Genomic DNA, 240,732 nt, shown 5'->3' on the forward strand with positions numbered 1-240,732 from the left:
AACAGGTTAAACTACACAAAAATATTTAGGAATAGTACAATTAGTACAACAACTTGATTTAATATTCAACCATAATGTTTAAAACATGATACACGTTTAAAATATAATGCACAATATAAAATGAAATAACATAGTTGGACCAGTATTCGAGTTGTACCGGTTTGTACATAGTTGTACTAGTTTTTGAGTTATACCAGTTTGTACATAGTTATATTTTGACAGTGAAATCGAAAAAGCTAGTTGTACGACATAAAATTAAAACTTACCTCAGTTGTACCACTTCATTATGTGTACATGTCTGTGCCCCAATAAAATGAAATCATAAATTTTGTTAAAATACATTTTATGTATGTTTTCCAAAAATTATGTGGACAAAGAAGTTAACAAACCTTAAAAGTATAAGGTAGATCATGCAAACTTATGTGATTGTGTTAGATTTGCAAAAAAAAAAAAACCCCCATGAAATATCATAAGGAACCTTTATAAATACTTTACAATTTAGCCACTTTATTGATTTTTCTCATATGACATACTCGAAGGAATATTTAAATTTCAGAACCTGAGTAGTTGTACTAGTTATATCAGTATTACTAGTCTGGTAAATACATTTCATAACTGTTTAAATACATTTTATGTATGTTTTCCATAAATTATGTAGACAAACAAGTTAATAAACCTTAAAAGTATAAGATAGATCATGTAAACTTATTTGATGGTGTAAGAATTGCTAAAAACAAAACAAAAAACAAAAAAAATCATTAAAAATAAGGAATCTTTCTAAACAGTTACCAGTTTGGTCATTTGATTGTTTTTTCATATGGAAATACCAAATTGATTTTGTCAATTTTTGAAATGTCAAAGTTGTACCAGTTATACCAGTAATTCCTGTTTAATATATAATAAAAAATATACCAAATTTTTTATATGTTTAGTTTTAGGAGTTGTACCAATATTTTCACATTATAACTTTGTAAATATATTTTCGATGTTTATTTTTCATAATAATATGGTCAATCTAATTAACAAACCTTAAAAGTATAAGGTATCTTAAATAAAATTGATAGTGTAATTTAATAATTTAACAATAATTGAAGAGCCTCAGAAAAAATAGATGAAATTTTATCATCATATGTAAAAAATGATTTAATAGTTGAGTTAATTATAGTAGCTGCAAATTGTACATGAATTATAACATTTATATACCAGTTGTACCAGTTATATTATTTTTTAACATGTATAGTTGTATGAGTTATACTAGTTGTACCTAGTCGAATGAGAGAATAAAATAATGAAAATTGTGTGGCTCTGAGTTATTTATGCGTCAGATAAAAGAGGGGGAGAGGATAGAGAATGGGAGATCTGTGAAAGCGTGTGGCCAAGATTAAAACATAGAAAAGATGATCAATGGCTCTGGTTGGAGTTTCATTAATGGTACTTTTGTAAATATAATATTCCTCTTTTCTTCTCTTAATCCGACGGTTCTGATTTATAGAAAGATTATAGAATCCAATGGTTCATATTATTCATTCATTAAGGATAAAATGGTAATTCACAATCACTTGGTCCATACAGATTTTTTTTGGATGTGTGAGACTCTTTTTTGGCCTTTTGGTCCATTTCAGATTTTAGTCCTCATAACGGTAGTTATTCATGAAACGAAGATTTGGCGATGAATTCCTTCTTCGAAGCATCTCATGTTTGAATGGATCATAGTGGGACGTGTTGAATCTGTGTTCGGCAATGCGCTAGGAGCTATGCGAACACAAAGGTGGGTTGTTCAATGGACTTTAATTGATCAATCAGATGAAAGACTACATGAGAGTTCGAGAAAAATTAAGAGAGAAGACAGGTTCTAACTAGAATAAAGAAACCCAGGATTTAAGTCTGGTCAGACATAGATCTTCATAGGACGACTTAGGTGATGAAATCCAAGTTTTAAGTTTAGTCAGGTTTTATTTATTTTAAGTCTGATCAGCTAACCTGACCAGACTTAAAAATTTATTTAGAACCTGACTTAAAAATTTATTTTAAGTCTGATCAGGTTTTAAGTCTGGTCAAGTTTTATTGGTCTGGTCAGGTTTTAAATCCAGGTTTTAAGTTTGGTCAGGTGATGAAATCCAGATTTCAAAAGGCATGAAATTCAGGTTTTAAATCTGCTCAGGCATGGATCTTGAATAAAGAAATCCAAGTAAATCTGGTCAGATATGGATCTTCATAGAACGGCTCAGGTGATGCAGTTAGGCATAGGTTTTCATAAGGCAGATAGTATTGTCGGTTGTCAAATCGTCTATATAACATTTTTCATATCGTATTTAGATCATAATAAATCAACTTAAAAAAAAAACGAGAATAAAGAAATATGATAAACCTTAATTCTTTCCACTTTTGTTTTATCTGGTTTCTGAATGCCTCTTTTTCTTTTTCCCTTACTCTCTTTTAATACTCGCAGAAACCCTTAATTCGTGCTGACTTCATTGGCTGGGCCGAATTTAGCGGGCCGGACTTTTCAATGCCGAGTTATTCCTGATTCGTCTGTTTGTGTTGGGTCGAACTCAGTATTCGATGGACCTTGTTGAAGAGTGTAATCTCCTCTCCACCAGGGAGGGTGTTGATCATTTATCTGTATCGTCACTCACAAAAATGATAAGATTTTGCGCTTTAAAGGGACTCGGAAGACACTTTACATCTTGATTCCAACATAACTTGCTCAAAGTTGTTCAACTAGTTACCCATTGTACATTTGATCTTTAGAAGACAACAAATGAAACCTTTTTTTATCACCAGTTAAGAAGTCATGTGTTGTTTCATTTCTTTGAACTGGCGTCGATTGAAGGCTTTTTTAATATACACCTCTTAACAGGTCCCAATCTGAAATTTTAAAGACAATAAATATTTATTTAAAACGGTTGGGGCCAAAACCTCACTGTTTCACTGAATTGTACCAAGATCTGGCAATATTTCCTGATTAAGCGTGTCATGTGGGGAAGTGGATCTATTGGAATTCGATTTTGATTGTCATCAATGTTTAAGAAACTGAACCGGATACCGTTTCGGTACAGCTACTGGTTGGACCGGTTCAACCGGTCGAACCGGGTTTTCTATTTGTTAAAAAACTAAATATATAATCATATATCACACTATATGCACCTAAAAATAGTCCTATATATGATATCATATGTTTTTTGTTCTCTTCTATTAGCTAGAAAATAATTAATAAGTATAAATTTAGCTGTATATACAGTAAAAAGTGAATATGTAAATTGAAGTTGATAAAATTTCAAATGATTGACCATTCAATTAAACCACTTTTATTTACTATTACAACTAAAATTTCAAATTTTATGAATATAGCAAAATGACAATAGTATATGAGAGTCAAAAAAAATTTTTTTACATTATTTCTTAAGAATAAAATTAAATAGAAAACCAATCATACATTGATAGTCAAACATTGATTATGAAACAATAAATTTTAATAATAATTTATAACGTATTAATTATATGTTGATTTTTAGAACCAGGTTTTGAAGTTGATCCGGATCACCGGTTTTAGCCGATTTTACTGTTTTTTTTTTTAAATCTGGGTTTAAAAATGAACTGAACTCGGCTTTTTCAACGAGTCACAGTCGGACCGGTTCGACCTGCCGGTCTGGTTTTCAGAACATTAAATAACTGAAAATATAGAATACATATTGTAGGTTTTTTTTTTTACTATATAAACCTATGTACTAGTTAAGTTTTTACCTAAGCATTCATTGATAAAATTGTATATTATAGAATTCTCTTGAATTCTGTTGTCACATTTGTTCGTCTTTGAGAAAGACACCGTCATAGGGTAGGGAAAATTTCCAGACTTGTCAATCAAGCCAAGTTAGACGAGATTACATTCGTTAGTTTTATCATCTAAGCAACACTAGCTAATCCATAACCTTGTGAAAAGTTGTATCAGACCAAACAAGAGCTAGTAACCTTCAAACGTCAACATATCATTCATCCACCTCTAAGGAGATTGGGACAAGGCACATAACCAAGGCCTATCAATTTTTGTGTTTAGAAAAACCTCATTAAGTGATTTTTTTTTGTTACTCATCATCTTGAAAGATTATGATAAAATTAAGTTAGAAGATGCAAATACTCATCAAATGATCTTTAATCAATAATTTTAATTTTATATTTTATTTAAAACTAGTATGTCTCCCGTGCTATGCACGGACGTTGCTTATATATATAGAGAGAGAGATATGATTTACAGTGAACAAATGTCATTGTGAATCATAAACAAAAAACTAAAAATTTGTTATTTAATCTTAAACTGACATTGTTAATCACAAACAGAAAACCAAAATATGGATCTCTTATATTTACACATTGGTCTGATTCTTTTGGGGAGTTTAGGATCAGAAAGTAAACAGAAAATAATATCACCACAATTCTATAATATTTTTTTTTTTTTTGAAACTTCTATAATATTATAAATATATAAAATAAAATATAAGAAAGACTGTGGTTAAAAAAAAAAAGGATCAACCTGGTTAGGTTATTTTGATCGAGAGTAAACATGAGTATTTTCTCGTCTCTCCTCTCACCCAAGCTTCTTAAGCTCTAATTGTTTTTTCTTCTTTTCCGAAAGCATGAAGCTTTATTTGTTACCTTCTAGTTATCACCACAATTTTTTTCCTTTTTTTTGTAACTTATCACCACAATTTTTCTTCTTCTACTTTTTTTTTTTGGACAAAAGGTTTTTCTTCTTCTTGTGTTGCTTCCAAAGTTTTTTTAGGTTGTTCTAATAAAAAATAAGTTTCTTTAGGACCTTGTAAGTGTGCTTTAAAATGAGTCTCTCTTACTCTCCCTCCCTTTATTATCACCACCAGAATAAATAAACTTATTCTAGCAAAATTGAGAATCAGTTTAGGCTTTTTTGAAATGTTGTTGAATTTTGTTTACATTTTCCTTATCACGTAGATTTTGCCAATATTTACAGAAGCAAAAAAAATAAGTAGATTAGAAGGGATAGATGTTTAAGAAAATAAATTCAACAACACGCAAATTTTATTCGAACATGAAGAGTTCGGGCGTTTTCAGTCTTACTAACCTGGACCTTACGTTCATCTGCGATCTGCGGCTCCGCTTACCCGTCCACAGAAAATTTGTGTGTTTCTTAGTTCATCGAAAAAGGCTTTTTCTAGAAGACTGTTGTTATGCCACGGTTTGGCCAGAGGTCTTTTTTTTTACTGAACCAGATGTTTATATGAAGTTATCATCAAACTTTAGAAAGAGACGTGAACTTTTTCACAGAATCTTAGAATTTATAATTTTTGAATGAAAATAGATATGAATTTTGTTTGTGGCATCGTGATTTATAAATATTTTCTAGAGAAAACAATAACGGTTCTAAAAGTAGTGATATCATGATGTAGTGTGAGAAATTTCAGGGATTATATGGATTATGTAGTTTTTAAATAAAAATGAATTTAAAGATAAATAACCGAATGAAACTGTTTTCTTTTTTTCATTTATGCTTTTTCTTTAATTTGTAAAATAAAAAATGCCATGTGTCAGATTTTTATTCGTTAGGCGACTTGCGCTTTAGTATATAAGGGATATCTACAGTAAAATTATCTTTTTATTTTATATTTTTAAGTCTTATTATGTCTTATATCTAAAATAAAAATATTCTCTGAAAATCTACAGTAAAGTTATATTTGACTGACCAAACATTTTCAGAAACATAATCTTTTTATTTTATATTTTTAAGTCTAATTAAAAACTCTATTTTTTCATGTTAAGTAACAATAGTGTTGTGGATACTATTTCGTTTGAAAAGTCGTTAGTTGATATGTAATGAAATTAGATTAAGTTTGCTTATATTTAATTATTATGTCTACAAATTGTTATTACCTAATAACGTATACATATGAAAGTGTAAAAAAATTCATAAAAGAAAAAGAAAAATATGATAGATATTAATAGTGTAGATTTATTTAAAATATTTCACATAAATTAAAGCTACAGAATTTGGACCCACAAATTAGATATAGATGTTTTTGATAAATGACTTTGTGATCTAATAATTATTTGATCACACAATTTATCTGTTACTAGAGTTTAACCTCCACATTCGTGCGGGTATATTTTTCATTTTATAAATATTTAACTTTGATATTATCAAAAAAATTAAATATATGATTTGTATCGTAATGTTATGTATTGTATAGTTCTTTAATCTTATTGTTTAGATTTTCATATTACTTTATATATAAATAATTTTTTATACATTTTATCTTTTTATAAATTGTTATTACATTTTTGATTTTTCATAATTTGAAATAATCAAATAAAAAACATTCTTAAATATATAATTTTTGAAAATATATAGCTGTAGAAATAAGATTTTAACATATGTTAATAAATTTATTTGTATAAAAATATTGCATGGTTAACAAATTTAAACCCGTTTTAATGGTAGATAATAATTTATTTAAATGAAAACATTTTTAAGAAATAAATAGTTTAATTTACCAATTTAATATAATTTTTTTGATATTTAATTTATGTAATACTTCTATTTTAATATAATATAGACTATAATTACAAATTTATAAAAATTAAAATCTTTTTTATTTTTCTGGTTTATAATAAAATTATTTAATGTAAATTTATACTAATATATATTACTTTATCACGAAATTAATTGATTCATTAATAAAAATATATTAAAAGTAATAGGATTTTGTTAGATTTTTTCTCTAACAGATTTTGTTATAACTGAAAATAAAATTCAAAATTTTTAATTAAAATTAATTTATTATTAATATTCTTATTGATTATTATGTTACATTATGCTATTAATGAAATGGACCTAGTAAGACTTTTTAATGGTAGATAAAAATGGTACTTCTCTTTTAATAGAGAAGACTAGATTTTGACCCGCGCTTTCAAAGCGCGGGATTGTTTTCGAAACATTCCAAATTTATTTGATATAAATTGGTATTTTAATTATATCTACACTTAGATATTACAAATAGAATATTATATTCAATGTTTTGAAACCCGACCTGACCCACAGTAAAATTGGCAAATTCGGTGGCTCATATGTAATCCATTTTAATTTTTTTTTTAAAAACTGTTATTTAAAAATTCTATAAAACCCGTAACAACCGCTAAAACCCGAGATCTGGTTATCGATTGAGCTGGTAGATGACCCAATATGTAATTCGATTTGATTTATTATTATATTTAGAGTATTGTAATATATATTCATAAATGTTCAGATGAATATTGAATATATTATGAAAGTGATATTTCAATGTAAATACAATTTTAGTCCAACTAAAATTTCATCTTGTTAATGGATCAATATTTGAGAGGATGCATACTAAAAATGAAATAGATTTGAGCTTCAATAATGTGTATACGTCTATTACAAATTAATGATTTACGTTTGCAAAAAAAAATTGTTTATTTATTTAGTTAGTTTACTTTTGTTATTCACATGTTATTAAATACTTTTTGATGTTTTGTCTATGGCTTATTTTAAATTTAAAAGTTAATTTCATTATTCGCATTAGAAATGTAAATATTTATTATTTTATTTTGATATATATTTTTATTATATAATTATATTTTAAAATAATTATAATATTAACCCTTACTCTCTGGCATCGATTCATGTTAATGTAATGTTTTATGATATATTTGTGTTAATATATTTGTTCAATAAGTTTATATTTGATATATATGTTACATGTCTCTTTGAGTAACCCGTAAAAAATATATTCATAAACCTATCAACAGTAACATGTTTCATCGTATAATTACTATTAATATTTATTTTATCATATATATATATATATTTAATACTCTAACTATAAAAATTATATTTTTATGTATTTGGTGAAGGTTTTGAACAATTTGTTTTTTTTTGTTTTTGCATTTGGATTAATATATAGTTGTATATATACAAATGAATAGATATATATATATATATATAAGTATTTATTACATTAATAAATAAATTATAATTGATTAGTTATTTAAATTTCGAATTAATATAAGTTAAATTCATTAGTTTAAAAAATAACAGATTAGTTAGTTAGTTCCTTAGTTTTAGGTATGATGTATATTTAATAATTAAATTAGATATAAATAGAAATAATAAGAAATATAATTAAATATAATGGTCCAACCTAGACTATTTGCAAGTAGATAAAAATTGCTTCTATTTTGTTATACATTTTATCTTTTTATAAATTGTTATTACATTTTTGATTTTTCATAATTTGAAATAATCAAATAAAAACATTCTTAAATATATAATTTTTGAAAATATATAGCTGTAGAAATAAGATTTTAACATATGTTAATAAATTTATTTGTATAAAAATATTGCATGGTTAACAAATTTAAACCCGTTTTAATGGTAGATAATAATTTATTTAAATGAAAACATTTTTAAGAAATAAATAGTTTACTTTACCAATTTAATATAATTTTTTTGATATTTAATTTATGTAATACTTCTATTTTAATATAATATAGACTATAATTACAAATTTATAAAAATTAAAATCTTTTTTATTTTTCTGGTTTATAATAAAATTATTTAATGTAAATTTATACTAATATATATTACTTTATCACGAAATTAATTGATTCATTAATAAAAATATATTAAAAGTAATAGGATTTTGTTAGATTTTTTCTCTAACAGATTTTGTTATAACTGAAAATAAAATTCAAAATTTTTAATTAAAATTAATTTATTATTAGTATTCTTATTGATTATTATGTTATATTATGCTATTAATGAAATGGACCTAGTAAGACTTTTTAATGGTAGATAAAAATGGTACTTCTCTTTTAATAGAGAAGACTAGATTTTGACCTGCGCTTTCAAAGCGCGGGATTGTTTTCGAAACATTCCAAATTTATTTGATATAAATTGGTATTTTAATTATATCTACATTTAGATATTACAAATAGAATATTATATTCAATGTTTTGAAACCCGACCTGACCCACAGTAAAATTGGCAAATTCGGTGGCTCATATGTAATCCATTTTAGTTTTTTTTTTTTTAAACTGTTATTTAAAAATTCTATAAAACCCGTAACAACCGCTAAAACCCGAGATCTGGTTATCGATTGAGCTGGTAGATGACCCAATATGTAATTCGATTTGATTTATTATTATATTTAGAGTATTGTAATATATATTCATAAATGTTCAGATGAATATTGAATATATTATGAAAGTGATATTTCAATGTAAATACAATTTTAGTCCAACTAAAATTTCATCTTGTTAATGGATCAATATTTCAGAGGATGCATACTAAAAATGAAATAGATTTGAGCTTCAATAATGTGTATACGTCTATTATAAATTAATGATTTACGTTTGCAAAAAAAAATTGTTTATTTATTTAGTTAGTTTACTTTTGTTATTCACATGTTATTAGATACTTTTTGATGTTTTGTCTATGGCTTATTTTAAATTTAAAAGTTAATTTCATTATTCGCATTAGAAATGTAAATATTTATTATTTTATTTTGATATATATTTTTATTATATAATTATATTTTAAAATAATTATAATATTAACCCTTACTCTCTGGCATCGATTCATGTTAATGTAATGTTTTATGATATATTTGTGTTAATATATTTGTTCAATAAGTTTATATTTGATATATATGTTACATGTCTCTTTGAGTAACCCGTAAAAAATATATTCATAAACTTATCAACAGTAACATGTTTCATCGTATAATTACTATTAATATTTATTTTATCATATATATATATATATATATATATATATATATATTTAATACTCTAACTATAAAAATTATATTTTTATGTATTTGGTGAAGGTTTTGAAAAATTTGTTTTTTTTGTTTTTGCATTTGGATTAATATATAGTTGTATATATACAAATGAATAGATATATATATATATATATATATATATAAGTATTTATTACATTAATAAATAAATTATAATTGATTAGTTATTTAAATTTCGAATTAATATAAATTAAATTCATTAGTTTAAAAAATAACAGATTAGTTAGTTAGTTCCTTAGTTTTAGGTATGATGTATATTTAATAATTAAATTAGATATAAATAGAAATAATAAGAAATATAATTAAATATAATGGTCCAACCTAGACTATTTGTAAGTAGATAAAAATTGCTTATGTTTTAATAGTATTGACTAGATTTTGACCCGTGCAACCGCACGGGTGTTTATTTTCATATTTCTATATATAAATTATTGTTTCAGAACATAAGTGGTATATATTTTTAATGCTAATTATATACTTAAATATTTATATAACTATTTCAAATAAAATAATTTTATAATTTACATGTTATAATTAATTAATTGTTTAAACCGTATGTATTTACCACTTCTTATTATATATTTATCTTATTGTATTTGCATTTAGTTATTAAGCAAATTAATATATTAATGAAAAAATATATTTTAAAATTATTTTGTATTTAATTATGCTAAATTCGGACCCGTCTTTCAAAACTGGATTTCTTTTTACCAATATTTTTATGCTCATTCATTTTAGATAATTTATTATTGTATATATAAAGGTCTAAGATATGTTAATTTTTAGACATGTATTATATAGTTTGTTAATTTTAAGCTGTTCTATCATCATATTATATTTTAAATAAATAGTTTATATTTATGAAAATAAAATTTATAAATTTATCAATTGAATATAATTTTATCATATTTATTTTAGTATAATAATTATATTTTAACATGATCATGACTATAAAGTAGATAAAATATGATATAATTTATTTATTTTAATTTTTAAACGATAACTTAAAATACATTAAGTTATTGTTTAAATATTTTTACACAGATTTATTAGAATTTTTAAAATATAATATATAAATATATTTATATTTAAAATAAAAATATATTATGATTAAAGTAGTTACAAAGATTTTATATTATTAACTTTAAAGAAATACATGTTAATTTTTATACATGTATTATATAGTTTGATAACGTTAACCCATCTTACCAACATATTAGATTTTATTTTTGAACATAAATATTTTATAATTACGAAAATAAAATATATAAATATATAAATTTAATACAATTTTATTATATTTAGCTAAATATAATAACTTTATTTTAATATAATTGATTATGATTATATAATAAATAAAATATTATAAATTTTTTTTATTTTTTATTTTATATAACTGAATATATTAATGTATAATAATATTTTAAACTAATTTCGAAATTAGCAAAAATATTTAAATATAATTTTGAAAATGAAGATCTTGTAAAAATCTTTTTAAACAGATTTGTTAGTATTTTAAAATAAATATATTTATATTTAAAATGAAAAGATATCAAAAGATATTATGATTAAAATATTTTAAAATTTTTATTTGTTATTAGTCTGAACTAAAATGTAATATGAATTTCTATGAATAGGTCCATTAGGTCCATTTTTTAAAAAATCACACATGAATAAAGGTTGTGACTTCTGTTTTAATATATAAGATTTGTGTACAAAATTTTAGTAATTATTCGATGAATATTGTTTGACATAGAATTTTGTTTAGAAAGAAGGATTTTGTCTAGATCTTCATAAAATGAAATAGTTTAAATAGTTTATTAAGAAATGGGGAAAACAAAAAGCAAATAAAAAAATACACGATAGAAAATTTAGATATATATTTGATTTAATTTGTTCAGTTACTAATGAATTAGTCCAACAATAAAACATTGTTAGATATATTTTAGGAGACTCTATTTTAATAGAGTAGATAAGAATCGGTTTCTATTTGAAAAACTGTGAGAATTTTATGAGATATTTTCTTATGCATATGAATAATTAATTTTTTTAGAAAAATTCTTTTAATTATGTCCCTAATATATAAATATATATTTCTATTGAAATATATATTACTTAAACGAAACGATTAACCAACTAATAAAAAAACGAAATCATTATCAAAAGATGTAGTACACCAGTATTTCAAATACCACAAAAAAATGTTGGGCATATCTCGATTTGCACACAGTAGTAAACGTTAAAAGCGACTCCCCATTTCTCACGTATTTAACATCGTATGAGAGTTTATAGTGGAACTCGTAAATAGAAAAATATGTCCGAAAATCTCGTAAATCATATGAGTGAGTTGAGTTTCATGTCAAGGCCAATGTCCATCCCGTTGTAGGCAATGGGCGCGTACATCCACAAATCATCAGAGCTCAACAACTGTAGCATTATTCATTATGAAGACTATTAGATTATCTACCTTTCAATAAACAACTATTTACAGTACAATTGTTTTTTACCGCAATATGGTTTCGACTTGTTATAAAACTATTTTTTCTAAACAAATATTTTTGGTTTTCCAAAACTTAAAAGTCTACAGAATTATATACATGTCGAATATATTAATGCCTAATGTTTAATTGTTTATATAGTGGACTTCATCTAATAATTGAAACCTAACGTACTTTAATTTGGAGCTGGAGAAATTTGACGTATTGTACTGCTTCCTCCAACATCGTGCTAATATCGACCTGTTACATACGTAACACATATTCTGTTATTCATGTCTTAGGTGAAGAAATAAAATCGAGCAAAAAATTGATGTCGTTACGTAATAATTTCGTTTAAAATCATATGCATGAAATACCTTTGTTCCATTGGGGACGAGGTTTTGTAAAATCTTTAGCCTCTCGTTTATCCTCTCTCTTCTTTTCTGCACCGTCATAAGATCCGTCTTTGTTTTAGTTTTCAGCCTTACGTACGAAATTTTCTTTTACATAATGCAAACAGATGTTATATAACATAAGAAAGGCTCATTTCGATTATCTTTGTTATTTTTGATTTTAAACGTTAGTTTTAATGTTTAGTGTGCGTTTGTTAAAATAAATCTATATACTATACTAACCAACTTTTTTATTGTAAGATTTTACATTTGCGATTATATATATATTAAAAACCGTAGTTTTTATCATAAATTGGAACTTTGTTATTATTATTTTTCTATAAGTAGCTTTTTCTTTAAATGTTTTGTATACATTAATGCGGTTGGAAAAAGGGAAGCCGTCTATAATTTATGTAAAACTTACCCTTGCGTAGAGGCTTTGAGGGTCAGTGGCAGCGCCGCGGCTAGCTCTAGTCTTGCCATTGAGGTTTAGCGCCTTGCAGTCTTCGCCACCTTCTTTGCAGGAGGAAGTGTCTCCACCGTTTGCTTCGTCATCCGAATAACAAGTTTTCTGAATCTTAAGTGCTTTGGTGTGTCTCTCTCCCCCAGCCTTCTCCGTATGTACTTCTCCACCGCTATTGTTATTATTGTCACTCATCTCCATGATTTTTTTAGTTTTCCGTGTCTTGCTGGCTCTCTTGTTCTTCTGATTTGGTTATAAGCACAGAATATATATATAACTATATCTATATATGCAACTTGCAAGCACCGTTTTTACCACCTAGCTATGTTAAGAAAATAAAAATAAAATATATATATATATGCAACTTACGTCAGTTGTTATGGCACGCGTCCTCTTCTTGGAACTCTCGCAAGCGTTGAACAATTTTTGATCGTCCTCCGTCTCCAGTGACCTCTTATTATCATCCTGATTCTCTTCGGCAGTCTCCAAAGGCAAAAGGCTCTTGGCGGAGTATTCCGCCAGTTCACATTCACACATCTCCTCACCCACCAGATACAAGTTCGTGTTGATCGTCACATCCTCCATCCCATTGTTGTTTTCTTCTCGCGGTGGCATCACCGCGTAGTAGCCACTATGCCCCGCGCTGTAGCTACTGCTCTCCTGAGAGAAGCAGAACCCGCCAGTCAAATGAGCGTTCTGGGGGTGGTATGCTGCGGCTGGGGCGGTTGTCTCTGGGGACGAAACGCTACAAGGTTGATCATAAGAGGCAAGGAGCTGATTCATGAAGTCAGCTTCGTCTGTATACATTCCGCCTAAGCCGGTGCTCCATTCTCCCATAGCTTCCATTCTTTGAGAAGTAAAGTACTACACGACTTTATCAAAATAATCGATTAATCTTTAAAATAAAATCCGATTAGTAATGCGGTTTGTTGGAATGATTGACAAGAGATTGATGACCTCTATATATATAGGATCATGAGAAGTAATGGATATAATTAATATGTGTCAACCAATCAAACATTATAATCATCTTTGGAATAAACTATTTTTGTTACCAGGTCTTGATACCTTTAGATATGAACAGCTAATTATTGAGCTTAAAGAAACTTTTTTCCTTGTTTAAATTTTTATAGCTTTAGTAAAAATATTTGTCATTGGTAACTCGATACACCCTCCAATATTTTATATTGGTTAAGCATGTTTTTCGTATTGCTATGGTGTTAAAAAATAAAATTTAGGAAAAGGAAGAAGATCATAACTAGATTCATCCGTCGGAAGAGATCATCCGAATTCAAATGTATCTGTGATACTAATAATAAATACAGATGAAGATAATAATGAATGCATTGAAAAGATAAATAGTTAGGAGAAACTATCAAAATGATGTATCAATCCCAAAATCATGGACCTATACACATGTTTTATCTATAATCAGTGTATAGTTGTATTGAGCAATTGTTTAAGCAAGTCTTCAATAAAAAAAAAACTCTAAATAGTTCCACTCGTTATTATATGTTACATAAATTATACCTAAAATATAGTTACATATGTAAAAATGCATACACAGTTCACAAAATATTTTGAAGTGATTCTGTCTAGTGCTGCTAGAGTTGTATGATTTGGATCATAAATCTAGTAATGATGAAATATATACCACGCCTTTTAGGATTGCTTTAGACTGTGCATAGCTTTTTTGAAATCTTTAATCCATGTAAACCTCTTTTCCAGGTTGCTACGAAGGAATGCATCTTGACGTCTATTTGCCAAATATTCCAAGATAATTTAGTAGCAATATATAGAAGAATTCTACCTAGTGAAGCTTGACAACTGGAGCAAATGTATGTGTTGTTATCCACACCATATTTTGAGTATAATCCTTGGATACTATCCTTAGGTTAGAATATACAGTATCCAGTAGATGGTGTTGGAGAACTTCACAATTGACATAAAAAGATAGTTTATGGGATTTGCCATATTTAAAGGATCATTTACATCATAATTTAGATGTCATGTATTTTGAGAAGATTTTTTTGATATTATGATGATCAATATTTTTAATGTCCAAGGCAAAACGAAAGTTAGTTTGAAGTCTAGATTGGATTCGGTTGATATTTGTTCTTGTACCAAGCTTTAGGTTGATTTGGATGGTAAATGATATGTTTCCGTATACTAATTGGATGCAGTTGCGAATTATGAGTTCTTCAATTAGATTACAAATATCGTAACATTTTTGGACGAGTATGCATCTTGTGTAACTGTGTCAAATGAAGAGCCACGGTTGTCATGCATGATGCAACGCTCCTTCCATTTGTTTTTCTGGACTATTACCACAAAATTTTCATGAAGCAATTACATATATCATTTATATTAACATATTGAATTATTTTTTTAAAAAATTGATTATGATTTACATATAATTTAGTGATACAGGAAAATGTAAAATATTTTCTGATTTTTATATTGGGTTTTTAGTAATTAAACCCCTCAACTAAAGATGAATCGTAAAAAAAACCCTCAACTAAAAATCCTGTAAAATAAACCATCAACTTTAATTCCGTTAACATATGTTACCCTCCATCTAAAAAACCGTGACGGAGGGTGACATATGTTAACGATTTATAAGTTGAGGGTTTATAATGTTGAAAACTTAATTGAGGGTTTTTTTTACGATTCAAAAATAGTTGAGGGGTTTTATCACTAAAAGTCATTAACGGGTTTTTAAGTTATTTATTATCATTTATACATTGTTTTAGATTGATGCGTAAGCCTTTAAAACTAATTTATATTTTTAATACATTAATCTATTATAAAATTAATTTATACATCTTAAATTAATAATTTTCAACACGACTTACAACTTATTATAACTTCAAAATATTAAATTATTTGATATTTGGCAATAGTGATATAAAAAAATTGTGTGTTTATATCGCAAATATCAAATAATTGAAAGTTTCTAAGTTATATTAAGTCTTAATTAGTGTCGAGGATAATTCATCCATGAAGTCAATCTTTCTATTTGGAGTAGGACATATTTTTTCTTCTTTTCATGATTTTCGTCATCCGGCTCATACTTTCCTATTTTCCTATATTGTTCTTGATTTATTGTATTACTTTATGTTTCAAATATATTAATGATCAAGAAAATAAAAATATAACGTAGTTATTCCGAAATCAATGAGAATAAAAATAATCATGTATTATTTTGGAAGGGGGGAGGGGGGAAGTATGAGCCGGATGACATAAATCATGAAAATAGAAAAAAATGCGTCATACTCTAAATAGAAAGATTGACTTTATGGATAAATTATTTCGACACTACTTAAGACTTAATATAACTTAGAAACTATAAATTATTTCATATTTGACAATGACGATATAAACACACAAATTTTTTTATATCACTATTGCCAAATATCAAATAATTTAATATTTAAAAGTTATAATAAGTTGTAAATAGTGCTGAAAATTATTAACTTAAGATGTATAAATTAATTTTATAATATATTAAAATTTATAAATTAGTTTTAAAGGCTTATAAATCCTAAAACAATGTATATGATAATAAATAATTTAATAACATTTAATGACTTTTAGTGATAAAATCCCTCAACTAAAGATGAATCGTAAAAAAACCCCTCAACTAAAAATCCAATGAAATAAACCCTCAACTTATAAACCGTTAACATATGTCACCCTCCGTCACGGTTTTTTTAGACGGAGGGTAACATATGTTAACGGAACTAAAGTTGAGGGTTTATTTCACAAGATTTATAGTTGAGGGTTTTTTTTACGATTCATCTTTAGTTGAGGGGTTTAATTACTAAAAACCCTTTTATATTTTACCAAAAAAGTTTCAGATAAAAATTGAAAATGTAAAATATTTAGAAACATCAAAATTTAAAACAACTTTTACCATTATTTTACTATTGTATATTATAAGAATTCTTATTTTAATATTAACAAAAATATTCTTTCGTAGGTCTGGACGTGCGACGAACCTCCAACTTTTCTATAGTTCGGTTTCCTCATAGAATCACCATTATTCTCCTTCAGCCGATCGGGAAGTGCCAGTAATTATGGCCGTCGAATAGTTGAATCAACAACTGGGCCGAGAACATATACCTCAACTCCATCCTCATAAGATCTCAAATACTATGTGGTTAGTTTTTCATTCTATCATAGTTTATTTGTTATTCATTGCTATCACATAACTTCATTTTTTGTAGGTTCGATACGTCTATCAATGGGATTAGCAAAAATATTCTGAAGATGGAGTTTGGAATACGTAAGCATGGATTTCCGATCTACAATACATGCCCGACAAGGATCTCGAGATGTGGTTTCGTTATTTTAAGGTACTTTCTTGAACATCTTTTTAGTTTTTGTTTATCTAAAATAAAATGTGATAAAGATTTTAAAGATTTTAGTTTTTCATTTGACAACAATTGAAAATAAAATATATTATTCTCTTCTTAGCATCGACTCAAAAATCCAAATCAGTGGACTAGAATCCTTATAATACACAGAGAGCTCCGAACACCTCATATAGTTTTGTTTGCCATAATTTTTGGCTTTTGGAATATGCTAGGTAGTGAAGTTTGAGAAAAAATGGCTTACATCATTAAATTTATTTTTTATGGATAGCGAATACGGGTTATTCTGTCTGTGTACAACACCATATTCATCATTTGAGAACAATCTTTGCAAACACTATCTCTAAAAATTGTAGAGCCTGCATACATTCGATGGTGTAAATCAAAACTTCATGCGAATAAAGCTGATAGGCTGGGTCGGATATTCATGCTCCAGAAATACGTTTCATTTTAAAGAAATAGTATTCATTTAAGAGCAGTAATTCATGTATCTTTCTCTTTATTATTTATGGTTAACTAGGGTCGGAAGAAACAAAATAATAAAATTATTTAAAAATTTAATGAAACTTTGGTTTATTTATATTATATTTTCACTACAAATTTTACTTTCATAGAAATTATACATTTGTTACTATATTAAAATAATTCATAAAAATACAATTATTTTACTTTCTTCAAAATATTTTTCTTTCTTGAATTTAATGGATTTTTAATACATTTCTTCTTAAAATTAATAATTTAAAAAAATTGAAAATGAAAAGCTAATTTATTATCTTTTATAAAAAAAAATAGGCAAGTAGCATAAAAATATGATACTAATTGTTACTGTTTAATATTTATAAATAACATGTTAGGTTGTATATTTATGTATTATTATATTTGAAAATATATATATTTATGTTGTTTTTTCATACTCACATCAACAAAATTTTGAAAAATAATGAATTCCGCAATTGTTTTTTGTTTACTACCAAAGTTTAGGCTAAACCAAAATGGTAATAGACAACCATAATTATTTTATGTATTGTTAGCTATAAAGATTATTTATGATGTAGAGATAAATAGAGATACTTCCTTATGGTCACATATCAACAAAGCGACACTTTAATGCAAAAATGATAATATCATAATATGGGGAAGAAAAGATATATATTTTTAACAATTTTAATCATTTACAATTCGTTTTATAATCCTATATAACTTATAATCATTTAAATGATTAAAACTCACAATTTATTGTTTTTACAGCTGAAAATCCTATATATATATATATTATACTATAAAGAAGAGTTTTACTCTCTTCTTGAGAGGCCACGTCACTAATTGAAGATATCCTGAGCTGACACGTGTTCGATTTACTAAACACAGCGATAATAGTTATCCCACCGATCCATACCCACCACCGTTGGATCTCCTCTTGACGGAGCTCACCGGAGTCTCCCGCCGCAGCGCTCGCGTCTTCCTCCACGGCGTCGGGCGAGAAAGCCTCATGCTGAAAGTGAAAGCCTTCGCGATGTGTCTCTTCCACCTCGGCCTCTCCTCTCACTTAGTTTCCGACGTGACCACATCTCCGATCTCATCTCTCGATCTCCTCATCGCCTCAGCCGGTCCCGGAGGATTCTCCACCGTCAATGTGATTTGCTCCATCGCGAAATCGTGCAGGTCAAACCACAGTCACCATTCGATTAGTTCCGGGAACGAAAATCCATACATCTCTCTGATAAATAAACTAACGCTTTCGCAAGTGGAAATAGAACTAGGGTGTAAACTTTATAGTGATATTTTCACAAGACACACTTGATAGTGATATTTTCTTGCACAAAGAACTTCTTGCACGAACTAAAAACAAGCATTCGTTTAGATTTAAAAGACAATATAATTAAATAATCTACTACTTTATATGATTTTTTTATTTGCAATGATGTTCTAATTTGGACCCTAATCGATATGAGATTGGACACTCTTTTAGTTTATTTATTTTGGAAATATTCTTCTCTCCAAGTAGATTCGATGTAGGGATCTCCTCTCTCAAAGGAACCACCAAGAGCCACTTAGTACTTCAAATGAAGTTCATTCATACAAAATTTGAGTAAATTATGGTTAGTTAATGTATAATTTAGGGTAGACTGAAAAGGTACGTGATGTGAGTTCGAAACTAGCTAAATTTATTAAGTAACTTGAATGTTTTGAGAGGGGCGAAAATGAAAGGTGTGAAGAGGAAACTCGCTTGTTGAACGTGACAGTTATTGTATATACCTAGTAATTATTTTATGCACTAATCAAAACGAAAAGTATTTTATTAATGTATGACTAATTATAATCTGAGAAATAAAAACCAACCAGATTTTATTTGGTTTAAGTCAATGAATGGACGGCGCTGATCGTGTGCGTGGAAATGCCAAAACCCATTCTTACCAAAACACTATTTCTAAGTAATAAAAATGGAGAACGACAGTGCATGGTTACCAATATCGTCAAAATGATGAGACGGGATTGAATGAGTAGTGACAATCGTTCCATGTTGATTTACCAACCAACAGCCGTCTCACCTCACCCGCATTTTTGACAAACTTCTATGGATTCTCCACGCATATGCAATACTTCTTTACAGTCTACGCGATAAGGTCCAACTATAGTTGTTTAATTTAAATAAGAACAAACTTATATTTTATTGTTTATAATTTTAGCAAATTTTATATAAATAATATATTTTGATACATATGATCATATTTGTATTTTTAACATACTTTAGAACATAACTTTTTTTTATTAATCTCTTATATTTTGAAATATCAAAATTTTATTAATGAGCTACATAATATTTTATTTATTTTATTTTGTAGGAAATATTTTTAAAATCTTAAAATTTTAAAATATTAAATTAAATTTTTATTTTTTAAATTTTATTGATATTTTGACTTTTTATGTGAACAATATTTATGTAGCTTTATCTTTTTAATCATATATTTTATTGATATTTTGACTTTTGTATTTTTTTAAAAAATGTTTTGTTATTTTTATGTTAATTGTCTAAAAATAGTATATATCAAGTTGGTTAATATTAAATATATTTTTTGTTAGTTTAGTTTATATCATAAGGATTTTTACTTTTTTTTTTAAACCTTATTATTTCTTAAATGTTCTAAAATTAGGATATGTTAAGCTGATTAATGTGAAATGATATATGTTTTGTTAGATTAGTTTTATAATATGCATTTTAAATTAAAATTTGCTTTTTCATAAAAAAAACGTATCTAAAAAACATTATTTGCTTATGTTAATGTTAAAATAGTATCTATATGAAGTTCATTTCTTTTTAATAATATTTTTAGTTTGCCTTATTTTGAATGAATTTCTATTTTATTTTGGACAAAATAATTTTGGAAGTTTTGAAATGTTGTAAATAATTATAATGGTTTAAAAGCGTATGTTGGCACATTCAATAGCTTATATCATAAACTTTTTAAAAAACAATTATTTTTTTGAAGAAAAAACTTATTTTTTAAAATATATATTTTATTTATAAGTCATTTAAAAAAAATTATATATCAAGTTTATTAATTTTATATGATATTTGTTTTGTTAGATTCGTTTATTTTATGTGAAATTTAAAATTATACTTTTAAACTATAATTTATATATAAAAAATCATTTGCTAATTTTATGTTAATTTCAAAACTTTTATATATATCTTAATTTTATTCCTTTTAATATTGTTTTTGTTAATTTACTTATTTTGTATGAATTTCTGTTTTACTTTGGAAAACATATTTTTTGGAAGTTTTGAAATTTTGTAAATAATGAATTGGCATATTATAATTAGTAAGTAGTTTTAAATAATATGTGAATACTTCAACTCTCACTAGGCGCGAGTTTGTATTAATAATTAGTATCATTTTATACTAATTTTCAGATAATGAAGTATAATTTGTTTGTATGCATTTTATATGAAATATTATTCAAAGTGTGCTTTATTATTTTTCCTTTTTAGAATTTTATAAATTATACTCTTTAAAAAACTAATATTTAGATATCTTCTTTTTGTGTATGTAAATGTGTAAGTTTATTTACAAACTTGTTTATATTGTTTGTTAATCTTATTCTCTTAAAACTATATTGATTGTTATATTTATATTTACTATATCTTTCTATATGAATGAAATAAAAATTAATGCATATGCACAATATCTAACTTTATTTTGTATTTACCAAATTTTTACAATAAAAGTAAAATTATTATATATTGTGTGCATATATGTATTTTAATACTCATATTTAATTCTTTTAAATGCATGTCGGATAGTATTATATTTAGATCTAGGTTTTAATAATAATAAATATTATAAGAAATTTAAATAATTGTAAATATTATTTAAGATATAAGAAAAAGAAAAATAAATATATACAACTTTAAACTAGTGTTAAGTAATATTGTATTTACTACAATAAACATATATAAATAAATAAATAATTAGATATATCTTCTATTTGATCTAGTCATAGTATTAATTAATGGCGGGATTATGATATTTTATTAGTTGACATCATATTTCATTAACTTAATAAATATAGTTTTCAATTGACGAATGTATAATGGATATTTTCATATTTTTATTTTATGTTGTCGCTGAGACTATACTCTAATGTCAATATTACTTGTAAATATTATCAGAATTTCAACTAATTTATTTTCTTTGCAACTTTTGATTTTTTTAATGTTTTTGGTATATTTCAATAACATTTTCTTTCAAATATCTTTCATTAATATAACTCATGTAAGATCATTTTAAATTATATATGTTATGTTAATTCCTTTAATAAATTTTCTTAAGCATAGGTCGTTTAACTTTTATCGGTAAATTATACTAAAGACTTATGAAAATTTACCCTGGCTTTTTCCTATTTTTAAATGACCATATTTTAAAAACTTGTAGATTATGAAATATTTAGGGTTGTTTCATAAAACATATTTGATTATTTTAATGAATATTTTGATTATCATTTTCTTTAAAAATATTATGTAAAAATTTATTAAAATTTTAATTGTTGATGAGTAAATAACTATGTTAATTCATTTGATTGATAAAAAGCAGTTTGAAAAAACATAGATAAATGATTTGAAAGCACATAGATAAATGATCTGTTTAACAATATATGTCTTACATAAGTACATTATTCTTACCATCACTTATTTTGTATAGAGCTTTGTAAGTTATTGTAAACTAATTAATGCATTGGCTTGGTAAAAAAAATCAGAATCAACAATTATTTTGTAAGAAACTAATATAACATATTACAAATTTAGATAAATTTATTTATTTATTATTGATTTACCTTTTTATTTATTTGATTAGGTTAAGTATTATGATATTAATTATTTATTTTATTTTGATTTATATTCTATTTGTATGTTTTGACATACTTCATGACATAATTTATGTAATTTTGTTGTTAATTTTTGAAGAATTAGCATATATATCAAGTAAGTTTTTTTTGTTTTGTTTATTTGATATTTATTTTTAGAAATTTTAAGATTTATAAAATATTAAACTATGATGCTGATTTTAAATATTTTTATTGATATTTTTAATTATTTCGGATTTGTAAAATCATATGGTCCTTATCGTAAAAAGGTCATGGACATAATTACTTTTTTTTTGTAAACTCTTATTATACTAAGTCATAATTATCTATAAATATCATTCTAACTTTTAAGAAAATTTTTAAAAAATTAAATTTATATTTTTATAGTATTGTGGTTATTTTTATTTTAATTTTACATACATGATTATTTAAATTTTTTTTATTTAAAAAGCATGTTTTTTTTTCTAATTGGTTTTAGTTAATTATTTGTTTAATTTCAAATATTGATATTATAAATCATTATGGTTATTTTTAATAAAATAATCTTTTATTGGTATAAAATGCTATACTAATATAGCGTTAGTATTATTATATTTATTATTATTCAAATATTATGATTTACAGTACTATATTATTACTTTTATTGGTATAAAATATTATAATAAATTAAATTTACACATTTACATATTTTATTATTTTAAAGTAATGAAATAGTATATATTTTAATTAACAGAATTACAATTTAAGAAAAATAAATAAATAAACTTTTATTAAAACTAACCTTAAGAAAAAAACTTCCGCACCAACGCGCAGATCTCTTCTCTAGTTATCAAAATGAATGGCCACATAATGTTTCGTTTCTTCAAGGTATGAATAAAATTGGTCTACTTGTACTACACGTGTAGTTTTTATTTGCATGTGTTCTTCTCTAGCTTTTTCTTTTCATTATTTAAATTACTTAAAGACTATTTAATTGTGGCATCCTTGCAGAAACATAACGTTTAATTACGTAAAAACTATCTAGTTTAGAAAAAAAAAGAATTCTTAAATATAGATACTTAATTGTGGCATCCTTGCAGAACAGTTTTTGCTCATCTTCAGAGGACAATTGTTCTAAAAAATGATATTTTGTTAAAGTACAAGCTTTTTAGGATGGTTCTTGTACTCGAGAGAATCCTTGCACGCACGACCCAACATTTGTTACAAATAGAATAGGAACTAATATGAATATAGATTATTACTAGTATCACTTATGTATTGTGTTGAAAGCTGTCAATTTGATGCCCCCTTACGCCTTAAAATAGTCATACGACCTCTCTGTTGTTTAAGTTAGCATCCACGCTAATTTGTATTTAGTCTTCTCTCTTTTTTTTTTTAAATATTTACTTGTAGGTTTCTTTCCTCCTTATTTTGTCAAATATTAAAAAGAATATTTGCCCTTAATAATATCAACACGGTTGGAAGATGAAGGTGCCACGTGTGTCGGAGATTCCCAAGCAACGATACAAATAAAACAAATTGAATTATTTAACAATAGAAACATATACTATTGCATAACCCGACAAGATCATTAAAGCTTATCTGGAGGCTTCCCTGGTCAAAAGATGTGTAACGTCATATTCTATCTGGGTCAACTAGTTTCATTTTAACCCCTTTGGGTCATAATTAGACTTTTTTTTAAGGTCATAATTTGACTTCTTCATAGCAATACCCTCATGATGATCCATATTTTAGTAATTAAAAGTAATGATGTTTCAATGACTCGGGAATCTCTAACGACGGACGCGTTGATTTCCAATGAGCCCATGACAATCCACTGAAATTTATCTAGCTGTGAATACCTTCTCTCAAATTCACGTAGACTCGATCGAGTATATCTGCCCATGTTCGGTATGTTTAGTAGATTCTATAACTCAACTACTGTCAGATATACTCGATCGAGTCTACGAGATTTTTATGTATATCTGACCATGTTCGGTATGTATAGTAGGTTTCATCAGTACTGGTCTCTAAAGATTTAAAGCAAAATAGGAAATGGGTTGTTTTGAGTTTAGAACTTGGAGATATGACACCCTTAATTCTAGTACATACAATATTATACCGAACATTTTTTCCTGGACAAACAGCTGAAAATAACTGATATTACGAGAGGATGCAAGTCAAATTACTTCAGGTTCCTCCAAAGGCCAGGTCCGGTTATATACTGATTAGTTTATCTAGATTAATTCATCTGATCATTTTTTTTGAAAGCTGTCCAATCTCTAAAATACTTGTTTCATCCACTTCGTGAATCTGAAATACCAAAATTTTCTACATACTTTACGAATTAAAAACTAATACACAAAGTCAATATGTTTTTTACTAAATAAATCATTAAATATATTAAAAGTGGTAAACTATAAGGTATATATTAACTCCCTCAACTAAAGACTTTATTTTTCTTACAAACATAAATTTGAGCATATATAGAAAACAATTTTAAATATAGGTTTGGATTGGTGACCACTAAATGATTGAAAAAATGAACAAAATAATGAATAAAAATTCATTTGAGGAATTGAAAAAAATAAAAAAATATTTTTTTTTTCATTTTGTTCATCATCAGAATTGAAGAAGAAATTTTTTTCTTTATAATTTCATTCATCCATGAGGAATTTAGAGGAAAAAACTGGGACCCTCATGTCAATAATTTGCCAAATAATTCAACGCAATTGGTATAAAATCTGAGGAAAAAAATTACCACAATTCTTTTCATTCAACCTGATCACCAATTAAAGCCATAGTAATTCATATATCAGTAAAATCATAGCTTCGCAACATGTACTCCACATATATAACCACTTATTTCAAAGATATCCCCAAATTATTCTATCATTTCTTGGATAGATCCATTGTGTGACTTTTGTGGTAGGATGAATTCTTGGATGAAGAATCTCATCATTAACTTAGATCTATCAGCTAGTTATTTTATTGACTTTGAAAATAGTGGTAGGAGAGTTGATATCTTAAATGAAAGTTTTTCTTCTGAGGATCTTAACTCTATCATGAAGATCATTCCAGTAATTAGTTCAGGGGATTTGTGTTTGTGTTGAAAACATAATAGAAATGGGGAATACTCTGTAAATTCAAGTTATTGGTTAGCATCAAGGGAGAATTTGAAAGAGTACTGGACTGAGAAAATGTCAATCCTTCAATTAATTGCCTAAAGAAGCATTATGGAATGTTCACAAAGCTCCAAAGATTTAAACCTTCATGTGGAAAACAATTTCTGCAGCCATACCAATAGCTTACGTCTTGCAAGCAGAGGAATGAAGGTTGATCCAAGATGCAATTTTTGTGGTTTTGAATGTAAATCTGCAAATCACATTCTGTTCAACTGTTATGTAACTAGGCAGGTTGGCGCACTTTCAAACTTCCCTACTCCTCAAGATTATTTCTGTAAAGACTCTTTATTTGTCAACATGTTTTACCTCTTCTAAATGGGGGAAAATATTCAAATTCCATCGGATATGAGAAGAAGCTTTTCTTGGATATTGTGGTTCCTTTGGATAAACAAAACAAAATGATGTTTAAAAGCGTGGAGGGTATATATAGAGCAGATTTGGTTAAAAAGTTTTGAGGAATCAAACAGAGAATGAGTGGTACGTCCACTTTCCAGTAACGGAGTTGTAATTCCATTGGAAGCAAGGTTAATAATAATTTTATCTAATCCACGAATGGCAGCATAAATTATGTTTCAAATAAAAATTTTACCAGTTCCTTCAAAACCATATAAAAAGAACAAGTCACTTTTCTTTTTAACCATATCATCCAATATCTCTTCATAGAAAATTATTTCTCATCTGTTATCACAGAAAGTAATCTTTCTTGTTCCTTTCTTTGTTCTTCTTGGTTATATTTGAGCTCATCGTCAACTAGATGGTTTCCATTGCAACTCTTATAATCATCTTGTTTAAGCATTTTTCATCCAGTTCTCCAAAGAGCGATCATTTTTTTCTAGATAATGTTGGATATCAGAAAGAGCATGATCTTTCGTTACCGTTAAAGCTGAAAATTTGATTAAAGTAAATCAAAATATAAAAAAAATTGTACATATACAACCCAAGGAAAATTTTAAAGATATTAGATGATAGACTTTAGACGGATTATTGTGAGTTTTCCTTTGGCGATACAGAATATCCCCTGTTAAATATTATTATACTGATTCTCACACAAATTCTAGTTGTGCAGGACAATCACTGATCAACATAGTAACAAAAAAACTTACGTAGATAAAAACCGCTAAACCATATATACGCTCGCTTCACCAATACCTAAAATATATTCATTATCATTATAAAAAATCTTAACACTTCACATGCCTATTGAGTGTTGCATATGTTACCACATCCAAAGTCTGGATATCTTCAAAACATTATAGATCTTTTAAAAAATTTAGGAGAATTTTTAAATAGTACGACTTTTCTATTTTCTTACCGACGTGTGCAATTCTTCAAATTACAGTAGATCGTTTCCTTGATTTCCATGCTCTTTTTTTTTTATTCTATGTAATAATAGATATCTCATAATTATTTATGGTATTCTTTTGGGGATAAATCTTGCACGCTTCAGACCACCCTAAAAACTGAGATATACTCACATTTGTATGATGAACTATACTTTCTAAAAGTTCTTCTTCGTCATGAATATAGTTTTTTTGGTTCAGTAGATGAAACCATAGTATTTTTACAGATAAAGTACAATAATGAGTGGGAAAAGTTAGTATTCTCCATGTAGCTTCACATGTAAAAACATACCTAAAACAATAACAAAGACATGGTAAAAATAATATGATTTGACAAATAATAACACCAAATAATAAGAAATAGTTTTAAATGATACATGCAGTCCAAATAGAATTTTACAGATAAAGTACAATAATGAGTGGGAAAAGTTAGTATTCTCCATGTAGCTTCACATGTAAAAACATACCTAAAACAATAACAAAGACATGGTAAAAATAATATGATTTGACAAATAATAACACCAAATAATAAGAAATAGTTTTAAATGATACATGCAGTCCAAATAGAATTTTATTTCATCAACCACGTCATCTTTCTAGGCATTTCCTCCTGCTGATACATAATCTAGACCCTTGTGACTGACTTGAACAAATATTTTATTTCCCAAGTTTGGATGTACCACTCATATGTTCCTTGTTATATGGTACAACATACTTATTATCCCATTTGACCCCATTCTTTTCGACATAGCGGTTATTGTCTCGACGTTTATAAGATGGAAAACCATTTTTCATCTATAGATGTTACCATACCATGGTTTTTTAGAACACTTCCTTTTTGCCATACAATCCTGACGAGGATTTGCGGATTCACATGGCCCATGCATCATACTATCAATTACTATCTTATGCAAATCTAGATCATTTGTTTTGTCTAGAATTTCTGCAGATATGAAACAAAATATATGTGCATGTGATAGACCTCTTTTCTGGTATTCAATGGCATACATAACTGCGATTAAAATAAACAAATACTATAGAAATCTTCTTGAAAAATCTGCTAATAAATTTTGAAGTCCCATATTGTCCTCAAATTTAAAAAACATGTGTATCCAAAAATGTTAAAATGGCTTCAAACCAGAAAAAAAAATCAAATTTTTAATTAAATAATAAACAAAAAATACATTAGGTTGAATATATAACATTTTAAAATCTAACAAATTTCAATCATGTTAAATATTTTCATCAGAAGACTTACCAAGAAGTTTTCTAAACCCTAAAATTAAATAACTAACTAAATAGTAACGAACACATCATTAAACATAAGATCAACTTATAAAATTTTTAATGTATACAATACTAAATACATATATATTAAATTAAATTTTTTAAATTTCTTTTTAAAGATTCTAAAATATAACCCTAAAAATACAAACAATACTACGACATATGTTACCAAACCCTAAAGAAAAAATAATCATTACTTACGACATATATTCACTTATCTATATTAAAAACATTTCAATTTTAGAAAATTTAAATTTACATCATTTAGAATTGTTTACATCATAAAGATTAAATACTGAGAAGTCTGCTCATAGACGACTTCACTAACCTGAGAAGACTTCGCAGAGTTATAGTAGTAAAAATGATACAATTTTTTTGTTTGGTTATAAGAAGATGATTAAAATTTCACAATCCTTTTGGGTTAGTTTTGAATTTGTAACATATTTTTGTATTTAAAATCAAGTTTTAAGTTATTTTGGCAAACCCCTAGTAAACATGCTATATTGGAAAAAATATTTTGGAAAATCTTTATTAAATACATCATATATTTATTTTACAAAAATAACAATAGAAAAAGTTTAATACAATCAAGGAAAATCTATAACAAGCTATAAAAAGTATGATAGAATTTTACAAATCAAGAATACATATATCTGCAGAATCCTTAACCTCTAAAATCTATCAACTTTTAGAATACTCAAACTCTACCCAGATAATTATTCTGATAACCTCCCTCAGCTTATGTTTTAGAAATGAGTAAAGTATAAATGTCAAAATTTGTATATAAAAACATTAAATATTTATTCATCTTATAGTTAAATGTATGGTTTTTGAAAAAAAACTATATTGTATCTGTCAAAACATAAAAAATATTACATTATATTTCAGTTTAAAATTTTTCTTTATCCAGAAATCGTAGACAACCACATAGCATCTCTTATAATAAAGGATCTCTTTTGCAAACAGACCAAACAAAATAGTCAAAGAAATTACAGTTGATTCATATAAATCTAAAGGAAAACCTTTCAAACATGTTTGTAAAGACCTTATTCATCAAGAAACAGAAACCTTCCTAGTCAAGTTTCTCGAAGGCGTTGCCGTTTTAGCCGCCTCTTCAGTTACAGATCCAAGACTCTCCGACGAATCTGAGCCACCACCTCCATTGTTCTTCTCTCCTCCTCCTCCTTTGCCCTGCAACTTCTTCCCGAACATCTTCCTTGACATTATCAAACTTTTCACTCTGCTTATCGCCGTCACCGCCGCTTTATCCGTGCTCTTACGTCCACTCTCTTCCTGCAGCTTCAGTGCGGCTATCTCGCTCTTCAGTGCTCTCATTTCCTCTTCAGTTGCCACCGTGTCCCATTCGTCTTCCATAACCGTCGGCACTGATCTTGAGCTTCCGTATGTCCCGCAGCTGCGTAGCTCCCTTATGCCTTTGGGCAAATCAGGTGTGCTGCTTCCCGACGAAGCAGACGCTCTCACTTGTTCGAAGAAGAGTACTTGAACCACCACACGTAGAGGAAGCCTGTCGTTTTGCACGGCGTGCATACACGCTTCCACCGACAGTTTCCGGCAATCCATCAGCTTGCACATCCTTTTCTTCTCTCCCTTTGTGATTCCTGCATGTTCCTGAAACCAAACCGAACCATACCGGATCACAAACTGTTTTGTTTGGTTTCAGTTTCTATAACAGAACTGAAACAGAGAGATAAAACTAAGATTTGCCTCTTGAAAGTTTAGTAAGAAGTCCAATGTTCTTAAAACCGGATTGGAAGCAGACTCAGATAATTATTTGGATCACGGTTCAATATGGTTCGACCAGTTTAAATATGATTCGATAATCTGGTTCAATACTTTTTAAATATACAAATTAAAAAAAAATAGTAAATATGATAGAAAATTATAATTAAATAAATATCAAATATAAAACATTATACATATAAAACTATTTTTTGTTCATATGGTTAGTTTATATATTTTTGATAGTTTAATACTTTTTATAAATTTCAATAATTTTGAGATCCAATCCGACTACTTGACCGTTCATGGTCGAAATCACTTTTTAGATCCGACCCGGCTATGTAACCAATTCACCGGTCGAAACTGGTCCAACCACCGGGTCAGTCTGGCTTAAAAAAACGTTTGAAAAAGAGAGTTTTTGATTGATCCTAGTACCTTAAGATACATGTCAACAGCACGGTAGAGCCCATCATGTGCCGGCCTAGAGATGCTAGAAACACTCTCAGCAAGATCGATGAATTTTGATGCAGGAAGATTTGGATCTTTAGCAATCTCAGTGAGGTAGCTATCAATCAGTTTGACCACCATCAGCTTTGAAGCTTCGGATAAAATCCCAGGAAATTTCTTTATCTCTTCAACTTCGTCATCATCTTCAACCTCTATCTCACTGTTTTGATCTCTTGCCATGAACTCAACAACTATCTTCTTCACTAAATCCACATCGTACAATGAAGATTCGCTTTCTTGATGAGATTTTATCAAGAGTTCCGCGACAGAAGCTTGTTCGAGCTGCTGTCCTATTCTTCTTACGAGCTGTTCCTTCACCGTCTCTCCGGACTTTAACATAGTAACTGCTTTCAACAGTTTAAGCAAGAAACCGCAAGAGACGCTGTCTTTCTCAGCCGGTAGCAACCAAACAAGCGTCTCTATAACGGTCTTATGCTTCACCAAATCTCCCTGTTCCATCACACCTTTGTTAAAACCAGATAATCTTCTATATCCATAAGCTTTCAAAGCTTCTCCGATAACTTCTCCTCCAAGTACACCTTTCGATTTGATGTTCATTATAACCCTCTTGTAAAACTCAATCTCGAGCTCACACAGATCCTCGACCCACCAATCATGTGGAACTTCTCGAGCCCTTACTTGATCCGCACTATTGTTCTCTTCAGCCAGTTTCTTTCTGTTGTAAGTGTAAGACCATTCAACGTGGGATACATCTACACAGGCCTTGCTCGCTATGGCATCGATGCAGAGGCTAACAAGTTTGAGGTCCTCGGAGAGAGGTGAGAACGTTTTAGTGGTCTGAAGAACAATGATGGAGTCTTTCCAGCTACGGAAGAGGCTCGAGTTTAGAAACACATCGATCTTGTAGATCAAGTTTCCTTTCTCGGCCGTCTCGTGCATTCCTAAGTACTCAGCTGCACATCTTGTAGCCACGACGTTGTAGGCACTTAGTGTTACTGTCATACCGTAGCAGAACTTAGCGCACGTCTCGAATGCAGTTGGTCCGCCAGGTATACCAGAGATATCAACCTCATCGGCATTGTTCTTGTCCGTGCGTGAGAGAAGCTTTTGCAGGCATGCAGATTTAGACAGAAGAGGAAACTGCAGGATAAAACAAAAAAAATCATCAAAAGCTCAAGCCAACACTTGCGGACATAAGTCACATGGAGAGAAAAGTTACATACCTTATGTAAACAAAATTTCGATCCGTCAACATTGATAGTAATGTCACTAGCCAGTTCATTTTCTACGTACCTGCGTTAGATAAAATAAACATTTAAACGCAGCGATAGTCGACTACAGTACTCTGTTTTTGATATGAAAGGAACAAAAAATGCAAGCGTTTGTGTTCTCTCTACAAGACATCAAAACTAACAGAACGAGAACAAGCACAAGTATAGATCACCACAAACCTGATAAAGATTTGGATATTACCTGACATTATTCCCATCAGTTTTAATCGAATCTGGCTTCGACCCAATTTTCATGAACTTCATTTTTCTTCCCCTAGGAAAAAAAACTCTTGAAGAGCTAAAGATCAGTTACTCTCAGAACAGAAGAAAGAGCAAGAAAAGCCTCAAGAATCACAACGTCCACTTCATCCAAATTAGTTTAACCATAACCAAAACGGTTCCCCTTAAAATGGAAATAAAGATGTTCCAAGAACTGAGGGTGGGGACCAGGTTCTTCCTTTTATGCAACTAACTTAACTTCTTCCCTTGGAGATCTAAAAGCACAAACACAGAGAAAGGAGAAAAAAAAAGCCAAAAGAAAGAAAAGAAAAGCCTCAAATGCAGAGAACTGACTCTAAAACCAATTAGATTAACAACAACATGATGCAACTTTTCTTTCCTCTTTATTAAATTGTTAACTTGTATAATAATCAAACTAATAAAAGGTTCTCTTTTCAATGGAAGAGCGAATCAGAGAAGCAAATTGCTTCCTTGTAGACCAGCAAATGGCCGTGAAGAGCGGCCAAACAATGCAAACGAAGGGGACAATACCGTAGCAAAGTGTCCCAAGTGCAAATCCGAATCAAGAATCAAGATCCATCCTCTTAATGACTTATTGTACTTTGTTTAATTAATTGTAACTAATGTAATGCAGCTTAAGATTAGAATTAAAATAATGGATTTTTAATCTGTGTTGTGTTTCTTCAAGTCTCAAGGTCCAACTTTGAAGCACATGGTTTCTAGTATTAGTTTATTCAAACCGTAGAAGTTTGGGAACCCGCAGATTTAAAAACAGGTAAAAACAGCATCTTGATATCAGTAGAAGAAAACCACCACAACGGTAGACAAGAAGCATCTTTTATTTGTTTGTCCTTTCTCCTTTTAATACTTTTCGTGGAAGTTAAACATATGAAAGAATAATGAAAGCATACAACTGCAAATTGCAGGTGCTATGATCTATTTTAAGTTGACCCAACAACTAAATCTGAGAACAAGAAATTTTCACAAAGTTAAACTACTTTAGGCTGAAGAACCCTAATTAACAAAACACATTCAATCAGATCAATGAGATTTCAATATAAACAATAATGAACCAATCGAAAGAGACTATTCACATGACAAATGTAACATGTATTTTTGACTTAAATGTGACTGAATTCCACCTAAGATTAGGCGCTCAAAACTTGCTGACATGACTAATATGAAATTAGTTTAATTAAACCGTTCATAATTACCATAATTTCAATCTCGATTTGTGTTAAATTATGTGGTTATCCTAATAAAAAAATTGCTAACTTATTATGCTTTCGAATTCATTTGGTTTGATATCATATTATAAAATTTGGTGTATATATTCTACACATATACATGTCAATCATTTGGTTTGATATCACATTATAAAGTTTGAAAACATAATACATATCATTTCGTTTAGTTTTTCAGTTACAAATACTGTTTATGCAACATATATGGTTTGAATACACAATTTTGATTCGATCTAATTCAGTTGAGCTTCCTTATATACTATGATTTCAAAATCATACATTATTTCCATATGAAATTCCTTATACTATGAGTCACTATATGTTACCTATTTAGGGTATATTGTTTAGGTTTTAGGTCTGCAAACATGTAATTATTAGTTTTTAGGATATACGGTTTAGGTTTGAAGAGTAGATTACGATACACGATAAATTATGTTGTAAAAGTATTATATTTGATTGATAATCACGTAAAATGTGATATTCAGGTTTTAGAAAATTCCAAAAAAAAATTCATTCATAATACAAGTATATCATCTATGTTAAAGAGAAAATGCCAAGTTTATACCATAAGATCATTTAACCATTAATTTAAATATAACCAATTAGTGTACATACACTACTATAGTTAAACATAATATTTTTTGAACTATATTAAACAAAAAAATTTAAACATAGTAATACCGATATATTTGAGAATATTCTTATGATCATTTGGTTAACCAGTCAAATACTTATGTATGCATCTTCCTCTCAGGTAGAACCTAATCGTTTAACTCTCTCTCTCTCTTGTACATAATTGTCAAAAGAAATGTCTCATAGTATGTTCTGGTGACCTCGCTAGAACCATCCAGTGAGACTCAGAAAATTCGTGTCAAGATTATCATCAAGTAGACTTTGTATAAATCTAGAGCATCTATTCAGTTAGTCCTCGTGGGTGAAACAATTAGTTTAATGTCCCTTTCATCATTATTTTCAAAAGATGTTAATGTTTCTTCATGACATAAAAGATACTAATACATCATTTTTGATAAATAAAGGGTGCCAGATTGTATGTATCTATTAAAGTTTTATATGTCGACCAAGGACAAAAACAACCATAACTGTTATTCTACGTTGGATTGGATGATCTTTAAAATCAAAAATGTTTTCATCAGATCCGTGCTCAAAATCCTTTTCTCAGGTTGGAGAGTCAAATAAGAGTCCAGTAAAATTTGTAACGTATAAGAAATAAAATAAATGAAACCATTAAAAAAATCTCCAACGGCATAAAATGTTAAAATCTGTTTATTTAAAGCGTAAAAATTTATAAGAAAATATAATTAAATAAAATATATGTTTAAAAACTACTATAAATAAAATAATTATAACCATTAAAAGAAACATCTTCTTTAGTAAAAAACTACTTTCAAAATAAAATTCATAGAAATGATTAAAGGTGATCCAAGGTATTTGGTTGTGTAATGCAAAAGTTATACTATCTTCTATTTGCAAAGAGTGTCAGTAAGACACATTTCAAGTGGATTACAAAATTGTAAATTATACCAGTTGAGTTTTATCTAATATTTAACCAAATTTTGATCTATGTACTCAAAACCCGAAATCGTTTTGGTTTGCAAATTTTTATTGAATACAAACTATAATTGTTCTTTTACAAAAAAACAAGATTAGTATCAATAGTTTATTTATTTTAAGTTTAAAATAATTTTGTTTCTCAAAAAAAGAGTTTAAAATAATTTTAAATATGTGTACATTAAATTGTGTTGATATAAAATTTTATTTAATTTTAAATATTCTAATCAACTTCAAATTTTAATCAAAATACAATAATTCGTTTTTGTATTTGTTTTAATTTATCTTTAACAATTAATTGTTATAGAGATTCACATATAGAAGTGTAGAATACTATTATTTTTGAAACCAAAAGTAAGTCAAAAAATATTATAGTAATTTTTTTCATATTTTTTAAATTTAGTTAACTAATCTCGATTCTCGACTCCCTTTTTATATGATTTAACTTTTAAATTAGAAAATCAACGTCATTTTTCCAAATAATTACAATCAACGCTATTCAGAACTGAACCATTAAAATACCATAAATTGGGTACCATTTTTCAAAAGTACATTAAATCAAAAATACTTTAACTTTTAGGTTCATGGTTTAGGGATTATGATTCATGATATAGTATTTGGGATGAGATTGAGTTTATAAGCTTACGTTAATATTTTATAAATTATTTTTAAACATTTATGAATTATTTATGAATTACTAGGAATATTAGTTAGTCTTTTTATCATAAATGTTTTATATTTATGTAAATGGTTCTTTTTGAAAATAAATTTGAAAGGTGGTATCAAATTTGTAGTAGAATTGAAATTTACTCAAATTTTTGTTTTAAGTTTTTGAAAACGTAAAATTATTTTTTTTCTAATTTTTTGGAAGGCGAATTATTTTCTATTCTTTGACAAAAAAAAGGAATTATTTTCTATTCTTATTTAATACTCTTTAACAAATTTCCACACAAAAAAAGTATAAATACGTGACCGAAAAAAGAAAGCCAAAAGCCAAAACGGTGCCGGAGATTGAAATCATCCCATTCTCGGCTTTGCTTCATCCGATGGCGAACGTAGGACCTTCCTCCTCCTCCTCCTCTTCTCAGCCGGTAAACCCTAATCTCCCCTAATCTACCGATCTCTGTCGCTTTTCCTCTTAATCAAACTCTCCTTCCCAGGAAGTTGCAGATGAATCCCAAGACTGGATTCTCGGAGCCGGGTCGGGTTGGGTCGAAGCCCGAACATCTTGCGATCACTTGAATTCTCTTTCTCCCGATCTAGCTCGCTTACCAAATCCCGATACTCCCTGTTCAAGGTTTCACCCTTTGATCCTTTCTTTTTACGTTTTTGTTGAAATTGAACCTAAGAAAAGATACGAGGATGTTTTTTTTGTTTTGTTTGATGGTATTTTGATTTTATGACATTGCTTATTGTATTATTAACTCAATTTATCTGAACTTGATAAGGTGCGAAAACCCGGTAGAGAACTGGTTATGTCTTAGTTGTAAAGAGGTTCTGTGCAGCCGTTTTGTGAACAGGCATATGCTTATGCATCATCAACAGACTGCTCACTGCCTTGCACTCAGTTACAGGTATATGCTTCTGTGTGTTTGTTCTTTCTTTTTCTTTTTTCTTTTTACTTTACGGCAACTGATATTCTAATTTTGCTGCGGGGATAGTGACTTGTCGGTATGGTGCTTCTGCTGCGAAGCGTATCTTGATGCTCAGGTCATATTACAGCTGAGGCCAGTTCACCAAGCTGCTTATATTCTCAAATTCGGCGAGGCTCCTCCCTTACCCCAACTTTGAACATTCAATGTTTTTTAACCTTTGATGATTTTGTATCGCTGGATGTGTTTAGGGAAGATTTGGTAGATTTGAGTTCCCGTCACTATTTTTGGTTCCGTGAAATTTATATTACATTTCTTTAAAAACGATATTAATTATCAACTTTCACCAATTTGGCTGATAAAATTATCAACAGAGATCACTGCCTTTTGTTAAAATGTTAGCGTAATTCAACCAACCATTCCAATGTAGAGTTCTTTAATCTCTCAATTTTTTGGTCCGTTCTTGTTCTTCTTCCTCTTCAGTAAGGAGAAGAAGAAGGAGGTCCGGTTCTTTTTCAATCTTCAGTAAGCTTGAATCATATTCTTGTGTTCGAATTCTCATATAATTTTACTGTCTCTTTCGATTCATCATTGTTATTTGTATCATTTATACTCAATAATAAACACATTTCATCTTCAAATCACCTTATTAGTTTCTTGCTTAATACATTAGATCAAGTTATAACCAAATATTTCTAAGTGGGTTATGAAACCCATTAATTTACCTAACTTGAGTAGTGTATGTCATTAGAGTATATGTTTAATTAACTACATAGATTTACAAATTTATAATAAAAAAAAAAAACATCTTAACCGATTTTCGTTCAAATTGAAAATTTCACTAAACAAATATATATATATTTTTCCTAAAGATCTGATTTAATGATATTAGGAAAAAAAACATATAAATTTATTTCATGTTGGAAGTAAATACTCAAAACAAGTTTTTTTTTTTGGTCAAGCTCAAAACAAGTTTAATGTCTTAATGTTTAAGTTAAAAATAAAAATAAAAAAAAATATATATATTCATCATATAGGCGATAAAGGGGAAGCGCTTCCGGAGAAAAGATAGATACGGAGCTAAATCAATCGCTTCTGCTCGGTACGTTCCGATCTTCCATCTCTACTCTCCTTCGATCCATTTGTTCTCTCTCTCTTACCTCCAATAATCGATTCCTCTTATTAATCCCCGATCTGATTAATAAAATTTGATATATATCTTCTTATGTGCGTGATCCGTTAATCTAGCAGAGACCCTAAGCTTGCTGAGATCGCACTCTGACCTCTCTGCCTTATCCATCCTGATCTCTCCCAATGGTGGTCTGCAAATGCCGAAAGGTACGATTCAAAATATCATCTTTCTAAGTGTCCGTGATCTCAGATCTTGCATCTGACTTTTTGGGTTAAGAAATTTGGAAATTGGTTTTGGATTTGTCTGCATGTTTTTTAATTTCTCTTGTTTTTTTTTTGTGCAGGCTACTAAGCTGTATTGCTTTGTTCACAAGGTCCCTGTGTGTGGGGAATGCATTTGCTTCCCGGAGCATCAAACCTGTGTGGTATGTTCTTCAAACTCATATGCTTTCTTGTTACCATAAGCTGATTGTTTTCTGGAATGTGGTGTCCTTGTTCAAATTGCTAAAGACTCTTAAAAAGTTTGCTGCTTCTGAGAACTAAAGCATTTGGTTTAGTTGTACATGCAACATTAAATGTTAAATCTGGATATATGGTGGTTGTGTGGTAATATAACCGATATTTTGCAGAGTAGAAGAAGCTCCCTTGTCTGATTCTGTCAATATATCTCAGATTTTTCTTACTGTTTGTTTTATTTTGTTAGACATTTCACGCCTGTATGTCACTAACCGATGCATTACTGTCATCAAGATCTATTTCTCGGGGCATATTATGTCTTTTTTTTAATGATTTGAGTGCATAAGCAGCCATCTGATCTATTTTTCTAATCTTTCGGTGGCCTTGTTTTCCCCCATCTATAGTTGAACAATATTTAAAAAGTTTATTTTTCTTCTTTGACATGGAGGGACAATGGTGAAAGATGGTTATATGATTTTGTAATCTATAGGTCCGGACTTATTCGGAATGGGTGATAGATGGAGAGTATGACCAGCCGAAGTGTTGTCAATGCCAATCAACATTTGATGAGGGGGGAGGTCTTCAAGTCACTCGGTTGGGTTGCTTGCGTATGTTATCTCACTCTTATCATTAGTGGATCAGATTTTTTTTTACTTCTTAATACGTAAATCTAACTCTATTTGTGTCAGATGCTATACATACAAGTTGCTTGGTTTCGCTTATCAAGAGTTTTCCTCCTCATACTGCACCTGCCGGTTATGTCTGCCCATCTTGTAGCACCCCTGTAAGATCTATTGATTCGTATTAAACTTGTAGAATTTTTTTTTTTACTTTCTTGTTTCTGTCGCATTGTTTTCCTTACTTGTTGGTATGTAGTGGGAACTCTTGTTTGGTGTCTCATATCGATACATGGATTTTGAGAGAGTTAGAGTGATTCTATGTGTTTCGCTATAGAAATAGAGCACTCGATCATTTTTGTTCTTTCTTTATAGACATAGGCACTTTTAAAGAGTATTTGCATGTGGAGAACTATGTGTGCATTTTTGGACTATTTGGGTGTCTTGTTTTGGACCTAACGTTATAGGATGAATTTTGTATAACATTCTCAAGTCAATGTCAACACTTGTTTGTAATGTAGCAGATTAAAGTCAAGCAATCATTTTACGCCTTCTTGTATAGATAAAATAAGAGTACCTGATGATATATTATTCATGCTCTCTTGAGTCCTATTAAAAATCGGATGACTTTGAGCTGCTTCCTTTAGTCTGATGTGTACTACTGCACCCATTGATGTAATATAGTGGATGTAGTTATCTAGGTTCTTTTGGTCCTGAGGGTTTGATGTAAATGCCACTTCTGCCATTATGGTTGTATCTTGCTTCAAATGGCTGTTAGTTCTTGGAAGAGTGCCATAGTATAGCTCTCATATGGTCGTCAAATTTCAGATATGGCCTCCCAAGATGGTAAAAGATGCAGGATCTCGGCTTCATGCACAGTTAAGGGAAGCGATTTTGCAGGTCAGTTTTATTTTCTAGCTCAATTGCTGTTTCAGGTTATCCAAGTTGTTCTTCATGAAAGAAGTTAAAATCTTAAATTATTCCCATTAATGTGACAGTTTAATTGTTTCGTTTCTCTATATGCCAGACTGGTCTTGAGAAGAATCTATTTGGGAACCATCCAGTTTCCCGATCCACTGAATCTCGTAGCCCACCCCCTGCATTTGCTTCAGATGCATTGATTAATGCATCATCATCTTCTCTTACACAAGAAGGGAAGAGTCTTCCTGATGGTTATTCAGTAGCTGGAAATGGGGAATACTCCAAATCTGCGGTTTCAGAGATAGTTGAGATAGATGTTCCTGCTTCTGCTGGGAATTACATGAAAACCTCAAGCCCTGGAGTAAGACATTCTTCTAAAAATATGACTTCTTCTTCCACGAAAACTAGTTGTAGTTCCAGTAGTTGCCTCTATGATTTGTCACAATTAACTATCAATTGATTTTGTATATAGTTTGCTGCTGCTGCTGCACGGAAAGGTGTACCCGCTGTGGACAGACAGAACTCTGAGACTCTATATTATGCAGACGACGAAGACGGGAATAAAAAAAAGTACTCAAGAAGAGGTGAGAGAATAAACTTGTCTTTCTGAAATAATGTCTATGCGTTTTTGCTTTAACTGACTAAGACTGGTTATTTTTTTGGCTCCATGTAAGGTCCTCTGCGTCACAAGTTTTTGCGGGCTTTACTACCATTCTGGTCAAATGCATTACCAACCCTACCCGTGACTGCACCACCTCGTAAAGATGCAACAAAGGCAGAAGATGGTTCAGAAGGACGTGTAAGACATCGATCATCAAGGATGGATATAAGAAAAATACTCCTTTTCATAGCAATCATGTGAGACCTTGTTTTTTTCCAACTGCTTTTCATATCATCAACTGTAAGCTAATTGTTAACTCAACCATGTAACTGATGTGCAGAGCGTGTATGGCAACAATGGGGATCTTATACTACAGACTTGCGCAACGGGTAATTGGTCAAGAAGTACCCGATGAGGAGCAGCAATGAAGGTAATATCGTATCGGACAGGGTGATAAGACTGGATCAACATAGATATTCCAAATCAGCTTGCCCTGCTTTAGATCCTTTTGGACGTCTAGAAAATGTTAATTTCGAGAATTGTTGGATGCGGTTCTTTGATTCTCATCTGTTTCTGTTTCTTGACATGTTTGGTATAGACGAAAATGCAATTTATGGACGGCTTAGCATTTTCTATGTTCAACATTTTGTGTGCTCTCGAGTAGTCTCTCTCTGAGAATCGGTCATCGTTGTGGTCTCTGAATGACTTGATACGAGTTATAATCTACGTTTCTACTCGTAGCTTTGTGGTTTAAGTATAGGTTGCTATCTACCTAGCTTGTTATAAAAAATTTAACCCGAAGACATTTGTTTGTTTGGCAAAATGTTGAACCACAGCTCGTTCTCTACACGACATACCCCCAACATTGTTTTAAGAAATTTATTCAATAGAAAATACCATATAAACAAAATAACCATACGCTGTCACCCAAGGAGGTTCTGTCCTTCAAAAGAACAGCATTCGTGAGTTCACATAACACGATATCCCTATCTCCTTGTCTCCTTGTCTTTCTTGGTAGTCAATCCACACAAAAGTTTCAAGACTGTTATGTAAACACTCATGGACAGATGCTTTGGTTAAATTGAAGACGCTGATATAAGTTCATACCAGAATAATGAATTTCATTTTTAATATACACAAAAAAAGTAAAATGCGAAGGGATAATATCAATCAGGGCAGGCCCTTGAAATAAATTAAAATTAAAATTTCGGTCCCACTAAGGGCATGATTAATCCCAGTTTTTTAGCCGGAGTTCTTAACTCATGATTTAACATTTTTTTTGTTTTTTTTTACACTTTTCGACTAAGGGACGGTTATTAAATCTCTTATTTAAAAAACGATTTTTAGTTTTCTTTAGTTAAAATCTAAGAAAATGTAAGAATTGTCTCTTAACTGAAGCTAAGAACCCCAGTTAAGAGACTGAAGTTAATTATGGTCAAATATTTCATATACCAAAGTATCGCAAAAAAAAATCTTTACTTTTACGATCGACCATGTTTGACATTTTAACAGAACACTTATAGAGAATCTTCCGCTGAAATATTTCTAACGCCTCTTCTAAATAATATTAAATATGTTTAATTTTCTTATTGTTAATTGCAAAATTAACATACGTAATCATGTAAATGTAATAAGATTTATGCTTAAGTCTTCTGGTAGACATGAAGTTTTCTACGAAAAGTCAAATATTCGTATAACTTAAGTTAATTACAAAACTAACATGATTACTAGAAAAGACTTCTCTAAAAATTTTTTGATTTGTTTTTTTTGTTACAAAAAAACTATAAAACTTCTATAAGAACACACACAAAATAGTCAATTGCAAAATTAACCTATACATGTTGATCATCCCTCCCGAAAAAAAAGATTTGAAGTGGTCTATAATTTACTGAGTACTCGGTATAACTCACGCATTCATGACTAAAAAACTTTTCCAAAAGCTTCTCAACAGAGAAAACTCATGTTTAGCTTCTCTAAACATACATAATTTCTCCAATCATACATAACTTCTTAATAAAAGTTACCACTTATTCTTGACCCAAAAAAATGAATTTGAGTAACTCAAATGAACTTATAAATTTCGAAACGAAAAAGTTGGAATTTTGGAATGAAATGAGAAAGAAAATGAAAGATAAATGGTTTGTGTGTAAGAAATGGGATATGAAAATATAAATGTTGATTTTAGATGCATTTAAACTTTTAAACCATGAAATTAGTTGTTCATGATGGTTGGTGCATTGATGTAATGGTAATATTATAAATAAAAGAGAAAAATGAGGACGGTAGAGTAAAACAATCATTTAAAAAAAACAATGACTTTTTCATTAATAACTTGAATTTCTGGAATGAATATGACAAATAAAAATTCAAAAAAAAAAAGTTACTTTTGCATTTGATTTCATGTTTTAGGTCATATTTTCAAAACACCCTAAATCTATATATATAAAAATATGTTCGCCTCCCTCCTGTAATGCCACGTCATCAAGTCGTGCGTTATGGGAGTGACACGTGTCTCATTTTGTATTTGAGGCCAAAATAAAACAAAAAACTGTCAGGGGTAATTGAACCCAGCACCTCCAGTACTGATAATATCTCTTAGAACCGCTAGGCTAGAGTCACTTTTTATAAATATGTAGCCGCGAAAATACTTATTATCGTGTTGGCTGAAGTCCATGCTTCTTCTGCTTGTGGCCAGGGCCGGCACTGAACTGACGTCAAGATGAAGATCGTGAAGTTAAAAACTTTGCTCCAAACAGTTTTGCAATGTTTTCAACTTTTATAACTTGATGCATATAATATATATCAAAATACATTTGTTGTACACGCTTTTATTAGTTTTGCTTTTAAAAGAAGGTATTTGCAGTTATAAATGTTTTGTGCCAGTGAAGTAATGGTTGAAAAACCTCTGTACATATGTCATTTTAAAATAACACCCAACTTCTATATATAGTCAATACATATGTCCATGTTATATTCTAGACTAAATATTTTCTCTTTTAAAAATATAGAAAACAGTTTTTTTAGTCTACAAGCAAATGTTGTAGAGCAAGTATGCATTATACAAAATAATATATATTTAAAATCCATACGCAAAAATATAAAAGTTGATATATGCCTCTTTCTGACACATGCACACTCTACTATGAATAAGAATTAAAAAAAAAAACAGTATTGTCATCAAACTTTATCACAAATCCACATTTGTACATCTATAATTTTGAGTTGGACAATTAGTTAATTTGTTACAATACCAAAGCAAAAATAATCGAAAAACAACTATACCACCGCATACTAATAAGTAACACATAACAGACAGCCAAATCCTTGAATCTTAAAACAAATTTTAACTCGAGCATTTAGTGAATATCAAATTAACTAATATCCCGCCCGTAGGGCGGGCCGATCCTAGTTATTTTATACAAATTTATGACATACCTAAAACTACAGATGATATTATAGAAATAACTGTAGAAACAATCTTAAATAGTTCTCTACTAATAATTATGTTAAATTAACTAATTAATTATAACCTAATCATACATTTTACATCCACTCACTATATACATTCAAAAAGTGTCTCAATTGGATGGACCACAATGAGTCACAACTAAAATCTAATTAATTTTCTTATGTCTTTGTAGCATACCAAAATCTATTTGGTTTTCAAAACACTGAAAAACATATATGTCAAACAAATAATTAAAGTTCTCAATATTATATAGCATATTGAAATACAATGAAATATTTAAAACAGTATAACTTATCATCTTTTAAAAGTATATACATGCTTAAAATAAACAAATATTTTAACTTTAATTTGATATATTATATAACCAAAGTTATATTTAGGTTTAAAATTAAAAATAATAAAAACATAAAAATGATATATTATATTACAAATTTTACATAATTATTTATATTCCGTAAAATCACATAACAACCTAGTAATTTTTAATGAGAGTGCTAATTAAATCAGCATGCGTCAAGATTCTTTGTATAGATGGTGTGTTCGGCTTCTTTAGTCGGACTTGGAGTTGAAAAAAAAAATTATTAGTGTATAATAATTGATTACTTAAAACATTTCTAAAGTACAACTCTAATTTTTTTAATAGAGTAATTTTGCAATGAAGATTGATTTATTTTAACTCTTATCAATTCTGGAATGAAAATAGAGTAGTGAACAAAAAATAGAAAAACTCTAAACTTTATTTTTGAATAAAATATGGAATGGGTGTCAGAGATGGTCTTACGCCTTGTTAGCAAATACAGTAGAGCCTCTATAAATTAATAATCTCTATATCACGGTTTCAATTTGGACCGACTCAAAATTTGACACAAATTGATAAAACAATAAGATAATATTTTTTTAAAATTTTTTTTGTAAATATATGGTCCCATTAAAATTTATAATTTATATGTATACATATTTTATATAAGTAAGAACTTATTGTTAGTGTTTTAAAAAAAAATTATTGTTATATTGTTTATTTTATATTCACAAAAGAGTTATCTTTATATTGTCTTACATTTGACTAGATTTTGATCCGCGCTTAGAAAGTGCGGATTTATTTTTGAAATTAAATAAATTCTTCTTATATAATTTCTATATAAGATAATGTATAGGTTTGGGTATATTTACTCGGGTGCACTGAATCTTACCAAACTGAAAAAAAAACCAAAATTAAGATGAATTTCATAAATAACCGAGCATATCATATATCTTTAGAACTGAAAAATAGAAACCAAACTGAGTAACAAATGAATACTTAAATTTTTTAAAATAGAAATTATATACCTACAAATATTAATTATATTTAATTACTAAATAACCAAATATCCTAAAAATACTATTTATAAACCAAAATTATGCAAAAATAATATTAATGACTCGAATATTTTTATTCAAATAATAATAGTTAATTATTTATCCTATATTTTTTTCAAACAATCTAAACTCCCCGATTTAAAGCGAAAGATATTTTACATTTGTGAAAATTCAATAAGATGTATCATATGCATTGTTAGAATTTTTAAAGTAAATAAACATGTTCGATTTAAATCAATATTTTTTCTTACTAATTCCATTTAAATCTCCAACCCGTTTAGACAATTTGATATTTTTTTAATAATAAGATTATTCGTTATATCATATATAAGAATGTAAGATCAAATCTTAATAATTGATTGCATGTAATTAATTACATTAATGTTTCATATTTGAATAATTGACATTAAAGTTAGTTGCTAATTCATGTAAAAATGAAAAAAATATATTATACACCAGTAGATTCTCCATTATAACATATATTAAATATAACTAAACCATTAAAATTTTTATACTATTAATGGAACAATACGTGGTAATGATCACGGCATGTGTAAAAATCTGTCATATATTCATGGAGATGTATTGTTAGAGTAATTAATTATGGGAAAATAATAAATGAGTTCATTTAAATTATGTAAAGTATTTATATAGTTAGAAAAATATAAGGTAATACCAAAAAATAGTCTAGTCTAATAAAATGGTCCAACAACCTTGTTTAATTAGATTTTTTTATGACTTTTTCTTGGGTTCAAGGTTCGCCAACCAATAGAAAATTGTCATTTTAGATTTAGTATCATTTAATTAAGGAAACAAAATAACTTGCCAAATTATATTATGTTTTTAAAATAAAAAATAAAAGATTAAATAAATAAAAATAACAATAGTTCTAAAAAAAGATTATTTAAAAGAAAATATTTGTTTTTAAGATTTAGAGTTTAGTGTTTAAGATTTATAATTTAGAATTTATCCAAATGTTTAGTGTTTTTCCAAGGGTTTAGGGTTTATCTAAGGGTTTAGGGTTTACCCAAGGGTTTAGGGTTTTCCCAAGGGTTTAGGGTTTAGGATTAGAGTTTAGGGTTTAGTGTTTTGTTGACAACATGTTTAGTGTTTTTCCAAGGGTTTAGGGTTTACCCAAAGATTTAGGATTTACCCAAGGGTTTAAGGTTTAGGATTTGAGTTTAGGGTTTAGTATTAGAGTTTAGGGTTTAGTATTAGAGTTTAGGGTTTAGTGTTTTGTTGACAACATTATTATTTTTTTGAATTCGTTTTTTATATATTATTTTTATTTATTTTTAAATTTTATTTTGAAAAGATAATATAATTTGTCAAGTTATTTATTTTCCATAATTAAAAAATACTAGATCTAAAATGATAATTTTCTATTGGTTAGTGAACCTAAAGGTTCACCCTAGGGGGTGGACCCAAGAATAACTCTTTTTTTTTTATAATCTTTCTCTTTTAATAGTGTAGATATATTTTGATGAGATTTAGTAATATTATATCTAAAACCACATTTAAGTTCTATGCAACAAATACTATATACATTAAATAATATTAAAAAATATCAAATTTCAAAATATAACAATTAATATCTATGCACTAAGATAAAATATTTTTTTTGTTTTAAAATAAAAAATCTAGAAAAAAGCTTTTGTAAATAATTATCTCTATAAATTAATAAAATTTCAAAATCCTAACATTATTGATTTATAGAAGTTCTACTGTTGCCACGTTTATCACGAGCCTCACCGCTCACTGGCAACGTATATTTTATCTATATTGGCCGCTCGGTGCAAGTCACGTGAAACCTGAGACTCAGCCTCTCAAAATTTAGATCATCTCTTCATCAAAATTTTTTTAAAAAAAGATTGCGATGGTTTTGATTCGAACACTGCAAATGCAAAGGATCTAGCTCCTAGCGTAGCTGGTAGAAGAAGAACCACCAAGAAGAAATAATCATGTCACCTTTGTTTTCGAATGTGATCGAGACATTTTAACAAGAAGAATAAGCATTCCGTAATTAAAAAAATGGCGTACAAAAAGAAATTTTAGTTTAGAGTTTTCTTTTTTTCAGTTTAGAGTTAGATTAGAAACAATAGTAAATGAAGGAAGTTGTAAGAATATCTGTAGCTATGTCTTTTCAGTCTGGTGAATGATAAATAACTAGGAATCCGAAAATAATAGTAATACCTCTGTTTAAGATTTATTATATTATCATTGTCTCAGTTTTACTGGAAGATGGAAAAGAGTTTTTCTACTCAGTTGTTTATGCGAAGAACACTGTTGACGAAAGAGGATAATTTATTTAAATGAAAGTATTTTTAAAGTAACATAGGTTGATGTACCAATTTAATATAATTTTCATATTTGATTCATAGAATACTTATTTAAATATAATATAGACTATAAATATATAATTTAAAAAAAACAGCATAGAATTTTTTTGTTTATAAAAATATTTTAATTAACATTAGTTTATATAGTTGTAGAATCACAAGCGTCAAAATTTTTTGTATTCCGTACAATTATTATTTATATTCCGTAAAAACACATTAGCAACCTAGTCATTTATAATGAGAGTACTAATTCAAATTAACACGCGTCAAGATTCTTTGTATAGACAGTGTGTTCAGAGCTTCTTTAGTCGGACTTGGAATTTAAAAAAATATTATCATGTGTCTAATATTTGAGTACTTAAAACATTTCTAATGAAAAATTTTATTTTAAAAAAAACATTATAACAACTTTATATTGGATTGGATTTACTTCAACTCTAGTTCATGCTGAAGTGAAAATAGAGTAATGAACAAAAGATAAAATCATTGTTTTATTTATAGAATAAATCCATTTTAACTCTATTATATAAAAATAGAATATAACTGAAATATAACTGAAAGAAAAATATTCTATATTTCAGTTTAGGAAAATATACGGAATGAGTTGCAGATGGTCTAAAGCCTTGGCTAACAAATATATTGATTCAAGGCCACTTTCATCACGAGCCTCACCGCTCACAGGCAACGCATATCTTTATCTATTTTGGCCGCTTGATGCAAGTCACATGAAACCTGAGACTCAGCCTCTCCAAACATACCAATAGAAATCAAAAAGCAACAACAATTTGCTTTTTAATTGTTTAATAATAATTATTGGAGGTGCTTTATCATCGGCAAAACTGTGATCTTTCGTAGCCTTTAAATTCATAGTGGGGAATCTAAAATCGACGGTACGGACGCAATTTGCTTCGTATGCCCCCAGTAATTTTATCCGTAATCAGTTCGATGCTCCTATGCCCAGTCAGCTCCTGTTTATTTTTTTACTTCTCGGTAAATATTTATGTCTATTTTCTACAAATTTAAATTTGAACTTTAATATTGGGTATATATCGTCTAACCTCTATGAATGTCAAAAAAGTTATTTACTTTTATTAAAAAATCAAGGAATATTGTTTATATGTAAGGATTGGGAATGTCACTAAACTGGTTGTACCTTGCCTTTGGATTCTCACTAAGCATATGTGCAGATGGCATATTCAGGTCTATCTCCTTTTAGTCTGCACCTTCTCTTGTGTTTTTGTTGATGAAGGAAAAGTTTAAAAAATCATAGGTCTATCCCAAGAGTAAGGTAAGAGCTGTACAAAAAGCGTACCGAACCATCAGGAGAAGTCTAATCACATATTAAGAATCTACTATATTACAGAAATTAAGCAAATCCATTTTGATAAATTGAAGCAAATAAAACAATCAAAACAAACTCAAAAGTCCAAATCAAAAGCTAACATAGGGTATGACTGGTTTTCCCGCTACCACCCGCAAACGCAGCTTTTGCGGTTGGTAGCGGTTATTGGCGTTTTGCAACAATCGGTCAAACCGCTCCAAACCGTTCTAAACCGTTCCAAATCGCTCTAAATCGCTCTGAACCTCATAAATTCAAAAGCTGGTTCCAGTTAGCGTTTGCGGTTGCGGGCGGTTGCGGGAGGATAAAAAAAATTTCTTTTTTTTCCAAAACAATATAAATACAAAAATTAAAATATTCAATAAAAAAATAAATTGAAATTATAAAAATACTAAAATATATATATTATATTTTAATTAATATTATAAAACTTTAAAATAAAAATATTTTCTATATTTTAAAAAAAATTAAACTATAACTTTCTAAATATAAATTTTATATTTATTATAATATTATTATTTTTGATATTTTTATAATTGTATAAAATGTAAATATTGTTAATTTATTATTTAACCGCTGCTGCATTTGGTAGTTAACCAGTCATAAGTATCCCGCAAATGCACTAATTTCTAACCGCAGAACCAGTCGTACAAATCTCTTAAAACCGTTAGAAACCGCAACCACCCGCATCCGCAATCTCCCGCAACCGCAACCGCAACCGCTACGGTTGAACCAATCAGGCCCTTAGAATAAGCTTATTTTTTATGGTCCACACTGTTAGAACTCAGTTGAAAATAACCATTTAAAAAAATAACCATTATAGATTTTGTAAATCGTATTTTGTCACAACTTTCGGACGGATCCCGATAAATCATCTTTTAAAATATATTTCCAGTAGATAACAATATAAATAATGACAAAAAGAAAAAATATAATATCTTACTCTATGAAGAAAAAAATACTGTAAAACAATATTTATTCATATGTTTATCAGATTTTCTGGGTTTTGACCAGGTCAACTGTTGTCGGTTCACGGGTTAATGACAGTTTTTTGTGCTTATCAGATTTTTAATTAATAAATTTTCAATAAATCTAAATTTTGTGAAAACATATGAGTTGGTAGAACGTCTAATAGAATGCTGAATGAAGAACATAAGCATGTCTGGATTATATACGGCCACCATGTTTGATGGCCCGACCGCAGGTCCGGATTGGATAGAAAACACTAATTATATTTTGAATAAAAAATATTCAGATAATTTAGTTTTTTTGGGTAAGACGGTTTATAAATAACTTTTTTAGGATATTTGGTTATTTAAAGATTAATTATAATTAATATTTGTAGGTAAATAATTAGTATTTTAAAATTTCAGATACCCATTCGATTCTCGGTTCGGTTTCAATTTTTTGGTTCCAAATAATAGGATCTGCTCGGTTATTTATGAAATTCGGTTCATTTTTGTTTTTATTTTCTCAGTTTGGTACGGTTTGGTTCCTCGGTTGCGGATAAATGTTCCAAGACTTATACACTATCTTATATACTCTATAGATTTTCATGTTCCAAACTGGGAATATACCGATAACTTTGGAAACCAGTAAAACAGTATGTCCATGTAGAAAGTCCAAGAATATAATTTTTTCTCGTAAAGATACAATTTGGAACCATATAGTAAATAGAAGGTTTACACTGAATTATTGTATTTAGTTTCATTATGGAGAAGGTTATGGTGGAAATGAAGGAATTAGTAGTAATAAATATGTTGATAATAAAGAACCGGTTAGTAATTTGCATTATGATGGTAGTTAGGAGATGGATCAAAAAGATATAGAGCATCATAGAGTTCCTGACATGGTCACGAATGTCCTTCAAGATACAACATCAACATTTAGTGATAAAAGTATTGCTGAAAGAACTAACTTAGATGCAAATTTGTTTTATGAAATGTTAACTGCTGCCAAGCAACTAATTTTTTCTAGTTGTAGATAATGTCAATTTAAATTGAAACTGGCAGTAAGGATGATGGACAGTTAAACATATCATAATATGCATGAGACTTGCTTGGATGCATGAGCTAAATTGTTCAAAGAGTATGTGCTTGAAAATACTGACGAGATTTAGACATTGGTTTTTAATCTTGACTTTCCTCCTGAGATAATATTTTTTTTTTTCATTAACAAAGTATGATATATTGGAAAGATGACGAAATTATAAGAGTGTCGATTCTGCAAAAATCCAATATATAAACCGCAAGGAAGTTGACGTAACAAGTTACGGTAAAAATGATATGGTACCTACCAATAACATACAAGTCGAAATGATCATATCAGTTTGAAAGGAAAGCAGCAAAAATGAGATGGCATGGATAACATATGTTGATATATAGATGGGAGGTCACACTTCCATCATATGCGAAGGTGAGGAAATATTTTAATATAGTACACCCTGATTTTGCCAAAAACATTTTGTAATGTGTACATTAGTCTATGCGCCAATTGATTTAGTTCATTTGGAAAGTCTAGTAGACAATACTCATTGTGGCCAATAATCTTGTTGCCTTACAATCTTTCCCCATATATGCACATGGAAGAGAGTTTTATTTCTTAGTATACTAGTCCATGGTCCCAAACATGCATCCAAAGCGGTCACTGATGTTTCTCCAACCTCTGATACATGAGTTGAATGAGTTATGGTGTAATACTTTAATGGTGTGTGCATGTTCTGCTCAGTCAAAAGAAATTTTACGATGTGATTTGTGCTTATGTGAACAATAAGTAACTTTCTTGCATAGAAGGTTAACATGTCCATATTGTATTGATAGGACATATTCTTTCCATACTCTACCTGGAATGATTTAACTATCATCGACTCTATCTTCCAATGAACCATCTATACAGAACAAACAAGACCTTGTACAAGAACGAAGTAACAGTATGTGACCCTCTCATTTTTATCTTATAGGGAAACAACTAAAAGAATTAACTGTTCATTATTAAACACAAGAAACAATCTGTACTGGTGGCAATTTCTATATCCCATGCAATTGCAAAAACCTTCTATGAGTGGAAGGAGACGACGTAAAGCCCATATAGTTAGGCAAATATGTTTGGGATGGGTTATTATTTTACTAGATAGACCCACATTTGATCAAGGTGGCTGCATCGTCACTTGACATAACATTTGTCGGTTGGTCCGAGTGGTCATAAACCTATGCCTCAAATATCCGGCGAAACACTTTCTGCATGTGTCCATTTACAGATTGTAAGTACTCCTAATTTTGAAATTAATATTTACATATCTATATTTTTAAAATTTCCGTAATGTTTATTAATTTTGATTTCAGGCCGAAAAGCAAGGCGAACTTCCTTCCCTTTCCAGATTTTCAAGGCACTCACGAGAACTGGAGTGGAGCTTTCGTTAATGCTAGATCGATCGAGAACAACAACAACGTCATGACCCGGATCCAAGAGCATCAGACACAGATTTCTCAGCAGTCTGAATATGGTACTCATGTTCTTTTTCCACACCAAAATTAGACAAGTTTTGCGAAGAGGTATACAATCACTCAAATATATACTTTAAACTTGATTAATATTATTACTAATATTTTCCTATATTATTTTGTATTAAAAATACGGACAATAGGATTGGGATCAATCAACGATTTTCCCAGGGTAACCTCTTCCTATGTTCGTTGAGGTGATGTTCCGGCTCAACTCTGAACGGAGTTGACAGATGCTCATAACAAGATTTCATCAATGAGGATTGATTGATCCATATGTTTGTAAACCATATGTTTTTCGGCATACATGTGGAGAGACTTGACAGCTACTCGAGCTTTAGAGATTACACGTAAAAATATTAATATCATCATACCAACTTTGGAGGAGCAAGCTGACCGGGAATTAATAATGGATAAAGCGGTTTGAGAGACTAGGGTCGAGTTTTTCAACGATGTTGATTAGAAATAGTTTCTGTATTTTTATTTTGTTTTATAATTTCTATAAAAACTAGTTTAAAATTTTATAAAATATTCATTAATTTTATTGATGTTCTGGTGTATTAAATAGTTAATTCATTTAAACATAAACTAGATACCAAATGTTTCTATTCTTTAAATCCAACATTTGCATCAATAAAATAACTTCGAAAATATTATGATGTTGTCGATAAAAATACAAAAGGACTTTCCTTTTTTTATTTGCTAATATGATCATCTTTAGCACATTGTCTATTTTCACAAATTCAATGTCCGATTAAGAAGGCAACTACAAAACGTGGAAATGAATTTATACAAAATATTTAAAAGGACGATCCAGAACATTTTTGGAGTTATCATATAAATTCAGATGTTTTTTTAGATTTGTGCAGACTTAGACATCTTTAAGAAATACAAGATGGATTTTGGTTGAAGAAATGCTTGCCACATTTTTTTTTATTGTTGGCCAGTAAGAGATATATTCTCCCTCGAGATGTATTCAAGAGATCAAGTTTGGAAACAATTCAGAGTTTAATAAAAGGGTGTTAAACAGTATTGGCCAAGTTTGTAGGCTAAACCAGGAACTGCATTGCCTTTACAAACATGAGAAACAAAAGATTTTATTCCTACTTTAAAGTATGTAAAAATTGTCTTATCTATTTGTTTATTTTTATCCGTTAACAGTTTCATTTATATTTTCAGGATTGTATTGGAGCTATTGATGGAACATATTTCTGCTATTGTAGTAATAATTAAATAAAACTGTTAGTTATCAAAACAGAAATAGAGTTTTATCTATGAATGTCCTAGTTGCGTGCAATTTTGATTTGCAGTTCAAATATGTTACAACTGGTTGGGAAGGTTCAGCTCATGATGCAAAAGTGTTAAATGATGCATTAATGAGAAGTAGCAATAAATTTGAAACCCCCAAGGTAATTGCATTACTCAATAGAAATATATAGTATGTGTTTAAGATCGGTTAATTAATTATAAGTTCTTGATTTTTCATGTAGGAGATTTGGTAGATAACCATCTGAAATCTGAAAACTTGGTAGCCGAGTTTGTAGGCTAAACCAGGAACTGCATTGCATCCAAATAAATTTAGCTAAATTCCATCAAATCTAAAATCCTTTAAAAATTTCAAATCCCTAATCAAATAAGCCCTTTAATATATTTGAAGGTATATTTAAGTACCAAATGGTTATATATTTTAAAAAATCCAACAGTTAATTCAACAAAATAAACTTTACATAATTTTTTATCCCTTTCGTAATTTGTTAAAATATGATAATCTACTTACAAGGTTGTCATTTTATTCAGATAATAGTCCCTTGTTATTTACAAAATAAACTTTACAAAAAAATAACGACCAATCACAATGATGATACTGATTCAGCTAAAGTAACTGAGCCCACGGAATTCACCCCACCAAACCTCTCCCAAAATATCAAGATATTGAAGAAAAGAAAATGTATACGTGACACTACTTTACAAAGGCTATATAAACCCTAGACTAGCACAAGGTTCCATCCAACACAAACACATACATCTACTTATTAACCATGAAGCTTCATGGACTAGCCTTGATAGGTTTTCTAATTGCCGTGGTGAGTTGCAAAGCTATTGAGGAATGCCGAGAGAACGAGCCATTCACATGTGGAAACACTGATCAGTTAAGCAGTAAAAGTTTCCCAAAAGACTTCATATTCGGTGTTGCTTCTGCTGCTTACCAGGCATGTTACAAATCAACAATTTTTGACGTAGAAAACCATTTAAAATATTAAATCCAACGTTGCATGGTTGTTTCTTATTATTGTAGGTGGAAGGGGGCAGAGGACGTGGTCTTAACGTTTGGGATGGCTTCACTCACCGATACCCAGGTATATCATCTACATGGTACATATATATACATATGTACAACTCTTATCATTCTTAGTATAAAATGTATCTGTTTACTATCAGAGAAGGGAGGATCCGATCATGGGAATGGAGACACTACTTGTGAGTCATATACGAGATGGCAGGTTAGTTCCTCACTGAGTCATATACCAGATGGCAGGTTAATTTCTCATTTCCTCACTATATATAATGATATCCGAGTGCGTGTGTAAACTGCAGAAAGATATAGACATCATAGACGAACTCAATGCTACTGGCTACAGATTCTCATTTGCCTGGTCAAGAATCATTCCAAGTATGAACACATAAACAATCTATTTATACAAAAGAATTCTCGTAATTTGATTGTGATTGTTGGGAAGATTAAATATATGATATGTATACATGAGCAGAAGGAAAGGTGAGTAGGGGAGTGAACAAAGGAGGTATCGAATACTACCACAAACTTCTAGATGGCCTCATCGCTAAGAATATAACCCCTTTTGTTACCCTCTATCACTGGGACCTTCCTCAAACACTGCAAGATGAGTATGAAGGTTTCTTGAACCGCACCGTCATGTATGTCATTTGGGCCGCGTTCTTAGCAAGGAATATAAGAAGAAAAACATATATACATAAGTGATCTCATGTTAATGATTTGATTCTATGCTATGCACAGAGATGACTTTAGAGACTATGCGGATCTATGTTTCAAGGAATTTGGTGGAAAGGTGAAGAACTGGATCACGATCAACCAGCTGTACACAGTGCCTACGAGAGGCTATGCAATCGGAACAGATGCACCCGGTCGATGTTCTCCGGCGGTTGATGAGAGATGTTACGGCGGGAATTCTTCAACAGAACCATATATAGTTGCACATAACCAGCTTCTTGCTCATGCTGCGGCGGTCGATGTTTACAGGAGAAAATATAAGGTGAGAGTACGTGGGTTTGTGAATAGGTGTAGTCTTTACGTATATGACTATATCTAATCATATCATTATCGTATGCCGTGACCAACAGTTCCAAAAAGGGAAGATCGGACCAGTGATGATAACCAGATGGTTTCTTCCATTTGATGAGACTGATGCCAGCAGAGATGCAGCTGAGAGGATGAAAGAATTCTTCTTGGGATGGTAACGTATATGTATGTATATATCAACAAAAATGAAATGATTTTCTTATACGTATGTACGTCGACCAGGTTCATGGAGCCGCTAACAAAGGGTAGATACCCAGACATCATGAGGGAAATTGTGGGTAGTCGGCTTCCCAATTTCACGGAAGCAGAAGCGGAACTCGTTGCGGGTTCATATGATTTTCTTGGTCTCAACTACTACACCACTCAGTACGCCCAGGCAAAACCTAACCCAGTTACATGGGCAAATCACACTGCCATGATGGACCCAGGCGCAAAGCTCACATGTACCATTCTGTTTCCTCTTATAGTTACAACCTTTCTATATATAGATATCTCCTTTTAATTATAACATATATGTAAATTGTGAGTGACCACCAATTATTTCATCCTTGGGTTTACAGATAACAATTCACGTGGTGAAAATCTTGGTCCACTGGTACGTGCATGATCCACCCCTGTTACTTCTCAATATTTTTTTTTCTTTCTTGTTTATGGGTAATGGGTATAATATGTACGCTTCCTTTTCTCAGTTCGTTAAAGACGAAAAAAACGGGAATGCCTATTACTACCCAAAAGGCATCTATTACGTTATGGACTACTTCAAAACCAAATACAGTAACCCTTTGATCTATATCACTGAGAACGGTGACTACTACTCATCTCTTTTTTGCATATTAATTAAGTAAATGTGTGTTTCAAATAATGTATAGTTGTTGATGTACCATGATGGTCTAATTAGGATTTAGTACTCCCGGTGAAGAAAACCGTGACAAAGCTATTGCTGATTCCAAGCGGATCGATTATCTCTGCAGTCATCTATGTTTTCTCCGCAAGGTCATCAGGTGAGGGGAAGCTACTTTATTTTTTTCTCTTTTGAATTTGATGTATGGTCATCATCATGCATAGGCTTTGAATTATGATTTTTCCTGTTTCCAGGGAGAAGGGTGTCAACATAAAAGGATACTTTGCATGGGCTCTTGGAGATAATTATGAATTCTGCAAAGGTTTTACCGTTAGATTCGGACTTAGTTACGTTAACTGGACAGACCTCAATGATAGAAATCTCAAAGACTCTGGCAAATGGTACCAAAGCTTTATTAACGGTACCAATAAGAACCCTGCCAAACAATATTTCCGCCGCCCAAACCTCTCCTTCCAGAACCAGAAGAAGAAGCTCGCAGATGCATGAAACACTTTATCCCACCATCATGATCATCTTCATATCTCTACTACTTGCTTCATAGATAAGGAGCTTGTTGTACTAAATAAAAATTCTAATAAAAGATGATCATTTACTAATGAATATTTTCGTTTGAGTTCAATCCCTTCTTACCGCTTCAGTTACGTTTTACTTTGGATGATTAGGTTAGGTTTTACAAATTATAAAACTTGGCATGTCAGCTATTCATGTGAGATTTGTAGATTTAGATAAGAGAGAGTCTATGTGTAAATGCGAGAGCTAGCAAGAATAGTAACACAAAGTACACAAGAGAATATCTCTACAAAAAATATGTGTATTTACTAGTATTTTTAAAGTAAATTTACTGATATCAACCTTAGATTCTGTCAGCACTTGCTTCCAAAAAACCCTAGATTCTTCAATCGCGACCTCCTCTGAGCTGAGTCTGAATTCTGATACCAATTTGTTCAACTTAACGCTCAGATTACGACCTAGATCTACTCGATTGCTTGAATATAAAAAAAACATGCAAGAAGACACGGTTTGTTCACCCGTGTTGGCTCTCCCTACAAAATGTTGTAGATCAAATGTCAGTAAACCCGCATGAAGCAAAATTATTGGCTCTCCCTTGCCGTTTGCGATCTATGATGAATGTGAAGGAGAAGGAAATAGTTTGGCAGTACAAACAGAGACAGAGAGACTTATTGAAATTTCTACTGAACCTGTGTCAGTCAGTCAAAACGTGGAGGAAGAAATCCAAACGGAGAAACACGAGGAGAGACAGCTTAGATCATCTCTTCATCAAAATGTAAAAAAAAAAGATTGACGAAAGAATAGACTTATGGGCTGACATCCGGAACTACTATGATTCTTCTATCATTTGGAAAAATCTGTAGATGGTTGTAGGAGATTTTAATGAGACTTTGAACATTGATAAACACTCTTCAAATGCTGTGAGCTCTAATGAGGGAGTTTCAAGATGTGGTGCAATATTGTTCTCTTCTCGATTCTACCTCACATGGAACAATAGAAGAGCATAAGGCCATATAGCGAAGAGGTTAATAAATAATCACGTGTTACAACTATTTCCGCAGTCTTATAGTGTATTGGAAGGAGGAGGTTGCTAGGATCACTTGAGATGCAGAATTCAGTTACTATCAGAGCTTTGTCGACCAAAGATGCCTCTTAAATTTGTTAACGTTGTGCCAGAGATGGAACAATTCAAGGTCGATATTTTTGGGAGGAATACTTATGAAATATCCAAAATGGTAACCGGAGCAGAGGCCAACCAGACACACCACTCAACCAACCAAAGAATCGACATGACGTATGTGCATTCTAAACACCATATCTCACAAAGCATGAGGTCTTTTGCCAATATGTAAAATATATTTAATATATATTTATTATTTGACAATATGTAAAATAATGTAAAATACATAAATATTAATTTATATATAGAATGATCATTCCGCGCAAGCTGCAGATCTTAACCTAGTTATGTATTGGTTTAAAATTCAGTGTATCACAAAAAAAATAAGAAGTAATGAATTAATTATTTTTTAATATTGAAAAGAGGAGTAATGTTGTACGTTGATATCAAATGAGAGATAACAGAAGTTGTTCATCCATAAGCAAAGTGACCATTGTATCATTAGTGAGGGATAAAAGTTTGTTTGTAAAGATAAGCATTTTAAGTAATACTTAACCTATAAGTTCATGCTGATATTTTTTTTTCATTTTATAAATGTATAGTTTTGATATTATCATAAACGTTTGAAATATATGATTTACATTTTAGTGTTATATATTGTGTAACTTTTTAATTTTTTGTTTAAGTTTTTTTATTCAACATGATTAATAATATAGAGTGATTTTTTATATATTTTAATTTGTTTTTAATATTTATTACATTTTCGAGCAGGGTAGAATAAATTCATAATCTGAAATAATCAAATAGAGAATCTTATTCAAAATATATATTTTTGATATTATCATAAACGTTTTAAATATGTGATTTACATTTTATTGTTATATATTGTGTAACTCTTTAATTTTCTTGTTTAAGTTTTTTTATTCAACATGATTAATAATATAAAGTGATTTTTTATATGTTTTACTTTGTTTTTAATATTTATTACATTTTCGAGCAGGGTAGAATAAATTCATAATCTGAAATAATCAAATAGATAATATTATTCAAAATATATATTTTTAATTTCTAAGATTTTCATAGAATACAATTTTAGAATTTATTTATTTATACTATAGAAAGGAAATTTTTATAGGATAATTTATATTTCCATATTTTGCTTAAAATTATATACTTTATTATCTATCATTTTAATATTTTCTACATTTTATAAATAAATATATTGTCCTGTTCAAATAATATAACAATTGTTTTATTAAATCGTATACATAATAGCATCTATCATATATATTATTTTAGTAAATTGTATCGATATAGAATATTAGTTGGATGTTATGATTTTAGGTTTTCTGATTTTTTGTTATTATATTAAGATTTTAAAATATTATATTACTTTTGCTTTTTAAATTTTTTTTTTGTGTTTCATTTCAAACAATATACTTTAACATCTATTATTTTATCTTTTATAAAATTTGGAATATTATCATTTTGACTTCGAAAATTACAAACTTGTATATTTGGTCAAGAAAATTTTCAAATATTATACAATTATTTTGAGTTTAGAAGATTATATGACTTTTGAATATATATTTTGTGTAATATTTTTAATATTTTTCTAAACATATTTTGTTATAATTAAAATAAATATGAGATTTAGAGTCAAAATATCTTTGCATTAGCATCTTTAATGAATTATTAATATTTTAAAATTTTCTAATAGTATATTTTGTATATATTACATGAACTAAAGGTTAGAATATAATATTAGAATTTGTAAATAATCATTTTTAAATAATATATTTTTGGAGTTTCAAAATAAATAAGAAAATAGTATATAGTTGTAGATACAAAAGTTTAACTTATTTTAATTATTTTATTTTCAATAAAAAGTTTATAAAATTGAACTCATTTTAATGGTGAAGGATAATTTATTTAAATGAAAGTATTTTTAAAGTAACATAGGTTGATGTACCAATTTAATATAATTTTCATATTTGATTCATATAATACTTATTTAAATATAATATAGACAATAAATATATAATTTAAAAAAAAAAGACAGCATAGAATTTTTTTTGTTTATAAAAATATTTTAATTAACATTAATTTATATAGTTGTAGAATCACAAGCGTCAAAATTCTTTGTATTCCGTACAATTATTATTTATATACCGTAAAAACACTTTAGCAACCTAGTCATTTGTAATGAGACTGCTAATTCAAATCAACACGCGTCAAGATTCTTTGTATAGACGGTGTGTTCAGAGCCTCTTTAGTCGGACTTGGAGTTTAAAAAAATATTATCAGGTGTCTAATATTTGAGTACTTAAAACATTTCTAATGTAAAATTTTATTTAAAAAAAACATTAGAACAATTTTATAATGGATTGGATTTACTTCAACTCTAGTTCATGCTGAAGTGAAAATAGAGTAATGAACAAAAGATAAAATCATTGTTTTATTTATAGAATAAATTCATTTTTACTCTATTATATAAAAATAGAATATAACTGAAATATAACTGAAAGAAAAATATTCTATATTTCAGTTTAGGAAAATATACGGAATGACTTGCAGATGGTCTAAAGCCTTGGTTAACAATTATATTGATTCAAGGCCACTTTCATCACGAGCCTCACCGCTCACAGGCAACGCATATCTTTATCTATTTTGGCCGCTTGATGCAAGTCACATGAAACCTGAGACTCAGCCTCTCCAAACATACCAATAGAAATCAAAAAGCAACAACAATTTGCTTTTTAATTGTTTAATAATAATTATTGGAGGTGCTTTATCATCGGCAAAACTGTGATCTTTCGTAGCCTTTAAATTCATAGTGGGGAATCTAAAATCGACGGTACGGACGCAATTTGCTTCGTATGCCCCCAGTAATTTTATCCGTAATCAGTTCGATGCTCCTATGCCCAGTCAGCTCTTCTTTATTTTTTACTTCTCGGTAAATATTTATGTCTATTTTCTACAAATTTAAATTTGAACTTTAATGTTGGGTATATATCGTCTAACCTCTATGAATGTCAAAAAAGTTATTTACTTTTATTACAAAAAACAAGGAATATTGTTTATATGTAATGATTGGGAATGTCACTAAACTGGTGGTACCTTTCCTTTGGATTCTCACCAAGCATGTGTGCAGATGGCATATTCAGGTCTATCTCCTTTTAGTCTGCACCTTCTCTTGCGTGTTTTAGTTGATGTAAGGAAAAGTTTAAAAAATCATAGGTCTATCCCAAAAGTAAGGCAAGAGTTGTACAAAAAGCGTAGCGAACCATCAGGAGAAGTCTAATCACATATTAAGAATCTAATATATTACATAAATTAAGCAAATCTATTTTGGAAAATTGAAGCAAATAAAACAATCAAAACAAACTCAAAAGTCAAAATCAAAAGCTAACATAGAATAAGCAAGTTTGAAAAAAAACAAAGAAAATGGTGTGACGGTCAAAACAGCTTATTTTTGAGGGTCACACTGTTAGAAATCTGTTGAAAAAAAACCATTTTAGATTATTATTTTAGATTATTATAAATCGTATTTTGTCACCACATTCCGACGGATCCCTATCTAGAAAAAAATATAATATCTACTCCTTGAAGAAAAAAAAATATTTTATTCATATGTTTGTTACATAAATTGTTACTTAAATTTACACTATTCCTATGATTTTAATGGTTTTATTATTTTAATACCTGGTAGCCTCTATTCTCTACTTCAAAAATAAATTATTCTAAAAAAAAAAGAGTTTTTGTCCAATGGTTACATGCATTTTATATTCTAAAAAGAGAACATAAAAATATATTATTTTTATTATATTAATTTATGATACAATTTTTAACTTCGAAATATTAAAGTTTTATCCATTTATTTTATTTTATAACAATGTACTACCGCAATAAAATATTATTTTAAAACTAAAATTTTATTATATTACATAATTAAAAACAAATGATATACTAAAGATTATATTTAAATGTGTAAATCATATTATATAAGTTTATTCTGGTGTAAAATGAAAACATATTAAAATGAAGGATCATTTTATAAAGAAAAAGTTTCATTCTATTAATAGAATAAAAAACAATGTTACTCTATAATTGGTGTACTACTATTGATCTCTCTACATCAAAATATTAGTGTAAAGTTGAAAAGTGGTATTAGAAAAATAGTATTAGTGGCAATTCCCCTTGTTTTTTACTCTATATTTGGTGTAAAAAGAAAAAAAATAGATTTACCATAGGAGATAATCTAAGATTATTATATAATTAAACAAAATTATATCATTAATCTAATATTCTAAGCTAATCGGGTCATGTGAGAATAACTGGAAAGTGATAATCCAGTTTAATTTACGATGGCTAAAGTACTATAAGATTAAACCGAAAATAGTAAATTAAGGGTGCAACCAAAATCGTATGTTTATAGCCATTAGCCAGTCTTTTTTTTTCCTTTGTGGATCATTTTGGTATATAATGGTTCAAGAAAAATGTATATACTAAATCTGCATCGTAAAATAAATAAATGTACTGGAGTTTAATGGGTCGCTAAGAGATTAACATGTTTTTTTTTTTTGACGTCAAACGGCCATTCTATTACTCAAACTTGAGGTGGACTGGGTAACCAGACCGGAACAGAACAACCAATAAAATGTAACTTTCTATGGAAGGATCTAGCAGTCTTAGCTAAAAAATCTGAAAACTGATTGCGCGCTCGTGGAACATGAATGATGTCGAAGTCCGGAAAGCAAATCAGCAGCGTCTCTATCCTTTCCAATTCTGTCGCAAAGCTAGGCCAGGCATGAGGATCCTTTATCATTGCTATCAGCTCCTTGCAATCTGTCCCAAAATTCTGGCAAGTTGAGTGTTGAAGCATGTTCTCCATTGCCCACCGCGGTGCTTCAACTTCCGAATGCAGAGCTGATTCCTGTCGATCGAAATTTCTTGTCCCCAACAATTGAATGTTTCCTCCACTGTCGAACCAGACCCATCCACATCCACTATACTGAGCAGAGGCTGTCCAAGATCCATCTATCAAGCAAATATTACCCAAGCTTATGACTTGGGGCTCCTCAGGAAGGCCTTCTTGTACCACGGTTCGTGCCACTTCATTCGCATTAAACCAGGCTTGACATTCACTTTCTGCATGTCGAACCAGCTCCAAAGGATCTCTGTCTATTCCCCTGAAAAGTTTATCGTTCCTAGCCTTCCAAATGTACCAAATTATCCAAGGATAAGGATCTCTGTCCTGCTCCGGCTCGATAATGCTGTTTTTTCTCCAAAATAGGTAATCCATATTTGCGTAAATACTTGGTACTGGAAATAGACCTGGGCTAGACGGAGTTGATGATAAGGACCAGACTTGTAGAGCTGGCGGACACTCGAAAATAGCATGTGTTACAGATTCTTCTAGCTCTCCACATCTTGGGCAGTAGTTATCACATCTCATATTACGTCTTGCTAAATTCCTCGTTACTGCCACATAACCAGTTAATAGCTGCCATATAAGATGACATATCTTCGAAGGTGCTTTTATCTTCCAAGCAAAGGCTTGAAGCTTTGTGATACTCGGTTCTAGGACTTCCTTTTCCCCCTCTGTCATTAACACATTATGAGCCACCCAATATCCAGATTTAACCGTGTATTGGCCATTCCTTGTGTAATTCCAACAAAATGTATCACGACGATGTGCTGAACTTATGGCCAAACTCCTTATAAGTGGTATGTCCTCTAGATTGACATAACTCTCCAAAAGACCAACATCCCACTCTTTCGTTTCCGGATCAATGAAATCACTAACTCTCATACTAGGATGCATTACCGGCGCTATAGGGAGAGCTGGTCTTGCTGGGTTCGTTGGAATCCATGGATCTTCCCATACCTTGACTTCATAGCCTAAATGTATCTTCTGTCTAATTCCCGTTAGAAGCAACTTTCGCGCAGCACTAATGCTAGACCACACGTACGATGGGTTACTAGCAGAGATTACTCTGAGAGGTGAGCTCATCTTGTAGTATCTTCCCCTTAGAACCCTGGCCACCAATGAGTCTGGGAATTGAACTAGTCTCTATAATTGTTTTGCCAATAATGCCAAGCTGAACTCATGGATCATACGAAATCCCATCCCACCCTCTTCCCTTGGTAAACAGACTTTTTCCCATTTCGCCCATTGGATCCCTCTTTTTGGTGGGTTTGAACTCCACCAGAATTTAGCAATGGCACTTGCAAGGTTTTCACATATCTCCAAAGGGAGCAGGAAAGTAGACATTACGTATGTCGGAAGAGCTAGAAGAATAGATTTAATCAACACTTCTTTTCCTCCTTTTGAGAGCCATCTACTTGTCCATCCGTTCACTCTATGCATCAGCTTATCCTTCAAAAACGCAAAAAGTTTGCACTTAGAGCCACTGATGTCTTCCGGGATCCCTAGATAAGTACCCATTCCACCTTCGTTTTGAATTCCCAACACATCTTTAATCTCTTGTCTACTTGTTGCAGTAATCCGCTTACCAAAGAGTAAGAACGATTTATCAAAGTTGATACATTGGCCTGACGTTTTGCCATATTTCCTGACTACTTTCATTACTTCTTCACATTCACGAGGCTCCGCCTTACAGAAGAAAAGGCTATCATCAGCAAAAAGAAGGTGGGACACCGATGGACACGCGCGTGTAACACGCATCCCCGTTATCTTCCCTTGGCTCTCTGCATGATTGAGAAGGCTAGCGAGCGCTTCCGTGCATAGAATAAAAATGAAAGGAGACAAAGGATCTCCTTGACGTAGACCTCTGCCTGGAACAATATTTCCCCTTGGCTCTCCATTCATGAGGACCTTATATTTCACCGACGAAATGCATCTCATTATCCAGGCGATCCAAATTTCTGAGAAGCCCATCTTGCGCATGACAGCTTCGATAAAATACCATTCCATCCTATCATATGCTTTGCTCATGTCAGTTTTAATGGCCATCCTCTTATTGCGCCCACTTGGTTTAGTCCTCAGAGCGTGGAACATCTCTTGTGCGATCATAATGTTGTCTGAGATCTGTCTCCCAGCAACAAAGGCTGACTGGGTTTCCGATATCAGGCCTGGTAACACTTTCTTTAATCTCTAACATAAGACCTTAGAGATTATCTTGTAGCTGACGTTACACAAACTAATGGGCCTGAACTGAGCCATCACATTAGGCTTTGTTATCTTCGGGATGAGGCATATATTTGTATCATTCAGTCCACTCGCCATTGTTCCCTCAAAAAGGAATTGATTAACCATAAGAGTTAAATCCTCCTTTACTATATCCCAAAATTTTTGATAGAAAAGCGCAGTCATCCCATCTGGTCCAGGGGCCTTTTCTGGATGCATAGCAAAAAGCGTTAATTTGACCTCCCATTCAGTGACCGGGGCGATAAGATTGTCATTCATTGCACCAGTGATCGTGGAAGGAACTTGAGCTAGCGCCTCTTCAATGTCCTCTGGATTTGATGATTCAAAAATCTGTCTAAAGTAACTAGTAGCAATGGCAACTAGTCCTTCTTCATCCTCAACAATATTCTCATTCTCATCTAAGAGCTGTGTGATCTTATTTCTTGCCCTTCTCTGCTTTGTCAAGGCATGAAAGAATTTTGTGTTTCTATCTCCTTCTCTCAGCCAGAACACCCGACTTTTCTGTTTCCAGAACATTTCTTCGGCTTTAAGAGCATCAGAGAGTTCCTTCAAAGCTGCTGCAATTTCTTCAGTTGTGGCATTATCATCTGCATATAAACCCTCCAATTTTTCTTTAAGCTCCTCCACTAATTTCGCCGAGTTGACATTATGTTGCTTCCGTCACTCACTCAAAGCTTTTCTGCAACTGGAAATATGTTCCATAATCGTTGCATTGGTAGGAAGATCAGGAGATTTCCATCCCTCAAGGATAACTTGCCTTAGCTCCTCATTATCCAGCCATCTTTTGTCAAACTTGAACTTTTTTGATCTTCTCATCGGCTTTATAAGAATGTCTGCCAGAATCGGACGATGATCCGATCCCCATAACCGCATATACTTCACCGCCGAGTGGGGAAACTTTTCATGCCAATCTGCATTTCCTACTGCTCTGTCTAAGCGACATCGAACAGTTGATCCGCCTGCTCGCTTCCCCATCCAAGAGAGCATGTCCCCCGTGAAAGGAAACTCTAGCATCCCACAATCATGAAGCATCTGCTTAAAAGGGAGGAATGAACTATCAGGGCGTCGTCTTCCTCCTTCTTTCTCATTGTGACATATTATTTCATTAAAATCTCCAATCAAGAACCAAGGTCCATTTCTTGTTGTTGAGAAGCGCGTAAGACGCTCCCAAACTTCGTCACGTCTTTCTAGTACAGGGTCTCCATAAACAAATGTCATATAGACTTTTATTCCATCTATGACTGCCTCAGTGTCAATCATACGGTTATTCGAAAATAAAACATTAACTTGAAATTCATCCATAAAAAATAAAGCTAAACCTCCGCTGAGTCCAAGTGGCTCAACAGTAAACAAATGATCAAATCCTAAGTTGGCTTGAATGTTTTGCAACAGCAGCCTTCTATTCTTCGTCTCAGAAAGGAACACAAGTCCTGGGCGATGCTTCTGACACATCTCCGTAAGGCGTCGAACTGTGAGGTCGCTCCCTATCCCTCGACAGTTCCAACTGATTGTCTTCATTGATAATTTTTTGGGGGTTTTTTGGACCCCTCCAAACCATTTTCCAAATGGGAACTAGCTTTTGATTTTTTCGATTCGCTAAGGCGATTCTTATTATGTGCGGTTCTCTCATAAGAAGAAAACCTGGACGAGGAATGTTGCCTTTTCATTGGAGAACCCTTGCTCAAAAGGCGTGCCTTTGTGCTTTGCAAACCCAGCGGAACTCTACTTCTTGAACGACTCCTTGAGGACCGAGCTCTTGGGCGATCCATCCTAGCAGCAGAGCGTGATGATGATTCTGGAACGCATTCCACACCTTCCATCATCTCCAGTTCCGCTCCCAACAAATCATCTTCATCACAATCCATCGTCATAGCATGTTGATCTTTCTCGCCAATACCCGCAATGTCCATATCCTTTAGTGCATCTATAACCAGATCATCACCTTTGGGGGATTGTTGCATTGCCTTCTCCGTAGGGTAGAAAGTCATTGATCGTACAATTTCATGTCCCCGAACCGTAACGTTTGTATCATCAAGAGCGATACGTGATGGTGTGACAATAGCACTAGCCAGTTTCTTCCCACTACTGTGTCTCACATTTTCAGATCTTGAGGCCACCACCACGTCTTGATCACGAACATGTTCTTGTGCAGCAGAGGATTTCGATGATCCTTTTCTAACGACCTACCAGACGTGTGAAGGCCACCAGACTTGGATTGCTTCTCCCTCCACTGAGAAGTCGCACTATGCTCATAGGGAGTAAACCGGCGACCATATCTAGCTGCATTAGTCTTGCCCATCACACGACTATCATCTGACCGACGTCCATTCCTCTCACGGTTATCATAACGTCTGTCACGATTATAGCCTTCATGAGCAATAGAACTCTTGTATTTGAGCTCTCTTTCAATGCGATGTGAATAGTAATCATCAGACCTATGTGCTGTAGAGTCTGCCCCATAATGGTATGGCCTAGATAACATACGGTCCTTAGACCAATCCATTATTGGCTGTCGCACTGTGTTGTTTTCTGGTAACTGAACACGATCAAAGACTCCAACCTTAATTGTTTGCGCCTTCATCATCTCCACCTTCTTTGAGCAATAAGACTCTTCATGGGTAAGCAGGCCACATACCGTACAGTGTTTAAACAGTAAGTCATACTTGATCGTGATGGTGACTTCCTCGCCACCTGGGGATTGCACTTTCTTCTTAAACACAAGAGGCTTCCTTGTGTCAACATCAATCAGAAGCCGGCCAGCCTCAAGCTCAATAGTATCAACATGGCCGAGCTTTCTGCCAATGTTTTTTAAATTTTTCACTGTCCAAAGATGCAATGGAATTCCAGATATCTCCACCCAAAATGGTATGATCCATGGGTAGTCATCGTGAACTACCGGTTCCCACCGCACCAACACAAACATACAGAAATTATAATGGAAGGGCCCCTGCTTAAGAACAGCTTGAAGATCCTCCTCAGATGCAAAGTTGAAAAGAAATTTCCCATTACCAAGATCGTTTGCCGTGATTCGATCTTGCATCTTCCATTGAGTAGGCATATACTGGATTAGCTTCTCCACATTTTGCTTCTTAGGGTTTAGAACCTTTCCAATAAGAGACATACGGTACTCTCGTATTGTGTGCGCATCATCTTAATCAAACAAGAGGATTGGTTCATCATCTTCTTCATAGAGAATTCCTTTCCCTTTGAGATCTACCATAGGAGTAGATCTGAAACGATTTGAAGAACCCATACAATGATATGGCTTTTCTAACCCTTGGAATGCTAGATCGTAAACAAAAGAGTTTCTAACTCCAAGGTGGAATAGAAACCGGTGACTTGGGGTAGAAGACAACGAGATTGACGACGGGGAACAAATCAAAATCGAGTAGCAAGACAAACGGAGGGAGAGAGACGGGTGATCTAACGCCAAGGAGCATATAGCTCAGGGGAAGATCAAAATCTCAATGAAGATCGTGATCTGAGGAGTCGTCATGCTGTGTCGCCTTTCTGATCTCCTTGCTAGGGTTTTTTGCATAGAGATACTCTCTGTATCACTTTAAGTGATAGAGATTAACATGTTTCAATATCAACATATGGTTATTAAAAATATATGACCATTCAATAAGATTAGATCTAATAACATTATTTTTAATGACAATTTCAAAATGTGTATTTGATAACAAAGATATTGTTCAGCGGCACAATAGTTGTCTGGTATCTTGATCAACTCAACAAAGTCTATATGTTCTATGATTTTGTTGTTTATACAAAAGAAATAATCAAAGAAGTCAAGTAGTAAGTACAAATGACTCTAGAGAGGGCACACAATAAAATTATTTATTTATTTCACATCAATCTCAATAAAAACTACTAAAACTAGCTTTTACTTAAAACAAATCTCTAATCCAATTGGACCCCTCACAAGTCACAGCATGATCTCCGTGTTCCAACTAAACAATACCAGTCCCATTACAGGGAAACATATCCATAACGACAAAAATTAACAAATTAAAATGTTATCCTTAATTAGAAACCGTTTTACGACGAACTAACTCAAAAAAAATAATTTGTCGATAATTTGTAGTTAATAAACAACAAAATAATTTTCGTAATGAAGAATTAACAAAGAAAATATTTCATTAATATAAGTCGTTTTAGAATTGTGCACATAGATTAAGAAATCATTAATTTTTATATTTTCTAAACAAAAACATCATTAATTATTTACTAACCACAAATCAACCAATAATAAAATAGAAATTATATTATCATTGGTTATATAACATTAAGTGTTAATAAATTTTACATAGAAAACCGAAAACGTCATATAATTTCGAACATAAAAATTTCTCTAAAACGACTTATATTAAAAAAAAACGGATAGAATAGGTGAATACATGACTAATGTGCAATTGGGAAATGGAAATATATTGGCAATTGGGCAATTTTTGTTTTTAATTCGATGGTAAAATCGTAACTGACAAGCTCCAAAAATTCTTATAAATATGAGAATATGGATATTTATAGAACCACAAACGAAAACCACACCAAAAAGTCTCCTAAATAAAATTGTTCTTTTCTAAAACTGAAATATGTTTTCAAGTGGTAGTATATATGATTTGCGAGAATGACTGTATATGCACATAGATTCCGAAGGAACAGTCACAAATAAATTTGTCAATGGGCTAGAGATTTTCATGTTCCAAACTGGAAATATACCGATAATTTTGAAAACCGTTAAGATAATATGTCCTTGTCGGAAGTGCAAGAATACAAAATTTTACTCGTAATGATAAAATTTGGAACCATATAGTAAATAAAAGGTTTACACTGAATTACTGTAGTTAGTTTAATCATGGAGAAGATTAGGGTGGAAATGAAGCAAGTAGTAATAATAGTAATTTAATGATGTTGATAATAAAGAATCGATCAGTAATTTGCATTACCATGGTAGTTATGAGATGGATCACAAAGATATAGAGCATCATAGAGTTCCTGACATGGTCACAAATGTCCTTCATGACACAACGTCAACATTTAGTGATAAAGTATTGTTCAAGAAACTAACTTAGATGAATTTGTTTTTTTACGAAATGTTAAATGATGCCAACCAACCAATTTTTTCTAGTTGTAGAGGATGTCAATTTTGACATAACGTTTGTCGGTTGGTCCGAGTGGTCACAAACCTATGCCTCAAATATCCGGTGAAACACTTTCTGCATATGTCCGTTTACTGATTGTAAGTATTCGTTATTTTGAAATTTACATTTACATATTTATACTTGTTTAAATTTCCGTGATGTTTATCAATTTTATTTTCAGGCCGAAAAGCAAGGCGAACTTCCTTCTATTTCCATATTTTCTAGGTAACTCATAAGAACTGGAGTGGAGCCTTCGTTAATGCTAGATCAAAAAAACAACAATGATGCCATGACATGGATCCAAGAGCATCAGGCTCAGATTTCTCAGCAGTCTGAATATGGTACTCACATTCTTTTTCCATACCGAAATTAGACAAGTTTTGCAAAGTCGTATACAATCACTCAAATATCTCTTTTAAACTTGATTGATATTATTACTAATATTTTCATATAATTTTGTATTTAAAAATACAGACAATTGGATTGGAATCAATCAACGAATTTCATAGGGTCACCTCTTCCTATGTTCGTAGAGGTGATGATCTGGCTCAACTCTGAACGGAGTTGACAGATGCACATAACGAGATTTCATCAATAAGGATTGAGCATCAAGCAACGTGCCAACAGTTGTAAACCATGAAAATTATGTTTGCCATACATGTGGATGGACTTGAAAGCTACTCGAGCTCTAGAGATTATACGTAAAAATATTAATATCATCATACAACCAACTTTGGAGGAGCAAGCTGCCCTGGAACGAATAACGGATAAAGCGGTTCGAAAGAGTTCTTCAACGACGTTGATTTGAAATAGTTTCTATATTGTTATTTGTTTTAAAATTTCTATTAAAAAATCCATTTTATTTCTGTCTTATTTTTACATTTATTTTTAATTATTATAATATATTAATTTAATTATTATTGTATTTTAATAAAGGTATACATTTATAAGTTAATTCTTTGTTAACTTCACAATTAATTAACATTGAATTAAAACAAATCTTTCGTAATCTCTTATATATTAATTGAGAAACACTACAACATTATTTTGTAGCCACTTGTCACCGTGAGAATAAAATTCAGAATTCTTAGAAAAATAGGTTGGTCCATCTTAACTTATATTATATTTTTTATTAAACTAACTATTAAATTGATAAATAGTGTACAAAAGAATATTCTCGCATTTTCCTTAAATAAATCTACGGAATTGCCTAATATGATTAACGTATATATGACAATCAATGATTATGAATAATAAATATTTGATAATGATTTTTGTATCTTAGCTCTTTTTTGTTTAATTTCATATTATTAAAAGATATTAAACAACTATATTAATTATATAATAAAAATATTAAATTTTTTTCTTATATGTTATATTTTAAATTTTTAAAACGACTATAAATTACTAAAAACATTAAATGTCTCACACTAAAATTTTGTGATCAATGGTTTAACTTTTTGGTAATAACAAAATACAAATGATCATAAATCTTATAAATATGAAGTCTCATTTACTAGACATTCATTTTATATATTAATATAATTTAATATTAAACTATGTAACATAGAAAAATACTTAAATATGATAATTTCTAAATTTTATTGAAAATTTATTAAAACCTTAATATTTTAATTTTAAAATTTGCATTAAAAAAATTGCACATTAGAAATTTTGTGTATATCATATGAATATGAATTCTCAATAATAAATATTTATATTAAAATATACTATATATCTATATCAATGTCATTGAAATTAAATTATATACCATATAAAATAAATAAAATGATTGTTTTGATTTATTTACTAAATAAACAAGATGTATTATTTTTATTTATGTCTTTACTCTAATTTAATTATATACATAATATATAAATGAATACAAATAAATAATAATAGATAAAAATAGTTTTATATATAACATTCATCCTGCGCAATTGCCCGGGTCTTAAGCTAGTTCATTGTTAACTTAACAACAAATTAACATTGACTGTCGCAGTTAATTTATTGCTAATTTAACAACAATAATAAACATCCACGATTTAAAGTCTTATATTGTAAGTCAAAGTTACGAAGATAGTTTCAGCGCAAAATTTATATCTAGTTTACGATGAATATATTTACGACAAAATAACGACGTATCATGGACCTTGCAACTTAAGTCTGTACGACGATCTTTCAATAACTATGTGCACTTAACGATGAAATTACATTCCTTGTTATTTAGTTGTAGACCAGATGTCTTTTTTAGATTTGTACAGACTTAGACAGAGTTTAATAAAATATTAAGGGTGTTAAACAGTATTGGCCAAGTTTTTAGGCTAGACCAGGAACTGCATTGCCTTTAAAAATATGAGAAAACAAAAGATTTTGTTCTTGCTTTAAGGTATGTGAAAAATTGTCTTATCTTTTTGTTTAATTATCCGTTAACAGTTCAATTTATATTCTCAAGATTATATTGGAGCTATTGACTGCATTACTCAATATATATATATATATATGTATTATATATGTTTAATTAAGATAGGTTACTTAATTATAAGTTTGAGTTTTATTTATATTTCACATTAAAAATATTTCATGAAAATTTTATCTCGCAAACTGTGGGTACATAAACAAGATAAATTTTAGAGCTCTATTTCGTAGTACACATAATCATATGAAATAATTTACTGGAGAAGGCATTGATCGAAGAAATAAATAAGAATTATTCAACCATCGTCATTCTTGTTTGAGAAATATCATCGAAAGGATTTTGGGTATTTTCAAATCAAGATTTCTTATATTCAAATTCGCTCCTAGTTTTTCATAAATGACACAAGCAGAGCAAGTGCTTGTATCTGCTGCATTGCATAACTTTTTCCGTCAGAAGTGTCGGCCAGATGAGTTTCTTCCAGAAGAAACATCTGATGAACAAAATGTTACTCAATTAAGTAGTAATGGTTATCAATTTCTTGGCGAACAAGAACAACAAAGAGAACATGCTACTGAATAGAGAACAACCAATGCTTCAAATATGTGGAATGATGGTACTAGTGGATCTCAACGGTGAAATATGCCTGAGTAAGTTAACATTTTTATGTGTTTAATTTTATAGTTGACAATAATAGTGAAATCTCACAATGTATTTTTAGGTGTGAGATGATTTATGGCATTGTTGGCATGATATTAAAAACACACATTCGTCTGTCACAATAAAGTCAAAATTGCAGTCAAGTATTTGTAATTTTTTTTCATGCTTTTTTCGAAATTGATTACACTTTTTTGCGTGGTTTCGATAAATTGTTGTGAGAAAATGTTTTTTAATGATCTTAGGAAATCAATTTTTATTTTCTTTAAAATTCTACCAAATTAATCTCCTATCAAAAGCTCTATCAAATTCCTTAAAATCCAAACAAATTTAGCTAAATTCCATCAAATCTGAAATCCTTAAAAAAATTCAAATCCCTAATCAAATAAGCCCTTTAATATATTTGAACCTATACTTAAGTACCAAATGGTTATATATTTAAAAAGATCCAACAGTTAATTCAACAAAATAAACTTTACATAAATTTTTATCCCTTTCGTAATTTGTTAAAATATGATAATCTACTTACAAGGTTGTCATTTTATTCAGATAATAGTCCATAGTTATTTACAAAATAAACTTTACAAAAAAATAACGACCAATCACAATGCTGATACTGATTCAGCTAAAGTAACTGAGCCCACGGAATTCACCCCACCAAACCTCTCCCAAAATATCAAGATATTGAAGAAAAGAAAATGTATACGTGACACTACTTTACAAAGGCTATATAAACCCTAGACTAGCACAAGGTTCCATCCAACACAAACACATACATCTCCTTATTAACCATGAAGCTTCATGGACTAGCCTTGATAGGTTTTCTAATTGCCGTGGTGAGTTGCAAAGCTATTGAGGAATGCCGAGAGAACGAGCCATTCACATGTGGAAACACTGATCAGTTAAGCAGTAAAAGTTTCCCAAAAGACTTCATATTCGGTGTTGCTTCTGCTGCTTACCAGGCATGTTACAAATCAACAATTTTTGACGTAGAAAACCATTTAAAATATTAAATCCAACGTTGCATGGTTGTTTCTTATTATTGTAGGTGGAAGGGGGCAGAGGACGTGGTCTTAACGTTTGGGATGGCTTCACTCACCGATACCCAGGTATATCATCTACATGGTACATATATATACATATGTACAACTCTTATCATTCTTAGTATAAAATGTATCTGTTTACTATCAGAGAAGGGAGGATCCGATCATGGGAATGGAGACACTACTTGTGAGTCATATACGAGATGGCAGGTTAGTTCCTCACTGAGTCATATACCAGATGGCAGGTTAATTTCTCATTTCCTCACTATATATAATGATATCCGAGTGCGTGTGTAAACTGCAGAAAGATATAGACATCATAGACGAACTCAATGCTACTGGCTACAGATTCTCATTTGCCTGGTCAAGAATCATTCCAAGTATGAACACATAAACAATCTATTTATACAAAAGAATTCTCGTAATTTGATTGTGATTGTTGGGAAGATTAAATATATGATATGTATACATGAGCAGAAGGAAAGGTGAGTAGGGGAGTGAACAAAGGAGGTATCGAATACTACCACAAACTTCTAGATGGCCTCATCGCTAAGAATATAACCCCTTTTGTTACCCTCTATCACTGGGACCTTCCTCAAACACTGCAAGATGAGTATGAAGGTTTCTTGAACCGCACCGTCATGTATGTCATTTGGGCCGCGTTCTTAGCAAGGAATATAAGAAGAAAAACATATATACATAAGTGATCTCATGTTAATGATTTGATTCTATGCTATGCACAGAGATGACTTTAGAGACTATGCGGATCTATGTTTCAAGGAATTTGGTGGAAAGGTGAAGAACTGGATCACGATCAACCAGCTGTACACAGTGCCTACGAGAGGCTATGCAATCGGAACAGATGCACCCGGTCGATGTTCTCCGGCGGTTGATGAGAGATGTTACGGCGGGAATTCTTCAACAGAACCATATATAGTTGCACATAACCAGCTTCTTGCTCATGCTGCGGCGGTCGATGTTTACAGGAGAAAATATAAGGTGAGAGTACGTGGGTTTGTGAATAGGTGTAGTCTTTACGTATATGACTATATCTAATCATATAATTATGGTATGCCGTGACCAACAGTTCCAAAAAGGGAAGATCGGACCAGTGATGATAACCAGATGGTTTCTTCCATTTGATGAGACTGATGCCAGCAGAGATGCAGCTGAGAGGATGAAAGAATTCTTCTTGGGATGGTAACGTATATGTATGTATATATCAACAAAAATGAAATGATTTTCTTATACGTATGTACGTCGACCAGGTTCATGGAGCCGCTAACAAAGGGTAGATACCCAGACATCATGAGGGAAATTGTGGGTAGTCGGCTTCCCAATTTCACGGAAGCAGAAGCGGAACTCGTTGCGGGTTCATATGATTTTCTTGGTCTCAACTACTACACCACTCAGTACGCCCAGGCAAAACCTAACCCAGTTACATGGGCAAATCACACTGCCATGATGGACCCAGGCGCAAAGCTCACATGTACCATTCTGTTTCCTCTTATAGTTACAACCTTTCTATATATAGATATCTCCTTTTAATTATAACATATATGTAAATTGTGAGTGACCACCAATTATTTCATCCTTGGGTTTACAGATAACAATTCACGTGGTGAAAATCTTGGTCCACTGGTACGTGCATGATCCACCCCTGTTACTTCTCAATATTTTTTTTTCTTTCTTGTTTATGGGTAATGGGTATAATATGTACGCTTCCTTTTCTCAGTTCGTTAAAGACGAAAAAAACGGGAATGCCTATTACTACCCAAAAGGCATCTATTACGTTATGGACTACTTCAAAACCAAATACAGTAACCCTTTGATCTATATCACTGAGAACGGTGACTACTACTCATCTCTTTTTTGCATATTAATTAAGTAAATGTGTGTTTCAAATAATGTATAGTTGTTGATGTACCATGATGGTCTAATTAGGATTTAGTACTCCCGGTGAAGAAAACCGTGACAAAGCTATTGCTGATTCCAAGCGGATCGATTATCTCTGCAGTCATCTATGTTTTCTCCGCAAGGTCATCAGGTGAGGGGAAGCTACTTTATTTTTTTCTCTTTTGAATTTGATGTATGGTCATCATCATGCATAGGCTTTGAATTATGATTTTTCCTGTTTCCAGGGAGAAGGGTGTCAACATAAAAGGATACTTTGCATGGGCTCTTGGAGATAATTATGAATTCTGCAAAGGTTTTACCGTTAGATTCGGACTTAGTTACGTTAACTGGACAGACCTCAATGATAGAAATCTCAAAGACTCTGGCAAATGGTACCAAAGCTTTATTAACGGTACCAATAAGAACCCTGCCAAACAATATTTCCGCCGCCCAAACCTCTCCTTCCAGAACCAGAAGAAGAAGCTCGCAGATGCATGAAACACTTTATCCCACCATCATGATCATCTTCATATCTCGACTACTTGCTTCATAGATAAGGAGCTTGTTGTACTAAATAAATATTCTAATAAAAGATGATCATTTACTAATGAATATTTTCGTTTGAGTTCAATCCCTTCTTACCGCTTCAGTTACGTTTTACTTTGGATGATTAGGTTAGGTTTTACAAATTATAAAACTTGGCATGTCAGCTATTCATGTGAGATTTGTAGATTTAGATAAGAGAGAGTCTATGTGTAAATGCGAGAACTAGCAAGAATAGTAACACAAAGTACACAAGAGAATATCTCTACAAAAAATATGTGTATTTACTAGTATTTTTAAAGTAAATTTACTGATATCAACCTTAGATTCTGTCAGCACTTGCCTCCAAGAAAACCCTAGATTCTTCAATCGCGACCTCCTCTGAGCTGAGCCTGAGTTCTGATATCAATTTGTTCAACTTAACGCTCAGAGGCTTGATTCGAACACTGCAAATGCAAAGGATCTAGCTCCTAGCGTAGCTGGTAGAAGAAGAACCACCAAGAAGAAATAATCATGTCACCTTTGTTTTCGAATGTGATCGAGACATTTTAACAAGAAGAATAGTTTCTTTTTTTCAGTTTAGAGTTAGATTAGAAACAATAGTAAATGAAGGAAGTTGTAAGAATATCTGTAGCTATGTCTTTTTCAGTTTATGGGCTGACATCTGGAACTACTATTGGAAAAGAGTTTTTCTACTCAATTGTTTATGCGAAGAACACTGTTAACGAAAGAATAGACTTATGGGCTGACATCCGGAACTACTATGATTCTTCTATCATTTGGAAAAATCTGTAGATGGTTGTAGGAGATTTTAATGAGACTTTGAACATTGATAAACACTCTTCAAATGCTGTGAGCTCTAATGAGGGAGTTTCAAGATGTGGTGCAATATTGTTCTCTTCTCGATTCTACCTCACATGGAACAATAGAAGAGCATAAGGCCATATTGCGAAGAAGTTAATAAATAATCACGTGTTACAACTATTTTCGCAGTCTTATAGTGTATTGGAAGGAGGAGGTTGCTAGGATCACTTGAGATGCAGAATTCAGTTACTATCAGAGCTTTGTCGACCAAAGATGCCTCTTAAATTTGTTAACGTTGTGCCAGAGATGGAACAATTCAAGGTCGATATTTTTGGGAGGAATACTTATGAAATATCCAAAATGGTAACCGGAGCAGAGGCCAACCAGACACACCACTCAACCAACCAAAGAATCGACATGACGTATGTGCATTCTAAACACCATATCACACAAAGCATGAGGTCTTTTGCCAATATGTAAATATATTTAATATATATTTATTTTTTGACAATATGTAAAATAATGTATAATACATAAATATTAATTTATATATAGAATGATCATTCCGCGCAAGGTGCAAATCTTAACCTAGTTATGTATTGGTTTAAAATTCAGTGTATCACAAAAAAATAAGAAGTAATAAATTAATTATTTTTTAATATTGAAAAGAGGAGTAATGTTGTACGTTGATATCAAATGAGAGATAACAGAAGTTGTTCATCCATAAGCAAAGTGACCATTGTATCATTAGTGAGGGATAAAAATTTGTTTGTAAAGATAAGCATTTTAAGTAATACTTAACCTTTGATCAAAAAAAAAAAGTAATACTTAACCTATAAGTTCATGCTGATATTTTTTTTCATTTTATAAATGTATAGTTTTGATATTATCATAAACGTTTTAAATATATGATTTACATTTCAGTGTTATATATTGTGTAACTCTTTAATTTTCTTGTTTAAGTTTTTTTATTCAACATGATTAATAATATAGAGTGATTTTTTATATATTTTACTTTGTTTTTAATATTTATTACATTTTCGAGCAGAGTAGAATAAATTCATAATCTGAAATAATCAAATAAAGAATCTTATTCAAAATATATATTTTTGATATTATCATAAACGTTTTAAATATATGATTTACATTTTAGTGTTATATATTGTGTAACTCTTTAATTTTCTTGTTTAAGTTTTTTTATTCAACATGATTAATAATATAGAGTGATTTTTTATATGTTTTACTTTGTTTTTAATATTTATTACATTTTCGAGCAGGGTAGAATAAATTCATAATCTGAAATAATCAAATAGAAAATATTATTCAAAATATATATTTTTAATTTCTAAGATTTTCATAGAATACAATTTTAGAATTTATTTATTTATACTATAGAAAGGATATTTTTATAGGATAATTTATATTTCCATATTTTGCTTTAAATTATATACTTTATTATCTATCATTTTAATATTTTCTACATTTTATAAGTAAATATATTGTCCTGTTCAAATAATATAACAATTGTTTTATTAAATTGTATACATAATAGCATCTATCATATTATTTTAGTAAATTGTATCGATATAGAATATTAGTTGGATGTTATGATTTTAGGTTTTCTGATTTTTGTTATTATATTAATATTTTAAAATATAATATTACTTTTGCTTTTTAAATTTTTTTTTTTTGTGTTTCATTTCAAACAATATACTTTAACATCTATTATTTTATCTTTTATAAAATTTGGAGTATTATCATTTTGACTTCGAAAATTACAAACTTGTATATTTGGTCAAGAAAAGTTTCAAAAATTATACAATTATTTCCTAAACTGAAATATTTAATATTTTTCTAAACATATTTTGTTAAAATTAAAATAAATATGAGATTTAGAGTCAAAATATCTTTGCATTTAGCATCTTTAATGAATTATTAAGATTTTAAAATTTTCTAATAGTATATTTTGTATATATTACATGAACTAAAGGTTAGAATATAATATTAGAATTTGTAAATAATCATTTTTAAATAATATAGTTTTGGAGTTTCAAAATAAATAAGAAAATAATATATAGTTGTAGATACAAAAGTTTAACTTATTTTAATTATTTTATTTTCAATAAAAAGTTTTTAAAATTGAACTCATTTTAATGGTGAAGGATAATTTATTTAAATGAAAGTATTTTTAAAGTAACATAGGTTGATGTACCAATTTAATATAATTTTCATATTTGATTCATATAATACTTATTTAAATATAATATAGAGTATAAATATATAATTTTTTAAAAAAAGACAGCATATAATTTTTTTTGTTTATAAAAACATTTTAATTAACATTAATTTATATAGTTGTAGAATCACAAGCGTCAAAATTCTTTGTATTCCGTACAACTATTATTTATATACCGTAAAAACACTTTAGCAACCTAGTCATTTGTAATGAGACTGCTAATTCAAATCAACACGCGTCAAGATTCTTTGTATAGACGGTTTGTTTAGAGCCTTTTTAGTCGGACTTGGAGTTTAAAAAAATATTATCAGATGTCTAATATTTGAGTACTTAAAACATTTCTAATGTAAAATTTTATTTTAAAAAAAAAAATTAGAACAATTTTATAATGGATTGGATTTACTTCAACTCTAGTTCATGCTGAAGTGAAAATAGAGTAATGAACAAAAGATAAAATCATTGTTTTATTTATAGAATAAATTCATTTTTACTCTATTATATAAAAATAGAATATAACTGAAATATAACTGAAAGAAAAATATTCTATATTTCAGTTTAGGAAAATATACGGAATGAGTTGCAGATGGTCTAAAGCCTTGGTTAACAAATATATTGATTCAAGGCCACTTTCATCACGAGCCTCACCGCTCACAGGCAACGCATATCTTTATCTATTTTGGCCGCTTGATGCAAGTCACATGAAACCTGAGACTCAGCCTCTCCAAACATACCAATAGAAATCAAAAAGCAACAACAATTTGCTTTTTAATTGTTTAATAATAATTATTGGAGGTGCTTTATCATCGGCAAAACTGTGATCTTTCGTAGCCTTTAAATTCATAGTGGGGAATCTAAAATCGACGGTACGGACGCAATTTGCTTCGTATGCCCCCAGTAATTTTATCCGTAATCAGTTCGATGCTCCTATGCCCAGTCAGCTCTTCTTTATTTTTTACTTCTCGGTAAATATTTATGTCTATTTTCTACAAATTTAAATTTGAACTTTAATGTTGGGTATATATCGTCTAACCTCTATGAATGTCAAAAAAGTTATTTACTTTTATAAAAAAAACAAGGAATATTGTTTATATGTAAGGATTGGGAATGTCACTAAACTGGTGGTACCTTGCCTTTGGATTCTCACTAAGCATATGTGCAGATGGCATATTCAAGTCTATCTCCTTTTAGTCTGCACCTTCTCTTGCGTGTTTTTGTTGATGTAAGGAAAAGTTTAAAAAATCATAGGTCTATCCCAAATGTAAGGCAAGAGTTGTACAAAAAGCATAGCGAACCATCAGGAGAAGGCTAATCACATATTAAGAATCTAATATATTACATAAATTAAGAAAATCTATTTCGGAAAATTGAAGCAAATAAAACAATCAAAACAAACTCAAAAGTCAAAATCAAAAGCTAACATAGAATAAGCAAGTTTGAAAAAAAAACAAAGAAAATGGTGTGACGGTCAAAACAGCTTATTTTTTAGGGTCACACTGTTAGAAATCTGTTGAAAAGAACCATTTTAGATTATTATTTTAGATTATTGTAAATCATATTTTGTCACCACTTTCCGACGGATCCCTATCTAGAAAAAAATATAATATCTACTCCATGAAGAAAAAAAAAAATTTTATTCATATGTTTGTTACATAAATTGTTTCTTAAATTTACACTATTCTTATGGTTTTAATGGTTTTATTATTTTAATACCTGGTAGCCTCTATTCTCTACTTCAAAAATAAATTATTCTAAAAAAAAAGAGTTTTTGTCCAATGGTTACATGCATTTTATATTCTAAAAAGAGAATATAAAAATATATTATTTTTATTATATTAATTTATGATACAATTTTTAACTTTCGAAATATTAAAGTTTTATCCATTTATTTTATTTTATAACAATGTACTACCGCAATAAAATATTATTTTAAAACTAAAATTTTATTATAATACATCATTAAAAACAAATGATGTACTAAAGATTATATTTAAATGTGTAAATCATATTATATAAGTTTATTCTGGTGTAAAATGAGAACATATTAAAATGAAGGATCATTTTATAAAGAAAAAGTTTCATTCTATTAATAGAATAAAAAACAATGTTACTCTATAATTGGTGTACTACTATTGATCTCTCTACATTTGATGCAAGATATTAGTGTAAAGTTGAAAAGTGGTATTAGAAAAATGGTATTAGTGGCAATTCCCCTTGTTTTTACTCTATATTTGGTGTAAAAAGAAAAAAAATAGATTTACCACAGGAGATAATCTAAGATTATTATATAATTAAACAAAATTATATCATTAATCTAATATTCTAAGCTAATCGGGTCATGTGAGAATAACTGGAAAGTGATAATCCAGTTTAATTTACGATGGCTAAAGTACTATAAGATTAAACCGAAAATAGTAAATTAAGGGTGCAACCAAAATCGTATGTTTATAGCCATCAGCCAGTCTTTTTTTTTTTCCTTTGTGGATCATTTTGGTATATAATGGTTCAAGAAAAATGTATATACTAAATCTGCATCGTAAAATAAATAAATGTACTGGAGTTTAATGGGTCGCTAAGAGATTAACATGTTTCAATATCAACATATGGTTATTAAAAATATATGACCATTCAATAAGATTAGATCTAATAACATTATTTTTAATGACAATTTCAAAATGTGTATTTGATAACAAAGATATTGTTCAGCGGCACAATAGTTGTCTGGTATCTTGATCAACTCAACAAAGTCTATATGTTCTATGATTTTGTTGTTTATACAAAAGAAATAATCAAAGAAGTCAAGTAGTAAGTACAAATGACTCTAGAGAGGGCACACAATAAAATTATTTATTTATTTCACATCAATCTCAATAAAAACTACTAAAACTAGCTTTTACTTAAAACAAATCTCTAATCCAATTGGACCCCTCACAAGTCACAGCATGATCTCCGTGTTCCAACTAAACAATACCAGTCCCATTACAGGGAAACATATCCATAACGACAAAAATTAACAAATTAAAATGTTATCCTTAATTAGAAACCGTTTTACGACGAACTAACTCAAAAAAAATAATTTGTCGATAATTTGTAGTTAATAAACAACAAAATAATTTTCGTAATGAAGAATTAACAAAGAAAATATTTCATTAATATAAGTCGTTTTAGAATTGTGCACATAGATTAAGAAATCATTAATTTTTTATATTTTCTAAACAAAAACATCATTAATTATTTACTAACCACAAATTAACCAATAATAAAATAGAAATTATATTATCATTGGTTATATAACATTAAGTGTTAATAAATTTTACATAGAAAACCGAAAACGTCATATAATTTCGAACATAAAAATTTCTCTAAAACGACTTATATTAAAAAAACGGATAGAGTAGGTGAATACATGACTAATGTGCAATTGGGAAATGGAAATATATTGGCAATTGGGCAATTTTTGTTTTTAATTCGATGGTAAAATCGTAACTGACAAGCTCCAAAATTTCTTATAAATATGAGAATATGGATATTTATAGAACCACAAACGAAAACCACACCAAAAAGTCTCCTAAATAAAATTGTTCTTTTCTAAAACTGAAATATGTTTTCAAGTGGTAGTATATATGATTTGCGAGAATGACTGTATATGCACATAGATTCCGAAGGAACAGTCACAAATAAATTTGTCAATGGGCTAGAGATTTTCATGTTCCAAACTGGAAATATACCGATAATTTTGAAAACCGTTAAGATAATATGTCCTTGTCGGAAGTGCAAGAATACAAAATTTTAGTCGTAATGATAAAATTTGGAACCATATAGTAAATAAAAGGTTTACACTGAATTACTGTAGTTAGTTTAATCATGGAGAAGGTTAGGGTGGAAATGAAGCAAGTAGTAATAATAGTAATTTAATGATGTTGATAATAAAGAATCGATCAGTAATTTGCATTACCATGGTAGTTATGAGATGGATCACAAAGATATAGAGCATCATAGAGTTCCTGACATGGTCACAAATGTCCTTCATGACACAACGTCAACATTTAGTGATAAAGTATTGTTCAAGAAACTAACTTAGATGAATTTGTTTTTTTACGAAATGTTAAATGATGCCAACCAACCAATTTTTTCTAGTTGTAGAGGATGTCAATTTTGACATAACGTTTGTCGGTTGGTCCGAGTGGTCACAAACCTATGCCTCAAATATCCGGTGAAACACTTTCTGCATATGTCCGTTTACTGATTGTAAGTATTCGTTATTTTGAAATTTACATTTACATATTTATACTTGTTTAAATTTCCGTGATGTTTATCAATTTTATTTTCAGGCCGAAAAGCAAGGCGAACTTCCTTCCATTTCCATATTTTCTAGGTAACTCATAAGAACTGGAGTGGAGCCTTCGTTAATGCTAGATCAAAAAAACAACAATGATGCCATGACATGGATCCAAGAGCATCAGGCTCAGATTTCTCAGCAGTCTGAATATGGTACTCACATTCTTTTTCCATACCGAAATTAGACAAGTTTTGCAAAGTCGTATACAATCACTCAAATATCTCTTTTAAACTTGATTGATATTATTACTAATATTTTCATATAATTTTGTATTTAAAAATACAGACAATTGGATTGGAATCAATCAACGAATTTCATAGGGTCACCTCTTCCTATGTTCGTAGAGGTGATGATCTGGCTCAACTCTGAACGGAGTTGACAGATGCACATAACGAGATTTCATCAATAAGGATTGAGCATCAAGCAACGTGCCAACAGTTGTAAACCATGAAAATTATGTTTGCCATACATGTGGATGGACTTGAAAGCTACTCGAGCTCTAGAGATTATACGTAAAAATATTAATATCATCATACAACCAACTTTGGAGGAGCAAGCTGCCCTGGAACGAATAACGGATAAAGCGGTTCGAAAGAGTTCTTCAACGACGTTGATTTGAAATAGTTTCTATATTGTTATTTGTTTTATAATTTCTATTAAAAAATCCATTTTATTTCTGTCTTATTTTTACATTTATTTTTAATTATTATAATATATTAATTTAATTATTATTGTATTTTATTAAAGGTATACATTTATAAGTTAATTCTTTGTTAACTTCACAATTAATTAACATTGAATTAAAACAAATCTTTCGTAATCTCTTATATATTAATTGAGAAACACTACAACATTATTTTGTAGCCACTTGTCACCATGAGAATAAAATTCAGAATTCTTAGAAAAATAGGTTGGTCCATCTTAACTTATATTATATTTTTTATTAAACTAACTATTAAATTGATAAATAGTGTACAAAAGAATATTCTCGCATTTTCCTTAAATAAATCTACGGAATTGCCTAATATGATTAACGTATATATGACAATCAATGATTATGAATAATAAATATTTGATAATGATTTTTGTATCTTAGCTCGTTTTTGTTTAATTTCATATTATTAAAAGATATTAAACAACTATATTAATTATATAATAAAAATATTAAATTTTTTTCTTATATGTTATATTTTAAATTTTTAAAACGACTATAAATTACTAAAAACATTAAATGTCTCACACTAAAATTTTGTGATCAATGGTTTAACTTTTTGGTAATAACAAAATACAAATGATCATAAATCTTATAAATATGAAGTCTCATTTACTAGACATTCATTTTATATATTAATATAATTTAATATTAAACTATGTAAAATATAAAAATACTTAAATATGATAATTTCTAAATTTTTATTGAAAATTTATTAAAACCTTAATATTTTAATTTTAAAATTTGCATTAAAAAAATCGCACATTAGAAATTTTGTGTTTATCATATGAATATGAATTCTCAATAATAAATATTTATATTAAAATATACTATATATCTATATCAATGTCATTGAAATTAAATTATATACCATATAAAATAAATAAAATGATTGTTTTGATTTATTTACTAAAAAAATATAGTAAATAAACAAGATGTATTATTTTTATTTATGTCTTTACTTTAATTTAATTATATACATAATATATAAATGAATACAAATAAATAATAATAGATAAAAATAGTTTTATATATAACATTCATCCTGCGCAATTGCCCGGGTCTTAAGCTAGTTCATTGTTAACTTAACAACAAATTAACATTGACTGTCGCAGTTAATTTATTGCTAATTTAACAACAATAATAAACATCCACGATTTAAAGTCTTATATTGTAAGTCAAAGTTACGAAGATAGTTTCAGCGCAAAATTTATATCTAATTTACGATGAATATATTTACGACAAAATAACGACGTATCATGGACCTTGCAACTTAAGTATGTACGACGATCTTTCAATAACTATGTGCACTTAACGATGAAATTACATTCCTTGTTATTTAGTTGTAGACCAGATGTCTTTTTTAGATTTGTACAGACTTAGACAACTTTAGGAAATACGAGATGGATTTTGGTTGAAGAAATTCTTGCCACATTTTTTCTCATTGTTGGCCAGTGTACGAGATATTATTCTCCCTCGAGATGTATTCAAGAGATCAAGTTTTGAAATAATTCAGAGTTTAATAAAATATTAAGGGTGTTAAACAGTATTGGCCAAGTTTGTAGGCTAAACCAGGAACTGCATTGCCTTTAAAAATAAGAGAAAACAAAAGATTTTGTTCTTGCTTTAAGGTATGTGAAAAATTGTCTTATCTTTTTGTTTAATTATCCGTTAACAGTTCAATTTATATTCTCAAGATTATATTGGAGCTATTGACTGCATTACTCAATATATATATATATATATATGTATTATATATGTTTAATTAAGATAGGTTACTTAATTATAAGTTTGAGTTTTATTTATATTTCACATTAAAAATATTTCATGAAAATTTTATCTCGCAAACTGTGGGTACATAAACAAGATAAATTTTAGAGCTCTATTTCGTAGTACGCATAATCATATGAAATAATTTACTGGAGAAGGCATTGATCGAAGAAATAAATAAGAATTATTCAACCATCGTCATTCTTGTTTGAGAAATATCATCAAAAGGATTTTGGGTATTTTCAAATCAAGATTTCTTATATTCAAATTCGCTCCTAGTTTTTCATAAATGACACAAGCAGAGCAAGTGCTTGTATCTGCTGCATTGCATAACTTTTTCCGTCAGAAGTGTCGGCCAGATGAGTTTCTTCCAGAAGAAACATCTGATGAACAAAATGTTACTCAATTAAGTAGTAATGGTTATCAATTTCTTGGCGAACAAGAACAACAAAGAGAACATGCTACTGAATAGAGAACAACCAATGCTTCAAATATGTGGAATGATGGTACTAGTGGATCTCAACGGTGAAATATGCCTGAGTAAGTTAACATTTTTATGTGTTTAATTTTATAGTTGACAATAATAGTGAAATCTCACAATGTATTTTTAGGTGTGAGATGATTTATGGCATTGTTGGCATGATATTAAAAACACACATTCGTCTGTCACAATAAAGTCAAAATTGCAGTCAAGTATTTGTAATTTTTTTTCATGCTTTTTTCGAAATTGATTACACTTTTTTGCGTGGTTTCGATAAATTGTTGTGAGAAAATGTTTTTTAATGATCTTAGGAAATCAATTTTTATTTTCTTTAAAATTCTACCAAATTAATCTCCTATCAAAAGCTCTATCAAATTCCTTAAAATCCAAACAAATTTAGCTAAATTCCATCAAATCTGAAATCCTTAAAAAAATTCAAATCCCTAATCAAATAAGCCCTTTAATATATTTGAACCTATACTTAAGTACCAAATGGTTATATATTTAAAAAGATCCAACAGTTAATTCAACAAAATAAACTTTACATAAATTTTTATCCCTTTCGTAATTTGTTAAAATATGATAATCTACTTACAAGGTTGTCATTTTATTCAGATAATAGTCCATAGTTATTTACAAAATAAACTTTACAAAAAAATAACGACCAATCACAATGCTGATACTGATTCAGCTAAAGTAACTGAGCCCACGGAATTCACCCCACCAAACCTCTCCCAAAATATCAAGATATTGAAGAAAAGAAAATGTATACGTGACACTACTTTACAAAGGCTATATAAACCCTAGACTAGCACAAGGTTCCATCCAACACAAACACATACATCTACTTATTAACCATGAAGCTTCATGGACTAGCCTTGATAGGTTTTCTAATTGCCGTGGTGAGTTGCAAAGCTATTGAGGAATGCCGAGAGAACGAGCCATTCACATGTGGAAACACTGATCAGTTAAGCAGTAAAAGTTTCCCAAAAGACTTCATATTCGGTGTTGCTTCTGCTGCTTACCAGGCATGTTACAAATCAACAATTTTTGACGTAGAAAACCATTTAAAATATTAAATCCAACGTTGCATGGTTGTTTCTTATTATTGTAGGTGGAAGGGGGCAGAGGACGTGGTCTTAACGTTTGGGATGGCTTCACTCACCGATACCCAGGTATATCATCTACATGGTACATATATATACATATGTACAACTCTTATCATTCTTAGTATAAAATGTATCTGTTTACTATCAGAGAAGGGAGGATCCGATCATGGGAATGGAGACACTACTTGTGAGTCATATACGAGATGGCAGGTTAGTTCCTCACTGAGTCATATACCAGATGGCAGGTTAATTTCTCATTTCCTCACTATATATAATGATATCCGAGTGCGTGTGTAAACTGCAGAAAGATATAGACATCATAGACGAACTCAATGCTACTGGCTACAGATTCTCATTTGCCTGGTCAAGAATCATTCCAAGTATGAACACATAAACAATCTATTTATACAAAAGAATTCTCGTAATTTGATTGTGATTGTTGGGAAGATTAAATATATGATATGTATACATGAGCAGAAGGAAAGGTGAGTAGGGGAGTGAACAAAGGAGGTATCGAATACTACCACAAACTTCTAGATGGCCTCATCGCTAAGAATATAACCCCTTTTGTTACCCTCTATCACTGGGACCTTCCTCAAACACTGCAAGATGAGTATGAAGGTTTCTTGAACCGCACCGTCATGTATGTCATTTGGGCCGCGTTCTTAGCAAGGAATATAAGAAGAAAAACATATATACATAAGTGATCTCATGTTAATGATTTGATTCTATGCTATGCACAGAGATGACTTTAGAGACTATGCGGATCTATGTTTCAAGGAATTTGGTGGAAAGGTGAAGAACTGGATCACGATCAACCAGCTGTACACAGTGCCTACGAGAGGCTATGCAATCGGAACAGATGCACCCGGTCGATGTTCTCCGGCGGTTGATGAGAGATGTTACGGCGGGAATTCTTCAACAGAACCATATATAGTTGCACATAACCAGCTTCTTGCTCATGCTGCGGCGGTCGATGTTTACAGGAGAAAATATAAGGTGAGAGTACGTGGGTTTGTGAATAGGTGTAGTCTTTACGTATATGACTATATCTAATCATATAATTATGGTATGCCGTGACCAACAGTTCCAAAAAGGGAAGATCGGACCAGTGATGATAACCAGATGGTTTCTTCCATTTGATGAGACTGATGCCAGCAGAGATGCAGCTGAGAGGATGAAAGAATTCTTCTTGGGATGGTAACGTATATGTATGTATATATCAACAAAAATGAAATGATTTTCTTATACGTATGTACGTCGACCAGGTTCATGGAGCCGCTAACAAAGGGTAGATACCCAGACATCATGAGGGAAATTGTGGGTAGTCGGCTTCCCAATTTCACGGAAGCAGAAGCGGAACTCGTTGCGGGTTCATATGATTTTCTTGGTCTCAACTACTACACCACTCAGTACGCCCAGGCAAAACCTAACCCAGTTACATGGGCAAATCACACTGCCATGATGGACCCAGGCGCAAAGCTCACATGTACCATTCTGTTTCCTCTTATAGTTACAACCTTTCTATATATAGATATCTCCTTTTAATTATAACATATATGTAAATTGTGAGTGACCACCAATTATTTCATCCTTGGGTTTACAGATAACAATTCACGTGGTGAAAATCTTGGTCCACTGGTACGTGCATGATCCACCCCTGTTACTTCTCAATATTTTTTTTTCTTTCTTGTTTATGGGTAATGGGTATAATATGTACGCTTCCTTTTCTCAGTTCGTTAAAGACGAAAAAAACGGGAATGCCTATTACTACCCAAAAGGCATCTATTACGTTATGGACTACTTCAAAACCAAATACAGTAACCCTTTGATCTATATCACTGAGAACGGTGACTACTACTCATCTCTTTTTTGCATATTAATTAAGTAAATGTGTGTTTCAAATAATGTATAGTTGTTGATGTACCATGATGGTCTAATTAGGATTTAGTACTCCCGGTGAAGAAAACCGTGACAAAGCTATTGCTGATTCCAAGCGGATCGATTATCTCTGCAGTCATCTATGTTTTCTCCGCAAGGTCATCAGGTGAGGGGAAGCTACTTTATTTTTTTCTCTTTTGAATTTGATGTATGGTCATCATCATGCATAGGCTTTGAATTATGATTTTTCCTGTTTCCAGGGAGAAGGGTGTCAACATAAAAGGATACTTTGCATGGGCTCTTGGAGATAATTATGAATTCTGCAAAGGTTTTACCGTTAGATTCGGACTTAGTTACGTTAACTGGACAGACCTCAATGATAGAAATCTCAAAGACTCTGGCAAATGGTACCAAAGCTTTATTAACGGTACCAATAAGAACCCTGCCAAACAATATTTCCGCCGCCCAAACCTCTCCTTCCAGAACCAGAAGAAGAAGCTCGCAGATGCATGAAACACTTTATCCCACCATCATGATCATCTTCATATCTCGACTACTTGCTTCATAGATAAGGAGCTTGTTGTACTAAATAAATATTCTAATAAAAGATGATCATTTACTAATGAATATTTTCGTTTGAGTTCAATCCCTTCTTACCGCTTCAGTTACGTTTTACTTTGGATGATTAGGTTAGGTTTTACAAATTATAAAACTTGGCATGTCAGCTATTCATGTGAGATTTGTAGGTTTAGATAAGAGAGAGTCTATGTGTAAATGCGAGAACTAGCAAGAATAGTAACACAAAGTACACAAGAGAATATCTCTACAAAAAATATGTGTATTTACTAGTATTTTTAAAGTAAATTTACTGATATAAACCTTAGATTCTGTCAGCACTTGCCTCCAAGAAAACCCTAGATTCTTCAATTGCGACCTCCTCTGAGCTGAGCCTGAGTTCTGATATCAATTTGTTCAACTTCACGCTCAGATTACGACCTAGATCTTCTCGATTGCTTGAATATAAAAAAAACATGCAAGAAGACACGGTTTGTTCACCCGGTGTCCAACTCCTTTTTCGATGTAAGTAAGAGATATTCTCACCTGGTCTGGTTAGACCAGCAATACACTATCTCAGCTCAAACTCGAGCCCGGATCAACAACCGATCACAATCTTTTTCTCCGATCTTATCTCTCTCTCTCTCTTATCAGCTAGAGATATAAAGTGAGTTTTAACGACTTATACAACGTCGTTTTACAACACTCATCTCCCCCCCAACGTGCTAAAACACGTGCAACTTGAACAAGCTATAACCGGCTTAAATCACTTCTAATTTAACCCGTCAATCAAACCAGTTTACATACACTCGGATTCCTGTCATCCTGAGTAGACCCACTCAGCTTCGTATCTTGCGAACTTAGAAACTCAGTTCTCAGTCACCCTGAGAAAAGTCAATTCTTCCCTCATCTTGCCAACTGGTAAAACCTTGGTAATATATTTGCGGGATTGTACTGCGAAGCAATCTTCACAACATTGATGATCTTCTCACTTACCAACTCACGAACAAAGTTGTACTTCACGTCCACATGATTTGTCCTCTTCTGAAGCACTGTGTTTCTTGATAGTGCAATATCACTTTGAGAATCACAAAACACCTCCACTTGGGTTGGTCTTAAGCAAAACCCAACTCGTTCATAAAACCCCTGAGCCATACTGCTTCCCGAGCTGCTTCACTCAATGCAATGTACCTGGTTGTTGATAGTGCCACTACTTTCTGTAAACTCGACCTCCAGCTCACTAAATTCTCTCCAAATGTGAATACCATTCCTGTGATTGACCTCTTTTTATCCAAGTCTGCTCCATATTCTTCATCACAGTACCCCTTTATAATTGTTAGAATCGGGTTTATTATGGGCTTCCAACTCAAAACCAATTGGCAATTAGTGGATTGGCGCTAACCCTTTATATATTACTTAATGTCCCATTGATTTTCCAATGTGGGATACATATCCCTTAATACCCCTCCTCGAGATGATGGCTCTTATCGGCCAGAAATCTCGGAACTTTAAGACAGTTATACTCGGTCGAGCGAGTCAATTACGACCTATATACCCGGTCGGGTAGGGTTAATATTAATTAGGGGTTTTAACTTATTAGGATCTGGGCTCTGATACCATGTTAGAATCGGGTTTATTATGAGCTTCCAACTCAAAACCAATTGGCAATTAGTGGATTGGCCCTAACCCTTTATATATTACTTAATGTCCCATTGATTTTCCAATGTGGGATACATATCCCTTAATAATAATAAAATGTCATTGCTTCTTGTGTTAAAGCATCACCTTGATATTATTTCCTTTCTCTTTCTCTTCTTATTCTTTCAGATCTCTGATTTTCTTGATATCGACGAAAACATAAATCACAGGTTACTCCACTTAAGTTACCTCCACTTATACAACCAGCATCACCATTTACCACTGCATTAGTTTCTGCTGCTGTCGTCATCCGTCATTCAATTGATATCATTTCATATTATCTTCCATGTAGATCGTACTGTCCAATCTGGTTTGGAGGAAACGCTAGACGAGGTTCTGTCATTGCCGACATTAACTGACACGCCACCATCAGTGTTCTTCCATTTCCTAACTTCCATCGAAATTAACAAAAATAGCCCGGAATTGATGTCGCTTTCATATTGTCTTCCCCGTCTTCTTTATGTTTAACATTTTTAAGTTTTCAAATCTGCTCTATTATACATACATACTTATATAGTATAGTTTAATATTATATATGATTTTCAGATTTTAATTACATTATATTTTAAATTTGGGTTTATTAATTAGAGTTTACTGATTAGTGTTTAGTGTTTAGTATTTGAAAGGTGAGGATGAAATTAGAAATAGGTTAAAATAAGGTTTAGTATTTTACATTTTTGTTTATTGTGTTCTATTCTATTATATACATATAGAATAGAAATGCAAAACAATATACATTATATTTTTTTTTATGTTCTATTCTTAGTGTAACGTAATATATTATATAACTATATTATTTTAATATGTTTTATTATATTTGTTGATTTCTATAGAGTGTTCTATTTTATTTTGAAATATAGTTTGTAATTTTCTTATGTTTTAAAATCGTTTATTGTTCTTGAACATTGATAATTTCTACCAAAAAGTCAAAAATTTGAACTATCAAATCTTAATAGTATTTGTCTATATTAGTTTTCTTTTAAAAAATTCATTTTTTATTATTCAAAATTTTGTAGTATATTATTCATAGAGCTTTTTAAATAGGTGTGTTCTTATTATGGCCACATGTTATAGATTTATCAACGTCATCAGTTATTTTCACTTTTATCGTCTACTGGGTGTTTTTCTACACCGAGTACAGAAATAAAATTTTATAGTTTAAATCATATTTAAAGATAATAGAGTTTATTATCTGCTTACAATTTAATTTTAATTCTTAATATAAATTTATGTAAAAATTAAGATAAAATAACTTATATTTAAATTTATATCTAATAATATATATTTTATATTTAAAATTATAATTTTGGAAAATCATTTTATCTATTCTTTTGATTAAAATATATAAAATAAAACTCTAAAAAATTAATAAAAAAATTCTGTTAGGTATATAATTATCAAAAAGTAAAACTAAATAATATTTAAAAAAATTTAAATATAAAAAGAAACTAAGAGTATTGGGATAAGAATATTACCATGTTTTAAGAACTCCATAAAATTTTGAAGAATTTTTTTAGTTATAAAAATTTAGATAATTATAAAAAATAGAATTAAGTAATATTTGAAAATTATAAATTATTATTATATTTCAATTTCTATTATTATATTCTTTATTTTATATTAATGATGATATATGAGTTATTACCATCTTTAAAAAACGTTGCCAAAATATAAATCTACTTAAGGGTACATGTCAATTAGATCAATGTCATGTCATATTTTATACTAAGCCATGTCATTATTATTTTTTCAAAACTACACATGACAAATCGCTTTTTAAATAATGTGTAACAGATTTTCTACATACAAAGTTATAACCAGATAAAAAAGATGTTAAATGTTTTTTATAATTAAATCTTGTCAAAATCATAGATATATATTTTTATTTCCTATTTGGCTACTCTCAGCAAATTAACCCTTTTTCATACGTCAATAAAATCATTTAGGCAAAAAAATAAACTTTAAAGCCTCGGTTTGGTCTTTAAAAAAAAAGCCTCGGTTTTGGTCTATCTATTTCACGCACGAACGAAAAGATGAATCCACGCAATTAAAAAAAAAAAAAGGAAGCGAACTCGATAAAATAACAAAGAAAAAAAACAAAAATCCCTTTAGGGCAGAAAGAGAAGAAGTACTTCTGCAAGAATCAATCGCTTCTACTGGTTCGTACTCAAACCCTAATCTCCCATCGATCTCCGATCATCATCCTTCTCTCTCTTCTCTTTTTCATTGATTCTAACTCTTTTCTTGAAAAAGCTTCACGCTTTCAACTCCCCCGATCCTCTCAATTTCAATCGATTACGCTCACAACATAATCGGATTCTTGATGAATTATCTTGATTTCACTTTCTTACTTGAGTAAAAGCTAAATAATTGTTACAGGTGTCGAAGAAGATGGGGTCAGAATCAGATCAATGCTCTTCCAGATTCAATACCATGGAGGTCAAATCTCTCATTTACCAAAAAATCGGACACTCGAGAGCTAACAGTTACTTCCACCACCTTGGTAACTTCCTCACCTCGAGGATAAGCAAGTCCGAGTTCGACAAGCTTTGTATCAAGACCATCGGTAGAGAACACGTCCCTCTTCACAACCGTTTGCTACGTTCCATCCTCAAGAACGCAACCGTTGCCAACTCTCCACCACCACCAAGATTTCTCAAGAAATCTGATTCTGCATTCCCTCGAAAGTGCAGGTCGAGGAAGTTTAGAGACAGGCCGAGTCCGCTTGGTCCGCTCGGGAAGCCTCAAAGCATCACCACGACTAATGACGAGTCCTTGTCCAAGGCACAGAGACTTCCAATGGAAGAAGGAGAAGAGGTTGAACAGAGTGTAGAGAGCCGAAGAAGCCCCTTGACCGCGCTGACCGCGCCGCTTGGTGTTTCCATCACCGGAGCAAGAAAGTTTGTTTGCAGAAAGGGTGAGACTTGTCAAAACAGCGGCGAGCTTCCTGATGCAATGACCTTGAAGAGTAGGCTAGAGAAGAAACTGGAGATGGAAGGGGTAACGTTGTCAATAGACTCTGCTGATGTTTTGAATAGCGGGTTGGATGCGTTTATCACAAGGCTGATAAAGCCTTGTTTGAGTTTGGTCGGACAAAAACGAGTTTCGATGTCGGATTTGCGCGCTGCAATGGAGTTGAATCCAAGGGTTCTTGGAGAGGATTGGGCTATACATCTAGAGAAAATCTGTTCTCGTGCTTCTGATGAGGAGTAAAGTTGTAGAAAAAAAACATTTGAAACTGTTAATGATATTTGATTGATCGATTCTTTTCCTGGATGGGAATTGCGAGTAGAGTCTTCTTGAGGAAGCTTTGAAGGAGGCTTCAGGTTGTACAATAGGTTTATATATAATAGATAGATATAAGTTTAAATCACCATTTGTTTAGAAGGATATCTTTACTTTCTTTTTCTGTATTTCTTTCTCCTTGCGTCTCTCAATGTATCAAATTTTCAATTAAAGAAAAAGAAACTTTTAACATCTAAGTCCTCGATAGACTCTGTTTTATTCGCAGGAAGTCACATTTCATTGAAAGAGAACGTAATTCAGACAAATAAGATAAACCAAAGCTCATTGGTTCGTGGGAAAACATGTCTTTGTAGAAGATCTTTTAAATGTTTCAGCTTGAAATAGCGTCTGGCTTTTTACGGTTTCCCATGTAAGTCATGTAGATTGTCCACAAATAGGAAAACCCGTTGCTTACAAGAGGCTGCAAGATTAAGAGAAAAAACAAGAGCAGACTGGAGTGAGAAACCAATCGTTTCAGTTTTGTCCTAAGATAAGCAGCAAAAGTCATCTGAGTTTTGTCTTGCACCACATGTCTAAAACGAGATGGGGGTATGAATGTTACCTGTAAATGAACGGGGAAGAACTTGAATGTTATAAAATCACATATAGGCCAATACATGACACAGTTTCGCATCGCAGGGACAAAGTCCCTTTTCAATCTGGCAACTATATCTGATCCGCCTTCACCTGAACAAACAGAAAATAATATCGCTTAGAACATGATCTAGTGTTGTAACCAAAACTACTTGTATAAACTGAAACTCTTCGCCACTAAATTCTATGGAATCTCTGGATTCTCTTAGCTAATGGAAATAACCAATCAATATGAATACACAAAAGGAAGCTTACCCTGTAGTAACGCATTCAATGAGAAGAAAGTCACCATCATAATAGGCCCGTAGATTATATTCCCCATGGCCATTTTCTTAAACGTTGTGATGAAATCCTGTCTGGGCAAGAGTCTCGACATAAAATTGAACCAACAGTGAAGTGTTGGACCCAAGACACATAGACCATATCCACCCATCCTTGCTGTTCTCACTAAGTCATAAGAGTCTGAAGATTCTTTCGCAATGGTCTGATAAAATACCACAATTCACATTAAAAACATGTAAGAAATTAAATAAAACGATTTTAAGAATGTTTTTCTGCTTACCTGAGAAGACAAATCGGCGGCAATGTAGATAAGGGAAGACGTGACGCTTTTGGTGAGAACTGGGCGTGACTTCACCATACCAAGATACCATCCCACGAAGCCAACAGACGAGGAGGAAGGAGGAGGAGGAGGTGGGAGCCCGGTTTGCTTTCCTCTCCCAAGAAACTGAGGCCTCGATTGAAGTCGCCTAAGGTTCGAAAGAGCAAGGCTGGTTTTACCAAAAGGATCTTCCGCCGCCGCGTTCCGCCGTATGAGCCGTGCGGCGTCGTTGGTTGCTTTTTTGAACAATGCCCGGCTCATTTTGCTCCGGCTGCGTTAGTTTCCGAGATTTTTGGATTATAGCAAAAGGTAACAAACAACTCTCCACCCACCCACCATGGCTGTTCATTTACCGTCGGTTTACCTAAACCGTATTTGGGCTAAGTATTGTTGGGACCTATATTCCATTATTGGCTTATAAGTCGAAAGAGGGAGAAAAAAAAAACAGTACAAAGTGAGCAGCAAGTTCAGATTCATACAAAATGAATAACATGATCAAATCTATTACCTGTATGGTTAAATCTGATAACAGTTCTGGTTGATTATAGACTCTTTCAAAAAGATAGTAAATCCCTTTTATTTGTAGTAACAGAAATTCATCAAATCTTTATAAATGTTAAATGAAGCAGAATAAATGGTGATTTAATATGATTACGAGCTACACTCATTTACTTACAAAAGTTATACTTTTTCCCTATACAAATTACTGATGTTATGGTTTTATTTGTTTTGCGTACGAAAGATTTGATATTCTATGTTTAGTTAATGCATCTAAATTTAAAAGAAACCTAAACTAAAATGTAAAAATATAAATGGTTGAATTTTATCGAGAATCAGATAAAACTTTGGGAGCATGTGGATTCAAGATTCCTCAGATTTTCAGCAAACAGCTTTGTCATATATTTCCTGTTTAACTTGCCATACTCATTGACAACGGAGTTGTATGTGTTCTGGTTTGGTCTACACCCGTTCGCAGTCATATATACATAACGACTCCAATGGCTTCCTTAAACAATATTGCGTCAACCGCATAAGAAACAGGGTGATCACATCAGAGACAGTCCTGACTCCCTCATCTCTGAGCGTCTCTCATCCAAGTATTCCTACAGTACACGTATATATAACTATGTTGTACGATGTGACATATATCATCTAAGCTCATACAACAATTCTTCTTTACACTTTTCGTAGAATGCAAAGTACAACTTTGGAGTCAAATAGAGACGGTGGAAATCCAAAGTGGATTTGACAGTAAGAATGTTGCCCCGTATTGAACGGAACAAAAATAATAGTACAATACAAATAGGACGTGTCTGTGTAACTGTGTTTATTCGCTTCGTTCAGTCACATGCAATGTGCAACACAATGTTAGCAGATATCCGAGTGTTTCAGCTTGAAATTACGGCTGGTTTTTCACGATTTCCCATGTAAGTCATGTAGATGGACCACACATACGAAAATGAATTGCTTACAAGAGGCTGCAGGATAAACAAAACAAGAAAGCAGATTGAGGTGAAATCCTAAGATAAAGCAGCAACGGGGGGGAAGTGCGATGACTCGTTACCTGTAAATGAACGGGGAAGAACTTGAAAGTTATAAAATCACAAACAGGCCAATACATGACACAGTTCAACATCACGGGAAGAAGGTCCCTTTTCAATCGAGCAAGTATATCAGAACCACCTTCACCTGAGCAAGCAAACAAAAACAAAAAACGCTTAAAGAACATTGGGTTTCGTGTTGTAATTAAACCACTTTGATTACAAGAAGCTTTTTACCCTGTAGTAACGCGTTGAACGATAAGAAAATAACCATAATGGTAGGCCCGTAGACGGTCTGTCCCATGGCCACTTTCTTAAACGATGTGATGAAATCTTGTTTAGGAAAGAGTCTTGACATGAAACCGAACCATTGGTGCTGTACAGGACCCAATATAAGTAGACCGTATGCTCCCATTCTTGCTGTTCTTACAAGGTCGTACGACTCTGAAGAAGCTTTCTCCTTCGTAATGGTCTGTTGAAAAAAAATCAAATGAAAACAAATATATAATAAGGAACCCTGATTTTGGAAAAAGGTAAGAACCTGAGAGGACAAATCGGCGGCGATGTAAATAAGGGAAGAGGTGATTCCTTTGGTGAGGACGGGGCGTGATTTCACCATGCCAAGATACCATCCCACCAAACCAGCCGAGGAGGAAGAGGATGAACAGAAACCAGAGGAAGGAGGAGGTGGGATTCTTGTTTGTTTTGGTCTCCCGAGAGGCTGATTCGAGCGGAGATAAGGCCTCGATTGCAATCTTGTTCCGGTTTTGACAAACGGATCTGATGCCGCCGCGTTCCGCCGTATCAGCTGGGCGGCGGCGTTTCTGAACAAGGCTCCGCTCATTGTTGCTTCGGCTTTGTTTAGCTTCTCCGAGAATCTGGGGATTGAGTTCAGGGAAGCGTGTTTTCAAAGCTGAAAGTACGTTCAAGGTTGGACTTTGGTTGGATAAAGAGGATGGGCATTTCGGGATGCGTATTGGTACATGTAACTTGAAATTGTAAAAATCAGGAATTTCCAAAAAGAAACAAGACGGTTTTGAGATTTTTTTTTTTTAAAAAGAAAATTCAAAATAATTTGCATAACAAAATTATAGAATTTTATAAAATTTTACAAGTTTCAGAAATTTTTGAAAAAATATATATAATATATCTATCTATCTATCTGTTCTATTAAAATAAAGTTATTGTTTTATCTACTAATGAGAAATCATATTAAGACCATTTAATTAATCACATAATATATCATCTTTGATTATTTATATTAATCAATCAAAAATATAAAATTTTTTAAAAAAACTTAATAATTAATAAAATTATTAATAATAAATCAATTTAACTATAACGTTCAATTTTATTTTTTATAACAAATCCGTTGAAAAATAATCTAACAAAATTCAAAAAAATTAAAATATTTTTTATTAAATAATACATTAATTAATTTCGTGATTAGTAATACAATATAATTATAAATTAATATTAATTAAAGTTTTATTATAAAACAAAAAACTAACCTACTTTTTATAGATTTATAATTATAGTCTATACTATATTAAAATATAAGTATATTAAATATGAAAAATATATTAAATTTTTAAATAACCTATTTTATTTTTAAAAATACTTCATTTAAATAAATTATCATTTACCGTTAAAATGGGTTAAAATTTGTAACTATAAAATATTTTTATACAAAAATTAAAATTATTAACATGTGTTGAACTTTTATATCTACATATTTTCCAAAAACATATTTAAATAAAAATTTCTACTTGGTTATTTCATATATGAATTTATTGTATTGCACTCGAAAACTAATAGCAATTAATAATGTAATAAGAAACATTAACAATAAGATTAAAGAGTTATACAATATGTAACACTAAATTTTAAATTATATATCTAGATTGTTTATGATAATATTAAAATTATACATAACCCTTTATAAAATAAAAATTATTCGCAAAGATGTGCGGATTACATTCTAGTCTATATTATTAAAAAGAAATCATCCCAAAAATCTATTTAAAAGTTGTTGCAATTATTCATTTCTAGTCTATATACAACCAAATATTATAAATAAACTCTATTAAAGCAACAATTAAATCCTGTTTCATTTTTTGAATCTGCCCAACAATCTAATTAAAAGTTGTTGCACAAATTCATCTTTAATCTAACCTATTAATTATAATTAAATTCTATTAAAGCAACAACTAAATCATGTTACATTTTATTAGGGCATCTCCATCCCCACTCTATAATTTACTCTAAATACGGAGTGCAAAATAGAGTATGAACAAACAATAAAAAATTACTCTATTTATGGAGTAATCACTTTTTTGTTTCTTTATTACTCTATTTTCATTTTATCTTGTAGTAAATTATGGAGTGGAGATAGAGATGGTCTTAAATCCACGTTTACAATCAATCGTTACTTCTATACACATTTGATATTAATTGTATATCTTCACTTTAATCATTCTTTTTTTTTTTTGATATCTCTTTATATCTTTATTTGTACTTATTATCATTTAGCTACATGGATAGCTGTAGTTGACCATCCGCCTAGCTGTAGTTATCATATTGCCCAGCCGCCTAGCTGTCAGATTGCCTAACTACCAAGCTGCCTTGCCGACCTAACGACCTGAAGACTTGACGACATGGAGACCTGGAAAGTTGAACGAACTGACAACTTGGAAAACTGGCGAACTGGAGACCTTACGATCTATAGAGCTTACGACCTACCGACCTGATGACTTAATCGCCTACCTGAAGAAGATACCTCTCTTCTAGCTTCTTAGCTCGAAGAGAGACCAAGATGACTAGCTAAATAAATAATTTTCTCAAGCAATAACACCTCATACCACACATAAAACATGTTTCCTAAAAACTAGGTTTGGCTTGATTTCGATAAGAATATATAGCAGCTTTTTGTAAAGGCACAACTTGTAATATATTTAGTTTCATTAACGACCAGCTCTTGTAAGCTTGCTCATTAGACAAAGAATGAACACCTAATTCTCGAAGACTCAACACACCTAATATGATGAGTCGAAGGGACCTTTCCTTGAAGCATGAAGCAATAAATGGAGAATGGAGCTCAAGGAACCTTTCTTTGTCGTACAATTAACCAAAATTCCTAATCTTATTTTATGAGTGGATTTTACGATCCATTAATTAACATTTTAAACAATTTATATAAAAAATTCCTTTAATAACATTTTCCTAATCATGTATTTGGTGAGATCCATAATTCTTTTTATTACTTAGCTAAGCACCTAAGCTAAAGTTGGTTTTACATGTTTGGAAATTAGAGTAACTAATTGATACAACTCACACACATTCCCATCATTATAATTTGATAAAACTCGCCGACGTGTCAACAGATCTAGCACCGCCAACTCTCACATGGCATCATGGGTTGTATAATATATACACTGTACAGGACTTCAAGTCTTCAATACAACGCAATGTATCTGCGTTTTGATGTGATTCCACTTTTTCTATTTAAATAAATCATTTTCCTCCTTGTACATTTCCTTTACATTGAACCATCACTCAGAGTCTCAGAGACTGCACTTCATTATTCGAAAAACAAAAGAAAGAACAGAAAAAATGGGTCGGCAATTTGTTATCGTTGCGATCTGCATCGTCCTCGTCGCCGGCGTCGGAGGTCAAGCTCCGTCTTCACCACCAACAGCTACACCAGCACCACCGACTCCAACCACTCCCCCACCAGCAGCAACTCCTCCTCCTGTCTCATCTCCTCCACCAGTCACCACTTCGCCTCCTCCAGCCACCACCGCTCCTCCTCCGGCTACTCCTCCTCCCGTCGCTACCCCTCCTCCAGCAACTCCTCCTCCCGTCGCTACCCCTCCTCCCGTTGCTACCCCTCCTCCAGCAACTCCTCCTCCCGTCGCTACTCCTCCTCCAGCTCCTCTTGCATCTCCTCCCGCTCAGGTTCCGGCTCTTGCTCCGACTACGAAGCCAGACGCTCCTTCTTCATCGCCGTTGTCTAGCCCACCTTCTCCGGCGACTGATGCTCCGGGACCGAGCATCGAGTCGCTCTCTCCAGGACCTTCCACTGATTCAAATGACCAGGTCCGTACACTTTCTTACATTTGACTTGAATCTAACACAATGCGTTTCAGATCTAAGATGTTTTTGACTTTAACACTCGTTCACTTATGCTTGCACTAGATAATCACTGATTAGATCTAAAACCGTTCTTGAATCACATGATTAGCGCAATTTAACATAGGAAGCCTAAGTATGTTCTAAAGTTAGCAGTTGTAAGCGCAATTTAGCAAGGGAGTCCTAACCCGCGCTGTTTCGGTTTTGCCGATTTTCGGACCGTTGCTGTAGCTTCTGTCTCGAGATCTTCGAACTCGAGCCGCGGCGCCAGGAGTCACGTGAGTTGGCAGTATGCACGTGAACGTTATTAACTTCCACGTGTCCATATGTCTGGACCAATGAAATTGGATTTTAAAAGTTTTTTTTGTGCAAATTCGATTTTAAAAGTAGATCCAGTTATTATTTACAAAAAAGTAGATCTAGTTTACTTTTCTTTTGGTCATAAAATTGTTTTTAGTGAGTAAAATAGTCCAAAAGCATGCATGAATCACGGAATTTTCCAGGATTACTTTATGATTAGGACCCCTAGACTTTAGAATCTTTCAAAAGGTTAACCCGGATTAATAAGATTTCCGGAAACTCCTATTTTGAAATTAACACTAATCGAATTATAACTTTATAAATAAAGATGCTTCTCTATGACTCTAACCTATAAAAATGAAATGATGGTTCCAACTTTTTATGTTTTGCAGAATGGTGCAACCAAGACGGTTTCGAGCTTGGTACTTGGATCTGTTCTCGTTTGGTTTATGATCTAAGGGGGAAGGCTTTTCCACGGTGTTCTTTGCAATTATTTTTATGTCGGACGTTTGTTTGTTCCATTGTTATTACTTTGGGGACTGTATTCTTTTGGGATTATAATCATTTGGAGAGGATATTATTGATTGTTGAGATGGAGATATCAGAATATTTTGTTTAGATATATTTTGTGGCTACTTATCCTTTTATTTGATTATTAGTGTACTATAAATTGCTTTCTTCCATGTGTGTTATCCCTATTCTTTTGCCTCTGACCTCTTTCTTGATGCTAGACATTAACTGGGGTGGGGGTTTCAAACACACATACTAAACGAGTGGGCAATCAAACCTACAAGAGGAAGAAAACATAAATTCGTTATCAACTTGTGACAAGGAGTTTGCTGTTTAACGGATATAATGCTTTGGATTCAAAACCCTATAAAGTTTTGTGTGTGGAAGGTGTTAAGAAATCTGCATATCTGTGAAACAAACCAATCTCAAACATCTTATATGGAACTTGGGAGTTCGCAACAAAGAGGAACATAACATACGAGAAAGAGCATAAATTGAACAATGAATAAACTCTCAAGAAGACACGGCATTATCTCCAAAAGTTCGAATGTCATAAGGTCTACAAATGTATGTATGATTTCAAAAAGCTTCGTATCCATGTGGCTCATCTCTTAATGCAATTTAGAGCATCTCCAACCCATTGCTATTTTCACCTCTATAATAGCATTTAGAGATAAAATTACTCCAACACATCTATATTTCTTCCTCTATAATAGAGATCTCTATATTTTCCTCTATTTATAGAGGAAGAAATAAAATTCCTCTATTTTTTACTCTATAATTGGAGATTGCTATTATAGAAAAATACATTGGAGTATATATCACCTCTATTATAGAGTTTCTTTATTTTAGAGGTGAAAATAGCAAAATACATTGGAGATGGTCTTATACACATTTTATTGTTGGCAAAATCCAGATTTAAGATAATTCCATCTTTTACCAAAAAATTAAGAGACGATAGATGACAATCATTCAAACAAAAAATTAATAGTTTTTGTGATCCAACAAAGTTAAATTAGACTTTCAAACATAATCAACACATACATTTCTTGCATACATATGCTAAGGAATTATGATGCTCATGTGGGTAGCAATCATACTTTCATTAATAATCATATGATATTGGAAACATTTATGAGTAGAATTTCACTTTACTCAGACTGTGTTATATGTGGATATACTCAGTCTATACAATAAAAACACTCTATGAGTTATATGATCATATTTTGTGTACATAGTCTACATGTGGGTAACTAATTATTACTCAAAATTAATATCAAATACTTATTTGAACAGTAATTTTCATTTAGCAAATCATTTAGAGTAAAGTCAATGTTGTAATATCTAAACTCTAATTTAATTTGGCACTTTATATAACTTATTGTTTTATAAAAATCATGCATTTTTTTTTAATTTGATTCAATATGATTTATGTATAGATAAACTTATGCATTCGTTATTTCTCATTTCAGAGATCAGAATAGAATACACACATATAAGGTATGATTCATGATTTCCGAAAAACTCTTGTATGTTTTATACATACAAATTAAACATTAATGTAGACCTAATTTTCATTACCTAAGTATAGATCTAATTTCATCATCTAAATATAAATCTGTTATACTTTCCGGATTAGCTATATGTTTATTACCATTAGCTCTTATACCACATGTAGACATTATTTACATTAACCCTAAGATCTTTAACATCTATACTAATTATATAATATAACTATAACTAGGATTAGTGGAGTATCTCAATTCATCGTTGCGGAAATCTTCTTGAATGGTTTTGATTTATGGAAGATGAGTTCTTGATCTTTAAGTTGGAGTTAAGACTTATTTCCTCTTGCCTACAAAATTTTCTTTATGTATTGCTTTTTAGTGTTTGTGATGTCTTTAAGATGGAGAAAAGACATCTATCTATAGGTAGATTTTTTTTTCCTCATCAAGTTTTGATTACTTCTTCACCAAGACTTTATTTCTTTTTGGCAAATTTATTTTTTAATCTCAACCATCCATCAAAGTTGAGTAATGATAAGTATTTAGACTTTTAGAATCATTCATTTATATGTTGAACTTGTTATCTTAGAATGCATTGAATTTAATTCAAATGTTTTTATATTGTTATATATTTCATGAGTCATCAAGTGAGAAACTTTGTAAAATAAGTTATTTGTCCATTAGTTAATCCTTATTAGAAACTAAACTATTTTAGTTATCATTTTATTGTTTACCAAGTGTTTTTAGAATTTAACGATATCAATAAAATATAAATGGACAATAAATCTACACAATGGTATAGAAATGTTTATCTACTAATGAATGTATTTCTTACAATACCATGGAAAGTACCGTAACATGTCTTTTGATTACATTTACTTCGTCCGCGATAGTGGTTGAAAAATGTTCCATTTGGCTAAAAACAAACAAAGTAGGTGAGTATGGGAGTCATGTGCGGAAACCGCGTGGAAATTGGACTTCAGGAGACCATCTCGTTGTTTGTTCATGTTCATTCTCCATCTGTTACCAGCCTGTTTCCCTCAATAATTTATGAATAGATTAACATATTTATTCTTGAGAATGTAACAATTAAATGATCCAATTACTTGTGATCGCTACATCTTTATTATCAATATTACAACCGTGGTATCTCAAACTACTCAAGCTATTTTAAAAAAGCAAGTTAATATTTGTAGTTCGCTAAAAAGGTAAAAAAAAAAACTATAACTAATTTGTAATGAACAATTGCATATATTCTTATTATAAATAAAAAATATATAAAAAATGTGAAAATAATGAAAACTGGTCTATTGTTGAAGACTCATAATGGGAATGAGAGACTACGGTTCGTATATTCTTATTGAGATCTCATCCTTTAAAAAAAAAAAACTGAAAGTATCTTGGGTTTATGAAGAAGTCAAACTAATTTTCAAGAGAAAAAAAATACAATTTACATATAAACCATTTATTAGTATGCAAATAGATATCAAAAATAACGTGATTTACTTTCGCGCATCAGATGAAATTAAGACACATTGGCGTGTCAATATGTCTCTTTACCACTTGACCATAATTCACCTTTTTGGCTATCCTATATCCACTAAATTGTAAAAACATACTTATAAAATTAGTATGTATTTTAGTCTAGGATCCCGAGTTATTAAAATCAACTTCGTATTTATACAGGTTTTAGAGATTATACTGAAATGTTGGTTTGGAATGCTTTATTATTGAAAGAGAATAAAAATAAGAACAATAGAACATGTTGGTTTTATTTAATAAAGATAATGGAATTTGGAAGGGAATATTACTGTAAGTCCATTAAAAATAATGAAGTTGGTAGCTTTGGCCTATAAAAGGCCAATAAAGAGACCACAAGGACAATGTAAACTTGATCCTTGCTAACTATCTTCAGTGACTTAAAGACAACCAGTGAAATTAAACATGAAGATAATCCTCTCCATATTCTTTGTTGCCTCATTTCTTCTAATCACTTCATCTCTTGCTTCGGCTACTATCTCAGGTTTGTTAATCTCTTCCAAGACTCTTTTCTTCTTAATCTACTTTACATAATTAACTATGATATTACTTGGCCTAACTGATTTAGGTAATATATGTTTTTGATACTTATTGATCAAAAATTTAGCAAAGATAAGTGAACTTACTCTACATTGCATAACATGCAAAACTTACAAGGACATAAATATACGTGTACCAAAATCTGGAATGAATATTTCATGATGATGAAGGTGGTGGTGGTGGTGCGGTAGCTCCAGCGCCGGAAATCAAAGATGGAGCAGAGTTAGAGAAATGGTGTGGAGGGAAGTGTGAAGTGAGATGCGAAGAAGCAGGGATGAAGGATAGATGTTTGAAGTATTGTGGGATATGCTGCAAAGAGTGTAAGTGTGTTCCTTCAGGAACTTACGGGAACAAGCATGAGTGTGCTTGCTATCGTGACAAGCTTAGCAGCAAAAAGACTCCCAAGTGTCCTTGATTATACATTTCGTTCTCCATCCAAATTTTTAAATAAATAAAAAAGAAAGATCCGTTGAACCAAATATGTATGGATCTTTTGCTATGAGTTTTTTCCCTTCAATTGTCCTTTTGTAATTCCCGGTGTTTTTTTCTTGATAAGTGATTCCCGGTGTTAAATTGGTTTTTATTATAATGTGGAATTATACACTTACCAATCAATCGAAGCTATCTATTACTCCACATAAGATGATGTTTCGTATTTCACCAATTAAAAACTGAAGCAAGTCAAAGTAGTTAAAACAAATATGCTGAAAAAAAGTTATTTGCAGAACCATGATTGCAATGTGTAAAACTGGTTTTAAAACAATATTTATCTACCATATAATAAATAAATACATTGCATGAATCGGTGATATAAACAATAATTTTTGAATCGATAATCTTATAAATACTTTTTTTTGAACAAACTATTTCTCACAAATATTTTCTTGATGAAAAAATGTATTTTACGTACAAACGAGTGTGAGGGCTAATACTTTCGAAAGAAAGCAGATGAAGGTGTTTGGTAAATAATTATATGATAGAATTGCGACAATGTCTAGGAGGTTTTAAAAGACTGACTATCGTGTTAGGTTCATCACGTGCTTCAACTACTTCTTTGTCTACGTTTTCGATTTTTCCAATATTTTCTGGGCATAATGAAACGAGTAATTGATAAAAAAAAAAAAAATGAAACGAGTAATTTACATGTACCTTAATGCTATCTTGGCTTGTCTGCTCATCCATCCATATGATCCATCCACGCTATTCTCATGTTTTTTTATCTAGCCAGCTCAATCAGATACTTAACCGAATCCCCTTGTTTTGTAGTCACTCAATCAATCATCTTCACAAGAAATAAAGAGAGACGGCTCAGTCCCAATAGAGCCATCTAGTACATTCAATACATTAGCCATGCTAACGTTCCACAATCAGCCACTAATCTACTCATGATCAGAAAGAACAGTACCCAACAGCCCTACAATCGCAGATAATATAAGATGACTTATACTCGACCAGACAGCCAACAAAAACATCAGTTGCCCACTGAAACCCCCGATAGACGCTCAGTCAGTCTCATTTATCGCAAAACAAGTTCAATACCTCTAGTCTTGCTTCTTTTCGATCACCCATAATCTGTGAGTCTCTACACCTTCACTGTCCCATTTACGCTCAGTTAAGGATCGTTTACCAATCGTCGCACTATTCTGATTCGTCCTTCCGTACAAACGATCATCTACACATGATCACCCTCAGACTCTCTAACCAATGGCGTATCCGTTTCCGCTGCAGTTCCCTATCGCGAACTATCACCCAACAGGCCTTGATCAGTACGATCTAGTCTACACTGAATCGGTTTCTCCCTGACTCACAGGCCGTAACTATGTACGATGAGTGTCTCTGCGTTAAGTATAGATCGACTGTTGCTTCCATCGTCGCGATCTGATCGCTTCATGACATTATGGTATCAGTTGCCATAAAATATACCGGAATCCACTTATCCTTTGCTCCGACCCAATCATCATTAGCTCAACCTCTGTTGTCTTAGTAGTTCTTCCTGATCTATCACGATCATCCGAACGTGGATCATAACCGCCTCAGACATAACAAATATCTCCCTATTACTCGCCAATGATCTCCCATTATCTTCGGCCTCCTTTGCAGTCTGTCCTCCAGGACCCACAATCATCTCTCTAGAGCAGAACAAATTATCCACTAAAATGGTTGTAAGTCTCACATTGAAAATTTTGTGATTAGAATTTTAGTTTTTTTTTTGTTATAACAAGATACAAATAATCATAAAATCATATGAGTAAGAAATCTCATTTGATAAATATTCAGATTAAATATATATATATATATATATATTTTTTTTTAATATCATTTAAATGAAATTATATACCATAATATACATTGGACAAGTATTGAAAACTTAATATTTTAATTTTGAAATTTTAATTGATTTTTTAAGAAATGATTATAAATTAGTAAATCCATTAAAAGCCCCACATTGCAAACTTTGTTATTAACCATTTAAAGTTTTGGTTATAAAAATATATGAATAATCATAAAATTATATGAGTATGAAAACTAATTTAATATATAATAATATAAAAATATACTATATATCTATATTAATATAACTTAAGTTTAATCATATACTATTTTGAAGTTATTTACCATAAAATAATTTTAAATTAGCAAAAGTGATTGTTTTGTTTATATGATCGCGATAATTTACTGGATTTACGTAATCCATTATCTTATGATCTATATACGTAATCTATAATCTATACTGGATTCTGATTATTTAATATACATTCATTATCTTATGATGTATAAAATGACTAAAAATAAGTAATAATATATAAAAATAATTTATATACATAACATTTATCCAGTGCAAAGTCTGGATCTAAACGGATCAATCCATATTTAATAATTCAAAACTAGGATAGGTGAGTCTCGCTCACAGGTCGTGAGTGCCGGTTAGGTGAACGCCATGGTTATCCTCCAGGAGGCATGTTGGTTTAATAATTGAGCACTCACATTTCATTCCTTCGTATATTAATGACAAGACAAGTATATTCCCAACTACAGTTACATTTAGCTTTATTGCTTTACAGGTCCACCAATACAATAATGAAAATACAAAACAAATTTTAAATTTTAGCAAGAGCAATCTCATGAGTTTTAGTTTTCCTAGCACATGAATTGTCAGGCTAATGCCAAACTGCATATATGTGCATGATCTAAAGCTCCAACGCTGGCCAGTCTTCCCCTCCACTTGCACACTTTGTTGGTTTCAAGTATGTAAGCAAAGGCCAGTGATACAAAACATTTAAGACGATATTGAGAAACATAAAGATAGCTTCAAGCAACGTTTTCAGACCCATTAGCATCGCATGTCAAATTTAGAACCTCCATTAGTTCCATTCGATATTCCAAACCTCTGAGATAGTGTCCTAACAGCATGCACCTTCAAGGAAAAGAAACACACACACACATTTATATAATATAAGATGTCTTTGATAATAGAACTAATTCACAATAAAGCTTTCTTTTGCGAGCAAGAGAGGGAGAGAGCAAGGCAAATCTAACCAGAAGAGAAGACGAGCAAGGTAGTCTCGAGTTAGTGAGATCAGAGGCTGAAAATGAAGCGAAGTGTTCTCTACAAGTTCAGCGCAATCTTCATCGCCTTTTGCATTCACAGTTTCAGTAGGTGGAGCTTCTGACGTTGGCAATTTAGAGTGCATTTTCGGTGATAGGGTTGCGAGAAGACCGTGAACAACAGAGTGGATTGTCTCTTTCACCTCAGGAGCCGCGGGTTCTGACAACTCAGCTACCTGTTAAGATAAAACCATAGCTTAGATGGTCAGAGAGAACCGGAAAGGGCCCTCACGAGTCAGTGATTTTGACACAAACCTTCTCAGGTTGCAGCGATCTTAAATAGTCTAACAAATCATTCTTCTCTTCACCAACAAACTGCTGCATTTGAAGGGCAGCGTTTTTTCGCCTCACTTCTTGTAATTCCTGTAATGCATTGACAAATATACTTTGCTTTTTTTACTATTAAATAAGGTTAAACAGAAATGCAGGATTGAATTAGAAACCGTACCTTTTTAACAGAAGACAACTGTGACTGCAAACGGAAGATATATTCTTGAGCTTCAGAGGAAACTCTGCCAAGACCTTCTTTATCAATCATTTCAGAGAGGCTCTGCGTTTTACCATCCATTGTGGACGAACCATTGTTTTCAACACAAACGTCATCCGGTTCCCTATCAGTCCCTTTCACGGTACTGTGGCTTTCCAGGTCCTCATCATCCATGTCCAGGTTTTTTTCAAGAAAAAGCCGATACTCAGCGTTCCTCAATGTATACCTACAGTATACCCAAAACATCAGAAAGATAAATCTATTAGAAAAAAAAAAAGAACAATGTGAATCATAAAAGCAGACAAAATCAAATCATCCAATGACACAAAAGTAATTGACTTTCACGATGATGGCTCAGCTGATGCAGTTAGGCGTAAATACTTGGCAGGTAGTATTGCCTCGTATATATAATCTTTCTCATAATAAATCAGCGTAAAAAAAAAACAAAAGAACAGGAACATAAATATATATACCCAGTCATCATGGAAGAGACCAGAAGCTTAGACAAAGGCTCCCAAAGAGATTCGATGTGGACTTGAAACCTATCAGAAGGGAGGAGACCCAACATTCCCGAGATTGTTCTCTTCATAGCGTCCAAAGTAGTGAGTGGAACATCTTTCTGAATCACACTCACATCTAACGGTTCAATCTCTTGGATCACATCTGCAATTAAGCACTTCTGAGAGAGACCAAAAGAAACCCAATTTCAAATTCAAATTCCACACTAAGCCTCAAAGAAGGAAGTAAGGAAAAAAAGAAGAAAACCTTGGGTGATCGAGAATCGGAATGGAGTGTGAAGTCGTCGAGGGAGAAGCCATCGTCGCTGAAACTGTTGGGAGAAGTTGAGGCGGAGGCGGAGAGAGTGAGGGGTCGGAATCTCGAGTTGGATCGGAAGAGGAACGGAGAGGAAGGGTTTGTGGGTTTGTTACGGATGGTGACTCGAGGAAGAGAAAGGGAGAAGCAAGAGATCGTCGTCGTCGTCGTCGCCATCGAAGAAGGAAGCTTGATGGCGATGTTTGTACGAAGATTCGTCTTCTTCTTCTTCTTCTTCCTCTTCCTCTGAGCTGATGAAACCCTAATTCTAGTTCCCCTTTTGCGAGTTCTGATTTGGAGTAATTGTTGGCCACATAACAAACCGGAACGTGACAAAACCGATGAATACACACTCATCCGTCAGCGATTACGGTTTACTGTTAACCGATTTACTGCGAGGTGGCTGCCTTAGTTGTTGAACCGGTAGTATCCCGGTTTTGTTATTCGACATCCGGTTTCAGTGTTCGTTAGAAAAATATGTACACTTCTATTTTTGTCAAATTAGTTATATCAACTTTTAAAAAGTTTGAAAATACGACACGTCAATAAATGAAAAACGAAAACAACCAAAGAACACATATTATATGTCCACATCATTGTACACAAAAGCTTTCCTCAGTTTTTTTAATTCTGGTTTTTCATTGGCTATTTATTCTTCGTCACAGTGGTCATAGCTTCTTTTATATCCCCATCCCTTAGAGCATGTACATTGAGGTATCATAAGAGGGTCATGGGCCTGGGTTCACAGGTTTTTAATTTGAAAAAAAAAAGGAAAATGGGTAATATTAAGTGAACCGGGCCTCTCTCGTGAACTTGTGTGAGACGAGTTCAACACACGTGGAGCCACCGGATTGGCTGGACGGAGTCGTGATGACGCGCCGCAAATGAGGTGTTTCGCGTTATTCTCCTCATTTTCTCTTCTCTCCCAAATAGCTAGGGTTTGCGACTCGAGAGGCGATTCTTGTTGCCAGGGCGATCGAGAGGTCTTTCGTTCATAAAATCGAGGAGGGAGTGTCTCTTGATCGATCTCAGGTTCGTTTTCGAGTAGAGTTACGTTGTTAGGTTTTGTTTACACGGGTTTCATCGATTCGATCTGAAGTTGAATTGGGGGTTTCTCCTCCAATAGAGTCTGGAGGAGAGATCGGTTACGAGGTTTGTAGTTAATCGATCTTTTAGGGTTCCAGCGAGTCTCAGAACTCAAATCGAGGGTTTATTTGTTAAATTATAACATGTGAATCCCGTACTGTGAGTCTCATCTTTTAGGGTTCCATCGAGTCACAGAACTCAAATCGAGGGTTTATTTGTTAGGGTTCCATCGAGTCAATTATATTTTTGTTAGGGTTCGATCGAGTCTGGGATTTGAAATCGATTAGAGGTTTATTTGTTGAATAGAGTCGATCTAAAATCGATTTGGGGGTTTATTTGTTTGGGTTCTTTGTTTGGGTTCGTTAAAGATTGGGTTGTGTTTCAGAGTAGATTTGAAATCGATTAGAGATTAGTGTATCTCTTACTTAACTGTTTCAGAGTAGATTTGAAATCGATTAGAGATTAGTGTATGTTCTAATCATTTCTTCTTTGTGGTGCAGATGGATCCCGCAGAAGAAATTAGACATTCAAAGAAACAAAGGGAGAACTGCAACATGTTATGGTTCGTCCAGGATTCACAGTACGGGATTCCAAGAAGGTGTGCTTGCGGTGGGAAAATCATTGACGAAGTCCGGAGGAAGGAAGACTACGACAGTCAGCCTGGAAAGCGCTACTTCACGTGCATCAACTATGAAGTAAGTTCTACTTTCTTAATAATGTTCTTACAAAAAAAAAAACATGATCTGAACTAATATTTGTTTTCTGTTGTGAACAAGGATGATGGGTTGCATTATAGTCATCCTTGGGTGGTTGGTGTCCAGGAGGAGATTGAAAGGATGAGGAAGCGTCTGGAGGATGCTGAGGAGGAGATCAATGGGGTGTGGAATCTCAAGTTCCAGATTCAGACCCTGCAGGTAATTATATTTTCCTGTTTTTTTTAGAAGAAACCTTGGTCTGATAGTCCTTAATGAGTAACTAAAATTGTATTATTGTTGTTTCTATTGGCAGGAACAGGTTAGAAGCCTCTTAGTCCAGGTCGCCACCCTGGAGAAGGTGTGCTTCGACTGAAACTCAGAGGTAAAAGTTTAAAACCCATCTTATGCTGAACGTGTATCATCTTGTTTGGTTCCTGTGCTTGTATTAATTTTAAAAACTAGACCTAGAGCGAAAAGTACAGTCGAATTAAAGATCTGTTAGTTGGTTGCTTGGTCTTAATGGTTGAAGTAGTAGTTGATTGTATTAAGTAGTCGATTTGATGTGTCATTACTTCTCTCTGTGAAGTAGTTGCTTGCTCTATTAGCTTTTATATTCAATGTTTGGCAGGTAGAGTTTAATTTTTAACTTTTATCTAAGCTAAAACTAGTTTAAATAGAGAACTAGAACCCCATTAACTTAATAGAATTATGGAAAACTTTTCCGGGTTAGTTTCGCTACTCTGTTCGCAGAGCAGTCCAGCAATGGACTGCCAGTATGCTGAGGCTGTAGCGAACTCTCCCGGCTTAGTGAAACCGGCAACTAAGAGAAAGTGGACAACAAAAGAGGACCTTGTGCTCATCAGTGGTTGGCTGAACACGAGCAAGGACCCTATTGTCAGTAACGAGCAGAAGGTTACTTCCTTCTGGAAGAGAATTGAGGCGTATGTTAATTGTAGCCCTCTGCTCACTGGCTGCGTTCCTAGAGAATGGAGTCAGTGTAAGCAGAGGTGGGGAAGGGTCAACGAGCAGGTCTCCAAGTTTGTGGGAAGTTATGAAGCGGCTCTGAAGCACCAATCAAGTGGTGAAAATGAGGATGATGTCATGAAGGCTGCTCATGAGATCTTCTTCAATGATTATCAAGCGAAGTTCACCATGGAACACTGTTGGAGGGAACTGAGACATGATCAGAAGTGGAAGTCAGTTTATAAGTCAAAAGATGGCGGCAAGGAAAAAGGGAAGGAAGCTGAGGAAGTGATACCTGAGGAGGAGGTTAGACCGCCTGGTGTCAAGGCTTCGAAAGCAGCCAAACGCAAGAGGCACGGCCATGAAGCTGCTTTCGATCAAATTGAGAGTATCTTGGCTGAGAGAAAGAAAATTTCTCAGCAGAAACTCCTAGATCGTCTCCTTGCCAAAACTGATCTATCTCCTAATGAAATCACCCTGAAAAACAAACTCATTTCTGAACTCATTGATTGAATTGGTTAACTTGCTTGTTCGAATCTCTGTTATTTCTTTTGTTGAACTCGATCTGTTTAGTTATTAACTTTGAGGTTGCCTTTTTCTTTTGCAGGTTTCTATGTCACGGGTTGCTGTGTCTTTTGCTGGATCACGGGTTCATATGACTGGATCACGGGTTGCTGGTATTAATAAGTCTGTTGTTGCTTTGTTTGTACGGGATCAGTGCTACTATGTCCTTTTGTTTCACGGGTTGTACTATGTTTCATCACTAGTTTATGTTAGTCACGGGTTGTACTATGTAACAAAGAAGCATATATAAATATGCTCTTGATGTATGTTTCAGAATCATAACTCAACTACTTCTCTTTCTGTCTTTGTCTTTGAATTTATAAATTTCAACAACACCACTTCTGAAACACTTGATCAACGACTTCTCTTTCTGTCTCTGTCTTTGAATTTCAAACTTTCTAGAACACAACTTCTGAAACACTTGATCAACTACTTCTCAAGTTCATGTCTTTGTGAAACACTTGATCAACTACAAACGAAGAGGACAACTTGATCTACTGCCTCACCCAACCGAGAACAACACAAGCAACTTCACAACTACGCTTCTACTGCCTCACCCAACCGAGAACAACACAAGCAACGTAAGCTCTCAATTTTAATTATTTTAATCGTTGCACTCGTTATAATTTTAATTGCATTATAATTTTAAGAGAAACAATATGATAATTTGTTATATTTTGGAGTAGAGGAAAAAAATGATAATTTGTTATTTTTTTGGAGTAGGGAATAAAATTGATAATTTGTTATATTTTGGAGTAGAGAATATATTTGATAATTTGTTATATTTTGGACTAGAGAATAAAAATGATAATTTGTTATATTTTGGACTAGAGAATAAAAATGATAATTTGTTATATTTTTGGAGTAGAGACTAAAATTGAAAGAATGTCAAGCTCCTCAAATGATGAAGTATATGAGGTTTTTGAGGAAACGGTGGACCAACAAATCGATGATTTCATCGATTCTGTTCTAACCAAAGAGCCGAAGAGACGAGTATACATCGAAAGAGATCGGGAACAAGGACACAATCAACTATGGCAGGATTACTTCAGTGAAAATCCTACATACACACACGACATGTTTAGGCGGCGTTTTCGAATGAACAAGTCTTTGTTCCTTCGCATTGTCGAACGCCTAGGTAATGAAATTCCATACTTTCAGCAACGAAGAAATGGTCATGGAAGGAACGGCCTCTCTACACTTCAAAAATGCACTTCAGCCATCCGATCGTTGGCATACGGTCACGCGGGCGATGTCAATGACGAATATCTCAGACTTGCTGCAAGTACTGCAATTTTATGTTTGGAGAATTTTGCGGAAGCGATAATACTTTTGTTTGGAGATGAGTATCTAAGAACACCTACAACAGAAGATCTTCAAAGACTACTTGACGCTGGAGAGGCACGCGGGTTTCCGGGGATGATAGGCAGCATCGATTGTATGCATTGGGAGTGGAAAAACTGCCCTACGGCTTGGAAAGGTCAGTTCACACGTGGTTCAGGAAAGCCGACAATTGTCTTAGAAGCTGTGGCATCACAAGATCTTTGGATATGGTACTCATTTTTCGGATTACCAGGTACCCTTAACGATATCAATGTTCTTGATCGGTCACCAGTTTTTGATGACATTTTACAAGGCCGAGCACCTAAAGTGAAGTTCAAGGTCAACAGCCACACTTATCGTATGACCTACTATCTGACCGATGGAATTTATCCTAATTGGGCAACATTTATCCAATCCATCCCGCTTCCTCAAGGTCCTAAAGCCCAAAAATTTGCAGAAAGACAAGAATCAGTCAGAAAAGATGTCGAACGGGCATTTGGAGTCTTGCAATCGAGGTTTGCAATTGTAAAAAACCCTGCTCTAAAATGGGACAAGGAAAAGATAGGAAAGATAATGAGAACGTGTGTCATATTGCACAATATGATAGTCGAGGATGAACGACACGGATACACTCTAGCTGATACATCTGAGTTCGAGTCAGGAGAATCTAGCCGAAGTGCGAAGGTGAAAACGAGAGAAAGTGTGAATGTCGATATGATTAACATTCGCAATCAAATTCGGGATCCAAGCGTACATGAGCGTTTGAAAGCTGATTTAGTTGAAAATGTTTGGGAGAAATTTGGTAATCGTGATGAATAATCTTTCTATGTTCATGATTTTTCAATGTATTGAATAAAAACTTTTCATAAATAATGTAAAATTTTTAGTTTCTTAAAAAAAAAAAAAAATTTTAAAAAATGTTTATATTAACTTTTTTTTTAATATTATTTTATTCCTATGAACCCGGATTTAAGGTTCATTGATGGAGGAGCACAATTGATCCGGGTTCAACACTGTTCCCGGACCCACAATTAAATACATAAAAAATACATGTGAACCCCAATAGGGGGTTCATTGATGTACATGCTCTTAGTTGGAAATCCATCGTCCCTAGAATTATATTGTCTGCATGAGCATATCAGAAGACATAGTTAGAATCAAAAGCATGTTCGCCGTTATGGACATGACAAACTAGCTGAAATATTACCATGTTTCATGATTGAAGATTAATCTCGGGGTTTTGTAGATCGAGAATGATCAGTATATGTCGCATTTGCTTCTTGTGATGTTATACTTTTTTTAACAGATATTGTACTTTAGATAAATTTCATCAACGAAATCAATATATAAAATTTACATAGCTACCTCTTGGGTTTCGTTGTGACAGATATACCACGCAGCTGAACAAAGAAACAATGAGTAATCCAATCTATTGTCACTCCCCTAGATGGCCATTTACGATTCAATTACTACCAACCACCATTTTAGTGTGATCCAGGTCGAAACAGATTACATTTCGAAATTCCCAGCTTCTTCCTCCACATCAGGAGCGGTCGTTTGACCGATCAGTCATTTTCTCTCTTGGTTAGACTAGCCAATGCTACCGTAAATAAACTTAACTTTTGGTTAAATTGACCTTAAGCCTTCTTTCTCTTTTTGATGTCCAAACTTGAACTCACTTATTTGTGTTAAGTCTTTCATTAAATGCCAAACTTCTAACGCTTTTACCCAATGCATCTTCAAACAAATTTACTGATAGAATGACAATAATTTCCATCAAAGCATACATGGTCCCTGGGAATATAAAAACTTCTCTAACCAGGATTTTTGGTCCCAACTAGAAAGAGAAAACAAATTACACACAGAGAATCCACATGGAAAAATAAACGAGATGAGATATAAAAAAACACTAAGAAAAGAAAAAGAAAAGAAAAACTAATCACCAGCGAGGAATCTAATTATATTACAATACCAAAGCGCTTATCAATTTAAAGCCTTTGACTTTGACTTCACCAAGGAAAAACATGGGCCTGCCCTTATCTCCTCCTCCTCTCCGGCGTCCAATGCGGTAAAGCTGGGCTAAAATGTGCCGACACAACCCTAGAATCAAGTAGCTCCACTATAGGTGTGAAGTTCACGCACCTCGGTACCTTGTACTGGTTAATTGACGCACCTCTTGAGATGGCGTAGTCCATCAACTCCTCGAACGTCCCGTTTCTCACCACCCTAATCTCCAACGGTCCAACCGAGTTATCAGCGACTCGGCATTGCCGGTAAACCGAGTTCAACGACTCTTCCATCTCGAGGCAGCACCGAGTCAGAGTATCATGACTTGGTTGCCTCTCTCCCTCCCTCACTAACAACTCCCAGTACAAGACGTAGTGGCCCGGGATCGTGCTAGTGTCTGCGTAGCTAGTGTACTCCGCTACGCGGGTGCCGCACTCTTTGAGAAGCAGCTTTGATGCGTTCTCCACCGCTTTCTGAAGCTCAGACTCGTCGGTCTTGTCGGAGTCGATGCTGAGGAGGACGTTCTTCCTCCTCACGAAATGAAACTGAGGTGCTGAGTTGTGGAAGCCCGTGACTCTGAGGATGTCGCCAACTCGGTATCGACATAGACCGGCATAGGTCGTGACAACGAGTTCGTACTCTTTGCCAATCTTCACATCAACAAGTTCAACGGCCTTGGAGCCGCCAAGAGGGATAAACTCGAAGTAGGCCATGTTGGGCATAATGGTGTACGAAACTTCAGATGGTTTGCTCATCGGGTTAAGGTTTAAACCAAAGTAGCACTCGGAGGAAGCATACATAGTGCAAGCCATGGGGAGGCCACCGCTATAATATTCCAATGTTGGGATATATTGAGCCATGGCTCCAGTTACGATGACATCAAGGTACTTAGTGTTGGGCCAAATCCGGGTGATGATTCCATCCCAATTTTCCATCTGGCACTCCTGGCGGATGAACTCCGCCAGGTGCTGGTCCGGTTTGAGAATATCAGACATGCACTGCCTTATAGACGGGTCGGTTATCTCAGAGTCGAGGGAACCTGACTCAATGTCGTTGGCCAAGCGAGACCAGTGAAGCTGGAGGAATCGGATGGCACGGAGGAGACCAGAGGCAAAAACAGCGCCCACACGGAGGACAGAGAGGCGGTCAAGGAGGCCGCATAGCATCTGAGAGTACATGCTCTGGAAGGAGTCGGGACAGAGAATGGCTTCGTTGGGACTAGTGTACACGTTGTAGGGGTCGTATGGTCGGGACCTGAATTTATCACTCTTGTAGTAGCTGGTTAAGACTGGTCGAGCCGGTAGCCCACCCGGTGTCTTTGTTTCCGACTTAACGAACAGGAAGTACAATCCCTTTCCTTTATCTAGTCCTGGCACATACCTGTTCCAGAAAAGACAGAAAATGGTCAACGCTTGAACTAATAATAAAGAAATTTAATTAACAAATATGTACAGTCTACAGAGTTTTTATTTTTGTTTATTATTTATTTTGTAAAGAAACATTAGATTGAATTTGGACCCGAGACCTACAGTAAATATTTTTTTGTTAACCTTGACACACCATAGGACTAAGTTTTATCAATGTGAAGGACTTACAAATTCATGACGGGCATGAGGAGACTATAAAGAAGCTGGCGACGGTCGAGCTCTTCTTGAATGGTAGGCATGAGTTTCCTCTCTCCGGCTGAGGTTCCGGAGCTGGTGAGGAACTCGGAGATGGGATGGGCGGATAAGATGGGAGATCGGTCTCCGTCAGCAATACGTTGGATCTCGGGCTGGAGATCTTCGTAGGTAATGATTGGAAGCTTTGATTTAAAGGTATCACGGTCTGTGGCACCTCCAAGGTTGAAGCGACGGAGGTACTCCGTCTCAGCGTTGCGTCTCAGAATCTCCGCTAGGAGGTTTTCTTGAACCGTATCTGCATTTCGAGTCATTTCCTCGATGAAACGGAGGGCTTTCGCGTCTTTTTCACACGCTGGAGGTCCCAATGGCGACGAGAGGCTAGAGTCTACGGCCATAGTTATGTCTTTTCTTGTTTCTCTCTGATTTATGGAGAGGAAAAAAACTAAACAAGGACAAAGAAGTTGAGTTAGAGAGAGAAAGTTTGTGTTTATTACAAGTTGGAATGTGTTTTGGGATTGAAGAGCTTGGTGGGGGTGCCTATTTATATAGAGGCTGGTGGTCTGAAAATGCCACGTCACATGGCCAAACAAACGTGAGATCGGACAATAACCTCAAATAATCTAAACTTATTACTTTCCAATCTTAACTAAGATATTGCACGCGCACCTCTAGGACAAATCTCTTTTATGATCTATCAAATTATTACACAACGCAATGAAAACATTTTCTTAAGCAGGATATGTGTTTTACCATAAGTAGTTAATATATACTCCATATATATAGTTTTTTGGTGTAAATGTTAAGAAACCATATATATAGTTTTCTTTTGACTTGGCAATGCAAATAAGACTATCTCCAACAAGACACCAGAACACAAAATTTGGTGTGATTTTATTTCCAACAAGACACTAAATTTGATACCATCCTATCAAATTTTGTGTAAATCTTTAAAATGTATATTTTATTATATTTTTTTAATAATATAGTTCAATTACTATCCAATTTGTAATTAAACACTAATATATTGTATTATTTGTATTTTAAATTTATTTTTACATTATTAAAATACTAATTTTTTTTTAAATAAATCACTAAATGACTATTATCATTCATCATTTACAAGTAAGAAAAATATAAATCGTAATATAAATAGGATAAAATAATTATTTATCAATTATAAATAATAATAAAAATATAAAAAATAAAACTGAAAAATCAAATAATATATAATATTTTTTAGTGTAAATTTTGATGTCATTGTTGTAGATGACAAAAAAATTATAACACCAAAACACCAAATTTGATGTAATTTTAACACCATATTTGGTATCATTGTTGGAGATGCTCTAAGACACAGAGTAACACAAACAAACATATCAAGAAAAGTAAGTTACAAGAGAAAACTGACACTGGTAATTGCCATAAAACGAAGTTTACGTATAAAACTTGATAGGACGGAATCTTCAAAAAGATACCGCCAACTATGGTAAAAAAAAAACTTCCAAAAACTAAAGAGTGTATGACTTTTCTGGTAAACTGGTAAGCGGGACTATTTTAATGGATAACTAGAACTTGACCCGCGCATCCGCGCAGGTGTTAGTTTTTTTATAAATGAATATTTATTTCTATAAGTGATAATATATATTTTAAAATTTACCCATTCAATTTTTTTTTTTTATATATGACATTTCTAAACACAATAATTTTATAGTTTATATTGAGTAATTTTATTTTATCACATAAACCCTTAACTATATCATCCATTTATTTAGAATATGACCTGTAAAGTCACACAAATGTATTTTTATTTTTTATGGATCAAAATTTTATGATTATATTGTTGTATAAACTGTTTTTATGGATCAAAATTTTATGATTATGTATAATAAAATTGTTGTATACTATTTATTATGTATATGTGGAATTAGTAAAATAATTACCATATAATGTATGTAATTACGAAATGTATATATAGAATTAAATATTTTCAAACACACATATGTATAATAAAAAAGGAAAAGACAAAGAATATTAAAAGTTAAGTTTATTAACTATTGTTGCCATGATCTTTTAGTTAGAATATGATTTTGGAAATACATTAATTGAAGAGAAAAGACAAAAATCCTAAAGAATAGGTTAATTAATAATTTCAGTGGCATGCCATTGTAAATATAGTGGAAAACTAAGGGATAATCTAATTTTGTACTCCTCTTTTAATAGATTAGATGAAAAAGTTCCTTTTAGTCAATCTTAGAAATTTCGGGTCCTTTGGTCCACGTTTTCCTCGTGGGCATGAGGTAACTATTGACAATATCACAATGAAAAGTTCACATTTAAAGAAATTTGGGAAAATTGTTTTTTTAGAGCAAAAAAATGGTAACTATGTCCCTTTATACTAATCTATACTACTTTATGTCCCATTAGACTATTTTTTTCAAAATGGCAGTAATGCCCTTAAAATTATAATTTTTTATTCTTTTTTCGTTTTTTTTTTTTTTTTTTTTTTTGTTCCTTTTTCGTTTTTTTTTATTTTTAAAAAAAAAATCGATTTTTTTTTTCAAAATATAAAAGTGAATATTCTCAAATATTTTGTTTCCATATTTTTAGGAACTGATTTCTTATCCGTAGAATACAACTAATATGTAGAAATCGGTTTCTACAGTTTTTTAGAATTATAGTAATGTTTAGATTTTGATTTCTACATGTTTTAGATTTATAGTAAATCTGTAGAAGTCGGTTTCTACGTGTTTTAGATTTATATTAATGTGTAGATTTTGATTTCTAAAGATTTTAGAACGATAGGTTAAGCGCGGAATTTGTATTCTAAATATTTTTAGAATACTTCTATTTATGTAGATCATGTATTCTAAACATTGTAGATTCAATGAAAAAAGTGGATTTCGTTTTCTACTTCGTAGAATGTCATTTCTACTTTATTTAGAACATAATATGAAATTTATAATTTTAACTTTTTTATAACTGGAAAAAATATCACTAAGTTCATATAGGTATTTTATCAAAAGTTACTATTTTTCCAAAAAAATTTTGTTTGTAAAACTATTTATTAAATTTATTTTCAAAAATATTAAAGGGTGTTATAGGAAAATATGACACAAAATATAGATTAGTCTAAAAGGACATAGTTACCATTTTTTTGCTCTAAAAAAACAGTTTTCCCAAGAAATTTTTTTAATTTGATATTGAGTTAACCAGTGGAGGTAGAGCTCAAACATGTGTAAAAATAAAAATTAAACACACTTATAAATAATTAACATTTAAATTAGGCTTTTGACAGGAAGGAGACTGGAAAGACACTGGCTGGAGAATTGTGTTGTGGAGATAATAAAAGATAAATTAGTAGATTAGATACTAATAAAATAGAAATAGAGATGAGAACACAAGAAATGAGGCAACAATAAAGGAAGGGATGTTGAAGGTGAAGGGAACAGAGTAGGACCCAAAGAGAACGTCAACATGGCACGATAAGAGGGATTTGCATGTGGGGTTAGGCCATAGCCATGTCACCATCTTTCTCTACGCGTTTCTCGTCTCTCCCCACTTTATTTTCCTCATGTATACTTTATTATATATATTTATATCAACTCAAATATCACTACTACCAGCATTTTAGGGTTTTTGATTTCTTAATGGTAGAATCGCTACATGAAGAGACCGTCAGTTGTCATGAGTATTATAGTTCGAAGTAGGCATGCGACTTCTAGGCAAACCAAATAAAAATCAAACCGACCAAACTGAACTTTTTGGTTTTCAAAATTTTATTCAATTTCGAGCTCTAAACCAGCGGTGCAGCTCAACACTTGTAAAGTTATCAATTTCTCTATTTTCTAATATATGCATATACAGAAAATAGATTAATTGATAAAGAATCAAACAAACGGAATTGGTCACTTCAAAAGTGTTGAACTGAAGTACTGAACTAAACCAAAGTTTTTTTTTTTGACTGATAAACCAAAGTTTTAAGCGGTCAGTTTTGGAAAATTATGATAATTCAAAATATATGACAAACAAAAAAAGCGAATCATATAGAAGTGAACTACCTAAACTCGCATGTCTTGTTGGAAGAGTCGAGATATGGTCATTGAGTTTAATGTTTTGTTGTCGTCATGTTTAGAAGATTGTCGCATGTGCCACTAGCTACCCGAAAAATGAATAAAAGTTCCAAGCAAAATAAATCATTGTAACACTATTTTTTGTAAATATATTAGGAGTTTCGAAAGAATACGATGTTTTGAACCATTGAAATTTAATGGTAATCGAGATTAAATCTAGAACTCTTGCGGGTTTGTAAAAAACATTAGGTTTTGAGTTTAAAATTTATATTCGAAAAGGGTAAATTTATTTATCTCCTCTCAAATCAAAAAGATCGAAGCGGAACGAGAAACGGGGCCCTGACAAAAGGGAAACGTGTTGCTGGTTTGGTAGTCAGAAAGGAATGGCCCCCTTGGGCACATGAGACAAATGCCTAATTCCATACATGCATGTTTTCTTGCCTCACCATTTTCAGTTTTCCACTATACACTAATACTAAACTGATGGGTCATCACGGTTCTCTATTCCCTATTTATTTAGAACTCATTTAAAGGAAGCAATCAGTTAAACTTTGCTATTTCCGTTTGATTAATCAATTTTTTATTTAATATATATATAGGTTTCTAAGTTGACAAAATGTTTTACCAAAAAAAATTACAAAACAAAAACACCAGTAAGCTAAAACTATTCTTTTTTAAGGGAAATTGTTTTTAGGCCAAAAAATGATAATATGTTCCATCAGGCTAATTTCAATTTTGTATCATTTTGCCTATAATGCCATTTATTATTTTTGAAAATAAATCAAATAAATAGCTTTACAAACCAAAAAAAATTAGAAAATAGTAACTACTGATGAAATACAAATATTAACTTAGTGGTATTTTTTCCAGCTCTAAAAATGTTTAAATCATATTTTTAGATTTTGTTCTACATAAAGTAGAATTGACCTTATACGAAGTGGAAAATGAAATTCACTTGTTTTATTGAATCTACTATGTTTCGAATATGTGATTTAGGTAAATATATAATAGTAATTTAAATATATTTGGAATATATATTCTGCGCTTAACCTATCGCTTTAAAATCGATAGAAATCGAAATCTACACATTACTATAAATCTAAAATCTGTAGAAATCGAGTTCAAACATGTTTATTGTATTCTACATATAGTAGAATACATATTTTACGGATAAGGATAATCAGTAATATGAGAAGAAAATATGAGAAGAAATCTACACATTACAATAAATATAAAACCTGTAGTCTGTAGAAATCGAGTTCAAACATGTTTACTGTATTCTACATATAGTAGAATACATATTCTACGGATAAGAATAGTCAGTTCCAAAAATATGAGAAGAAAATATTTGGAAATATTCAGTTTCCATATATGAAAAAATCAAAAATAAAATTAAAATATATCTAAATATATAATAAAAGATTTTATTAATTGTTATTAGTTATTTTAATTATAAAAATATATTTTGTTATAATATTAAATATATCGAAATATATTGTAATTATTTATTAATTGTAATTACAATTTAAAATTAAAATTTTAAAGGCATTACTATCATTTTCAAATATATGAGATTAGTATAATCAGACCTAATTATCATTTTTTGGCCTAAAAAACAATTTTTCCTTCTTTTTTTTTATGTTTAGAGTATTTCCTTTCTAACGAATGCGAAGAAGTTCTTCGCAATATTACATGCTTATCTTTTCCATTTTAGAACTACGTATGAAGATGTGCGTGGATGGTATTTTTAGGGTGAAAAGTAGATTACATAATTTATATATTTATTTTGAATTCTTAATCTTTGTTCTAAATCACAAGAGGTGCTCTAATTCTCATTCTTCTATGTTTTATGTTGATTATATACCACCGGTTGGGGTTTTGAATTGGTATCTAGATCAAATTAGTATAGCTAATTGTTGGCAAAAAAAACATTTGTTGTAAATTATCTATAAACCAATTATCATTATTTTCATATTTAAATTTTAGGTTAGTCATAGTTTTTTGGTCATGTAATATGTAACTTTGTCATGCATTGGCTAATTCAATTGTAAGTGTTCTTTTGATATTTGGGAAAATTTAATAAGATGAAATTTATTCTACTTTCAAAAAGCGTACTTTATTTCTCGGAAAATTGTTCATCGGGGCAAGCCATCGTTGTACGATTTGGTGAACACGGTAGGGAACTCGATCACATGGTGCAAACTCAATGGTAAAGAATGTCACTTGAGACCCTTGAATATTTATATAACTTGTCACTGCCGGTCTAGACTATTAATATGGCACCAAAAGCATACAAAAAAAACTCCTAATTACAAAACAAAAAATCTATATAATTAAAATAGTAAAAATTTTATTAAAATTATGTTGTTTTCAAATAAAATACAGAAAACATCAAAATATTTATGAAAAAAAATATTCTGGCTTTTTCCAATAAAATAATTTACTAATTCAAATAATCAAGTGTTTTAGTTAGCTTGTATATCATCTATCATTTGAATACATAGTGGAACATAGATAATCGTTTATGAAATTCAATGAAAATTATATTTCTGCAGGAGCAACTAAAATTAGAAATGTCGATAAGCAGTTTCTTTTGTGTTTAGACAACAACGATCCATTTGTTTAGAAATTTCAGCATGTCAACCGTTTTTGTAATTGCATTTGACAACACTTCTAGTTCCAATCCTATTTACCCATGTTCGGAACTACGCTGCGTGGTACTCAGGCGGTAAACCTGGACCTAGCGAGTTACCAAAAAATCGGGGAATACACGGAGGTTACGCAGAGTCTAGTTTCAAATACAGTTTAATATATTTAGCTCATTTTAAACATGATGATACATATTCTTAGATATAATTATATAATTTTTTATATATAATTTTAAACAGCCTATCTTTGATTCGTCAAACATTTAGATTATAGTATGTTTGGTACGAAAAAATCTCTAAATGCAGTAATTATGTGTTTGTTTTGGGTTTGATAGCTAATTGTAATTATTTAGTAATGAATAATTACACATAATATGTCAATAATGAGTAAAAAATAATTAACCGTATTTCAACTTTACACGGACGATAAAAGAAATTAGGCAGTCTACGCGGGAATTAGATGGTCTTACGCGGATCAACACGGAATAACGCCTAGATACACCGATTTGGGCATATTCTCTGCGGTCAACTTCCGAACAATGCCTAGGCAGCCGCGTTTTTCCACATGGCTATTTACTAGTAGCATTTTTAACAACCCAAAAATCTAATCTATATACCAGAACAAAATATCTGATAAAATCCTGTCAATATCAATCTCACCTTGCATAATTTTATTGAGGTATGCGATAATTTTATATATGTTTGAATTTCAAAATTTTCTAAAAATTTACAACTTGTAAAAAGAAGAAATATAAAAAGACTTAGAAGATGAAACTTTTATCTTTTTTTTTGTTTTTTGACATCGAAAGCTCCATATTTTATTAAGGAACTATTAAGAAGTTGGCCTCATAAGCCATTCAACTTGGAAACTGAGTGTTTACATGGGAGAACGAGATACCTCGAGAACGAGCTCCTTGTGCAAGTGATCGGCTCGAAAATTTAGAGATAGAGGAATAAAAGATATGGACCGAAAGTTAAACATGGAACGAATAAAATGAAACTCATCAAATTTAGCTAACAAGGATGGCCATTTTTCTTCTTCGTCTTCTTCAAAGAGATTGACTAGCTGAAAGCAGTCTGTTTCGAAGGTCATTGAGCTATGGTCCAACAGGCCACTAGACTCTCATGTTAAGTCATGACCTTAATACCAGATGATAACCGAATGTGATACAATAATACAAGCCATGATATTAAAAAGTATGTAGGTATAGAGTATGTGAACCATATGCCTGTCTATCAATTTTTAACTAGTTGCATCAACACAAAGTAATTTTCATCTATACTATTAAAATTAAAGTACAAATATAAACTTACCCTTAAAATAACTTTTAATTACATTATAATGCCATTGGAAAACTATGTAATCCTAACTTTCAGTATTTGTGTTATTTTATCAATTCAAATAACCATAAAACATATCTAAATTGGTTTTAAACTAATTAATATTACAACCAAATTTGCTGCTGATTGATTTGGCCAACGTAACCACTTGCATAACCATATTTAATATCACGATGGAAATATCAATTTCTTACTGATTCATTTACTATAACCATTTCATATTTACCATTCTTATATAATTTTCAACCGAACTGTTTACAATAATCATTTTCTACCAAATAAATTTACTGCAATACATTCTCCCACGTGACCAAATTGATACTATCAATTCCTACATTTTATTGGTATGAATTATGAATATATTCTTCAACATGTTTATTGACAAAATAATAATTATATTACCGGTGCATACAACATACTAAAACAGTTTTAAAATATGACATACAACAGTATTGAATTTTTATAGACAGTTTTAAAAATAAATCCGCAAATTAATTCGATTTTGATAACATAAAATATCTCACGTTTTAAAAACGTGGATCAAAATCTAATTTTCTTTAAAAGTTCATCCCATGCTTAATTTTTTTTTTTTAACATGCTTAAATTTGTCAGCTCATTTATTATTATTTTAATTTCGTTTAATTTAAACTTCAATTATTGTTGTATCATAATTATTTAAAATGCTTCTCAATAATATACGTGATGATATATAAATGATATTCACACAAAGCAGTCCACACATTTCAGATGAGGTCAACAGTTAGTTGGAAAACCGGAGGTTTCATGTTGCATTACTGGCGTGTTGCTGTTTCAGAAAAACAAAAACAGATTACAATAAAGAATGATTTTGTAGATAAAATGATTGAAAGAACATAATGGTAATTACAATAAACATATAATATTTGGGCAGACAGGGGAAATAAAGAAAGGAACCGTCTCACCGCCATAAGATCTTCGGAAGATTTGAAGTTCGTGGACTCCATTCATCACGTGCGCTTCCCTTTCCTCTCGCCTTCCTCATCCTTTGTTTTTTGAACATAAATTGAAGTTTATATTAATTTTCTGCAGTTTAATCGCCTTGCATATAATGCAACAACCTAATAAGTATTTTACAACAAACATTAAAAAAAATATTTTTCTTTATATGTAGCTATTTTAAGATAATTATTTTTTGTTTATTCATCTATATGTGTTTGATATGTGACTTTAGTATTTATATACTTGAAGCTACGACATATATTCCTAATAACCATTTTTATATTTTCGATGATAACTTATGAACACATAACTTTTTTTGACTAAATGCTTTATGAACACATAACTTCGTCAAAAGGTTATTACATATTATATTTGATGTGATAATGCATTGAAGAAAATGTGAAAATATTACTGTTGGTAATATTTGTTCGGTAGAAGTAAAGAGATGTTCTTGAACTTCATTGGAGATAATATATGACTGTTAAATCTTTTAATATATTTCGAAATACCATTTGGTAGTTGGTACCACTCGCTTTATGAACATACTCTTTTTTTTTTTCTGAACAACTTATGAATACAATAAATACATAAAAACATTTATATACATTTTTTTTTCATTTTAGGAACAAAAACATTAAGACCACACAAAATATCTCTATTACTAACGACTGATAGAACAACGGGACCAACTCTAAGATACAAAATGAAAATAAATTAAATTATAAGAAGGAATAAAACAATGTGGTAGAAGAGAGTAGAGGTGGCATGTGTCAGAACTTGTTTTCAGTTAAGAAGTCGTTGCTGCTTGTTTCGTAGGAAGAGGCTACTCACACTTTGACACACGTACCAGCTACCCCAAATCCAACCTTTTCACATTACTTTTAAATTATGTTTGTTTCATTTAGATATGCGAACATGTATGATGATAATCAATTATATTTTAAATACGATTTTATTTTTGTTAATAGAGACTTCGTGACTACATCAATACCCTTTTCAGACAGACGATTAAACATGTTAATTAATTCAATTTTCTCTTGTTGGTGTTTTTTCTCGGAAGTTTCTTAACTTCTTTATTGGCACGTAGTCAAAACAAATTGCCCTTTATTTTCATTTTACTTGTTTGAGCCCTTGAGTTAGTGTGTTTAACTTACAAGGAATCCATCTTTTAATGTAGTCCTTGTGTAGTTGTGCAACACATTGATCATTTTTTGAATAGTTTCGCTTTCAAAGAATTTCACAGTTTGATTATGATGTATGGAATTCATATAAACAAATAGGAATAGTCCCATGTAATTATCGCTTAACCTTTTTCAGTAGAACTATCTTGGTTAGAAAATCTATTAAAGTGGCTCGACCTATATGTGCCGACCACATTCCGAGTTTTCACTTATGCATTGTAACAAAATGTATTTGCAAATTTCGATGCTTCATTAACAAACAATCAATTATGGGGATTGACGTAGACTTCGATTACATGCAACTAAACTGAAAAACATTAAAAAGTATCAGAGGGAAGTTTCTGTTATATTTCGTTTGCATGTGCATATAATAAAAAGCAATTGAATGTTTTCAATAACGTAAAAGATGATTGCGTGTTTGGAAAATATGAACAACCACACGAAAAGGTTTTTGTACGAACGGGATTCCGTACCCTTGTAAGTCTATGTACAACCAAGCATCGAGTCAGAATTTAAAAGTACAACAGGGCATCGTAATCTTTGAGAAAAATAATACATGCTTCACTTGGCATATTAAGATTAATGATTGAATTTCATGTTCATAGTTTAAAATATGCACAATTATTCGGTTGATTAATTAATAGTTATCACACCTTCCTTAATCATTCAAAACTGTTTTATGTTCTTTGACCAATTGTAGTTGAGTTGGAGAACATCTAGAGACTTGTTACTTATTTTTCGTTACAACCAATACATATTGTTTTTTCTGACTAAAATTATTGCTCAAATACCAATACATATTGTTATAGGAAAAACTTCAATTATCATAATTTATAAATAGAAATAGTTGAAAATTTGGGCTCATCTTGTGTGAAACAAAGAACTAAATAATGAATTTTAAAATAAATATACAAGAATTTAGATTAATGTTGAAATTGAACTCGGCGTATCCATAGATAGCACGATTCGATGGTGAATATTAAGAAAGTTTTCATATGTCGGAACTCAGCGAATAGATAAAGAAGATGTTGTATATATCATAGAGAAGTCGTCACGAACATGCTGTCATAGTTAGGCTGTTATAGAGGAGGTGTCGTGGATGTGCTTTTGTTCAGGCTTCTTATTTTGTGGACGAGCTGCATGGCTGTTCTGCGTGGTCATGATCCCCGTTTTGGACGAGCTGTTCAGATGAACCGACATGGACAAGTCATTGTGGATACACCGTGATAGATGAACAATCATGGACAAACCATCATGAATGGGCTTCTATGACGAGTTTACGGTAATGAAGCCATTGATATGACGATGAAATCTTCTCGATGACGGGATCGATGTGATGACATAATCGATATGATGATGCGATCAAAGTGTTGAGGATATCAGCATTATAACGTTATTGACATGATGATGTGATCGGTGTGTTGACATGTTCGGCGTGATGATGAAAAAATTGATGTCAACTAGATCAAAGTTAGACAAGATCGGTCTTTGTGCGTTCAAGATTTGATGAAATGCTATAAAGTATAAACCATCGCTGATACCGAATTATTTTTTTTATCTCAGTTTCAGCCCATTTCCGTATACAAGGTGAATTGTATTTGGACCAAAAATAAGTAGTCTAAGGCCCATATAAGTTTATCTTGGTGATTTGTGAATTCCCCCCCTGTTGTCCACAAAAAAAAAAGTGAATTCCCCACCTCGCCTTAAATGATTCTTTAGCATCTCCCAATTTTGTCTTTTTCCTCTTCCCACTTAGTGTAGATGAGCTCCATTATAGTGTTTTAGCTACATCAAATGAGTATTTGGAGCTCTTAATGTGATCTGCATTTGTAGCTGACTTGAATCCCGCCAATACCCTCATGTTCATATTTGACTGGGTGATGGTCAACCGTATAAGCTCAAGAAGATTGAATGATTTAAGGGACTGCCTGAGGTGCAAGTGAACGAGAAGTATGTGATCTTGGAGTGGTGACATGACACCGAATAAGAAGAAAAATGTATATTCGAGAAATGTGTAACTCTTGACTACATATATATGAGAAGACCTAAATGAGTTAAGGTTGGCCGTTAAGGACTGAGATTAGAGCACTCAGAACAGTAGGATTATGAATTACGGTTCTTGGTCAGTGAGATCTGTGAGAGAAACAATTGTTGTTACATTAAGAGATCTTGGCAAGTTAGGAAGTGGTCGTGATACATAAGTTGTGTGTAGTCATGTAATTATTGATTGAACAAGACGGTTAAGTTTGTTCAAATTATTTATAATAAAGGTCTTATGTACACAGTCTTTGAAGAAAAAAACTCTTATCTATAAAGTCTTTGCATTATCCATTTTCTAAGTTTTTCATTTGGTCCTCTACGATAAATATCGTCTACAGGTTGAGATTTTAGGAAGACAGTCTCCGTGGTTTAATTTTCTATTGAATTGTTGTCTTCATAATCAACAAAACGCTTATGTGCAACTTTACAAAAAAATTATGTCTTTTTCTTTTTCGTATTTGTGTAGTTATTCAGAGAATCCAAACTTTCAAATAAAGTTATGCTTTTTCCATTATAAATTTCGACAATGCAAATTTCCGTTCCAACAATTTTGCGCTAGAAAAAGAGATGAATTCTTTTACTCAAAACAACCACAGCAAAGAGATAGCGGCATCATCTCGTTTTGAGGATAAGGCAACTAGACGTCGCAAGAGTGTTAGTGATGCAGAAAGTTCGGCTGATATTATCTTTAAAACAACCTTCGAGTGAATAGAAATCTATCTTTCTAAAATCATAGAAAGTCCTAGCCCATTGTTTAGACTCTCTGGGGAAACCTCTATGGCCCTCGGCACGATTAACCTCATGAAACACACTTGTAAGTTGTAACCTTTACTAAATTGTGGAAATTGTAAGAGAAAGATTCCATATGTTCACAACTAGGGAAATTCCATTATCAACAGCTGGTTAGCATCTTATGCTTTCTTGGGCTTACTAGTGCCGACAAACAAGATTTCATCAACCAAATAGACTTTTCCAAAGTTTTGTTACAATCCCTGAGATAAACATTGCAATGACACACAAATCAAGATTGCTTGGAAAAGTCCATAGAGAGTTCCACGAAGAGCACCAAGTTCAATGCGAAGGTTTTTAGCAAATTGGTTGTTTTCTGCGTAGTACAATCTTTGCAGTTCCTCTAGGTACTTGGAGTTTATGGCAAAGACTCAAACGAAACCAACAAACAATTACCATAAATAAGAAATGACCATGAATTTGAAGAAAAGGGTAAGGGACAATAGAAAGATGCCCTGCTAAATATCGCCAAGTTCAGAAAAATTGTCACTAGATTCTACTAAGTAGGCTTTGAAGGTTTACCAGAAACTGGAGCATGACGATGATCTGTTACAGGTAAAACCAAAAAAAAAAAAAAAATTCATACTCTCTTCTCCCTTGATGATGTATATGCAGTGCAGAGCCCTTGAGATTCCACTGATGTGGCTTGTTTAGTTTTATAATCTTTGGCTGAAGTACATGTTCATGAAATATCTTGAGGGGTTGAATCCACTTAAGATCACTGCGAGAAACAAACTTTAAGATGACATTCTTTCAAGAAAGAGGAATCTGTGAAACCAATTTAAAGCTTACAAATAGGGGACAGGACAATCACGATCCCAATTGGGTAGAGGAAGAATGTTGTTCGTTCCAAAAATGGAAGCACTGGTATTAGATTCAAGCAATGTTGTTAGCTCAATAGTTATAACACGCATCAGTTGTGAAAGAAAGAAAGAATCTATGAGACTTACCGTCATATCCTAGGAAGTTAAGATAATGGTAATACGAAGCCCCGACCATGAAAAGCAGATTCGAAAGTAGTAGAGCGATGAATCCATGAGTTATCAGGAGTGGTGATAAGAAATAATGAACGACTGTAGCAATACAAGAAGAAACTATAAGTCATAAACATATTTCAAAACTGAGTTATGTGTTTAAAGGAGTAATTACCGTAGAGCAGCACAAACATTGGAAAGAACGAGTTGCAGTGAACATCAAACGTATACAGCCTACAGAGAAATAACACATACAAGGCATGTCTTAAACAAGCTCACACGGATAGAGAGAAACTATGATAAGGAATATGGATATTGAACAACAAAACAGAAAAATCTGTTGTTTAGTATCGAGTTGAAATCAATAAACTAACCATTCAACGCGTTGTTCCACCACATGACTGTTAGGAGCCTCCTCGCGAAGGTAAGAGTTCGTCAGAAACCTGGGAGTCGTATCTCAAGTTAGAGAGACTGTCAATTTTGATATAAGAAACCACTTGAGAGATTCAGTGCTAGTTCTCAAGAGTGTATGTCTTGCACTTTATAAATGAGTAAAACAGTAATAGTAAGATCAGATAAGCAGCACCCATCAGTATGGGAATAATAGTGGCACGAGCAGTAGTAGCAGGCGTTGGATGCAACATAATATTTAAGCGATGTGACGGAGTATGTCTATGCACCAATAAAAAATACTTACCAACAGCATGTAGCTATAACTGCTCCAGTGATTAAGAAATGGGTGAGGAACACCGATACAACCACGACGACGGCATGAGAGCCACTATGGTCATACCTGAAGCAGAGACAGAAGACTACAATCAATAACTGGAAAAAAAATTAGAACAAATTCGTTTTCCAAGGCAATATTTTTATTAACTATTACACTCTACAAAATGCAAAGTAAACAAAATACTTACGTGGCACAGTAGGCTAAAGTTGCAACAATAAGAAGCAGGCTACAGATCACAATAAAAGCAGGGTCATCACGTGCCCATTGGTTTTTCGTTTCTGAGAGAAAGAAAGAAAGAACAATGGAAATTAAAGCAAACGCACTTAAAATTTTACAAACTTATACCAAACGTTTAGCTTATTAATAACTGGTACTAGCATTAAGTATATAATATAGAGAAGGAGAAGCCAATAAATAAAAGATGCTGCAAGTTACATATTCAGATTAAATAAGCCCTGATCACACACATTGATAGTAAAACTTGGATGGCTCGAGATCCTTTTCGCAACAGAAGAGTAAACCGTATAAAAGCAAAAACAAAAGCAGACTGCAGTAGCATAAAAACATAAAGCTTGTTAATGAAAGTTGAGCTTACGTTTGTGATACTTGGTGTGTTGATAGCTGGTACCATAGCGCCACATGAAAGAAAAAAACATACAAAAGTAAGAGAACAAGAACTATAAATATGTAATACCTTAGCCAAAAAGTTCCCAACTTGTTGGATTAGACTAGGACAAGCTCTATTCACCTAGAAACTTAAATGATTAACCAGTTCTGAGTCTAACCTTATCATCTTATCAAATACAACAGCTTAAAGGTTGAATTAAAAAAAAAAATCAAACTTTCAAAGAGTCTTACACAACTTTGGGAGATGTACAAAGGTTAAGCATTTGCCAGAAAGTGTATTCAACATCCATTTGCTGCCACTGCAATGAACAAAGGGAACGTTTCAAGAAAACGAGATCATCATCATCACACTCCAACATAATATCAGAAATCGCTAAGCTACGATTACGAAGGACGGACGCAAATTAAAGCTAAATCCGATTCGAGTTCTCCACTATCAGACCATAATTTTACGAATCTGAGATGAAATCGAGGATTGGGGGAAGCGTGAGATGTAAGGAGGAAAGAGAACCTTGACGATACGGCGAAAATACTGAAGGAACATTGGGTTGGCTCGGGATGAAGAAGGCGAAGAGCGAGATCTGGAAGTTGTGGGCAACATCTTCTCCTCCCTTTGTTCCTGATCCAGATGTTTGATCTTCTTCTTCTTCCCTCTCGAGGTTTGGGAGATCGTTTGATCCGAGATCTCTCTCTCTCTTCTCGCGTTTCCCTTTGGTTTGTTTTCGGTTTAGGCGGATGATTGATTGTTATTATTGGTAGCTTCCTGCTGCTACCGCACTAAACGCCTTTTTGCCATTGCGTTTGATACAAAACGTTTGATGATTTCAAGTCTAAAATAAGATTCTAATTATGCTTCGAATGTTACGAACCGCTCCGCCCCGCAGTTAACACTAACAAAATCTCTACATATATTATATATCTATACGTTTTTATAACTGTTAAAACCGCACCGCAGTTGAACCGCTTGTCTCACACCGCTCAATCTGCAGTTACCATTCGGAACCTTAATTTGGGTAAAAGACAATAAAATGAGCGTTAGAGATAATTTATACGATAAATCACATCTGTAATTCGGCAATAATAAAGTCGTTGAGTCCACAACGGTTGGTTCTCAATGACAAAAAGTAAACAAGTCTCAGACTTTGACGTTTATGAATAGAAGTGATGCCTAAGAAAAAGCAGAAACTCATGCAACTTTGGGAACTGCCATAGATTCGGAGGTAGGCACTGTCACGGACCGCAACAGCTCTAACGAACAAACAAGGCCTAGGAAATGAGAAAGCAAGGTGTTTGCCGATGCCTGCAACAAAAATCCCTCACAAGTCTTTAAAAAAAATCTCACTAGTCTTTGATTAGCAATGTGATTAAAGATAAAAGCATATGTGCTCAAAATACCTGAACGAGGAAGACATCAAGAGCAAGAACGGGACTGTATCCTTGAGAAACTCCTTGGTAGAAAGGGCTTGCCGAAGTCGTCAAAGCCTTTGCAACCAAAAACCCAACAGTTGCTTGCATCCCGAGAATCGCTGCTCCCATTCCAACAAGATTTACCATTATCCCACTTCTCAACCCTTTCACAACATCAGCACGAGGAGGCGCCTGAAAAACAATACATACAACCAATGATCTTTTCATTATCAAACTGTTACACTTCGGTGTAGGCATTGACGAGCTACAATGAATGAATAAAGGGCTGTTCGTTTGGTTGCCGCAGGTACCGGCGGCAGCGTCAACATTCTGCGGCTGAACACCGCGTCCGAACGCCGCGTCCTGCGGTTGACGCCGATAAAACCTGCGGTCGCGATATAATATGCGGCAGCGTCAGCGACAGCGTCTGCGAAACGAACAACAACTGTCCTCATCGACGCTGCCGCTGACACCGAAACCTGCGGCAACCAAACGAACAGGGCTTAAGGGTACCTTGGCAGGGTCAGCGGCAGTTCGACGGAGCCTCTCAGAGAGACGAATATAGCCAAAGGACCAGAAGACGGAGACGAAACCAGCAGCGATCCCACTTGCCGTGGCGTAGAAAGTAGCAGGTGAAGTGGGTTTGCCAGTTACAGCGACGGAGAAGGATAGAATGACAGCCGCCACAAGAGTTGAGACAAGCTGCCCCCAGAAACCAATACTCCCCAGCCTCTTGAAGTACCTTGAAGTCTTCTCTAATCTCTTTGCCACCTGTCACAACCACTAACACTTTCTTTTACACCAATCTCTAAAATAATTCTACACTCAATCAAGATTCGAGAAGAACCTGAGCGAGCTTTGCCTTGTCGACCTCACTATCACCGGAAACGGAACCAGGGGACGTTGGATATGAAGATGCCACTGTGAATGGTGCGAGGCTAGTCTTAGATCCTTTGATTTGGAAACCATGGAGAAGCGGAGACGAAGGCGATTGGTATGAAGAGATTGTTGTCGCTCTCCTCTTCGGCGAAATGAGCGGGTTTGGAGCCAAGCGGAGGGGATTAAACGAGGGGGAGAGGCGAGCTGGGAGGCGGTGGTGGAAACCTGGTCGCAGAGCGACGGCGGATACGCCGGAGGAGCTCGCCGTCGGGAAGTGTAGTGACGGCATGTTTACTCTTTTGCGTTAAATGAGTAAAGTTGGGGGACTTGTGCTTTTAGACATCTTTATTGCAATGGGCTCTTTTTGCTACCTAACGGCCTTTCAGATCATATTTTAATTTTTCACTTTTTCTTAAGGTTTTTTTTTTTGCCTACTAAAATCAAAACAAGAGATTATAAAGTCATTTATAAGATGATAGAAACATATTATACTCATTTATTGAGGATAAGATAATCATCCTACTACTATTTGATGGGTATGCTTTCTTTACATACATTTTTTTAAATCTCTAAATCATATATATCTCATGTCCATTGCTTATAATCTATTGACGGTTCTAGACTTCTAGGTAAGCATTTTGATACCAATTAGTCAGTATCAAGACATTTGATGATATAATAACCTTTGCAATAATCTTTATTTGACTTGAACACCTTTTATGTGCCAAAGATGAGAAAGTGATACAGAAAATCACAAACCACCCATTCTGCCACAGTCGACTGCAACTGTATCATACCTACAAACATATAAAAATCCAACATCATACTAAAGGCAACACCGTTTAATGTCACTGTCAAATCTATTTCGTCTATGTTACTGCTTAAGAGAACTTGTGGTTGAGATCTCAAAATGTTATGTGCTAGTACTACCAATTAAGAAAAAAGTAGTACTAAAGCCGAAAATATAATACCACCACAATCAAAACCACATATCACTCATACACCGCAATGGAATTATGTAACCATTTATGAACCAAGATAAGTCACCCCAAAGTCGAGAAACCGTTGACAAAACTTCCTTAGACTAAACTCAATCCCATACACCTACACGGGATCAAACTACAAAGTCTCCTTAATCTTCTAGTGTAGGATGCTGACCAGAAAATAGAATGAATGAGTGGTCCACTTTGAAGCTGAGTTAAGGTAATATGAGTTGTAAAACAACTTGAATTGAAAACATAACTCAATAGAGCGTCACTTTGAAGCTGAATTAAGCTAATACAAGTTATGACGAAAAAGTTACCACAACTTTTAAATCAGGTGATTCTCAACTTATTCGGTTTGAACATATGGTATTTTATTGAAGATTCCAATCAAAATAGGATGAAACAAGTTGTAAAAGTCCTTGATTTAGAAACATAACTCTATAGAACATCACTTTAAAGTTAATTAAGCTAATATAAGTGAAAATGAAGAATTTATCTCACTTTCAAATCAGATGGTTCCTTACTTACTATGTCCAAACACATAGTTGTATAGCCAACATTATCAGTATGTAACTTAATTTGAGTCAGGATAATTGTTTACGGTGGTTTTCCCTTTTTAGTTTTGGTTATTTTCATTGGTTTATGATACAAACATGCTTCGAGCAATGAAACATTTTCATTTGCAATAGGTATTTACTTAAAAACAAAACCTAATAAGAACCGATCCAAAACCAAACAAAAATGTTACATGCACATATGTGAATCTAAAGGTTCGTATATCTCAAAAACCTGGAACTGAAAAGAACCAATTCAAACCCAAACCAAAACTCAGGTATCCATGACTAACTCATATAAAGTTTAACCAACTGAAATATTGATTAATTTGGATTGGTTTACCCACCGTACGTCCCTAATTTCATCAACACCATGCTAATTTGATTTTGAATAACTTTTATATGCATACTGTCTGTATTATAAAAATTGTTCTCTTTTTCAGTTTCCAATTAAAAAAAGTCTCTATCTACTGAAAGATATTGAGACGTAAACTAAGATTTGAACTAATATGTTCATCTTTTATTTATTAATTTTGAATTAAATATATTTTGACTTTCTCTTTAACACCTTACATAAACATTTTAAATTTTAGATATATTTTTTTCTTCTGCTATTTTTTAACTATACTTTATGGCTATTTTTAAAAAATATTTTTTCTTTAACAAAAAAAAATATTTTTTTAACATGTAAAAATAAAGCGTGTTAAAGTATTCTGAAAATATTTTAAATTTTAAACTACATCTCATTTCTAGTTTCTCATGCAAAGAAAAAAAACAATTCTTATATGTTTCTAAATACGATTGTGCTTGTTATATAACTCTGATTTTTTTCTAGTATATATCAAACCAACATAAGTATAACTCTGAAATTAAATAAAAAATGCAAAGTCTCAAAATTCAAAATAAATCAGAATCTAAAATGTACATACCTTAAAATCCACTAGAATGTGTTGTTTACTCTCAATGATAACATTCAAAATTTGAAATCTCATTTCTTAGAACAAAACATATCTAGTATATATTACTTATACTAAAAACAAAAAACAAATCATATGAAACAAAAAAAAACATGATATTTTCTCGTGACATTTTCACAAACTTCGACAAAAGACAAAGTACTAAATGAGAAATAACAACGACAAAAGGAATTTTAAAATAAAAAACAAAAGGAATAAAAATAACCAACCCCTTTCTCTCTTCCCACTTCTCTACACCTCATAGTTTTGCTTTGCTCCAATATCTCACACATTTGGTGAACAAAACAATTATCACTTATCATTTGGTGAACAAAACAATAGTTGTTCACAAAACAAATATTTCATAAGCATCTCTCTATCTCTTATCTCTTCTATTATATGAATCCACAGTTTTCATAAGCATAAGAAAAACCCAAGAACTCAAAACCATGACTTCCCACAGAAGGAACCTCTCCAATCATTTCATCTTCCATCTTCTTCTTCTTCTCCTCCCTACCCTACTCCAAGCTCTTAACACCGATGGTGTCCTCTTGCTCTCATTCAAATACACCATCACCAGTGACCCTCTCTCCGTTCTACGAAACTGGAACTACGACGACGAAACACCATGCTCCTGGACAGGTGTTACCTGTACAGAGCTTGGGAGTCCAAACACTCCAGACATGTCTAGAGTCACAACCTTGGCACTTCCCAACAAACAGCTTCTGGGTTCTGTCTCTCCAAGCTTGTTTTCAATCCCAAATCTAACAATCTTGGACCTCTCCAACAATTTCTTCCACGGGTCACTCCCGGATACACTCTCCAACGCTACTCAGCTTCGTGTTCTATCCCTCGGTAACAACAACGTCTCCGGTCAAGTGCCTGAGAGCATCACCAACGTGGCAACTCTCCAGCTCTTGAATCTCTCAGCTAACGCCTTCACCGGAAAAATTCCTCAAGATCTCTCACTTCTCAACAACCTGACGGTTCTTGATATCTCCTCAAATCATCTAGACGGATCTCTTCCTCAGGATTTACAAGGAACAAGTCTCCATTACCTCAACTTATCACACAATCAAATATCCGGAGACATTTCTCCAACGTTCGCTCAGAAAGTTCCACCGACCATCATTCTCGATATCTCATTCAACAATCTTACAGGACCAATCCCAAGTACCCCACCGATGCTTAACCAAAGGGCAGAGTCTTTTCTCGGTAATCTAGGCTTGTGTGGTCAGCCGTTGAAGACCCCTTGTTCAATCCCTTCCACACTTTCGGACCCACAAAACATCTCCGACACAACTTCACCAGCAATAGCGGTCATGCCGAGGTCTTCCTCGCCTCCAACAAACCCTTCACCAGATTCACCACCAAACCAAAGCAAACTAAAACCAACCACAATCGTAGGAATCACAGTTGCTGATATCGCCGGTCTAGCCATCATAGCCATGATCATCCTCTACGTGTACCAGCTGAGGAAACGCAGAAGCTACCAGGAGTACAGCACTTTCAAAGTCCTGAAAGACTGCCTGGAGAAAAACGACACGTTGTCCGTAAAGAAACAGAGTGTATTCGCCTTGGAGGTCACGAAATCTCCAGCTGCTAAACCGGGATGGGGCTCGTGCGTAACCGGAAGGTACGACGAGACGTCCTCGGAGAGCAGCGACGTAGAGAACCAGAAAACAGTCGACGCGTTGAAACGCAGCGGTGAAACTCAACTAGTGACCGTCGACGGAGAGACGAAGCTGGAGCTGGAGACTCTACTGAAGGCGTCGGCTTACGTGTTGGGCACGAGCAGAGGAGGCATTGTGTATAAAGCGGTGTTGGAGAACGGCGCGGCGTTTGCGGTGCGGCGGATCGGAGCGGAGAGCTGCACGGCGGTGAAGTTGAAGGAGTTCGAGAGAGAGGTTCAGGGTATCGCTAAGCTTCGACACCCGAATCTCGTTAGGGTTAGGGGGTTTGTTTGGGGGAGAGAAGAGAAGCTTCTCATCTCTGACTACGTCCCAAATGGAAGCTTGCATTGCTCATCCATCTACTGTAAGTTTCTTCCATTAGCTTACTGAATATTTGCTAAAATAAGCCCAAATATTAGTGTGTTTTTTTTTCTGTCAACAAACCAAATAGTAGCTGTACTTTAGTTGGTAGAGATGGGAGTTCGGGTACCCGTTCTGCTTTGGTGTGGTTAGATTCCATTTGATTGGGGTTTTGATTCTCTCGGGTTCGAATAGGTATCCACTAGAATTTGGATTTTTTGAATTTTAAATACTTTATTCGAAATATGATTCAAAATTACCTAAGATATAAAAAAATTAATACTAAACTTAATAAACATATAATTTAAAAGATATGTGACCCAAAAATGAAGTTAGGCATTTTTAAATAGTTATTTAGGTTTTAAAATACTATTTTGGATATTCATTTAAATTAATTCGAATATTTATTTGGGTTCGGATTTGAGGGTCAAGTTCGGGTTTCCAAATTTCGAATATTTTTGAATATTTGTTTTGATTTGGTTGGGGTTTGGATAATAGCATATATCCAAACTAACTATACGTCAAAACTTGCTCGTATATTATAGATCAGTTTGGGTTTGGATTCAAATATCTGAGATCGGGTTTGATTCTTTGGATCCGTTTTCTTTTGCCCCAGCCTTAATAGTCGGTTCCCTCTTGTCTCACAGCATTTTTTTTAATGTGAAAACAGCAAAATCAGGGTCGTCTTCTACATCTTCGCCAAACCCTCTCTCGTTCAAGGCACGGGTCAAGATAGCAAGAGGCATAGCTCGAGGAATCGCCTACATCCATGACAAGAAGCACGTGCATGGCAACATCAAACCCAATAACATCCTCTTTGACTCTGAGTTTGAGCCAATTATTACAGATACAGGCCTCGACCGTTTAATGACTCCAGCCCATTCACTCATCGCTGGCCCAGCATCAGGCTCACATCACCATCCACCAGAATGGTCTACAAGCGAGAAACCAAACCCCAGATGGGACGTTTATTCTTTTGGTGTTATCTTTCTGGAGCTTCTCATGGGTCGAGTTTTCTTGGTCGATCGAGACTTTGTTCGAGAATCTGAAGTCGATGAGAAAACTTGGTTCTTGAGGTTGGTCGATGGGACAATCAACAGTGACTTGGCTTACCACGAGGATGAAGTGGTTGCATGCTTTAGGTTAACCTATGGTTGTGTCTCTTCCTTGCCTCAGAAGCGACCGTCCATGAAAGAAGTTGTTCAAGTCCTAGAGAAAATATCTGTTTAGTTGTTTACTTATTCAATGTAGAAAGTATAAATTTGGTCCATCTTTAAATTTGTTTGTCGCTATTTTTCCTTTAAACATTTTTATTCTTATTAAGTATTTTGCTTGTTGCTTAACTTTGTTAATTATAAAATATTTCTGTTTTTTAAGCATGCTTTATTTTCTTAAACTAGCGGTTGAAAATAGTTTTGTTCTTTTCTTCTTGTAGATTTCTGTTGTTGATCAATGTCATTTTCAAGTTTGAGTCAGTATTAAGCATGCTCTGATTTCCTTATTACAGTATACCACTTCGATTAATATAAGTATTTTGGGACAGTCCCAAAATCAAAAACTGCCAAATTATATTCTTATTAATATAAGTATTACTAGTATTTTACTTGAAGCTTAACTTTGTCAATTTAAAAATATTTATGTTTCTAAGCATGCTTGTTTTCTTAAACTAGCGGTTGAAAATAGTTTTTGTTCTTTTCTTCTTGTAGATTTCTATTTGGTTGATCAATATCATTTTCGAGTTTGAGTCAGTATTAGCAGCTCTGATTTCCTTATTACAGTATACGGTATACCACTTAATATAAGAGATTTTGGGACAGTCCCAAAATCAAAAACTGCCAATAGCAATGTTTTTATTTTTTTTTTATTTTTTTTTTAATTTTGGTTATCCATGTGCATATCTAAAAACAATTGGACTTAGTTTCATGCCTCCGATTAACTAAACTTGAAATTGTGACATGAATATTTACATTTGATGTTGATTTATATTTTTGATTAGTTTTTAGCTTTTCTGTTCATCAGATTCAGTGACGGATTTGGGTTCATGGCCAAATCCATGCCTTGGTTTCCTTGTATTGTTTATGTCCCATTGGCGTTATTGTTTCTAAAGATCTCTTCCTCTGCTTTCGGTTGTGGAGGCTGCCTCTGGTTAACGTCGTTTTATCTCCAGTTGTCAGTCGCTTGTGATCTATGGCTTCTTGCGACTATGGTCTTCCTCTCTCAGTAAGTGTCCGGTTTGTTTTTGGGGCTTGTGCTTTCTCCTTGCAGTTTGGAACGTGGCTTGCTTACTCTTTAGAATTTTTGGAAGAAGTGTTAAAGCTTTGTGGAGGACTTGAGTATAGGTAAAGGTCATAATCTATATTCTTTTTTTTTAGTCTTGCTGTTATTTGCTTCCGGGATATCCAGTGGCTCCGGGGTTTATCTGGCTTATGTTTTTGTTGTCCTTTGGTTAGTGTCTTTTGTTGCTCATTCCATCTTAGTTTATGATGGAATGCTTATGTTTGAACTTTTTTGTATCATCTCTGATCAATATCAATTCCTAAATGACAGCAAAAATAAAGTTAGGCACTAGAAAATGGGAGAGCCAAGAAACAGCTGTTTCCGGAGGAAGTCGCTGATGCTGACAGTGACAAAATTGGTAGGTACCGATACCACAAATAATGATTTCGTTTCAACAAATATATACCAGCTGTATTTTTCTGATAGTTTATGATTGTTTAGTATTTTATTCCGTTCATGCGGTCTTTCTTTTTCAGTAACCTGTATAACTTAAACCGGAGTTTCTAGCTCTAATAGTAAATAGCTTACAACTGTAAGTACTGTCACCTGGGTTCGAATCCCGGCCACTGGAGAATTAACATTTCGGTATCGCCAGGGACAGAAGACCGACACGTGGCAACACGTGACTAGTCTAGATCACTTCTGTGAGGCCAGGATACTTCTGTATAATTCAAAAAAAAAACCTGTATAACTTACTACAATTTTTTATAATAAACATGAAACTCAGTTTAATTTGTAAAATTTCTAAAAAACCTGGATATTTTTGGTTTTTCTTGATAACATTTGTACTTTTGAACATTTGTCTATAATCATTTCATAACACTATGTTTAAATTGTAATTCACTCCTCTCAAGTGTCATTAGACAAATGAAATCTTTTATATTGTCCAGTAAAAATTAAATACTCAACAATAGTAGTTAATAGAATTCGAACCATGGTCTTGGTTTACATAGCAAATATTTGATGAATCTATTCTAGGCTGTAACTGGATGCACATATTTTGGAATAGAATTGTATGGAATGAATCATTCATGAAGATTCCATAAAAATGTTACCATTTGAAATGAATTAAAAATAAAATGCAAGGAATGAAATGGAATATGTGGAATGGAATGGAATATAGTTGAAAAACATTCAGCAACAAAAAGTCTCGTGAATGTAAGGAATGAAAAGAATGAAAAATAAAATAAGAATTTTATATTAATTAGAGTTTTTATTTAATTTAAAATAAATCAATTTTCATTCCACTACATTCCTGCAAATAACTACCATTTGTGTTAAGTAGATACTTATATTTCCATTCCATTTATTTTTATAACTGCTACTGTTCCATTTACTCGTATTCCATTTTTTTGAATTCATCCTATTCCTCATATTCCTGTAACTTAAAACCAGTTGCAGCCCTAATTAAGAGACCAACACAACTTGGTTTTATACGATCTATCTTTAGACCTAAATATTAATAGTTTTGGTGCAATTTGCTAAGTAATTCAGCCCTAGTTTAGTAGCCATTTGAATTAAGCTTGAAACTATTACGTGGTTTGTTTTGTTATTATTATAACCGTACGATTGTTATTCCGTATGTTACAAAAAATAACAAAATACTTTAAACTACGTACAAGCACCGTAGTGGGAAAGAAACTCTCAATGTCAGGAGATGACATTACTAGTCATTTATCAATTGTTGGTAGTCATTTATGGATGACAAAATCAATTGTTAGTAGTCATTTATCAAATAATAAAAACTGTGGATTCATATTGGGTCACTACGTTATCCATATAGTAGAAATACATAAATTTATTGATTTAAAAATAGGGAAAAACTAAAATGTATCAAAATTAATTCTATTAGTATTTGAAAAATGATTAGATGTTTTTCATACCTAATATCTATACTATACTAAAAGTTAAATAAGCTTAATAGGGAGAGTGTCCACGTATGCAAAAATATTCAGACCAATCACACTATTGTATTGTGCCATGTCAGCGTTCTTCAGTCTAACCAACAGACGATATTGTTTTTCTTTTTGATGACCTTTCCGATTTCTCATTCTTAACAGTTTATCTATTTTTTTTCATTAACTTCGCCCATGAATCCTCTTCGACTCCTCTTTCTCTGCTCTCTCTATATCTAGCGATGAAAAAACCCTATCAATCTCCGCCGGAAATTAAGATCCACTGATTAATCAAAAAAAAAAAAATTAAGATCCACTGAATGCGGCTTGCTTTAGTCGATCTCAGCAAAGTACGAGAATGTCGAGAAAACTCCTTCTGGATCAGTCTTCGGAAATCGTTTCTCAGCAGGTATGGTTAATCCCTCAAAGAAGTTGGCCCTAAGAGTGATTTGTAACATAAAGTGTTCATATTTTGTTTCGTGTCGGATGCATGGTGATGTTAATTTTATTTGGCTGTGTGTGGTGATGCTGATTTTGAGTTTGGCATGAACCAACACGTATGCCTTTCATATATTCATCTCTGCACTTCATCAGATTCCTTCTTTTTTTTTATTAATTCCAGCAACTTAGCTTCTACTACTTCCCTAATGATTTCATTGTCCATTCAAAATATTTTTTCCTTTCAGCTATGTGATGGATGTGGCATGTTATTTAGAGAATTGTCCAGATTTGTATTGGAAAGATGCATCTGCAGCCACAAGGGTCTGACAGATTCCATTTACCCACATGGAAACCAGAGCTACGTACATAGAGGTCTCTAAAACTAAATTAATTATTTCATTGACTCAAGTTTTTCAACTTTTCTCTGATTATATATAGTGTTATCCAGTCTCTTTTTTGCCATCTTTCATCACTCTCTCTCTCTCTCTGTTTTCGCAGCTTGCTCAACAAAAGGGAAAATGCAGTTGTAAATACATTTCTGGTGGTATATTCAAGGTACTTATTCATCTTGACTAAGACTAAATCTTCTCAGTGAGTTGCTCTGTTTTTATAGATTTGAGAAGTTCTGATTTTTTTTTTTCAATCTTTGTTCTTTGGCTGAATCTATTGTTCAGACGTTGTGTGTGAAATGCGCTTCTTTCTCTGTTTGTAGTTTATTTTCATGTTTTTTTGGGTTTATGTATATATATACAAACATGTATGAGTCAGACATTACAAATTCTTGATGTTTCACTTCAAGTCAGAATCTCACTATTGTATTGTGGGATATGTTGAATATGACATGGAGGCTGATCTAGACTCCTGGTTAAGAGATCTGTCAGTTTCAACAACAAAACTCTAGAGCCCACGATCTTAGGATTTTGTGGTAAAATGGTTGTTGAGAAATCCATTCCCTTCAAATGGATGCAACCGGAGAGAATGATCTCGCTCTGAGTTACACATTGTTGGGATTTTTAGATAAATTTCAGTTCTTGATCTGAGGAACCCCAAACGAAGCTGCTCTTAAGTTACATAAATTTTACAAAAGATTTGGTACCAGGTGAAAGCTCGCAGGCTGTGCAGTGCTCGTGGAGCAAAGGTGTTACCTGTTAGTGTTTTGATCTCAAAACTTCTGGTGTTATTGTGTTGTCGTGATCTTATGTTGTATGATAAATCCCCTTTGTTTCAATCACAGGCAGAAACTCTTAGACTTTGGTGAGGTAAAGATAAGTTATATATCATTCTTTGATATCAAGAAACATGAAACCGTGAATTCCAGGTGGGATCTCGAGCTTGGACAAGAGCAGATGAGGTTGGTAAAGGTTTGTGACCTTTGACATCGGTATGGACATAACCTTCATTTTTACTATAAGTTGCTCCACTTCCAGAGTAGAGACCTTCTACTGGTAATTACTTCTCACAGGCTCCTTTTCCCCCATTTATGTCAAAAGGTTTGTGCCAATCAAAAATAAACTTAGATGTGTTTGATTGAAATGTTACAGGTTTGATATTGGCAAGGAGTAAGAAGTAAAACTTGTGAAGAAGTGTCTCGGTTGAAACTTCAACATTAATTAAGTACCTTGGTCTGGTTAGTATCTATTTCTTTTTGTTGACATGATTATGCTTTGTGTATATGGAAAGGCAAGCTTCTGAGGTTTTTCTGAAAGACGGGAAATTCTTTTACAAGAACAGTGGAGATATGCTTCAAACTTCTTCTATGAAAGATAGTGATCCACAAAAATTTTGGTGCTCAGCACATCAAAAGTATTATATGTTCAGAAGAAGGGGAAGTTTTAACAGTTAAGCTTCTTAGCTGGAGGAGCTAATGTTGCTGCATGAAGAATTGTTGTTTAAAATGGTGTTCTTACGGCTGTTTGGCCATTGTCCATGCTTGGTAGCAATTTTTAATTTTAGTATAGTAGATCATATAAAAATATAGATTGAAATTAACTGTGTTGTGAGTATTGTTTTATAGCTAATAAGAAAACTGTGAAAATTTAATTTCAAAAAGCTTCAGAAATAAATGAGTATTACAGAAGTTTTTAAAGTAATATATAAGAAAAGTTCACAATATCTTATGCAAAATATTTTGTTGAGAATATTTTTTAAGAAGTCACGAAAAGATTAATTTGAAATTTATTAAAATACAAATTAACAATAAAACTATGTATTTATAATATATAATATAAAATCTGGTGTGTGGCATCGAGAAAAAAATCATAATCAGATAAATAAGTATTTAGATTAAACACAAATAAGTGTTTGAGAACTTTAAACTAATTTTCAATCACTTAAATTCAACAAAAACTATTTTTTTAAAAATTAACCATTATCTAAATATCCCAATATAAATATTTTTGTCTGAAGGGGTTAATTACTCAAAACTCAACTCTAAACCCTAAACCGTTAATCATAAACTTTTTTTTTTTGAAAATACAAACGCTAAACCCAAAACCATCAATCCTAAATTCTTTTTTCTTTAAATATGAACCATAAATCCTGAAACATCAACTTGAAACCCTATACCCCGAAACATCAACTCTAGACCCTAAACCTTAAACTTCAAATCTAAACCCTAAACCATCAACACTAAACCTTAAACTATCAACACTTTACCCTAAAAAGTAAACTCTAAACCCTAAAAAATTAACCCTAAACCCTAAAAAATTAGAGTTGATGATTTAGGGTTTAGATCTGAAGGTTTAGAGTTTAGGATTTAGAGTTGACGTTTCGGGATTTAGGTTTTAGAGTTGATGTTTCATGGTTTAGGGTTTAGAGTTGATGATTTAGGGTTTAAAGTTGATGTTTTAAGTTTAGATTTTGAGTTTAGGGTTTACTTTTAGGGTTTAGAGTTGATGTTTTAGGGTTTAAATTTGAAGGTTTAGGATTTAGGGTTTATAGTTGATGTTTCGGGGTTTAGAGTTTAGAGTTGATGTTTCATGGTTTAAGGTTTAGAGTTGATGATTTAGGGTTCAGAGTTGATGTTTTAAGTTTAGATTAGTTAATCATATATTTTTTTTGTCAAAGTTAATCAAAAGGTTATAAATGTCTTTTATCTTTTATTAAATATGAGGGTAAAATTGGTTAATGTAAACATGAAAAGTAGTACTTTGAAAATTGTATTTTTGACAATTTCCCAAGATTTTAGCTGAAACTTAAAAATATTGACTATTCATCACTTTTTGTTAATTTTAATAATAAATAAACAACAAAGAGTGAGAGGTTGTTCTGTGGATTTTGTTTTTGGTTTTACTTTAGAAAATAATCTGTGAATTGTTTTTTTTGGCTTTAATTGTTTTGTTATATATTTATTTTCAAAGCACTGAATTAAATCTTTAGAAAAGTTGATTTTGAAAACTAATATATTATTTTAAAAAAAAATTATACTGTATCTTTAATTTTAAAAGCTAAATTATGATTGTTTAAAAAAAAAAAACAAATTTATAGAAAAAGTGAATGTCTAAAACATTTACCACCATTACCAATCAATCTCTGAGTTTATTCATTTCAAATTCGTTGGACAACATAATAAATTAATTTGCGTATTATTACTTATATTTTTGGTAGTCAATTTTGAAATAATATATATACATGCTTTTATAAAAAATAAATAAGCTAAAATTAATTAATAATTATAAGAAGAAATTTACCCGGGCGTAGCCCGGGCAAAGACCCTAGTATGCTTAAAACAACAATAATCGTTGACCAAAAAACAATAATTAGAAGAACAAATAATTACAAAGTACTATTATTTTTAGTCTTAATACACCAAAACTAAATAGTATCAAAATTCATTTTATTACTATAAATCTATTTGTTGCTAAAAAAAAATACTATAAATCTAATTTTGAAAATAGTTAGAATATCTTCCATACTTAACGTAGATTTTAAACCTTGTTAGAAAGAAACTTATATAAAAAAAACTACTATTTTCTAATCTATGAAAATAAATTTGAAGTTATGTACAGAATTGTCGTCGTAAATTTTTATAAGTTTGATCTTTGGATTTGTAAAGCAACAATTAGTCACGATCAAATTTAATTCTTGATTATGTTACAGAATAAAAATGAAACAAACAGGCTAAAAAATCCCGTTCTTATTTTTTTATACATTAGATTGTGTACCTTCAACGCAGTTTTACTTTCTGCCAACATCCGAAGATCTCGATGAATAAATATTTTAGTACTATTTCTTGAAGACTATAGAGTAAACTCAATAAAAGACCATTATTTTACAAATCACTGACACAAAAAGGTGACCGACACCGACAAAACTATGACTTTGGTTTCCCACCATAAGCCTGCTTGCAGATGGAAAATGGTTTCTGCGATGGAGCACACATCTTCGCTTTCCCTGGACATCCCCGCAGACAATTATTCCCCAAACTCCCCATCACTTCCGTCTCCGGTTTAACGAATCTCGCCGGCGCTTTCCCGGTTAAGTAATTCCCGTCGAGGAATAGCCGTCTCAGCGTCTTGCTCCGTTCGTATTCCGCCGGGATCGTTCCGTGGAGCATGTTGTACCTCAAAGACAACGAAGTAAGTCTCGGGTACGCCGCGAAACTCGCCGGAGCGTTCCCGGCGATTCTGTTAAACCCGAGCTCCACCGCCACGAGGTCGCTTTCTCCGGAGAGCTTCTTCGGAGGAGGAATGACTTCGATGCCCGTGATGCTGTTGTTCGCTAGATCGACTTGCTGGATAGATTGCAGATTAAAGAACCAAGCTCCGAGTGTTCCGGTGAACGAGTTCTCAGCGAGTTCGACTACTTCGAGCTGAGTCGACTCGGTGAACGACTCTTTTGAGATGGGTCCGGATAAAGAGTTCGCCTTTAGAGCAAGGTCGATGAGGCTTTGCGGGAGCTTTGGGATCGAGCCGGTGAGCTTGTTGTAGCTAAGATCGAGCTGTCTCAGATTCGAGAGCGAGCTAAGTGACTTCGGAAGCGACCCGGTTAGCGAGTTACGCGAGATGTCGATCGACTCGGCTGAGTTGAGCCGAGTTACCGATTCGGGCAAGGACCCGGAGAACGAGTTTGACCGGAGAGTTAGTGTCTGGAGGCTGACGAGGGAGGAGATGGAAGATGGTATTGAGCCGTAGAAGTTGTTGTCGGCGAGATCGAGCGTGAGTAGCTGCGTGAGACCAGAGATGAGCGGCGTGAGACGACCCGTGTACCCGACCGGGTCGAGAGTGAGTTGGGTCACACGTGTGGAGTCGGACGAGCAAGTGATGCCGCACGTGAAATGAGTTCGACGTGGTGTGGCGCATGGGTCGGAGGCAGTGAAGTCCCAGCTTGCGAGACAGGACCATTGAGGGATTGAGTTCGGTTTCACGGAGGCTTTGAAGGCTTTTAAAGCTGACACGTCGGATGGTGATGTCAGTGCATCGGTGGAGATGATGAAAAGGGAGGAGAGGAGAGGAAGAAGGAAGGAAATGGACAAAGTCATTGTTTTGGTTTGAAGTGTTTTGTGTGAATGAATGATGTCAAGTGTTAAAAGAGTGTTGCTATCTTTATATAAAAGCAAGCAATTCTACGTGGTGGAGGTCGGCTTTGCCTTTTGGTCGCCTCTCTCCATACGTACAAGGTTAAGACATAAATCAAATGTTTGAAGAAAGTTAATTTAACATGTAGTTAGTCTGAGAAAGTTATTGATTAAGTTTTGGAACTTTTGGTGAACTGTAAAAAATTGTCTGAAACTTTTGGTTAACCACAAAAAGAAATGTTTCAATTATTGTTAGTAGGAATTAATGGTCTAACTACCATATTTTGTAATGATAAGGCTAACTGGCTAAGTTTGTTGCCACATCCTGTGATTTCTGAGCAAATAATCTTGTATTAAGAAGATTATGTTCTTGGAGTTGTTATGTTAGCGACAAAGATGGATGCGACAAACGCCGTCTGACTATGAATATGAATATGCATACGAATAAAGACAGTGTTCTTTGGACTAATCCAAAAACGCCTTTGTGCTTATTATTCTATGTTACAACCATATAGTTTATGATCATCACTCATTTTCCATTATTTCTTAACTCAAAAGGATATGAAAAAATAATAGTAGAAAATTGGATAAGACCGAAATACTTGGACTTACGAATGATTGGGACATGGCTGGAGTGCACTTACAAAAGCTACTTTCTTGTTTATTTATTTTCAGGTTCCTTAGAAAAAATCATTTCAAAAAGCTAGTGTTTCCCTCTTTGATAAGTCTTGCTTTGAGGTTGTTAGAGCAACCTCATTGAGAACGATTACACTAGGACTTCAACTGTGACCTGCCTAAAAGAAAACAATTAGAAAATGTAATATTCTTCAAAATCAAAATTTATATTATTTAGATGATTTTTTTGTTACTGATTAGTCCAAGTTCTAATCAGACAAAGAGTTATTCTGAATAAAATATTTGTCTAACTATGTCTGGTCTAGATGTGATTTAGATGAAGTTGATCTTAAAAATTAAGATAGTTTTAGTTCATTTTTCGGAATTTATTCCTCTAAATTAATAGTTTGTAATATTAACATTTCTTATAAATTTCATTTTCAAGAGAAATTTTTTTATTTATTTAGTTTGTTTCAAAAAAATTATTCTAAATTATTCATAAAAATTATATTCATTTCTTAAAAATAAAATAATATATATACATATTAGTTTTGGATCTTATGTCATTCTCTCCTTCTTGAGAAAGTTTTATCCCAGGGTTTTATTTATTGTTGAGCCGGGTCTGATGAGGTTGTGGAACACCATTATAGGTCTTGAGAACATAACAGAGAGAATCATTCTTTGTTCAGGTATAAATTAACTTTCTTATCACAAAGCAACTCATTTTTACAGAATTAACGGGGCTAATTAGAATGTTAAACCGTTTGCAAATATACTCACCAATGGTCAATGCTACCTACTATCTTAAATGACACATAAAGTAATCTCCAGAAGAGCTCATTAATAACTAAATGTTTGAAAATGATTATAACATGTGCTGTTTATAACCAAGCAGACCTTGTAGACGTTTTGAACAACTAAATGTTTCTATGCATTGACATATGAAAACATAGTATACAGTTGTAAACTGTAAAGTGTAACATCTTCCACTGAAAATCAATGATGATGATTATTATACAGGAAAATTAAAAGAGAGATAACATTGCTTAAACAAGATCTACAATTCATCATATAGGCTGAGCCCGTCATCCACAAGATCCTCACAATGCTTAACAAAAGGAAAAATCTCCCCCGAGTTTTTACCCCAGTCAGCTTCACATCCATGAGAAGGAGGAGTAAGGTAACAAGGCTCCATCGACGTGGATCGAACACATGGAGGATCAGGAGTTGTAAGATCCCTTGGCTGATAAAGTAACCATGGCTTTAATCCTCCAATACTATAAGCAACATACCCAAACGTAGACCTTGCGCTTGTGACAATCTTATCGGTTAGGCTCAGTAGATATATCTCAGCAAGCGCCTTTTGGTCATGAAGCTTCTTGTCTGTTTGCTGAAACCTTTCTCCACTCGGCTGATTGACTTCAACAACCTCTCCTGTCGAACTTGGTCGCTCCCAAAACATGCTCTTTAAGTTGTCAGAGTACTCTGGATACAAAGATGTTACAAGAACAGCTTTAACTTTGGTGACACTCGATGCGTTGACTTGTGGGGCTTCTTGTGAAGCCAACTCAGGCAAGAGTTTCTCTCTTTGCGTACAACCTACGATCTGGTCCATGACGTGTTGGAAATATCCAGCGTTCTTTCTGAAAACCCGTATTTGAATACCGAGTGTCTCGTCTGCTCTGGATAAGTGAGCGTGGTAGTACCTTGTGACCATACCCCAAACTTGATTGGTCGGGTGAAAAAGATACCGAGACAAAAGGTGGAAGACGGTATCTTTCTGCGGGAACAGCTTCATTAGTTCGGGTAGGAATGTTGGATTAAACCATAGAGACGGAACAAAGTAGACATTGGCTTGAATAATCAACCAAGGGACTTTGTTGATCAAACCTTGATCCTTTTCGCAGACAAACATCTTGTCTTCATCCCTTGAATCATGGAGATTATGAAGATATAGATGCTGCGGGATATAAGTCGAGTTGATGGCGTGATTGTTCAACATTGTTCCGTAACAACGAGAGTATCCCTTGTCGAACCGGTAAGTACCATTCATCAATGGGAAGTCAAGAGGAAGCAACCAAGAAGTACCTGGAAATGGTTCGCATAAGATATCACTAACATCCTTGCGGTTGTCTACAAGAATAATTCTCTCTGTTAAGAGAGCGTAGAGGAAGGCAGAAGCAATGGTGAGCATTCTGTTTCCAAGACCGTAACCCGCGATCCACACAATGTATCTGCATTCACCGACTGAGTTGCCTTGTGCATAATTTTCATCACGAACAAGATTCTCTGTTGCTTCCTTGTAAGCTTTTGTGTCTGGACCGCAACGCTTGTGCAGCACCTCGTAGCTTCTAAGCTTAGAGACTAGATATTCAGAAGGCTTGTATGGAGAAGGCTGGCGATACAACGAAGTTTTGTGATACCTACTGAAGCAAGAACCTTCATCAAAATCGGAGGTTAAAAGCCCTCCCAACAGTTTATCCCTTGGTGTTTCGGATTCCTTTGAAACTGTGGAAAGAAAATAAAAATGTATAAAGTCAGAAGGACGATTATTAGTTAATATATAAAAAACAAAAGATGAATATATAGTTTTTTTCTTTTTTACCGGTGGATATAGCATCAAGAAGTTGGTTCTTGATGTTGTTTGAGGATGATAATAACATTATAGACAAAACTAGTACGCAACTAAAGAGGAGTGTTATCAGAATCTTCATCTTCAAACCCAAAGCCTGAAAAAATTTACTAGAGATCTGAAATTTGTGATACATGTTGACATTAGTTGGATCGCTTATAATCAGGAGATGATTAAAAAAGTGTTTTATATATAGCGTGATTAGAACTCTTAATTGTGATTTGAAGTTGAAGATACAGTATGACTTTGAATATGTTAATGGCGTGATTGTCAAATTGCATGTGATTATCGACGAAAGTCCGAACGTGACTCATGTAGACATGTCTTGAACTCCGAATTCTTTTATCGCTATTAGTCTCTATAAAAACTTAGTTTACCAGTTTAACTTTATAGGGTCAATGAAATGTATTCAAATGAAACATATAATTTTCAATATTCAGTCTTCGATTAGTGAACCACTTGGAGAGAAAAAAAGTGGAGGAATGATATTTTCTCTATGCTCAGTTAAAAACTTTTTTTTTTCAAAGTTGCACAGTTAAAAACACTTCTTTAATTAATCTCAATATATAAGATGTTCTTAGAAAACTGTTTTTCCTTCTAATTTTATAAAATGTGTTTAAATATAAATGTAAACTAAATATACTTTGTGACATATTAAATAGGCAGTCTTTTATTGATAAAATAAAAATTAATATAGGCAGTCTTTCATGTTTGGTCGAAATGTTTCTACTAACAAATAAATACTCATAAATATATATATAATACCTGATTATTAAATACGTGCATTTTTATCTTTATTATAATTTTACGATGGCCCAAAGGCCCAACTTAAACCATTGCTCTAATTTTATATCTTTACCGTACTCTCACTCGTTGCTAAAAAAAAAAAAAAACCGCACTCTCACTCTCTTCTCCTTCATCGGCGAGAAACCCTTTGGATCCTAAAACCCCAAAAAGACCACAACGAGCTTTACACATGGACACCGGCGCCACTTACCAGAGATTCCCAAAGGTGAAGATCCGCGAGCTCAAAGACGACTACGCCAAGTTCGAGCTCCGCGACACCGACGTATCCATGGCCAACGCCCTCCGCCGCGTCATGATCTCCGAAGTCCCCACCGTCGCGATCGACCTCGTCGAGATCGAGGTCAACTCCTCCGTCCTCAACGACGAGTTCATCGCTCATCGCCTCGGTCTCATCCCTCTCACCAGCGAGAGGGCTATGAACATGCGCTTCTCTCGAGACTGCGATGCTTGCGACGGAGATGGACAGTGCGAGTTTTGCTCCGTTGAGTTTCATCTTAGCGCCAAATGTGTTACGGACCAAACCCTCGATGTTACTAGTAGGGATTTGTACAGTGCTGATGCTACTGTTACTCCTGTTGACTTCGGCGCCGATTCATCTGGTGCTGATTCAGGCGAGCAAAGGTTGTCGTTTCATTACTCTGATAAAGAAAAAGACATATATTGTCGGGTTTCCGACAATTTTAGTGTGATGAAAGATGCTTTTTTATTTTATTTTAATTTAGTTGGTGTGTTGCTTTTTTTTTTTCCTGGTTAGTAATTTTGTTTGCTGCCTGTTTCTTTTGTTTTTTTTTTCAGGGGAATTATAATAGTGAAACTGCGGCGTGGACAAGAACTGAAGCTAAGGGCAATAGCGAGGAAAGGAATCGGGAAGGATCACGCGAAATGGTCTCCTGCAGCTACGGTTACGTTTATGTATGAGCCTGACATTATTATCAATGAAGATATGATGGACACTTTGACAGACGAGGAAAAGATCGACTTGATTGAGAGCAGCCCTACCAAAGTTTTTGACTTTGATTCTGTCACCAGACAGGTTAGTTTCCACCTTGTGAAATAATTACATATTTACAGTTTCCACCTTGTGAAATAATTACATATTTACAATTAAAATAAAATAATTACATATTGTAAATGGTACTTTTCTTCTTTAGGTTGTGGTGGTGGATCCGGAAGCATACACTTATGACGAAGAAGTGATCAAGAAAGCAGAAGCCATGGGGAAAGTGGGGCTCATTGAGATACGTCCGAAAGACGACAGTTTTATATTCACTGTTGAATCCACAGGTGCAGTGAAGGCCTCGCAGCTGGTACTGAATGCCATAGATCTCCTGAAGCAGAAGCTCGATGCAGTCCGTCTCTCTGACGATACTGTTGAAGCTGATGATCAGTTTGGTGAACTCGGTGCACATATGCGTGGAGGGTGAGCTTGTGGTAAACTTGAGCTATTTAGTTTGGCAGTTTGTCCTGGGATTGAGATAATATTTTAACTGTAGTGGTACACTCTTGTTAGAAAACAACTTGTGAAACAGTGGTCTCTTGTTTTTACCTGACATCTGATCATCTTGTTATTATGTGAATTCACACTAGTCTTATTTTGCACCATGTTTAGGAGTTCACTTTTTGACTTATGAAATCATTAACGAGCACTTTCAAACTATGGAAAATATAAAAGATGAAAAACCTTAGCAGTGCTATCTAATTATAGGGAATTCAAAAAGGGACAACTAAATTTTTCTATTGTCCCTTCAGAACAAAACTAACTTTTGGACTTTTACTGCCATTTTTATTTATAAAAAAATATATCACTGTAAGACGAAATTCCACATTAGTCATATGATCTATATATCTATTAGACGAAATCTCACATTGGTCATGATCGTAAGTGACCACATAGAGATCTAACGGTTACCTAAGAAGTGGAACATACCATATGGTTGATGTCAAAATCCCACATTAGTCATGATTGTCAGTGACTGGGAAGTTCACAAATGCCGTCTTGATGTTGCAGTCCTTGTACTTTGAAAATTTTCTTGTCTTCCAGAAAATCTTCGCATGAGTTCTTCATTTGATTACTGAATAATCAGCTCATGAAATCTACTTTACCTGGATACCGTCATCGCAACGAAGTCTTCTCTCAGAATAAGTACAACATAACATCAAGTTCTTGGCAATGTCTAATAGGGTAAGCACTCTTGCATATCAAAATAAGATAGGAAACTGGAGTCGTAAATCGCCGTACATATGAACTATCCCCTGTCCCAGACACCTGAATAACACAAGTGATGTATTGGGAGTTTTTATGTAATAGTGTAACAATAACTCTACCAACAAAACCAAACACGTTCTAGTTAATGATAATCGTAATTCGTTTTTAACTTCCACCCCGGTAGAACAGAGGATAGCACTACCTGATGATTACCAACTTGTACTCTCGTCTCAACAAACGGACACATGTTTGTATAGACTAAAGCTGTAAAGGACGAAAACATAATTAGTTGTAAAGGACGAAAAGATTAGTAAGTTTTTATTGTTTTTGTATAAAACAAAGTTAAAAGAAATCAAAAGTACTAACTTATATGATATAGCGCTGGAAAGTAGCAGCCACATTGCGAGATAAGTCCCGCTTTCTCAGGACATTCTGTCACCACCGACAAATTTTAGAGCATTTTATAAGAACAAAATATTTTAATCTGAAGAGTCAATAGGGCAAAATGAATATCTTTTCTTGTCATATATTATCTCACAAATGAAAATAAACGATAGCTTACTCGTACGTAAAACAATGTTGCTATTTTATCACAAGAGTTTTTATGCATTAGAGTTTTTTTTTTATGCATTAGAGTTTGGCATTTGATTATGGAATTTGGCTTGCATCAGTTGTACTCCAAGGTTTAAAAGTGTAACCGTCTCCAAAATTAAAAACAAACGAAAAGACTAAACGACAACTAAAACCCCTCAAAGCTAATTTAATTACAAAAGAGCCACCAAAGTCCAAAAGCAACTCCCTTTCAGTTTCAGTCTTCGTCGCCACCACTTACCGGCGTAAATGGCTCCGACAATTTCGTCGAATTCCGACAAAACCCATTCCCCTGTTTTACTTTTCCCCCTTTCTCCGCCGCCACAACAAAGAGCCCTATCTCTCCGACGACCTCAATCAGATTCTCTTCACACAGAAACTCATCACTGTAAACTCTCTCAAGCTTTCTCCCAAACTCACGTACAAAAACATCCGTCGTCTTGGTCTTCCTCCCGGAATCTTTACTCTTCGCCAGAACCGCCGACGTAAAAATCGGAGCCATTCTCCCCGGCGAGTCTCCGGCGTACCCGCGAGGCCCATCAATCAGAATCACATCCCACTCAATCTCGTACACAAAGTTAGGTAAATCGTTGATCGCCAGCTTACAGTCCGAGAACAGAAGATTCTGAACGGGTCGACACTCGGGTCGGGTTTTATAGTAACGCAAAAGCTTACCGGCTTGAGAGACTTTGGTCGGGAAAACGACGTCGTAAGCCTCAGCTCCGGGGTTACTCTGCTCGAACCTAGAAACTAAGTAAGGATTCTCGTCGACGAAGACGGTACGGCCTCTGAGATTTACGGATCTCCAGAGGAGAGATTCGTGGGAGAGTCCGAAGACGAGAAGGTTACAGGTGGGAGCTTTGGAGTTGATGACGGTGGAGATGGCGGAGAGTTCGGAGAAGGACATTGAGGTGTTTGGTGGTGTTGAGGAAGTGTAGTGGAGGAGTGCGGCGAGGATGGGTGGTGAGAGAGAGGAGGAGGAGGAGGGTGATGAAGATGAGGAGAGAAAGTTGGAGGTTGGTGTAGTGGAGTGGAGTGAGGATGAGAAGAGGGAGAAAGAGAAGATAAGAGTGAAAAGAGAGAGGGTGAAGATGAATAAGAGTAAGAGACGGTGGTGATTCACGGTGACGGCGGTTGAAGATGTGTTGTTGTGGTGGTGGAAGAGGATCAAGTTAGTGTTTTTGTTGTTCTTCATTTGTTTTTGTTTTTTTTATCAAACAAAAAGAGGAAGGAAGAAAACGAAATGTGTTGGTCTCTTTGAGAAACGCTTTGTAAAACAAAACTAAAAACCACAGAGAAAATTAAATCTGTTTGTTTCCTAATAAAATTTGGTTTTCTCCGGTTATGTTTCCTTAACCGGTAGGTTCGAAAGATCCCAAAGGGATGTCGTTGTTCGCTTACATAGTATTACTTTTTTTTTTTGAATGAATAAAAAAACATTTTCTCATTCCACGTTACTATACTTTCATTTTATTGATTATCAGATTTTAAAATTTTAAATTTGGGTTTCTAATCACAAATCTATTTTACTGAATCGGAATTACAATATAGAACTTTTTGTTCATATGTTATTTACGGATTGTGCCATTAGAATTTAAGCTTAGCCTAGAGTCAAGACTATGTACAATCTTATATATTAAAAGAGAAGTCATGACTTCTTTCATGTGTGATTTTTTTTTATTTGGACCATCACTTAGAAATTTTATTAAATGTATTTTATTAAGAATAATAATACATAGAATCTTTAAAATACTTTAATCATAATATCTTTTGATATCTTTTTACTTAAAAATAATATATAAATATATTTATTTTTTTTTAAAAAATCTAACTAATCTGTTTTAAAAGATTTTTACAAGATCTTCATTTTCGAAATTATATTTAAATATTTTTCACTAATTTCAAAATTAGTTTAAAATATTATTATACATTAATAAATTCAGTAATCATTTATAAAATAAAAAATAAAAAATTCTGTAATATTTTATATATTATATAATCATAATCAATCATATTAAAAGAAAATTATTATATTGAGCTAAGTATAATAAAACTGTATTAAATTTTATAAATTTTATTTCATAAGTATAAAATCTTTATGTTCAAAAATAAAATCTAATATGTTGGTAAGATGGATTAAGCAAAATATATAATACATGTATAAAAATTAACATGTATTTCTTTAAAGCTTATAATATAAAATCTTTGTAACTACTTTAATCATAATATATTTTCATTTTAAATATAATATATATTTATATATTATATTTAAAAATTCTAATAAATCTGTGTAAAAGAATTTTAACAATAATTTAATATATTTTAAGTTATCGTTTATAAAATGAAAAATAAATAAATTATATCTTATTTTACCCACTTTATAGTCATGATCATGTTAAAATACAATTATTATACTTAAATAAATATGATAAAAGTATATTCAATTGATAAATTTATAAATTTTATTTTCATAAATATAAATTATTTATTTTAAAAATATAATATGATGATAGAACGGCTTAAAATTAATAAACCTTATAATACATGTCTAAAAATTAACATACCTTAGACTTTTGTATATAGAATAATATATTATCTAAAATAAATAAGTATAAAAAATATTAGTAAAAAAAATACAGCTTTGAAACACGGGTCAGAATTTAGCATAAATTAAATACAAAATAATTTTCAAATATATTTTCTCATGAATATAATAATTTGCTTAATAACTAAATGCAAATACAATAAGATAAATATATAATAAGAAGTAAAAATACATACGGTTTTAACCAAATGATTAATTATAACATGTAAATTATAAAATTATTATATTTGAAATAGTTATATAAATATTTAAGTATATGATTAATGTTAAAAAAAATATCACTAATGTTTAAAAATAGTAATTTATGTATAAAAAAAGTAAAAACAAACACCCGCGCGGTTGCGCGGGTCAAAATCTAGTGGTTATTACAATTCAACACTTTTTTTTTTACTTTTTAACATTTCACATATTCTTGCACCTAGTTATTTAACATCCATTTCATTTTCTAACTTTTGCAATAGTTTTGTTTGATAAAATTTAATACTTTATTACACCATTTTAATTCATATTTTATATGTTACAATATAATAACTACATATTTATAATATTTTTTGATTATAGTTAATATAAATAACATATTTAAAAAATATATTATATATATATATATATATACTTACCTTTTTTTGTCAGCATATATATACTTACCTTATTTAAAAAAAACTATTAGTATAATTAATATTACTAAAAACAATAAAATTACAAAACTTTAAATACACACTATACAAACACACAAAACAACAAATAAAAACACATAACTTAGTTGGTACAATAGACTTATTTCATAAATAATAAAACTCTTAAATCACCCACAAAAATTTAAAGTCTTTGGTCATGAAACATTTCAAATTTTCTCATATGTGTTTGACTAGATCTACTTGTAATTCATGATATACATTTGAATCACATAATTCATATCAAGCATACACATGATTTGAAAATGTTGGTAATACTTCAGTTGAAAATAGTTGTGGTTTACAACCACTTGCCTCTAATTTATCATAATCGGTATAATTTTGAGCATATATATCTTGTTTATCCTTAGCAATCATATTATACAATATGATACTTGCGTATGATGGTAACCAAATCAGCCTATAACACTTCAAATGCACATTTGATTTCTTCCAACAGCCTTCTTGACCTTTTGCAGATAAACCGTTCTTTTGCAGATGCCCATGTATCCCCCGGGTGGTCCTCTTGTGGGACAACAAGTGTTTTATGGTCAGGCACCACCTACTACGATTCCTCCACAGGTTTTTTCTTTTTTTTTCTAATACATAATCAAGACTTTTACTGAGGAACATTCGTTCATGTACATGCAATCACTAGTGTGTTTTGCATCCTAAGAATGTTGGTTTTATAAAATAGTTTTCATGTTTGGGTGATGTGTAAACTGTGATTGTGCATGATAGCCCGGGTATGGCTACCAGCAGCAGCAGATGGTACCTGGAATGAGGCCTGGTGGGGCACCCATGCACAACTTCTTCATGCCAATGATTCAGCAGGGACAGCAACGTCCTGGAGGGAGACCCTCTGGGGGAATCCAGCAACAGCAACAGCAAGTTTCCATGATGCATCAGCAGCAGCACCTGGTTCTTTTCCTTCTCAATCATAGTTTGTCTTTTGGTTATGTCTTAGTAGGAGGTTTCATGATAATCTTTGATTGTAAGTAATAATCAGATGCAGCCGAGGGGAGGGTCGAATGTTCCGCTATCCGCAAGGCCGTGGGAGTGGTGGTGGTCCCACCCCTGATGTTCCTGGAATGCTTCCATATGAGATGCCTTTGCGTGACCCTGTGCTTTCTCAGCATGTTCCTGTTGGAGCTTCGCTTTTATCTGATGTGAGATTTGGTTCTTAAATGTTGGTTGTGATGCGTGTAGATGCTGGGTGAGAATCTGTATCCGCTTGTGGAGCAGCTTGAGGCAGAATCTGCAGCCAAAGTGACTGGGATGCTTTTGGAGATGGACCAGACGGAAGTGCTCCATCTCTTGGAGTCACCTGAAGCTCTCAAGGCTAAAGTAGTCGAGGCTATGGACGTTCTCAGAAGTGTCGCTGCGGGTGGTGCGGCCGAGCAGCTTGCCTCCTTGAACCTCGCCTCTTAATTGTTCTTCTGTTTGATTGGGAAAATACAATTTTCAGAAGTGTGGCCTGTCTTTTCCATACACAACTGGAGACCTCTTTTGTGTAGGATTCTTTGACATGGTTTGTGCTTCACCCTTTCAAACTTAATATGCTTTGTGTGGAAACTTCATCTGGCATTTTATTTTGGTTTTACTTTTTTTTTCAGGGGGATTCCGTTCTAAAGAAGTAAATGAAGAAAGATGTTTTTAAATCAGTTTCTAAGTGTTCACTAGGAAGAAATGCCTCATGTAGAACAAAATCTTACCAAAGAGCTTCTCCTGGTTATTATTAATCATGAAGGAACAGTTCTATCTTATTGTTTAGGCTTTCATTGTATCTTATAACCCAAGGGTAATTTTTTTTTTAATTTTCATGAAAACTCAACTATCCCCCCTCCCCTTCCCCTAATTTTGTTTGATCTTCGAACATTACTCTACCATGAGATAGAAAATTACAAATCTAAACGACACCAAATAAAACAAATATAATGATATCAATACATCCAAAAATAATTGTTTTTAAGTCTATTCTTATTTTTACTGAAAGGCTTGCAACGAAATTTTATTCAAATTTTACGTTTATTCCTCTTCATTGTCGCATGCGTTGAAGAAGAGAATTGACATCTATCATCTCGGCTTGGGGAGGATGAGGCCCCGATTTCATCCACCGTAGGAGTACTGAGGCGAACAACCAGACTGAAACTCTAAAGTTTCGGTCTACAACTGTCAACTGATGATGATCATGAAGACCATATCCCATCCACTCTCTTGTCATGAAGAGATTGGTCAATGAAACTGTAACACCCGTTTTTTTTTGTCATAATAAACTAATACTTATTTTATTTTATATGTTACCAATTATAAATTAATACTTATTTGATAAAATTCAAATCGGCAACTCTGTAGTTATGTAAACCATAGCGAGAGTTGTATTCGTAGTATGTATAAGGATGTTCGCAATTTTTATTTATTTACTTCATTCCCTAGTTTTTAGTATTATTTTTTTAATCGATATAGCGTTTCTATTTACTACTGGGGGAAATAAAGACAGACCAATTGTTTTCTTACCGACACTGTCTATTTTCGTGACCATATATTGCATCTTTATTTTATTATCTTTTTTTTTAGCAGAAGAAATGCTATGTTTTGTATGTTCGTCAACCTTTGATTTTTCTTTTCCTTTTTGGGTTCTTGTTCTATTTTATTTTTTGTTGTTGTAGATTTTTTTTCTCTTTGGTGGTCTATTTATGTAATATTTTGTTTTATTAATAAATAGAAAAAAATCTCGAAAAGAAAGAAGATATCATTGAGACAAATGACGTTCTTACACTAAATACTGGCAGAATCATTCATTACTAGTTTGATATACAACACCAATTTTTTAATTATTAAATCATATGCTTAGATTTTATTTTCTATATATCAAAATCTTTCAAACTTAAAGTCACATGAATTCTGTACGCCTCTTAATCCTCTCATTGCCTAAACCATTTTTGCTTATGTGCTCAATATTTCCAAATAACAAAATTTTATTATTTCCTCATAATTCTTGTTTCTCTCTGCAGAGAAATTAAATAGCAATTTTCCGGGGAAAACAAAGTCGAAGAAAAGCCTTAAGAATCGTGCATTGGAAAAAGACAACCACCACACCCACAAAATTAAAAAAATAAAAATAAAAAAATAAAACAACCCCTCAAGCAAGATTGTTTTCGACACGCACTTTAGGTCTCTAGGGATTTTCTGGGTACCATTTCTCTCAACCTTCTTCTGAAATTTCCCTTCTTTTAATTGCTTAGATCGTTCTTGATTTGATGCATTTGCAATAGCTTAGGGGCAGATCCGGATTGCAACTTTAATTTTCCTTCGGTAATTGGGAGTTTTCTTTGTAATTAACTCGATTTGTTTGATAATTGAATCAGAAATGTGTTACTTGGAGATGTGGTTTAATTATCTTTGTGGAAATGCTTATTATGCATGTGTAGAAGATGCTCAAATGTTAATCTCACACAAAGCTAACTGCCAATATCATGTTTTTTTTTTGTGTATCAGAATTAAGTTGTTAATATGAATTATTTGTGAAACATAATAATGCAGAAGCTACACTTGGAGCCTGAAGCTAGGTCTACACTTTGATCTAGTGCTTGTGTTGTAGTCAGAGTTATGAATCCAATGCAAGGGCAGCAGAGTACTGGTGGTGGTTCATCCACTGATTTGAACCAGGGAGATAATGAACCGGTCTATAACGCAGAGAGCTCTTTGAACACCATGATGAATCCAGTGGACAACGGACCAACATACGAAAGCCCGAGTTCTCATAACTGGTGGAGGCTTGGGGAATCCAGCTCCGTGTCAGGGCCATCTGATATCAAGACAAATCACCAGCTGCAACACGGAGGGGTTCATGCAGCTGGTTACAACATGAGAAATGGACCCGCTTTCTTGCGCGGTTCAAGCTCTAATGCTGCAAATATGAGCATGGACATGGACAGCAGCGATGATGACTATGGTGCGCGGCCTTCCGGGCTCGTATTCCGTCATAGTAGCTATGGGAGTTCGTTAGGGAGTTCGGTCCAGGCCACTGGAGAGAGCAGCAGTGGCCCGGCCGCCTCTTCCTTGGATGGTTGGGGTTCGTCCTGCAAAAGAAAGGCTTTTGAAGCAGCAGCAGCATCAGCAGCTCCTAGTCCTACTCTTCCTGACTGTTCAGGTCTTTCTCATTATGGTGCTTCGAGTAGTTTGAGTCTGGCTACACCCTCGCAAACTTCTCCAAACCGGATGGAACACATGTTTGGATCTGGTGGTGGTGGAAGAGCGGTTGCAACCAATGCTTTTCATTCTGACACTTCATCTAGAACTGGCAGAAGATTAAATCTGAGGCACCCTCAGGAGTATGCAGGATTCAGCATATCTCATAGTGGAGGTTCTATGCAGCAGAGTTTACCATTAAACTCTCCTCAAGATGTGAGATCAAGCAGTGGTGAGAACCAGTTAGTCCATCTCCCTGCTTTGGCAAGGAACATACCCCAGTTTGCTTGGGATACTTCTCTCAGTTCAAGAGCAAGTACTTCTTCTTCAGGTATTGGGATGCCTGCAGAGCTATTCGGACCACCGAGAAGCAATCCAGAGCAGCAGCCGCCCATGTTTGCACCTCCTGTGCATGATCAATCTATCTGGAGCTTCACTCGTGGAAACCCTCCTTCAACTATAGATGCGCAGCAGATGAGTCCGGCGTGGATTCCTCCTCCTCAGAGCGCCCCTCCACCGAGAACATCAGAGCTTTCTCCTTGGTCTTTATTTCCCAGTGTTGAATCTCAATCTACTACTAGTCATGGACCTGCTGCATCTCTTCCTTTATTGCCTTCTGTTTCCTCAAACGAGGCAATGCCGTCTAGTTCTTCTAGTAGCCGCAGCCATCGCTCACGGCAGAGAAGGTCAGGGCTGTTATCCGAGAGGCAGAGTGAGCTTCTCCACTTGCGCCACTTAGGGAGGAGCTTAGCTGCTGACAGTGATGGAAGGAACCACCTCATCTCCGAGGTCTGTGTTCTGTAAAAATACTCGCTCTTCATTAGCAACTGCCACGTGTGACTAGTTTAATATAGTTGCACTTGTTCGTCTTATTTTTTTTGTAGATACGTCAGGTGTTGACCGCCATGAGAAGAGGGGAGAATTTACGGATTGAGGTAATAATTTTATTATGAAACCGTTACAGAGTATTTGTTATGAACCCTTTTTTTTTTTCTAAATCATCAGATATTATGTTTTCTTCAAATGAAATAGGATTACATGGTGTTCGATCCACTTATCTTCCAGAGTATGACTGAGATGCACGATAGGCATCGGGAAATGCGCCTTGATGTTGACAACATGTCGTACGAAGTGAGTATTAATTAATTAATTAATTACCACTTTTTTGACTGTTTTATAGCAATCGCCAATATCATGTGTGGGAATATGAATGTTAGGAGCTGTTGGCGCTTGGGGAACGCATAGGAGATGTGAGCACTGGTCTAAGGGAAGATGTCATTTTGAAGACGATGAAACAACACAAATGTACGTCGTCTTCTGCTGAGTTGCATCAGGACATAGAGCCTTGCTGCATTTGTCAGGTATATTTAACTATGGACTTTTTAAGTGTGTGTGTGTGTGTCTCCTGTAACCTTCTTGACTATTCTACATTGATCATGCATCTGTACATTGCTGTTTTGACAGGAAGAGTATGCAGAAGGTGATGATCTTGGGACCTTGGAGTGTGGCCATGAATTCCACAAGGACTGTATTAAACAATGGGTCATGCTCAAGAATCTCTGCCCCATTTGCAAGACTGTCGCATTAACGACGTGATAGTAACTGTACCTCCTGGCTCCATTCATCATTGCGATGCCAAAAGAATAATTTTAAAAAGTAGAGATCTTATAGATCTGTTCTATCCATCCATGTCTCATCTGAAAATTTAATTGTTATGCTTAACTCGTTGTGTGACTGTTCTAAGAACGTTATGACAGATTATTCATAAAATAGCCATGGGAACGGAATAATTCCTCTTTTTACTAGAATCATTGTTGATAGGGATAACAGGCCTTTTAATTTCTTTCAAAGACTACATGGCAACCATATAATTGTCAAAGTGTATTGCAGATCGAGCTTTGAACTCTTCCAAGTTCCTCTCGCTCTGAACCAAGTCTGTATCTGACAGTTCATCAAATAAAAGTCCTAAGTTGGTAGTGATAAAAAGAGACTATTCGGTTTGGAGTTCTTAAGATGAACAAATCTCTTGTTGCCTTAACCATCCACTGCAATCACATCACTCATTTTCTTGAAAATATAAACAACCTTAGGCTAACCATTTTGGTACTCAGAAATAACACGGGTCAGAGGCATTTATCCACTTGAAAGGCTCCAAAAAAGCTTTACTAGCTGTCCTTTCAATCCATTTAATCTCCAGGCGTTACTCACATGGTGGACTCAATGTGACCAAGAGGAGAAGGACGTAAGCTCAAGAAAATAAGCTTGATCATTGCTGCTACAGAGGAAGTGCTACATATACAGAATGGAGTGTGAGACAATTATGGAAAGATGACATATCAGTCTAACATTGGTTCTGGAAGATTACTTTGGCGAGAAGCAATTAGATTTGGATTTATCATAATATTAGGAAACAAGATAGTATGGATGAAGGGGCGTATATGAATAACTTTGGGGAGTTAGGTCATCGTTACGCTTTATAGAGATGAGATTTGCGTGTTCTTGACAGCTTAGGTTAGACATTGGTGAGTGTAACTCGAGAGATTAGAAATCGATCCGTCTCTAGTCATGTGTAAGAGAGTAAATCGGATTAGACATTGGTGAGTGTAGCTCGAGAAATTAGAAATTGATCCGTCTCTAGTCGTGTGTGTATGAGAGTAAATCGGATTAGACATTGGTGAGTGTAGCTCGAGAGATTAGAAATTGATCTGTTTCTAGTTGTGTGTGTGTGGGTAAATCGGATTAAATAGATCTATGTAGATTGTTTTAAAAAATTCTAATATACAAGAAAGAGTTTTTGAAAGAGTTATGCTTGTTCTGGTTGTTTGTTTTGTCCCTGAACTTCCATTTGATATCATGGAAACCATAAAGAAATTTGTCACATTACAAAATTCTATCATGTTAGATGGAAGCAATTTTCGATTGGAAAGCTAGGATGTGACACATTATCAGAGGAATATATAAGGATGCTTGGACAGCTGTTGAACAAGGATGGTTGCTCCCACCATGCTTATATAAGACAAGAAACTTGCGCACCTAAAGAAAGATGGACTGATTCGGACAAGGCAACATCTAAATTCAACTCAAAGGCATTAACAACAATTTTTTCTGCTGTTGACCTAAATAAACTCAAAATATTTTAAGGGTGTGAATCAGCTAAAGAAGTATGGATACATTGATCACTTACTTTGAAGGAAATACAAGTATAAGAAGAACTAGGATTGATCACTTGGTGTCCAGATTTGAAAATCTCAGAATGGGAGATGATGAATCAATTGTTGGATTCATATCTAAGATTAGCAAGATAGCAAATGAATCTGCAGTCCTTGGTAAAAATTACACGGAAAAGAGCTTGGGCAAGAAGCTGATGAGGTATCTATCTACCCCCTCGGTTTGAACCTTAATTACAAAGCTGTCTTAAACATCGTGTTGACATTGATGATATGGAATTTAATCAACTCCCTGGTATCCTTAAAGTTCAAGACCTGAAGAAGTCTGATGAGAGCTAAATCAAAGGAAGAAGATAGAGTGACGCGTATTGAGGACAACTTGAGTCTGATGGCTAGAAACTTCAACAAATGATTAAGAGAGTTAAAAAGGGAAAAAGCTGCTATGGTGGACAAATTCAAAAGCATGAGTCTGATCGCTTCAATTCTCATTCTTCCCGTTCTTATATGTCAAAGGGAAATAGAAAGAAAGACTTGCAGTGTCAAACAATCTAAAGAAGGAAAAATCTCTTGTGTGCTTTAGTGATACTAAGTCTGAAAGTGACAGTGATAATGAAGAACTTCTTCACAATTTCGTGGCTCTGGTTGGATAAGATGAAACACATGAATTTCAGTTAAGCTTTGATTCATATTCAGAGTCAGAAGTAAAAGAAGATGTTCACAACGCCGATATCAAAACTGAAGACCGAGCTCACTTTGATAAATTTGCTAAACTTTGCCATGAAAATACGCAACTCATCAAAGATAAAGCTATGCTACATACACATGTGAACATTCTAGAAGTACCCTCTCAGTTTTTTTTGTTTCTTCCAACACTTGTAAGATTTTGTAACTACTGTTGATTTTTTTTTAACCAATAAGACTTGTAACAAATTTCTTTAAGTGAGCATTTTCTCTACATTTTCAAAGATTTTATACAAACAATTGAAACATATACTAATATAGGTCTTTTTCAAAAAAAAAAAAACATATACTAATATAGGTGCTTTTCTGGTCAATAGCACATGCATGTTCTTATTTTGTTTTTTTCATTTAGATTGTAGCTAGGTTGTAGCTATCTTCTACTTTCGAAAAAGGTATGAAACAAAAAGAATTTATATGCTAATTAAATATGTTAATTTCTGAGAGTGTCCGATGTATACTACTTAAATAGTTCTAACAAGTCATGATGTTGGTCTTATAAAATCTATTAAAATTTAATATTTTTCCTCATTAATTGTTATTTACAGATAATAGTTCTCATTAATGGTAACAAATATCTAGAGATACAGTTGATACATTTAATAATATGATGTACCTCAAAATCTTGTCTTTATGAATACAAAAACAACCCCCAAATTTTAGTAAAAACAATTAGAGGCATTATATTCAAAATAAACGGTCTCTTTTTGGGTAGATAAAGATGTCTTGCATATTAAAAGTGGTCCGTAGAGAATAAAAGACCTCACCACTACAATGTCACGCCACAACGCACCACAGCCACCGAGGGATCTTACCAAGCAGCACTCATGGCCGCATGATGTGAACCGCAACGAGGCTTGGCTCCGGAAGAAAAAGAAACGATCAGTGGATCTCATTCCTCGAAGCAAGAGCGTCACGAACGACGATGTCGAGGAGCTTAGAGGTTGCATCGAGCTTGGGTTTGGGTTTGAGCCAGATTCTCCTGACTTGAATCAAAGGCTCACCGATACAATCCCGGCTCTAGATTTGTACTGTGCTGTTCATAGACAATATTGTAACCATTTGTCCCGAACTTCGTCGTTCGCATCGGAAACTGACAGCATTAGCTCTAGCACCACAACGGTTCTCGACAAAGGTATGTGAATTCAAATTGTGGGATCTATTTTTCTGTGGTAGTCACCTTAAGGCTCAACTAGTTCCAGGCATGATCATGCTTTTGGTAGGTTTTTTCCACAGGATAAAACATCCAAAGCTTAGAAGTGTTTTTCTGTTATTTAATTTTTGATATCACGATTTGATAAAATTAAAAAGGTGACGATCGGAAGACAGTGAAGCAGAAGCTGAAGCAATGGGCTCGGGTGGTCGCTTTTTCAGTGCGGCAAGCCAGGAAACCCAGTTGATGTTCTTTGAACTTCTTCTGATTATGCACAAAACAAATGGGATTGGTAACATGATTGCCAATATGAATAAAAACGTATCTCTAAGTCTAAGCTATCAAACTGTTAAATATGTTTTGACGCCAATTGCGCCTTTTTTTTCTTCTTAATAACCAAACACTTAGTTGTTTTGCGAAGCCAATAGTTGCTTATGCTGTTTTTATCTTTGTTTTTCTTCAAACCAATTAAAGGATTCTCACTGAATGTGGTTCAAAACCATCGAATGTGATTCTAAACCATCTTCTGAATGTGATTCGTAGAGATGTCAAAGTAGACCGCAACCCGCAGATTATATCCAAATAGTCCAGTAGCGGGGCGGACCTGGACATATATATACAAACCGCAATCCGCATCAGATCGGCCTACTTGAACGCGGGTTGATCCGCTTAACACTTCTAAAACTAAAAGTTTTAATAGAATATCAAAATTATGAATAACTTAAGATATATGTTTTCTAAATATTTTATTTTCTATAATAAAAAAAACTTTAAACTATGTAAAAATACAAATGAAGGAAAAAATATTATAAACAAGAATAAACAAGACATCTAAAAACAACCACATTTTATATTTGCACAACATAAATTAGGTTTTATGTTTCTTTTGACAATTTGAGAACCTAACTATTATAGCAAACACAAATAAGTGAATTTTGTAATCAACTATCTCAACACTTTAACTTTCAATTTCTTTGGATCAGTTGATATAGTACGCTTATGGATGATCTTTGGCTTTTGTATCTCAGCTCATTATATGTTTGTTATTCTCAGTTTTGTTAATTCTTGGATACAAGTGTGGAATGATAATTTAAAACAAACATGTTATATATATGTAAATAATCAAATTATAAGAATACTGTAAAGTATATTTTCTTAGTCTCACTCATTTTTCTATAATTATTTTATCATTTCTTTGGAAAAATAAACTCTTTTCAATATAAATATATCATTTACAGAAGAAAAAAATCATGATTTATCTTTTTTATAATTCACACTCAATGTAAAATGATATTCATCATACATGAAAATCACATAGCATATTTTAAACATCATGAATAGAGATCCACAGGCTGGCCCGCAAAACTGCTTAGCTATTCGGGGTGGACTTGGTCATATATATACAAACCGGCTCAATTTTGTAGACATCATGTTTTTTCTATGTTCAAGTAATTTTAGTTGTTGATACAATTGGGAACGATTTTGATCCTAATTGTTTATTTGTATTTAAGTTTTTTAAAATACCCTTTAATATTAGTGTTTTAATGTTTAAAATTCTCTTTCTGTAGAATTTAGGGGCCAAAAAATTCATCACTTATAACTTCATAAATATCAGGACATTCTCTGGCACAAGAGCCGGAGTGTCTGAGTTTTTCCAGGTCGTATTCTAGTTATGTTGGTCTAAGTGAGTGATCAAGTTTTGATTATATTCACTTCAGTTAGTAACTAAGTAGTGGCTCGTAATAATGACTAACTTAGGGCAAAGCGTAAACCCGTTGGTTCTTGGTTAGATTTCTAGTGGGAATAGAGTCATTGTTACCTTGGCCAGACGATAATAGGACCATGCTTAAGGCCTCATCAAAAAGTCCGGTATCGGATTAGTCGTCTTCCTGTCTCCTTGGAGGATTAGTCAAGAAGATACACTCCGAGTTAAAAAAAACAGTATTCGGGGTAGCCAATTTTCTTGTATACTTGTAGGAGAGATGAAGTAGCGTGGAAGCCACACATGTAATAGAGGTAGAGAATAATTTGGATGATTCCAGTTTGGACTGAACCGGGACATGTCTTTCTCATCTTCTTTGTTTCTTAGACATCCTGAGAAGTCGTACGTCCGAGAACATTATAAAAGCTAGAAGAGCCACTAGCTATTTATTATTAGTATTCATTGTAATAACCACCCTAAAAATGTAGGAAAAAAATGCATGTACTTTTAATTTTTTTTTGGTTGGGACATTGCAAAATGAAGCTGTATTTTTGGTACAGTAGTGTAATTTTACTCTATGAAACGGAACTCAAACTAATTGTTTGGAGAAAAAAGTTGGAAGATATTCAATTAATTGTGCAATCTTAGTTGGAAATACAACCAATTTTAACCAATCAAAATATTCAAAAAGGTAAAGTATAAACCAGATATACCTTCACTTAGAATGTTTAAACGGATTGCTCAAAAAAAAAAAAGAATGTGTAAACGGTTATCTCTGCCCTGTAAACCCTGCCCATTTACGGGATTGACTGGTTCAAACGCAGCGATTGTGGTTGCGGGTGCGGAAGTTTGCGGAAGTGAGTGGTTGCGATTTCGAATGTTATTAAGTGTTTCGTATGATTGGCATAACGTTTGAAAATTATTGTATTTTCGGGTCATTTTTTACTGGTTTATCCATGTAAAAATCAATTAATAAAAACTATTTAATAGACAAAAAGTTTAATTACAAAAATGATAGTTTTAAAACCAAATATAAGATAATAAATAATAAATATAAAATTATATTTATAAATAATATTATTATAATCATATTATCATAATAAATATAAAAATTATATTTATAAAATCATAGTATTAAACTTCGTGTGATTGTAGCGTTTTTTGTGATTGTTGTAAATTGCCGACAACTGTGATTGTTTCACGGTTACCAACCCAAAAACTGCATTGGCGAGTGGTAACCGTGAAACAAGTGAGACCCTAAATTATTGCACGTTTAAGTAACGTTTGTGTAAACACATTATATATTTGTATCCACTTAATTCGTTTATTTTAAGGCTATTGTGTATGAATAGTCTGTTCATGCCCTCTTTTTATTATAGTTTTTGGTTTTAATTAATGTTAGCAAATAATTTAAAATTTAAAATCATCATACAAACAAAACAAATGTTAGCTAAATCTAATAGGTTATGTTGTGGATAATTAATTTAGGAATAGTTCTTGTAGTTAGACTAGGATGCTGATCTCCTGTTTGCACCTTTCCGGTTTCCGGTCTTTGGGTTAAGTATTTCTCATGTATCCAAACTAAAAAGGAAAACTTTTAGATAAAAATGAATATTTGAATATCTCAAGATATGGTCGAATCTGACCTAATTCAAACCAAAGACTGGTTATATACAGGATTCTTACCCCTAAAAGAGTGGATAATCCGTCATTCATCATTTTTACAATAAGCAACCGGCTAAAACTAGAGTTTTAGACACCAAAACAATATACTCTTGCTATTAAGATCAATAATACATTATATTTTCTCCGCTTGATCGTTTAGTTTGTTATTTATGTAGTATCACGAAGAATCTGATATTATTTTATCCAAACAGTTTGACGTTAGAAGGAAAAGACTGTGATAATGACTGGGAGGAAGCACTATCAAACTTTGACCAACACAACCGACCGCGACATGCAAGCTCAATTCAAAGCTCTGCAGTAACAAGTGAACTCAGCTAGGGAAAATGATAACACCCGTACGGGTAACCCGAAGATCATCTCAGAAGTTTAAAACTTTGAAGAGAAGATGGAATAAACTCCAAGGAGCTGGAGCAAAGTGTGTGGTGATAGCCAAGTGTGCGGAGATTAACGCAACTTGAAGCCGATAACTTAGTTCTTCGAAGAGAAAACTCTGACCTGAACATAGCAGCACGAGCATGGTGCAGGTTCTAAACTCGTGTTGTGACCTATCAAACCTTGGATATCCCTACCGGGGCAGGAAACGCGATCCAGCGGACTCCCATAGAAAACATAGAGCAGATTGTGGATGCGACAGCCGCAAACACCAATCATGCTAACTTGCTTATGGAAAATTAGGACATGGACACATATACTGAAACGGATATGCAAGAGGCACCATTGGCCAAGAAGTCGGCAAGACCGCCAACCTTGAAGAAGTCTTCTTTAAAAAGTTAGAAGCTGTACTTACCTTCAGAGCCGGTCTTGGAGGTAAGCGGGAGAAGCGGCTGCTTCCAGCCATCATTAAATTATCAAGTTTAGCGGCTACATTTTTACAATATTTATCTAGTAGCTCCAGTGGCAATGGTGAAATTTGAGTTTGAAGGTGAGGGTTCGAGACTTTACGCAGTAATATTTTTTAAAGTAGTTTTTTTTATAAATAATTAAACATAAATAGGCCATTTTTTCTTAGTTCTGCTTCCAGCCCGGTAAATACACGGACCGGCTCTGCTTACCTTGATCAAACGTCTTCCTGGTGTCACTCCACAGATCCAGAGAAGCACCCTATATTCCTATGCATGTGATCGTCCTCATCGAGATGCAAATCAATTCTCTTTTTTTTTAATCATGAGAAACCAGTAATCTTAATTTTTATGTTTATTATTAATCCCTTTAATCTTAGTTTTTATGTTTATTATTAATCCCTTCAAGATAACATTAATGAGAGTGTCCTAATATATTTATTTTAATTTTTAACGGTAACCAGCAGAACATTTATTAAATATTGTATAGTATTTTTTCCACAGAATATTTTTAAAATAGTATATAAAGTTTTTTTTTTTGGGTCTAAATGTTAAGAATAGTAGTAGTAGTAGTAGTATATAAAGTTCCGTACTAATACCCTTAATTCATTTAAATGGAAGAAAATAATAATATAATTTATTACCATGCCAATATGAAACAGATACAGCTAAATTTGGTTCGAAGTCAAAGCTTCCTCGATTAAGAAATTGTAGAAAATAAAGAGTTTCATTAAATTCGAATCTAAAAATTGATTTCAGTTTCATTTATATTTAAAAACAAAAAATCTTGGAAGTGTCTGTTTCCTGCTCACAACAGATGATGAGAAGAAACTTGACCCTTTGGCTAGCTCAAGAGCTCATCTCTCCTTGTACAAAAATGGCCACACGTATCCTACCTTCTCTCACCATCTCATCCCTCCTCCACCATGACTTCTTCTACTTCCCTCTCTCTTCGTTTCAGCCCTCCTCCGCACACTCTCCTCCCTTCCAAACCCAGAAGATCCCTCGTCGTAGCCGCCGCTCAGACCGCTCCTCCGGCCGTAGAAGCCGACCGGCTCGAGCCGAGAGTGGAGTTGAGAGATGGTTTTTTCATTCTCAAGGAAAAGTTTCGTAAAGGGATTAACCCACAGGAGAAGGTTAAGATCGAGAGTGAGCCAATGAAGCTGTTCATGGAGAATGGCATTGAAGAGCTAGCCAAGAAATCTATGGAAGAGATCGATGGCGAAAAGCTGACGAAAGATGATATTGACGTTAGACTCAAGTGGCTTGGTTTGTTCCATCGCAGGAAGCATCAATGTATGTTAATAAGTAATAACTATCCTCTTTATTATAATATAAAGGTTTTCTTCATGATTCTTGTTATTTTTTTACAGATGGTAAGTTTATGATGAGGCTGAAACTACCAAATGGTGTGACCACAAGTGCACAGACGCGGTACTTAGCGAGTGTGATTAGGAAGTACGGGGAAGATGGATGTGCTGACGTGACAACAAGACAGAACTGGCAGATCCGTGGTGTTGTGTTGCCTGATGTGCCTGAGATCTTGAAAGGTCTTGCTTCCGTTGGGTTAACGAGTCTCCAAAGTGGAATGGATAACGTGAGGAACCCTGTTGGGAATCCTATAGCTGGGATTGACCCTGATGAGATAGTCGATACAAGACCTTACACGAACCTTCTCTCGCAGTTTATTACTGCCAATTCGCTTGGAAATCCGGAGTTCAGCAACTTGTAAGATTACATTTTTCGTTTTCGATATGAAGATTTGTGATGTTGAGTGAATGAATAAATCTACTAAAGAGGTTTATTTATATGCAGGCCGAGGAAGTGGAATGTGTGTGTGGTTGGGAGTCATGATCTCTACGAGCATCCGCATATTAATGATCTGGCTTACATGCCTGCTAATAAAGATGGTCGGTTTGGATTCAATTTGCTTGTGGGAGGATTCTTTAGCGCCAAAAGATGCGAAGAAGCTATTCCTCTCGATGCTTGGGTCCCTGCTGATGATGTTCTTCCACTCTGCGGAGCTGTTCTTGAGGCCTTCAGAGATCTTGGAACTAGAGGAAACCGACAGAAGACAAGAATGATGTGGCTCATCGACGAACTTGTAAGTACACTCTTCTTGCAATTTTTTTTTTTTTTACTTTGGTTTTGGTAGTTATTGATTTTTTTTTTCAAAAAAAATAAAAAATGTTAAAGGGTATTGAAGGATTTAGAGCTGAAGTAGAGAAGAGAATGCCAAGTGGGAAACTCGAGAGAGAGTCTTCGGAGGATCTCGTGAACAAACAATGGGAGAGGAGAGACTACTTCGGGCTCCACCCTCAGAAACAAGAAGGTCTTAGCTACATAGGCCTTCACTGTCCCGTCGGTAGGCTACAAGCGGATGACATGGACGAGCTTGCTCGATTAGCTGACACCTACGGTTCAGGCGAGCTCAGACTCACGGTGGAGCAAAACATCATCATACCAAACGTGGAAACTTCGAAAACGCAAGCTCTGCTTCAAGAACCGTTCCTCAAGAACCGGTTCTCACCAGAGCCATCGATCTTGATGAAAGGTCTGGTTGCTTGTACCGGAAGCCAGTTCTGCGGACAAGCGATAATCGAGACGAAGCTAAGAGCCTTAAAAGTGACTGAAGAAGTTGAGAGACTCGTAGCTGTGCCGAAGCCTGTGAGGATGCATTGGACAGGGTGTCCCAACACGTGCGGACAAGTCCAAGTGGCGGATATCGGGTTCATGGGATGCTTGACACGTGGCGAGGATGGTAAGGCTGTGGAGGGTGCTGACGTGTACGTTGGAGGGAGAGTAGGAAGCGACTCGCATATTGGAGAGATTTATAAGAAAGGTGTGCCTGTTACGGATTTGGCTCCATTGGTGGCTGAGATTCTAGTCAAAGAGTTTGGTGCTGTGCCTAGAGTGAGAGAAGAGAATGAAGATTGATTGTTTCAAACCTTTTGGAATTCATTAAATTGAAAGGTTATAAAAAATTCTTGATTCAACTTAAACTATTTCTTTTTTTAATCAGCAACTTATACAGATTCATATAGATTTTATAGACCAAACCGGTAACTCCGCATCCACACAGACAACAAATGACAATTGCTTTCTTAAATCATTTCTATTTAGCAAAATTTTTTTTTTAATCATTTACTTTCTTTTTAAACAAGACTAGGTCTTTGATTATTTATTTTAGTTTAATTTTGTCAATATATATTTTCTGTACCATGTGATTCTTCTGATAAATATTTAGAAAATAATTAAATCATACTAAGTATTAAATATTCACTTTCGTTGTTTATAAAATTTTAACTAATTTTATGATTTATATTTAGGATAAATAAATAAAATTATATCTAAATATTATTATGCTTTCATGCACTTGTAAACAGATTTACATATTTTTATAAGTTTTAAGTCATTTTTAGTTTATATTAAAAATAAGAAAAAGATTGTATTAAATATTTTTATGTTCTCATCTTAATTAGATATGTGACTAAATAAAATACAATTAATATTTTCTTAATATCATTTAGTTCGGTTCATTTTTTAGATATAAAGTTTTAAGTTGTAAAGTCAATATTGCATTTTTTTTTGGTAAACTTGTTAAGTCAATATTGCATTAGTAAACACTTATACTATTTTAAAATCTTGATATATGTCATTTCTTATAAAATTATAAAAATTTGAGTGTTCAGGGAATGAGAGTTGCGTAAACAAATCAAATTTGAAATATTTTGAAATGTCATCAGTTAGTTACGATTTTATAATGTAGTTATATACCCAAGAAAATAAAAATTGTAGTTATCTTTATGTTCTCATCTTTCTTTAGATATTTGATTTCAAATATAATATTTTGGATGAGTTGTATCTGTTATTTTCAAATTGAAGAACGGGATTTCTGTTTTATTTTGATAAAGCTGAATTAGATACTATTTTATTAGTTTTATTTAGTTTAGTTCATCCTCTTAAATTTTCAAATATATTTTATAAAATTTGATATACTTTGTTTTGAAAAAATAGAAAACAAAAACATAACATTGAGATGCATTAATAAAAGAGAATTTCCATAGGAAAGCCATTTTTAAGTTTTTGTCACAAAAATAACACTTAATGAAGAAAATGACCAAATTAAGTTTTATTAAAGGGTAAAAATGTAGAGTTAAGGGGTGTGGTTTTAGGGATAAGGTTTCAAATTTTAAAGATAAAAATTAAATATTAAAAATTTCAAAATAAAAAGGAATATTTTGGTCATTTTCTTTCTTGGAAGCTATTTTTGTGATAAAAAATTAAAAATGACTATTTGACAGAATTGCCCTTAATAAAATAACTTTTAATATTTTTTTAAATCATGTACATGTAAAACATTCATAAAATAAATCGTAATAATTTGTGAATAAATATTTGATGACATTTATAATTTAGGGGGATTTTCCACAAAGACCTTAAACTTGATTTTAAATGCAAAAATATACCTTAGATTCAATCAAATGCAAAAATAAACTAAAAGGTTAGTGAAATTGAAATCATCTCCTTATGACCAACAAAAACAAGTAATAATTTCTATAATTATAACCCTACGAAGCCTTCTGAAGTTATTGAAGTCTTCTTATAGTTCTCATGTATTTAATCTTAAAAAGAATATGTAAATGTTTTTTAAAAAATTGATGGAAAATAAATTGAAATCGTGTAACTATAAACAATTCTAAATTATGTATACCAAAATTAAATTATTTTCAATATAGATGAGTGAATATAGGTTTGTAAGTCATGATTGTCATTGGTTTAAAGTTTTGTAACATATGTTGAAGTATTGTTTGTATTTTATGGTTAAATTATATAATTTTAATAAAATATAAGAAAATAAATTTGAAATATATGTGTTTAATTTTGTATATATTAAACATTTTATAAGTTGATTTTATGTTTAGTGAAGTATTTGCTGCTATTTAGTTAGTTATTTGATTTTAGAATTTAGAAATCTTCTTAGACAAATAAAAAAAATTCAGGGTCTAGAACACTTATTAGGAACTCTTCTAATGTAATTATGTTAGAAGAGTATCCAAAAAGTCTTCTGAACCGAAAATATTTAATCTAATTGAAATTTTTGTCTCTGTATATATATAGAAAGTTTGTGCATTCTATTTCTTCCTTTCAAATAGCTGCAACAAAAATGTAATGTTTCTCACTCTAAACACCAAATTTTATATCAATTTATCATACTTTGTCTTATGTCTTTTTTACTAATTTATCTTGTTTTTGCATATTTTTTATTTCATGGTTTTCATATTTTATTTTTTTAAGTTAGATCTATATATTTTGGATATGTATTTTCATGTTTTATATGCTAGATTCGAAATTTTTTCAGATTAAACATAATGTGACTGCTTTATGTATTATCCAAGCATAAAAAAGTTATTTTTGAGATTTTTTTTGTTTTGTTTTCAAGCCATTTGTTTTTAAATATGTAAGCTTTTCAGATCTGAGTCGAAGTTCAGACTTCACTACGAGGGTTCTAGAAACTTTTTTGTTCTTTCTTTTTTAATAATTAGGTAAGGTGAGATATGAGATCAAATTACTATTATGCCTCAGTATTAGACTTAAATAAACGTTAGTATGACTTGGGTGGATAGAGTTGTACAGCAACAAAACCATTTCTGGTATCAGATTCTTAGTCTTTGTGATAACCCACATAGTACGTACAGGTTCTTCAAGCAATAGCTCTATACCGTAAAGGAATCATCTTTTCTCTTACTTTCGGTTCCAGAATGCATCTTATTCCTTGTTAATCTTATCCTCTTCATTGACGAATCTCTCTCTCAACATGAAGCCTAAGTTGCCATGGAATAAAGTCACATGTTTCTTTAATTCCAAGACTCTCTCTTTTTGCCAGAGAAATCATTTTTTCTCTTTATTCCCTAGAGGACTTTGCGGTATATATATATAATGAGATCAAGGCCCTCCCCAAGAAATCTTTGTGATCAAAACAAGACATGTCAAACGTAAACTTCCTTGAGCTGCAATACAAGCTCTCTAAGAACAAGATGTTGAGGAAGCCTTCAAGATTGTTCTCTAGAGACAGGCAATCCTCATCAGGACTGTCTTCACCTGGACCAGTGGGCGTCCCTCAGCCTACAATCAACGAGATGAGACGTGTTTTCAACAGATTTGATTCAGACAAAGATGGAAAAATCTCTCAGACTGAGTACAAGGTGGTGCTGAGAGCTCTAGGACAAGAGAGAGCGATCCAAGACGTGCCCAAGATCTTTAAAGCCGCGGATTTGGACGGTGATGGGTTTATTGACTTCAAGGAGTTTATAGACGCACACAAAAGAAGTGGAGGGATTAGATCTTTGGATATACGAAACGCTTTCTGGACATTTGATCTGAACGGTGATGGGAAGATAAGCGCAGAAGAAGTGATGTCGGTTCTGAGGAAACTTGGTGAGAGGTGCAACTTAGAAGACTGCAAGAGGATGGTGAGAGCTGTTGATGCAGATGGAGATGGATTGGTTAATATGGAAGAGTTCATGAGGATGATGACTCAATCTATGAACATTGTCTGAAAATATCTTTCTCTACTATTGTAATAAAGGTTGTTATTTATACATATCTTATTTCAAAAACATAAATGTTGCAAATTTAAAACAGACATGATCGCAAAGACTCTCCCAGTCCCAGTTATCGAGGCGCCGTTTGCTCGTCCCCTCTCCGACGCCGGTGGAGTCATGGCTCGCCGGCGTCGACCCTCTAAAACTCTATGTCTCTCTCTCCTCTTATCTTCTATCCGTTCAAGCTCTCTGGTTTCGTCCGTCTCCTTGTCTTGGTCGGAGAACATTGTGACTGTTTCGTTTTCCGGGGGCTCCCGGTCTATGTTCTCGGTTTCCTCTTCGGCTCACCGCCTCACGCTTACCGTTATGTGTCTTGTTGGGCTCAGATCTGTAAGAATCAGCTCCCGTTTCATCGTCATCGCTCCTGTTCGTGCTCTCATCGTCTCTCACGCCGTCGACGGTTCTCCGTTGAGACCGTCTCTCAAGGTGAGCAGGGACGACGTGGTTAAGCCTTTCGGATCGCTTTCCACCGGAGTCGTTATTTTCTGGGGGGTTCCCCACTTTTCCTCTGTTACTGTCAGCCACAACCACCGTGACTCACCAATGCTCTGCAACTGCAACTCTGGTTTAACAGCCGGAAAAGCCTTAACCTTCGAGGTAGTCACGTCTCAAAACCCTAGATTTATGAAGCACCGTTCAGATCTACCGCCGTCCCCGCTAGTTATGATGTATGCTTTTTTGTTGTCTCATCGAGGAGGAGATCTGCTCCGACGAGCCTCTCCGCGGCGACTTAGATTTATTTCAGAAGACCGGAGATCAGCACCAACACTCACCCCCTCATCTGTTCCGCTCAACCGTCGCTGCTCCCTTTCCGGCGACCCGAGCTCCTGTCAACGTCAACGGAACAGCATCGCTCAAGCCTGTGAGATGGGCCTATTTGCTTGTAGATTGGGCCTGGTGAGCCTTCTAAATTTCATTTAGTCTCACAGCATAGTTTCAAAGCCCATTTGTTTATGGGGTAGGCTGGTCTACTTGGCCAGTTTGCTAAAGAATTCCGATGGGTTCATCGGGTTGTTTACCGAAACCAATATGCTTACAATGTCATACCTCTCTTTCTTGAAGAGAACACTAATTGTCTTTTTACCGGTGGGTTCACTGGGCTCGTTGTCATCTTCATCACCATACTCATCACCATCATCATCATCACCTGCCTTCTCTCGAAGAAGTGTTTCCCCTTCTGCCCATGTGCGAAGGTGTATTTCCAAGTCTATAACCGTCTTGCTATCTTGTGGAGCGGTCCGTTCGGGGCCTGAAGATGCAGCGGATTTCGTTTCGACGATATTCCGAGGTGCGGATTGGATATCAACGTCACTTTTCAATGTGACTAAATTTCAACCTTCCGGCACTGCCGTGAATTTGACGCATTCAAGCTTTGCTATGAATTCGCTGTCTCTTTATCTTAGAGGTTTCTCTAAATCTATTGTTTGTGTTGTATGGTTTTATGTTTGTAGTTCTATGAACTCTTGTAGACTTTAAGTTTTTTAATGAAAGTGGTGTTCCAAAAAAAATAAAACAGACATGATCACCAATGTTCTGCCAAATGAGCAAAAATGGATAAAAATTAATAAATTATACAAAAGCTAGCATGTGGAGGAGCACAAACTTAAAACCTTATGTAAAAGGGTCTAAAGCCGATGGACTTTGTTACAAATACTATTTTCAGTTCCCAACTGCTAGCATAGTTCTAGAGAGCTTGGAAGGTTATATAGGATGTGAAAACAAAGCCACCTCTGCCACCCTGAACTCTACCAGTAATCGCCACAAGAACATGTACCATACTGAAGTGATGGACACGTTTGTTGTCTCTCACAATCAACTTTCTACCAATGATTTTAGACATGATCTTGATAAAGTTGTGGCTGTCATTACACACACGGAGATTCTTGAGGATTGTAAGGCTCTTTCTGAGGTGGGGTGCATATGATGCCATAAGCAATCGCTAACCTCTCATTATGGTAGAGTAGTACTTGTTCTTTAACCTCCTCATCAATCTCAAGTAGAACACATCGAGTGTCTGGAACATAAACCGATCCCTTCTTTGCAGCATCTCCTTGGCTTCATCCTTGTAAAAATTATAAGTTTTATAAAATTATTTTTATATTTTAATATATATGGATCAGTCAGTGCCGGCCCAGCATTGTATCATGCCTAAAGCATGCAAAAAATTCAGGTTCATAGGAAGTATGATAACAGCTTTCGCCATTGTACTATGTACACGTTTGACAAAATTTGACGCTCCTTAACACTTAATATGCTGGTGTCTAAAGCCCTAACTTGTTGGGCTTTAGGTCAGGGTCAGACCTGATATAAATATATATATATGGATATATGCATCTAACGTGTTTCCATTTCTTAGTTTTTTTTAAAAAAATTAGCTTTTTCACTTTCATATGATTTCAGTTCCACGTACCCGTTTCTGATTCCATGTAACATAGGTTATAAGAATTAGAAAAGATATCAAATTTTTGTAAAAAAAATTCTAAAAATTTGTATCAAGTATCTAGGTTTGGACCGATATATGACACTATTAGATTATTAGCCCTCCCACCAACTTCGATAACTTGCAATACGGATGGAGCCTGGATGAAGGATTCTTTAACTTCAGGGACAGGATGGATTCTCAGAGATAGTGGGGGAGAAATCAGCAGAGGAGGAAAGACTCACCGACATGTATCCTCCGCCATGATGGCAGAAGCCTTGGCGATTAGAGAGGCCCTTCTCCACGCTGGCTCCATCGGCATCACCTCAATCTGGCTAAGATCAGATGCTCAAGCGCTACTCAAGGCGATTTCCACGAAACGATCACCGACAGAACTCCATGGTATCCTATCGGATATCGATACTCTGTCTTCTTCTTTCAGTTTCTGTCGTTTCTCTTTCTGTTCTAGGGTTGTTAATGGACTAGTAGCAGACTCCATAGCAAAAGCCCAACTTTGTATCTTGAACCCTCCTTCGGGCCCCTTTTAATTTATCTAATGAATGTCTGGTTGCGCAAAAAAAGATTATTAGCCTAATAGTTATACTTATCTCAGAATGACAGTTAGTGACTTCATCAATATTTGTTCAAATGAATGAGATGTGGAGATGCTAGAATATTTTGCATCCATATGATATCCTTTTAGTTAGGAGCTTGGCCATATGTCGAACCAATCAAAGAAATAGCTATTGCTGGATTTTTACAAAGAGTGACCAGGATACTATTAAGTCAGGATATTGGGTTGCTCGAAATATCCTTGAGAGAGAAATATATGTTATATATTAGAAACCCAACATGACTAAACTTCAATCTTTTGCTTGAAAAATTCATGCATTATAGAAGATGTGTCATCTTATATGGCAGTTGGTAACATGATATGTAGTCGCAACAAGAAGCTTGACGCGTCGCCATATGCGATGTGATAATTTTTGTACAAGGTGTGTAGAACCAAATGAGTATGTTAATCATGTTATTTTTGAGTGCCCAGTAGCTTTACATGCATGTGATTTATCAGCTACACCTTCCAACCCCAATATTTTCCCAGCCTCAATTATCTTCACAAATATGAATTACCATTTCTGAAGGAAAAAACAATATCGAAAATCCAATACTGATAGAGATCCTTATCTATAGATACTTCGTTATCTTGGAAAAGATCATAATGATAAATTAGCCAGAGCAATTGACATGAATCCTTTAGAGCTAATCTACATAAACCTAACAACAAGATATTATTGCTTTACAAGTCATATGCATGTGGAACATTTGTTCGTGGATGGTGGTCGGAAAGACATAACAAAAAAATCCAACTAATGAATATAAGAGATCAAATAAGAAGAGAGTCATCTTACACTCGGAGTTCAAAACACTTGTTTGGACAATGAAAAATATGCTTCAGCATTCTACATATCCAAACTTCGGTAAACTTTTCAACAGAACTGAGATAGAGACATTACAAAGATTTCATAACTTCAGGATATCCTACATCTATAGAGGACAAGATGTTATGGATACAGAAATTTATTTGTCTAGGACTGTAAAGGCTTTTGATAGAAAAATTTATTTGTTGTTCGTTTTATTCCGGTTTGCGTTCCAAGACCACCTTAAGTTTGTTTTTTTTAACGCTGATTTATTATGATATTACAATTATGATATAAGAAATATTACATAGACGATTCGACAACCGACAATACTACCTGCCTTATGAGGACCTACGCCTAACTGCATCACGTGAGCCGTCCTATGAAAATACACACCAGACTAGATTTACTTGCACCATGTTGAAAATTTCTAGTCTGCATAATTGTTTTAATAAATCGCTCTCTCTCCGAGACTTGAAACCTGGATTTCTTGTAATCTGCAAGAAATTGCATAGTCTGGGATTCGAACCCCAGACCTGGGTGTAGAAACCTTTAAACCGTAACCACTAGGCTACGGTGCTTCCACACCTTAAGTTTGTTTAATGAAAAAAAAATCCAAAATCAAGTTTGGTTTTTTACAATTATATACTCCCTCTGTTTCTTAAGGTTACATATTCTAATTTTTTCACACATTTTAATAAAACACATTAAATTTGCATAATTTGTGTGTTTATCTTTGTTTCATAATTTTAAGCCAATCAAAAATTAGTAAGTGCAATTAAGTTTTTTGAAATTTGCAATTAGTTAATAAAAGATGTCATGAAAATGTAAAAAATAGATTTTTTTAAATATTTTTTTTTCTAAAATATATAATATTAAGGAATAGAGGGAGTATTACTGTAGAAAAAATTATTCGATTAGTAATTTAATTTTGAAACCAAGTCGCGTTGGAATACGAAACATATTGGAAATATAAATTATAACCTGTTGGAATACGAAACATATTGGAACCTGTTGGAATACGAAAAATTATCCGATTAGTAATACTCATAAATTATAACCTGTTGGAATACGAAACATATTGGAAAAATCGAAAGACAGCAAACCCTAAAAGGTTTGTTACTCTCAACCACCGTTGCCGCGTTGAACACCTCCACTTTCTCGAGGGATGGCGTCGCATTCTACGTCTTCAACCACCGTCCCCCGTAAAAGGTTTGTTACTCTCAAGCACTTTTTACAACTTATAATATTGGAGGATTAATTTGATTTGAATCTGAACTGAGTTTCAAAGCATTTTTTTGTATAATCAGACTTTTTCATAATCAAACTTATTTTTTGTAGATCCAAAACTCAGAGCGAAGTGGCAGTGAATCCGAGTTTTGATAATCTTCCATCAAGCCTCTTGGAAGTAATAATGTCTCGGCTTGTACTAAAAGATAACATCCGTGCCTCAGCTTCTTGCAAAACATGGCGCGAAGCTGCAGTATCTGTTCGTGTAGTAGAAAAACACCCTTGGCTTTTTTGTTTTCCTAAACGTGGCACTTCGTTTGAACTCCTCGATCCATTACACTGGAAGACGTACACTTTTAATCTGCCGGAGCTAGCTGACTCCACTTTGTGTTACTCAAGAGACGGCTGGTTACTTATGCGTAGATCCGTCTCAAAAGACATGTTCTTCTTCAACCCGTTTTCTCGGGAGCGCGTAAGCTTGCCCAAATTTGAGCAGTCTTTTCTGGTGATTGCATTCTCTTGTCCTCCTACGTCGGATCATTGTGTTGTAGGCCTTGTATCATCGTTACGTTTTTATGTAGAAAATCAAGAGAGAAGGATAACCATCAGCACTTGTCATCCTGGAGCAACTGAGTGGATCACTCAAGAGTCCGTGTTCCATTCTGTTTTTTTTATGGCATGATAAGCACCATAGCAAGCTTTTCTATCTCCATAATAGATTCTATTTCTTTCACTGCTTTAACCAAGGAGGAGGGAGTCTGCACTCGTTTCACACATCTTCTCGCACATGGGATTCTCATTATGCATATGTCTCTAGTGAACATCAATTGAGTTATTACCAGAAAGCATCTTTTTTGGCAGAGAAGAATGGAGAGCTCTTTCTCATGCTTACAAGTGGGAATGAGAAGCCATTGATCTATAAACTAGTCTCTTCCAATTGGGTGAAGATGAGTCTTACTGAGCTTGACGGCTTGACATTCTTTGTCAGTTTTTATAACTCCGAGCTAAGAAATAATCTCCCATGGATGAGGAACAATGTATACTTTTCAAGATTTGGTTACAATCGCAAGAGTTGTGTCTCCTACTCGCTTGACGAAAGCACGTACAGTCCGTGTAAGGAATGGCACAGCTGGCAACAACTTTGTCCTCCTCAAAGCATCTGGATCGTTCCGCCCGAGAACGTGTTAGACTATTTGTGAGAGTTGCATAAAAATTAATTGAGTTTAGTGTTTTAGTTTAGGCTTTCTAAAAGTTTCTTCATCTTTAGTTGACGTCCCAAATTTTGCTAATTTCGTTTATCTAATGTTTAAGCAGTAGAAAATGATGCAGAATTAAATAGAATATTATCTTCACTAATACTGATATATATATAAGGATTAAATGTAGAAATATACTAACTGTTGAACGTATAAATCAACTTGTTGCTGAATGAATGAGATAGAGAGACGTCCACCACTTTTTCTGATAAATTTGCTAAAACAGAACATAACAGTTTATTGTCCTTTTGCCCAAAAACATTTTTTGGCCCTTTTTTTTTTTGGCTCAACAACAACTTTATATTAATCCAACTCCAAAGTCTTACATTTGGCTTATCAGCCTTAATACATGAATTCAACCACATAGGCACTATAGAATATAACTTAGGGACAAGGGACGTAAACGTAGAAGTCTCCTTCGCTATTCTATCTGCTGACTTATTTCCACTTCTCTGATGATACTGCACTTTGAAACCTTCATTTGCTCTCATTGAGGTAGAGATATTTGCTCTCATTTTTTGGCCCATTTTTAACTTTTGATATCCCTAGGCTATATAAAAAATTCACACAAAATATTTTAAGAGATTAAAATATGAAAAATTATACATAGTGTATATAAACTAGAAGTAATCAGATGAAAAATATTTGTGTTGTGTAATTATTGTTAAAACATAATTTGATTTTATGCTCTACGAATAGTAGAAAATCCGGTCTACTGTCAGTGAGAATGTACAACACAATTTCAACCAATTACATAATTATCTGCAGTCTTTAGAACTTACAATTTATTTAATATCCATTTATCTGTGGAAAAGCTTCAGGTGAGGATACTGGCCATTGGCCACCACCCACCGGTAGTTCATTTAACTGGTTTAGTTTTTTTTTGGAACAAAAAATCTGGTTTAATTGTGCAGTCAAATACTAGACGTAAATCAACTTCAAATTTTTCTTTCTCGGCGGCCATGGGAGTTATGTCTGCCGAATAAAAAAAATAGCGGTGAAGCGTACATATGTCATTCTTGACTTATTATTATCGTTTGCTTTACAATACACAACTTATGCTCCTTCAGAAAGTTTCTAGATACATGGTATTTTAAGTTATTCTTTTATCAACAACATGGTATATTTTAAGTTTTAACATCATTTTTATATTTACCCATAAACGATTTTGTTTATAACTCGGTGACTGGGATCGATGCTCGATAATCTGGAGTTGGGCAAATCCGATGGAAATATATACAACCGTACCACGTAAGTCCTTTGAGCCGGAGCCTAGAACCAACTGACCCAACAACAAAGTTTTTCTACGAATGAATCAAACTGCTCCAATCAATTATCAATCATCGACAAAAAATTTTTTATCAATCATCGTTTTTCCAGTTTCCGAAATTATCTATATGGAACAATAAAATTCACCAAATACATTTTTCTTTTTTTGATTAATCAAGCAAAACATAACTCATGAAAATATGATGACGTTTGAGCATACGATAAATTCTCTACGAAAGCACATATATCTTCGAATATTATAAAAGTTATGATCACAGATCCATTAAATTTGGATACACGTAAAAGAGTGGCTGATTTTTTCAAATATGTAAAGATGATTTCGGGGATTCGTAACTATGAATACAACTTATCTATACTATTAAAAGAGAAGTCATGACTTCTTTAATATGTGATATTTTAAATGGACCATTCCTAGAAAGTTGCTTACATTATTTCATCAAAATGTTATTAGATATGGATAATTTCGAAAATATATTTATTCCATCAATATATAATTATAGTTGCATATAACCATTTATAATATACTTAATAACATTTAATTATTCTAGAGTTAATACCTGCATATGATCTAATTAATAATAATAATAATAATTAATATTTTTTGTGCAAATAAAATCATGTTAGAATTACACCATGCAAATAATAAAATCGAATCAAAAATCATGTTATTATTATTATTTATGTTATACATTATACATGTATCAGTATTTATTTTGATATTGTGTTAACAAAAATGTACTGATAAATATATAATATTTTAAAATACATTTCTATGGATTCAACCATATACTGGTTTTAATTTGGACCATTCCTTAAAATTTTATTAAATTTTACATGAAGTAATTATAATATTATAGTATTTATCTCTATAATTGAATACAAATGATTTTTTTAAAGAAAGTTCTTAACAAAATCTTTTTAAAACATTTTCAGAATTATTTTAAATTGTATATACAAAAGTAATATATTTTAAATTATTTATCATAAACTATAATTATAAATTAAATTTTATTTTAGTTTTGATTTATATATGAAAATTTAAAATTATACAGAGTATTATAATTATATATTCAATGATAATAACAATTTCAGCTGATTAATTTTCAAAAATAAAAATTACAAAGATTTTGTTAGAAAGATTCATTTTTATTTCAAATTAAAAGAAGATATTTTATCCTTTTTTTTTTTGAAACACCGAAGATATTTTATCCAACTTAGTGTATTTCTCAAATATGATGTTTACGACAAACTTATTTTGAAGTACAATGTATTATAGTATTTCAGTATTTCTTTAAAAGAAACTCTTTACAGTATCTCAAAACAATTATTATTAAATATGTTAACTTATCAATTTAAAATAATTTTATCATATTTTGTTCAATATAACATTTTTATTTTAAAATAATAGATATTATTATAAAATTGATAAAATAGGATATAATTTTATTCTTTTAGTAACATTTCATTACTAATTACAAAATTAGTTGAAAATATTTATATTCAATTTATGACAATTAAGATCTTATTATAATCTTTTTCAAGAGATTTGTTAGAATTTTAATTTTTTTTTTTAAAAAAAATTAAAAGATATAAAAGATATTATGATTAAAGTAGTTAAAAATATTATGTATATTAGCATTAGTGATATACATTTAATATAAAATTTAAATGATGGTCCAAATAAAAATATCACTCATCAAAAAATCATGATTTTTATTTTATTAGAAAACAAATTTGAAAAAAATTAAAATAAAAATAAATATTTATTTCTAACAAAATCTTTAAAAATTATTAATAAATATATTTGTGAAATTAATTAATTTCATTTTATTTAAATTTTCGTTTATAAACTAAAACTATATTCAATTTTAATTTCTAATTATATTTTATGATAATTTAAATTAAAACTAACTAATTTTTGAAAGTAAATTTTAAAAAATTCTAAGAAGATTTTAAAAAGATTTTGTTAGAATATTTTAAATATATTCATTTATTTTTCAAATAAAAAGATAAAGATATTAAAAGATATAATAATGAACTTATGTTAAATATGATATTTTTTAGGAATGGTCCAAACTAAAAAAATCACACATGAAAAGAAGTCATGACTTCTGTTTTAATATATAAGATACATGAATATGATTTTCGTTGTACACATTTTCATTGATGTTCGTATTCTCTTAACAACAGTTTTTAATGTGGCATTAATTGTATTGGAGTGTTTGGTACATTAATACTTTAATCAAAAAACATCAATTACAATTAAGAATAGTTATAGAACCTGTCTAATCACAGTTGTATCAAACATCTTAATAAATGGTCACCCACCTCTCTGATCCTATCTTAATTTTATCTGTCGCCGCTCAATTGATTTTTGATTCAGATCATAAATGTTTAAAAACGTAAAATTTACAAATATACTCCATTTGCCATGAGGACTCTGATTATAACATGAGTTATTTATTATAAGTTTATAACATTACAATAGTTCTTATTCCTCTATCTTCAATATCTCTAATGTACCGTTAAAATCTCAATTTCTTGATTAACAAACATGAAGAAAAAGTTGACAAACATACATTAGGAAAAAGGGTAAACGCCAGGCGTTACCCCATGAATTCATCATTGCAGCCTAGATGCAATAGTAAAGTTATTAACTCATACTAGGTTGTCATCAGTTACTTAATCAAATGTTAACTATATAGCATCTATTATCATTTTATAGGTGGTCCACGGACTTTATTCTCTTAAGAGCATCATTACCATTATTATTGCACAAACCTCATATGATTAAGGAGCATTGCATTTCTTCTTTACTATTCCTCTTTCGGCTCAGCTGGCCCTCATTGTTGCCTCATTCTTTAATGGTTCCTTCTTTAATTCACTACAAATTAGGAGTAACTTATGCTCTTATCGGTAAACTAAATAACCATACACTTTTACCTGATTCTAAAACTGGAGAACTATACAAATAAGGAGGTCGTGAAGGAAAAAATGAGCACTCTCTCGACCAGTATGGTCGGGCAATTCGTTAAATATGTGCTTTCTAGTTAATGTTTAGTATCCAAATAGTCAACTAATATCTATCCAGTTGACAAGTCCCAACCTTCAACGAATGAATGGAATTAGCCAAAATACTTCGGAAGCCAATTTTACATTTCATTTTTTTCTTTTATTCATTTTTATAAAACATTATAAGAATTAACAAAATCATACTTTCCATCAAGTCAATAGATTTTTTACCACCACATCTGAAAATTAAATCCATCAAAAAATAATATTATAAATAGAAAGTACAAGGAGGATCAAGAGGAAGCACGTGACAAGGACCCAACTCTTGCAATTTCATGGGCCGCAGGGTTAAACCCTAAGCAGCCTAACCAGCCTTGCTTGTATGGCAAGAATGTCTTCCTCTTCAACTCCTCCGAAACTGCTCTGTTCTCAGTGTAATGCATCTCGTGAGCCGAGATCGCCGCGCCGTGCCTCCTCCTCGACCTAGACACCGGTGAGTCACAACTCTCCCTTGATCGGACGCTCGAATTTTTCCTTTCTTCCGCCTCTTTCTTTGTGAGTATATCATATCTCTTCAAGGACTCTTTGGTTGGAACCGGTCTTCCGTCTGATGCACTCCTGAATAGTAACAGATCTTTGAGTTTCCACTTTTTATACGCTCGACCAGGGAACAGAATCGCTGACAAGAAAACAGAGGATTTTTGGTTGCTTGCGTTAGAAGCAACCATTTTTGCTGACTCGTGTGCTTCTTCTTCATCAACCATAATGTCTGAAACCCTTAACGGAGACATAGAACGGCTCCCTTTACGCTCATAGCGCGTGGTAGATCCTGGAGACTGGTCTCTTCCTCTATCGGAAACTTCTCTCTCAAGAAAGCTAGATCTGGGAGAAGAAACAGCAGTAGGAGGGAGTGAGGGCCCTAATGGTCGAATCTTTCCTCCATCAAAGAGCTCATCTGCGGCAGAGAAATGAGATTTATCCAGTTGACCACTGAAATTGAACTCGAAATTGTCATCAAAATCGCTGACAGATCTCTTCTTGGTGGAAGTTGAAGGTGAAGGGCTTGTCGGTGCACTGAAGAAGAAAGCACTGTTGTTTCCAAATCGAGTTGGGCTTGAAGGAGCTGTTATGTATGGAGATGATGTCGTGCTGTCGAAATTGAGTTCTGTTGATGTTTCTGCTGCTGCTTCCTCTGTCTCCATTAAGGGAGTTTTCTTCTTCTTCGAATGCTCTCTTCTTGTTTTGCCTTTCTGGTTCTTGGAAGGTGTTCCCTTTCACACGAAAGGCTTGACTTTAGAGAGAGATGGAGAAATGAATGGTGATTGAGTTAGGAGCTGCCTTTATAAGTCTCACCTACTTCATGGGTTGTGATTTAATTATTGTCATTTATACTTAACTCATAGTTTTCTATGTTTTTTGGACCAAACATTTTTATTTTATGTATCAAGAAGGTTTGTACAATTATTAGTCCTTGCATCTTTCCAGAGAGAAATTTGAAAATACTTTTATGATAAACTATAATCTATTTGATTCGATTTTTATGATAAGCTATAATCTATTTTTTTAACTTTAGTCTCTTTAAAAAAAATTATTTATTCATTTTGTTTCACTCTTCAAAGCAAACTTTATTATCTATTTCCGGTTAAACAAAACCTTTTCACTGAGAAAATCTTCAACCAAAATTTCACAATGAATATTAGCTAATTTTGAATAATCTAAATGATTTAATTAACTTAATTTTGTCATGTGGTGCGAAGAGGTTCTGAATCAAGGTCCATGACTTCTGGATACATAATCTGAATGGCTTAATAATTATATAAAGTTTTTCACCACGAGAGAAAATTGAACTAAAAACAACTGGTCAAACTCTCGTGGGGAAAAGGTTCGGTTTATCAAGCAGCAAATATTTAATTGTGTTTCTTTTGCCAAAAAAATTAATTGTGGTCTTTTTATTTTATGAATATTGACTTCTTTTGGAGGTTTTTTGTACTGTAATGAAACTAATATAATCTATTTGATTTTCCATGTTCAATAGAGATGGCTTCTCTCGTATTCTTTTTTTTTCTCTACGTGATTGATGCATGTAATTGTCAAACTAATGGCGGCTAAATTCCTCCAAATACCTGATTGAGCAATCCCGAACAATAACCAAATATTCTTTAAAAAAGTTTATTTTATTTATATTTTTCTTAAGACCATAATGTTTGCATGTTGTTTTCGTGTCTGCTATTTGATAAAAATCGAAGTTTTCATTTATTATGCGTACGCTACGCATAAGTCGCGGTCGATGGTCTATTATTATACTAAACGAACTTAAGAATAGCGGATATAACTTTATCAAAACGTCAACGTCTAAACGGTTGTACACGGTTCACAATTTTTGACTTTGTTATTACACTTCACCTATACACGTGTATAATGCTGATTAATTTGAGATGTTAGTGAAAAACAAGTACTCAAGATGTTTTAGCCAGGCCTTTAAAACATGTCTTTTTTCTGTTATTTGAACGGCAAGAGGCACTGGTACATATTTTTGAGGGGCTAATTTGACACATATCAACAATGGCAAATATAATAATTTCTTTTAGATTTGCAAATGTGTAGCCATTCCCGTGGTCATCAATGGATAGTCTAACTACCATTTGTCATTGATTATTTAGCATGGTCTACCATCATATTAGCCATATCCCATGGAGTTGTAACTAAGCTTTTAATAGAGAACTATCGACTATACGGATTAGTTATAGCCTAGTTATTAACGAATTATTAATTATTTTATATTTATATTAGATATTTTAGTTTTTATGTATAATTCTAAATTATTTTGATGAATTTATTCGATATATATATAAAAGAAATTAAACAAATTTATGGATTTGAACTAACATTATTGTTTGATTTAAAAGATTTAAACCAATTTTGATTCATTTAAATGGATTTAAATTATTTTTAACTGATTTGAGTAGCATAAATTGGATTTAAAAGAAACTGTTACGGCTATGGCCGGTTTACCGCTTAGATGAATGCTTAAACAACGCCTAGACTGATTTTTAGGATATTTATTATAATGTACATAGTCGTATTACAAGAAAACAGATGATTCCCGATGAAATAAAAAACTGTCGGGACTAAGACGTTGGAAAAAAAAAACCTCGGAAATTCGTAGGGGCGTCCTGACAATCGTTTTCCTGGAATAACTCATCAAATTTAACCATTTCAGATTTTGGAGCGGCTGTATAGACAAATAAAGACATGACTCATGAGCTCGTTTGCTTCTCAGATGAGTAAATATAAAAGAATAAACAAATATATATATTCTATTAGTATAGAATCAAATTAACTAAAAATGGAGTCTGCTTATTCTGGTTAATATTACACTTAATTTAATTTCGTCTCATAACTTCTCAAGCTCGTTGTATTCCATTTTTAGGTCGATAAGAGGGTCAAGCTTATCAATATCTGAATCTTCGAAATGCTCAAGTCTTAGGAGCTCCCTTCCTCTATTGGAAAAGCAGCTAATCTCCAAGATTTGAATCTTCGTGTGGATGCTCAAGTCTTGTGGAGCTCCCTTCCTCTATTGAGATATGCAACTAATCTCCAACATTTTGATCTTAGTGGATGCTCAAGTATGGTGAAACTCCCTCCTTTTGGAAATGCATCTAATCTCCTATACCTTTATGGATGCTTTTGACATCATCACAGAGCTTCACTTAAGGGATAAAGAGATACAAGAAATTGGTTCATGGGTCAAGGAATGTTCTAGTCTACCTCGACTTGTACTTAACAAAATGCAGATAGTATAGTCTTGCATTTCCTAACACATAAGCCAAGCAAAGAAAGAGAAAATGGGGAAGGAAGCAAGAACACAAAACTGCATTAATCATCTCATTGCATGTCTTTTTTTGTAAAAACAATGCATCAGTCTTTGCTGGAAATGCAGAAGTAAACATTGTTTACCAAAATGAGGGAAACAGAAACATTTCCCAAATTATATTCAATATTTCTTTCTTTTATATGCTCTTTTCACTTCTTCTTTTGTTAGTTTCTTCTTCCACTATCCAACCAACCCTACAAAACCGCAAAGTAAAAACTTAAACATGAAAATCATTTACCATCAGGAAAAACAATTTCCGGTGGCTTGCAATAACAGTCAAAATGATTACTTGAGGCTTAACCCTAAAATGTAACAGAACATTCTATCCAAACATTTTGCGGTATTGCTTGATTAGCTTCAAAGGAACTAGATGAACCGAAAGTAAACAGCCAAATACATGCTTTGATTAGTTCTGAAATGTAATGCCTTCTGGGCCTTAAGATTTGAGCCGAAGCTCTCCTGAATAAAGGCCCAGGCCCAATTGGAAAAAAGCAGAATCACAGTTTGGGTCTTTGTTGGAATCAGCGAGACGTGAGCTAAGCCATGGAAGCGATGACGATGGCTGTGTTACGGCGGAGGAGAAGGAATGTGAGCAGAGTGGAGTAGCGGCGGCGGTGAAGAAATCGGAGGAGAACCGAAGTGGATTAGCTGAGAAGGGTGAGGAGCTCTAAAGAGGGGTGGAGCGAAGTAGCGACGCCGTTGAGGAGATCTGAATAGGAGTGAAGTGGAGCTATGGGGAAGGTGCAACAGAGTCGAAACTCACAAGGGCCTGTCGCAGGGGTAAACGGAATTGGACTGACATGAGCGGGATGAAGAAAGCTGAACTACGGTGAACTCGGAGAGGCACTAGCAGAGCCACCAGCGAAGGGTTGAGCCCGTAGACATGGAGCTCTTCACCGGATCTCAAACACAACCATCGTAGAAGAACCGTAGACTAGGAGAGAAAGAGTGACCTGAACTGCACCAAAATAGATTAAAAAAACACTATGGCCACTAAAAATTAATATTTCTTTGGATAATTTGTTAAAATACAATTAGTACTTTTACCAGCTTTTCCATAGGGGACTCTCTCTCTCTTATCTCTCAAAAATCTTTTAGAGAGAGAGTCGGTTCCTGTTGATCTCCGTCGATGTTCTGTAGTTGACGAGATCTTTTCCGACATCTATCAGCTTCTTTAGTGATGGTTGGTCGGCTTATGACTCTGGGGCTTATCCTTCCCACAAGGTAAAGTCGCCGGCTTCTGTTTCCGGGAAGCGATGTCTCACTTAGAATCGCTATCGCCGGCTTTCGTCTCCGGGAGGCGATGTCTTGCTTAGAATCGCTTACGCCGGCTTCAGTCCGGGTTTATTCCGGCACCGTTCGATCTACGTCTCTGTTTTCTTTAGTCCGACTGCCTCTCGATCTGATCCGCCGATGATTCTTCTTCCCAATCGTTTGGGTTTTCTCATCTTCAAGCTTAGTTATATCAATAAAGATGTTTGTTTGTTCATGCAAGATAATCAGAGGTGAAGATTGATTGAAGGCGGTTGATGGATCTTTCCGATTCGTAGATCCGCCAGTTTTACGACTCTATGGTTCGAGCTTATGTGAAGACTGTTCTTCCGGAACGGTTTCTTCCGTCGTTCGTCTTCGCCGTCGGTGAAGCTCCGTAGCGTCTTCGTTCTGGTTCGGTGGAACGATCTGATTTGTGCTCTGGCACGTGTTGATTGAGCGCCGGGCGTTCGGACACATGGTGAGCGACGTACCTTTTCCTTCCTCAACGGATTTCTACATATGGGTTTATGGCTCATTGTTTAGTTTTCATGTTCTGGGCCTGTTTGTTGGGCTTTTACTTCGGCCATTTTGGCTCTTTTGTTTGTATAGTCTTTGGACTTTGCCTCTGTTGGGCTTTGATCCACTCAATAAATTCCAGGTGACAAAAAAAATAAGATAATTTGTTAAAATAATATAGAAAACAATTCAATTGTCTCCTTATCATCAAATATTTTTGGGCAATTCTCTCAGATAGTTTTTTTTTTAAGTTTTTTTCACAAAAAATGCAGTCAAAAAAGAAAATGATCAAAATAACATATTTTTATTTTAAAAATTTTAATTTTAATTTTTTTTAAAAATTTGAAACAATATCCCTAAAACTGTCTTTTAACTCTAAAACTTAAGTCTAGATTAGTTAACCCTAGTGTAAAAATGTATTTTTTATTTTTTAATAAAACTTATTTTGGTCATTTTCTTCATTGAAAACTATTTTTATGAAAATAAACTAAAAAAAACTATCCTAGAAAAATTTTCGACATTTTTTGGTATATCCCTGAATTATTTAATACCTTCATATAAAATATCTTATGAATCATAAAATATGGAAATAATGTAAATAATGTACAAACTATTTTCTTTGCAAATAACTCTATAAACTACAAGCAGTTAAGCACTCATATAACAAGTATTTTCTGTTGTGTAATTATTGTTAAAACATAACTTTACTTTTTGCTGTACAAATACTAAAAAGTTCAATCTAAAAGTAAGCTGGAAATGGTTTTACAACTTATAATCTATGTAATTGTTATTTATCTATGTAATGATCATATATACTCTATTGTTTTCTTTGCAATCTGAAATACAGTAAATTGCATGAACTCGTGTTTATTCATACATCTACCCGCACTGGAATGTAAAATCGACCAGCATACGTATAGAGCGTGTAGGATATCTTCCAAATCTAATTTTTTTTCTTCCAAAAACGTGTATTTTTCTCAATAACTTGTTCTTATGCGATTTTTTATTAAATTTGTGGTGCCCGGCTCTCATACTAAACTATTATCGTTTTCTTGGTACGAGCTTGACTCGTTTTTTAGAGACCTTTCAGCTTTGTACCGCTTTATTATCATTTTTCTTTCATTGCAATTTGGTTCTAGTATTTAGTTTAATTTTCACATTTTGTTAGAATTATCTATGTAAATTCTGTCACAAATTCAAAATTAAAATAATAATTTAACATTTTATCCAAAAAGATATTGATTCCGAAAAAGAGGCATGTTCTATAAAATGTTTGAGACACCACAATTCTATTCCTAATTCTTTCCACAGTTATAAATTGAAACGTTGTAGTATCACAACTCTATAAAGTGCATATTTAAAAGTACATAAATTATCATGAATATTTTCTTCTTCAAATATACAAAGATTAAATTGAGTGTTTTCATTGGCAAACCATCTATCTAATAATATGTGATTTTATGATTCTAAAAATTATAATCTTAATAATTTAATAGTTTTACTCTAAATAGTATTTGTAAGGTTTATGAAAATAATACTTATCTAAAATTATAAACATATACATCAAAATATTAAAATTATGGTTAGGAAATAATCTTACACATAAGAAAAAACAATATATGTAAATTTAATTTACAAAATTTCTATTTTTTTACATATAAAATTTTAACTATTTTTAAAACAATATTTGGCAAAAACAAATACTGGTTTATTCAGCGCGTAGCGTGGAGAGTATATAGTACTAAGAGAAAAACATATTTAATTTCCAACAAAGGTGGTATTTTGTAAGAATTTATGTTTTGGGTTTCTAATTTTTGTTGAAGATTTCTGCTTTTAAGAATATCTGAATAGTGTTTTTACATTTTTCCTTTTATTTATCTTTTTTTTTTATTTTCTGATCAATACTTTTAAATATGACTGTGGTTTTTATGGATTCAGAATTACTTAATTGAATAAATATATTATATTTTTAATATAGATACAGCAGAAAAAAAATATATTTTCAGATGTTTATTAAGTACTACAAGAAAATCACATGCTAACAGAAACTTATATAGAGTTATACTTCCTTTAGTTATCTATAAATAGGTGTGTATAAATTTGGCAATTTCCTTTCTTTATCTACTTCAAAAACGTAAACCGAAAGAAATCTTTTTTTTTTATGATCCTGATATTAGGATGCTTCCGAAAGAGATCCGATTAGCGTCTAGTGATTGTCCACCGTAGCTGAGCTGGAGAGGCCATCGAAGGCATCCAAGTAGCCATTTTTTCATCCAATTTTAATCGATGGCGACCGAGACTCGAATTTAGGTACCATAACTCACGACTATGAATTTTTTACCACTATGCCACAAACACCCGGTCAATGAAATCTTTTTTTCCGGCTAGAAATTTTTAATCATCAATCCAAAATACAAAGTCGTTACAGTTGAATGAAATCTTGATGGGGTAACTAAATGGTTTTTTTTTTTAAATTAAACCAAGTCAATAATTTTGCTTTTAATAAAGTCAATGTTTTATTTGTCTCCCTTTTTTCAAACCACAGCACGTCATCGTTTCTTTGGTCATTCTACTTAAAAAAATCAAGATTAGTTAAACAATAATTTTATTTGGTCAACGAGTTAATCAATAATTTTGTTTTGTAAGTTATATACATATTGTCCACATGGCATGTATGTGTTGAGGTATAAATACGCAGGCACATAACTACATCAGACAGAGTAAGAATTTGAAGGTAGAGAAAAGAAAAGAAAAGAAAAGAAAAGAGAAGAGAGAAAGAAAGAGAGAGAGAATAAAAGGGAGGTCAATGGTGATAAAGAGAATAGAGTTTTGTATAGAGTTTTTGAAGATAACAATGGATTTAGCGGCGGTAGTGGCTGAAGCCGCGAGAGTCTTATTGAGCCACGCTCCTCAGGTTCCGCCCGTCCTCCCCCGCCAGTACTCCGCCTCTTCCTATCAGTCTTCAGCTTACATGATTCCCTATTTTCCCTGAGATTATAATTCTTTGTAATTTTCTGTAAATAACAAATTAATATAAATTACGTCTTCTTTTTCAATATGTACGGATTTAATCCTGGCCGGCGATGTAGCGGCAGCTTTAACACAGACCGCAAAGTTACATATCCAATTTATCTTGTAAGCTGTTTTTTATTTAACCGCATCGGCTTACTTTCTTTTGTGGGATTCCTCCTTGTTTTTATTTTATCTTGTTTCTTTTTTCTTGAAGAAATTTTATCTTGTTTCTAAATGTTCGAATTAGATGTGAAACTAATGACAAACGTAAGAACTAAAATATAATATTTTAATTTTGTAAGGAAAAAAGATGGGATCATATCTAAGATTATGAATGGTAACTACAAGAATAAATGGATGAAATAAAATGAATAAAATTTAGAAAAGAGAATAAATTCATTTTTCTCATAATTACAATGATATATTTTTCTTTGAATTTACATGATGAACCTTATTGAGAGACAAAATTCATCTCCAACATAACTATACTTCTTTTAGTTATCAATAAAAAATGTGTATGAATTTATTATATTTTTCTTTCTTTATCTGCGTTAAAAGAGTTAATTGAATGTAGACAAGATTAAATAAAGATTGGATAACTAAATGGTTTCTTTTAAAATTAAAAACTAGTCAATGATTTACTTGATATAATAAAGTCAATGATTTACTCCGTCTCTTCCTCTCAGCCTTCGGCCATATTTTCTCTGATATCGGGGACGGCTCAAAGAAACCATCTGCCCTTGGACAAAACGATTTTAATATTCCTTTTACGTATAGGTAAATTTGAGAAATTTAGGCTATTATCCCTAATTCTTTCAATATCATTTATGAAAAGAAGTTGGGTTCGGAGCTCACGCCCCTTGCCCATGTTGTTTTTAATATCATTTTTTTCCTTTATATGCATACATATAATGTTTAAAAATTATAGTGAATAATTTTGGTTTAAAATTTTTATAAAATAAATTATGATACTGTTAGTGAATTTAAATTTTAAATATATATATATATATATATATATATATTTTGTTGTAATATTTTAATTTTAAAATTTAAATTAAAAAGATTTAAAATATTTTTATTTATTTATTTATCTACTCGCAACCGTCCAAACGCCAGCAAAAATCAACTTTTAATTTTTTTTTTTTGTCACCAACATTACAGACTCATATAGACTCTGTAAACCAAGCCGGGAGATGTTGATCCATGTGAACGACGAAAGACGTTTGTTTCCTGACACTGCATGCTAGGTTATCCGCCTTTGTATTTTGCGTTCTTGGTACATGTATAATCTCTGATCTTGTGAAACTCTCTTTCAAAGTCTTGATATCTTCCAGATAACTTGCAAAAGTTGGCCACTCTTCTGGTTCCGAAACCATCTTCACCAATTGAGAACAATCCGTTGCAAACGTAACCTGGTATTGACGTAGATTCCTCATACATTCCATAGCCCATAGAAGCGCCTCCATCTCTTTCAACTTTTAATTTTAATAGGTTTAAAGTGGTTTGAACCGATTTATGGCGTCATTTTTGTGGTTCTTGCAATTTTGTAAAATGCTAATAACTATAATCAACTGTAAAAATTGTGTTTGTGGATCGTAGCTAGAAAAATCAATCAGACTCTTAGTCACTTTTTGTGGTTTTCCTCTTTGCTGTGTCATGTTTCTAATGTTCAAATTGGATGTGGAGCCAAAAACAAACGTAACATCTAAAATATAATATATTTTAATTCTGCAACTATAAAAGGAATAGTGGATCATATTTAAAACTTTGAATGGTCTTTTTTTTGAATGCTAAACATAAGAAGTTAAGAACAAATGAAATGAATGAGATAAAAACAAAAGAAATAAAAAATAATATTAATATAAAAACATTTTTATCAAAATTATAGTGGTATATTTTTGCTGGGGATTTCTTTTTTTTTGGTGGGGAATTTTTTTATTTCTTTGTACACTTGATGTATAATCACTTTTTATTCAAAGTATATAATAAAGAAATATGGAAATATATTAAACTTATGACAATTCTGTTGCAGCTTAAGAAATGGGTGACGTATAAAAAAAAAGGAGTTGACGAATAAGACGTGAGGAAACACTGGTCCCGTAACCGAGTAGAAAATGTTTGTTTCAAACTTCCAACCATTTCCTCAATTAAATCCACCGCTTAATTTGTCAAAGTTCCATTAGTCGCGGGATAAGGATTTACATTATTTTGTCGCAAAATGGGTTGCTTCTCTTATATTTTATAGTTGAACTGAATATAATTATAGAGTCTAGAACAATACATATATACTATTACGAGTCAAACTTAAAGCCGGAGTTTGTATAATCATTAAAATTTGTCTCTTTTTTATTAGAATAGATTTTCCTTAATATATATAAAGATATATAAAGAATTCCCTAACTTTTAAAAAAAAAATAAAAATAGAAGATTCCACTGATTGACTTAGGCCTGGGCACGGATCGGATATCCGGATTTTTGGAAGTATTGTCATTTGCTTCGTATGTCACAGATATCTAATTTTTCGATTTGCTTTGCTTCGAAAAAATACGGATATTCAGAAAAACGGATATCCAGAAAATAAATAGATATTTGCGGATATTTACGAATACTTATGGATATCTCATATATTTTGATTAATATAAATAATCTTAAAATTTTGATACAAATTTGTTTTGTAAAATATTTTTTTGCATGATATATATGATAAAAAAAAATTAAAAGAAGTAGTGAATCTACATATTTTGTAAATTTTTTTAACTTAGTTAACAATTATAATAACACAAAACTTAAGAAAAAAATTATAATTGTCATAAATGTGATCTCTTCTTTTTATGTAATACTTTTATATAAGTAATCATGTGAATAAAATTTATCAAATCATATGTTAGAATAATAATTATATAATTTTATACATTAAAAACTTTAAATATAATCAATATATACATGTATTTATATATTACCAGATCGGATATCTGTTTCCCAAAATTTTAATATTTGTGATTTGCTTCGATTTTAACGGATATTGATTTTTAGTATTTGCTTTGCTTCAGAAGTTTACAGATATCCAGAATTTTTGAATCAAACGAATAACGAATCGAATCAAATTTAACAGATAAAATGTTCAGCCCTAGATTGACTAAACCTACCTAAACCAGTCTCAACCAACTATACTATATCAGACACAAAACGGGTAAACGCAAGGCCGCCGGAGAAGAGCTGAGACTGTCATCACATCGCAAGATGGTAACCCGGCACAGAACTGAGAAGTCGAAACCCTATCCAAACCTAACCGGAAACCGAACACCGCATCGTTAGATGGTTAGGCACTCCTCCACCAGAAGGAGAGATGGTCGCGCCCATGTAATCTAGCATGGAGCGGTACCTTGTCGATAGCTACTACTCCGAGATCAAATGGCACATGTAAGAAGCAAAGACAGTTAACTCCACCGAACGAATCCAAGTAAATTCACTTTGTGTTGGGATGAAGTGAACTAACCCCACACGTTTGCCGAAAGGAGAGAAGAAGTACGTTGATCAGACGCGCCATAAATGTTGCTAACACCATCAACATAATTTTGATAGCCATATAAAAGTGTATTGGACTAGTAAAATTTCCAGATGTTTAACATGTTTTAATATGTTATCTCATGTTTTTAGTGTATAATCTTGCATTTTGAATGTTTGGTCTATGCGTGTTCATTTTGTTTCAAATCAATTGGATATGTGTTATTATCTGTTTCTCAAATAAATTTTCATTGGGTGATGCCAGATTTCAGTTCTGCACATTTTTATGAAATCAAATTGTATTTATGATATATATTAACAACATAATATATTAGTTCATGGATGTTTTATGTGATCTATATAACTTGTATGGTTTTCAATACATTACTTTTGTCTATAGGTATGACCATGTGGTGTCATATTGTTCATGTAGCTCGAAATTATTTTTCGCTTAAAAAATATATCTATCCATTTTTTTGTGTATGCTTTTGCTGTGTTCTCATATAGGACCATTTCTTCTTCTTTCCTTTTCGGAATCTTTTTGAAGACCTTTAATTTGAATTTGGATTGATAACCTATCGAATGATCTTTGAAAATTTATCTTATTTGATAGAGCCTATCTTTATTTTATTTTGACAAGAGGTTATTGTTTTTTGGGAAATTGCACTGTATGACCTCCAAAAAAATTATAATTAACTCAGTGACCAATTGCCCTATTATACCAATATACTTTATGTCTATTATATAATAATGCATTTTTACCCTTGTATACAACCGGTGTAACCTGCTGAAAGAAAATAAATATAAATTATTTTTTTATTTATTCTAGAGAAGTAAACGTGTCTTTTCTTTTGACACAAATTGTAAATGATAATAATTGTGAAAGCTTAATGCTTTCTTCTCCATTTTGTCCGCCACTGAAATCACCGAGTATATTACCAGCGACGTTTGTGGAGTACCAGCCCGATTGTGACGCTTTTGTTGGAGATGGGAGACAAAGGATTCACGGCTTCTGAACTCGAAAGTCGCAACAATCGTACCGTCTCTGTGAGTAATTTCTCACTTCGAGATTCAACAGTTCGTGAAGACCATACTTAAACGCTTGTAAATTTCGATTTTGGAGCTGGTAGTTATACTGCTTTAGTTGATCGGAGAAGATAAACATTTTTTCTAACATTATGTTCTATTCTATTTATATGCATAAGGAATAGAAATATAAACCAATATATATTACAAGTGTTATGTTCATGTTATATAATGTGAATTAGTCTGTTACTATTTTTTTTTACCATGTATCTTTTTATTTGAGCATTCATAAAGAATGTATTATTTTGTTCTCCAATCTGTACTAACCATTCTATTTGGGTTTAGGGTTTATACTTGGATTTAGGGTTTAATGATTAAAATTTAGAGTTTAGTATTTGGAAGGTGGGGGTTGAGGTTTGGGTTTAGTGACTCTATTATGTATCCATTTGACGATTAATAAATAATATACTATTTCGTTCTCGATATGTACTATACTATATATTTTGTTCCATTCTATTTAGGTTTGGGATCTACTTGGATTTAGGGTTTAATGAGTAGGATTTAGGATTTAGTATTTGAAAGGTGGTGGTTAAGGCTTGGGTTTAGTGACCCTATCATGTATCGTTTCATTTGACGATTAATAAAAAGTGTTCTATTTTGTTCACCAATATATACTATACTATGTATTTTGTTACATTCTATTTGGGATTGGGGTATATACTTGGGTTTTTGATCTATAATTGGATTTAAGGTTTAGTGATTATGATTTAGGGTTTAGTATTTGGAAAGTGGGGGTTGAGTTTTGGATTTAGTGATAATAGTTTAAATTTTAGTATTCAAAATTTAGATTTAGATTTAGAGTTTATTTATGAGTTTATGGATTATATTTGGTTTTAGGGTTTACTGATTAGGGTTTAGGGTTTAGTGATTATTGTTTAGGATTTATTATTTAGATGTTTGTGGATTTGAGATCAAATTTATTATTTAGGGATTATGATATAGTTAAATTTTTTATACTATTTGGATGATATGAAATATAACAGTCCGATTTAATTGTGAGAAATAAATGGAATATACTATTTATTGTAAGAATAATTTATTTTCATGAACAGATTTACTGAGCACAGAAACATATGAAGTAGTTATGTAAATGACGTGGATGGATGTGGTGTCTTCATTTTCAACAGTGCGCAGTAAATATTGACCATACCTTATTTTCTTCAACGTCATCTACGTGACTTATTCACCGGTTACTTGTAGCAGAAGAGGGTATAACCGACTAAACTTGAGCTAAATGTTATTGACTTAATAATGTCAAAATCATTGTCATATTCTTAATTATGCTTCCAAGATTGGCTATTTGGCAAATTAACCCTTGTTTTTTTTTTGACAACAAGAGGTTATTGGCTGTTTTTTTTTTCAATAAATAAGAGTTGATTGCGAGCTGCAGGCGAGGATGGACGGCGAAGCGAATCTCTGACGTTGACATTAGAAAAAAATGTTGGAAGGGACTATTATAAAAAGTGAAATAAGTATGTACTATGTACTTCCAACTTATTAAAAGTTGCAAGGGACAGTCGACAAAAAAAAAGGTTGCAAGGGATAGTTAAGAAAATATTAAATATATAATTTAAAATATGGTAGTTCTTCTGAAATAAGGAAAAAATACATTTTGTGGTTGAAATTTTTAGTTTATAAAGTTTTTTTGTATAAGTTGGTTTATGGAGTTTTCTAGTGTAATTTTTAGCTTGAAATGTTTATGATCTAGGGTTTAGATTGTATATTGTTTATCTTCACATGAATTTGGCCTATGTTTTAAGAGTCTACTAGGTGGTTACCCGTGATTTCCCGGATATACATTATATGAAAATGATATATTATGTTTATAATTTTATTATTTTGAATAATAATAGTAACTATTAAAAATAACCTTTTCGGTTTAAATAATTTAAAAATCATAAGTCTTGGTATTGTATAATCTTTGAAAATTATTAAGATATATTGATTATTCTATAAATTTTAATATAAGTTTCCAGTTGTCTTTTTTATGATATAATTTGTGATTAAAAAAAATTAATGTACACAAAAATATTTTATAACGCTTAAAATTTTCGCATTATTTTGTCTACCATTTTATTTTATTTAGAAGTAAAGCAATTTAAAATTTTCCATAATTTTTTCAAATCACAAATCACACTTTCTCACACATTTTTAATTTAGTGTTTAACATAGCACTCACAATTGCTTAACCAAAAAATGCATCCTAAAATTCTATCCAATTATCACACTCTTCATTTAAAAGTATTACTTTCATTTTAAAAAAGTTACTTTATCACATACCTATTTTAATTAAATATTATCAATATCAGAAAAAATATCTAAAATTTAAACAGCATGATGTCATTATTTTAGACATATATACTTAATATCAATGTGGGATTCAGTAATTTTATTACATCAAAATAACATGATTTTATTTGTATAAACAAATTATTATAAATTTGTTATCATACATTGTAAGCTTTTATTTTACCGTAAATATACATATCATTATTTTTTTTAATATTTTTTAAAAAAATTTACTTTATATTTTCCATTTTTCGACCATCAATTTTAGAACTTATCATCTATATTGATCTTCCTCACTTAATTTGTCTTCGTGTTATAAAAACAGATGAAACTAATTAATTAACAGTTGAAGTAATATGTAAAACACATGTATTTCAAAAATAAAAAAAAAAATTAAGTATGTAAAATTATAAAATAACCAAGAATGCAACCAAAAATACAACAAACAAGATTTATTATTCTTCATTCATGTTTTATTTATGTATCCTTTCTTTTTTCTTATTACAAAAAATAAGCATGTCAATTTTATTATAATCAAAACTATATCAATAGAGTCTTAACTCTAGTCTTGTATTAGTATATTGTTTCTGTTTTTTCAATTTATATTATGATAATAATTTTCATTGATTAATATTATTTAAACGATTTACCATATAATTTTATTATAATCAAAGCTATAAGAATTTATTAATAGAGTGTATTAAATCTAGTCTCATATTAATATAATGTTCCAATTTTTCAATTTTATTTTATAAGAAATATTTTCATTTATTAATATTATTTTAAAAGATTTACCATATGTTTTATATTTTTAAATATAAAAATACTATAATCATTTCTGAAAGTAATAACTCAACTATACTATCAATATTTGTTATTTAAAAATAACTGATTTTTTTTTAAATTGTATATTTGACTGTTTTGCATTCATTGGGCATATTTTTAGAAAAAACAAAAATATATATAGTGAGTATAAAAGAATATTATTAGGTTTATGTTAATTATTTTTCTGTAATCTATGATTTATTGTATCCAATATTAATATAAATATTTTTAAAATCGTTTATATAATTATTTCTATCATATTATATGTATTTATATGTATATTCTGAATTTCTATAATAAAATCTATGATATTTAATTGTTTCTATAAATAAATTATGTTAATTTTTTTATCTTTAAAATGTTTAATTGTTTGTAAGGTAATATATATTAGATTAGGTAGTTCTAGGATTAGTTTTCTTTTTAAAATTTTAATTAAATAAATGAAAAGTCAAATAACAACAATCAGTCAAATTAAGATAATTAATTTTAAACTTCACCTATGAATGACACCAATTGTGAAGTTACTTAAGTGACTTCTCAATTAATATATAATAGGATTATAAACTTAATTCATCCACTTCCTTTAAAAAGTATTGTGATTATTAGAGATTGGTAACGAATGACATACACGTTGACTATCGCCATGTTCGTTTACCTATCGTGCGACATGCGACCTGCGACATGTAACTAATCGCAGGTTGTTGTTTGTTTTGATGTCGTGCGACTGGTCGCAGGTTCCGATTCAAGTTGCCTGAAAAAACATCGACTAAAAATTTAAAAAAATTTGATCGCTCGACTCATAACATGCCTTCACCATATTGATAATAAATAAAAAAATGTTAAGGCTTCGTTTTTTACAGCCAATGGAAAGTTGGAAACCTTAGTTATCTAATGATATATAGTAGTTACTTAAGTGACTTTTCAATTAATATATAGTAGGATTACAAACTTAGGGGGGGTTATTGGAACATGAATTTATGTGGAATTTGATGATTTTAATAGTTGAGAGGACTTTACAAGTTAACTATATTTAACAAATTTTATCAAATACTTTTACATAGATTTTCATTACTTGTGTATAGAATTCTATTGATTGTTATAAATTTTTAAAGTAAGAAAAAAAGGAAAGAAAATCATTTCAATTAAGGCAATTCTTAAACAACTTTTAAAAAGTTTTTGTCGCAAAAAAGATCTCAAGAAATAAAATGACCAAAAAAATTAATTTCTACTTCTTACTTTATAGATATATAAATCATAAAAAAATAAAAAATATTGTTTTATATAATTTCGAAATATATGTTTTAAATTTGAATTTTTATAAAAAAATTTGAATTATTATTTTTGATTTTTTTTTTAAATTCGAAAGTGCTTTTTAAAACTATTTTTTACAATTTTTATTTTAAATTTTTAATATTTTTTCTATTTTTTTAAGTTGTGAATTGTATTATGTTAAAGTTGTGATTTGTAAATTACTTCATCTTTCAATTTGAGTTTTTGTATGTGAGTGTATTTTATTATATTTATTTCAAAAACCTTATGGGTATAGATGATATTCTCAAAGTTGAGTACTATGAGTAAAAATAAAGAAAATTTACATCCCAATAACAATAGATTTTAATAGAATCTTAAAATCAATGAAAACTAAACTTTTCCAATAACAAAGGATTTTGAGTGGAATTTAAAAATCATCTTCCCAATAACAATGGATTCTATTTAGATTTTAAAAGTTCACAAACCAATAACAATGGAATCTCAAAATTTAATAACTCCTCTAGAATTCTTTGCCCAATAACCCCCCCCCCCCCCCCCCCCCCCCGAATAACAATAGATTTTAATAGAATCTTAAAATCAATGAAAACTAAACTTTTCCAATAACAAAGAATTTTGAGTGGAATTTAAAAATCATCTTCCCAATAACAATGGATTCTATTTAGATTTTAAAAGTGCACAAACCAATAACAATGGAATCTCAAAATTTAATAACTCCTCTAGAATTCTTTGCCCCCCCCCCCCCCTTACTTCATCCACTTCCTTTTAAAAGTATTGTGATTATTAGAGATTGGTAACAGATGACATACACGAACTATCGCCTTGTTCGTTTACCTATCGCGCGACCTGCGACATGCAACTAGTCGCAGGTTGTTGTTCGTTTTGATGCCATGCGACCAGTCGCAGGTTCCGATTCAAGTCGCCTGAAAAAACATCAACTAAAATTTTTAAAAAAATTTGAACGCGCGACTAATCGCAGGTCGCAGATAGCGCGACTCATAACATGACTTCACCATATTGATAATATATAAATAAAATGGCAAGGCTTCGTTTTTTACAGCCAATGGAAAGTTGGAAACCTTTGTTATCTGATGATAAAGAATGATTGTTACATAGAGAAATGACTCTATCTCTCTCTCTCTCTCTCTATCTCTCTCTCTCTCTCTCTCTCTCTATCTCTCTCTCTCTCTCTCTCTCTCTCAATGACTCTCTCTCTCCAAAACCTATATAAATTATTGAGGAGCCAGATATGTTTTTAGTATGTGGGGGAAAAGATGGTGGCTAAATACAGATTTTTTAAGAATGGCTCAAGCAGAAGTATAGATTATATCCTACTTTTTATTTCTACTTATTTAATAAATTTAAAATAGTAATATTATCTTTTAGGGTTTGTTAGCGCATATCCGGTTTTTAATCGTCTGGTTCTATCGCAGCGGAGAGTGGACGTGGTTCGTTGTTCAAGGTATCTTGGAGTGGTCGTCCCCTTCTTTTATGTTTTAGAGCACTGAAGTTTCCAGTTGCTCGGTGGCGTGTACAAAGGAGGGCTATTGTCGTGTGTCAGTGCTCTGCGTCCTGGTTTCGGTGCGTGAAGTTCCATCTCGCCTCGGTATCAACATCTCGTATATGGCTTCAGTATCTATATTGAAAATTGTTGTATTAAAATTTTAAATTAACATTATAAATGATCAAATTTCAGTATCTATATTGAAAATTGTTGTATTAAAATCTGGTATTTAGTTTCATTTTTTATTTAGGGGATCTAGATTTTCGATCAGAAAAAAATTCAAGTAATAATGGAAGTATCATTACGCAATTTGAATTTCAAATCGAACATTTTTTATAGTTATAGGTCGAAAAAATTTCAGTGGCACTGAAAGTATTAGAAACAATAACATTTCATAAAAAAACAACAAAATTACAATAGCCAATAAACATCATATATTATCAACAATTTAGATCTTAGAAACTGTGATAAAAAACGTTATATTACATATGTATTCTCGCACACAAACAAATTGAGCAAAACATATAACATACGACGATTCATTAGATTAAAAAAAATCTGATACTTTTTTGCATACTTAGACTACAATGTACATGTTAGATGCATATCACTAAATATTAGAAATTCAATCAGCATTATGTCACAAAAGTAACACAATATAAAATTAAACATTCAATAAAACCTACATTATTTCACCAACACCAATTCAACAAAACCATTTTTGTATTTTCATGTATTTGAAAATTTCAACACCTTAACTTTAATATTTCAACAATATCTAATATAAATAACTATTTTCAATAGAAATCAGTAAGCTAACTTTCTCTTCAAAAAGACATATAGCTAGAATAAACTTATTATTTTTACGGAAAACTTGTGTAAGTATTGAACTATTGATCATAGATAACATAATGACATATATATTAAGATTGAGTCTTAATATTAATTAAATAAATGTAAGATAAAGTTAACTTTGACATTTTCATCAAAATTATTAATATCCATTTATTAATTACTTATATCAAAAATAAAGATAAATCACTAAAAAATTTATTAACACTAATTACTTAGCGTAAAATCGTAGAGAACATTATAAATCAACAATAAAAATATTTTAATCATATAGTATACTCGAGGATGAAGGTTTTACATAATGTTTAGAAAGAAATGAGTCAATAAGTTGATAGTAATTTAGCCCAAAAAGTATTTTATGTATACTGATAAAATATTCGATTTCTAATTAAATGGGAGGTCATCCAAAACCTACATAAATGATTGAGAAGCCAAATACATTTTTAGTATGTGGGATTAATATGGAAAAAGATGGTGGCTAAATACAGATTTTATAGAATGGCTCGAGCAAAAGTATTGATTATATCCTAACTTTTATTTCTATTTATTTAATAATTTAAAATAATAATATTATCTAAATTAATAAATTAGTCAGTCTGCTAAAAAATGACTAAAACATGACAAATATGTAAAATTTCCTAAAATCATAAAGAACAAATAAACAAAATCACAAGTTGTGATAGAAATCTGATATATTTCAGTTTAAATTCTTAAGATTAAGAAGAAGAAAACTAGAGTTCCAAAAAAAAAAAGAAGAAGAAAACTATGAAATTGTCCCACAAAAAGGAAGACGGCTGTAAAATTTGCAGATGAAAGGTTGAATATAGGACATTGTTATCATTTTATATTCATTACACCTAAAAAAAACACAGTAAAAAAAAGAGTCCTTTAACATGATAGCACTAGACCGGGAAATCGGCCAATTCCTACATCAACAAGGGTCAACGGTCCCGATCAGTACATAAACATGTTACCTGTGCGAAAACATACATCAACTAGCACAAAATTTAATTTTCATACATGAACTTTTAAAATTTGGTTTTATCATACATTGACATAATTTCCGTTAGTCAAACGTTGAGTTGTCGTTAACCGGTAATAGAAAATCGGCTAATTCCTACATCAACAAGGACCAATGGTACGGATCAATACATGAACACTTCACTTGTGCAAAAACATACATCAACTAATACAAAATTTAACTTCACTACATGAACTTTTGAAATCTGGTTTTAACATACGCTAAAACTTGACATTTACTTAATTTCCACTAGTCAAATAATATTGAAGCTAAATTTTATGTCACATATTGATTAAATAATGTTTTTATTGTATAATATGGTAATTAAACTATATTACGTGGTAATTGAATGAGAAAAATAAATCATATAGGTCAAACGATTTATTTCTCGTGTAATTCATTAGTTAGCTTTTCTCTTTAATTTTTTCTTCAACTTTTTCGACAACAAAAAACACCGAGAAAACGAAAGAAGACAAAATTGAACAAAGAGAAAAGAGAATGTCTTCGATAAGCTAAACATTATCCTTTTTCTCTGTCAATTACTACGTACTATGGTTTAATTATCACATAATACAATAAAAACTTTACTTAATCAACACGTGACAGACAATTTATTTTCGGTATTATTTGACTAGTGAAAACTAGGTAAATCTATTTTATTAAATTTAAGTACAAAATAAAACTAACATTATTTTCAACATATTTATTACATATTTTCTTTCCTTATTTTCACTCAACTTAACTACTTTATTAATTACATTTTTTCCAAATAATTTGACAGCATGTCTTATAAAAATATAAAAGAGAACTTACCTATATTTAAGTGTTTTCTTATATTTTTTACATTTTTTGTACTTCTTAACTACTTCATTAAGGTATGGATATCAGGTATATGGTTGGGTATGGATTGGTTCTTTCGGATATCGATTTTTTTTTTTGTTTTGAAATTATTCTTTGTTTGGGTATTATAAATTTTCGGGTGGGATTCGAATAGGGTCTTTTCAGATCCGGGTGAGTTTGGTTTTTATGTGTAGGAACATAACAATGAACAAAAGTTTTTATATTTAGGAATGTCATTAAACAATTTATAAAAAAAGTTAACAACAAATATCCGCGCGGACGCACATGTCAAGCTTTAGTGTATGTTTAAACCATATTTCGAAAGTTTATGTATTGAATTTAAATTTTGTATTAGTTGATGTATGTTTTTGCACAGGTGAAGTGTTTATGTATTGATCTGGACCATTGGTCCCTGTTGATGTAGGAATTAGCCGATTTTCTGCTATTGGTTAACGACAACTCAACGTTTGACTAACGGAAATTAGGTCAATGTATGATAAGACCAAATTTTGAAAGTTCGCATATAAAAATTAAATTTTGTACTAGTTGATGTATGTTTTCGCACAGGTAACATGTTTATGTATTGATCGGGACCGTTGACCGTTGACCATGACGATTTGTTAGAGCACACATAAGGGTCCTTTGGCATGATAGTTACCACTAGACCATAATGATTTGTTAGTTTGTTTACATAAACAATTTATTATATATAACTTTATTCTAAAATGAAAAATGAGTAAAAAGTTAATTTCTGATTAATCTCCGGTTAATATCCAAAAATTTTTTCTGGAGCTATGCTCAACTTGAACGTATAGATAACACCTAGCCCGTTTCCGAACAAGGAGCACAAGTGGTGTGAGGTGTTACACATTGAATCCACCTGTTCAAATATCAGAACAGATATACTAACTGCAAATCTATCTCTCTCTTCTAAGATTATTTGCTGAGAACCATCACAAGCAAGAACAAAACATTGGGGGAGCTATGTAGTAGCTTCACATCTAAAGAGATAAAAGGTTGAAACTTCACACACTGAATTCAGGAGACAATGCTATCCAATTCAACCGTATCCATAAGTTACATCTCGTTTGGCAACAACCGAGTCAAAGGGTATTTCGACCCTTTCCTTCACAAGACACCTTGCTTCACCCTCTTCAAACACCAGAACTTTCCCCCGTGGGCACTGATTCGGTGCTCTGACTACTTGTTGCGGGGGAAGTTTAAGTGATGCGCCTCTTTTCCTGATCTCTGGACCATATGAAAAGATCGAAATCACACCGATGAGTGGAACCATGATCTTTGCAACGGAGCCTAAGAAGCCAATAGTAACTCCTGAGCCTCCTCCGTTGGGATTTACCTTTCTGACATGTCCTGAGCCAAACCCGTTTACATCAGACTTCTTATGCTTCGATGGTAGATGAGGTTGAAGATGGTAAGGAGGAAGGAGAAGATCCTTCTCATAATCAACTCTTTCACCAGCAAAAGTCGAAGCCTCGCGAACCACTTCAAATTCTCTCCCTTTGTACTCCTTGAGCTTCTCAAGCAACATCTTCCTGCTGTAATCAATCTCAGAGAGAGCCACTTGCTTCTCATATTGTTGTCTTTGATGTAGATTCTGGTTTTATTACAAGAAAACCAATCTATTACCATGAGATAATACATCTTATTACCAAAAAATCATTTCCACATTAAGTTAAAATTAAGACAGTGAAACCAATTCAAACTCAATCCACAAAAAGACATAGAAGTAGATGGAATCTCAGGTTTTCGAACCTGCAAAGCAGCGAGCTGGGACTCCAGAGATTCGAGAGCATCGCGTATACATAGAAGACGTTCAGCTTCTTCCTCGTCAGAGCTGATTGAGTCAGAATCCTTTTCTTGATTCCCAAGAAACTCGTCTTTCTTTGCTTCTTCAGGAGAAGAACCATCCTTACCGCCGCCGCAGTGGCCGTAATCACTGACGGCGGTGCTGGAGGTGTCGATACAATCACTGATCTTGAGCCTGAGCTCAGTGGCTCTGGCTAGAATTAAGCCGATGCCTTCTTCGTCTTCCATTTTCAGCAATTTTGAGAGTGAAGGAGAAAATTGGGGGTTTAGGGTGTTTTTTTGTAAGATAGTGAGGAGAAGAGACGAAGTTTTGATTAGGAGTCGCCGAGAACAGAAGGCGTGATTGTGGTTGGCTGATGCTGATGCTGTTTTCCCGCTTTTAATCAACGGCCACAATAATTCAATAATTCTTTGTTCTTTTGTTGTTCTAATATTCATGTTCCATGAATAAGAGAAAACAACAACAAAGGGAAAATTGACAGAAGCCAATTTTGGATTTAACACAATGGTCACAAAACTTATCATTCTACATCGATTACTAAAAATATTCTAACCTATGTTACTGTATACTCCAAGCTTTAAGTCAAGGAAAATATTTGGTCCAAAGTTGGCCGATCAATGGTCGTTAAACCTTCCGAAATTGACGTTCAAAAAACCATATTAAACGCAAATTGTCTCACATTAGAATTGAAAATTGAAAAAGACATCAACTATTATATAAGGGTAACAAAATATAACTTGGTTTCCGTTTCTTGGCTGAAAGATCATTAAGCTTAGCTATAACGTAAGCTAGTTTGCAAATGTGACAAAAAAAACATGAATATAGCAAAAGAATCATATATGGAGAGACCCTGAACTTTATAAAACATTAATATGCAGTTGTTAAGAAAATATAATGAATTTTGAAATTTAATTCCCTAAGTTAAGATGACATAAAGGTGAACCTCTAGATAACTTTGCCAGGCCAGTGCGGATTCTAAGCTTCTCAATTGGACCGGCAGCTGATTCGGGGAAGATCTTGGCCTCGGATAAACGTGTAGCGTTCTTAAGGAGAAAAGAGACCACCGGCATGTCAAATTCAGTTTCTGCATAATCTCTCCACTCCAAGGTTTGAAGCGTTGTTGACAAACATTCCGGAACATGAGTAGTACTAGTAAAACCTGGCTGATTCCAAGAAGACAGAGGCCGCGAGTTGCAAGACTGAGAAAAGGAAAAATAAGAAGATGTACATCGATCATATGAACAAGTTTCATGGAGAAGTTCTCAAAAATAAAAATGTACCTTTATTAGCTGGAGTTGGCGTAATATAGGGGAACGTTGAAGAAAATTGATTAACAAATCCCACCATCCAGAGGAACATGTGCACATACACAAATGCTCAAGCTTATTAAAGTAAGAGTCGACGGTGGGACCCCACTGCATTTGAGTTAATTATCGTACGAGTGAGTATATATTTTTAATAGATTGTAAATTAGTACTTAAAATAGAAAGTTCCGTTTTTACCTCTGATAAGCACGTTGTAAAGCTCCTCAGCTCGCTATAACTTGTCATAGAATCAAGAAACTCATCACCATAGACAGGACCTTGCACCACTGTCTTTTTGAGAAGAGGAGCACCAGCCGAGAGCTTGCCAACAAATTTGTCAGCCGACACTTGAATAGACACGGAGATGTACAAATAATTAAGCGATGAAAGACAGATTGGATAGTCTTCAGGTATATCATCGAGTACAAGAGCCTTCAGCCTCAAACAACTTAGTGTCCCGCAAGTGTACATACTCTTTGGAAGAGCCGTGATCATCGGGTTTTGAGCGGCGGTAAGGTCGATTTCAAGCTCAAGCACAAACCGCGAAACTGCTAAATCAATCCAGTTTTTAACATCCCTCGAGTCGCAATAAGGACTTACCGATAACTTGAGACTTTTGAAACTTGGAGCGACTTGTGACTGCAAAGACCTGCTCACGAATTCTGAAAAGTCTCTGCCCTCGTGTTCGCTATAATTATAATAAAGTTTTGGCACTTGCTTCCAAAGAAACTTCCACTGTTTAGACAAAAGCATTGTGGCTACCACTTGTGTTGTTGGAAGCCATGATAGAATCTCAAGGAGCATCTGGTCAGGTAAGTCACTAATCATACCCATTCTTTCCGATCTTTCAACTAATTGGTATTGAGAACAACAGAAAAACCCTAGACTTTGAACTCTGAATAGAAGAAGCGTGTATATATAACAGAGTCCTAAAACGACTGATAATTAAAAACCTAAACAAATTGCAAATTGATTGTTGAAAAATAAATCATTGAAAAAAAGATATAAATCATTTATTGTGGAGAAATAAATCCACTAAACTAAATATAACGATGTTGCGTGCAAGGGCCCCTGGGCCAAAAATAGCCTACCAACTACTAATTTTGCTTATTTTTTATTTTGTTCTTCAGATATATATATACCTTCAGCCTTCTGTTAATAATAATTAATTAGCATTTATCACTTAATAACTTTAAAAGAAAACATGATATATATTAGCATATAATTCAAGTCTATCAGGATGATTTTTTTTTCTTCGTTTAGTTTTCACATAATACATACTAATTACAGATTTTAACAAAAAGAATACAAAAGGACGACTTATGCATATCTTTGAAATAATGTTAAATTAATTCATCTCAAAAACAGTTGTAAAAAGAATGTGGTCTAAGGTTTGGTTTTGTAACTCAACCTACATGTGATTGAAACTTGAAGACCAGAGTATCCTTTTACTCTCGTGACTGAAACCACTTTGACATTGCTTTGTCAAAATGTGTAACCCACCTTCTGGTAAGCGTAGAGAATCTGTTACGCACCAACTTGTCCATGAACTGAATGAGCTGTGCCGGTGATTGAGGATCCATTCCTCTCGCTCCAAATGGAATGTATATATTGCTGCTTGAAAGACGTAAACCCTAAACTTACGCATTAATAATACTTTTTTTTACTGAACGCATTAATAATACTTGTTCCTTAAAACCCCTAAAACTCACTATGAAAACCAAAATAAACCTTAAAAGCCATCAGCCCTGCCCGATTCCGATATGAGTCATAGACTAAATAAGTCGCATGGCTCGAGCTGCTTGCATAGACCAAAATAAGTTATGTAGAGTACACGATCCTTTGCACCGGTTCTATGTTGACTAGTTTTGTCACAAAAGTACCTGAGCTGATCCAAAGTACAACATCCCAACATTTGCCCTAACAAAAGAAATAACCAGTTGATTTCTTCCTTATTCTCGCCGATCACCGGCTTCATCCCGTTCTTGCATGAGCAGCATGGAGTCAGTTTAGGACAAGACCAAACTTTCGAGGCTCGGTGACGCAGCACCTCCTTGTTGTCATAAATGTAACGATACAATTCCCCAAACTTCTCCGTGAGATTATACTTAATGGTTTGAGTACTCTCGCAAGGCTTGCAATGGACTTGTCCAAAGATCACGTTTATATTATTCACATACAAGTATCTAAGGTTGTGAATTCGGGCTGGCCTTGTGGTCGCCCATGGATATGGTGGTATGATATCCTTCTCAACGTTTTCTTCAACCGTGGCTGCCGCTTTCGATGAATTACGACGTGCGTGATGCCCACCAGGTGGGCGACCTAACCTAGTTCCTGGTCGGGGAGTCTCCAAGGCTCCAACTCCACCCTGGTTCGTTATAGGAGGCAGAAGAAGTTGTCCTGCTGCATTCTGAGGGTATGTTAGGTTGTAGTATCCAGGAGGCATCGTGTGAAGTGGAGGAAGAGGAGGAGAAGGCTGGGCATTTTGTGTAGAATCACTTACTGATCTCAAGAGTTCCATGAACTTGCCATGTTGCTCGAGCGGATCTTTTGCTTGAGGACCACTCCCCAAGGACAGATCAAGGTTGATACGATCGTTTGAATTGGTGTTTGGATCCATGGTGTAAGTAGAGAGATGATATGTTGTTAAGGATAGAGGAAAATATGATGAAGGGATGATGTGAGATCTGAAAGGGACGTTTCAGATAACAACACAGCGAAACAACAAGACGTATATATAGGTTTATTTGCCAACAAAATATGTATGTATAAAAATATTCTTAAACCCGTACAAAATATATTCTAATCCGTACAAAATATTTTCTAACCCGTACAAAATATTTTCGTAGACTTTTAAGTTTATCAATACTAAAAGGAGGCCCTACTAAAAGATTGAAATTTTATTAAGAAAAAAATATTAAACATAAATAGTAGATAAGTTTTTCATGGAAAAATAATAATATTCGTAGAATATATCAACAACAACATATTCTATACTAACATAATAATTAATCCCCTTTGTTTGTTACGGTTTATATATTTCATTTTTGCTCCGAATCTTAGCGTCCACCTGTCAGTAAAATTATTCAAGTCTCTTAATATTCCAACCAGGATAAGGATAAGACATGCGCCTTACTCAAGGTGAATTTATATAAAAATTATTTAAAAAATATCGTATGGAAAAAATAAAATTTATATTCTTGATCAAATTAATATGTTTTGCCCTAAAACAATTTTTAGAATTTTTTTCTGTTAATTACATAATTTCTAACTGATGAGCTAATCCTATATTTAAAAGTATTTTAGGTAAAAAATCACTTATCGCATACGAACTTAACGTATAGGCCGAATAATCTCAAGCCTACTATTTGGTTACAATAAAACCATGCTAGTTCGGTTATTTAGTAATTTAAAAGTTAATTATGGTTATGAGAAGTTTACGTTCATGTGTCAATCCTATATATCTTCAATATTTTTCTCATTTTTGTGTCGTTTTTTTTTCATTTTGGTTATTGCTCTATATAAATATTGATTTTTGAGTTTATTCCCATTTCGTTTTTTTTTTTAGCATGAGGATATTAAATTTTTAATATATGTTCAACGTAAATATCAAAATATAGGTATGTATTTTCATATGATGTATAGTTTAATTTAAATGATATGAAATAATATATATGTATATATTTTTATATGATGTATAGTTTAATTTAAACGATATGATATATATATATATATTAACATAAACATCTACTAAAATAAAATTATTTATTCATATGATTTTATAATCATTGTATCTTATTATAGAAAACAATTTAAACGTCGATCACAAAAGATTATGTAGACTTTTAACAGTTTTAGTAATTTATATCCGTTTTGAAAAATTCAAAATACATCATATACAAAAAAATATATAATTTTTTATTATATGATTAATGTAGTTGTGTAATTTATTTTAATAATAAATAATTAAACAAAAAATTATAGAAAGTATACAGATTGTTAGCAAATCTTTATTATTTTAAATCATTAATTTATATATATATATATATATTTTAATCATATTAGATAATTATGTAGGTTTTGTTTAAGGAAAGAATATATAATAATTTCAATTTGATAAATGAATGGTCCATAATTGACATATTATATAATATAACATTCTCTAACAATTTAATTTTGGACTAACAAAATTTTCAATTAATTCTCAAGCCGCTATGTAAGCAAAATTAATATTCTAATTACGTGATAACTCAGCATTACACTTTTTTAATTAGTAAAAATATAACTTTTTAAATACTTCTCGATTAATATATTAATATAGGGGATTTAAGCTTCAAAATTATTTCTTTTGATTTTCTTAAGTGAATTGTTTGTTGCACCAAAACTTCCCAACGTACCCACTAGGCCCACTACCGTAAAGTCTTAACGGAGAGAGGTTTGCATTATTTCAGTTTTAAGCTTTGTCTAGATACTGATCAAGTGATATATAGAAGCACTGACTGGGTTTTTTTTTTTTGTAAAAGCACTGACTGCCTGGATAGGATCACGAGTATGTAAGGGAAAAATGGGATTTTTGAAATGTTAACAGTAGCACATACAAACTACATAATAATTAAGTCACTATCCATGCATATCCACTCAAATTTTTTTTTGGTTAAAATATCCACTCAAATTTAGTTAGCGTCATTCTATAAAAACAAACATATTGCAGCCAGATGTTGTGCAGACCCAAGACTAACAATTGAATTGAAGCCTTTATTGATTGTCAGCAGCTTGGAAGTGAGTTATACATGAAGCCTCGTTCATCCTTTTTTTCAATATCTGAAGTTCTTAGTTGTTAAAATCGACGAGTTCTCTCTAAAGCTGGAATCGAACTACTAGTTCAAGGGCTTTGTGAAATTTCTTCCAAGCAGGCATGGAACTAATGGTCTAAGGCAATCTCCTTTAAAAGGAAAGACTAATTTGTCATGGTAAACTGGAAATTGGAGCTAACATCGAAGAGTATCTTTTTTACTCTTTTTGGGATAACGCTTCTCATTTAGTTTTTATGATTAATCATTTGCTGTGCCATATACGTAATGATAAAAATGTCATGTATAATATCTGTGTGTATTCATCCGAGCTTGTCAGACATATTTGTAACTAAAAGAAACAGTATATCAAAATAGGTTAGCAGATAACACATGTGTAGAGTTGGATGTGGATTACAAGAAACAAATATCAATCTATAAAGTATGTTTCTGGACAATAAAGAAACGATGGAAAGATCATAAAGTCGGGTACCATAAGGAGTGAAAGTAAGATTGTTTAGAAACCAAAAGAATTATAAGAACTAGCATAAGCAAGACTCCCCAGGGAAATTGGCCTTCTCCAAAAAGGGACGCAGCCTGATTTGCTCTGACGTAGTAAGAGGATCTGAAGAGAATTCGACGGACGAACTGCAGAGAGACCAGCAGAAAGACAAAAAGAATTGGGAGGAACATGAGAAAGAGCTTGAGATTCATTGCGGTTCTCTGAACCTCATACCTGTATCGTGGGTAGGAGGAGAGAAAGAGGAGCAGAGATATGATGGCAAAGAGAGTTAGTAATGTTAGAGGAGGGGCTGAAGACGAGAACAGTATTTCTTCCAACCATCCTCGCTTCCAAGCACCTCCTCTTCTTTCCTTAACAAACCAACCCATCTCTCTCTCTCTCTTCCTCTGTCTACTTTACTTTGTATTGTATTGGAAGATTACACATGCATACATAAGCATCCATATGTATAAATCGTTGAAAACATTTACACCCATTGTATTTGAGATAGAAAAGAAAATTGGAAGGAACATATTCCTTTTGAAAAAACCACCGCTCTGCTTTTCACCTTTCGAATCTGCTTTTGAAAAGATACACTAATGGGTATCAAGTATCATGTTCTACTAGAAGAATAATGCTTATGATTAATGGACAAAAACAAAATGATTAGATGGAAAAGGGGCAGAAAATTAGGTTTTAAGACTAATAAATAAAGGCAACTACAAGAAATTCATATGGTGGGAAACTGGAAGAACAAAGAAAAAGATGATCATAAAGAGAGGCAAAGACAGAAAAGAGGAGGAGCATTCTGATCCACTCGTCTCTATTGCTTTGTCTGAAGTCACATATTTATTCATCGCTCCTCCTAGGCTTTCATCTCCAGACCATCCTGCTCTTGGGTAAACGCAATTGCTATAACCTAAAATCAGGAAAGTCAAAATAAAGAAAAAAGTATTAGCGTGAGGACTAAAATCTAAGAGACATTTTGTAAAATCTTTTAAATATATACTAGATCTCGACCCGCGCAACCGCGCGGATGTTTATTTTCATTTATTTTTATAGAAATATTTTATTTTTAATACTACATTTGTATATATTAGTATAATATATATGAGTCTATCACTTTTTAAAACATAATAATTTTATTGTATATTTGTTTATTGAATTGGTTGTTTTCAGATCACGTTTTTGGTTTGGAAAAGATTGATAATTATTTAATTCCTATAATGTAGTAGACATATTATTTAGTTCCTATAATCTAGAAAGTAAGTTATTTAGATCTATAATAATGTAAGATTATAAATTAAATGTAACATAACTTTCTAGTAATATGTTCATTAGGTCCATTTTTTAAAAAATCACACATGAGTCAAAGTTGTGACTTCTCTTTTAATATATAAGATTTAAGTTAAAGTAAGGGTGTGACTGGTAACCATCATAGGAACAATAGGAACGGATATGAAATGAATGAGTAGGAATAAAATTTTAGGAATGATGGTTCCTTATCAAAATTAATGAGGAATAGATTTGTTCTATAATTCTTTACGAACAAAGGAATGAAGAGGAATGAAAAGGAAAATCCATTCCTCATGAATGGTAAAAAATTTAAGGAATATTAAAGAACATAGTGTTACTCATTGTTCCCTAAGTCACCAGTCACACCCAAAGTTTTAAAAATTGGAGGTGAGTAACACCTGTAAGTCACAGTCTTGATGTATACAAACAAATATAGGAGAAAATGGTAGACAAATTATGTCAACCCATTCTGTACCTTATTTATATCTAACATCTACCTAAACACAAGTATAGGAGGAACCCAATCTAGATATATAATTACAAAATACAGATACAATATCATCTTAGACAATATGCTCATCCACCTATCATTGTTGAAAGTTGATATCTGGTTTAATTTGGCATGATCTACTGATTTATGATAATTGGGCTTATGGCTTTTTGTTCTTTCTTCCAGCAGATCACATGTAGCATGAATCTAGATTTCTAATGAACTCATGAATGTATCAAGTATGGTTTAGAATACAGTAACGACCTCTTACTAAGATTTGTTTCCACCAAATGCAACATATGATTGTTGTATCAATAAAAAGTGTGTAAAGACTAACACTAGTATAATAAAACCATTGATTGCTCTATTAATTGCAAAAAAAGTTGGAATAATTAGAAGTTCGTGATCCCCAACAATAATGATGATGATGGGAAAGATAAGGAGAGAAACTTACTAGGGTTATTGGATGTAATCCTTGCAGTTTGAGAGAAATCGCAATCCGTAGGGTTTTCAGGAGATTTTTGGAAATACAAGTTCATAGCATAGGCTGTATGAGACATGACATTGTTAGGCTCAAAACACACCCCTCCTGGCGTTATCGGACCACAATCAATTCCCTGTCCACAAACCCAATCTAGACTTGCTTGCAATTGCTCCTCAGTCGAATCCTCCTTTGGCACACACCATCCCACTGATGTTGCTGATTTTCCCAACGGTGGAGACTGTGACGTCTACTATCATCACAAACATCATTCAGTATAAATAGCTAAGAACAATTTCAACAACATGCATTATGCCTGGTTTGATCCATAGGGGTAAACATTGATTATATTAAAAACCAGTATATATGTTACAAGATCTGGTCCATTACAAATGGTTAATTAAATACCTTTGAGACTAAATCAACAATAATTGGTCATGGTATCATCTAATTACCTGACTACCACTACTACTAGTTTTAGTGAGGCCAATGTCGTAGGCCATGGTAAGATCAGGCTTGAAAAGGCCAAAATATCGCTCGAAGGAAGGACCTGGCTTGAGGTTCTCGTCAAAGAGAGCGAAAATATAAGTGTCGATGGGTTTGCCGGGTCTTAAGGGAGTCCCAACCATAGACCTTAAATGAGCGATTAGGTTCCCATTGTAAGTCTGCGCGTTCTCAACACTGGGACCAACCACGTTACTATCACCGCTCGTTGGCCAGCCTGTTTCTGCCACCACCACTTCCACGTTCTCAAATCCCATCGATTTCAAAGCTGAGTGCACCGCATCAACCTAGACAAATCCCATGTTAAATGGATCAGTATAACGTGTGTGGCAAGAAACGAATGCTTCTTCGATCTTACTACAATAAGATTATTTTATTGCAAGTGGAAAAGCAAAGAGAGACCAAGTTCCTTGCTACAAAATCTATTGCGAATATATATGTCATATATTTGGATTCCCAACGTTCAACTACCAACTTTCACATGTTTTATAATCATTATATATATTATATAATTACAATAAAGAATTGTAGATCTCGGTGTAACAATAAATTATAGTAACAATTGAACCTACCATGAGGCTGAGACCAAATTAAATAAAAAATGCTTTGCTGTCAATTTGGTTAAATAATTAGTAATACTACATATCATGATGTTTAAACTGGAGTGTATGATTAGATATAAAATAGTCCACCAAATTCAAAACAAATACTTAGCTATTTTGCAGTTTCAAGACAAGTTTAAGAAAGTGTTTATGCCAAATTAATGTTAATAAGCTTGTTAATTTTAACAATTTTCTAATCACTGTAATTTGGTATTACAGACCCGACCCGTGAGAGCTTACTGTACTTAAAAATTTACCTGAGCATCAAACATGTTCATGTACTTGATTCCGGTATTGGAGTCGACACGTCCAGGGTTAGGCTGGAAGAGGCAAAATGACAGCGTTTCAGGTCTCTGGTCACCCAGGTACGCAAAGAACGGGTACGGGTTGATGACAAAAGGCGACCCGGTTTCGCTAAGAAACTGTAAGATGCCTTTTAAACCGGCCTGATAAACGGGAGCAAACGAACCGGCCGATGGCGGGTCAGATTGGCCCAGCACCGTCATGGCATGAACCGTAGACACCTTGATTTTCCCGCCGAGTGAAACCGCCTCAAGGGCCTTTTGGACATTTTGCATCGCCGGAAGAAGCTGGCTTACCAGGTTCAGATCATTCGACAACAGAATCTGCATGAGGTGGGAAGAGATTAGTTTTCTTGTTTTCTCGAGAACATATGAGAAAGTTTTGTGACTGACCTCGTTGCCGACATTGATGAGGATGATGTCGGAGGCGGGATAGAAAGGGAGGACGTTGGTGCGGATCCACTGAGAGGCGACGTTGAGATCAGAGGCGAGGGATGGGAGATCTCCGTTGGCTACTCCGATGACGATTCCGACGCCGGTTCCGGCCAAGGACTTGATGATGGTGGGATCTGCGCCGTATAGCCTCACCTTTTGAATGGAGGTGGACTGGAGGAGCTTGGCTGCATCAGACGGTGAGGGGAGGTTGTCGGCGAGTAAGCCGTAGTTTACTCCGATAAACGACTCTGCATCTGCCGGCGAGTTGGAGAAGAGAAAGAGGAAGAGAGAGAAGAAGAAGATGGAGAGAGCCATGAGAGCAGATGAAATGTTGAGAAGCAAGTGAGATTTTGAAATGTAAAGACTAATTATGAGGAGGGTTAGGTTTTGAACTGTTAGAAGAAACGACACTTCAGTTCAAAAAAGAAAAAGGATAGAACAAAATAGTTTTCAATGTGATAACATTGTCTAAACTAAACCCAAAAAAAATATTTGAATCTTTTTCTTAATTATTCCATATAAAAATAATAAGTTAGTTAATCCTACTATATATAAAAGGGACTAAATTCAAGGCTTTTGAGACTATCCACCTCAGCCAAAATATTCTCATCCAAAAAGAATTAAAAATAAATATCATTTAGAAGATAATTAACTAATATAAAACTTTTGATATTTCTAAAAATTTCAAATTTGTAACTGCTAATTTATTAATAGAATCATATATCTATATTGAATTATGTTCTATTTTTAATCGTTACTTTAAGAGTAAATAAATTATTTTATAATATATATATAGTTTATAACTTTATATTGTAGTTATAAATAAAGAGAAAATAACCGGGAAAGGTGAAGAAGCTCATATAAATTATGTAATTAAAATGGTAAAATGGTGAATATGATGAAGTGAATCTAAGAAAATTTGTTGTACAAATTATGGTGCTTTCTTCGTCCACTATAATGATTTAAAATAATATATATTCATATAAATAAGTCAATATTTGTTGTTTTTTTTGTAAGATGTTAAGATTATCATTTTCTGAAAGGTTACACTGATCCAAAGAAATTAGTTTTGGAGCTAACCAAACGAGGATTATAGTGTTTACTTTTGGAAAAAGTAATAGGTTGAACGATAGATGGCGTGCGTGTTTTTTTACATGGAAATCTGCACATATATTAAAATTGTAAGATTTGAATCATAGAGAAAATATAGTGTATATGACTGAAGTTGATTCATTCCGAAACTAAAGATGGCTAAAATTCTTCTTTGTCAAAATGCATAGATGTGAATCTTATATGAATAGAGTTCTCAATTGCTTATAGCAGTGTAATAAATTCCGTGTGTAAAGGAAAAAAAATGTTATATAAGTGAAAACAAAAATTATGATTTTTTTTTGTGCCTATAGGCTCTTCGCAATTTGAAGAAGAAAGAACATATTGTGTGAAAATTTTTGGTTCGGTCAAATTTTATCGAGTTGTTTATAAAACTGTTGTTATATGATTCATGTAAATTTTCAGTGTTGATTTAAAAGCCCAAGAAACCCATCTATACTGACTTTTTGATTTTTTTCTGTGATTTAAATTTAAAAAAGATAAAACTTTCGATAAGTTATGTAAACTCAGAACAAGTATTTAACTTTAGAAAGCATTTACATGTTTCAAACTTATAATATATACATATATAATGTTTAAAATTATGTATATAAAACCTGTATAAAATGTGCTTAAATATGTTTCTCTTCTTTAATGTGTTTTATTGTACTATATATAACATTATTTTAAAATTTCAAAAAGTTTATGTCACATTCAAAAACTATCAATAAAAAATATAATTCTCCATCTACAACCAGAAAAAAAAAAACTATAAACATCTAAATTTAAATTAAGAAAAACTAACATTGGAAAAACAAAAAATTAATGTAAAAGAAACAAACCGACAAATAATATTATAAATAAAATAAATTTATAAGACACAATCCGCGCTTCGCGCGGAAAAAATCTCTAGTTAGAATAATAGGAAGCCTTTTCGGCCTGAATCCCAAATCCAAAATGCTAAAAGTAAATTCACAAAGTTGAATTCAAAATCACCTATTTATTTGCTTCGTTTTTTTTTGTTTAGGTTGTTTGATGCTTATTTATTACTTTCTCCGTTTCAAAAAGATAGATGTTTTAGAAAAAAAATTGTTTCACAAAGATACATATTTTATATTTTTTTATGAAAAAAATTGTAAACTTCAAAAAAATTAATCGATTTTATTGAATTACTATTAATTAAAAGATATTGAAAATTGCAAAAAACGATATATTTATTATAGTGATTTAAAGTGTTTTCTTAATATGCGTAAAAATGGTAGAAAATCTATCTTAGGAAGTTTACACAAAAATATTAAAAAATATCTCAATATTTAATTTGTTTTTTGTCGGTTAAATAATTAGTTTTTTGGCAACACTCATTTTAATTAGCTAGTTAATTCAGACAAAATGTGAATGAGAGTAATCAGTTTTTCTCTTTTACAGAATCCCAATGCTCACATGTGCTGGTTTACGACAACGCACGTGCTGACGGCTTTGCCTGGAGACTCCCTGTCTTTTATCATAATCATAGTCTTGTTTGAAAACTTTGCAAACTGCGTTAAGCGTAACACCGTTTCCGTTGATGAAAATATCAATTTTCTAGAAAGTTTTCATTTTATACATAAATATTATAGATTTGGGTTTGTGATTTAAAAATTAGAATAATTAGACTATTTGTGGACATGTGAATACTCTTGAAGAAATTTTCATCAATATGTTATATTTTTAAATAATTTTCTTAAAAACTGTTATTTTTGGAAAGTTTTCATTTTATAGATAAATATTGTAAATTTGAGTTTATGATTTAAAAATTAGGATAACTAGACTATTTGTGGATAAATAAATACTCTTTAAGAAATTTTCATCAATGTGTTGTATTTTTAAATAATTTTCTTAAAAATTGATATTTTTGGAAAGTTTTCATTTAAAAAAAATATTATAGATTTGGTTTGTAATTTAAAAAATTAGGATAACTAGACTATTTGTGGACAGATGAATACTCTTTAAGAAATTTTCATCAATATGTTGTGTTTTTAAATAATTTTCTTAAAAACTGCTATTTTTGGAAAGTTTTCATTTTTAGAAAAATATTGTAGATTTGAGTTTGTGATTTAAAAATTAGGATAACTAGACTATTTGTGGACAGATGAATACTCTTTAAGAAATTTTCATCAATATGTTGTATTTTTAAATAATTTTCTTAAAAACTGCTATTTTTGGAAATTTTTAATTTTCTTAAAAACTGAAATTAGGATAACTAGACTATTTGTGGACAGATGAATACTCTTTAAGAAATTTTCATCAATATGTTGTGTTTTTAAATAATTTTCTTAAGAACTGCTATTTTTGGAAAATTTTCATTTTTAGAAAAATATTGTAGATTTGGGTTTGTGATCTAAAAATTAGGATAACTAGACTATTTGTGGACAGATGAATACTCTTTAAGAAATTTTCATCAATATGTTGTTTTTTTAAATAATTTTCTTAAAAACTACTATTTTTGGAAAGTTTTCATTTTTATAGAGAAATATTGTAGATTTTAGTTTGTGGTTTAAAAATTAAGATAACAGGAATATTTGTGGATAGTTGAGTATTCTTTTTGAAAATTTCATCAACAAGTTGTATTTTAAAATTTTTCTTAAAAACTTCTATTTTTGGAAAGTTCTCATTTTTAGAGAAATATCGTAGATTTACGTTTGCGATTTAAAAATTAGGATAAAAAGAATATTTGTGGATAGATGAGTATAATTTAATAATTTTTCATCGATGTGTTGTATTTTTAAATATTTTTTTTAGAAACTGCTATTTTCGGAAAGTTTTCATTTTTTAGAGAAATAATGTAGATTTGTGTTTGTGGCTAAAAAATTTGGACAACAAGAATATTTGTGGATAGATGAGTATTCTTTCGGAGTTTTTCATCAATAAGTTGTATTTTTAAATAATTTTCTTAAAAACTGGTATTTTTGGAAAGTTTTCATTTTTTAGAGAAATATTGTAGATTTGAATTTGTGGTTTAAAAATTAAGATAACAAGAATATTTGTGGATAATTGAGTATTCTTTTAGAAATTTTTATCAACAAGTTGTATTTTAAATAATTTTCTTAAAAACTTCTATTTTTGGAAATTTTTCATTTTTAAGAGAATTATTGTAGATTGGGTTTGTGATTTAAAAATTAGGATAACAAAAATATTTGTGGATAGATGAGGATCATTTAAGAATTTTTCATCAATGAGTTGTATTTTTAAATAATTTTCTTAAAAACTGCTATTTTTGGAAAGTTTTCATTTTATAGATAAATATTGTAGATTTGGGTTTGTGATTTAAAAATTAGGATAACAAGAGTATTTGCGGATAGACGAGTATTATTTAAGAATTTTTCATCAATGTGTTGTATTTTTAAATAATTTTCTTTAAAACTGCTATTTTTGGAAAGTTTTCATTTTTTAAAGAAATATAGTAGATTTGATTTGTGGTTTAAAAATTAAGATAACAAGAATATTTGTGGATAATTGAGTATTCTTTTAGAAATTTTCATCACCAATTGTATTTTTAATAATTATTTCTTAAAAACTGCTATTTTTGGAAAGTTTTCATTTTATAGATAAATATTGTAGATTTGGGTTGGTGATTTAGAACTTAGGATAACTAGATTATTTGTGGACAGATGAACACTCTTTAAGAATTTTTCATCAATAGGTTGTATTTTTAAATAATTTTCTTAAAAACTGCCATTTTTGGAAAGTTTTCATTTTATAGATAAATATTGTAGATTTGGTTTGTGATTTAGAACTTAGGATAACTAGACTATTTGTGGACAGATGAACACTCTTTAAGAATTTTTCATCAATAGGTTGTATTTTTAAATAATTTTCTTAAAAACTGCTATTTTTGGAGAGTTTTCATTTTATAGATAAATATTGTAGATTTGGGTTTGTGATTTAAAAATTAGAATAACAAGAGTATTTGTGGATAGATGAGTATTATTTAAGAATTTTTCATCAATGTGTTGTATTTTTAAATAATTTTTTTAAAAACTGCTATTTTTGGAAAGTTTTCATTTTTTAAAAGAAATATAGTAGATTTGAGTTTGTGGTTTAAAAATTAAGATAACAAGAATATTTGTGGATAATTGAGTATTCTTTAGAATTTTCATCACCATTTTGTATTTTAAATAATTTTTTCTTAAAAACTGCTATTTTTGGAAAGTTCATTTTATAGATAAATATTGTAGGTTTAGGTTTGTGATTTAGAACTTTGGATAACTAGACTATTTATGGACAGATGAACACTCTTTAAGAATTTTTCATCAATAGGTTATATTTTTAAATAATTTTCTTAAAAACTGCTATTTCTGGAAAGTTTTCATTTTATAGATAAATACTATAGATTTGGGTTTGTGATTTAGAAATTAGGAAAACAAGAATATTTGTGGATAGATGAATATTATTTAAGAATTTTTCATCAATGTGTTGTATTTTTAAATAATTTTCTTAAAAACTGCTATTTTTGGAAAGTTTTCATTTTTTTAAAGAAATATAGTAGATTTGAGTTTGTGGTTTAAAAATTAAGATAACAAGAATATTGTGGATAATGAGTATTCTTTTAGAAATTTTCATCACCAATTTTTATTTTTAAATATTTATTTCTTAAAAACTGCTATTTTTGGAAAGTTTTCATTTTATAGATAAATACTATAGATTTGGGTTTGTGATTTAGAAATTAGGAAAACAAGACTATTTGTGGATAGATGAGTATCATTTAAGATTTTTTAATCAATGGGTTGTATTTTTAAATAATTTTCTTAAAAACTGCTATTTTAGGAAAGTTTTCATTTTTAGAGAAATACTATAGATTTCGATTTGTGATTTAGAAATTAGAAAAACAAGATTTGTGGACAGATGAGTATTCTTTCGGAGTTTTTCTTCAAAAGGTTGTATCTTTAAATAATTTTCTTAAAAACTGCTATTATTGGAAATTTTTAATTTTTTTAGAGAAATATTGTAGATTGGGTTTGTGATTTAGAACTTAGGATAACTAGACTATATGTGGACAGATGAACACTCTTTAAGAATTTTTCATCAATAGGTTGTATTTTTAAATAATTTTCTTAAAAACTGCTATTTTTGAAAAGTTTTCATTTTACAGATAAATATTGTAGATTTGGGTTTGTGATTTAAAAATTAGGATAACAAGAGTATTTGTGGATAGATGAGTATTATTTAAGAATTTTTCATCAATGTGTTGTATTTTTAAATAATTTTCTTAAAAACTGCTATTTTTGGAAAGTTTTCATTTTTTAAAGAAATATAGTAGATTGAGTTTGTGTTTAAAAATTAAGATAACAAGAATATTTGTGGATAATTGAGTTTACTTTTAGAATTTTCATCACCATTTGTATTTTTAAATAATATTTCTTAAAAACTGCTATTTTTGGAAAGCTTTCATTTTATAGATAAATATTGTAGATTTGGATTTGTGATTTAAAACTTAGGATAACTAGACTATTTGTGGACAGATGAACACTCTTTAAGAATTTTTCATCAATGGGTTGTATTTTTAAATAATTTTCTTAAAAACTGCTATTTTTGGAAAGTTTTCATTTTTTTAAAGAAATATAGTAGATTTAAGTTTGTGGTTTATAAATTAAGATAACAAGAATATTTGTGGATAATTGAGTATTCTTTTAGAAATTTTCATCACCAATTTGTATTTTTAAATAAGTTTTTCTTAAAAACTGTTATTTTTGGAAAGTTTTCATTTTATAGATAAATATTGTAGATTTGGGTAAGTGATTTAGAACTTAGGATAACTAGACTATTTGTGGACAGGTGAACACTTTTTAAGAATTTTTCATCAATAGGTTGTATTTTTAAATAATTTTCTTAAAAACTGCTATTTTTGGAAAGTTTTCATTTTATAGATAAATATTGTAGATTTAGGTTTGAAATTTAAAAATTAGGATAACAAGAATATTTGTGGATAGATGAGTATTATTTAAGTTTTTTTCATCAATGGTTTTGTATTTTTAAATAATTTTCTTAAAAACTCTGCTTTTGGAAAGTTTTCATTTTTTTTAAGAAATTAGTAGATTTGAGTTTGTAGTTTAAAAATTAAGATAACAAGAATATTTTTGGATAATTGAGTATTCTTTTAGAAATTTTCATCACCAATTTGTATTTTTAAATAATTATTTCTTAAAAACTGCTATTTTTGAAAAGTTTTCATTTTATAGATAAATTTTGTAGATTTAGGTTTGTGATTTAGAACTTATGATAACTAGACTATTTGTGGACAGATGAACTCTCTTTAAGAATTTTTCATCAATAGGTTATATTTTTAAATAATTTTCTTAAAAACTGCTATTTTTGGAAAGTTTTCATTTTATAGATAAATATTGTAGATTTGGTTTGTGATTTAAAAATTAGGATAACAAGAGTATTTGCGGATAGATGAGTATTATTGAAGAATTTTTCATCAATGTATTGTATTTTTAAATAATTTTCTTTAAAACTGCTATTTTTGGAAAGTTTTCACTTTTTTTTAAAGAAATATAGTAGATTTGAGTTTGTGGTTTAAAAATTAAGATAACAAGAATATTTGTGGATAATTGAGTATTCTTTTAGAAATTTTCATCACCAATTTGTATTTTTAAATATTTTTTTTTAAAAACTGCTATTTTTGGAAGTTTTCATTTTATAGATAAATATTGTAGATTTGGGTATGTGATTTAGAACTTAGGATAACTAGACTATTTGTGGACAGATGAACACTCTTTAAGATTTTTCATCAATAGGTTGTATTTTTTAAATAATTTTTCTAAAAACTTCTATTTTTGGAAAGTTTTCATTTTTAGATAAATATTGTAGATTTGGGTTTTTGATTTAAAAATTAGGATAACAAGAATATTTGTGGATATATGAGTATTATTTAAGAATTTTTCATCAATGTGTTGTATTTTTAAATAATTTTATTAAAAACTGCTATTTTGGAAAGTTTTTATTTTTTAAAGAAATATAGTAGATTTGATTTGTGGTTTAAAATTAAGATAACAAGAATATTTGTGGATAATTGAGTATTCTTTTAGAAATTTTCATCACCAATTTGTATTTTTAAATATTTTTTTATTAAAAACTACTATTTTTGGAAAGTTTTCATTTTATAGATAAATATTGTAGATTTGGGTTTGTGATTTAGAACTTAGGATAACTAGACTATTTGTGGACAGATGAACACTCTTTAAGAATTTTTCATCAATAGTTTGTATTTTTAAATATTTTCTTAAAAACTGCTATTTTTGGAAATTTTTCATTTTATAGATAAATATTGTAGATTTGGGTTTGTGATTTAAAAATTAGGATAACAAGAGTATTTGTGGATAGATGAGTATTATTTTAGAATTTTTCATCAACGTGTTGTATTTTTAAATAATTTTCTTAAAAACTGCTATTTTTGGAAAGTTTTCATTTTTTAAAGAAATATAGTAGATTTGAGTTTGTGGTTTAAAGTTAAGATAACAAGAATATTTTCGGATAATTGAGTATTCTTTTAGAAATTTTCATCACCAATTTGTATTTTTAAATAATTATTTCTTAAAAACTGCTATTTTTGGAAAGTTTTCATTTTATAGATAAATATTGTAGATTTAGGTTTGTGATTTAGAACTTAGAATAACTAGACTATTTGTGGACAAATGAACATTCTTTAAGAATTTTTCATCAATAGGTTATATTTTTAAAAACATTTCTTAAAAACTGCTATTTCTGGAAAGTTTTCATTTTATAGATAAATATTGTAGATTTGGGTTTGTGATTTAGAAATTAGGATAACAAGAGTATTTGTGGATAGATGAGTATTATTTAAGAATTTTTCATCAATGTGTTGTATTTTTAAATAATTTTCTTAAAAACTGCTATTTTTGGAAAGTTTTCATTTTTTTAAAGAAATATAGTAGATTTGAGTTTGTGGTTTAAAAATTAAGATAACAAGAATATTTGTGGATAATTGAGTATTCTTTTAGAAATTTTCATCACTAATTTGTATTTTTAAATAATTTTTCTTAAAAACTGCTATTTTTGGAAAGTTTTCATTTTATAGATAAATATTGTAGATTTGGGTTTGTTGTTTAAAACTTAGGACAACTAGACTATTTGTGGACAGATGAACACTCTTTAAGATTTTTTCATCAATAGGTTGTATTTTTAAATAATTTTCTTAAAAACTGCTATTTTTGGAAATTTTTCATTTTATAGATAAATATTGTAGATTTGGGTTGTGATTAAAAATTAGGATAACAAGAGTATTTGTGGATAGATGAGTATTATTTTAAAATTTTTCATCAACGTGTTGTATTTTTAAATAATTTTTTTAAAAACTGCTATTTTTTGAAAGTTTTCATTTTTTAAAGAAATATTGTAGATTTGAGTTTGTAGTTTAAAAATTAAGATAACAAGAATATTTGTGGATAATTGAGTATTCTTTTAGAAATTTTCATCACCAATTTGTATTTTTAAATAATTATTTCTTAAAAACTGCTATTTTTGGAAAGTTTTCATTTTATAGATAAATATTGTAGATTTAGGTTTGTGATTTAGAACTTAGAATAACTAGACTATTTGTGGACAAATGAACACTCTTTAAGAATTTTTCATCAATAGGTTATATTTTTAAAAACATTTCTTAAAAACTGCTATTTCTGGAAAGTTTTCATTTATAGATAATATTGTAGATTTGGGTTTGTGATTTAAAATTAGGATAACAAGAGTATTTGTGGATAGATGAATTATTTTAAGAATTTTTCATCAATGTGTTGTATTTTTAAATAATTTTCCTAAAAACTGCTATTTTTGGAAAGTTTTCATTTTTTAAAGAAATATAGTAGATTTGAGTTTGTGGTGTAAAATTAAGATAACAAGAATATTTGTGGATAATTGAGTATTCTTTTAGAAATTTTCATCACCAATTTGCATTTTTAAATAATTATTTCTTAAAAACTGCTATTTTTAGAAAGCTTTCATTTTATAGATAAATATTGTAGATTTGGGTTTGTGATTTAAAACTTAGGATAACTAGACTATTTGTGGACAGATGAACACTCTTTAAGAATTTTTCATCAATGGGTTGTATTTTTAAATAGTTTTCTTAAAAACTGCTATTTTTGGAAAGTTTTCATTTTTTTAAAGAAATATAGTAGATTTAAGTTTGTGGTTTATAAATTAAGATAACAAGAATATTTGTGGATAATTGAGTATTCTTTTAGAAATTTTCATCACCATTTTGTATTTTAAATAATTTTTCTTAAAAACTGCTATTTTTGGAAAGTTTTCATTTTATAGATAAATATTATAGATTTGGGTTTGTGATTTAGAAATTAGGAAACAAGACTATTTGTGGATAGATGAGTATCATTTAAGATTTTTCATCAATGGGTTGTATTTTTATAATATTTTCTTAAAAACTGCTATTTTTCGAAAGTTTTCATTTTAGAGAAATATTAAGATTTGGGTTTGTGATTTAAAAATTAGGATAACAAGAATATTGTGGACAGATGAGTTTCTTTAAGAATTTTTCATCAATAGGTTGTATTTTTAAATAATTTTCTTAAAAACTGCTATTTTTGGAATTTTCATTTTTTAGATAAATATTGTAGATTGGGTTTGTGATTTAAAAATTAGGATAACAAGATATTTGTACAGATGAATATTCTTTAAGAAATTTTTCATCAATGTTTGTATTTTAAATATTTTTCTTAAAACTGCTATTTTTGAAAATTTTTCATTTTATAGATAAATATTGTAGATTTGGGTTTGTGATTTAAAAATTAGGATAACAAGATATTTGTGGATAGATGAGTATTCTTTTAAGATTTTTTCATCAATGGGTTGTATTTTTAAATAATTTTCTTAAAAACTGCTATTTTGGAAAGTTTTCATTTTTTTTAAGAAATATAGTAGATTTGGGTTTGTGATTTAAAATTAGATACAAGAATATTTGTGGATAGATTGAGTATACTTTTAGAATTTTCATCAAATTTGTATTTTTTTTTAAATAATTTTTCTTAAAAACTGCTATTTTTGGAAAGTTTTCATTTTATAGATAAATATTGTAGATTTGGTTTTGTGATTTAAAAATTAGGATAACAAGACTATTTGTGGATAGATGAGTATTCTTTAAGAATTTTTCATCAATGTGTTGTATTTTAAAATAATTTTCTTAAAAACTGCTATTTTTGGAAAGTTTTCATTTTTTAAGAAATATAGTAGATTTGAGTTTGGGTTTTAAAATTAAGATAACAAGAATATTTGTGATAATTGAGTATTCTTTTAGAAATTTTCATCACCAATTTGTATTTTTAAATAATTTTTCTTAAAAACTGCTATTTTTGGAAAGTTTTCATTTTATATAAATATTGTAGATTTGGGTTTGTGATTTAGAATTAGGATAACTAGACTATTTGTGGACAGATGAACACTCTTTAAGATTTTTCATCAATAGTTGTATTTTTAAATAATTTTTTCTAAAAACTGCTATTTTTGGAAAGTTTTCATTTTATAGATAAATATTGTAGATTTGGGTTTGAAATTTAAAAATTAGGATAACAAGAATATTTGTGGATAGATGAGTATTATTTAGTTTTTCATCAATGTGTTGTATTTTAATAATTTTCTTTAAAAACTGCTGCTTTTTGGAAAGTTTTCATTTTTAAAGAAATAAGTAGATTTGAGTTTGTGGTTTAAAATTAAGATAACAAGAATATTTGTGGATAATTGAGTATTTTTTAGAATTTTCATCACCAATTTGTATTTTTAATAATTTTCTTAAAAACTGCTATTTTTGGAAAGTTTTTCATTTTATAGATAATTATTGTAGATTTGGGTTGTGATTTAGAATTAGGATAACTAGACTATTTGTGGACAGATGAACACTCTTTAAGAGTTTTCATCAAGGTTTATTTTTAATATTTTCTTAAAACACTGCTATTTTTTGGAAATTTTCATTTTAAGATAAATATTGTAGATTTGAGTTTGTGATTTAAAAATTAGATAACAAGTATTTGTGGATAGATGAGTATTATTGAAGATTTTCATCAATGTGTGTTGTATTTTTAAATAATTTTCTTAAAATTCTATTTTTGGAAAGTTTTTCACTTTTTTTTAAAGAAATATAGTAGATTTGAGTTTGTGTTTTAAAAATTAAGATAACAAGAATATTTGTGGATAATTGAGTATTCTTTTAGAAATTTTTCATCACAATTTGTATTTTTAAATAATTTTTTTTTTTTTTTTTTAAAAACTGCTATTTTTGGAAAGTTTTCATTTATAGATAAATATTGTAGATTTGGGTATGTGATTTTAGACTTAGATAACTAGACTATTTGTGGACAGATGAACACTCTTTAAGAATTTTTCATCAATAGTTGTATTTTTAAATAATTTTCTTAAAACTGCTATTTTTGGAAAGTTTTCATTTTATAGATAAATATTGTAGATTTGGGTTTGTGGATTAAAAATTAGGATAACAAGAATTTTGGTGGATAGATGAGTATTATGTAAGAATTTTTCATCAATGT

General features: G+C 32.1%; 35 protein-coding genes, 3 long non-coding RNA genes and 1 pseudogene across 43 annotated transcripts; 20 read left to right on the top strand and 19 right to left on the bottom strand.

Moving 5' to 3' along the window:
- Window positions 1-11,599: 11,599 nt before the first annotated feature.
- Window positions 11,600-15,049, bottom strand: LOC106432964 (transcription factor bHLH84-like). The gene is made up of 5 exons (XM_013873808.3): window positions 13,550-15,049; window positions 13,142-13,423; window positions 12,703-12,768; window positions 12,521-12,586; window positions 11,600-12,275 (listed from the first exon to the last, which is right to left on the bottom strand). The coding sequence occupies exons 1-5, from the start codon at window positions 14,024-14,026 to the stop codon at window positions 12,183-12,185; spliced, it is 984 nt and encodes a 327-aa protein (XP_013729262.3). The 5' UTR covers window positions 14,027-15,049; the 3' UTR covers window positions 11,600-12,182.
- Window positions 15,050-29,648: 14,599 nt separating this feature from the next.
- On the bottom strand, window positions 29,649-32,998 carry LOC106432960 (BTB/POZ domain-containing protein NPY2). Its single transcript, XM_013873806.3, has 4 exons — window positions 32,393-32,998; window positions 32,143-32,212; window positions 30,887-32,059; window positions 29,649-30,340 (listed from the first exon to the last, which is right to left on the bottom strand). Exons 1-4 carry the CDS (start codon window positions 32,452-32,454, stop codon window positions 29,765-29,767), a joined length of 1,881 nt encoding a protein of 626 aa, XP_013729260.2. The 5' UTR covers window positions 32,455-32,998; the 3' UTR covers window positions 29,649-29,764.
- Window positions 32,999-36,189: 3,191 nt separating this feature from the next.
- LOC106432953 (histone deacetylase 6) lies at window positions 36,190-37,162 on the top strand. The gene is made up of 4 exons (XM_013873799.3): window positions 36,190-36,334; window positions 36,404-36,540; window positions 36,692-36,817; window positions 36,905-37,162. Exons 1-4 carry the CDS (start codon window positions 36,290-36,292, stop codon window positions 37,032-37,034), a joined length of 438 nt encoding a protein of 145 aa, XP_013729253.1. The 5' UTR covers window positions 36,190-36,289; the 3' UTR covers window positions 37,035-37,162.
- Window positions 37,163-37,761: 599 nt separating this feature from the next.
- Window positions 37,762-41,216, top strand: LOC106432976 (zinc finger protein-like 1 homolog). 2 transcript variants are annotated; one of them, XM_013873822.3, is made up of 10 exons: window positions 37,762-37,937; window positions 38,087-38,173; window positions 38,311-38,391; window positions 38,913-39,030; window positions 39,112-39,206; window positions 39,868-39,939; window positions 40,067-40,321; window positions 40,433-40,544; window positions 40,635-40,818; window positions 40,902-41,216. In XM_013873822.3, exons 2-10 carry the CDS (start codon window positions 38,150-38,152, stop codon window positions 40,987-40,989), a joined length of 1,029 nt encoding a protein of 342 aa, XP_013729276.1. In that variant the 5' UTR covers window positions 37,762-37,937; window positions 38,087-38,149; the 3' UTR covers window positions 40,990-41,216. The 2 variants fall into 2 exon arrangements, with proteins under 2 accessions (XP_013729276.1, XP_013729277.1); XM_013873823.3 differs by having other exon boundaries at window positions 37,869-37,937; window positions 38,084-38,173.
- A 13,308-nt stretch (window positions 41,217-54,524) lies between these two features.
- Window positions 54,525-57,382, top strand: LOC106432965 (myrosinase-like). The gene is made up of 12 exons (XM_013873811.3): window positions 54,525-54,774; window positions 54,861-54,921; window positions 55,004-55,065; window positions 55,160-55,235; window positions 55,333-55,498; window positions 55,599-55,854; window positions 55,943-56,055; window positions 56,124-56,344; window positions 56,462-56,496; window positions 56,591-56,705; window positions 56,800-56,902; window positions 56,997-57,382. The coding sequence occupies exons 1-12, from the start codon at window positions 54,604-54,606 to the stop codon at window positions 57,247-57,249; spliced, it is 1,632 nt and encodes a 543-aa protein (XP_013729265.2). The 5' UTR covers window positions 54,525-54,603; the 3' UTR covers window positions 57,250-57,382.
- A 5,844-nt stretch (window positions 57,383-63,226) lies between these two features.
- On the bottom strand, window positions 63,227-67,555 carry LOC125577994. The gene is made up of 7 exons (XM_048740221.1): window positions 67,279-67,555; window positions 66,236-66,754; window positions 65,526-66,154; window positions 65,235-65,471; window positions 64,554-64,907; window positions 63,495-64,469; window positions 63,227-63,433 (listed from the first exon to the last, which is right to left on the bottom strand). Exons 1-7 carry the CDS (start codon window positions 67,553-67,555, stop codon window positions 63,227-63,229), a joined length of 3,198 nt encoding a protein of 1,065 aa, XP_048596178.1.
- Window positions 67,556-69,797: 2,242 nt separating this feature from the next.
- Window positions 69,798-71,809, top strand: LOC106432958. The gene is made up of 3 exons (XR_001286503.3): window positions 69,798-70,809; window positions 70,893-71,052; window positions 71,186-71,809. It is a non-coding gene; the product is annotated as an uncharacterized LOC106432958 (long non-coding RNA).
- Window positions 71,810-74,497: 2,688 nt separating this feature from the next.
- LOC125577779 (myrosinase-like) lies at window positions 74,498-77,354 on the top strand. The gene is made up of 12 exons (XM_048739592.1): window positions 74,498-74,746; window positions 74,833-74,893; window positions 74,976-75,037; window positions 75,132-75,207; window positions 75,305-75,470; window positions 75,571-75,826; window positions 75,915-76,027; window positions 76,096-76,316; window positions 76,434-76,468; window positions 76,563-76,677; window positions 76,772-76,874; window positions 76,969-77,354. The coding sequence occupies exons 1-12, from the start codon at window positions 74,576-74,578 to the stop codon at window positions 77,219-77,221; spliced, it is 1,632 nt and encodes a 543-aa protein (XP_048595549.1). The 5' UTR covers window positions 74,498-74,575; the 3' UTR covers window positions 77,222-77,354.
- Window positions 77,355-88,383: 11,029 nt separating this feature from the next.
- Window positions 88,384-91,241, top strand: LOC106432973 (myrosinase-like). Its single transcript, XM_048739593.1, has 12 exons — window positions 88,384-88,633; window positions 88,720-88,780; window positions 88,863-88,924; window positions 89,019-89,094; window positions 89,192-89,357; window positions 89,458-89,713; window positions 89,802-89,914; window positions 89,983-90,203; window positions 90,321-90,355; window positions 90,450-90,564; window positions 90,659-90,761; window positions 90,856-91,241. Exons 1-12 carry the CDS (start codon window positions 88,463-88,465, stop codon window positions 91,106-91,108), a joined length of 1,632 nt encoding a protein of 543 aa, XP_048595550.1. The 5' UTR covers window positions 88,384-88,462; the 3' UTR covers window positions 91,109-91,241.
- A 3,612-nt stretch (window positions 91,242-94,853) lies between these two features.
- LOC106432969 lies at window positions 94,854-96,325 on the top strand. The gene is made up of 2 exons (XM_013873814.3): window positions 94,854-95,007; window positions 95,228-96,325. The coding sequence occupies exon 2, from the start codon at window positions 95,240-95,242 to the stop codon at window positions 96,059-96,061; it is 822 nt and encodes a 273-aa protein (XP_013729268.2). The 5' UTR covers window positions 94,854-95,007; window positions 95,228-95,239; the 3' UTR covers window positions 96,062-96,325.
- LOC106432971 (protein SYM1-like) lies at window positions 96,280-97,702 on the bottom strand. Its single transcript, XM_013873816.3, has 4 exons — window positions 97,290-97,702; window positions 96,983-97,211; window positions 96,696-96,820; window positions 96,280-96,554 (listed from the first exon to the last, which is right to left on the bottom strand). The coding sequence occupies exons 1-4, from the start codon at window positions 97,587-97,589 to the stop codon at window positions 96,465-96,467; spliced, it is 744 nt and encodes a 247-aa protein (XP_013729270.2). The 5' UTR covers window positions 97,590-97,702; the 3' UTR covers window positions 96,280-96,464.
- Window positions 97,703-98,481: 779 nt separating this feature from the next.
- Window positions 98,482-99,869, bottom strand: LOC106410503 (PXMP2/4 family protein 4). The gene is made up of 4 exons (XM_013851013.3): window positions 99,411-99,869; window positions 99,107-99,341; window positions 98,893-99,017; window positions 98,482-98,806 (listed from the first exon to the last, which is right to left on the bottom strand). Exons 1-4 carry the CDS (start codon window positions 99,711-99,713, stop codon window positions 98,717-98,719), a joined length of 753 nt encoding a protein of 250 aa, XP_013706467.2. The 5' UTR covers window positions 99,714-99,869; the 3' UTR covers window positions 98,482-98,716.
- Window positions 99,870-102,327: 2,458 nt separating this feature from the next.
- On the top strand, window positions 102,328-103,978 carry LOC106432948 (classical arabinogalactan protein 9). Its single transcript, XM_013873797.3, has 2 exons — window positions 102,328-102,967; window positions 103,693-103,978. Exons 1-2 carry the CDS (start codon window positions 102,482-102,484, stop codon window positions 103,756-103,758), a joined length of 552 nt encoding a protein of 183 aa, XP_013729251.2. The 5' UTR covers window positions 102,328-102,481; the 3' UTR covers window positions 103,759-103,978.
- Window positions 103,979-107,186: 3,208 nt separating this feature from the next.
- Window positions 107,187-107,993, top strand: LOC106432956 (gibberellin-regulated protein 7). 3 transcript variants are annotated; one of them, XM_013873804.3, is made up of 2 exons: window positions 107,187-107,338; window positions 107,565-107,993. In XM_013873804.3, the coding sequence occupies exons 1-2, from the start codon at window positions 107,260-107,262 to the stop codon at window positions 107,807-107,809; spliced, it is 324 nt and encodes a 107-aa protein (XP_013729258.1). In that variant the 5' UTR covers window positions 107,187-107,259; the 3' UTR covers window positions 107,810-107,993. The 3 variants fall into 3 exon arrangements, with proteins under 3 accessions (XP_013729258.1, XP_048595552.1, XP_022547413.1); XM_048739595.1 differs by having other exon boundaries at window positions 107,193-107,340; window positions 107,561-107,993; XM_022691692.2 differs by having other exon boundaries at window positions 107,193-107,338; window positions 107,586-107,993.
- A 2,422-nt stretch (window positions 107,994-110,415) lies between these two features.
- LOC106432967 lies at window positions 110,416-112,744 on the bottom strand. The gene is made up of 6 exons (XM_048739596.1): window positions 112,253-112,744; window positions 111,961-112,166; window positions 111,449-111,713; window positions 111,256-111,363; window positions 110,932-111,176; window positions 110,416-110,809 (listed from the first exon to the last, which is right to left on the bottom strand). The coding sequence occupies exons 1-6, from the start codon at window positions 112,655-112,657 to the stop codon at window positions 110,704-110,706; spliced, it is 1,335 nt and encodes a 444-aa protein (XP_048595553.1). The 5' UTR covers window positions 112,658-112,744; the 3' UTR covers window positions 110,416-110,703.
- A 2,099-nt stretch (window positions 112,745-114,843) lies between these two features.
- Window positions 114,844-115,557, top strand: LOC111198995 (glutathione S-transferase T3-like). Its single transcript, XM_022688390.2, has one exon. It carries the CDS (start codon window positions 114,844-114,846, stop codon window positions 115,555-115,557), a length of 714 nt encoding a protein of 237 aa, XP_022544111.2.
- Window positions 115,558-116,493: 936 nt separating this feature from the next.
- Window positions 116,494-117,750, top strand: LOC125577995. The gene is made up of 2 exons (XM_048740222.1): window positions 116,494-117,046; window positions 117,224-117,750. The coding sequence occupies exons 1-2, from the start codon at window positions 116,494-116,496 to the stop codon at window positions 117,748-117,750; spliced, it is 1,080 nt and encodes a 359-aa protein (XP_048596179.1).
- A 929-nt stretch (window positions 117,751-118,679) lies between these two features.
- On the bottom strand, window positions 118,680-121,088 carry LOC106432954 (probable indole-3-acetic acid-amido synthetase GH3.1). Its single transcript, XM_013873800.3, has 2 exons — window positions 120,534-121,088; window positions 118,680-120,318 (listed from the first exon to the last, which is right to left on the bottom strand). Exons 1-2 carry the CDS (start codon window positions 120,953-120,955, stop codon window positions 118,968-118,970), a joined length of 1,773 nt encoding a protein of 590 aa, XP_013729254.2. The 5' UTR covers window positions 120,956-121,088; the 3' UTR covers window positions 118,680-118,967.
- A 12,897-nt stretch (window positions 121,089-133,985) lies between these two features.
- Window positions 133,986-136,710, bottom strand: LOC106432947 (protein unc-50 homolog). Its single transcript, XM_048739598.1, has 10 exons — window positions 136,450-136,710; window positions 136,170-136,237; window positions 135,907-135,932; window positions 135,499-135,589; window positions 135,279-135,374; window positions 134,956-135,024; window positions 134,757-134,815; window positions 134,558-134,680; window positions 134,400-134,471; window positions 133,986-134,328 (listed from the first exon to the last, which is right to left on the bottom strand). The coding sequence occupies exons 1-10, from the start codon at window positions 136,537-136,539 to the stop codon at window positions 134,264-134,266; spliced, it is 759 nt and encodes a 252-aa protein (XP_048595555.1). The 5' UTR covers window positions 136,540-136,710; the 3' UTR covers window positions 133,986-134,263.
- A 257-nt stretch (window positions 136,711-136,967) lies between these two features.
- Window positions 136,968-138,619, bottom strand: LOC106432974 (protein TIC 21, chloroplastic-like). The gene is made up of 4 exons (XM_013873819.3): window positions 138,193-138,619; window positions 137,859-138,116; window positions 137,334-137,537; window positions 136,968-137,238 (listed from the first exon to the last, which is right to left on the bottom strand). The coding sequence occupies exons 1-4, from the start codon at window positions 138,511-138,513 to the stop codon at window positions 137,125-137,127; spliced, it is 897 nt and encodes a 298-aa protein (XP_013729273.2). The 5' UTR covers window positions 138,514-138,619; the 3' UTR covers window positions 136,968-137,124.
- A 2,365-nt stretch (window positions 138,620-140,984) lies between these two features.
- On the top strand, window positions 140,985-144,132 carry LOC106432975 (receptor protein kinase-like protein At4g34220). The gene is made up of 2 exons (XM_013873820.3): window positions 140,985-142,757; window positions 143,424-144,132. Exons 1-2 carry the CDS (start codon window positions 141,170-141,172, stop codon window positions 143,981-143,983), a joined length of 2,148 nt encoding a protein of 715 aa, XP_013729274.2. The 5' UTR covers window positions 140,985-141,169; the 3' UTR covers window positions 143,984-144,132.
- Window positions 144,133-147,930: 3,798 nt separating this feature from the next.
- On the top strand, window positions 147,931-149,421 carry LOC125577780. Its single transcript, XR_007316168.1, has 2 exons — window positions 147,931-148,811; window positions 148,908-149,421. It is a non-coding gene; the product is annotated as an uncharacterized LOC125577780 (long non-coding RNA).
- A 2,045-nt stretch (window positions 149,422-151,466) lies between these two features.
- LOC106432968 (LRR receptor-like serine/threonine-protein kinase ERECTA) lies at window positions 151,467-153,063 on the bottom strand. The gene has a single exon (XM_013873813.3). The coding sequence runs from the start codon at window positions 152,843-152,845 to the stop codon at window positions 151,679-151,681; it is 1,167 nt and encodes a 388-aa protein (XP_013729267.2). The 5' UTR covers window positions 152,846-153,063; the 3' UTR covers window positions 151,467-151,678.
- Window positions 153,064-153,196: 133 nt separating this feature from the next.
- LOC106432961 (fucosyltransferase 6) lies at window positions 153,197-156,872 on the bottom strand. The gene is made up of 2 exons (XM_013873807.2): window positions 156,102-156,872; window positions 153,197-156,004 (listed from the first exon to the last, which is right to left on the bottom strand). The coding sequence occupies exons 1-2, from the start codon at window positions 156,262-156,264 to the stop codon at window positions 154,554-154,556; spliced, it is 1,614 nt and encodes a 537-aa protein (XP_013729261.2). The 5' UTR covers window positions 156,265-156,872; the 3' UTR covers window positions 153,197-154,553.
- Window positions 156,873-156,979: 107 nt separating this feature from the next.
- Window positions 156,980-159,140, top strand: LOC106450001 (DNA-directed RNA polymerases II, IV and V subunit 3-like). The gene is made up of 3 exons (XM_013891655.3): window positions 156,980-157,556; window positions 157,731-157,968; window positions 158,087-159,140. The coding sequence occupies exons 1-3, from the start codon at window positions 157,105-157,107 to the stop codon at window positions 158,357-158,359; spliced, it is 963 nt and encodes a 320-aa protein (XP_013747109.2). The 5' UTR covers window positions 156,980-157,104; the 3' UTR covers window positions 158,360-159,140.
- Window positions 159,141-159,747: 607 nt separating this feature from the next.
- On the bottom strand, window positions 159,748-161,297 carry LOC106450000 (protein IRX15-LIKE-like). Its single transcript, XM_013891654.3, has one exon. The coding sequence runs from the start codon at window positions 160,925-160,927 to the stop codon at window positions 159,950-159,952; it is 978 nt and encodes a 325-aa protein (XP_013747108.2). The 5' UTR covers window positions 160,928-161,297; the 3' UTR covers window positions 159,748-159,949.
- A 4,613-nt stretch (window positions 161,298-165,910) lies between these two features.
- On the top strand, window positions 165,911-169,004 carry LOC106446819 (E3 ubiquitin-protein ligase MBR1). Of its 2 annotated transcripts, none has more exons than XM_013888624.3 (6): window positions 165,911-166,201; window positions 166,552-167,988; window positions 168,084-168,134; window positions 168,232-168,330; window positions 168,417-168,560; window positions 168,664-169,004. In XM_013888624.3, the coding sequence occupies exons 2-6, from the start codon at window positions 166,618-166,620 to the stop codon at window positions 168,793-168,795; spliced, it is 1,797 nt and encodes a 598-aa protein (XP_013744078.1). In that variant the 5' UTR covers window positions 165,911-166,201; window positions 166,552-166,617; the 3' UTR covers window positions 168,796-169,004. The 2 variants fall into 2 exon arrangements, with proteins under 2 accessions (XP_013744078.1, XP_013744079.1); XM_013888625.3 differs by having other exon boundaries at window positions 165,946-166,323.
- A 2,694-nt stretch (window positions 169,005-171,698) lies between these two features.
- Window positions 171,699-174,704, bottom strand: LOC125577781. The gene is made up of 2 exons (XR_007316169.1): window positions 174,077-174,704; window positions 171,699-172,521 (listed from the first exon to the last, which is right to left on the bottom strand). It is a non-coding gene; the product is annotated as an uncharacterized LOC125577781 (long non-coding RNA).
- Window positions 171,879-172,777, top strand: LOC106449999. Its single transcript, XM_013891653.3, has 2 exons — window positions 171,879-172,239; window positions 172,416-172,777. The coding sequence occupies exons 1-2, from the start codon at window positions 171,879-171,881 to the stop codon at window positions 172,502-172,504; spliced, it is 450 nt and encodes a 149-aa protein (XP_013747107.2). The 3' UTR covers window positions 172,505-172,777.
- A 2,580-nt stretch (window positions 174,705-177,284) lies between the features above and the next one.
- LOC106446818 (ferredoxin--nitrite reductase, chloroplastic) lies at window positions 177,285-179,486 on the top strand. The gene is made up of 4 exons (XM_013888622.3): window positions 177,285-177,780; window positions 177,858-178,212; window positions 178,300-178,588; window positions 178,681-179,486. Exons 1-4 carry the CDS (start codon window positions 177,411-177,413, stop codon window positions 179,419-179,421), a joined length of 1,755 nt encoding a protein of 584 aa, XP_013744076.2. The 5' UTR covers window positions 177,285-177,410; the 3' UTR covers window positions 179,422-179,486.
- Window positions 179,487-182,339: 2,853 nt separating this feature from the next.
- On the top strand, window positions 182,340-183,104 carry LOC106446817 (calmodulin-like protein 30). The gene has a single exon (XM_013888621.3). It carries the CDS (start codon window positions 182,472-182,474, stop codon window positions 183,042-183,044), a length of 573 nt encoding a protein of 190 aa, XP_013744075.2. The 5' UTR covers window positions 182,340-182,471; the 3' UTR covers window positions 183,045-183,104.
- Window positions 183,105-183,131: 27 nt separating this feature from the next.
- On the top strand, window positions 183,132-184,675 carry LOC125577996. Its single transcript, XM_048740223.1, has 2 exons — window positions 183,132-183,986; window positions 184,152-184,675. Exons 1-2 carry the CDS (start codon window positions 183,132-183,134, stop codon window positions 184,563-184,565), a joined length of 1,269 nt encoding a protein of 422 aa, XP_048596180.1. The 3' UTR covers window positions 184,566-184,675.
- Window positions 184,608-189,601, top strand: LOC106446816 (annotated as a pseudogene).
- Window positions 189,602-193,881: 4,280 nt separating this feature from the next.
- Window positions 193,882-195,154, bottom strand: LOC106449998. The gene has a single exon (XM_013891652.3). It carries the CDS (start codon window positions 194,914-194,916, stop codon window positions 194,008-194,010), a length of 909 nt encoding a protein of 302 aa, XP_013747106.1. The 5' UTR covers window positions 194,917-195,154; the 3' UTR covers window positions 193,882-194,007.
- A 21,312-nt stretch (window positions 195,155-216,466) lies between these two features.
- LOC106449997 (plastid division protein PDV2-like) lies at window positions 216,467-218,794 on the bottom strand. The gene is made up of 3 exons (XM_013891651.3): window positions 218,669-218,794; window positions 217,334-218,587; window positions 216,467-217,175 (listed from the first exon to the last, which is right to left on the bottom strand). Exons 2-3 carry the CDS (start codon window positions 217,910-217,912, stop codon window positions 216,621-216,623), a joined length of 1,134 nt encoding a protein of 377 aa, XP_013747105.2. The 5' UTR covers window positions 217,913-218,587; window positions 218,669-218,794; the 3' UTR covers window positions 216,467-216,620.
- On the bottom strand, window positions 218,297-219,526 carry LOC106450384 (putative F-box/FBD/LRR-repeat protein At4g26350). The gene is made up of 3 exons (XM_022691695.2): window positions 218,891-219,526; window positions 218,669-218,803; window positions 218,297-218,587 (listed from the first exon to the last, which is right to left on the bottom strand). Exons 1-3 carry the CDS (start codon window positions 219,524-219,526, stop codon window positions 218,297-218,299), a joined length of 1,062 nt encoding a protein of 353 aa, XP_022547416.2.
- A 439-nt stretch (window positions 219,527-219,965) lies between these two features.
- LOC106448692 lies at window positions 219,966-222,052 on the bottom strand. The gene has a single exon (XM_013890545.3). The coding sequence runs from the start codon at window positions 221,310-221,312 to the stop codon at window positions 220,461-220,463; it is 852 nt and encodes a 283-aa protein (XP_013745999.2). The 5' UTR covers window positions 221,313-222,052; the 3' UTR covers window positions 219,966-220,460.
- Window positions 222,053-223,849: 1,797 nt separating this feature from the next.
- LOC106449996 lies at window positions 223,850-224,459 on the bottom strand. The gene has a single exon (XM_013891650.3). It carries the CDS (start codon window positions 224,371-224,373, stop codon window positions 223,960-223,962), a length of 414 nt encoding a protein of 137 aa, XP_013747104.2. The 5' UTR covers window positions 224,374-224,459; the 3' UTR covers window positions 223,850-223,959.
- Window positions 224,460-224,564: 105 nt separating this feature from the next.
- LOC106449995 (glucan endo-1,3-beta-glucosidase 7) lies at window positions 224,565-228,648 on the bottom strand. 2 transcript variants are annotated; one of them, XM_048739600.1, is made up of 5 exons: window positions 228,053-228,644; window positions 227,615-227,983; window positions 226,707-227,042; window positions 226,225-226,501; window positions 224,579-224,903 (listed from the first exon to the last, which is right to left on the bottom strand). In XM_048739600.1, the coding sequence occupies exons 1-5, from the start codon at window positions 228,407-228,409 to the stop codon at window positions 224,704-224,706; spliced, it is 1,539 nt and encodes a 512-aa protein (XP_048595557.1). In that variant the 5' UTR covers window positions 228,410-228,644; the 3' UTR covers window positions 224,579-224,703. The 2 variants fall into 2 exon arrangements, with proteins under 2 accessions (XP_048595556.1, XP_048595557.1); XM_048739599.1 differs by having other exon boundaries at window positions 224,565-224,903; window positions 227,615-228,648.
- Between the last annotated feature and the right edge of the window lie 12,084 nt (window positions 228,649-240,732).

This window comes from Brassica napus, chromosome A9 (assembly GCF_020379485.1).
Source record: "Brassica napus cultivar Da-Ae chromosome A9, Da-Ae, whole genome shotgun sequence".
NCBI lineage: Eukaryota > Viridiplantae > Streptophyta > Magnoliopsida > Brassicales > Brassicaceae > Brassica > Brassica napus.

Excerpts from the sequence above, each read along its gene's own strand:
- LOC106432964 (XM_013873808.3), bottom strand. The coding sequence starts at position 14,026 with ATGGAAGCTATGGGAGAATGGAGCACCGGCTTAGGCGGAATGTATACA. Across the intron at positions 12,769-13,141 it reads CTCAAAGCCTCTACGCAAGG|AAAAGAAGAGAGAGGATAAA; the intron begins GTAAGTTTTACA and ends ATGACGGTGCAG. Across the intron at positions 12,276-12,520 it reads TTCTCCAGCTCCAAATTAAA|TTGTTGAGCTCTGATGATTT; the intron begins GTACGTTAGGTT and ends ATAATGCTACAG.
- LOC106432960 (XM_013873806.3), bottom strand. The coding sequence starts at position 32,454 with ATGAAGTTCATGAAAATTGGGTCGAAGCCAGATTCGATTAAAACTGAT. Across the intron at positions 32,060-32,142 it reads CGAAATTTTGTTTACATAAG|TTTCCTCTTCTGTCTAAATC; the intron begins GTATGTAACTTT and ends TTTATCCTGCAG. Across the intron at positions 30,341-30,886 it reads CTGTTGACATGTATCTTAAG|GAACATGCAGGAATCACAAA; the intron begins GTACTAGGATCA and ends GTTTGGTTTCAG.
- LOC106432953 (XM_013873799.3), top strand. The coding sequence starts at position 36,290 with ATGGCGAACGTAGGACCTTCCTCCTCCTCCTCCTCTTCTCAGCCG. Across the intron at positions 36,541-36,691 it reads CCCGATACTCCCTGTTCAAG|GTGCGAAAACCCGGTAGAGA; the intron begins GTTTCACCCTTT and ends GAACTTGATAAG. Across the intron at positions 36,818-36,904 it reads TGCCTTGCACTCAGTTACAG|TGACTTGTCGGTATGGTGCT; the intron begins GTATATGCTTCT and ends CTGCGGGGATAG.
- LOC106432976 (XM_013873822.3), top strand. The coding sequence starts at position 38,150 with ATGGTGGTCTGCAAATGCCGAAAG. Across the intron at positions 39,207-39,867 it reads GCCCATCTTGTAGCACCCCT|ATATGGCCTCCCAAGATGGT; the intron begins GTAAGATCTATT and ends GTCAAATTTCAG. Across the intron at positions 39,940-40,066 it reads TAAGGGAAGCGATTTTGCAG|ACTGGTCTTGAGAAGAATCT; the intron begins GTCAGTTTTATT and ends TCTATATGCCAG.
- LOC106432965 (XM_013873811.3), top strand. The coding sequence starts at position 54,604 with ATGAAGCTTCATGGACTAGCCTTGATAGGTTTTCTAATTGCCGTGGTG. Across the intron at positions 54,775-54,860 it reads TTGCTTCTGCTGCTTACCAG|GTGGAAGGGGGCAGAGGACG; the intron begins GCATGTTACAAA and ends TTATTATTGTAG. Across the intron at positions 55,855-55,942 it reads TTTACAGGAGAAAATATAAG|TTCCAAAAAGGGAAGATCGG; the intron begins GTGAGAGTACGT and ends CGTGACCAACAG.
- LOC125577994 (XM_048740221.1), bottom strand. The coding sequence starts at position 67,555 with ATGACTTTCTACCCTACGGAGAAGGCAATGCAACAATCCCCCAAAGGT. Across the intron at positions 65,472-65,525 it reads GCTACAAGATAATCTCTAAG|TCAGCCTTTGTTGCTGGGAG; the intron begins GTCTTATGTTAG and ends TCGGAAACCCAG. Across the intron at positions 64,470-64,553 it reads AATGGGCGAAATGGGAAAAA|AGACTAGTTCAATTCCCAGA; the intron begins GTCTGTTTACCA and ends AAACAATTATAG.
- LOC125577779 (XM_048739592.1), top strand. The coding sequence starts at position 74,576 with ATGAAGCTTCATGGACTAGCCTTGATAGGTTTTCTAATTGCCGTGGTG. Across the intron at positions 75,471-75,570 it reads TTCTTGAACCGCACCGTCAT|AGATGACTTTAGAGACTATG; the intron begins GTATGTCATTTG and ends TGCTATGCACAG. Across the intron at positions 76,875-76,968 it reads TTTCTCCGCAAGGTCATCAG|GGAGAAGGGTGTCAACATAA; the intron begins GTGAGGGGAAGC and ends TCCTGTTTCCAG.
- LOC106432973 (XM_048739593.1), top strand. The coding sequence starts at position 88,463 with ATGAAGCTTCATGGACTAGCCTTGATAGGTTTTCTAATTGCCGTGGTG. Across the intron at positions 89,358-89,457 it reads TTCTTGAACCGCACCGTCAT|AGATGACTTTAGAGACTATG; the intron begins GTATGTCATTTG and ends TGCTATGCACAG. Across the intron at positions 89,714-89,801 it reads TTTACAGGAGAAAATATAAG|TTCCAAAAAGGGAAGATCGG; the intron begins GTGAGAGTACGT and ends CGTGACCAACAG.
- LOC106432969 (XM_013873814.3), top strand. The coding sequence starts at position 95,240 with ATGGGGTCAGAATCAGATCAATGCTCTTCCAGATTCAATACCATGGAG.
- LOC106432971 (XM_013873816.3), bottom strand. The coding sequence starts at position 97,589 with ATGAGCCGGGCATTGTTCAAAAAAGCAACCAACGACGCCGCACGGCTC. Across the intron at positions 97,212-97,289 it reads CCGCCGATTTGTCTTCTCAG|ACCATTGCGAAAGAATCTTC; the intron begins GTAAGCAGAAAA and ends GTATTTTATCAG. Across the intron at positions 96,821-96,982 it reads ATTGAATGCGTTACTACAGG|GTGAAGGCGGATCAGATATA; the intron begins GTAAGCTTCCTT and ends CTGTTTGTTCAG.
- LOC106410503 (XM_013851013.3), bottom strand. The coding sequence starts at position 99,713 with ATGAGCGGAGCCTTGTTCAGAAACGCCGCCGCCCAGCTGATACGGCGG. Across the intron at positions 99,018-99,106 it reads GTTCAACGCGTTACTACAGG|GTGAAGGTGGTTCTGATATA; the intron begins GTAAAAAGCTTC and ends TTGCTTGCTCAG. Across the intron at positions 98,807-98,892 it reads TCTTCCCCGTTCATTTACAG|CCTCTTGTAAGCAATTCATT; the intron begins GTAACGAGTCAT and ends TTTATCCTGCAG.
- LOC106432948 (XM_013873797.3), top strand. The coding sequence starts at position 102,482 with ATGGGTCGGCAATTTGTTATCGTTGCGATCTGCATCGTCCTCGTCGCC. Across the intron at positions 102,968-103,692 it reads CCACTGATTCAAATGACCAG|AATGGTGCAACCAAGACGGT; the intron begins GTCCGTACACTT and ends TATGTTTTGCAG.
- LOC106432956 (XM_048739595.1), top strand. The coding sequence starts at position 107,260 with ATGAAGATAATCCTCTCCATATTCTTTGTTGCCTCATTTCTTCTAATC. Across the intron at positions 107,341-107,560 it reads CTTCGGCTACTATCTCAGGT|GAAGGTGGTGGTGGTGGTGC; the intron begins TTGTTAATCTCT and ends TTTCATGATGAT.
- LOC106432967 (XM_048739596.1), bottom strand. The coding sequence starts at position 112,657 with ATGAGTGTGTATTCATCGGTTTTGTCACGTTCCGGTTTGTTATGTGGC. Across the intron at positions 112,167-112,252 it reads CCGATTCTCGATCACCCAAG|AAGTGCTTAATTGCAGATGT; the intron begins GTTTTCTTCTTT and ends GGTCTCTCTCAG. Across the intron at positions 111,177-111,255 it reads GATCGCTGCAACCTGAGAAG|GTAGCTGAGTTGTCAGAACC; the intron begins GTTTGTGTCAAA and ends TTATCTTAACAG.
- LOC111198995 (XM_022688390.2), top strand. The coding sequence starts at position 114,844 with ATGGACTGCCAGTATGCTGAGGCTGTAGCGAACTCTCCCGGCTTAGTG.
- LOC125577995 (XM_048740222.1), top strand. The coding sequence starts at position 116,494 with ATGTCAAGCTCCTCAAATGATGAAGTATATGAGGTTTTTGAGGAAACG. Across the intron at positions 117,047-117,223 it reads GATGATAGGCAGCATCGATT|TTTTTGATGACATTTTACAA; the intron begins GTATGCATTGGG and ends ATCGGTCACCAG.
- LOC106432954 (XM_013873800.3), bottom strand. The coding sequence starts at position 120,955 with ATGGCCGTAGACTCTAGCCTCTCGTCGCCATTGGGACCTCCAGCGTGT. Across the intron at positions 120,319-120,533 it reads CTCATGCCCGTCATGAATTT|GTATGTGCCAGGACTAGATA; the intron begins GTAAGTCCTTCA and ends TTTCTGGAACAG.
- LOC106432947 (XM_048739598.1), bottom strand. The coding sequence starts at position 136,539 with ATGTTGCCCACAACTTCCAGATCTCGCTCTTCGCCTTCTTCATCCCGA. Across the intron at positions 135,025-135,278 it reads GTTATAGCTACATGCTGTTG|GTTTCTGACGAACTCTTACC; the intron begins GTAAGTATTTTT and ends TACGACTCCCAG. Across the intron at positions 134,472-134,557 it reads TAACTTCCTAGGATATGACG|TGCTTCCATTTTTGGAACGA; the intron begins GTAAGTCTCATA and ends ATCTAATACCAG.
- LOC106432974 (XM_013873819.3), bottom strand. The coding sequence starts at position 138,513 with ATGCCGTCACTACACTTCCCGACGGCGAGCTCCTCCGGCGTATCCGCC. Across the intron at positions 138,117-138,192 it reads ACAAGGCAAAGCTCGCTCAG|GTGGCAAAGAGATTAGAGAA; the intron begins GTTCTTCTCGAA and ends TGGTTGTGACAG. Across the intron at positions 137,239-137,333 it reads TTGATGTCTTCCTCGTTCAG|GCATCGGCAAACACCTTGCT; the intron begins GTATTTTGAGCA and ends TTTTTGTTGCAG.
- LOC106432975 (XM_013873820.3), top strand. The coding sequence starts at position 141,170 with ATGACTTCCCACAGAAGGAACCTCTCCAATCATTTCATCTTCCATCTT. Across the intron at positions 142,758-143,423 it reads GCATTGCTCATCCATCTACT|CAAAATCAGGGTCGTCTTCT; the intron begins GTAAGTTTCTTC and ends ATGTGAAAACAG.
- LOC106432968 (XM_013873813.3), bottom strand. The coding sequence starts at position 152,845 with ATGACTTTGTCCATTTCCTTCCTTCTTCCTCTCCTCTCCTCCCTTTTC.
- LOC106432961 (XM_013873807.2), bottom strand. The coding sequence starts at position 156,264 with ATGTATCACAAATTTCAGATCTCTAGTAAATTTTTTCAGGCTTTGGGT. Across the intron at positions 156,005-156,101 it reads TCTTGATGCTATATCCACCG|TTTCAAAGGAATCCGAAACA; the intron begins GTAAAAAAGAAA and ends TTCTTTCCACAG.
- LOC106450001 (XM_013891655.3), top strand. The coding sequence starts at position 157,105 with ATGGACACCGGCGCCACTTACCAGAGATTCCCAAAGGTGAAGATCCGC. Across the intron at positions 157,557-157,730 it reads GCTGATTCAGGCGAGCAAAG|GGGAATTATAATAGTGAAAC; the intron begins GTTGTCGTTTCA and ends TTTTTTTTTCAG. Across the intron at positions 157,969-158,086 it reads TTGATTCTGTCACCAGACAG|GTTGTGGTGGTGGATCCGGA; the intron begins GTTAGTTTCCAC and ends TTTCTTCTTTAG.
- LOC106450000 (XM_013891654.3), bottom strand. The coding sequence starts at position 160,927 with ATGAAGAACAACAAAAACACTAACTTGATCCTCTTCCACCACCACAAC.
- LOC106446819 (XM_013888624.3), top strand. The coding sequence starts at position 166,618 with ATGAATCCAATGCAAGGGCAGCAGAGTACTGGTGGTGGTTCATCCACT. Across the intron at positions 168,135-168,231 it reads GGGAGAATTTACGGATTGAG|GATTACATGGTGTTCGATCC; the intron begins GTAATAATTTTA and ends CAAATGAAATAG. Across the intron at positions 168,561-168,663 it reads AGCCTTGCTGCATTTGTCAG|GAAGAGTATGCAGAAGGTGA; the intron begins GTATATTTAACT and ends CTGTTTTGACAG.
- LOC106449999 (XM_013891653.3), top strand. The coding sequence starts at position 171,879 with ATGTCACGCCACAACGCACCACAGCCACCGAGGGATCTTACCAAGCAG. Across the intron at positions 172,240-172,415 it reads CACAACGGTTCTCGACAAAG|GTGACGATCGGAAGACAGTG; the intron begins GTATGTGAATTC and ends AAAATTAAAAAG.
- LOC106446818 (XM_013888622.3), top strand. The coding sequence starts at position 177,411 with ATGACTTCTTCTACTTCCCTCTCTCTTCGTTTCAGCCCTCCTCCGCAC. Across the intron at positions 177,781-177,857 it reads CCATCGCAGGAAGCATCAAT|ATGGTAAGTTTATGATGAGG; the intron begins GTATGTTAATAA and ends ATTTTTTTACAG. Across the intron at positions 178,589-178,680 it reads TGTGGCTCATCGACGAACTT|GGTATTGAAGGATTTAGAGC; the intron begins GTAAGTACACTC and ends AAAATGTTAAAG.
- LOC106446817 (XM_013888621.3), top strand. The coding sequence starts at position 182,472 with ATGTCAAACGTAAACTTCCTTGAGCTGCAATACAAGCTCTCTAAGAAC.
- LOC125577996 (XM_048740223.1), top strand. The coding sequence starts at position 183,132 with ATGATCGCAAAGACTCTCCCAGTCCCAGTTATCGAGGCGCCGTTTGCT. Across the intron at positions 183,987-184,151 it reads TTGCTTGTAGATTGGGCCTG|AGAACACTAATTGTCTTTTT; the intron begins GTGAGCCTTCTA and ends TCTTTCTTGAAG.
- LOC106449998 (XM_013891652.3), bottom strand. The coding sequence starts at position 194,916 with ATGGAGACAGAGGAAGCAGCAGCAGAAACATCAACAGAACTCAATTTC.
- LOC106449997 (XM_013891651.3), bottom strand. The coding sequence starts at position 217,912 with ATGATAAGTTTTGTGACCATTGTGTTAAATCCAAAATTGGCTTCTGTC. Across the intron at positions 217,176-217,333 it reads CCCAGCTCGCTGCTTTGCAG|AATCTACATCAAAGACAACA; the intron begins GTTCGAAAACCT and ends TAATAAAACCAG.
- LOC106450384 (XM_022691695.2), bottom strand. The coding sequence starts at position 219,526 with ATGGGTATGATTAGTGACTTACCTGACCAGATGCTCCTTGAGATTCTA. Across the intron at positions 218,804-218,890 it reads TTACAACGTGCTTATCAGAG|TGGGGTCCCACCGTCGACTC; the intron begins GTAAAAACGGAA and ends ACTCAAATGCAG. Across the intron at positions 218,588-218,668 it reads GCCAACTCCAGCTAATAAAG|TCTTGCAACTCGCGGCCTCT; the intron begins GTACATTTTTAT and ends TCCTTTTCTCAG.
- LOC106448692 (XM_013890545.3), bottom strand. The coding sequence starts at position 221,312 with ATGGATCCAAACACCAATTCAAACGATCGTATCAACCTTGATCTGTCC.
- LOC106449996 (XM_013891650.3), bottom strand. The coding sequence starts at position 224,373 with ATGGGTTGGTTTGTTAAGGAAAGAAGAGGAGGTGCTTGGAAGCGAGGA.
- LOC106449995 (XM_048739599.1), bottom strand. The coding sequence starts at position 228,409 with ATGGCTCTCTCCATCTTCTTCTTCTCTCTCTTCCTCTTTCTCTTCTCC. Across the intron at positions 227,043-227,614 it reads TGAACATGTTTGATGCTCAG|GTTGATGCGGTGCACTCAGC; the intron begins GTAAATTTTTAA and ends GGATTTGTCTAG. Across the intron at positions 224,904-226,224 it reads GATTACATCCAATAACCCTA|GTTATAGCAATTGCGTTTAC; the intron begins GTAAGTTTCTCT and ends TCCTGATTTTAG.